The sequence below is a fragment of the Larus michahellis genome, chromosome 2 (genome assembly GCF_964199755.1).
Source record: "Larus michahellis chromosome 2, bLarMic1.1, whole genome shotgun sequence".
Classification (NCBI taxonomy): domain Eukaryota; kingdom Metazoa; phylum Chordata; class Aves; order Charadriiformes; family Laridae; genus Larus; species Larus michahellis.
Window position 1 is genome coordinate 43,560,025 of NC_133897.1, and position 288,358 is coordinate 43,848,382.

The 288,358-nt window shown below is 41.5% G+C and overlaps 1 protein-coding gene and 1 long non-coding RNA gene across 6 annotated transcripts; both read left to right on the forward strand.

Annotated features, from left to right (window-relative positions):
• Positions 1–76,644: 76,644 nt before the first annotated feature.
• On the forward strand, positions 76,645–149,443 carry LOC141738266 (uncharacterized). Its single transcript, XR_012585354.1, has 4 exons — positions 76,645–76,702; positions 84,925–85,013; positions 143,117–143,222; positions 149,238–149,443. It is a non-coding gene; the product is annotated as an uncharacterized LOC141738266 (long non-coding RNA).
• A 7,040-nt stretch (positions 149,444–156,483) lies between these two features.
• On the forward strand, positions 156,484–202,859 carry LRRC3B (leucine rich repeat containing 3B). 5 transcript variants are annotated; one of them, XM_074575070.1, is made up of 5 exons: positions 156,484–156,682; positions 182,245–182,292; positions 193,261–193,552; positions 193,669–193,749; positions 201,609–202,859. In XM_074575070.1, the coding sequence occupies exon 5, from the start codon at positions 201,773–201,775 to the stop codon at positions 202,550–202,552; it is 780 nt and encodes a 259-aa protein (XP_074431171.1). In that variant the 5' UTR covers positions 156,484–156,682; positions 182,245–182,292; positions 193,261–193,552; positions 193,669–193,749; positions 201,609–201,772; the 3' UTR covers positions 202,553–202,859. The 5 variants fall into 5 exon arrangements, with proteins under 5 accessions (XP_074431171.1, XP_074431170.1, XP_074431172.1 ...); XM_074575069.1 differs by lacking the exons at positions 193,261–193,552; positions 193,669–193,749; XM_074575071.1 differs by lacking the exon at positions 182,245–182,292 and having other exon boundaries at positions 193,261–193,749.
• Positions 202,860–288,358: the final 85,499 nt, after the last annotated feature.

The window sequence follows — 288,358 nt, forward strand, 5'->3', positions numbered from 1 at the left end:
AAATGCTTGTGTTGCTCTGCATCTACCATAATTTTTGTTAGGAGATCTAAGGGGTTGTTTAGGAGATGAACAATTTTCTTCTGCAATGTACCATTGCTATCAGATGGCACATGATGACTAAGCATCTGTTTCCCTGCCTCGATGATCTGGTCAGGCTTGACCTGAACCCATAGGTTCAGAACATAATTCAGTCATGTTGTTGTTGCCATGTGCAGTGATATAGGTTAAAACAATTACCACTAAACAGTTATTATAGTGGGCCAAATCCAGCCCTGGTGGTACACCTTGTTTATGCCGAGTCTGAATTAAGTCCAATATCTATAACAACACACCTTTACAGATGCTTTTCTAATTAAATACTTTACCCAATTTATTCCTTGTTTTATTTCCTCAACAGTATAAGAAAAGTATTTGTGTTTTGAAGCTAAATCACTCGGCTGGCACACACGTTGTCAGGCTGAATGCTAATTATGCAGTTTAAGTAAGTCCAGAATAGAAAAGGGTTGTAAACTATAAATTGAACCCTGATATACATACTCTTAGTAAAACTTTCACCTTGACTCCTTTGTACTCCTGCTTCTTTATCAACAACTGAGATCACTTCAGTCCTTGACCATCACTGTTGTTGGTCAGCAGGGTTTGGCACAGAAAAGGAGACAGCTGTCCCCTGCTGTGAGCAGTTAGGCCCCCGCACAGAGCAGTCTGTAGCGAGGGCTTCCATGTGCCCCATGTGCCACAGGTGGTGAAGCATTTGTCAGTGCCAGAGTTGTGTGTTGCTTGTACTTTTCCTATTAAAAGCCCTTCCAGAACTACACTGCTGAGAGATTTTGAAACCTTCTCCTAATTTGCAGCCTGAGTTGGTCAGGCTTGTTTTATATCCTTTTGTTCTTGGGCCATTATAGCCTTGTAGGTTCATTAGATGCATAATTGCTGATATTTATTCATCTCTTGTATCCCTGCCCAGTCTGCCTTTTGCTGGTACGTATGCCAAGTTCTTCCAGTGTCTTCTTATAATGATCCAATGGTCCTACTAGCTTTTCGCTGCACCTCTTCCAGTTCAAGTTTATCTTTGCTGTGGAGTCTTTTATTGCTATGAGAGAGACAAAGTGAAAAGTAATACTACTGCCAATAGCTATTCATGTATGTAGCTTTATGCAAGTGAGTAGTGTTCAGTTCTAGAGTCATTGTCCTTGCCTGCCTTGCAGAGTTAAGAATGGCTCGAGAACAGGCTTTAGCAAGATGAGCTCTATTTCTGATGGTTATTTCTAGATGTTACGTCTACAGTTGCTTAGATTCAGAACAAACGTGCTGTTTGTGGGCTCAGGACGTCTGCCATTGGGCTGAGTACTCATTCTTGCTCAGCTCATCCAGAACATATGGTCATGCTAAGTTTCTAGGTGTTGCTGGGACTCTCCCGCAAATGAGGTTTAGAGCTTAGCCTATATGCATGCTTAAAGGGAAAAAATTATGCACTAGGTGAATGTGGGTTTGAGCAGCCCAGGGGCCAGGGTCAGAGGCCCATTGGCCAATGGTTCTCCAAGCTCCCTGCTGTGATTTTAGTCCCTGTGTTCCTGCCCTTGCCTGCCCTAGGGGCTATTCCCTGCTCCCCTGCAAGCCCAAGCAAGGGTGATGCTGGGGACGTGTGCCTTCCATTGCTGGTGTTGGGATTTAAGGACGGGCTGGCAATGACAAGGTGGATTTTTAGAAGAGTGCATTTGGAGAGTTTCAACAAACACCAAGGTCATAGATGGGATTCGTGAGACTTTCAGACTCCTGAGTCACAGAATTCTCAGTCCATCTCTAATGACTTTTAAAGTGTTAGGGTCGAAAAACAACCTGGGTAGGACATAATGATGGGTTCTTACAGATGCATCATATCCCCGAGGACTGCAGTTAGAGTAAGGTAGAAGGAAACAAGCAAAAAATATAATGGTCAATATTAAGAAGAATTTGTTGGACTTTTTTTTTTTTTTTTTTTTTTTTTTTTTAGGCAAAAGTGCCGTGCCATCTAATGCGGATAGCGTAAGCATTAATCCAAAGCAATTGTTCACACTGTACTATTGCTACCTGATCTGACTTCCTTTGCTGTTATATGTACTGCAGCTAAAGATTCATTTTTACAGATACACATTTTTGTATTTTGGCAATAAATTCTTTTTAATAGAGTGACTCCCCAGGACTGAGATCTTATGAGCTGATTGATTTAAATGCCTGCATGAGATTGTGCTTTTGCTCTCTGGCAAAACAGATGACATAAATTTGACTCTGGAGCCAAATAAATTGGGGAATTGTACTAAATTGTACTAAAGAGGGAAGATGGATCATGAAACAAGCCACTGCAACAAATAATGCATACTCAGTGTAAAATGTAAAATAAATTAAATCCTTATGAGCACAGGAAGCTTGTTACCAACAGTAAAGCCTAAGCCAGGTCTGAAAACTACTACACATACTGCCTCATGGAGATACATACCTCTGCTCCCTTGGCAGAAATATTAGATGTATTTTACCATATGTGTTGATATTAATTAGAAAAATGGAGATATCCATGGAGCAAGAACACTTCTTCCTTTTCTTGCAATCAGTAGCAAAGTTCCTGAACTTCAGTGAGATAGGGACTGTCCCGACTGTCCCAAATATTTTAACAGTGGGTATACAACATAACTAATCCATAAAAGAATAAAAATCACAGGTGATTGTTTGGTTCAGCTTCGTGTGGCTCCAGGCTTATTCCAGTGAAATAACTTCATTTTTCCTGCTTTAAAAAGTAGTGGTGCACTGTTGGAGAAAAGTCAAACCAGAACGGGTCTGCACAGCTCATTATTACAGAGGAAATCCAACCAAGAACACAGGCAGACATTTTTCAACAAGTGTTTTTTTTTTTTCTTCCTCAAAAAATAGAGGGAGAGTAATGCAAAAATGCTTTTCTTTTTTTTAATTTCTAATTATTTTCTTCAGCATTCTTGGGCTACTTTCCAATAGATGGTGGTTGCATCAAAAGCAGAAACATTTTCATCTGAGAAATACTTCGGTCCTACAATGCCCGTGTGTGGCAGGGATTTGAAAAGAGAGCTGAGGCCCTTTTCTTTAGCAAGAGCTGCACAGAACTCGGGCCCTTCCTTGGCACTCATTGCCATCTAAGTGAAGAGCCTTGTAACACACCCTGTGAGAGCAGCCAAAAACTGAGTCCATTGCACTGAGCTAGTAACTGTTTTGTCCGGAGAGATGGCTCCTTAGCAGGTTGGATGTGCAGAGGGTGAGATCCCTTTCTGGGGCGCTTATTCAGACACATTTCACCGACACTAAATGTGACCTAACAGCTAATCTTCTTTGAATTAACAGGCTTAATCAGATGCCAGATGAAAGACAGTACAAGTTGGAAATAAAAAGAGACTGAGCTTGCCCAAACACAACACTTTTTTTCTTGAAATGTTGATTGAAAAGAAAGTTAAGATACTGTATCTTGTAAATCTGGTTTAAAAAGCCAGAAATCCAGTGAAATAAATTTATAGTACTTGTCTTCCACTCTGCTTTTTTACTTCCTTGGTTTTCTCAGTGTTAACACAGCACCAGAAATATTTTACAGCTTTTCTCTTTGGCACATTCTTATTGCATGTGTTGGGTAATGCCTTGCATCTGCTATAAGGAAACAAATCACCATAATCTTTAGTGCCTAGGCTAAAAGTCACTAAGGAAAACATAAAAGCAGGTTTTTACATCATGAGTGTGAGAAACGGAGAGTAGGATCTCCATTGTTCCAGAGAGGGTGTTTCCATCACCTGAGGAGAGCTAGTCCCTTTAGTTTGTGGATATGCTGGGGCACACTCGCATCTTATAACCATAAATGACTGTTGCTTCTCTGCAGGTGCAGCAATCCTTCCTGGTAGCTTCTTGCGGCACTTTGCTCAGCAAGAGCAGAAGTCTGGAAGGGATCCAACAGGAATGGTGTCTTCCTTGGAAAAGAGCGAGGAAGCTTAGGAAGGTGCTTTCTTGTTGTGCCTCAGTACAGAACAGGATTGCAGTAACGTCATGGTGTAGCCCTGTTACCAGTTTGGTATCTCCTACCAAATGTGGCTGTTATTTGAGACACCTGAACTCTTCAAGAATCTGTGCACTGGTTGGCCCGCCTGGTTAACACTGAAAAACTAGGCAAGGGAAGGAAGGGATGGTGTGGGAGGATGGAGGTTTTAAAGAGAGGCAATACTTGGAGAAGATCAGGAGAGTGAAGCTGTGGAGCTGGATAAATATAGCAAGAAGGTGGTTTGCCATGGAGTTCAAAGCTTTACTCTGCTGCTTTGTTGTTCTGGGGCATCTCACCTCCTGCCATCAGCTAAAATTTGATCTAAATTTGATCAGCTAAAATTTGCCATCAGCTAAAATTTGAGCCAGAGGACAACGAAACCAGGTCTCTTTGGAGGGTGGTATTTGGATTTTTACGTTTAGTGCTGAGAGAGATTGGCTGGGAAAGGAAAGAAGCTGCTGAGCTTCTTAGAGACCCAGAGGGGAGAAAGTGCTCTGTGAGATAGTTTGAGAGTTGGTTGTTTTGGCAACTGTTATTAGACATGGCCCATAATTACTTCTGTAGCTATAGAGGAGTGTAATTTGCTTTTAATTACTGTATTAGCAAATAGGAAATATATCAGTAGGTAAACCAACAGAAAAAAAAGGTTGCTGAATTTCTTTCAGTCCTGTTCTTTGTGACTCTAGGAAGGCAAAAATATTTGGACAAAAAGAAATTATGCTCTAATGAGCCCCAAACAGACATATTCTGAGACCAAGGGGAAAATAGCTATTCTGATAGCAGAGACCTGGCTTCTAGCATAATCCTACAAAGTGGAAATAATAGCCTCTTTCCATTGTAATTTTAAAATTGTAACTCAGTACTGTTCTTCTGATGCTTTGTGATAGATGCCAGGAGTGGAGACTGCTCTGCTCCACGTGCGAGCCAGATAATAAAGCAATTTCTGAGCTGTAGCAGCATTGCACCTTTCCTTTTGTTTCCTCTGAGAGATACTGGAAGCCTGCATTATCAAGCTTCACCCTCGCAGCCCAATATTTTATTTTTAAATTGTCCTTTAAAAGAATTTGTGAGTCCTGAAGGGGACGTCTTATCTCCCATCATGGGCAAGCTTCCTCAAGAATCCGAACAGGAAAATAATGCACGCATTTTTTTACCTTGAATCTCAAACAAAGAAAAGAAATTCAGTGGATTTCCTGACCTCTTAATCTTCTCTCTGAGAAACCGCTCTAAACACTAATGAACATTAAATCGCTATTGCTCTATTGGTGTGTAGCGCTTCAGTCAGCAGTCCTTCCAGAATCAATAACAGCAGGCAATCTACTGCAGTTTCTCCAGTGTTTATTTTTAAAGATAACACTTATAATGCTTGAAAAATGAAACATTTAATTTTGAACGTGGCAGAACTGGAAAAGCTCGTCAAGATGCTTTTACGGCATGTGAAAGGGACAAACCATTTGGATTTCATTTACGCCTCCCCGCTGCCTAGTCGGCCGCCGAGCCATGGAGGGAGCATCACTCCCGGCGGGCCAGGGGTGCCTTTCCCTGCTCTCTTTCTCCATTAGCAAAGCACGGGAGACTGTGCAAGTGCAGCTTCCCACAGGAGTCACTGAAGGGGCAGCTAAAATGAGGGCAGGCGGTAAACAGTGACAAAACCCCAGGACTTTGTTTTAAAGTGAAAACCTTGACGCAGCCCGCCATACCGCAGAAGACAAAATGGCTTGGTTGTTCATGCATCTCTAGCTGCAACATCCAGGTAAAGGAGAGCATTTATGGCAGCGAAAAAGGCTTTTCCAAGCAGGTTTGCTGTGGGGCTGACTTAAGGTTGTATGCAGCTCCTGCACTCTGGCATTTCCTAACTTCTGAATATTTGGTTTTACAGCCCCAGCAGTGGCCCCTCGACATCACTTTCTGTGAGGTATTTATAGATCACCTTGTCTATCAGTAGTAACTTTGCCAGACTAACAGTTCCAGCTAAAGTCTCTTCTGTGTCCCTCAGGAAACTGTTTTTTCCTCCATCTGACAAGTTTCAGCCAAAATGGTTTGTCTGATTCTGAGACAGAGTTAAGGGGAAGATGTGTTGTTCTGTAATGTTAAAACAAAAATTCTGCTGAGGCACTCTAATGCTTCACTGAGTTTTAAACTGGAGACTACTGAGAGCGGTGTGGGAAGAGGGAGCGGGGAGGCAGTGACAGGGGTGCAATGCCACAGCTGGAAAGCTTGGTGGAGGGGAAAACCAAGCAGGTTTTCCTGGTACTAACCTGGGTCAAGTAGCTGTGCCTCTACTTTTTTTTTTTTCACCACAGACATCTCCATCTTTCTACGTGGCTTACCTCCTTACTCAAGTTATGCAGGTAAGGAGAGGAAGTGTCTGTGGAAAAATAAAACTACGGAGGCCAAGAACCTGTGTGGCACTGGGGAGGCTGAGAGAGCAGGGTCCCTAATCTTGACGCTTTCATTCTCCTCCTGCAAGGGGGGTGTCTGTGCTATCAGGTTTCCTCTGAGAGGCATCATGAAGATACAGGTTTTCAAATTTGGTGTAGCACTAGAAACAAATGACATAATTTTGTATTCAGCACAGGGTTTGGATGCGCAGTTTAAATAAGGCCTGCAGACCACACGCTGAATGTTGCGGATAAAAAGAAGTCTTCACTGAACAAGGCAGACACCCTGTGGAAGAAATAGTACATGAGCTTGTAATTAAAAACCACATCCCAACGTATACACAAAATGACTTGAATTAAGACTGCTCTTGCATCAATAACCCTGGCGTGTCCTAACTTTGCAGTGCTTGATTTTGCCCCTCAGTATTCCTTTAAAGTTACTTTTCTGTATATGAACTATAAGGAAGACACATGCAAGAACACGAAGAGGGTAGAAAAAGACAAATAGGGCACAAAAAGATAGATACATTCATTTCCATGCATTAAGTATGACGGTAGCACAAGTCTTCGGTTCTCCGTAATTCCTTGAGCAACATATGAAGCAGACAGAAAAGCCTTTGGGCGGAACAACCATTTCTTTACTGCTTCCTGAAAATGTTCAGAGGCTTTCCCTCAATTTCTTTTTCATCACTTTGATATTTCATTTACTTTTGCTTCTTCTCTCAGAGACCTTGATTTAATTCTTTCAATAGACAGACACTGCTGAGCACCTTCTCCCTCACCTCACACAGATAAGGATGTTGCAATCTCTGTGCTCCTGCTGAGAAAGAGCTAGAAAAGCAGCATCAGGGGACGAATCCATTTAAAAAAAAACCCCAAAGACCAAAACTGGGAAAGTAAGCAGAAAAATGTGGGCAGAAAACCCTTTAATTAGAGTTTGTATTTCGGTTCTGCTCAATGTCCAATCTGTCAGACAGAAGATATCTTTTTCTTGATGTCTGTTCCTCCCAGATATCCTTGCAGGATATTACGCACCGCAGCAGGGGCAAGCCAACATCCCGCAGACTGTGAACGTGTGGCTGGCCTAAATGTGGAAAAGATTTTGCTCTCCAGGCTGAGACGGGTACCAGGTCTCCCCTGCTAGTGCCTCTGCAGACAAGCTGTGTTTGTGCGTATTTAGGTGGCTCAGGTTAGGTTTGCGTAAGTTTGTATCTCCAGTCCTTCCAAGGAAAACCTGAAGGAGGCTGAGAGAATGGCAATGAGCCTTTGGAAGGCTCTGCTTAGGGCTTTTTAGCAATATAGGCGAAACTGGGCCAGGGCAGTGAAACCGAATTTTGTAGCAAAGGCAAATTAACCATCAGGCTTGAAGTTTGGCTTTTGAATCCATATTCAAAATACACTGATACTCAAAAAAAAAAATAAAAAAAAAATGCTCCCATTAAAGCCTAATACTTGTGAAAATTACGTTTCTCCTGACCATATCCATATGGCACTTATCACAGTGGGTCCTGGATTCTTGACCAGAAAAAATGCTCTCACTGTACATAGAGATGGTGATGAAATATTAAATAACTGCAGACAAGGGCTGGAGATAAAGTCCTTGTCTCATTTATTGCTGGCAAAAAAGAAATGACATTGTGCCTTGGTAACAAAAAATTTCAAATATCTTTTGGGGCTTCATCTTTGCAGCTGGTGGAAAACTAAACAGTGTGCTGACTCAAAAGGGCTCAGGATCATATTCACAAAAAATCCATCATCACAGACAGCGATGTCCATAGATATGTATCTGGCAGAGAAATGAAAAATAATTTCCCCAAGGTGATGGTGTGAGGAAGGGCCATTAGAAGGAATGCCAGGTCCCGGGAATGTAGGGGCCATTTCAATGTCTGGACTTAACCATTACTCATAAGTTGCTGCTTTGATGATGGTATTTCCTATAAACGACAGGATCTTTTCCTCTGCAGGTACCTGTAGTCCCAAGCTCAAGCCAAAAATTTCCTGTCTTGTGGATAGTTACACCACTTAGCAAGATGTTACAGGAAGAATAAGAGCAAAAATCACAACCCAGTGAATACTGAGAAATGTACCTCGGTGTTCTAGTGACTCAAACCAGATTTGGTATTCAGTGGCTACAAGAGAAAGTGTTCGACATGTCTACCTCTGCAGCTAGTTTGAAGGAAAGGGAGGGTCATTAAGCACGAACAGTGTCAATTAAAAGCCTCTCACCTCTCTCAAAAACCTGCTGCTATATGTGACCCTGTAGTAATCACCATTTCCCATCTTCTCAGGTATATAACAGTAAAAGGACTTCAGAGTACCTCACATAAAAGATTATGCAGCCCTGCATCACTTTTTCACTTGGAAATTTGTATCCAAATAACGCTGGTTTCCTGTTATGCTTTCCTTGTAGCACTTTACTGAACAGCAGGAATGTATGCTGTTCCTAAGGGCAATCTATTGAAGTGCATCATCCCTTAGGGGTTTTCACTGCGAGCAACGCACCGTTTTCCAGGCTTATTGGCAGTTGTGAATGAACATAAACTAAATCCAGTTTTGTGAATGCCTGCTCACCCAGTATAGGTATATTATCTATGCATAATAAAGGGCCTTTTGTCCTTTAAAAAATGAGATTAATCTTCACTTTAAAAACATCACAAGTAACTGATATGCCCAGATGGACCTGCTTGTTCTGTTGGATGATTTAATCATTAGTTTTATAAATCCATTTTGTTTGTCCCTTTTATTAGTATGGTGAACAGAACTTCTTGGTGAGATCGTCATTCCTCTTGTGGTTTTGACTGAATTATTTAAAATTAAGTTACTTGGTACAGTAGTATTCCAACATTGCTTTATATTCAGGTCTTCCACTCTCATTTTGGCTTGTATTATCCATGCCTGTAGTTGCATTCTCAATCGTCACGGTGACTTTCCCAGCTTAAGAATACGAACAGATCAAGGTCTGTTAGCGTATACTTCTGAGTGGCTTGAATATCTCAGGCCCTGACCTAAGGCATTGCTCAGAAGACATAAAGCTATTTCTTTATCATTAGTAACACAAGAAAATGCCATAGTCTTTCTGTCTGATTTACATGATTTAATTTGATCAAGAAAACTCTGTGCTGTCCAGATTTATAATGACCATGTAATTACACTCAATAGAATAAAAGGCAACTTCAAAAATTTGCTGGTTACTGTAGTTTCTTCACTAATCATTTGGAAAAGTGATAACACATGTTTGAGTATTGTCCTCATTGCCAATTTATAGCATCATTAGGTTTTACTGGGAAAATCTTATGCTAATTTTGGTTCTTCTGCTCTGTGAGCTTAGATATGTCTGCTTTTTTGAAACTGATCTCTACTTTGGTGTGTCTTAATTTTTATTGTTCAACATCAGATGCCTGGCTTTTGAATATGAAAGGATCAAAGCATCTGAAGTGCAGGAGATGGTTGTCAGTGTCTCTGTAAATTAGCCTCTTAAAACAGGGGATGACAAATTTTCTTCGTGTGTATAATTTTGCCATCAAAAATGCAATTTTACTTGACTTAAAACTATCAATGTCCTTGGCTCCAATTAACTAGGTAGTTTTTAGAGGACGGTGGTTTATGTGTTCCCCTGGGCCACGAGGGACTCCTCTTCTGTCTAAGGAAACGTGAACCTTGAACTCCAGGGCCACATAATGATGGCAGAGGGAGGGGCAGAGGGGGTTAGAGCAGAGGGGGTCAGGGTGGGCTGTTGAGCACCAGCACTGTTTGATGCAGTGCCATCCCGTCTGTGGCACTCCACCATCTGGGAAACCCTGAAAACACAGGCAGCACTTCCCACAGCACAGGATAGAAAAATTCTGTGTTTTGGTTTTCTTACTTTAACTTCTAATGTTGCTTTCAGATTATATATCTGATGGATTGTGGCAATTGCTTATATAAAACCCATTAAGTGGCGGCTACGCATTTTTAGAATAATTTAAAATGTTTCCTTCATAAAGGGCAAAATCTTGTTTCTTTTTTTAGGTTTTTATTTTGCACTCTAAATGTGAAATGGAAGATAAATAGGAAATGTGAATCATTGTGTAAACATGTAAATTGCAGACAGTTCCATTTGCAGTTTTCTGCACAGTATTCACATCCAATTTGCATTATGTGCTGTATCAATTCACTAATAGTTTATACTGATAGACCACCATTTTAGCAATAAGCTCAAAAGAGGAGAAGAAAAAGGGCTGTGCTTTTAAACTAACTTTTATTTTCTGATTTTCTGATTTATTTCTCAGCCTTAATCGCACAGAAATGATTGTTGTTGTGGGCTTTTTTTCTTCCATGAAATGCCTTTTAAAATTCATAAGCTCATTAAAAAAAATTAATAGGTAGTGATAGCTGCCTTTCATTCTGTCTTTTATAAACCCTTTTAAAGTGAATGTAGTATTTGAATTGCAAAGTCAGCTCTTGCCTGCATCCATGGAACAATCATGGTGGTAGACACAGAACGAACACAACTGTTCATCTAAGTGCTTTAAACCCAGCCCTGTCGGCTCATCTCCCAGATAACAAGGCAGGGCAATCTCTATGATTAATTAGGCAATGTTTATCAAACAGCGAAGATGAAAGGCTTTGGAAAACTGTATAGTTTTAAATGTTATTAAAACCAAACAAAATCGTCTCTTCCAAACTTTTCTGCATGTGTTCAGTAGGGTCAGAAATCTTTGGTTCCTCCACAACACAGACAGAAACATCTGGACCAAACCTACTAGCTCCCCTTACTCACACAAAGAATCAAAAGAACAGATGTTGGATGCTGCCTGCAAACAGATTTTGACTCGATCGTGGTGCTAAATATGTGAAAGAGAAGAGGTGTTCACGAATATGACAAGAATTCTGGACTACCCAGGGGACCCTCCTGGTCATTGCGTAACATCTGTGGGAATTACAACTGAATATTGCACATGTGAGGTGGTAAACACCTTGCTCCTTTTTTTCCTAAGAGTTGAGATCAATAAATAATGGAAAATATTTTTAAAAAATTATGTATCTAAAATGACAAGTAGTTGGCCAGAACCTCAAAATGTTTCTTTCAGAACCTTACGATCTGGAGATGTTATTTAATATCAATCCGTTTTCTTCGCACAGCCTCTGTGGTGGGAAATGTGCCTGTGCGGTCCTTAGGCTCTCGAGTGTGGAGAAGTGGGCAGGGAAGTTAAGAAGGGAGGGGATCACTAGGAACAAATTCTTTTTTTCTACTCTACATATGTAGCTGATACAGTTTCTCATTCTTCTACTCATAATGAATGTCCTTTAATAATAAGTAAATGTTTTTTATCAAAAACCATGAATGTTTTGATTTAAAAACTGCTACCCAAAAGTGTTTGGCTGAAAACTGTTAATGCTTCTGCTTTGATAAATATATTCAGAATGATCACTTTATGATTTATGTTTTTTTTCTTTCTTTTTTAAAAAAAAAAATCTCAAAACAGAGCACTTTCTTGTGGATCTACTTGACAAAACCCCATCTTTTTCACATTCAGTCATTCTTTCTTCTTTTGACCACAGTTGTTATGAAAATGTATAACTCAAGACAGAACTTAAGTCTTAGGCTTTCCAAAGAGCTGATTGCTATCACAAAGCACCCCTGTCTATCCAGTGGGGAGACAAATAATGTGTTTCAGGTAGGCGATTCTGTTGTGACAATTCTGTGATGTTCAAACCAGCCGGCTGCTGGCTCCAGGCTTTGGAAAAGGGTTTCACAAAACTTGGATGTGGCCACCGGGCTACTGCAGTGGTATAACTGGTGGTGCTCTCCCTGCACCCACCTGTGTAATGTACATTTGCCTCCGAGACATGTTTGTCTTCTTCATGTCTTCACAGACTCAGCATTGAAGGCAGATGCCTTCAATGAGCAGCATCACACGTAGTGAGTCTGACAGCAGGAAAATATCTGTAACTCGCTGATGCCAAAGCAAGATGTTGTTTAGCCCGTATGATGCTGATGGGGAAATTAAAGGGTAGCAGATTAATGTGTCTCATTCATAATTGCTTTAAAGTATACTTGAAAATACAAATTAAAGGACAAGTTCTGAAGGTTACAGAGCATGCACAGTTCCCATTGAAGTCACTGGGAACCGCAGCTGCTGTAGACCCTCTAAGAGCTGACCCAAATAAAGTACAAATGTCAAGCAAATCAATCGAAAGTCTTGCGGCCCTAACTGCATTACACACAAGTCTAATTGTGTTTATCAGCAGAGTGGTGCTACATCTCTTTTGCTCTTGATTTAGGAAATCCAACTTTTCATTGACTCAACAGCAGCTTTGAATGCCCCAAGCACCTAAATAAATCTAATCACAGGAAATCCTTCCCCTCCATCATTTCACTTCCATTAATCCTTGTTAAAATACTATCTCATCAGCAGAGGCTGAGGCAAGTGCGTCTTGCTTCTCACCAGTAGCAGAGAGGAAATCACACACTAGGGAATGAGACATCTTTTCCATAGTGCATCTTTCATGCGTACTTTATCTTCTTCACTGCAAGACGCTAACATTGATGAGCCCTGTGGGTCCTAAAGATTCAAATGCAATGGCACAATATGAAGATTAAGCCTAGAAAAAAATTGGATTTCACTTCCTCCAACACTGAAAAGAGCCGATTTTTTTCCATTGAAGAAAATTTTCCATTAGAGTGTTTTCCATTAAAAATTGTTTCCTGTGGAAAACTGAGTTTCTGATTAAAAGAGCATTTTCACAGCATGAATTTATTCTTTCAGGAAAGGAATGTGTTTTTCATTAAAACTCCCAAACCCTCAGTTTAAAATACTGGGTAAAAACTCAATGTTTCAATTCCTGTATCTTTTAGTGCAAAATTAACAGTTTTGGCAGGAATTCCCCCCTCTCTTATTTTTTTATGCAAACTACACGTCAGAGCCCATCAGGCACCTGTAGGCTGTGGTTAACCTGAGTAGTCTCAGCTGGGACCTCAACCCACACAACCCCTGCCCACGCCCCAGGGCTCCATTTAAGCTCAGACCCAGCAAGAACCTAGACCTGGCCTGAGCTCTGATGGAAATGTGTTTGTGCTTATTCCTATCTGCTGCTGTCCTGACTTATGGATTGCGTTTTACTGGGTGATTTCAAAAGCAGTCCAGTCTCCCAGCTTTGTATCCTGTACTGCTTCTGGCCATGCCCTCAGGATGGACCTTGGATCTCTGTCTGTCTGGACAACAGACCTCTGTTGGAGGTCTGTCCCTTCCTGCTCCTGACTGGACCTTGGATCTCATTCACCGCACCACTTGTCTGGGAATGTCAATGGGACTTGTCAAGATTCTGTGGAAGGACATCCCGTTGGTGAGGTTTCCCACTGTGTTTGGCTCCCCCTTGGCTCCCAGACCATCCTTGCTCTTGGAGGAGCTCTGATCCTGCTGGTGTCTGCTGCTGCAGCGGTGGAGACTTGTAGCTTGTCACTTGGACACCAGAGAACAGCAACCCTTCTCTTCCGTTAGTTTAAATTACATAGTTCTGGTGTCGTAGGTGTCTCAGAGGACAGAGTGAGAGTGTCGTGAGCAAGATGCAGCTTCTGAGACTGAGCTAACCTTGAATTAGGGAACAACAACTACAAAGGGGGATGAGAATTCCCCCAGTTTCTACAATCCTCCTTTGCTAGGGCTGTGATGTTTATGAGCCCGTTTGCATCTGTGTTCGAGCACAAAAAATTCTCTATGTAAGTGGTACATCTAGAGTCACTGTTCTTGACAATGCCAGCTTTTAGCTGAGCCTGTGAATAGTGCAGAATGAAGGAGGCAAGTTTAAAAATTGGCTTTCAAGGACTGTACAAAAGAGCCCCTGGTTGGCATTCTTAGATGCCATATTTGCTGCATTATTATGCTTCCTGTGGTCTTTCCAGTGCTTTGAAACTCTCTTTGATCAATATATCCTTGGATCTTCCACACGTTTTTTTTCTCCATGTGGGTTTATACATTGAAGTTCTTGATGGTAATTAAATTCAATGTCCGTTTTGGTGATGTTAACATGAGGCAGCTGCAGGAACTAGATGAAACTATTGGAATTCTACTGCAAGATTCAGTATCATGGGTAAAAATGTTGTCCGATGAGAATAAAAATGGTCAGGCCATTAGGCTTTTGCAATAGACAGAGAGAAGTCAAGATAAAAAGGAGATGAACAAACTAATTAAACCTAACAGACAAGCTGCAGACTCCTGGTTGCTGAGTAATTAATTTATAATTAATAGTTAAAACAGGCTAAAGATTTGATACTACAGGATCATCCTAGTATATAGTCAGTAATTTATTTTCTACTACTTATAGTTATTAGACCAGCAGGTCAATGACCTTTTCTGACAGCATCTGGGCAAACAGCAACACTACACAGTCTGTTCTTTAAATTTAAAGAAATGCCTGTTTTAGCAATTTCCTCTGGCAGGAAAGCAAGCATATCATCTTGCTCCATTCTTTTTATTGAAAGGGCACTATCAAGGTTCGAATCCCCATTTAAATTTTTAGCCTGGCTTCCTAAGGAAATGAAGCTTATATGATAACACTGACTTTCTCTCCATCTGTCAGGCCCTCCTCAATAACTTTTAAACTGTTTGGCCAAGTGCAACCAAACTTGCAAGTGGGTGGAAAAGTGTCAGTTATACCTATGTTCTTAAAAAACTTTGTTTTTTAAGAATTTCGATGGAAGAGAGAGATGCAATTAGTGCTCACACTGACAGAATATGTTAAACTTGGCTGCTGTGCAGATGTTTGGCATTTGTGGGCTGGCCAACCAGCCTGTGAGCACCAGCAGGCCCATCAGTACACGCGTAAGCTTCCTCTTGCCTTGTATAGTGCAACCCTCCGGCATCGCAGATAAAACCGGAGTAATTCAGAGGGGGAGCTGGAGAGAATGACCAAGGTGAGAAATTCACAGGAAACCTCTCTTGATTAGTTCTTCTGCTCATGAAAGCATTTGTTGTTTTAGGGTATAAACTCATAGTGTTCTATTCACAGATCCTCTGGAAATCAAAGTGCAAATAAATAGTAGCATGAAATTTCCTAGTGCATAAACTTCAGGCATGATTTTTGGTACCAAAAATGTCAAAAAACTACAGTTATATCACAGAATGGTAGGGGTTGGAAGGGACCTCTGGACATCATCTAGTCCAACCCCCTGCCAGAGCAGGGTCACCTACAGCAGGTTGCACAGGAATGCGTCCAGGGGGGTTTTGAATGTCTCCAGAGATGGAAACTCCACCACCGCTCTGGGCAGCCTGTGCCAGTGCTCTGCCACCTGCAAAGTAAAGAAGTTCCTCGTCATGTTTAGGTGGTACTTCCTATGCTCAAGTTTGTACCCATTACTTCTTGTTCTGTCCCCGGGCACCACTGAAAAGAGCCTGGCCCCATCCTCCTGACACCCGCCCTTTAAGAATTAATAAGCATTGTTAAGATCCCCCCTCAGCCGTCTTTTTTCGAGACTGAAGAGACCCAAATCCCTCAGCCTTTCTTCATACGAGAGGTGTTCCAGTCCACTAATCTTATCAGAGGGACTTAAAGATATGTTGCCAGTTCTATGAATCTGTACACTTGGAGACTGGCTTTTCCGATCTGGTGAAGATTATTGCTGTGTTAATTTCAACTTCAAATTCAATATTGATAAAGTCATACTTTGACTATAGGACCAGGAGGGATCACTTTGGTCTTCTGCCTTGGCCTTCCATATAACTCAGAAATCTTTCTTGAAGTAATTCTTGCCTGGAAGTTTTTTTTAAGAGGGGGAAAACATGCACTATTAATTTAAACATCACAATGATATACCACCACCTTTTCTAAGATGTGATTAAAAGAGGTGATGGCAAATCATCTTCACTTTTTTTTTTTTAAAAAAAGCTGTTGTTTTGATTTTGAGTTCATGAAGCTTGCTGTGCTGGTCATTGGATCTTGTTGTACTTTGATTTATTACAATTAGCAGCCCCTTGAATTCTTTATGTAGGAAACTCTGATCCAGGGGTACCGTGTTTTACTCTTATCCTTGACACACACATTAAGAAAAGCTCTGGTAGTCATTTCCTTGCTCTTACCATTCACCACACCCTTCTCAGTTTCTCAACGTAATTTCTAAAGTGGGAATACAGAAGAGGACAAGCTCTTCTGATAGTGATCATAGAAGAGTCAAACAGCAGTAATCACTCTTCTGCATGCACTAAGCTTTCACTAGTTTTTATGTCAAGCTAACTCTTGTCCACCCAATTGCACTTCAAAGTTATGTGTTGTTGATTGTCTGTTACGATTTCCCCCCCACCCTGCTTTGTTCAGTGTTGCTACTCTCTGAGAGTCTCAGAAATCCCAGTCTTTGCTCCTTCCCAGATATCTGACTACATCGGCCAGATGTTGTTCACAACTGTTCAGTATCAGTGGCCTTTTTTCTGACAGATACCGTTCTTCTACCTTCAGTTTAATCTGCAGTATCAAACTTTCTTTTTTTTTCCCTAGGCTATTGATAAATGTATTAAAAGGGTCCAGGGTAAGGAATGAATCTCTTTGGGGCCTCGTGAAAGAATGCTTGGTGATCTCTCATTTACAGTTACATTTACAGGACAGGTTATCCAGTGTTTAATCCATTTAAGGTTGCTATGTTAACTTTGACGTGTTCTAGCTCATAACTGCATGGTCTTGAGGTACCAAATCAACTGCTTTGCTGAAGTGTTAGTATATTGCATTGATGCTGCTGCCTTCATCAGCCAACCTTGTAATCTTCTCAGTGGTGTAAAGTTAGACTGGTGACATCTATTATCTAGGATGATATTCCTTAGCTATATTTTCCCCCACTACTGCCTTAATAATAGAGTCCTGCAACGACTTCTGTGGTACTTCTCACGTGGTGCTTAAAAGAGTGAAAAGTTGGACCGTGAAGTAAAAGTTTAAACTTCTACTTGGATTTCTGTTATAAAAATTTGTATTAGCACAAATGTTTTCTTAAGAGCTCCAACTGTGGAAGAGTTAAAACTACTGCAAAACTGTCAGGCAAAAATTAGGTGGTGGTGGTGTTTTATTTCGTTACAACGTGATCCCCGCTGTCTCCTCTTCTTACCCAAATGTCTGTCTTCAGGTGCCAGTGTTCTGGACTTGGAGTTTAAACTTACTTTCAGCATTCTTCAGGCCTCTGGCTTAAGCCTTTTGTATAGGACAACTCCTTTACACCAACTCTCTTTCTCTTATTCCTTTGTGGACCTGTGACGTGGCTTTATTTGCCTATCAAACCGACTACCAATACTCGTAGTTTCATGCTTGCTGAGGTGGAGCTGTTTCCAGCTCTCCAAACTCTTTGATCTGTATTTCTTAATTCAGTTTTTCTAGCATATGCGTAGAAAGCTTCTGGGCTTTGCATGGAGTTTCAAGCCAATGTAACTCAGCACACACATGACCCTGAGTCCACTATGCTATCTCTAACAACTATCCCAGCCACGTCCTTGAAATCAAATAACAAACAGCAGATTAGACAAGGAATCAAAACACAAAGAATTTGGTGTCTAGCTTTCTCCACACTTCCCTTTATTCTCAGTTTAAATTGAGCTAGAACTGGTCAAATATATCAGTGGGCTACTAGTATCATTCCCTTTAGACCTTCCCTGCTACCAGCAGTAGGCAAGAAATAGAGTAAGGTGTTTTGATGGATCCCCAATCCACTAAACCCAGTGGAGTTTCTTAACCCGTTAGCAGTGGAGAGCAGCGTGTCAAGTGTATAACATGTTCATATTAGGCCAGTTGGTTAAATCTTTAGCCCTGAAACTGTTTGTGGATTTCAGAACAGAACAGCTTTCCGCTCAGTTCCTACATTCATAGTTATTCTCTGTTGTGCAAGCACCTGCATAATGGAAAAAAAAAATATTAACCTAATGCTGCAACCCAGCCACTATTTCTTATTTAACAAAGTCCTCTAAAGGAGGGTTTTAGAAATGGCACAGGGACCACAAAGTTGGAAGAGGCTTCTTTCGTATTTGGCTGTCTAAGGAATGAACAAATAGAAGTGATGGTGAATTTCCTGGTGCAAAACACTAAATTTATTTCAACAATATAATAAAGCTGGAAAAAGAAAAATAATGAATTCCAGTGTGACAATTATTCTGGCCATTTAGGAACTAAGGCAGGAATTATGCTTTTGCTCTGAGGCAGAGTTTCACAAACAAAGTGATATTTAACTGCTTCTCTTGCCCTTCATAACCTCTCAGTACTCCTTCCCCCATGCATGATTTAAATTGTTCCAATTAAATTCAAACATCATAAATTTTAAGCCAATTTTGGCAAAAGAAAAAAAAAATGCCTGAAATATCTAGTACTCACTGCAGCAGAGGATATAGACACACACAATGATATTTAGCTAAAGGGCATCAAAGGACACAGTCTTTTTTCAAAAGTATTTCCCTAAAAGATGAGATACCAAGTCTTTGAGAAGCACTGAATGAGCAGAGCCAAGATTAAAAATTAAACGCAACAGCATACTTCTGAAAGGCAGCAAAAGATTGCAGATGTTAATAGGCAACATTTAAAAGAATGTGACTTATTAATGCTACTATTATGCATATTTTTTACTGTGACAGTTTCATTGTTGTCTTTTCAGTGCATTTATTTACGATTTCAAATATCATTAAGATTTTCACAGTAAATTAAATTATGATTATATTTAGTCTGTTCAGAGCAATAGAGGCTAGCAGACATAGCATACATGCCAAAACACTGTAGGTTGTGTACTCCCTTTTTGTGTTTGTAATAATAGCCAAAGTCATGTCATCTTTAGAGTGTTTTAGTTCTCAATAATAAGGAGCAAGAGTTATTCTCCTCTCAATTTTAGTGCTCTGATAGTGTTTTGTCAAGTGTTAGAGCAATTTTTTCATCATCTGCTAACATGCTAGGCACACTGAAGTTCCTCTAACAGCGATTCATCTCCCAGCGAAGCAGAATTTGAGAATCCTCTGTGATTCTGTCATGGGAATAGCTGGAATTTTTTGATAAATAGTGGAAAAAGCAAGGTACCACTGGTACTTCACTGTCCTGTTTTTCCTTGAAAAATCTAACTCTTTCCAACACTTTTCTGCACCAAATTTAAGAAACATCTTCTTTCCCAGCTGCATGGGATCTGAAAATGCTTTCCCTGGGAGCAACCCTGGGAATTAGCCGCGCCCTTAAAACAGCACAGCAAGGCTGGAATCTGTTCCAGTGTATGCTGGTGGAGATTGCCCAATACAAGGGGGTTGCTGCAATTATTTTCCACGTTCCCATTGAACATTCATACCTCTTGACCAGTAAATAGCGTGTCAATAGGAAGAAAAATATTTCCCTGCAGTTTGCTGCATCAAAGTTCATTTTTTGTCTTCTGAAACACTTAAAGATTTAAGTTGCCTTTTATTTCTGAAAGGAATCAAAGTGCTCTTTATTCCAAAAGGTTCCAGCAGGGTTGGTTTAAAACCAGGAGCAATTGGTTGTGACAGGGTTACGTCCCAGATGAGATATGCACATACTGTCCTGTCTCATTCCATGGCAGCTAAGAATCTTCCCAGAGGGATTTGTTATATTGAACAAAGCATAGATGCAGAAAAGGGACCAAAACAATATTTACATAATTGATTGAATTATGTGGGCTGCATTTTCAAAGGCTATTCCATTTTCTTGTAAATGTAATCCTGTTCTGCCTGCTCAGTGTTTGAAATGCAAATCTCTACCCCCTGCCTGCACTACGCATACATACATGTGCACACACATGCACGCATGCTTTTAGTGAAATACACAGGTGCCCAAAAAGCTAACTCTTATGGGTACGTAGCTAATTGTATATTAACTTGACATACAGTTGGAGATTGTATTTATGAGATCGTAGATTGGGTTGGAAGAAGTGTCCTTAAACATTTGCAAAAGTGAATTCTTCGTGTGAATTTTGACATGCTTAGTTCAAAAGAAGTACAAAGCTTACTTTTATTGAAAAAAAAAAAGATCATTTAGGAATTATATTTTGGAAGGTTTTAATTGGTTAGAGTGAGTTGAACAGAACTCATTCATTCTTGTATTTATTATATACTGAGCGTGATAAATATAGTCACAACTGCTGGCCCTTTACTTTGCAACTTAGACTCATTGACTTTATTGGGACTTGTCAGTTTTCCCCAAGTAGCTGTTCTAAGTACAAAGTCAGCCCTTTCAATATGGGGAAAATTAGGGTGGTCTATTTAAAATTCAGTACCAGAGTCAGAAGGAAGGAATGAGTTACTTTCAGCAAGGTCAGGAGACTCGTACATGTCCTGCTCTTTCATCTCTACAAACAAGATTTATTGCTGTTAAAAGTAGTGGCATCTACGCTTTCTGCCAGTTAGTTGCATCTTTAAGATAATAGATGTTGTTGGAATTTTCTTGTTATTTCCTGTTGTGTGGCTTCATTATCATTCATTTTCTCATAAGGACTGGACATAAAATTTTGGGAGCATGTGAGCTCAGATGCTTTAAGTCCTTTGTTTTCCTGTTTGTGTAAAGTTAGGAATATTTTTTTTTAAAAACTTGTTTTTCATATTTTCGCATATGCTGACTCAAGAGCTCTCTCAGAGCAACTGCATAAATATTATTTTCTAAGGGATGGTAGTAGATTGGCCTAAAGAAATCTTCAGATATGAAAGTCAGAGATGGAAGAATTGCTGCCTATAGTAACTTTCTGTTGCAGGTCACTTGAGGACAGTACTGTCCACAGATAAAATAAGGTGAAACAAAGAACTCTGTTGAGAGTAGTAGTCACAACCAGATTTCAGTGTTTCTCCAATACTTCTATATTTGGGCCACTTGATCAATTTTTTTATATATATATATAAAAGGATGCTTTGGAGCTTGGCAGCATCCAAGAACTTTTTGAAAGCAAATCATGTTGATGGTTTCATTCATCTTGTAGCATGGGGAATTTTGTACCATGGAACAGAGAACCATTTGACCAGAATGAAGATGTAGCATTTGTATTTGCGTCCACTTCTAGCTTTCAGATTCATCCTGAGGAATGACTGTGTGCAATAATTCTCAGGATTATCTTAAAAATATCAAATGGTGATTGTGTTGGAGATTCAATGCTGTTGAGTCACTGGTGCCATCAATATGTGTGTTAAAGATGTTCAAGATGATGAATACAGTAAACTTTTATCACCCTATCAAAGGGTTACTTCTTTTGAAAACCTCTTCATGTCTGAAAGTTTATACATTAGCTGGATACTCAAGGTTTGTCTGTGTGCCCATAGATGTTACTGATGCACTGCAAAGATTATTCTATGACGATGAGTTATTTTTCCTTGTAATTGAGTTTATTGGGAAGTAGACTAGCTCTGTCAGATGCAGGAATTACATTTCACAAGTGTAGGTTTAAGGCTAGTCCTGCCACTATTTCCCACTGTGAAGTATGAGTTTTGTTGTGAATAAGTAGGAAAATATCAACTAACCAAAAGGCGCTCTCTTTTAGGAAGGAGAAACTTTCTGCTCCCACCCCAGTACGGTATGAAGAGGGACCTCAAGCTATAACTTTTAAAGACATCTTGATCGTTCTCATATTCTCAGACCAGCTAGCACAGAATAGCCTGTGTCTCTATTGTTAGATGCTCTTGGTCTCCCAGACAGGATGGCTGCAGTGTCCCCACTGGGGATGTTCTTTGGTCTGTGTTGATTCCTGCTCCATGACCAGTAATTGCTTAGAAGAGTGCTTTGGCTGGGGCCAAAATCATGCCCCAGATCTTTCTCCAAGTATGGACCATTGAGTTACGGAGCATGGAATAATTCTTTGGCAGTTCAATTTCCCAAGAAAGATGTAAATTTGGACATACCAACATGCCACTTTCAATTCCAGGCCAGCTCTATACTGCGAAAAACAGAAGCGGTGTGGGTTTTGTGCAAGAACTGCCCAATGAGCGCTTTGTGGGTTTTTGCCATTCTCCTTTCCTGTCATCTTAGGTTGCCTAAATGGCTGTACAAAGGGAAGTCTGGCTGGCTCATCATTCAAATATGACTCATAACTCAAGTCAGGCAGATTCAACAGAAGTGGACATAAATCAGAAAGACTTAGAAGATCTGTCAGCTAGTGGGAAAGTGGAGAGGGCAGAATATGCTAATTTAACAACAAACTCGGAAAGTCCAAATCTGTAACAGTCAGTAATGCTTTTGCGTCATTATTTTAAACAGTTTCTCTAGGCTGCAGTGTTGTCCTCGATCAAAACTTCACAACAAATTACAGTGTAGATGGAGTGTTTTGATCAGAAACACTCACAGCAATGGAAACTGACATTGACCATATTGCTCTTTCCTTTCAATTACCGTCAGAGAGGAAAGATTTCCAGATTTTGGTGATCTACAATACCTATTATGAAAATAAGTTCAAACAATGGAATCTTGTGGATATATAAATTGTCACAATTTTTTAAATTTAGCTGTGTATCCTTCTACAGTGATCTGCCCTGTAGTTTGTGGCTTGCTACTTGCCTGTTCTACATTAGGCACAGAATATCTGTTTGTATTGCTGTAAAGGTAGTGAGCTTTATCTTTAGGGGAGAAGAGCCAGACAAGGTAGTTACACAAAAGTAACTTCAGTTTTATTGTCATCACCCCCATCATTACAAATAGCATAAATGCCAGTTTAACTTACAGAGTTATATGCATATTCAGCAAATGGACTGGGAATGAAACAAATCGAAGGTCAGCTCTGGAAATGGAAGAATTAGGAACCTAGGCCAACCTTACATAGGAAAAAGAAGGGAGAGTATGTTACTGAGTCTACAAGGTCATTTACACCTACTCTGTAGTAGTAACTAATGCTTTAGTGCCATTACTGTATACAAATTCTCGAGGAGAACTTGATGGTTTTGATCAGACCTTTGGGAAAAGTTAGTTACCTACGTAGTGTTTTGACAATAAGACAGACGCAAACAAAAACTCTAAAAGGGATATTGTTTTTCTGATCTCTTTCTGTACTGTACTACAAACAGAAATAAATTTCTCATATAAGCAATGACCAAGAAAAAAAATTTGAAGGAACCAATCCTGCTACCAATTGATGGTGTTCTCACTTGACTCTACTGTGAAACTAACTTGAAAGAACTTACATCCACAAAATTCATGCATGCTTATGAATTCCTAAGTGTTGGAGAAGCTAAGTAGAGACAGCAAAAGATTTAAGTGAGCCCACCTGATCAGCTGCTGTCATTGCTGCTCCATAGGACAAAGTGTGAGAAATACCACTCACAGAACAGAACTGGCTCCACTACTGAGCCATGGGGAGCACCACTTGTGACTGGCTGCCACCTGGATTTAACTCCTTTTACCACCACTCTCTGGGCCTGGCCATCCAGCCAGTTTTTCATGCAGCGAAGAGTACACCCGTCCAAGCTACGAGCAGCCAGTTTCTCCAGGAGAATGCTGTAGGAAAACAGTGTCAAAGGCTTTACTGAAGTCTGGGTAGACAACATCCACAGCCTTTCCCTCATCCACTAAGCAGGTCACCTTGTCATAGAAGGAGATCAGGTTAGTCAAGCAGGACCTGCCTTTCCTAAAGCCATGCTGACTGGGCCTGATCGCCTGGTTGTCCTGTACATGCTGCATGATGGCATTCAAGGTGATCTGTTCCATAACCTTCCCTGGCACTGAGGTCAGACTGACAGGCCTGTAGCTGCCTGGATCCTCCTTCTGGCCCTTCTTGGAGATGGGCATTATATTTTTTAGACGCCAGTCAACAGGGACCTCCCTGTCCCTTAGCCAGGACTGCTGATAAATGATGGGAGGTGGCTTGGTGAGCATTTCCACCAGCTCTCTCGGTACCCTTGGGTGGATCTCATCCTGCCCAAAGACTTGTGTGTGTCTAGGTGGTGTAGCAGGTCGCTAACCATTTCCCCTTAGATTATGGGGGCTTCATTCTTCTCCCGGTCTTCCATCTCAGGGGGCTGGGTACCTGGAGAACAGCTGGTCTTTCTATTAAAGGCTGAGGCAAAGGCGGCATTAAGTACCTCATCCTTTTCCTCATCTTTGGTCACTATGTTTCCCCCTGCATCCAATAAAGGATGGGGATTATCCCTAAGCCCTCCTTTTGTTCCTAATTTATTTATAGGAAAATTTTTTTTATTACCTTTTATTGCAGTAGCCAGATTAATTTCTAGTTGGGCTTTGGCCCTTCTAGTTTTCTCCGTGGATAACCTCACAACCTTCTTGTGGTCCTCTGTCTCACAGAGGAGATGTGTCATTGCCCCCTATCCCTTAAGTCACTGTGTTCATCCAGGTGGAGGGAGGATATGGAACCCTACGTATCATGCGTCCTGTCTGCCTGTTGGGCCTGTCTCACGGAAGGCAGGGCACAACTCCATTAGTCTCTCTGTCTCTTGCTCTCCCTGATACTCGTCAACCTACTCACCTCCTCTCTATGCTCTGTCACCAGGCGGAGGAGTTTCTCTCCCTGAGTGCACCTCCCACGGGTGTGCTCACTGCTGCCATCCGATACTGGCTTAAGAGTAGGGCACAGCCTGCAGCCTGGCACCTGGATGGCAGTGAGTTCCCACTGGAGCTCTGTCTGGGAAGCTGTGTCAGTCATGGCGGGTGCAGTGCTTAGAGAGGCCATGGCTTTCTGCCGGTTAGATACCACTGCTCCCTGGTTGAGCTGGCAGAGCTTCAGCGCCCTTCCTGCATGCCCTCCCGTGCCACACCATGCCCTTGCTGACGTGCCATGCCCTGTTTGCCCACCCTTGTCACTAGAATTCCCTAAGGGCTTCTTTTATATGTGGGGGAAGCCTGGCCACTGTTGTTCCTCACCCTGCCCAGGTCTTGTCAGCTGCTGTTGCATGAGCTGCGGGCTCTTGGTTCGGGAACCCCCTCTTTGCACTGTGCTGGAACGCTCTGCTGCGGATGGTTGTTTCTACCTGTCTTAGAGTCCTACTCAGGATGAGATGAATTATCATTTAGAAGGGTCTAACATATGCTGTTGAGATGGAGGCTAGACAATTTGCCTAGATTAGTTGTCTAACATTTAGTTGGCTAGATTTAAGTGAGATGACTCCACTCCTGCAAGTTTTTCCTTTCCTAGCCTTCCAGAAAGGATAGATTGAGTCTTCTGAGAAAGTATCTGCATTGTGCATGTCCCACATCAGTTATGTTTGTTATAGGTGGGTGGGTGATACAATATATTAGGGTGAAATCCCTGTTCCTGAGGTTGTATATCATTGTCAGATTTCATTCATAAGTCTTGACACTTTTGAATTTATCTACCCCTCCATATGGGAATTCTCACAAGTGTGATTAAAGTTCCATTTTTTATGCCTATTATAATCCTATTTTATATCACTCACATCACTGTATTTCCAATATTGGGACTGTAATGCTATGCAGTATATGCTCCCTGGGGTTCAAGTACAGTAGAAGATCTGCTTAGAACTAAAGTATGAGGGGGATATAAATAAACGAGATCAGAGAAAAGTGCGAAATATTAGCTTCAAAGCAAGTTCAAAGAATATAAATGTGCTTAGGGAATAGTAGGAATGATTAAACCATTAGTGCCACTGAGAAAATGAGCCATCTCCTATGTTGGGGCTGTGAATCAACCTTAGCCTCCAGTGAGCCTTAAATGCATAATAATTAAAATATCAAGGAAGTAAAGAGTTAACTCAGCTGTTGTTATGTATGCAATTCCTAAGCAACACATAACTAAGGCTAAAAAGACCAAATGGAAAAAAGTTGAGAAATGCAAAACTGAAATTCCCACCTCAACAATCCAGACACTACCTCTGTTGGCTATACTTACTGTCTCTCTCATTTGAATTGATTTTCCTCTTATTCTTAAGAATTATTTAATATATTTCTATGAAACAATTGTCTGCCATATGTCATGCAGGCTGATCAAAAGAAGAAATGTAATAACACTGTTAGCCATGATACCTCTTCCTTTTCCAGGCTTTTCCCTCTAAGAAGTGGAATCTTACCTCATGGAATTTTACGTTTTTATGAACTCAAGCAGAGTAGGCTGGCAATTGATAAAGGCAGAAAGAAAGATAAATGCAATATTTCAAAGTCATTTTGTGGTTTAGGAAATACAGCCAATACTTTGGAAATTCTATAAACCCCCTCACTCTTAAGCGTATGGGCGGGTCTCTGCATCAAAAACCCCTCTTCCCTGATGTCAAACTATTTGCGACTGCTATCTATCAGGATTGTTTTTTGTTATGAGATGCTTTCCTGTTTAGTAGAAGAGGATCAGAGATAAAAAGCTCTTTAGATACTTGAGTGCTCTTTGGGCTTTTTTTTTTTCTCCAACATTTGTGACAAGGTATTATATATGGTGTACAGGATAGGTTCTGCAAGGTAGAAATGGGAAGCTCTGCCAGCAAATAGTTACCATGTGGAGTCATATAATTTCATATGCATCAGAGGTGGAAATTCAGGTAAGACTGTCACAAAAGATTTGAGACATAGTTACATTACAGCTGTCTTTGTAGGGACAATACTCCTGTTTGGAGTATTGTGATACCTATTATATTTAACATATATAAATGTTATGGACACAAAACCAGTCAATATAAAAGAAAACAAGAGGAAACTTAAGGCAGGTGCAGAAAGAGCATCTTTTTTATCCTGGTGTTGTTGATTCTTTCCTGCTTACAAGCAGTTGTTTCCACTTGTGAATGTCTGACAGAAACAAGCTGTTGCAGCTGTGTGTTTTTTTGGTTCCACTTAATGGACAAAGGTGTCCTTTGAACTCGACAGAATACACCAGGTCTGACCCCTTTATTTCCCAGTAGAATGGTGGCTACAGACAAGTTGCCCCTTTGTATCCCAGTCAATGTTGCAACAGAAAAGGCCAAAAAGAAGGCACGGATAAGCTCCCTCTGCAGCAATCCCGAGCCCTGAAAGTGAGTGGAAGAGCACAAAGAGTGTGAGAGAGACACATAATATTTGCTCCAGCAATCCCTGGTGCACTGCACATTTATAAGTACTACCTGGTAGCCTGGAGCTTTGATGTGCCAGACAGCAAAATAGCCACGCTCAGCCTGCAAACCTCCAGACAGACAGGAAAATAATTCCTCTTCAGCATCAAATAGGGATGACAGAATATCTGATTTTAAATAGCAAATTTCTTTTTGCCTGACTAAATTCTTATTGCTGTCTTGTGTCATTCAATAAGCATTAGACAGAAATAGTTACCCAATTGCCTCATCAACAAGATGAAAATATTTCCCTTTGTTTATTATTATGTAAAGCAAATACTAGTAGAGTTAATGTAATCAAACTCATTTAAAGTCTTTGGCTCATGCGTGGTAGGTATTACTGCTCTCCTGAAACAGTAATTTTTTTGACAAAAATTGCCTAATAAGTGGGGTAATTGTTATCCTACTGGTAGGAGTGCTGTCCAGGTGTTCTGAATTTTGCTTTTCCGTGATGAAGTCTAAAGATTCATAACACTAACCTCAACCCTTCTGTGTTTCTGTCACATAGCATTGAGGACTTGGCCACCAATGCCACCTCTTGCTGCAGCACTTTTCTCCTGAGGCTCAGCTTTCATTTCCATGTGGATCCTAGTCCTAAGAGCTGTTAATGAAAGTGAGTGACGCTCAAACCAGCACTGTCGTCTGTGCAAGCCCCCCTAACGCTTCCATGTACGTTTAATTAAGCAGGTGAGTTACCCACTTAAATCAAGGACTGAGTTAAGCAAGGGTGTAATTTTTTCAAGAAACACAGCCTAAGCCAACAGCACTGGGGAGGGGATGAATTGCTCCATTTATCAGCAGGGGAGAAGTTGGTTCTGAAATTTAATAATGTTAATTTCTGTGCCAAATAATTCCAGTACTGATGGTTTAAGACCTGATGTAATATGCATAATTTCACAGATCTAAATGGCTTCCAATACTCATAAAAGTTGCAGTTCTCCTCAATCTCATTCTCAAAATTACCTCTTTCTCCCTCTCTGATAAATTCCATAACGTGATGTAAAATTTCACAGTACTCCAGAAACATTAAAAATGTAGTAGCAGTATAAAATAGTTATAGTAATAAATATCAAATTAAATATACAGAGGATGCTGTAGTGATTGTATTATTAATTTTTATTTTATTCAAGAACACTCTTCACTTCAAAATTTACTGAAGGTGCCTTTGAATTTTCACCACTGTAAAGTCCAAAGTGAGAATTTAGGACAAACTTGCCACTAAGAAACTCAGAGCCTCAGCCATAATGGACTTACAAAGCAGCCTTTTTTGTAGAACAGCAGTTTTGACTTTCCTTGTTGACATTTTCTGTACTGATGTTTACGAATGAAACAAGTATCCAAACATTTGATCTTCTGGCCTAGTAGGAATAGCGTAGGGGTGAGCAGCAGGAACTACCTTATTCTGAACCCTCTGAGGGTATAGGTGTGGTGAACCAAATCCTGAAATATTCACATGACTATCCCACTTGATGTAGGAAATTTAGGAAATGCTCATGTGCTGTGACTCTACAGCAAGTAGGTGATTTATTTCCCCTAAATACTGGCTCAAAGTAGGTTTTCCACTTTCCAGACTTAACCTCTGGAGAGCTAAGAAGGCAGGGTTGTGTCCAACATAGTGTCAAAACATTTGGCGTTGTGATTCATCAGCAGCTGCCCTTGTGTATGGTGTGCTGCCCTGAGTGACAAGTCCCTGCTCTCCAGGTCCTCTCAGGTCGTCCAAGTCCAGGAGGAAGCTCTGCCTCACGTGTGGAGAGAGGGGTGCTCACCCCATCTCACTTCAGGCTGCCTTTATAGACAGTGGGAAGAGGAAGGCTCCTGACTGGGCTGCTCTCTGCTACCTTCTGGATGAACCACCCTTCTGCCCACTGATTTTGAGGTATTTGAAGTAGGTGCTTTTCATTAGACCTTGTGGGGGAACCTTTCCTCCCTGAGGAACATCTTGTGTCATTTAGTCCAGCATTTCCAAATAGTAAAGGGGAACAGTCATTGTGAGATTGCAATGGATCTTGTAAACGTACCATTTCTGTCTTCAGAAACCATATTTCAAGAGGAAAATGTGCTCATTCTGACCCCTGTGTTTAACATCCTCTGGGATGGTGGAGGTTGTAAGAGACTTGGCAATGGGCTGTAGCCCATTCCCCTGCACTAAGATGAGATGAGCCACACTAGTTTTTCTGACATTTCCCAGTAAGCAAGATCCTACAATCTCCTAAGCAAGCTATTCCAGTGTTTTCTTGCCCCTGTTGTTAGTCCAGTTTGCCTCATGTCTAAATCTTTTTGAGGAAATTTAAATGCTTTACTTTTTGTTCTTTCCACCATCAACATAGAGAATAGATTATGTCCACCCTCTGAAGTCTGTTACTGCATCTCTCTCTAGTTATTTCTTTGTTACGCTATGCAATTACAATTTGTTATGTTGCCACAGGTATTATTTTCTAGTTTTATGATGAATCTTTTTTTTCCAGACTCTCTCCAATTTAGCCCATGCGCTTCCTGGTATATATTGCCCATAACTGGATATAGATCTGTTGTGGTCTTATCAGACTAAATTAGATGTCTTCCTTAACGTGTATGTCAGAATATATTCTGGTTTATACATTGCAGTGTGGTATTTGACTTTCCACAACAGCATCGTGTCTTTTGCTGGTGATCGTGCCCGACTTTCCAGCACTGCTCCTGGACCCCTCAGTGCCCTCTCTGTGCTTATACACCATCTTTCATGACAGTTGTAAAAGAGAAGCAAACGCTGGTCTGAACCGCAACTCACCTGTTGGTTTGTGCAGGTGCCCAGTTGCCGAGAACTGGGAGGGCAGAGTCTGCAGTCTGGATGAAAGACAGCATCCAAATGCAGCCTGGGGCCCAGCTGCTTGTTAGTGCGTGGTATGGTGTGATGAGACCAGACTGAAGACAAATAGGTGCTTCCCCCTCTGCTTCTCCTTTCCTTCTGCTGCCTGCTTCAACCCGTGGCCCTAACTGAGACTCCTTCCCAGCTACTGCCACCAGGGAAGTTCCTTGGAGCAGGGTAATCCAGCTGTCCCAAGGCTGCTGCTGCCAGGAAAAGGAGACTGGTCCCAGCAGCTTGAAACTGCAGTGAGAGGTGTAGCAGCCCATCAGTGACAGGGATGCTTCTGCACATATCATTAGTCCTTCTCTCTTCCCCAGGATTCCTGTCCCACCCTTAGTGCTAGTTTTGGTCCAATCCTGGAGTCCAGACAAAACTCTGGGCAGGCTGGACCTGCGCTACAGGGAGGTTTGGAAAAAAATCCCTTGTGAAAAGGAGGTTGGTATTTCCATCTTCCAGGGATTGGGGGAAGGACATCATGGGGATGGTTATCCAGAGCTCCTGGTGGACAACAGCTCTATCTTCTTCCAGCACATCTTCTCGCTCTACAGGTGAGAAGAGATGAGTATCGCTAGAGTGAGCATCTTCCTATGTATACCAGGAAGTCCTCAATTTACTCCTCAGGAGTTACGTCCATGTGCACTCCCAGAGCAGAACTGAGAGAGAAAAGAGGGGGTAAAAGGCCTTTTCTTTGTAGTTAGATTTTGGCCATTTGGTGCAATTTCTTTCCTGTTATGGGTTTTAGTTCTTTGGGAGAATTCTTATGTTAGCTGGTAGGGCTTTACTAAAGCTGTTGAGGATAGGACAAGCTGGGCAGACTTACTGGAGGAGTACACTCTGACAGAGTTAGGGAATGCCCATGCAACACTTGACATGTTTTTTGAGTCCTGTCTTGTTCACTGCCGTAAAACTGTTTCACAAAGTAATAAGTGGGAACTGATATGATAGAGAGACATTTGTGTTATATATATTGGCATCCCCATACTGGCATATGGGGAACTAAATCCAGGGAGTGCTGCCAAAATTATTCTGAAGAAGTGTTTTATTCACCTTGTAGAGGGGGAGTGACATAGTGTTTTGTTTTCCTTCTTGTTTCATGTGAATTTTAAGACGGATAATTTTAAGATACCCATCTTAAAATTCCTCTCTGGAAAAGGAGGCCATAGATATGAGAGGGGGGAAAAAAAAGGCTTTCATGGTGAAAAGATGTATGGGGATGGAGAGACTGATCTATCTTTTTTTTTCAAGTTCTCCTGTCTTTATCCTTTTGTGTACGTGTAGCAAATTCAGCCTCAAATAGATCAAAACAAATCTCATACTTATGAGCTTTTTTGCAAAGAAGTGGTAAAAAGATAATCCTAACTTCTTTCAGTGACTTGTCCGGGGCTGAAGGTCATGTATTCTCTTCTTCATACTTGAAATTAAAAGATCATTAGGTAACTGAAGAAAGGATTAGTTTTATGGGTTTTTTTCCCCCCTCTCCTCAGTTCAGGAAGAGGTAATAGCAGGTGGGGATGGAATTTTCTGATAGTGCAGCAAAATTATTTTATACATTTATTAGTAACAGAGAGAGAAATGACTAAATTAATAATCTGTCCAATCCAAACAATTGGCCATCTGGGAAGTGGGAACCTTTCCAGTTGTAGGAATCAGAATCCACTGGAGAAATTTTGACATACTGTTGCAACTTAGACAATGAAAGACAAGGGTTAGGATTGAGCAACATGATGGCAGGGTTTATTTGTCTCCTTAAACTATTTTTGTTAGGTGTTACCAGAAATTGTCAATGCTGTGCATGTACCTTTGGCCTTGGGGGTCTATCTGACAGAAAAACAGATTTTGTAGCAAGAGAGCTGCCAGAAGGCTAGTGAAAGGATAAGATACAGGGGAACTTCATAACAGTATAAATTACTTGCACATAGAAACAACATCCCTGTTTCTTTAATGCAATAGGCCTTCATTCCAGGACAAATTCAGGACAACAGTGAATGTCTAATTAGGACTCTCAGTTGATGTAATTCAGCATATAAACTTGTCATGTACAAATCAGTGGAGGTGGAGGTATCTTCTTGGGAGACAGCATCAGGATCCGCTTGTGTCAGGCTTTCTCTCCCTGAATTCTTGGGAAATCCGGTCAAGAGTGAGAGTGTTTGAAGTGGGAGAAGATGAATGGGTATGGCGCTGAACTCGGTGGGCTCTCTGCCCTTCCAGGGCCACATGCCGACCCTGCCCGGCTCCTGCTGGCTCACAGCTGGGGCTGCGAGGTGGCTGGCCCTGCTGCCAGGAGCATGTGGGATCCTGCCCTGCAGCTCCCACTGCACCCTGGGGGAGGCTGGGGGCTGCTGCCTCATCCAGAGCACCCGCTGGCCACATCAGAAATGCTGGCTAGGCAGTAAGCAAAGAGTGCGTGCTTCTTATTGCCCCTGGTTCAGAGCTGTTTCCCTCCTGTACCCCTCTACCACACTGTTTAAAGGATGTGAGGTCTACAGCCCTGAAGAGGGTGGAGCAAAATAAATACCAATCGCTGCCACGTAGCAGCTGCTTATTGACTGTCAACAAGATTCTTCTGAGTTTGGGAGGAAGGTAATGCTTATCTGACTGATCTTTTGACCTAACTTTTCAATATAATGATTATCACATCCATTACTCTCATTACTCTTGCAGTAAATACACTATGTAGTGTATTTACTGCAAGAATAATATTATTCCTGACATGTTTTCCACTGAATTGTGTATATCCAAGCACAAGAGGAGGGAGTGAGTCAGGAGTCTGATTTTAAAAATAACCTGGAATTTTTCTAAACCTACCGGATATTGCTCTTCATAGAGAAAACTAAAAAATATCTGAGGTATTTGTGTTTGGCATGCTGGTCTCAAACATCACTTACTCAGAGTATTTTATTTGCAGAAAAGCAGTGGGGAGGAAAGGGCACTCCCCAGACATGTGTCAACTGGCAGAAAATAAGTCAATCTGTATGTATACCATCATGCTTTTCCCTTAAAAATAAAACATTTTCCTTGTGCTGGGGACAATAGTTTAGTATGTTAAATTATGTGCTGCAATCTGGAAGGTAAATCCTTCCATAAAACTGTCAGTGTAGCTCATCTTACCATAACAACGCTCTTTTCAGCTTCTACAACATTCTCCTGGTACAACGTTCGTTGCACACTGCCTGTAAGTGTTTTATGGGAGTGATGCTTCGGAAGTGCATGCCCACGTTACACCGTCTTTGAGAGACTTCTAGTCATGGCACCTGTGGCACTGTGGAAGGTGGGGGCCACTAAAAGCAGCATGATGAATTGTAAGCAGACGAACCTTGATGTGAAGATCTCATATTCCCTTTCCTATTTGAGAGCACATCGGTAACGTGCATCGTGGATAAGATGCTCATTTTCAAGACATCACTAGAGAGAGATTTCTGCGGATAAATAGGGGATTAATTTTTCATGGGAAAAATGCAGGACCAAATAAAAACAGTTAAAGGATGAAATATGCCCACCATTTCCCTAGCAAAATCAGTTATTCTGCAAACTGCATGGATACACTTGAAGTAGAAGAATAGAACACTTGTGAGACTGTCATAATTTTTTTTTAATGTAAGATTTCACCCTAAAATAACTATTGTAGATGTGAAAGAAAGTGACTTCTTTTTCACTTGAACTTTAAATTGGGAATGAGAGCTAAACTCAGATTTTACCTTGCGATTCTCACTTAAATATCTTAACTGAAGATTCAAGGAAAGATGAAATAAGCTCCAAACGGCCTTTTGGCTTTGAAGTTTTTCTAGATCTGTAGTAATCAAGTGTACAGTTTCAGCCTTTTAAGCTGTTGACTCTGGATGAGAAAAAAGTCTTTCTATCAATTTCAAAATTACAGGTTGTTGCTTTGACACTGCAGACCTCTTCAACTTATTGAATCAGAAGTGATGGAGGAGTTGAGATGAAGACTTTATGGATGTTCTTGTACCCAAAAATATTCCATTTACTAACAACTGTTCAGAAGTTGGGGTAAAAAAACAATCACTGAATTACATGTGCTATTTCTAGAGAAAAATCTATCGTTTACAATAAAATTGGTGTTTGAAGTGAGTATTCAAAAAGCAGAAGGCTATCCCTTTATACAAATGTGAAGCCTAAAATATTGTTTAGAAAGCTGCTTTTTTTTTTCTGCCTATCCATAAATCAGAGTTCAACTCAATTCCACTGAAGGACTAGCTGTGCTTTCAGAAGGAGCCAGACTGGAGCCCAAGACAGTAACGAAGAAAGAGCTAGCAGTCTTTCCAGAGGTGCAAAGGAGTGCACGTGTGTGCTGGTTCTTCTGCAATGCATTTAATTTAGTTTAAACACAGTATGATTCAGTTAAATAAAATACAATTTAGTTACTCAAGTAAATGCTACTACTTACTCCCTGTGGAAGGAACTTTTTGACTAAACCACACTGGAAGCCAAGACCTGAAAACATGAGAAATAAAAACTACTAAAAATTATTAACAACTCCAAATTTAGAATTTAAGTATTCTTCCTTCTGCAACTGTAGCTAGGATCCATGGACTAAAAGTGTTTGAAGGTTAAATGATCTCCTGATCCTTATAAGTGATCCTGTTGTATCAGTCTAGATGACTGTAAGAAATGTACAGTGGTAAAACTCATTCTGTGGTTGCCTGTACTGTTAAATCTTCTGTGAAAAAAAATGGAGATTTCAGTCCTCGTGTCTGGACCTTTCATGAACTTCGTAAATTTAAATCTAAACTTTTCAATGATGGCATTTTTGAGATGTCCATTTAGGATGCCTTGCAGGGAACCTGTTCTATGGAGGTTGGAGTAGCAGCATTTCTGAAAATCATGTTATTTTGAGGCATCAGAAGCTGAGGACTAAAGAGGGCTAGTCATTTTTGAAAATATAGGCCTGATATTTTAAGTCAGAGATTTATTTGTCATAGGGAACATATTTAGAGTATATTCACAGGGAAAAATGATGTTACTGATACACTGTGGATGATACTAACAATCCTCTGTTTAGTTTTACAAAGTGTTTTAGAGAACTGCAGTTCTTTTAAAGTGGGTTTTTTATTTGCTAAGAACAGCTTTGAGTTGCACATCTGTTGACTAAAACTTAGATCTAGTTCTACTATAAAAATTTTGCTGGTTTATGTCACTCACAATTTGTTATTGGCAATAACAAGGAAATGCTTGTTTTTTCCCAGGAAAGTGTCTTGTTTCTTGGCTTAGTTCTATGTAGGGCCCCAACTTCATGTCTGCCACGTATATTCCTTCTATGTTATGCCTCCTACCAACTTTTATATCAACTGTTGAACAGTTAATGCATTTAATATGATCTTCCTTCAAAAGATAATGAGTTTTTCAGTTGTGTGCCTTTGAAGTATTTATTCAATTGCTTTCGTGCCTGGTTAGCTTTAACATACAATTTTTGAAACACCAGGAAAATGGTAACTGAAAAGCTAACAAACGTGATGTTGCTTCAGAGCTCCCCTTCTTGGTAGATTGTTTAGCAATATCCTAAATGTGTATTTTTCAGTGACTCCTTGTGAAAGAAGCTGTGCCTTGGCTTGTGCACTAATAGCACAGTGATGCCTGGCTTATTTTAGTCATCCTCTACAGGAGTATTTACATTGTGCCGGTGATTTGATGTGGTCTGCCAATGCATAGCTATGAGGCAGAGAACTCTAACTGAGCCATTAAATGCTCATACAACCTCCTTTAAGTATCAGAATGTCTTAGCCTAATTCTCCTAGGGAAGGACAGACAAGGACAATGCACTTATGGGCTTGCCAATTTCCCTTTATGTTTGCACTCCTTTGTCCCAAGGATATAGACAGCAAAGTGCCATTTTTAACAATTGAGTATAGCAATTTGGAGATATTCCCTTAAAGTGTCCACTCATGAATTTTGCAACAGCAAATTGAAATTTGCATTTTTATTGTTCTTTTATCCCAGGATATTTTGTTAAACCTGGTCAAAACTTTATATAGAAAAAGTCTCACACACTGATTGTGTAATGACTTTGCAAACAGAATCACACTTTTTCTGTCTCAGATAACAAATTAGTTTATGCTTATGCATTTACAAATGCACAGGTTACAATGAAAGTAAATATGTGATGTTTCAACCATGGTGGCCTTGAGGATAGTTGGGGTATGTAACATGTAGATGTGGAGAACCCTCCCTCCTTTTTAATTTTACTGAGGGTATCTGTGCTTTTTAATAGATTGCATCACTGGTGGAAGAGGAAATGATGATCTTACTGATGTTAGTGAGAGGTTATCCAATGACGCTGGTGGGTCGTGATGCACAAGCTATGTGAAAGATTCTAATTGCATTCTTTGCTGGAATTCTGCATAGCTGGAAAATGTATTTCATTGAAATCAAACTAGAAGCCAAATACTGGATATAGGAGTAATGGTATATGCGGTTTTATGTAGATTTTGCTTCTGCACTCCATTAATAATAAGTGTATAATCAATTGGTAGCCAGCTGGCATCATCAAAGAAATAGGTATTTAGCTGCCATGCCCCATGTACAGCATGACAGCAGAAGCAGCAGAATGGAGAACTTTTGAAGTTGTGGTATGCACGGAAAGCATGGCAGGCTGGCTGCAGGGCGTCCTGGAGGAGATCTGCCTGACTCATTTGGGATTTGTTTTCGGGTTTCCTCGGAGGTTCCGCTGCGCTTTCCTAGTTCCTTGGCCCAACCCAAGTAATCAACTCCTTTTCACTTGCGTAGCAGTAGAAAAAGCCTATAATCCCTCACTTGGATCTGGAGGTAAGAGAAGAACTATTTGTGACAATTTCTATCCTACTGAGAGGAATTATTTGTGATAATTTCTGGCCTCTGGCATAATACAGACCTCTTTTTTTCTTATTGCTTTGAGTGCAATGGCATGTCTTGTAGGAAGTACATCTGGACTAAGACATTTATTGTTATGGAGAAGCCACCACAATCCTTGATAATGACCCACAGTATCTTTAAATGATGACTTATTACTAGTGTGACCTTGCATGCTTCCTCCATTCAATCACTGTGTAATTTTCTTGGCTAACCTTGAGTATCTTACATTCATCTGGCCCACATACTGGTGGGATAACAACTTGCAGTTATCTGAAAGTACCTGATTTTGGAATCACTCATTTCTTCAGGCAAATGTGGACACTGGATCAAACTTTGAATTGTTTGTGTAAGATCACAAGCCAGGGCAGGATTCCTGAGCCTCTTCACACAGAATGGCTTCTGATGGCAATGGAACTGTAATTTAATTTTCAAATCCATAATTACAATAAAAATGAACATGTAAAAAAGATGCTTAAAAATTTAAATATATTCTCACAAGGCTGAACTTCTTAAATAAAATAAGGAGCTTCTGAAAAGTAAGTGTGGTAAAGGCTTTATTATACATAGTATTCATTTATGTTGTTGAAGTTGAATGCTTGGATGGGTGTATGTGCACGTGTGGTCTGTATGTGCAGTGATGTATAAACACTATATATGGAGACAGGGAAAGGAGAAAGAGCTACTGAGGCAAGGGCAAGTAGCAGTCAGGACTGATGTCCCGTAGCAAGATAGATACCTGCTGTCTTCATAGGTCCCGTGTTACAGTTCTGCTGTGCATGTTACAGTGCACAGGCTGCAGCACTGGGGAAATTGCTCACGTGAACTCAGACCAGTGCTGAGATTTTCTGTGGAAACATTGTCTGTCTTTGTAAATAAGCATGGGAAGATAATGTAACAAGCAGTTTTCCTGTTTCTCCTCTGAAATGGGTCATCAGAGCGTGAAAATATGCTTGTGATATGGTTCTCCAGAATTTAGTAAGATGTAAAGTAGGACCTGTGCCCCATCTTCACAACAGCTTTTTAATGTTTGCATGTCAAAGCAGGCGGTAAATGAACAAGAAAACAGAGTAAACTTGATCACTCCAGTCATACCACTCCCACTTCCCAAGAGATGCAATTCATACAGGGGCACTGCTGTGTTTTCAGGTGGCCAGAAGCCAGAGAAGGCACCTTGAAGTTGAAGGAATAAAGGCATGGAAAAGAGAAATAACATGAGGTGGGGAGGAAGAAACTTTCTGCAAACCTCTGAAGGTCCTGGTTTCTCAGTGCCAAATTGCAGAGAAGTACAGGCAGGTAAACAAAAATGGAAAAAAAAAGAGAAGAGGAAGGTATCAAGTTAAAAAGGAGAAGCTGTCCAGCCTACTTGCTCCAGTGGCTATAGAACTGACTCAGAAGCTAGCTGAGATGCTGGAGCATGTAAGGATATTCCACTTTCTTAAAAATCTTTATAATGCATTTGTCATTCTATCTTTTGAGTGTGTATTTCATCAGAGCAAACCTAGATATCAGTTTATCCTTCACATTTTTTTCCTAGTTGAAAAGATGAGTCTTGGCAACCTGATGCAAGAAAGCCTTCCCTCTCTATGGGAGCAGCAACCCTTAAATCAAGTTGTTAAAATACTTTGGCAGTGAAGGGTATTATAATCCATTTTCTCCCAGAGTCTGAAGAGTGAGAAGAGGGATTTCTGCTTAATTGTGCAAGCTGACCTGACATATGCTTATACAAAGATTGGGGATGGAAATGTACCTTTTGGAGGCCTAAGTTAGCAGGCGTGCAGGCGGTATTAGGGAATGCACATGATCTCCAAGGAAGTTCATAACAGCATTGCCAGGAATATCTGATGTTTCCAAGAGCTGGTACAACCATAACAATTTACTCTTGGGGCACTCTGCCCAAAAATTCTTTTGATTTATTAACAAGTCTATCAGGCTCACTTAGTTTTCCTATAAACACATTGTTCCATTGTGAGGTTACAAAGGGGATTTCTCTATCCTCAGCCCTTGTAGTACAGTATGGTTATTAGCCTGAAAATAAGTTGAGCCCTTGGGACGGTAATCAGTAGGCCTGAAATTCATCAACATGCAAAAACAAATCCTCTTTTCTTGCTAAGGAGTAAATTAAGAGTAGTTTAGAATATTTTTCCATAGCTTTTGTGTGTTGTGAGCCTGTTACAGTCTGTTTTTAGTCTGAGATCCCTGTTAGTATCCCAAAAGGACTGTTAATTGGAGTGTTCATTTGTAGGAAGGGATCAATACATTCTTTGTGATGTCTCTATGTGTCCATGGGAAAATGTTGCTTGCACATTGTCCTTGTTGGTGGGATTTTAAATGATATTAATATTTCACCTCTGGGCTTTTGTTACAGAAAATAACTAGGGAAATTAACTAGTAAAATGTCAGACTTTTTTATGCAGGGATAAACCTTTGCCAGCTGCTGGCAAGTAAATTTCAAAACAGCAAGATAAATGTGAACCTTCCCATCTCACCTCCCCCAAAAACCTAACTAAAGAATGACTTCTTTTACATTTTTATTTCTGCTATAGAGCACAGTTTTCTCATTGGGTGACTTATAGTACTCTGCCCTTTTCTTGGCTACAGAAATGAATAATGCTGTAGGTTGCCAAACAGCAGCAATTTTTTCTCCATCTGAATTTTTTTTGTGATTTTTTTTTTAAATGAACCTTAGTGAAATGCAAAAGTTCTGAACACAGCAACAGCAGTAAAAAGATTAGTTAAAGTACTCCTGGCTCCAGTGAACTTGCCTTAAGCAGTAAAAAGTCTTGAGTTTCATACCTGAAAAGGTTGTGGCCACAGCAAGTGACCTCTAGGTACTAATCTACAATTTCTGTTGGAAGGCTCCCACTAGAGTTAAAACAGATAAACAAAATCTGACTTCTTGAAATCATGCAATACCAGAGCAGTCGTTGAAGAGGACTTCTTTTCTGCAACTGTCCCCTGCACAAATCTGATGAGATGAAGCCTAAATTTAAGCACAGGGTGATAAATTTTGGAGTGAGGAGCATCTCACTGTCAGGGCTACCCCAGCTCTGTGGAGGCATTTCTGCTGAGAGCAGCCTTCAGAGAGTTGTAGCTCAGCTGCTGAATAAGCAGGCCAGTAATTAAGCTCCAGGTCTCATTGTTTATGTTCACACTCATCAAAATTTTAAACAGGCTAATTCTTTTGAACTTTGGTAAAATAGGCTTAACCTGTCAGGCCAGAACGGGAGCGGTGATGCCTGTTCCTGCTGTAGGAAGATGCATTTTGATTGTTTGGCAGAACTAAATTTTGGTGATTAACTTCAAGGTGATGAAATGATGATTTATCTGATTCAAAATCAGCCTAATGCACTATAATGATACAGAAAAGTGTGCATTACAAGCTGTAATACAGACTTTTTTAGTGGTAAACTTTTATGCAATTCAGGCAAGCTGATTTTTCAGCAAGTTGTGAGTGCAAATTCACCAGATGTGATATATGACACAAGGAACAGTTTTATACCATTAATGTGTTCCCACTGCAACACATCAACGTTCCCTGTTAAACATAGCTCATGGATGTGTTCTAGCTTCCGAAGCTCTGGTTACATTTTAAAAATTGCATATTTTTGCATTTGTTTGCACTCCTTTGTTTTTTCCTCTCCATGAATATTCAGAGACATGAATCTACTGGCAGGAATGTTCATAAAACAACAAACTATAAACTAACATTAAAGAATATTGCAATGCTCCAAGAATGTGACCATGGAGTTACCTCCATCTGGGCATGGAGGAGGAACGATTCCTTGCAAGAATATTAAGAAACAGACAAAAATTCTGTTTTGAATTTTCTCACTAACCTCCTTTAGAAAAAAAAAAAATCACTAAATTGTAACAAGATAAAAAATAAAATTACCATGCCTATCCTTCAGAAAATTCTTATTTTCACTTATTTTCAACAAATCCCTGCTGTTATAAATCTGACAACATCTGAGACATATTATCACAGAATCACAGAATCTTCATGGTTGGAAAGGACCCTTAAGATCATCGAGTCCAACCAAACAACCTACAATCTCTGCCCTTCAGAGCCACATCTAGATGTTTCTTAAATACCTCTAGGGATGGTGACTCAACCACCTCCCTGGGCAGGCTGTTCCAGTGCCTGACCACTCTTTGAGTAAAGTAATTCTTCCTAATATCTAATCTAAACCTCCCCTGCCGCAACTTCAGACCATTTCCTCTGGTTCCATCATTATTTACTTGGAAGAAGAGGCCAACACCCACCTCTCTACAGCCTCCTTTCAGGTAGTTGTAGAGGGCAATGAGGTCTCCCCTCAGCCTCCTCTTCTCCAAGCTAAACATGCCCAGCTCCCTCAGCCTCTCCTCATATGACCTGGTCTCCAGACCCCTCACCAGCCTGGTAGCTCTCCTCTGGACATGCTCCAGCACCTCAATGTCCCTCTTGTACAGGGGGGCCCAGAACTGAGCACAGCACTCGAGGTGAGGCCTCACCAGTGCCGAGTACAGAGGCACGATCACTTCCCTGCTCCTGCTGGCCACGCTGTTCCTGATACAAGCCAGAATGCTGTTGGCCGCCTTGGCCACCTGGGCACACTGCTGGCTCATGTTAAGCTGGCCATCCACCAGCACCCCCGGGTCCTTTTCTGCTGGGCAGCTTTCCAGCCACTCTTCCCCAAGCCTGTAGCGTTGCTTGGGGTTGTTGTGATGGAAATGCAGGACCCGGCACTTGGCCTTATTAAACCTCATCCCATTGGTCTTGGCCCATCGATCCAGCCTGTCCAGGTCCCTCTGTAGAGCCTTCCTACCCTCAAGCAGATCAACACTCCCACCTAGTTTGGTGTCATCTGCAAACTTACTGAGGGTGTACTCAATCCCCTCATCCAGATAATCAATAAAGATATTAAACAAAACTGGCCCCAAAACTGAGCCCTGAGTGACACCACTGCTGACCAGCCGCCAAGAGGATTTCACCCCATTAATCACAACTCTCTGGACACAGCCATCTAGCTAGTTTTTAACCCAGCGAAGAATACACTTGTCTATGCCATGATTCGCCAGCTTCTCCAGGAGAATGCTGTGGGAGACGGTGTCAAAGGCCTTACCAAAGTCCAGATAGACAACGTCCACAGCCTTCCCCGCATCCAGAAGGCGGGTCACATGGTCATAGAAAGAGATCAAGTTGGTTAAGCAGGACCTCCCCTTCCTAAACCCATGCTGGCTGGCCCTGATCCCTTGGCTGCCCTGCACTTGCCGTGAGAGCTCACTCAAGGTGATCCTCTCCATGATCTTTCCTGGTACCAAGGTCGGGCTGACAGGCCTGTAGTTCCCCGGATCCTCCTTCTGACCCTTCTTGTAGATGGGCGTCCCATTAGCCACCCTCCAGTCATCTGGCACCTGCCCTGTTGACTAGGATTGTTGATAAATGATGGAGAGAGGCTTGGTGAGCTCTCCCGCCAGCTCCCTGAGTACTCTTGTGTGAATCCCATCTGGCCCCATAGACTTATGTACGTGTAGGTGCAGAAGCAGATCATTGACTACTTCCTCCTGGATTATGGATGGGCTGTTCTGCTCTCCATCCTTATCTTCCAGCTCAGGAGGCTGAGCACCCTGGGGATAGCTGGTCTGACTATTGAAGATTATTATTTTTGCACTATTATTAGTGTGAATAATTTCATGCAGGTACAGGAATAATGTGAAAGCAAATGCAATGCAGCAGTAATATTACATGTCCAAGGCTGGTTTCCAAGGCTGCTCCATTGGTGTGTGGTTGAGAAGAGCAATAAAACTCTCAGTGTGCCTCAGGCAGGGAACAGCTGAGAAGCAAGTTCGTTTGCTCTGACATGATCTGAGCAGTTTTGCTCCCACTGGTGCATATTCTGCAATTTCCTGATGATACATGGTGCAAATGTTGGGGGTTTTTTGATCAGGATCTTCTCCATGCTGTCTTTTCCTTTGCAGAGCCCATTTCCGTCAGGTGTTTGTGCCAGACAGGAATAAGTTTTCTTGATTGTTTTGTCTTTACTATTTTGACTCTTTTGTCCCTTTTCACTTTTCATTCTTTATGAAGCTGAATGTTATTGCTTAGCATCCCTTTCTTTTTATCATCCTCATTTCATATCTGTCCATCAGCATTAAATACTGGCAGGTATAAGCCCTTGAATGATCAAAGCTGTTCAACATGTCTCTGCTGCATCTGTTTTCCTTTGTTACCCATTCTTTCAGTGCTCCTATCATTCATGCAAGATGCAGCTGCTTTTTCAGTCTTTCACTGTGCTTCATGTAACTCTATTTTAAATTTTCTAGGCCATCTTTACATTCATTTCATAATTCTCACACCTCAGATTTTGTTATTAACCTTGAGTGTGTGACTTTGTAAAAAACGCTTTCTGAAGTGAAAGCAACTTCATCATGTCAAAGGGAAATCTTCTGATACCTGTTAAAGTATGTCATCTTTTTAATCTTGAAGGTGATTGTGTTCATTATCTGTAACTATTAGCCTTCTGGAGACAAACCACAACAATTGGAAGGATGTTTGAAAATATGTCTCAAAACTGTGAGCGTCAAATCCCTCTCCTATCCCAAGGAATCAGGCATGTTTCTTCTTGACATTCTGGAAATGAGGGCCATCATATTAATGGTCTCACCTCTTAAAGCTCTCTTGTCCCCTGCCATTAGGTGCTAGCCCACCTCTTTGTATGTTGACCATCCTCTCTGTGGGAATCTGCAGAGGCTTTCCCTGGTCTGGACAACCTCAGTCATGGAGGGAATCATCAGGTCTGGTCCATTGGAGGTGTTTTGAGTGGGGACCCAAAACAGTGCTGGAGCCCAGGTATGTCAGGATGCAAACTGGCTGTTGCCGTGGTCTTCGTGAAAGCTGTAGGGCAATTCTGAGAAGAAAGTTGGGACCCTTAGGACAGTCACTTGTTCTGCAGTATTACAGCCTCCTTGCTAATGCTGCTGAGCAGACTGAAGAGAGGCAGGCCTATTCTGCCCTTGAGTACCTGCTCCAGAGACTAGCTAATTTACATGTTTTAGCCTTTAAAGGTGCAAGATGCGATTTAGTTTTGTTATTTGCATTTAATACATAACTGTCCTGCTCTGCTTTATTTCATGGTGCTGTCTACCCAGGTATGTATGAACAGGATGTCACTTCTAAACTGCCCTGCTTTAAGCTTCAATGTGCCTCTTGGCTGAAAGTGGTGCAGTAAAACCCAGAGTTCATAACAGCTTTTCTATGTTGAAACACTAAAGTTTTACATTGGTCTAATATATTTTCACTTGGACCTTAGAACTCTCATAAAGTATTTGTTCATGCTGCCAATTTTACCTGTTCTCCTAACATGAAGAATTCTAGTTATTACTTTGCCTGACACTTCAGGCGATGAATTTCATGGTAATTATTGTTCCTACCCTTTGCTTTCTTCCCTTGTATAACATTGCCTGACACTTTCTATAATTAACCAGAAAAGCTTAAATATGATTCACTGGTTTCTGCCAGAGCTAAACCTTACTCTTCTTTCTCTGTCTGACTGGTTAAGATGCTCAATGTGCTCCACACCAGCGTGATCAGTATGAGGTGAAAGGGACCTCCCTCAGGCTGGTCAGTAATTTTTGGCATCCAGTACTAAAGGCACATTGAATTAACTATCCTGGGCTTGGGTTAATGTTGTGAACTACACTCCTATTTTTTCAGACTAATTAGATGAATAGCTGCATTCTTAATGGAAGACGGTGAGAGACAAGAACCACTGCTACATTACGTATTTGCTGAGTACTATAAAATCCTGTTTGAAAGTCAGTCCTTGGACCATCAGAGGATGACGTTAACCCAAACCATGCAGGCTGTCTTACCAGGACTGTGTAATACAGAGGCTTTGACATCTTGAATAAGGTTCATGGGGAAGGTCAAGGTGATTATTTTTCCCTGAAGAACTTTGTATTGTTTCAATCCAGGCATACTGTCTTTCCTGTCATTCCACACAGAAAAGGTAAAATTTTCGTGGTCTTGGACTAGAGCAGCAGGAAGTCCCAGAAAATCAATATATAAAGGGTTTTCTAATGTCTTACTATCTTTTGGTTGCGTTGACAGTAGTTCATATGAGGAATGTGCTCTGCTTTGTGGCACTGAGAGGAGTTTCTGGGTGACTGTGTTTGCCTCTTTATGGAGAAAGGGACTTGATAAAGCATTAGAAAATGTGCAAATTAATGTATTATAAACTTCTTACTCAGCAAAAATTAGGTGAGGTCAGGAAACAATTTCTGTGGCAATTGTTTGCATGTTAAATCTGAGTGCTGGGGCACTTCAACATCCTTGATGGAAAAATCAATAATTACATAAAAAGTAATAAGAAATGTTTCTTCTTATGTTCCCTCTCCAAACCTACGTACTCTGGAAATTACACTGGTCTGAAATATACCATGAATTATAGTTTGTATTTGATTTGTGACAAGTTTAAGATGTACTGTCTTCTGAAATCTAGAAATATTACCTTTGTTCATGTAGAAAAAAATCTTTATCTGCTTGAGATAAACACTTTAGGAAGGATGACAGTGGTCACTAAATTAACTATAAAAGCTTATACAAAGACCCTGGTGGAACCCCAAATGTTTCAGAAAAAGCATCCTTGCTCAATGTTTTTTAGCAGCAGCAAAAGAAACAAATGAATAAATAGATACAAGGAAGTTAAAGCAGTTGGATGGTTAATATGAATAAGGTGAGAAATAATCCTGAAAATGAGAAGGCCATTGTCTAAATAGGGCACGTCACTGATAACCTCACCTAGAACAACAAGTTTTGTTCTACTGCTATGTCTCAGAAAGGATTTATCTGAAATAAAAGACACTGAGAGAAGCAAGCATTCTTAGCAGCATGTGAAAAAGAAGAAGAAAAGATTAAAAGCAACAATGAACAATATGTCTGGGACACAACCAATAAACAATACAGGACAGGTTTCCATTTCTGTTCACCCTCCTGAGGATGCAGGAACAAGTAGCAGTTAGCCAATGAAATGAAAAAGCTGCAAATCCAGAGAGGGATTCCTTTTTGATCAATAATTCGGAGACCCATAGCTGGGGACATCTGAATAGATTTTTATTACATTTACCTGACTGTGAACAAAAAACAAAAAAAGAAGAAGAGAGAAAAAAAGAAATCCATATTTTAGTCAGAGAGGAAAAACAATTTCTGTGTTACTTTTGAATGACATCCCTTTTCAGGACAGCATTTTGGCACACGCTGCACTCAACACTATGATAACAAGCAGCTTCCAGGAGAGGTGGACTTGTACATATATTCAAATGTTTTCCTGAATCTCGGGTAGATGAGTCAGATGTTATCAGATACCAGTTGCTTCAGTCTAGGATTTATGTGCCTCACCGCAAGTGTCTATTTGTGGCTAAAGACTGTAGTTAATATGGATGGGTCTCCAGGGCTGGTGTGACTGTATTTTAATTTTTTTTTTAAAGTCATCTGTGGCTGATAAGGCTTGATAAAACTCCCGGTTTACCTGAGATACTGAGCTACTGATTGCAAAAAGCAGGATAGTTCATCTGGGACCATACGCTCTCTTCAGTGCTGTAGAGAGGATGCCTTTGGTTCTGCCCATCATGGCTGTTCTTATGTTCATCAGGAAGCAAGAATTTTGCTTTCTGCTTATTACATGACAAGGAAGTAATGTGAGTGTAACTTTTATAGTTAATGCATAATGCCTAGACTTTAAAATAACTGAGAAAGAGGCTTTGTTATTCAAAAACAGATCTTTTAATATAGATTTTATCGAATTAATAATATCTTCATTTGTGGATATATTCACTGTAAATAGCTTAATCATTTTTCTGATGCCAGAGTGCCTCTTATCTGATGACTGCTTATGAGCGCATTAAAAAAAGAAGGTGGCATATTTGATAAGTCTCTATGGCTTCCCTAAGGAGGGAAGAGAAGGGAACGTTGAGGGATTAGACGTCTGATTAGTGCATAATGAAGAACTTTACTTTCTAAAATAAAATTAGAGTAATTATAAAACAACATATTCACATATCAATGCAATGACTTTACTAAGGTTGCCATAGAGCTGGAAATCATAACCACATGGAACTACCGTAATTTCTGACACTACAGTGAGTTTCCGTGGCTGAAATAATCTAGTAGAGAATTCTCATCCTGAGCTCTGAGCAGTGACTGAACCTGCTGCCTAAGTAATGGAGGTGGGAAGGGATACATTCAACAGCAGCATAAACATCACTGTTTTGAATGGGATGTGTCCCAGTACACTCATGTTAGGCCAAAGGCATTTGCAAGGGGGATGTTTCTTTATTTTGCAGTTGTTTTTCTTGACACTTTCTAAATCTTTCTTTCTTTCTCTAGCCTCTCCCTGACTCTTCCCTACATCCCGATATAGTTTTAAGTACACACACACCAATGATGTCGCTCGTTTGGACTACCCAAGACCCGTCGACAGAGCCACCCATACAGATGCTTGACTTAGAGATTGCAACCTGAAAGTAGTCTGGCACCATAACAAGAATATTGCGTCGATGCATTCTACCCTAATGCTGACCCTGGCCCCTAGTCTAGACTGGAACTTATTTCTCTTTTTCCAGGAGGCACTGACTGTTAGGGAGACTCAATGCACAAATAAACATACTGAGAGAACCTCGCTGACTTCAGGGGGAGGTGAAGATCCTCGTGGGCAAAGACAGCATGAATGGTCAGCAGTGCTGTCCACAGGAGTCCTGCCCTGAGAAAGTGCATTGTTAATCCTTCTGTCCAAATAAATATCCTGTCTCTCTCAACAAAATAGAAAGGATAAGATGTCTGCAGGGTCTTATTTTTTTCCCACTTCCTTTTAGCAATATTTCATTGGTTATTCTAAAGCATTAAAGCATGTTCAGCATAAAACCAGTAAAACACAATTCTGCTTCTGTTATTTGGTATTTATTCGAATCTCTTTAAATGGGGCTATATCTGATACAGCAGACTATTCAGTTCTGGTTAGCATATAATATTTTTTTCTCACCACTGTATTATTACAACCTCATTATGGCTCTATAACCTTAAAGTAGGGCTTGGATCTATCAAGGTCTTTATTGGGCAATAAAGAGGAGGGAATGTAAAATCCGTTCACGCTGAGATTTCAGTTCATGCAACCTACCTGCCAGAAATACTTAGAAGAATATTTTTGGAGAAAAGCAAAAATCTTAATGTCTGTACACGATGCATAATTAGAAAGGCAAAACAGTAAGAGAAGAGCAATGAATTTTTGGGAATTCTATCTTTGAAATGACTGTTAGCCCAAACTGGTTTTAAATAACACACATGAACAACAAGCTGCAGAAGGCCTCCAAAAAGATGATCCTCCAGCTATTGGGTGTGAAATGCTAATAAAAACACTATTCCCCGTTGTTATTCAGACCTTAAATCCTCAGATCATTTTAATCTTCATGGCTATTATCGCCTGCCTCCAGCTGATCCTCTGAAACAAAAACCTGAAGCAGGAGGTAGTGAATTATCTGGCAAGCTTCACAAGCACATTTTTAAGGTGAAAGAAACGATACAGTCTTGAGAGATTCAAAAAAGGCTGCTTCTCCTTTCTGGGTGGTGGTGCTGTTCAGAGTGCAACTCAGGTGATGTGCTAAGGGGTGCTGAGTTCCCTTGGAGCTGGGAGCAAAGTGGGTCTGGGAAAATACCTCTCCTGGCCTGGTCTGCCCAGTCCCCATTGCGCCCCTAAGAAACCAGGCTGGAGAGGTCTTGAGCTTGCTTCCTTTTTCTTTCCTTTTCAAGGCCAGGCTGGATGGGGCTTTGAGCAACCTGGTCTAGCGGGAAGTGTCCCTGCGAACTAGATGATCTTTAAGGTCCCTTCTAACCTGAACCATTCTATGATTCTCCTGCCATACCCAGGATCAGATAGATGGTTGGCTTGGGCTGTGTTTCCTTTGCCCATCCCAGATAAGGGCATGTGGTGCCCTTGAGCACAGACCTCCCCATATGTGTTCAGTGACGCTGCAGCTCATAGCCTGTCTCCTGGACAGCTTTTGGGACAGCCTGCCTGTCCTCTGCGTGGGCCTTATGACACCCTCCCCTTGGGGAGGTTTTAATTGACTAATCCTGGCAAAGATATAAGGGAATTAGGAGAATGCTTTCTAGTTTATTAATCTTACAGTTATTTAGTTATTTTAGAACTTGCAACACCAACTCTAAACCAGCTGTACAATGTGAGAGCTTTCCCTGCTAAATACAGAGCAGATTTGCCACAACTGCAACACAGAACAACACACAGATAAATATGTCATGAAATTTAGTTCTTATAAAACAGTCCTAACCATAGAGAAACTTTACTTAAAAAGTCCAAAGCTGTTCGCTATTTTGTATGGTAAAATATATATTCATTTGGGGTAGAAATAAATTATTTATATTTATAGTTCTATATTATTGTAAGGAAGACCCCTCCACAATTTTCTTCTTGTTTATACTTAATTTTCCTGTATGATTCTAGATGAAAAAGGAGTGTGTTTGCACTGAGGAGTAGAGTGGTCCAACCCCACGAGTATCCTGTAACTTTGATGAAGTCTTGCTTTATCATTTTGCCTTGAAGTGACATGCAGAGGTGGCCTAACACAGCAGAGGTAACTACAAACTTTGCACAAAGTGTAACACATTTCCATGAAAAAAACCCATTCAACACATGTATTTATAAAACTAGTGCTTAAATGTATTACAGTATTTGTGTGCATTTTTGTGCTTGTGCATAAAAGGAAGGTGGAAGGAGGACTCAAGCAGCAAATATTTACATGGGACCTCTTTTGCGTCTCTCTACAGTGTTAGAAAGCTGGCATTTTTGCTGGAAGTCCCCAGACCTTTGGGTTTGCCCCAGCTATTCTCTTTACCGTGGCACCACTTTTTCTCCCTTGATGCACCCTATCTCTAAGAAATCTCTGTTCTTCCAGCTTCACCTGTGTCAGAGACTGTCTTCTCCACAGCTTATTTTGCAGACTCTTTACACGAGGACATGTAAGCCAGTGTGCCAACCTGCCTGAAACTTTTTTTTTTTCCCCCATTCCTTGTGTCCATGTGGGTCTTACCTTGAGCCTACACAGGTTTGCAGGGCAAGAGGAGTTTGCACAGTTAGCGGAGAAGACATATGCCTAAGTAACTGAGCTTCAGTAGATAGAGGACATTCCCTTTTCAGTTATTCCCCTTTAATTCAATTCTTCTTTACCTGTTCTACTCTTTTGTACGTGACAAACATCCATTTTCTGTAAGGGCTGCTTTTTACCCATACAAAAATTTATAGGCTAATATGCTTACTACCCTGTGCTAACTAAAGCAGGAGTTAGCCCAATCTCCTTAATTAGGGCTTGCATGCCTTCATTTAGCTCAGCTGCTTGGAGGTAATCAGCCTTATGGAGTGAGCCGTCTCCCACACAGAGTGCTGCCCCGCTCCTTGGATGCTGCTGCTGGGCCAGGTAGGGAAGCTGTTTTCTTTTTTGTTGCCCTTTGCAAATGAGGAGAGCTGACATCCAGACAGAAACAAATAGGGGCTCATCAAAGGCTGTTTTGGTTTCTTTCCTCTCCAGTTTCCTCAGTTAAAAGGGAGGGGAGGAAGCAGGCTTTCTCTTTAAAGTTTTTCCTGAGGACCTATTGGCATTGTGTGTTCAAGGCTGGACTGAATAGCTCTGTATCTTTATTTGTCTTTGTTCTGGACAGAGGCTAGGATTTATGAGCAATCTTCCTATTCACTGCTATGTTTTGGAATGCTTGTAGTTATTGTGTATTGCAGAAATATGGCTTGAAAGTGCTTGTTGTATTAACTTGTACCGATCTTGGAAGAGTAGAGTGTGCTTATTCAAGCTGCAAATGCAGCAGTGGTCTTGCTACAGACACAGTTAAAGCACACATTAAACTGAATAGTTTGGCTCCTACTTGTAGAGAGCATCTGAAAAGCGGTGAGCCCTGCTGAGCTGGTTAAAGCAGGCTGTTTTGGAGGCAACTCGGTTAAACTACTTGCTACTATCGCAGAAGGTTCCTCCTGGTAACCTCCCACTTGCTAGCTCAGAGCCACGTTTTGCCTACGCCTGGCTCACTGGAGAACTCCTGCTTCTCTGCCTTTCCCTCCTGTCTGAGATATAGGTGTACAAATCAGGACTCCTTCCTTCACCCCAGGCTGGAGAGGGAGGGAAGGCAACTGCTGTGATAGATCCCTGGCTCCTTTTCTGGACAGGGACACAGGGACATATCTGCAAGAGCAGAAGGCATTGATGCGGCCGTGGTGGCTATCTGTGGAATCATGCTGGTGGATGAGCGAGAAGTAAACCTTGCCTCTTAATAAGATATTGATGAATTTGTTCCCACAAGTATGTCTCGATTTACTTCTCGACGTGTTGTACATATCTATATGCTCAATGAGTTTAAAAAAACAACAGGAAATGAAGCTGTTATTCTGAAGGAATTGGAACAATAATGCTGCACAGAGCTGCCTAATTAACAAGGCTGGGAAGTAACTGGAGCAACTTAACAGAGACAATTAATTTACCCTGCATCAAAATACACATTGGAATGCTGCAGAGTGAATGCATAATTTTCATCTCTGATTGCTCGAAAGGACTTATGGGACCTGATATTCAGATTACTTTCCCCTGATCCCTGAAAAGCATAAGGAGGCTTCTGCTGTTTTCAAATTTTAGTGCATGATGACTGGAATTTAAAGTATTTTTCTGGGGTTTTTGCTTTGAGAATGTGGAGTGTAATCCCTGAGTAGCAGTGCCTCTGCATCATTAGTTCCTCCTCTCTGAGACTAAGACTTTATAGCCAAAAGATGCATGGGAAGGGGTGGTGGGGGGAATTCTTTATGACCTTCTCTAGGAATATGATTCTTTTGGTACAGAACATAGTTAAGGCTTGAAAGTCAAGTGAAGTGATGTTTAAACTAGGTCAGATTTGTTGCTGCAGGAGAAAATGCTCAGATCCAATGGTTATTTTGAACCCTGGTTCAGCTGCACCCTCGAAACAGCAGCTGAGGCAATTTAGTGACAAACTTGCACTACACTGGTATATCACACACTGGGCCCATGATTATTACATGCTAATTACTCCGTAAACGTTAAGTGTTGCACAGATCTAAAACGCCACATTTCTGGTCTCATAAACCAGCTTTCTGCTACTAGAGGAGGCTCATTGTGCTTATGAAGATAAGTTACGATACCTCTGTAGAGTTCCTCGGTGGTATTTACTCTATTCTGAGTAGAGAATTTAGGAGCACAAAAGGTTCTCCTGAAAGATTAACAAAGTGCGCCTTAGAAAGTCACTTGACTGAGTGCAGACCAACTTGTTCCCTCTTCTGCATCACCTTATTCTTCATTCACAGTTTAACAATGGCTAACTCTGCAGTAGCTTCTCTTCACATAACTCCCTGCGTTAAGATATGTCTTGAAGGCCAAGTCCAACCATCATAATGAGGAAATTTAAATCTGAAGTGAGTGTATAAGACACATAAATATCCACCAGAAGTAAGTGATGGTTGGGTCTGAGGAAACTTGTCTTTAGATTAATGGCTTTGGCACTTTAGTGTAGTTGTGTACGAGCAAGTAATTCAAGGCGCCTGCTGTTGTAATGATGGCTGGTAAGGGTAAAGCAAAACTCATCCTTCACTGGATTAAACGTTTGGTGCTGCAGCGGGGTGATGAACGAAGCACGTTTAGCTGGAAGACCTATGCTACTGTCTCCTCTAATGCAAGCGTGCCTTTGAAACTGCTACTATAAATTACGTTAGGCAGAATTTGGATATTGGTAGACTTGGATCATTTTCTGAGTGTGAATTTGTTGATAGAAGTAAAATGCTCTGTAATTGGGGACATCCTCTTTGGGCATGCTCTACTTACTATTTAAATAAGGTGCTTCTAAGAAAGGAAATAAAGAAATGCCTATTTTTCCTCATTTGAATAGATCCTCTGCAGAGGATCTGAATGCTGGAGCTGCCACTTGCACATTAATGAGAGGCTAGTACTTAAACTATACCAGTCTGATGTGAAGTCTCACAGGCAATTGCATGTAAGTACTAGAGGCGAGAGAAAATATTTGCTTTGAATAAGCACTCATTAGTTTTCACTTTTTCACTGCTTGGAAAAAAAAACCCACAAAACTCACAACCAAACAAAAGAAACCCATACACCAAAAATGCCCCAAACCACATACCAGAAAAGTATATCAACTTTACGTACTGTTTGAAAAGATCAAAATATGTCAATTTTAGTTGCTTTTGAATAGTTTTGTAGTCCTATCTTATGAAATGAATTGTTTGTTTGCTTTAAGTCAAAAACAGAGGAAAGACATGCCACAATATTTTCCTCCTCCTCATTCGACTTTTACATTGTAATGTCTAATAGTGATTTAAAAAATCCTTTCTGGATAAGATCCTTGCTATTCTTTACCAGCACTTCTTTAGGAACTGTAAGTCTGGAATTCCATGATCTGTTACTAAGGCTCTGGCTCCATCAATAAAAATTACACTTTTGATTTTATTTTTTTTTTTCCCCTGTGATTTATCAATTTTGTAACAGGGACCAAAACAGCAGAAGTCACAGGAACATAACTGGGAGAAGGCTTTTGGCTTTCAGTAAAAATTAACTGGATAGATATATTTTTAAAGTTGACATCATTAAGCAGACTTTTTTTCTTTTTCTGGTAAGAAGATATGGAGAAAAAATCAGTATATTGCAATAACTGTGTAGTTGAATTGATGTTCTAATTCTTAAAGTAGAAAAGATTCCATCAGGATCGTTTTAAGTAGAATTATTTAGTAAGCTTTAGTGCTGGAGGAACAAATTTAAGTGGGAATGAGAAATTACTTCACTCAACTGCAAAACTGAACTCTTGAACTTGACGGAAGGTTTGACCTTCTTTCTTTTTATTAGTCTCATTTTGCCCTCTGTACTTCAAGTAGTTTGGCCAAGAACAGAAGCGGAGGAACCATGATGCTGCATGGGAGGATATGTTTCCTGCAGAAAGCTGTGCTGGGAAATCCCACTGGATAGATATTTGACGTTTTTTGGGGGGTAGAAATTAGGGAGTCCGCATGTCATTCTGGGTAGATTTTCCTAAATCAAAAACCTCTTTTTGACAAAATGCACTGAAATGTTCCAGAGCGAGTTGGCTGGTTGTGACCAACCTCTGCAGGCTTTGACTCGCATTCATAAAATTCGTTTCATTATAAAATAATAAAAAAAAAAAAAAAATCAGTATTTTGTCCAATGACCACAACCATCTTGTTTCCCCTGCATCAAGATGGAACAAGTATTATACCAGGGTACCAGGAATTAAACTCCTCTCCTGTGACGCTTTCTTTTTTTATTTTCTTTGCAAAATATCCCATCCCAGATAGGACTTTGAGATCCAGCAGGCAACACTTACCAATATTTTGCCTGCCCATATTTGTCTGGGAAAACAGGTAGACCTGGGATAAAAGGGTGGAAAGAGAGGCTGTGTCTGGGAAGAAAAGGGCACGTGGTAGCCTTGGCAGGGAAAGCCTCCTTGTGAATGTGGAATTACTCCTGGGAAACTCGTTTAGCTTTAGCTAAGTCATTGTTGTAGGTGAAGAAAGAGATCGAGAGAAATAAAAATAGCAGTATCTTATTGAATATTTCAGATGGAGCAGCTCACACTGAAAGCTTCCTGAAAGTCTCTTTTCACATAACCAGCTGAAGCCAAAAATAGATCTCAGCTTTAGTAATCTAAAAGAGATAAAATTGGATAGTTACTTTCGGGTTTTAATCTTTTTGATGGCATCCCCAGGAGGAAGAAGCTTAGTATCACATCAGAGTTTGTCAAGTATTTTTCAAGATGTTTAATGTTTGAGAGGAAGGGAAAGGTAAGACAAAATCCCTCAGTGAGAGCTTCCATCATTTCCTTTGTTTGCATTCTGATGACATCTGATTACTTAACTTATGAAGATATTCAAGTGGCTATAAGTACTTCACCAAGCCCTTGTGTGCCGCAACTGCATAAACAGTTCAGCAATAAATACTGAGCAGAGCTTTTAGGAACTGTGAGATTCTGCTCCTGCATCTGTTGGTAGATATCTCGGACAAGCTGAGATTTGTCTTGCTGAAGTGAAATGCAGATTTTCCTTGCTTGTGCTAATGAACCTGGCAACTGAGCAACAGGTGGTTTGGGGGGAAGACTGCGGTGTTTTACTCTGAGGCGTAACTGAGCTGGTCAGAGAATTTCAGAAAGCAATCTGGGCAGTTAATGCTAGTGGCAGCTTAGCTGTCTCTTCCAGAAGTTCATTCTAAGTCTTCTCATTCAAGCATTCATTCAGAAGCTCTGTCTAAATCGGGACACCTGATTAGTTGCTGGTTTCTTTCCAAATGTACCTTCCTTTTCTGACGCTGGCATCTGTACCCGATGAGATGTCTGCTACTTCTATTAGTGCTGAGTCCATTTTTAATGCTCCTAGGGATCCAAATCAGGCAACACAATGACTTTTCTTTTTTTAGAAGACACTGAAGATTTAAAGTTCAATATTATTGGGAGTATTTCTTCTGTAGCCTCATAGTCTAGATTTGCTCCTTGCTTTTCACTAGCTCCGTTGTTGTAGTGAGCGACCCTGGGTCACAAATTGCTCTCAATGTGTCTTTAAATTGTGATGTGTCACTGTATAAACAGGTACTTCCATTACAGGTCTTGAGTGTATCATCATCTGCTTTTTCTTGATTGTGCCTGAGCAAATGTTCTTGCCCTAAAGGGGTCAGCACTAAAAATAAACATTTCACATGGTGAATTACTGCAATTCAACTGGTAATTTCTAGGAAGAAAATGAAAAAGAACAAAAGACACTATACATTACATGGCCATTACAGTGGAGAACGAAAATCACAGATAGGAACAGTGAGGAAGGCAATACTGAAACAACGCATCAGGAACCAATAATACCTCAAAACAAAATATAAGTATACTTCTGAAACACTTCTAAATGTGCCTGTCAGTAACCCTATACAGGGATGCAGGAGTTCTGGGGTAAAATTTAATGGAAAATGTGTCTATGAGGGTGATGAAAACACCTATCAACCTTAAATCTGGTTGGGTTTGAGGTATTTTTGGGGTGAAGGGTTGGGGTTTTTTTGTTTTGTTTTGTTTGTGGTTCTTTGAGGTGTTTTGGTGTGTGGGTTTTTGTTTTTGTGGTGGTTGTGGGTTTTTTTTAATCCACAAAAAAACCCAAAACAGCAAAGAAATCCCACATAGTGGAAACGAATGTCAATATAAAACAATGTGGAATTCTGAGACTAAAACCACCACAGTGGTATGCTCCCACCCTTCCTCTCCTGGGAAGTCAGCAGCTCTGTACTGCATCGCTTGCAGATTCTGTGTGTTTCTTAGACCACCTAAAAGCATGCCATGCATGACAAAACTTTTGGATGTACTTCACAGAATACCTTACTTTGTTGTGATCTTTGGTGGCTAGAATAAGCACAACAAGAAATAGCTACCAGTGGCCTGAATAATTGTTTGCAGAACTCTTTCTGGTAGTTGCAGTTAAAGAATAGATCAGAAGAGTCTGACTTTTTTTTTTTTTCTTTTTTTCCCCCCAGGCAGGGCTAAAAAAATAATGCGTGTCTTTTAGAAGAGAACAGCAGAAGCTATATACAAATTAGTCACATAAAGCAAAAGTTCAAATCTGTCAAAGAAACACTAGTCACTCATTTCTAATCAAAGGTTATAAATTCTGATGAAATGGAGAGGGAAAAGACAGAGAGGAAAAGATCACTCACTTAATGTTCTTGTTAGGCAGCAGTTTCTGAAAAGAATTCACTACAGCTGCAGTTCAGCAAAGCTCTTGTTTGTATGTCCTTTTCATCTTCAATAATAAACCCACCCCTTATGTATACACCTATGGGCTCCTGCACGCTTAACAGCTCTGCTAAATCAAAGCCCATATTACAAGGTCTTTCAAAGTGATGTTTAGAGAGTGACACATTATGTGTATCTGGATAGGAAAACATGAAGCAGTATTTGTCAGCTCTTTGTAAAACGTAAAGATCTTCTAAAAGCAATTTTTGCTTTAAGATATTCTTGTATATGCTAACCTGAAGGGTAATTTTTTCTAAAATGGGGAAAGACGGTCTGTCTTTTTTTTTTTTTTTTTTCTTTTCCCTTTCTTGGTTGGTGGTTTGTTTGGGGGTTGTTGTTCCCTCCCCCCCTGCCCTATATTGCGTCATTCATAGTATTTGGAGTAACTGGTTATCCCATGACTTGACACAGCTGTAGTCTGCTAGCTACGGGAAGAATTGCAGCACGGGATTTGGGCTACTTCATAAAAAACCAGCACTTTCTGTCCTTGCTCATCAGTAAATGTGGTTCAGAGGGAACAGTATTTGCATAATATAGTTTGGGATTTTTTCCTCTGGTTCAGGAGCTCAGAGATTAACAAAGCTGATTTTAAATTCTCAGCCATCACCTAGAGTCCTTGCCACTCTACTCAAAACAACCTGTGCAAGCAGGTTATTGAGCGATGAGGCTGAATCTGAAGTGCACGAGGGAAATGCCCTCTGCCACCTACTTACATCAGTCTGCCTGCGTACAGGTATGCGGATCCATTCTGGTAAAATGCTGCTATGCAATGATACCAAACAGGGCGCTTTTTCTAAAATGCTGCAGTAGCTTTTTCCCCTCTCTATATTTACAGATAAAATATTCAAGTTTACATTAGCTTAAAACTAAATTTAGAAATTCTTTAGGATCATCTTCTGCTTAAATATTATGTGCAGATCGCCAAATACTGTAATATTAGGATTCTTTTTGATCTAACAGCTGCGTTGGATAACATTGGCCATACTGTGTTATTTATGTTTTTGCTCCGTGCCAGGAGCAGATGGAGTCTCCTTCTAGCAGCTTTGCTTCTTCTTTATGTGGGAGGCCATAGAGTAACTGTTGGTAACTACTCATCTGCCCTGCGTCCTGTTCAGTCCTCCCACCTCTCGTCCATGAGCACGGGTGAAATGTAGGCTCTGTTGAAGTCTTGCCACGGATGTCAGCTTAGTGAGGACTCTTTCTGTGATAGCCCTTCAGCCCACTGTTGCTGGAGACACAGAGATGGCTTGGAGCTTGCGGGGAGCTGGGTGTCGGGCAGGTGAGGGCTGGGTGGCCAGGGCTCAGCCCAGATATGGCTTGGAGTAAGGCGGTGCGCAGCATCTTCTCTGAAACAATCTTGAATATCGCCACACTGGGTACCTCCGCACAAAGCCTGAGGAAAGCTGCTGCAGCATACCGCTCTGTGCTCCATGTTACCTGCATAAGCGCTTCCCTATCCTCCTTAGGTAGATTTCAGGACAGCAGGGAGCGCGGGGCTACCATGGCAACCCAGCCAGGAGAAGCAGAGCTATCTATTTTAGGTGATTTGTGTTGAATGAAACAAGTGAAGCAACTTTCTGGGACGTTGCTGTAGTTGTCCCCTGGGGAAGATTTTGCTCCTGGAGGGTGTTTTCACATTTAAAGGATGCCATATTCCAGGCTGTGCCTGGATGCACAGGTGGTTCCCCTCTTTCCCAGAGTGCTTTATTTCTATGTAACACCAGTGAGGCAAGTCTAACCTGTTCTTGGTATGTAAGTGTTTGAAGACACAGGTGGGAATAATGCAAAATACATGCAGTGGTCAAATACCATTATTTTACCCCAAAATAAGTAATTCCTTGAGCTGATAACCAGTTAGGAAATAGCTTGTGCATGGGACACTATTTGAAATGGCAGGTAGTAAAAGAACACAAATACGGTTTTATTTTTCTTTCCCAATGTCTTATAATAAATGTTTAAGACAGGAAGTTAACATTTATCAGGAAACACTATAATTTTTTTTTCTTCTTCCTGTAAATCAAAACCTCACCTCAAAATGGTGGGATAATGCATTCCTGCTGCAAAGCTCTCGGTGTTTTACTTTTTATGGTATTCAGCACCCATGAAGGTAAGCTGCTCCCTGGAGCCCAGCGGTGGCTAGTTACATGAGAAATCATCTCCTTTTCTGTTTGTGATTATTTATTGATTAAAATACAATGTACTGAATTGGAAATTACCTCTTGGATGGTGAGAATGCCATATCATTCTTTCATAGCCTTAAAATATAGCAATAAATCTGAAACGCAATGTTCTCAGTGTATCTGCCTATTCTCACCTTCCATTTATAAATTTTAAAGCAGTTGATTTTGGTAATGGTGGACTATATTTTTCTCTGTAGTGCAAAACCTTTGTAGCTAAAAGTAAACAGAACATTTAGACAGAATTTTAATTAAATTTGACTTTTTAGCTTAATTGGGAAACGTTTTCTGCAACAGCTTGAAAACATACAAGGAAAGCTTTTATAATCATAGACTCATAAAATCGTTTAGGTTGGAAAAGACCTCTAACATCATCAAGTCCAACTGTTAACCTAGCACTGCCAAGCCTGCAGCTAAACCACGTCCCTAAGTGCCACGTCTACACACGTTTTAAATATCTCCAAGGATGGGGACTCAACCGCTGCTGTGGTCACCCACATGTTCCAGCAGCTCCACGTCTGTATCATAGTGAGGGGCCCAAAACTGAACACAGTATTTGAGGTGTGACCTCACCAGTGCCAAGTACAGGGGGACAATCACTTCCATAGTCCTGCTGGCCATGCTATTTCTGAGACAAGCTAGGATGCTGTTGGCCTTCTTGGCCACCTGGGCACGCTGCTGGCTTCTATTCAGCCAGCTGTTGACCAATACCCCCAGGTCCTTTTCTGCCAAGCAGCTTTCCAGCCACGCTTCCTCAAGCCTGGAGCGCTGCATGGGGTTGTTGTGACCCAAGTGCAGGACCTGGCACTTGGCCTTGTTGAAGCTCATACTGTTGGCTTCAGCCCATCGATCCAGCCTGTCCAGATCCCTCTGTGCAGTCTTCCTTCCCTCAAGCAGATCAACACTCCTGCCCAACTTGCTGTAGTCTGCAAACTTGCTGAGGGTGCACTCGATCCCCTCATCCAGATCATTGATTTTCTGGCCATCCAGCCAGTTTTTCATGCAGCGAAGAGTACACCCGTCCAAGCCACGAGCAGCCAGTTTCTCCAGGAGAATGCTGTAGGAAAACAGTGTCAAAGGCTTTACTGAAGTCTGGGTAGACAACATCCACAGCCTTTCCCTCATCCACTAAGCAGGTCACCTTGTCATAGAAGGAGATCAGGTTAGTCAAGCAGGACCTGCCTTTCCTAAAGCCATGCTGACTGGGCCTGATCGCCTGGTTGTCCTGTACATGCTGCATGATGGCATTCAAGGTGATCTGTTCCATAACCTTCCCTGGCACTGAGGTCAGACTGACAGGCCTGTAGCTGCCTGGATCCTCCTTCTGGCCCTTCTTGGAGATGGGCATTATATTTATTAGACGCCAGTCAACAGGGACCTCCCTGTCCCTTAGCCAGGACTGCTGATAAATGATGGGAGGTGGCTTGGTGAGCATTTCCACCAGCTCTCTCGGTACCCTTGGGTGGATCTCATCCTGCCCAAAGACTTGTGTGTGTCTAGGTGGTGTAGCAGGTCGCTAACCATTTCCCCTTAGATTATGGGGGCTTCATTCTTCTCCCGGTCTTCCATCTCAGGGGGCTGGGTACCTGGAGAACAGCTGGTCTTTCTATTAAAGGCTGAGGCAAAGGCGGCATTAAGTACCTCATCCTTTTCCTCATCTTTTGTCACTATGTTTCCCCCTGCATCCAATAAAGGATGGGGATTATCCCTAAGCCCTCCTTTTGTTCCTAATTTATTTATAGGAAAATTTTTTTATTACCTTTTATTGCAGTAGCCAGATTAATTTCTAGTTGGGCTTTGGCCCTTCTAGTTTTCTCCGTGGATAACCTCACAACCTCCTTGTAGTCCTCCTGAGTGGCCTGTCCCTTCTTCCAAAGTTTATAAACCCTTTTTTCCCCCTGAGTTCTATCCAAAGCTCTCTGTTCAGCCAGACCAGTGGTCTTCCCCACCAGCTTGGTTTTTGGCACATGGGGTTGGCCCACTCCCCTGCCTTTAAGAGTTCCTTCTTGAAGAATGTCCAGCCTTCCTGGACTCCTTTGCGCTTCAGGACTGCCTCCCAAGGGACTCTGTCAACCAGGCTCTCAAACAGGCCAAAGTCTGTTCTCATTATCTATTCAGGTTTCAAAAAATGGAGTTTTCCCTTATTGTTATCCAGGGTTTTATGGGTTAGTCTATTTATGGGATAGTCAGTCTATTAATACACTTATATTTTAATTTGGATGTCTCTAATTAATTAAATCTTTTTAAGGTTCACTTTGAGCCTATTAAAAATAAAATATATGTTGCCACCATAATGGATTATTTTAAAGCTTAAATGCCCTGTATCCATTGGGCATGTTTTAGGACTAAAAAGTGTTTTTTTTCTAGGGTTCAGGAGATATGACCTGAATGATTTAGAGGACCAGGAACAGTAGAATATGCTGTGTCTGTGTAAATGGTTTTATGACCACTTGTGGCTTAGGAATTTATTGCAACTGTTTTCAACAACTTGATTTAAAGTGCATGTAAAAGTATGTTGATGAAACATTAACTAATGGTTTAGCAGAACACAACTGCATCATTTTATAGTAATGACCTATGGACGATAAACATATTTATATGGTGTTTGCCCTGAAGCATTAATAGTAAAGATAATGATAAATCTGTACAACGAATACGTCTTTTCATAGTTCAAGTGAGTCTGCTTACAAAAAAACCCTACTGTAAATGCTTTTTTTTTCCCAATAGGCAAAATGTAAATTTACTTGGATATTAAAATCCACCTACCCTGGACTTTCACTCTGTTCCAGCAACCTTAAAAAGAATGTAAGTGAGGTGCGTTATGGATGGTCATCCCTCACCAGGTCCAGCAGTGGTACTCCCACAGATTGGGCGTGTTTTTGGAAATGCCAATGTCATTTCTCAAGCAGATCCAGGCTCCCTAGTGAGGATCTGCCTCCAGAGTGGCCTATAGCGTAATAACAGTTGCAGGTGTCTTTCAGCTTTGAGCAAACTGGATCTTCCTGAGCAAGCCATAGCTTTTTTAATTTATAATAGTTGATTTTAATCCTATTTTGTAAATCTGTACTCATAAAATCATTAGCTAAATCTATTTGCTAATACGGAAATTTTGTTATTGTTATCTGTATTCCTTAAAATGTGCTAAGAGGTATAAATTTCAATTGTCTTACCCTGGAACTAGGAATGTCTGTATCTTTCTTCCTTTTTTCACAAATTCTGTGAAGAGAAGAAAACTAGAACATATACTTTTAAAAAACTATATAAATAATAACATTGTAAATGATTGATACTGAAAAATGAAATATCAAATAATTGCATATAACTATTTCAAAAATTTATTAATAATAATTTTTCTTTTCCTAAACCAAGAGAAAATGTTTGTTTTAAATTTTGCCAGGAGTAATAGAACAAAGGCAAACAAGGGAACAATCGTGATGTTCGCTGCAGAACAAAAACAGCTATAGAGACCCCACAACAGAATAACTTCACCAAAAGGCACTGTGTTAAAACAGAGATGCAGTACAAGAGAAATATAGTCTTGATATTTCAGGAGAGCCAGGTGCAGGCATAAAAATAACTTTATTTATATCTTTGGCTTTGATTATCTTGTTCACTGTGTAGAAACCCACAAAAGCTAAATCATGTGAAAATCACTCTGTTCTGGTCTTTCCTGGGGATTTCTTCACCAATGTGTATTCTCGACCCTTCTTAACCAAAAGATAATTGTTGTTTATAAAAGTTCTTCTGAAATTTTCATCCGCACTGCCTTGTTACCTTGAGTTTAAATAATAAATTTAGCACTTCTTTTTTTCCTTCCTCAAACTGTGCAAAGAATTCAGGATTAATTACTCCCCACTTTTAATTACCTAAATCAGACTGACTCTATAACCGGGTAAGAAAATAGCTTTCTCTTTTTAAGCCCTTCATCTCGAGGTTGATCTAGGCTGTAAAGAAAAGTCATGATATTTTTAATCAAGCTGTCAGTAGGCAAATTTCCATAGTAGAAGAATTGCAAGTGAAGCCTGTATTACAGCATTTTTATTAGTACTTCATCAAAAGTGTCCAAAGATTGAAAACTAAACCACTCCTCCATTTAATACTCATCCTTCCAGGCTTCAGGCATCTATCATAGTTATAGCCCACTCTAAGACAGTTGCAGCTACTGTGAGATGCTAGAAATTGGCCAGTGATGGTATTTTCCAACAAGGGCAGTCAATACCTACTGTTAAATGAGTTTAGGATTGAATTGTTTAGGATTGCTGTTGATACAGTGGGTGATTTAACACAGTGTATGTTGCCGTCATACACAACTATAATGTTAGTCTTGAATATGATCTGTAAGTACATGTAATGTAGGTGACATTGCAAAGCAACCTTTAGCAATCAGGCAAAAATATCCAGTTTAAAAAGTACTTAATTTTTTAAAAAATCCAATTAAGGCAGTAAAAAGGCTGTGTTGTAACCTGTGTCTAGTACAAAGACATTGAGGCAGATCTGTATGTGCTGTGTTTTGGAGGAAAGGCAACCAATAAGGAGGTAAATCAGTGGGATTTGGGGACATCTGTGACCGTGCTCAAAGAAAAGGAAACCTGAAAAGCCAGAGATATCTAGCATTCCCTTGACAGAAAACAGGTGTTCTCGGGTTGTTGTGAAAGATGATTTATTTGCATGTGTGCAAATTAAAGATACTAGGTTATTGCAATAAAAAATGAGGGATTTGAAAAAGAAGGTTTTAGTGCCTAGTATCTCCCCCTTTCTCCTGTTTGGATTGAGTAAATCTTTCCCACACCTCCCTTCTTACTACAATACAAAGAAGCAACACAGATTTCTAGATGGTTAGATTCCTTACGAACATGTAGCTTTCCCAGATGTGAACATGAGCATCCTCACAGATTGCTATTCACTGCTGATCCCTATTGCTCTTGCAGTGTGCCACCCAGGGTAAGCCTTGACTACCTAATGAACCATCATCAGTGTCAACAGAACCAGGACACACAGTGACAAGGACCCATTTTGTTGACCATCTTGATGGTCAAGGTGGAAGGGGAACCAGAAACAGAAAAAGAGGTGACTTGGTCAAGATCACACAGCTACGGGTGGGGTGGCAGAGCTGGTAACTCAGCCTGTCGCTGTTGATTCCCGCTTCAGTGCATTTATACTTCAAATATCCAATCCTTTTTGGGTGTTGTGGGAACCCTGTTTATCCAGCTGAAGGATAGCAACAACAAGGGTGTGCAAAGGCTAAGAAAAACAGCCCTCAGCAAACATCCTCAAGGCCTGTGGGACTTAAGGGCTGTAAAAGTAATCTCTCTCCATAGACTATGCTATTGGATCCCTTTGAAACACTTGTCTGAGCATACATCTGTATTTTATTGTTATTTTATACAATTATTCTTCAGTTAAATTATTCATTTCACCCAGGCTAGTACAGTATATAAAATGTACTCTTTTCCTTATAGCATCTCTCTTACTGGAAGAAATAAAAATGCAATTTATTATACATGAAATTTGCCTAAACTTTTTTCGTCTATACTAATTTCACCATGTGGAAATGATATCAAGAAAATGAACCAGACTCTGCCTGTGTTAATCCTGTGTAAATCTGGAGAAGCTCCATTTGGGTCCATTGCAGGTTTGAACTACTGTAGCTGATAGCAGGATGCGTCCCGTGGCTCCCTTTTGTTATAATATTCTAAACTCGTGTAAATTTGAAGCTTAATGTGCTATAAGTAGGCATTTGTATGCAATGATGCTGCACTGCCTTAGCTTTTCTCAGCTGAAAAAATAGAGACTTATTTATCCAGAAATACCTGGCAGAGGATGGTAAATTTGAAGAATTCATTATTATTTTGGTTAGTTAGGGGCACCGGGAAACAATCTTTTAAGTTTTTTAGAGGACCTGGGTGTTCTCATGTAAGAGACCATGTAGGTATGCAAATAGTATTTTAGCTCATTAGTGTCAAAGGGGTGCATGTTAATTATGTATTTATTGCCTTTAACTGTTGTGCCAGTGGTGGAGGGCATTGGTAGAAAATAAGTTTCAGTGAATATTCTGTGGTCCAATCATGACAGTGTGAATCACAGTATGTCATTAGGAAGAAATTCTTTCCTGTGAGGGTGGTGAGACACTGGAACAGGTTGTCCAGAGAAGCTGTGGATGCCCCATCCATGGAGGTGTCCAAGGCCAGGCTGGATGGGGCTTTGAGCAGCCTGGTCTAGTGGGAGGTGTCCCTGCCCATGGAAGAGGGGTTGGAACTAGATGATCTTTAAGGTCCCTTCCAACCTGAACCTGATTCTATGATTGATATCATATTCTGAGGAAGACGTGTGTATTGGTTATCATAAAATAACCCATTAGAGGCAGTGGCAGTGAGATGAAACTGTCTGCTGTGTACATATGTGTGTGTGCATACACACACATGCACACATATGTATATATTTATGAAAATAAAATCTCCTTTGACCTTTCAGAACGTTGGTTTAATTCAGTAGAAATATTTCTAGTGAACTGGGATTTCTGGTCTGTAATCTGTCTGTAGACTGAGTCAGTGAGCTTTCTGGATGACTAACTACATCTCCAGATGCCAGTATTTCTGCAGTGGGCTTTCATTGGGGCACTTCCATGTTAGGTTCCTGAATCCTGCCTCTGAAGAGGGTAAGCATACAAGAGAAGTGGCCCCAAGTCATGTTTTAGTCTTTTTATTTTTTAAAAAAATTATATATATATAAATAAATATATTGATTAAAGTATTATTTTATATTATTATTTGTATATATTATTTAAAAAGAAAAAAGTGTAAATTAATCTTTTAAATTTTTTTTTATTTTTACCTTCCACACATCGTCTTCCTTGTTTTACCTCATCTGGTTTGGTGTGTGTCAACACGTGCACTGTCTGTCAGCGTCGGATTTCTAAAATGAGTTATCAGGTGCGTTCTCATGACATATTGTACACTGATTTTTGTCTGGATTAAGATCCATCTTGCCCTTTTTAGCTGTCAGGGGGAGATGCTGCTTAGCTCTTCTTTCCCCCCTGCCCCTTATAGGATAAGCTCAGAAACCTGTTCTTTGTCCCACAGATTTGTGCTGTAACCAGGCCAGCAGATCAGCTAGCTTTCAACTTTCTGTTTTGCCTAAGCCTGAGTTAAACAGTGCACAAAGGATAAAAGAGACATCTAATTTTCCTTGGAAGGAATCACTATATTGTTGAATTTGTTTATTCAGGTCTGGCTTCATGTGACTGTAGTGGCTGCTTTTTGTTTTGTTTTGTTTTAAACTAACTTTTGTTTCACTATTACAGAAATTACATGGTGCATTTGCCAGAAAACCCTTCAAAGGCTTTGATTTAAATGAGCTGTAATACTGCATCAGAAACACTTACTGAAGTCTGATGCGATTTTCCCCACACTTTCCTATGTTTCAGTCTCCATTTGCTTGCTTTGCCCTTCCCTACTCACTGTTGCTTTTGATTTTATTTTATTTATTTTTGCCTCCTTATTTTGAAAATGCCGAGCAGAGGTAAATGAAAAACAGACATTTCTCATTCATGGTCCTTAGGACTGTTTCCAGTGCAAGTGGGCTGATGTTACAGGGAAAACTTACCTCCCCCTATTTCTCTCCTCCGTCACTAAGATCAAGAACTAAAAAACCGATTTATTTTAGCAGTGTGATACCATGCCTTAGAGAAAATACCCTAGCTTAAATGCATTTTTCAAAAGCTGAATATATGTGAAAGTGCACTCCAATTATCTGATTCCCTCTTGATGCTAATGAACTAAGAAGCTTTATTCTGACAGACAGTGCTTGACTGCCTGCTGCTCTTTCAAAATTGTTGCTCTGTCCTACCTTCTACAGCTGCCTTCAGGCTGCCTGTGAAAGTTCACAGACTCTAATTGTTTGGGTCACATATTAGCCTTCGGTTTACAAAAGAGGCTAAGTAATGTGAAAATTTCCATGGCATGCCTGCTGACTTTAATAATCTATTAAGGATTTCAGGTAGTCTGCGCTTTGCCTTAATTTTTCTGCACTAACAAGAAGAAAAAAGAGTCAATACCATCATGAATTTGCAGTGGGAATTGTAGTGAATAATGTATTGGTAAGGCAGGAGTAAAGACTGCTGGCAGAGGGGGAAAAATAACACCTGATTTTTTTTGAGACGATGTGTCCGAGTAGCTTGAATGATGCACTGGGGTTAGGAAGGCTGGCTGTGCTTCCCTGAATATGCCCTGCAGTACCAGCTGTCCAAGTCTCTGAAGGCTGAGTTGTAAGCATCTTTCATTAGGCACCAAAAGCCCTGGAGCCATTGGATATTTAAGTCTTGACCTCTCTGAATTATGGCTTGTCCTCTGTTTGTAGAGAATAGTTTCACACTTTTGCTAAAACACACTAAGAACAATGGATTAAAAACATCCTAACATATGATTACAAGCTTCTTTCATTTTAAGGTAAGTAAAGTGTGATGCTTGACTAAAGAAGAGCTTCAAGGCAAATTGACCTAACTTTTCTGAACTGGCCTTGCAGAAACACAGGATATAAATAGCTGTAGCAAAGATGTGCCACTGGGGAGCCATGGCTTGATGGCAGATATTTCTTGAGAGTTTTTCTTCATTCAACAGCTCCTCTATTCAGCAGCCTGTTGGCAAGTTCCTTTCCTCCAGATCTGTGTGTGATTTCCAAAGCAAATGACTTGTTCATGGCGCCCTTGTTGGCGAGGAGGAGGACCTAGGGGACAAGAGAGCTCAACATGGGAAACAGACATCTCACCCTGATGATATAATCACTTTGATATTTTTAAGTAGTACTGCCTGCACGTTCACAACTGGAAATTTTCCATCCTGAGCAAAACAGCCAACACGCCAGGAGCTTCCAAACAGACTTCTGCTAGCATTTAGGTTAATGAGATTTTTACTGGGAACATATCACAGATAAGCAGCTGTGGTGAACATGTGTGTTGGGAGACCAAAAAGCGTCTTGTCTGGGTTTTTCAGTGCTTGAGCTTTTGCTGGCATCAGCTATAGTGAGCAACCAAAGAGTTGTTGTGTAGTTGAATTGGGATTTCTCAGGCCAAATGAGACCAGCAGCGAATCATCTCAATTCTTGCTTAACGGGTTAATTTACAATTAAGAGAACGTCCAAAGGAGTCCATCTCTGTTGTACAAATATTAATTATTACTAATGTTTTTGCAGTGGCTAGATTTTACTCTCTCCTAATTCAGACACTCTCTTTCACTGTCTGAAAATTTCCTCTTCCCTCTTCAGTTTTCACATTTTGAGTCTCATGCATTATTCTTAAAATGGATTTCTGCAGTTGCAGATCGTTTTAATGTTACCTTACTGAAATAAAAAAGTAGATTGTTTGTCAAGAAGCAAAATCTTAAGGCACAACAGTAAGCTGGATTTTAATATCCAAGAGTACTAGCATGTACTGTGTGTTCTTGTAATGGAAGCCTTATCACTCTACTCTTATCATTCTACTCTTTACCTGGAAAGGTAAACACTGAATCTTCCCTCCCTCTTTACTTCTGTTTGTTCTAAGATGTTCTTCACAGAAAGGCTTGGACCAACCTGCGCTTCACAAGAATGAATACAATCCAACCAGCAGATCCAGTTTGCCCACAAACGTGGGGACATATTTTCAAAATAACTCAACTTGAAGACTGTCCTTGGGAAACTAGTTCTTGCGGCTGTAGCTGGATAAGCAAGCGTCTAGCTCCAGAGTTGGCACAAAAGATTATAAAATGCTTTTTAAATGCAAAATTTGTTATGAAATCAACAGAAGCATCATCAGTCATCATGACAAATTCTGGACAACGTGCTTTGAAAAGTTAATCTCCCTTATTAAAATGATAAATCTAGAGGAATATGGAACTTGTCATATTGGAGTAGACTCATTTCTCCATTTGGTTTAGTATCTCGCATCAAAGCATATAATCAGATACTGTAATCCTGTGGTGCCTGGCCTCATCTTGGCAAACAAGTTTATTGAATATCCTCAAGTGTGAAGGTGTCCCAAACATCTTTGGAGCCCTCTCTGTCTTTGAGAGTGCTGAAGAGGTGCCTCTGCCTATGCCGCTTTATAGCCATAGTTATAGTGACTGCCTCTAGGTGTTCATCCTGCTGAAATCTACCAGCAACACGTGCCTCAATGAAACTTACACCCCCTGCTTGAGTCCTGCCTGCTAAACGTATCCTGTCAGACAAGACAGGATGGGCACCTCTTTGCTGACTGGGGCATATGGAGTCACCTGTGCTTTGGAAGGGACGCTGCAGTCAGGCATGCAATCCGTGCAGCCATACGAGACTGCTCTGGGGCACAGCCCCAACCTTCCTTGCAGGGTCCAGAGCAACAACAAGTCCTACTGTGGACCTTTGTATAATTGTGTCAGATTAAAAGCTCCTAAGGGTAAATATTAATGTCACAGCCTGGTACTCTCCTACAGTTAATTCAAGGTGCTACCGGCATATGACAACTACACCCAGCTGTGAAGACTGTCTGGAACAAAGTGGTCCTCACAGGGGTTTATAATAAAATTCTCCTTTCTTCCCTTGCACAATCATAGACTGTTGCTTCTGAGCTTTTCCCTATTCCTTTCCCTTTTTACTGCTCAACGTTTATATTTCATGGTAGCCCTAGTGCTTTGCTGTGTGGAGATGTGCTTGTGTCTGCTGGTGGCTCATGCCACAGCTCCTCTAGGTTTTGTCCTGTTTCTTGCTAGAATCCAATCCTGCTGCTTGCTACTCCAACATTGTGGCCCAAAGTTTTGGCTTTTAAATAGCGACCCAGAGCCAGGTACTGTGAAGCGCACCAGTGGCCAAGCAGAATCTGTTAGGAGAGGAACAGAGGACGGGAGCAAGGAGTTATCTGAATGGCTGTGCAAGTGAAAACACTATGAGCTTTGGGCTGAGGTTGCACTTGATTCTTCTTCATGATGACCTGATTTCTTTGTTCTGTTGTATTTATGAAATGTTAGATGTTACTGAGAGGCAATGTGCCTGGTTCTGGGAAGTGCTGAATGCCATCCATAAACGCCTGACAGGCTCTGACCAGCCAAGACTTCAACCATGAGGAAGAGAGCTTCTGCTTCTTGCCATTGTTTTTGCTTACAATTTGCAACAGAAACAGGGCTCTGTTACAATCAAATGAAAGTACGTTTGTGGGAAAGAGTGTGGATGTTCGGGTGAGGTTTTTTGGCAAACTTTTGATATGCGTATGTTCTGGAGGGGTGGGGAAATGAAGGGAGCCGTGGATTTTTCTGTTGGGATGTGTTTGCCTTCCAACAGTTTTATTGCCAGTAGTTAATTCTCCAGTATTGTTTAGGATAATGTGAAGCAGATAAGCTCATACATAGTGCAAGAAAATGAAAGTAATCCCAAAATATCTGCCAGAGACATTTTAATCCTAATTAAAACTGAAGGAGGAAAAAGAAGGAATTAAATACACTTTATAGTCTTGACTTATTCCCCATCAAGCGAGATTTTTTCCATTCCGCAATGCCCCTGCTTAATTTCTGATCAGCCTTTCAGCCTTCACCATGAGTGACAGAGCAAGGAGGAGAATGCCTGCCAGTGTCTTGAGAGAATTTATTTGAGGTTCGTCTGAGCTGTGAAAGGGATTTGTCATTGTCAATATCAGCGACGTGGCTGATCGGCACCCTGGTTGGTCTTGTCACCAGGTATGTGACAGAGAAGAGAGAGAGACACAGAAATTACTTCACAGATAAGTTACTCTCATTCTAGCTATCTGTGTCTGTGTGTATTCTAGCTGTTGTTTCACTAATTCTTGGGGAAATAAAAATAAGAACAACCATTCAACTTACTCTTTAATTTACTTCACTGAGCACTTGGGAGACGAGCCTGTGAGGGAGAGCGTGCTGGCCTGAGGAAAAGGAATGCAGCGCTTATTCCCAAGCTATCCTCTTTTACATGCTGTGAAATTTCGTCAGTTAATTTCAGGAGACCCAAAAGAAACTGTGATAAGTGACCCTCTCGTGTTAAGAGGTTTGGGATCTGCAAAGCATCCAGAATTCCAGGGGCTTATCTGAGCTTATCAGCAGTAGCTGACACTCTTTGATCTCCCAATTGAGCCAGGGATTGCTTTGAAACAGGTGTCTGTGTAAGGTTTTCCATTGCATTATGATTCTGGTCAGCTTCAGGCTTTCTCCACATTTCCAATTTGATCTAAAAATACTCTTAGCTGATGTGTGTTAAAACACCCAGTTGTAGGTGAGGTGGTGCTATCTCCCCTAATTGCAAGATTCAGTTATTTGTAATTTCAAAGGTCAAGAGATACACCTCTTCTAAAACAATTCACTAATATATTTGAGCACTTCTGTCACAAACAGGAGGTTTTCCTTCCAGATCATAGATGACTGCAGAAGGTATTTGCTGTACAAAAGAGATTTCTTTCTCTGAAGCCTGAGGAGCCTCAGCCTCTGTATTATCCCTTTCTTTTTCTTGTTGGAGCAAAAGAGCTGCTGCGTGCTGGAGAATTACAGCCAGCCTGTACAGCAAATCCCTCCCAGGCTGTTCCTATAGCCAAAAGGGTATGGCTATAGCAAACGTAGAGAGTCCATCTTGGCTTCAGTGGAATCAAGCACTAGCTGGCTCCAAAATAGATGAAGTTTATTAAAGGGATGGCATAAGCGGGCAGAGAGAATGTAAGATCCTCTTAATTTGATGAGTTGGGGCTCATGTCCTCCTCTCATGCCCTTGGAGTCCCAAAATTATAGAGAGAAGGTATCAGTTGCATATTATCCTCTTCATATACTCATCTTTCTGTGTTTAGGTACTGCCTCTTTGGGTCCTGTGTTTGGTATACAGGAGAGCTTAACACACTGTAACACCTACTGCCTTGTCAGCATGGAGAATATTCAAGGAGTAGGATTTAAGTTCGATATCTAGACTAGAAAATTTAACAAAAATCAGGCTATCAGAAAATCAAATGTGTTTATATTTCTTTTATTGTTAATTTCAATCACGAACCAGCTGTATCCTTTACTACATCATAGGATCTCCAAATGTTCTTGAGTCTTTTAGAAAAATAGCAACAAAAGCTGCTCTGAAGTTCTTGACTTCAATTTCATTGGCATATCCATCATAAGAAGCTATTAAGGAAATTAAGCAGTGATAGAGTGAGAACTAAATTTGTATGAGGCACTAGAAAAATTCTGATGTGCAAAACCATTTGAATAAATGTCTAGTTTTAAGCATGACTGAAGCTCCGCAGCTGGTATCTAAAGACCCAGCATACTTACTAGAGCTGCTTGGGGGTGGGGGAAGAGGGAGGTTTTGTTTTGTTTTGGTTTTTTTTTAAAGAAGGAATTTCCAGTTTGTCAGACTTAAAATGTTAATTGGAGGCAATTTGAATTGATGATGTTTTAATGAAATCTTGTTTTCCATTGTGTTTGCCTATCCAGGACTGCATCAGTCAAGGCTTCTAGGTGTTATGACTCCAAGACAACTTGGAAGGTGGATTTCCCACAGATGCAGTTTCTGTTCCCTTTCAAAAGGGAAACGATGACACTTGGGGGAAGAAATTTCAAGTAACTTAATGTTACACTTAAGAAAGGTAATGCCAGTCACTCTATGACTGAGACTTTCATAGAGCACTTTGAACTAAGAACATTTTTAGATCAAATTGAAAGTGCAAAGTGGGGGAGGAATTTTGGATGAAACCCACTTCTAAACTGTTATTCATGATTTGGAAAACAGGCCCACAAGGGAGAGCAGGTACCAGGGATAAGCTAAGCCTTAGCCATGAGGAATTGTAGAGAAATAGTGAAGCTGAATGTGGAAATGACTAATGCTTCCCTGAATTTTAAATTTTGGGCAACTTTTGTTGAAAATTATACAACTGACAAGCTTGCCTCTCAAGGATACTCCCTTTTTGCTTTTTGGGGGTTTTGTTTGTTTAGGTTTGGTTTGTTGTTTTGGTGTTTGGTTGGGTTTTTTTGAGGCGGAGAGTGTTGGGGTTTTGGGGTTTTCTTTTGATTGGTTGGGTTTTGGTTTTCGTTGTTTACTTGTTTGGTTTTGTCCTGTTTTGACAAGCTGATCTTTACAGCTGTGTGAAAAGACAGGTTATGACAAGTGAAAGTAAGTCTTGAAAAACAGTTTTGCTGGAAAAATAACTGGAACTGCTTACATATATTGCTGGATTCTAAAATTGCTTTTAACTTGGGGGAGGAAAACAGAGAAACTCCCGGTCAGCAAGCCTAAACCATTGCTATTAGCCATCAGAATTTATAACTGAAGAGAATTCATGTTAATTGACTCCCAGTGCAGAGCCCCTACTGCTATATCTGGCTCCTGCTTAGAGCGGGGAAAAAAATATCTAGGCAACAAAATATTTTGCACTGTTTGGCTCAAGCTTAAAAACAACAATCCAACAACAAGTAGCCTGAAGGCCGAAACTAATTGTGAGAAATCTTATCCCATAAACACTTGTCTTTATGAAAGACCAGAGCTATGAAAAATAGGGTTAAATGCAGCATGTCTTCTGCTATCCATAGCTGTGAAGTCCTGGGGGGTGACTCAATATAAATAGAATTTCTCTATATAAAGAAGTGTAGTGACTATATGGATCAGCAGAAGAGGGTTTCTCCCTTCCTGTTGAAGAACAAATGACTTTTTTTTTTTTTCCATAAGCTCCCAGATGCCTCGGATTTCTCCCTTAAAGCATCATTTACACAGTGTTTTGATTGCCTGCCAGGAAGCTAGTGAGAAGCTATCTCACTGAAAGGCAAATGAACAGCAATTGCAGTTCAATCTGATGATGTGGACAAGGGCCCTGTCATACTTGTATTTTTTTTTCTCTGTCAGCATGGTAAGCATGCTCCACATCTGAGCAAGTGGCAAAGTGGGTCTGTTGTTAATGTTTGCTTGCCATTGTGGTTGTAAAGATATTCCTTTGGTGCATTTTTGCTGACCCATGTTGTTTTTTCTTGAGCAGTTTAGCTTCTGAGAGCCCAACAGGATGAACCCTAAACAGTGTAAGTCTACAACAGGGTTTAATCCTGGAAAGCCTCGTAATGTTTCCCCTCCCTCACATTAGGCATCAGAAATCAAGTCACTTAAAGTAACTTAGATGCAGGAATATTTGTTTGCAACTTTTTTATACCTGATTTTATGTTTACCTCATGGTCACATTTTGCCTCATCCTCACTTCATTTTATCTCACAGTCACAGAATATTGGATATTGTTGTCTATTGACACCAATGGTAGCTTAAGACGTATAAATGGCTCCACGGTGTTTCTGAATGCTTTGCGTAGGCTTAATCTTTCCTGAGGTTAGGCAGTTGGTTTTAACCAGTCCTCCTGCATCCTTTCAAAGTCAAGACCTCCTGTCCTATGGTGGGCATCTCATATGGTTTGCCTTCTGAAGGGCTCCATCACTGGCCTTTGACTAAAGAAGGAGCAAAGAAACTTGATTAGATTAGGCTAGACTAGATGCCTAAAGTGAGAGTGCTGAAGTTAGAGGGATAGAATTCATCTCTTCTAGGATAAAGGCAATTTTCATGAATGGAAAACACAGGTGATTCCACAGATTCAAATCTATGTATTGGATAATACAAGTAATACTGAATGGTAAGGTCTTCATCTGATTTTAATTGAAAGTATAGATTAAGTACGTCCAAAACCTGAGAGAAATACATATTTATTGCATGCCTTTATTGAGTTCTGGCAGACTTCTGAGTCAATGAAAGTACAAGTGATAAATTGTCTTCTGTGGATGATTCTCTTGTACATACGTGTGGCTGGATTTGTTAAGGAATGCGGGTCTTTGTGCATTTTTCACAGGAACAGAGCATTTCCCAGGAAAGGGAAAGGTCACCTTCTTCAGATTGCAACTGTAAACAACCAATGTGGAGTCCAGTAATTCATAACTAAGTCTTGTCTGACAAAACCGCTAAGTCTGCTCTATTGTGAGTACAAAAATGAGAGCTGCTGTTATTAAGCCATGAATGAAAAACCCAGGAAGCCCACTTAATATTAAGGCAGATGATAACATATTTATGTTTTCTCAGAGCTGAAATGACTAACCGTTTACAAATATATACACTTCTAATTAAGAAATAATCTATTTGTGTCAGGAATTGGTGGTGCTGATAGTTTTAATCTGCTCGCTTTTGCTTTTCACATTTAAATGGCCAAGTTTAAGGTGTTGTGTGGTTTGTTTTTTGTTTTGTTTTTGTGTTGTTTTTTTTTTATACATATATATAGCATAGATAACCACAGAAAGTCAAATTCCAGCGCAAATATTATCTCCCAGCTCTTTTTGAGCCATATTACACAGTACAATCGTGACCCCACGGTGCAGCGCAGCACTGTGTTAGAAATCCCCAAGCTGCCTTCAGGCAGTCAGCCATGTCAATATGGCAGAGTGCAATGTCATGAAACAAGGCTGGCGCAGGTCCCCAAAGCCATGTACCCACATTACCTATTCCACAGCTGCCTCCTTCCAGCTTGAAGGAGCCCCGCTGGCACCAGCGCAGGGATCTCGGCACCACGCTCCATTGCTTGCTGTGGTTATCATTTTGTAGTTCCTGCCAGGCTGGTGAGCTACACGGATCACCCAGAGTTGCACGTTGCTCCTGGCCTGGGTGACGAATGCAGCTAAAGGCATAGACTGAATTACAAGTATAATAATTTACTATAAAATTTTAATCCCTGTGTGCTCGATTCACAGTTACCTACGTGACCGTGAATAGTGATAAAGCTGGTTGCCACATTAAGCTGACTTAATATAGAAACACCATTAAAGTTCTATCTGTGGTTTCTTTTAGGGTCTGCTTAGAGATTAATTTTATCCTGAAGACATTCACCCCTGAAAACTCGTTTAAAAAAAAAAAAAATCTGAGCATGCAATTTATTTACATGCTTTGCATTCCTTAAAGGGAGTAAAATTCACCGAATGGTGTTTCTGTTGCTAATAACTCAGTCAGTGCTGTCATAGCTGTTTAGAGATATGTGGACAGAAGCCTAGTGAAAAAATGAAGATGGCAAAATTTCAGTCGTATATTCAAATGTTTATCTACTGGCCCTTTTTGATTCAAACAAGATCAAAGCAGACTAAACTGACTAGTTTTGTTTTGTTTTGTTTTTTTAAATAAGCTAGGTGATGTTTTCAATCTCCAAGTTTCTCTAGGAAACCAAAACCTTAACTCTTGAAACTGTGCCGTGTAAGAAAGGAAATCAAAAGTAGAATTCAGTCCTTCATTTTGTAGCAAAAAATTCCTATTTCTTCTCTCAGTGCATCAACACTGCAGCTATCAAGGAAAGCAACCATACAGTACGCTTGGCAGCACTCACAAGAAATAATTCCTAGCATATAAGATCATTCTGCGGTAGGGTCTTGTTTATCTTTTTGAAGCCAGGAGTTATACGAACCTTGCCTCCTCCCTGCCCTTGTCTGACATAGCAGCAGCAGCACCGTAGAGAGGAGCCACTCAATAGTCTGGGTTAACTTCAGGCCCAATGCTGAAGTGTATGTATCTTTTTTGCATATGGGTGTAGCGTTTTTCAGTAACTTAGGCCGGAAAGCCCCCCCTGTAACGTGCGCATTTTGGTGAGAGTTAATGCCCTATTTTTACTTGTGTCCTAGGAAACTGCACAGAACAGGCCAGGCTCCTTCTATTACTTTACTGAAGCGGCACAAAGGTGAGCAAACACAACAAATACTTCATTTTGATGTTACATTTATTCGTCTCCAGATCCATGGAGAGAGTTTAGCTGAGAGTCAGATTTAATTACCTCTGACAGTGAACCGGTATCCAGACTTAAGGCTTTTGTTATTCCTAGCGGAGGGCTGAGGGTCTCACTGAAAGAACTGTTTTGGAAAAGGATATTTTCTACAGTCCCAGGAGCTCCAAGATAATCCCTAGAATTTTGAGCAGTTAATTTTGTTTCTACTTTGGAGGCCAACAGACTGAATTCATGTCAGGCAGTGGGGAAGGGAAGTATCCAACTGGGAAGTGAAATGAAGGGCACTGTGAGCACAAGAAAGTACAGGAGGATAAAGAAATTGGAGAGAAAGGAAAGAGGGAAAGGGCAGACATCATTTTCTGCTTCTCCTCTCCTCCCTTTGATCCCGGGAGTCCTTCAGTGCTGCCTCACAGGGAACCACTGTAACACCTGACCAGAGAGGCAAAGGATGACCCTGAGAGATGTTCCGTCTAAGCATAAAGGTGGTGGGCACAAAACTTGAAAGGGAATGATGCCACTTGTACCGAGAACATTGGTAGGGCCAGAGGACCGGAGGCTTCACTGCTTCACTAAACTGTGCCCCAGGGAGAGATGCAGCATTTGCCTCTCATCCTTTCTTCCTCCTGTTCCCAGGTGAGCTCTGCTCACTCTGCTCACAGCAGTTTGCTACGCCTCTGTGCCACCAGGTCACTTGGTACAGCACTCGCAACATCTACAGGGGTGCTGTGCTGCTCTGCTGCACGAGTCGGCTTTAACCTGTACAAGTGATGATAACGAGAGCTTTCCTCTTCACTTGAGAGGAAGCGAGGTTAAGTGACTGACTGAGTCACGGACTTCCTAAAGGAAGACTTTACTGCAGAAGTACGCTACCCGGTGACACGGCTGTGTTGCTTTCTCAGGGACTGATCTCAAGTTCAGCATCATACCTCTTTACGAAAGGTCAGGCTCACCTGACAAACACCAACTAATGCACCCCTCTCAGCTAATTTCTGCATCGAGTCCATTGCTTACTTCTGCTGGAGCCATAAGGCATATAGAGCTTGATTTACAGGTGGTGTCATAAGAAAAGGTAGTGGCGGAACATCTATTCCCCTTGCAAAGTTGTGTCTATAAAGCGTCTTAGTCTATTTTCTGCTCTTGTAGAACATGCTAGCAACAGCAGGGAGGTGACTAACTTGGATGGGGGTAGACAGGCGACCTTGGTGTGTGGGTTTAGAGTGTGATGTTGGAAAGCTGTGGCTTCATTTCAAGAAGGAAGTTGGAAAAGTAGGAAGGGTTCAAAGAGCTACAAGTATACTTGTCCTCCTGACAAGTCATACAGTGGGAGATTAGAGGCTTCAGTTTCTTGGTTTATCCAAAATAAGGTAAAAATAATTGATAACAAGCTACAGACTATTCTTTTATTCATTAGGAAAAAGCCATTAGTAAGCCTTAAGTTTTTGAAGCTGAAGCTGGATACACTCAGTGAGAAATTAGTTGATTTCTTTTTTTTTCTTTTTTTTTTTTTTTTTTTTTTTTTTTTTTACATTTGAAACAAGAAAATAATTGTGCACGGGCACAGTTTCTCATGGACCATGGACCAGTTCGTAAAACCCGTATAGCATCACTGTCTTCATCCTACTAGTGAAGGTGACACAGGTGCATTTGGGCAAGAGAAAGCACAAAATTACCTGGCTCCATGCTTTATTCTCTGTTTCTTTTTTTCTGATAACTTTTTGTTTGGAGAAGTGTATTCTCATATTTTTGCAAAGCAAATCCCTATGAGGCTCATTCAAGCTGGAGTGTCTTGATTGTCCTTTTTTTTTTTTTTTTTTTTTCTGTGTATGTTCTGGCCCTCATCGGTGCATGCTGATGTAGTTGCACGCCTTCTGAAACATCCTCAAGGGGCCTGCTAAAATGTTTCACTGTAATGTCGTGGTGATAGGGCAGCAACACTCTGCTTTTCTGGGTGGGTTGGTCAGTCTTGGAGTGCCATCCCTGTGAACTGAACTCAAACTTACAGCTTGAGCTGGTTCTACTGACCCTCTCACTTTGGTCTTCTATTTCATACTTACCGCAGCTACTGAAGTGAATACAGAACTTCAGCGTGAAAGTTGGTTTCAGCGTGGAAATCGAGTTCTTCATTCAGAATATAAAAATGCAGGCTCTTGTATCTGCCTCCAGGAGGGAGGGGAGGGGGGAAGAGAGGGAGAAAAGAAAAAGAGGGAAATAAAAGTATATTTTGCAAATGCAGTACTGTTGAGTAAGTCCATTGGGATATCAATATTGTTAGGTGGAATGCATGGGATTTGAAAGTAGTTGGAAAACAAGCAGTGTATGTTGGTGTGAGGCCGCTGTGGAATATGACCAGACAGTAATATATCATTTTAAGGAATGAAAAATATTGGAAGTTACTGTCATCTAACATTTGTCTGCCGTCATCTTTCCAATGTGTGGTGCACGTCGTTTGGTATTACCAGTGGGCATCTTGTTTCTGCTATTCCTGTTAGTGCTTTCATACATACCAAAAGTCACCTTATTTTTCATCTTTAGAAATGCAAGGTGACTTTAAGAGTACTTCAAAATTATTTTTAAGAGCAGCAGAGAGCTACCAAGATGCAGAGGTTTTAAGTTTTCAAATTTTGTAAACTTCATGATAAGATAGAGCCATGTTTGTATAGTTTTGACTTTCCTTTTTCATAAGCAGCTCTATGCAAACTAACAAGAGTCTGTAGGCAGTCAGCTTGGCTGATTCTGGGTTGGATTCTTACTAATTGTCTGTACAGCTGCCTTTAATGCATTTAACAATAGCATCAAGGAATAAATGTGAAAGTTATTCTCTTGTGCTGCTTAGTAGAAACCAATGTAATTTCCTCTTGCTCTCCACCAAATTTCCTGTTCACAGCCCTGTCATGAACCTCTCCTCCTTTTTTTTTTTTGTCACCTGCTTTCTGCTATAATGATGGGTTGACTTTCTCTTGAAATGTCTTATTTCTACAGATTGCCTGTGAATCCTTACTTTTTTCACCACCAGTTCCATCTGTCGTATTATTTTGGCTCCTATAGGGCTTGAAAGCAAGCATACAACCCTGAAAATGAATCCAGACATTCCAAACACGGAATCCAGTCAGCCAATAAGGCTTAACTTCTTTTGTTAAACAATGATTTAAAATACTTAAGATATCCACAGAGTTTGTTTCAGTCTGCGTTGCTGTTGTTTTCAAATTCTGATAAGACCAAGGGAGGCAGTCAGGTTGGGTGTCAAATGGATGTACCATTAATCCCCATCACCAGCACCTCTCCATAAATGTGTGTGTGTGTTATATTTATCCATATGGAGTAATAGATACATAACTATATAATATGCTGCTCACAGTGGAGTTTTTTTGTTCTTGCTTGCTGGCTTGAAATGGAATGAGAATGTGCGCAGTCTCATGAGTTTCCAGTGCATCTTGTTCAAGCTGCAGAGAATAACAGAAATCCTAAATGGTAAGAATTCAGGCAAAATATGCCCAAGTCAGGGGTAAATTTACAATAACCAGGTCAGTTCACCAAATATGTCTAGATCTAGGAACAGATCTGCCAGCAGTTGGGCTGTCCCATGAAAGGCAGTGTTCTTAATCCTTACTCAACAATGAATTTATACAAAAAAATACTAAAATTAGCAAATAAGTGTAAGATGCCTGTCTCTTTGCTTGAGATTATGCTATTTCATGCAGGTGAAAGAGCACTTTACCAACTTCTTTTTTTCTCAGAACTTAATAAACTGGTGTAAAATATCCTTGGGATCTGCCAGCTCCTGTGAGGACAGAACTGGGTACTGTGTACATGTAAGCAAGGGGAGTATTTGCTCCAGAATGATAGTTCATTTAGCTTTGGAGCATTTTATGTATGTGATAATGGCAGGTCTTTGAATTAGTTATCAGAATTGGTTACTGTCTTCATTCAAACAGAGTTCTATGCAGAAACAGAAGAGACTAATTTGAGAGATATTTATGTTTTGAACATAAAAAACAATTTTCTTGCTTTTTGCCAACATACTTGCAAAGATGTCTATTTAAACCCTTAAAGTATTTTTTTTTTTTAAAAAAAACATATGCACAGTTGCTGGAGATTTTTATAGAAATGAAGATGCAGATCCTTTCTTGGAGCTCATAGTCAGCAGCGATATTGGAATAGCAGGTGATGACATGTAGTCTTGCGGGCTTTTGCACTTGGGGTTCCTTCTAGAAATCTGTACCTAAGTACACACTGAACACAGCACATTCACAAGCTCAACCTTATATGCTAGATATTTAATTAAAGCTATAAAAAAGCTAATTACTAGATCAGTAGTTGCCTATGTGTTTATAATCAGAACATATAATTTGACCTCGGTCTCAAACCCATTGCGTTTGAGATGGAATATGAGATGATTGTCTTGGGAGTGTAACAACCGTGCATTCACCCTGTCCTGGAGGAACGCATTCGCTTGGTACTACTTAGTCACCCAATTTGTCTTGAGAATTTAGAGATTTCAGTGAAAGGGTATAACCTTTGGGTACTAAGCCATGTGCATGGAAGCTAGGTTTTTTCCCACAGAAAGCTGCTGTTATCACAAAGATGGTGATCCAGGAGACCCTACCTATAGGACTAAGGAAAGATGACGGTTCCTTAAGGATTCAACGTGGGGTGAGAGAGGGAGTGGCCACAGGCTCAACGCACCTTGGCCTGCTGCCCTTGTCTTGGAGAAGATGTTGCTGCACCCGTGTGAGAGGAAGGCAAGTGCCTGGAGGCACACCTCGTGCCTGCACGCAGCATTGCGTGCACGGGCTGTGCCAATGTCACCTGAGCAGGCAAAGACCCAAATCCGAAATAAAGCTCAGGCAGACCCAAAAGGTCCTGCCAAACTGGGGGTGCTTTGAGCCTACAGCCAAACAGCTCTTATTATTCAAAGGTGTACTTATAGAGGGTAACTAAAAACTCAGTCCAATCCCATAACTACTCACGTACTGGTTCTCAGCTGAATTACAAACTGCACTCTGTAAGTAGGTAGGTGTGTTAGGGATACTGACCTCAATCAGCATTTGTAAGATTGCTCCCAAAAGTTTGTCAATCTGCAAGATAACTGGTGTTTTGGCTGGTGTTCAAGGCGTGTGTGTGGCATGCTTATTTCTATATCCTATTGCATGAAGCTTATGTTAAGACATTAGTATGTGTCAAATTTCAAGTCAAGTGATTTAAACTTCCATTGTATATGTTATTCCACTGATTTCATCCCAACTTCCCCGACAGGCTTCAAGAGAAAATGAAGGCAAAAAAAAAAAAAAATAATGCAAAAACCCTCAAGTACACAGAGAAGGAAAACATTCACAACTTATCCAGTTAGTTTCCGGATCTATTCATACCCTTCACATAAGGTGAGGATTGAGAGCAGCTGACAGGGCTGGAAAAGTAGCTTCAGACAGGCAATAGTTTAGACTGATACAGGCTGTTCTGCAACTTTACGGTCTGGGGGCTAAGGAGGCTTTGAGGGGAAGAAGGACACCCCTACCAGCACTACAGCTTACCATAGATCCTACATCTATGGTATTTTGTTACTTGTGCAGCTCAGAAGGTGAAGTAAACGTGGGTTTTTTTTCCAGAGTAAGTCTAGTTTTTCCCTCCACAGAACAGCAAGTCTCATTGTATCCATGTCCTTTTTCTGGCTTGGGCTTCTGATCACTCTACCAGTCTTTTGAAGACTGCCATGAAACTAAAATAAGTATCAATCTGAAAAAAATGAAATTATTTGGACAAAGAGATGTGGATTTTCAAAACGTAGAGAAGTAATCAAATAAAAACTGGTAGGCTAACTTTGGAGGACTTTTCAGTTCTTGCAGTTGGAAGGAATCCTCCCTGCTGAAGCCAGAACCTCCATCACCCACAATCTAGTGTCATGTTCTGCTTTAGTATGTTTGTGGTGTCTTTGTAATGAGTAGGTATAGCAGTGGGACTGAACTATGCCCAGAATGATGTCCTACCTCCTCTTCACATCTCTAGCACTCTGAAGTCTTGAAAGTCACAGTGACTCCCATAACTTATTCAGTGTAATATTTACATATGGATCCACAGTCTGGTTTGCTACAAAGTTATGTCAACAACAGCATGGTTGGGAAAATTAAAATCTAAGGGGTGGAGGGTGATTCCTGTTCTTGGATGTCAAATACAAATTATCTACAAAGACCTAGTGAATCAGGAAGATGTTGGTATCAATTTATATTTCTGGAAACTTGTACTTCTGGGGTGGGGTGCTGCCCCTGGGTAAAGTTGCACCTTTTCAGTCTTCCAAGACCACCTTTCTCTCCCCTTCTCTTTTGCTTTTGCTGGTGTTTCAAATTGCTAGCAACTTAGAGGTGCTCATCTCAAACTTCACTTGTCCTGGAAACTTAATTTCACGAAATAACTCTACTGTAGAGCCAATGGAAATGGAAGCCAGTAACATACCTCTGTGATCTATGGGTATTTGAGCTGCTCAAGAATATTCAACCAAAAGTCCTATCTGAGTTAACAGATAAGGTCTAATTAAAAGAGCTTCAGTGGTAGGGCCTGTGCTTGGGAGGCAGAAGGTCTCAGGGACGTATTAGGAAGAAGAGAGTTAGATTAACCAGAAAGAGAGAATAAAGTATGGGGAAAATAGCTAGATAGATAATGTAAGATGGGGTATCAGTACACAAGCTCTTGAAGAGATGTTTATACTATTTTCTGGAAAGTGCAAAAGATTATAGGGAAAGTAATAACAAAGAGACTAATTATTTCAGTAACTCAGAAGTTGTGCTGGGGCTGTTCATGTGGTGAGCCCATGACAAGGACCAGAAAAACTCTCCAGTCACCAGTACAGGAAAGCGAGGGCTTCACTAAAGGGGACTCCGGAGATATTGAGTCACTGTGATACTTTGAGAACAAGTCTGCAGGATGATTTTCATGCAAACAAATGTAGAAAGCACAGGTCGGTCCCTAAGCCACTTGCTCCATAGGCTTGTGGAAGGGCAGTCTGGTGCTAGCTCCCACATCTCTCCTAGGGGTGTGCTATGCTCTTCTGGCCTAAGATACTCATGGGAAAAGCATTGCCTGTGCAATAGCTGTCTTGATAATTGATAGCAAATAATTGCTATATTTTCCTGTGATCCTCTGCGTTATGTGAGCAATCCCCTGTCTTGCTATCAAGACAAAATTACTTGGTATTCTGGGATGTACAAGGCTGCTGCAGGGATTGCATTAAAGTGCTGCTCTACTCTGAGACCTGACTGGGCCAGATATATCTCCCTTCCACTGCAGAAGTAAGGGCAAACCACCCTAACAAACCCAGTCACTGCTGTCACACTCTTCATCTCTACCCCCGTAGGGCCCTACAATTGGCAATGTGTTTAAGAAATGCTATGCTTCTGAAGGAATAGTTCTGTTTTCTCCTTTGTGACTTCTTACATGCTGAAAACTAAGCACTGGCTCCCCAGCAGAAATTAAGGAGAAGGAATAATGGCTCAGTGTGTCATCTGGGTAGTTACCCTCCTAGTTCATTCTCTTCACTTTGTAGGCAGCTGAAGCCGGTTGCCCTAAGCCAAGAGGGAAGCACCTGTTATATTTTATTGTGTTATTAAGCATATTTCTACAACTGTTCTCATATTAAGTTTGTCCCACTGTGTCCTCCTTGAAAGAACAAGTGAAACTTGGCGCAAGTAAGGGTTGCAGAATAGTCTTCAAAGACTCTTTCATGTTATATTTTTATCTCTGTCCCAACACTGGCTAGCCAGTTCTATAAAGCTATGATTTCTATCTTTGATAACCAAGGGTCCTTAAAATCCTCAAACAGCTTAATAATGTCTATGACAGAAACTCCTATTTATGGTGCTAATCAAAACCCTTCAGGATCCCTGCAGACCAAATACCTAAGCTACTATCTCTACATCCTTCCTAGCAAGTCTGTTTATTCACAGCCAGGGTCTCCAAGGCATCTTATAGACATATTCTTTACGAAGTTGTTTTCACTTTGTTGTATTTTGTTAGAGCTAGTAAAAAGACATACCAATAAAAAAGTTGCTCTAGCTCACCTCTCACATAAACATACTGATGCCTTAATTCCCACAGTACCCTGCCAGACTTTTAAATATTCCACTATTTATTTACTACTGATTAGATGACAGATTTATTTTTTTTTTTAATTAAATGATCTCTTCTTACAGTTTTCATTGTACCGGTTTTCCTGTTGGTGATGACAGTACAAATGTGCATGAGAGGGGGTGGAATAATGAGCCTGCTGAATAACAATAAGGTCAGTTTTCTCCTACATAATAATATCATAGCAAAGATAAGACATTGGATTTCCTTCTTTGCTAGTGTTTAAAATTAAGGCATGTTTTGACCTCACTCAGGAACGCTGGATTTCTTGAAGACATACAGATGGTTTTCAGTGATCATTTCAAAGATACCTTTCCAATAGCAACAACAAAATATAACCAGTACCAACAGAGTCCAAAAATCCAAATTGTTCAAGCTCTGGTGAAACTTTCAAAGCCTTTCAATTGCTGAGTTGTCTGCTTAATACGTGGCTAGCAAGTTACTTCTTTTTCTCCTGACAGTCAGATGGTGTAATCAGAACCTACATGACACATTTGTCTATCTTTAATGCTTTATCATATTGCTCAGTTCTTTCATCTAGAAACTAGTACTTGTCCTTCTATGCAAATGTATCTATCTATTCATTAGTCTGTCAGAATGTCTATAAATATTAGATTGTTTTGAGGAGGCAGTGCCTATTTTGTCAAATGAAAATATTTTTCTCCCGCTTTCTAGCACGTGAACTGTGATGGATGCAATTGTGTTCTAAGATGCATTAAAACCCAGAAGTTATAGCTGTTTAGCTGGTGGGTGCCTTGAAAGTGTGTCACACAAATTACCCAGCTGGAGAGAATTGAAACCACAGTGAAAATCCTGTTGTTATCTTCAAAAACATATGGACAGAAAAAAATGTATTGACTTCATAAGGCAGTTGAGGCCCATCTTTTTAATGACTTTTTTCAGTCACCCGTGCATATGAGCTCAGTCAGCGCAGGAAAATACCCTGAATGATATTTCAATCCTTACATTTCATTGAAGATCTATTTTCTTTCTTCCCTTCATTGAAACCTCTGAGACTATCTGGTTACAAAATGTCTCAAAATACCCTCTGGCAGCCAAGTGAAAGTAGTAAAATGATTTTGTTTCTTTTGCCTCTTTTCCAAAGTGGAACCACTCTGAAATCCATCGAGTAGTGTAATAGCAACACGTTTTGCATGCCCTGAAATAGAAGAGGTGTAAAATGATGTTGGCAACAAGAGGTATTATTAAAAGTGCCTGTCCTTTGTCAGATAGCTTTGGAAGAGGAGAGAGGCTTTGCAAGGAATGATATTCACACCCACAACCACATGTCCATTTGCTCTCACACATGCACTTTTCAAAACACTACAGTGTGCTCTGACAGCCTGCAAAGGACCTGCTTCAAAAATTTCCTTTGAATCATTTCTTAGCCTCCAGCAATGGATGGAAAAGGTGTTTGTGATCAAACTGAAATGTAAAACTGCGATACTATAAATAGTAGCAAGTTTACTTGCTGGAGAATATCATTCTCCAATACTACATTGAATTCTTCTTGAAGAGAGTAAAATTAGTGTAGCGAAAACAAAACATTCCTTTTTTATCCTTTTGGTGTTAAAAAAATGTTGATAATTGCTCACTGCCATTGTTTCTGCCTCAGCTAAGTACTGGTAGAGTCCTGAAAGAAAATCTTATTTTCATCTTACATTAGCATTGGGGTTTTTTTAAAATATTGATTCTACTCTGGTCTGTAATGAATCACACACTTGGATGCAAACTTTGTTGACTTCACCAGAAACATCACCTTGGGTAACAATTACCCAAGGTATTCCATCCTTCAGAGGGAAAATACCCAACCTGTCCTGCCTCTCTACATATAAAGGAGTTCAATGCCTGGATACACTGGAGATCCTAGGTGTGCATTTTCTAAGTTGTTTTGACAATAGCCACGACCAAATTGTCCTCTTGCAGAAGAGTTAAAGAGCAATCATAACATCCTGTATCCCACTTGTACTTGAAGTTTCCATTCCTAAGCAGGGAATTCAGCTGCCTAATCACAGATGTCTGGCACTAGACACCTTTGGGAACCTGCTTGGGGTTGGAAAAGCTTGAGGATTGGTGCTATTACTCTGTGTACTAAGGTAAGATGGTACTAAACACCTGAGTTCTACTAATAATGTCCAGAACTTTTTATGTCTCGGATATGACCTTTAATTACAGACCTGAGATTTTCAGGGCCTGAATGAGAAATGTGCATATTAGTGCTTTTTCAGTCCATGGTTCAGTTTTTCTTTCTTTACTGAAGTTGGACAATGAATTCTCTTCTAGAGTATCAAGGCTTTGCAGTAGCATATATCTATTATATATCTTTATTCCACACTGTTTTGTTATTGTAAGGGTCCAAAGTGGGGAAATTAAGAATTCTGAATTCATTGTATTATTTTCTTCCAAGAAAAAGCAGTACATTATGATAGCTTTATTATTGGAGAATTAGGGCTTTATAAAGCTACTTTGGAGTAGAGAATTGGCTCAGTCACTTAGGAGGATTACTAAATACCTGCATACTTCTATTGCGGAGACTAGCCTTGGGAGGATGGAGATATATGCTTTCTTCCCTGCCAGAGGCTGTGCCAGTAACTCTAGGCAACATGAGGTTGCATCTCTGGAGGCAACAGTTTGAATTACTAGTGATCATTCTTCAGAGTTATTTCTAATTTTGTATTATTAAAATTGCTCTTGCTCCTATTTACATGTACAAGGCCAGATGTGAACTGGCAAAATGAGACAATTCCACATATGACCACCAGATAAATTATCATTTGCAAGTGTTATGTGCACTAACAGAGTGGGTGGCTGGGGACCTGCTTGGTATTTGGCCTGTAAGAAGCAGTTGGTGACAAGCTATTAACAAAGGAGAATAACAGATTGGTTTTCATTGCGATGAGGCTAGACAATTTTACCACTGCCATGTTTACCTTCAGAAGGGAAATAACTGATATCAGATGCCAGAAATGTCTTATTGTGAGTTTTATTCATATCATAGAGTCATAGAATGATTTGGGTTGGAAGGGACCTTAAAGATCATCTAGTTCCAACCCCTCTGCCAAGGGCAGGGACTCCCTCCACTAGACCAGGCTGCTCAAAGCCCCATCCAGCCTGGCCTTGAACACTTCCAGGGATGGGGCACCCACAACTTCTCTGGGCAACCTGTTCCAGTGCCTCACCACCCTCACAATAAAGCATTTCTTCCTAATATCTGGTCTAAATCTACCCTCTTTCAATTTAAAACAGTTACCCCTCTACCTACCACTACACTCCCTGATAAAGGGTCCCTCCCCATCTTTCTGTAAGCCCCCTGGGAGGCTGCTATGAGGTGTCCCTGGAGCCTTCTCTTCTCCAGGCTGAACACCACCAGCTCTCTCAGACTGTCTTCATAGGAGAGGTGTTCTAGCCCTCCGATCATCTTCATACTTTCACTCAATTAGCATCAGGAAGTCTAACAAAGCACCTATAATTTCCGAATGTTTAGCATTACCACAAAAAGAAGACAGAAGAACGTTGTACTGGAAAGAGACGATCCAGAAAAACCTTATTGTGTTTTATATAACTTTCAACCGTTTATGCAGCTCTGACACAGTTCTTCATAAAATGGGATGCTGCGTTCAACACTATGTCCATGAAAGAAACCTTGCCCTGAGGAGGAGCTCATGCTTATCCAGCTGAAGGCTTCTACTAGAGTTGATATCTGGAGTTGGTGTTTGCTGAGTCAAGCTGTAGCCTTGGCAGAGCCTGTTCTCGATTCTTAAACTCAGCTTTTCTACACCAAAAAAAATAAAGAAGCAGCATTATCCTAAATACTGATTCAGCCTCTCTGAACCGATTGTCCCCTCAAGTTTACTTTGCCATTTCCGACTTCTTGTCTTTATTTACTGCAGCGTTACTTATTTAAACTGTTTATTGGAACACCTAACACGCGTCAAACTCCTACTCTATTTTTGTAAAATTCATAATTCTTCTCTTTGTGTTATTTATTTAGGACTTCTTTAACTCTTGTTTAATCCTTGACTTTGTCCAAAAATGACTCATCTACCTAGCCTGATAAGTATTTCCCATTCTTCACTCAATGGATGATTTAACCCTCACTCACAGATTTAAGCGCTCTCTTTCTCTTAAAAGTTGTGTTTCCTTCTGGGTCATGGAAATGACTCCTTATTATCTGGGGTAAAAAAAAGACTTGGAATCACAATTGTGGGTCTGATTTTCATCATGGGCTTCTCACCAGACTGTTAAGACAGACTCGGTTTACCTTAAAGCAAGTCTGAGTATGTCTCCAGGAGCTGCAGTCGCAACTTTGAAGAATAAACACAAATGATTGCATAGGTCAAAATGAAAAAACTCCAGAAAACAAGTGGTCTGACATTTTGGAAGCCAGGGAATGAGTGGCCCGTACATGATGGTGGGAATATAAGCTTAGGTGGCTGGGGATGCTTCAAGGTGGAAAGTTATCTTTTCCTGGAGCAGGGCAGGGCAAATGCACTCTGAGGAAGAGGTATGAAATATGGTAGCTGCCCTGGTTTTACAGTCAGATGTCCCCTTTGGGGACATTGTGAGACAATTAGAAACAATATTTCTTCTTGTACTGAACAATAACATTCTTTAGAAGACAAGACGTTATTTTATTTCTGAAGATTTCCAGACAAGATCTGTCTGTCTTCTTTGTAAAAGCTTCTGCTCACAGACTATTCAAACACAATTCTCTCATGGAGAAGCGGAGTTACTGTTAGATAACCAAGAAGTTACTTCAGCTAAACCCCATCTTTTAACGTGCATCTGAAAAAAATAGCACAGCCATTTTATTCAAGATTTCATCTTTGCTGTAGCTTTGAAGACTGGCTCATTAGTGATGTCATTGCAATGGGTAGGTTCACTTTGGTGCTGTTTACAGCTGATGGTGACAAAACCACAGAGGCTGATTTCCTGAAATAGGGTTTCATCCTCAGGATATGGTCAGAGTAGGCTGCTTGTTTTTCAGTTAAGAGTTCAGACCCTCAGTTTTAACCCGTAATGTTTCAAATAATCTACTTGAGAGATTCTGTCTGTCCCACATACCTGAGCCATTTTACCTGAAAACCTCAGTTTTAAATGAGAAGTGGTGTATGGTAAGGTTTTCCCTGCAAGAATTTTTTTGGGTTGGATACTTGATATTCCTGGGATAGGCGTTCTATACAGTGTTGAATGTTAGTTTTTCTCAATGACAAATGCATTTATATGAAAAATGTAGGCTTTTTTTATTTTGCTGTTACCATTCTAACACTACAGATTGCTCATAATATGTGAGTGCCTATAGCTATTTGGAAGGGTGGCTACTAACATGTTGACTATAAATCTAAATTAATAGAGATACATGATTTATGTGCATATGATGTTTTAGTAAGCACTCAAGAGGCAGGCTGTTCGTAAGAGAAACATAATTCTTCTATTAACTTTCATAAATACCCTGCTCACTCCTTTGTGAGTTCACACAGAGCACGTGCATATGTAACAGCATAGCAGCAGTGCATGTAGTGGTCTGATTGTAGGAAACACAATTCTGTTTACTGTCTATAACATCTTTGATTGTCTCTGTGCCAAAAAGAGTCAGAAAATTGCTAGGAGTAAGTTCAAGACAGCAGATATTAATGAATATGACTGTGATACCTCTATAGAGAAGAATATTTTTTCTTTCTTTCCCTGTGGTTTTCTCTTCTATCTACAGCACTGAAAATAAATGTTAATTTGCTCTGTATGGAAGCTACCTACTGGCAGCAGAGCCCTTACCAACCTAAGGATGCAAAGAATGAGCTCGTATTAAAGGCCTTGGATTCAATATAGTTGGGCTCAATCATGGATTTTTCCACTTGGCCTTTGTCATGTCCCTTAATTTCCCTGCTGAAATTCTTCATCTGCTTAAATTCCTCATCTGTGAAATTGATTAATAATATTAATGTCTTTAGCTAATTTATGTAGAGAATAGACTATTCAGGACATGGGCAAGCTCTCTATGTGAATACACAGAACCTAGAATAGTGGGGGTTAGACCTTGGTGTGGAGGAACCACTTTATTACAAGTAGCATGCAATGAGAAGGACCTAGTCCAAAATCCTGTTGTGACTTAGATTTCTGTCAGTAAACAAGAGGAATGAGGTCTCCTGATCTCAAACAGGTGCCAGAAAGCCTGCTGAGCTGGTTAGCAGTGCCCCATTATCTAAAGTGTTTATTGGACTTGTTAAGCACCAAAAGCTGTGGATGGAATACAAGGGTATGTTTTAATCTCCTCATTCCTGCTGCCATGTTTCTCTTTTTCTTCACATTGACATTTATGCTTTAATTAAATGTTCAGTTCCTCCTTGTAATTTCTGTGTACACAGTTTCAACAGCATGAAGCAATGTTTCTTTGTGGAAAAAGATATGTTTAGACTGTTAATATAACCTCTAGTCTCTTAGAGATTGCTTCCTGGGAGTATCCTCCTAAGTATTCTGCTTTAAATGTAATTATCTGACTTTCTCCTGAATAAAAAAATGTTGCCTGGCACTGGCTAAAGAAGCCCACTGTGCAGAATTGACTTTCATGTTTCATAGGATACTGATGACTCCCATGTTTCTGTGGCAAGCTTTTTTGCCTTTTGATGGTCTTTCAGACTGAAAGCCCAAGCAGGAGCAGTAAGCTGATCTACAGGAGAACATTAGCTGTCAACTCAAAAAGAAAAATAATGTTGAGGTCTCATGACTGCACAGAAAAAAATTAGATTCATAAAGCAAGTACAAAAACTGAAGCACTCAGAGAGCAACTAAATGTTTACAATATTATTTTTAGGTATTGTAACCAGTGTTGTGTATTTTGGGGCTGATGGTAATGCCTGTCTTTTATGCCTAATTAGTTGATTTTAAAAACTAACCTCTACTGGGATTGATATCTAGCAGTGGGAATATTATTTGAATACAAATCTTATGAAGACAGATGGGGCAAGCTGTTTGTTGAATACCACTGACTTCAACCCAACTCAAACTGTCCATTTATTCCTGTAGAGCATTTTGAAGAGGGCTGCACTTTGTGGCCTGACTAGATGAGAAAGACAGGATACTCTAGAAGCTGGTGGGAGGTTTCAGCTCAACTGTCCTTCATTCTTCCTTTTTTTGCTCGGTATTTAACATCGTTCCTTATCATTTGCTGTTTTTTGGCATTCTTCTATTCTACTACATAGAATGACTTGAAAGCTGAAAAAAATGGTATGTGGCTTCCTGAGTATCTTGCACTGTGGAAAAAAATCTTGGAAATAACATGCACACAGACTGTCAGATTGAACATTTCACAGAAATTATTTGTGCAGGTTTCTCATCGTGTATTATTAAAATGAAATTACTGGGAAGTAAGTGTTCTTATGGAAAGAGAAAACAAAAAACTTCTGGAGCTTTGCTTTTTTTTTTTTTTTTCCTGGAATAGCGACAAAAAAGTGGGGTGACCTTCTCACAGAGGCCCGTGGAGTAGTGTTGGCAGTGTTTTCCTTAAGGTGCAGTGAAAATAATATTTTCTTTCTCTTCAAACATACTCCATAAGACTTTTCATAGCTTTGTACTTTTCAAGGCTCATTGAGTAAAAATTCTGAAGCAGTAAAGTGTTATAACCATCTCAGTACATGTCCTTCCATCCACTCTTATTTAAGATCTACAATTATTTCTTGTAGTGTTTTCTCTTTTTTTTATTTTTTATTTTTTCTGCGGTTAATTTTTATCTCTGTCTTCTTTCCTGTATTAGTTGCCTAGGAAGGTCTTATTTTTAGACTTTTTGATGCAAGCCTTCTCCCGTCCTAAATTTTCAAAAACATTTAATTAAATACAAGGTAATATTTTTAATCCTACTTTTTTCCTGGGGAAAAATCACAGCCCATCTTCTTGTGAATAAAGACTATGTTTTACTTTGCTAACATCTAAGAGGTCTGAGTCCTATTCCTCTAGTACTGGGACAAAAATTTTCATATACGTGGTATTAAGAAACCAAGTACTTACCCACATAATTTTCACAAACAACAGATGTGTGTTAGATACCAGAAATGAGAACCAAATAAGATATTTTTTCTCTGTATCCTAGGACATCTTATCTTTTTCTAATTTTTTAAGCCATTGGCAGGAGTCACTGAGATTGCATGCATCCTTTGACTCATGGCTCTTCTTGTGGAAACTTCTGACAAGCTGGAATGTCAGCAGTTAGTCAGCCCTGGTGGAAACAAATTGATCTGCAATAAGTGAAGAATGGTTTTGGAAATACTGTTTTAAATTTCCTAAGATAAATCTCCGCTCCTGAGCATTGCATTGAGCATGAGAAATGTTGAGGCTGTATCTCATTCTTAGAACTTGTGTTTTGCTCCTTTTTGTTTGTTTTGTTTTATGGCTCAGAATTAATTAATACGGCTTTCTTGAGCTTTTTAGTCTTTGCATATCCCCTCAGATGCCTTTTAGCCTCAGAAAAAAGCACTTAGGTGTGGGGTTTCCTTCCTGTTCAAGGGAAGCGGGGAGGGCTATGCACAGAGAAGCCCTGTGCAAAATGATGGCAGAGGGAATCTTCCTGCTTTCCTGTAAAATAACAGTAGGGGTATTTCAGTCACTACAGTGCCAGTATCTTGCACTTCTAATTTGTAGCCAAAGGGCTCAGGAGCACAGACTGTGCTCCCTCTGTCCCACAGACCATGTCCCCAGCCTCCCCCATTTTCGGTGACTGCTTCTGTAGAACAGGTAGAGGAAACTGAAGTTCCAGGTAGGGCAGCATGATCAATATGTACAGTTCCTACATGAATGTATCTCCCCCAGGTCCGTAGTTTAAATGCTGGGATCACACTGAGTCTGAAAGTCTGGTTGTAAAGCCAAGGCAGGTGTGGAGCTGGTATTTGTTGTCATGTTCTCACTTCATTTTAGTTGTGTTGCACTGCTAGCATTCATATACCTTAGCATATCTCCTCCTGCCTCAGTGTAAGTGACTGATGTGCATCTGGGATGGGAATGAAAGATATCCCTCTCCTTTCTCCCATCTGTCCCAGGGAACTGAAGATCATTACAAAAAAAACTTTCTGATCCCAGGAACAGCTCTGACCTACAGTAGTGTGGGCCACCAGCCACTTGGCAGCTACTGTGAAGTCTGTCAAGTTCCACCACGAGCAGAAATCCTGCAACAGTTGTGTGTATTTGGAGTACTGCGTTCAGCTCTGGGACTCCCAATGTAAGAAGGACATGGACCTTTTGGAGCAAGTCCAGAGAAGGGCCACGAAGATGCTGAGAAGGCTGCACCACCTCTCCTGTGAAGACAGGCTGAGAGTTGGGGTTGTTCAACTTGGAGAAGAGAAGGCTCCGGGGAGACCTTATAGCAGCCTTCCATTACCTAAAGGGGGCCTACAGGAAAGGTGGGGGAGGGACTTTTTATTAGGACGTGTAGTGATAGGATGAAGGGTAACGATTTTAAACTGAAAGAGGGTAGATTTAGAGTAGGTATTCAGAAGAAATGCTTTACTGTGAAGGTGGTGAGACACTGGAACAGGTTGCCCAGAGAAGTTGTGGATGCCCCATCCCTGGAGGTGTTCAAGACCAGGCTGGATGAACAATTGGTCTAGTGGGTGGTGTCCCTGCCCATGGCAAGGGGGTTGGAACTAGATGATCTTTAAGGTCCCTTCCAACCCAAATAATTTTATGATTCTATGACTGGCATTAATAGCATGGGAGAAAGGTGGACTGAACACGGGGTTGGATCATGGACCAATGCCTTAATTAATGGAAGGACTCTCTCCCTGTCTGTAATCCACACCTGCAGGGCAGAAGTGGTGAGAGAGGAGGGAGCTTAGGGAAGAGGGTCCAGAGCATAAGAGACTGTGGGACAGGTTTTTTTTCCTGTGTAGGAGGAACAATTTTTCATGTCCTGTTTTGAATTGCAAGACTGAGTCCTGCCTGGCCCTTTGAGTCCCTGTATAACAAATGCTGGTGCACAGAAATGGCACCTGTATTTCTACCCTGGGTAAACAGCCGCTCCTCGGGGCGTACTGTAATGGCACGGGGAGAGAGAGGATGTGTGTTTACTTCTTTAGGTGCTTAGAAGCGTAAAGATTGTATTAAAATATGAACATTACTCAGAAAGTTTGAGGAGGCACAGTTTTTCAGTCTGACTGGTGATAGATGATCAACATCTATCAAATGTCAGATCTCATTGCCTGATCAGGAGCACGATGACCAGAATCCCACCCTCAGAGGTGAATGTGCACATCCTCTCATGGCTACACAATATTTGCCTTTAACTGACTAAAGAGAAAAGACCAAATCATGCTTTCTTGGAATAGGAGTTCCCAGTGGAGTCATAGAAGAGGTAGACGTAGATGAAGAAGCATGTCTTTCACTGTGTGGTGAAATTCTATCCAAACCCATGCCCTCAGATCGTTTCTCACACCTAATTAGAGGCTCATTATCGTCTGTATGAGGTATACTAGAACTTCTCCCATTATTCCTTGCTAAATGGCAGTTTTCAGAGTGGCTATAAATGGGCCATTTCAATAGATGTCAAGAGTTTTAGTGGAAACCTGGATTGCTGAAGGGGAGAAAGATCAAAGGAAAGAAACGCCAAAGTGGAAAATGAGATCTTAAAGGAAATTGAAGAGTAGGGGAAAAGAAGGATGCAAAGGAGAAGCTGTCTCTTCCTTGTGAGATTTTTTTCAGTCAGATTTTCACCACACTTTGGAACAGACAGCCTCTAAGCAGTATACAGTCAAATCCTGAGTCAGATTCTGTCAAATTAATGACGCATTAGTGAGTCAGACTTTCACCCTGCCTGTGAAGTGCAATCATGCAGCTACGCTGCAGTCAAGCACTAAAGGGACCAAAAAAACCCCACAAAACCCCAACCAAAAAAACCAAACCAAAACAAAAACCCCAACCCACCAGCAAAAAATTATTTAATCTGATTTCTCTCAGTCCCATCCCTCCTCAGCTAATACCTTTTCATAGGCAGTGACACAGTTTGGCGCTATGTACATATATCATCATCTTCTTTATTGGGAAAATCTGTCTCATGGCAAATTTTTGCCACTGAGGTAGCCTAAGGACCCTCTTTAATTTCAAATCTTGCCAAAAAAGAAGCAAGTGGATGAGAAAGGTGACTCAGCTGGTGTATGTTACAGAGGACTAGTTCAGTACTGGAAACCTTGATTGTGCTGGTTTTGGCTAGGATAGAGTTAATTTTCTTCATAATAGCTAGTACGGGGCTATGTTTTGGATTTGTGTTGAAAACAGTGTTGATAATGCAGAGATGTTTTCATTATTGCTGAGCAGCGCTTAAGCAGAGCCAAGGCCTTTTCTGCTCCTCACACCGCTCCACCAGCGAGTAGGCTGGGGGCGCACGAGAAGTTGGAAGGGGACACAGCTGGGACAGCTGACCCCAACTGACCATAGGGATATTGACACCATATGATGTCATGTTCAGTATATAAAGCTGGGGGAGAAGAAGGAAGGGGGGGACATTTGGAGTTATGGTGTTTGTCTTCCCAAGTAACCATTATGCATGATGGAGCCCTGCTTTCCTGGAGATGGCTGAACACCTGCCTGCTGATGGGAAGCAGTGAATGAATTCCTTCTTTTGCTTTGCTTGCATGCATGGCTTTTTGCTTTACCTATTAAACTGTTTTTATCTCAGCTCATGAGTTTTCTCACTTTTACTCTTCTGATTCTCATCCCCAGCCCAGCCCGGGGCAGGGGGAGCAGAGGGCAGTGAGTGAGCAGCTCTGCGGTGCTTAGTTGCCAGCTGGGGTTAAACCACAGCACGTGTGTGGATAGGAAGGAAGAGTAGGAAGATTCAGGCTTTTAAGACAAACAAAGCCAGGTCCAGCAATGACACTCCTATCTGCGGAGACACAAGAAGAGGTGGTAATATTTTAAAAAGCAGGTAAAGCAACTGCTTGGGTGCTTAGCAGATATTCAGTCACTGCAAATTTAAAGAGGTCATCCTCAGGAATAAAACCAAAATTATCCCTAAACAGATGCTTTTAGGAAGGATTTAACTCTCTCAATTTAAAACACTGAAGGCTGATCAGAAATAACACTATCTGAGACAGAAGGAGCAGCAACCTCTTGGATCCAGTAACTAAAGTGATAACCTTGTCTGCTAACTGGGAAACGACCACAGACAGAGATGCTTACGTGCTTTTTGTTTCATATCGGCCTCCTTTGAGAAAGAAGGAAGACAGCTGCTTCCCTGTAAAACGTTTGCCATAGAGCTGAAGCATGAAATGGCAGCTTCTGATCCACAGCATCCTGCCTGTTCAGAAAACCTCCTGCCTAGAAAACAAGAAGCTCCTGTACAGGTTCATCATCAGTGTTTTATAGATGCTACACTGCCCTTATCACACACTGCTGACATTCTGCGTATGTTATGCCAACATTTTTACAACTTTCGAAAAGTCATAAAAGACAGATCTGCAAGAGAACTCTAACCATTTGTGTGTGCAGTTAATTAGAACATTCATATTTATTTAAATTCTTGTCATTCTGTGTTTTTATCGGTTTCAAAGGTTACATCATTCTTACAGATATGCTGGTCACTGAAGGCTTCTGAAGTCTGCAAAAAAGAAGTTGACTTACAGGCAATAGTACAGAGAAAACAGGAAATAATAATCTGTTGAATATTAAACCCATTCATAATAATAAGGAAGCATTTTAGATATTTCACGGTATAATTCTGAGAATAGCTTTGACTGCAAATGCAGTAAGTTCTTCAAAACCACAATGAAAGCAATATAAGGGGCAATTTGTCACCTTGAATATCTAGCAGAATCCTGTGGGTTTTAACATTGACTGCAATACACTTTCCTGGCCTTGAGCTTTTCCAGAAATGCTTCAGTTTAGCCACAGGTGCATATATTTTCTATACTGTTGTTTAGCTTCACCTAACCAGAACACAGGTGACTTGTGAAATAAAAGAGAACAAAGCTTTTACTTTTTAAAAATAAAGTATTCAGCAGAGTGGTTTTTCATCAGTACTAGGAACTTTCTCTTGAATCAGTCCAGCTTCTAAGACCCCAGTGTCTGGTATGTGAGCTGGAGGGGAGGAGACACATCAGGGATTTCCTTGCCTCCACTGACTAGCAGAGACCCGTCTTGTGAGAGATCAATTTATCCTTGACTATTAAAAATACTTCAGAAGAACTTTGGGTAAGGAGGGCCTTTGGAGTGCCTCAGACTGAATGAAGTCACACTCAGTGCTCAGGATGCTTTATGTAGTAATCCTCCTTTTTTTTTGTATCTTCTTAATTTGCTGCTTTCAGACCCTTACAAGTTTTTCACATGCATAGATTACAATCAAGCATGGTTAAAGAGGTGATGATGTCGCTCTCAGACAGCAATAGGTATATGCTTTTTTGGGGGTAGGTATAATCTTTGTGGTGAGCACTTTTACTGTTGTCTTATTTCAGTGGTTTCAAGCGTGAAATATTTTTAATGAACAAAGAAAGCCATTCCCTTTCTAAGTCCTGAGGGTTTCAGAGCTTCATCACTTCCTGCTATTACGCTTTTTGCAGTTGTTCCAGTGTTACAAGTTAGGTTTTAAAAATATCAGAACTTGCTTTATGATGGGAAGAAGTATTTTGGAAGAGTGGGAGCCGATGAGGGAGGAAAGCATTGACTGTTCTGTGAGGAATAAAGAAAGAATCTTCTCTAAGGACAATCAAGAAGATTAAAAGAGATGTTTGGCCTCAGACATTACAGTCTGAGGATTAGATCTGTTTTATTTGCTATTACCAGGAAGAGTCTGATTTTACAAGAGTGGCTAATGGAAGTCCATTGCTCAAAAACAATTTCAGCAGTAATTTAGTAATCTGCTAGAGGAGTGTTAACTGGAAATTAGTTACCTTGTTCATTTATGGCTCATCTCGCCTAACTAATCTCTTCTTACTTCTACTCCCTTAACTCAAAGCCTGATTTGTCAGGGAAAGCCATGGGGCATCTGCAGATGGCAAGGTTTTTACAGATATAACATCAGTGAAAAAGAAATGGCACTGCAGAGCAAAGTGCTGCTTTTATTCTTCTTATTTCCGATATAGAGTTGTTTAAATAAAACTAATGGCTATTACCAACATCAGGTTATCCTAATCCATACAATGACATAAATATATGTTAGGAGCTTCCAGTCAGCCTTGTAGTCTGGCTTATGGCTTTCTCCACAGGAAAACACAGTTCAGTTTTTTCCCCTAATTCCTCTTCTCAAAAATTTTCCAAACATCTTATTGCCTGTCACATCTAAAGCCATGTTGGGGTATAAGTTTTACTTTGGCTTTGTTGAATATGTGTTTCTATTGATTTAAACTATTTCTAGTGTTACTTTATACTACTTAATGATACTATTTATGATATTTATGTGTTTATTTATGATATTTATGATATACTATTTATGATATTTAATGTGTTAAGGACCGCTGCCTTGAGTTATGGTCAACTTCAGTGACTGGCTTAGATTAGCCACCTGAATTTTACCTGACTAAAGATAGACAAGGTTGATCCTGCGTGGTTTCTGCCACTACCGCTCTTGGTGTGTCCCTGTGTGCTCCATGCTCTCTCACTGTGCTGTACAGCGTGTTCACGATGTAGCAGGGCAGGGAAGAGGCTGTAATATCAATAAGGTGTTGATAGAAGTTTCACACAATCATTTAGGGTGTTCCCTTCTCAAAGATGAAGGTTGAGTATGTTGATTGGGGGTGATTGTGCTTGGCATCGTAGGTGGGGGGCACAGAAAGCAATGAGGGAACCACAGAAGCTCTTGTAGGCTTTGTCCTGGGAGGACATACAGACAGCTACAACATTTTTTTCTGCTTGCAAGTCATTGGCTTTTATCATTGTGACTTGGATGGTATTGCACCCTTGGTAAAATTTTCCTTATCTGATCTCTTCTTGGGCCACTGGGTCATAGTCCTGCCATTTTAAACTCTTGTGCCCATAAGCTTTCCTTGGCCCTGAATAGGGTATATTTTTTAAGTCCTTTTCTGTGTATTTCAGAGTGAGATAGCAGAGATCCTTTTCTTTCTTTGTTACTAGTTTCCTCACATTCTTGAGTCTTCTTTGGAGCTGGGTCAGGATCCTGATACCAACAGTGGAGACACTAGCTATGCCCAAGTCCCTTCCTGCACATAATTTCTTCCCCAGATCATTAGTTTCTCCTCCTCTCTGTTGAGAACTTCTTTCCTTGCCTGCCCCAGAGTTAAAAAGGAAAGCTTTATACCTCTGTGTTCCCCAAGTATCTTTTCAGTTGTGTTATTAGATTCTCATCAAGTTAGTCTCTTCAGGTGATCAGCATCCCCACCGTTTAGCACACTGCTCAGTTATCGCTAGCTTTGATGTTCCCATTGAGAACCTGATTTGCCAGCAGGTAACTATTCTGTCTAAGAAAGAGATGGTCACTGGAGTTCTCCATTTTAGCTAGTCTTGTGCTATGCAAAAATATTTTTCACATCCTCTCCAATGGAGCTCAAGTTCTTCAGAAGAGCAAAGCACAGCAGAGAAGATAACCACCTCCACATTCAAACTGAAGAGTGCAATTTTATGCAAACACCCTGAAAGACCATGCTGGGTGAAATTCGTAAGCTCAAGCAAATTCTCCAAGGTGTTACGAATTTTTTTTTTTTTTTTTTTTTTGAAAGAGAAGGCATTTTAGTATTCTGAACTTGGCTTTCTTTTGTCTTTGCATAATATGTTAGAAGTTGTGATTTGGAAGCAATAAAAAAAAGAGAAGAATTGTGTAGTAATATATACTCACACTCACTTTCTTATTTCTCTTATGGCTTGCTACTGGTACTTTTTGTTCTAGAAATTTGAATTATTCCTTCTAGATTTCCTCTAATAATGGGTTAGTTGCAATGTATGCTATGTGTCCTTGTTTTAGACTTTTCTTAGCTGTACTTTCAGCAAAACACACAGTTCAAATTGCGGAGAAATGGCCTGAAATAATGCAATGTCGTTAGAGGTCTCTTGCCTGTGTTCATTATTGCTGATATTTTTCACCTTTCTCACATTGTGCTATAGTGGTAAATGCTCCCTTTGTGCCCCTGACCTTTAATACATTCATTAAATTTAATGAGTTTAAAGTGTAAAAGAAAAAGAATCTTGCCAAGCACAATCATCAGGACTGTTATTTAATAGGGAAAAAAGGAACAGATTCACACATATTAGCAGGTCTATACAAAACTACTTTGCACTCTTTCCACTTGCTGGGATACTCGGTTGATGCAGAACGCTCAGTCTGATAAAAACATAAGGAAAAATAACATCAGACACTTGAATGCTGTTCTACCGATGTGATGTGAGAGAATTTGCTTTCTTTCATAGTCTAGCAAGGCACTACTTATGTTCACTAGTGTGTACAGAGTCTATTACTAAATGGAAAAAAAAAGTGTGTGTTGTTAGAAGAGTCAAACCTGATTTTTCATATGTTCACTTTTTATTCTATAAGGAGATTTTAGCCTCTCCTACCTTAGTTGTGATTACCAGCAGTTCTTGCAAAATGTACCAATGAAATACACTATGAAAAAGTTACTTGCTTGTTCTCTTCAGAAAATTCTTCCCATTGCATCAGGTTATCATGGTGCACCAGCTTTCTTGGGAGTGGGGCCTGCTTCCTCTACTGTGTTATGGTGAGAGAAAGTACTTCTATGGTGTCACTGCAGAGAAAATCTCCTCTCCATGGAGGGACTCTGCAATCTGCCATCTTCCACTTCGTCATACTGAAGAGTGCAAAAGCCCTTCTACAGACATGCAGGTGTTTTGTTGGTGCAGAGAAGAGTGGGTTCTTGCCTGGCATTTTCGGCAATTACCTACCTTTTTTCTGCAGGACTTGTGAAGAGCTGAATAAATCCAGACCGCAGAGCCTATAGCTTCTGTTATTATTTTAGCAGTCAAAATGGTTTTTTTCATGTGCAGAAACGGCAAGAAGAAGCCAATGAGATGTGGCACAATATCGGTAATGACAATGTCAACATTGCCTGCATTTTTCCTGGGCCATTTACCCTTAACTTTACATCCCTTGTGCCCATGGGTTCTTTGCCCCAGCTTCTCCCCAAACCTTCACGCTTGATCTTCTATCCTCTTCCTGAACAAGCTGTCCCTGATACAATCGTGTTAATAGATACAAGTAAAAAGAGAAAAACAGCACGGAGTCAAATGATATTTGCCACTACTGGATTATTTGTTGTGCATATAAGGAGTATTTTTATCAGCTTCTCTTTGCCTTGACCGTAACTCTTCTGGGGCAGGGACTGGCTTGCAGAAAGAAGGACCATGCTCAGCTAATTGCAAGGGTGCTCCAGCAATTGAGATAAGGATGAAGTATAATCAGCAGGACTGACTAAGAGGGAGTGACTCTACTGCTTACTTCTTCAAGAGTTACGTGTCATCTTGAAAACAACAGATAGAGATTTAAGCACAGACAATGCATGATAATGAACTCTCTTTTACTTATTAAAGAGGGAAGACTGGCCTTATTCTTTAAATATTAATTTTGTATAGACTTTCAGATCACAAAAAGAGATAAGACACGGTATTTTTAAGCAATGGATAAATTAGGTTTATACAGGTATTTAAAGAGATAAATATGAAAATGTTGGCATCCTTTTGAAGCTTTAATAAGAAAGTGAAACAACCCAAGGAGGAGTTATCTCAGAGTAATGCTTTGTGTGATTTATTTAGTATGGGAGAAATTTGAAGCAGAGCAGAGACTTGTGCAAAGCCACTACATACATATGATTCTTAATAGGTCTGACCAGAGGATAAAGATAACAGTATTGGCCTTCTCCTAGACTTCTGCAGATGACACCTCTGGCCATTTGAACAAAAAGATGTCTGAATGAAATCTTCCTGTTGCAAAGAAGTTGCGTAAATGGATGGAGACTTTTTTTTGTTTAACATCTTACAAGGCCACTGCCTAGATAAATCTGCATACCAGGTACAGCAGCTTTAGGGTCTTCCCAGAGAAAAGAGTATTTGGTTTCTTTTCCATCCTACCATTCTTCAATCTGACACTGTAGCGTGAGACAACACTTTCAAATTCGGGGTGACTTTTACTGGCTTTCTTGCTTATAACTCTATTTTCTCTCTCTAATTCTTATATTCTAAACCTATGATTTCTTTTTCTGTTTTCAAACTTGTATTTGGGCAAAAGTCACTCTGACTTAATCTTATTGGAGATTTATGAAAAAGGTTTTTATATGTATTCAGCAAGGGGTTTGTGAATTGTCTCAATAAAGCTCAAAGAGCTTTACAGTAGCAATTGTCTATTCCATAATGCTGCTCTGAACATAAATGATGGCATTATACTGGAATTAGCCATTCTGCCAGATGACTTCAGTCTTGTTTTGAATACATTGATTGACATGTCATCTTGCCCTTAAAATAATAATGGGATGCTGGAAAGAGTCTTCAACTTTAAACATCAAAGAATTGTTCAATTCACCTCATTAGTCTTCAACCTTTCAAATACAATTGCAGAATACATTAAAGATTATTTTGGCGCTAGATGATCACCTAGCTGAAAATATTATTTTCATGGCAATTCAGTATATTAATTATTTACTATTGCCTTTACTTGTGTTATTAGTAAATTCAAAGCTGATGAAAACACTACATTACATGGTAAATTAATCAGAGCAACTAGATTTCATATTAACTCATACCTCTTTCAGTTGCCCTCAGCCTGAGAACAGATAGCATGAAAAGTCTTTTGATTATTTTTTTTCCCTTAGTCATCAGATTTTACTGAGTGAAGTCGCAGACAGGAGGAATTATGATAATCTGCCCTGATTTTGGTTGGGAGGCACACATTTTACTTTCCAGGACCTAATGAATTCTCCCAGCTCCGATTTGTCCTCTCCCTTCTAGGAATGGTATTAAAACATGACATTCCCCCTCTTCTCTTGGAGATGCCCCATGGTGTTTTGTCCTCATGTGGCATGCCGTAACTTGCTATCTATATAATGAATTTTTAAGGAGTCCCTATGCTTTTGTTATCTATATATATATATATACCTGAAAATGCTTTTGGCCCTTGCATAACTGTTTTACCTTCTTATGCCTTTCCCTCTTTTCTCCTCTCCCTAGACCCAAGTGCTTAATGTCAGCTTCTTTTCACTTAACTACCTTGTATCAAGAATATCTTGTGTTAGCATGACCATTGTCCTTTGTATTAGTTTAAAAAGATGAAAGTCTTGGAACTACAAAACAGAATCACATGCCTTTACCATGGATCTCCCCTGCATCTACTTCTGTTCTCCTTGGTATGATTTTGGGTTTTAAGTAATTAGTAATTTCATATCTCTCAATTTTGTTAGTTCTATCTTTTCCACATCTGTAAGAAACCTGTTTCTTTTTATAATATAAGCAACCAGAAATACAGACAGTGGTTGAAATTAATTTTCATACCACTGTGTCAGAATAATTTCCTTTGGGTTATGGTAATCAAAATGTACTCACAAGTTGCACTGGTATAAAATCTGAATTTTTTGCTGACATTCATGTTGCTCACTAATGGCAATAGAGTTACTCCTGGCTTATGCTAGACTAAAAGGAAGCAGCACTTACCATAATGCCTCTTTAAAAAAATAAATAAAAATCTTAACTTTCAGCTTTCTTATTTCATATTCTCTCCCTATTTAATTATTTTGTTACATTTAATTGCCTGACTCACTTATCTACACAATTCTATTAGTCTGACCAGGGCGTTTTGAGTTTTCCTTTTCCCCACTTCTATTTACTACTACTCCTTTTTACTTGCATCACTCCTGGCCTCCCATTATTTTAGTCATGAAAATTTTCATTTCCTTTCTTCACCTCAGCCAGAACTAGTGAGCAATACTTAATTCCAACGCGCTCCAGCAGTCAAATCAGGCTCTGTGGCAGAGTCTAGTCACATTTACCTACACCATGAGATTTTAGAACTAGTTTTTATCCTGCTGGACCCAAACTTCCTTAGGTCTGATGATCTCCCTCACAATGAAGTGCGCCAATGGCCAGAGTAACCAAGGATGTGGCTCTCACTAATTTTGTGGTGATGCTCTGGAAGTAATTCTCAAATTTCCAGAAACTCACATTGTTCTTCTTCCCCTGTCTCTGAATATTGATTATGCGGGAGAAAAGCCACAAAAATGATGACCAGTATTGCCAGCTCCATCATCACTAATACAGCACACTGGGCAGGTGGCAGTCCTAAATGCAAGCTTTATTAGAAAATTCTCAATTATATCTGCCAGGTATCATTGTGCCCAAGAGACAGGCCTTTCCCGTGACCTATTGCTGTATAGCCAGGAAACTGCCTCTGTGGTACACTAAATGGTTAGGAAATGCCCACTGCACTTGAGTTACACAATAACCTTATGGCAGGCACTTGTGCTCCATTTTTCTGTACAGTAGGGACAAGATTATAACTGCGCAGCTCAGGTTTTATTTAATCTTTTAAGAGAATGGCATACGTTTCGTTTAGAAAATCCTGAACAACATAAAATGTTTTCCTTAGTAAGGTGATTGCTAGTGACAGACTGGCAGGAGCAGGGCTGTATTCTGTGGCTCAGTACTGCTCTGAGAGTATGAATGGGACGATGCTGATTTTTATCAGCTGAAGGTTGGTCCCACCACTTGCTTCTGCTGCATGGCAAGACTAGAGGCAAAGCGTGAAGTTCTGTGGTGGTCAGGGCATGAGTTGAGGTGTTTCACAAGCAGAACTCCCCCAGTGTCAAGCACTGCTGCCATGGTTTAGCGTATCTCCAGCTGGGTCCTCCAGAGTTAATCTGGTGATCCATTGCAAGTGGGCCTCTCTGCAGGCAAACTTGGGCTTGGAGGAAAGGAGAGGCTTGCTCCCTGTGTCAAGCCTGGCTTGAGCTGGCTCAGCTTTCCCAGGATACTCCAGCCAGCCTGGCAGCAGATCACACTCTCCTATCCCATGAGCTGGTGTGTAGGTCTTCCCACAGCTGGACTTTGGCAGGTTACTACAGAATCCTGCGGGTTGCTGTCTCATTTCTTGAAAATACCTTAATACACTAAGCGTTCTGTGTTAAACTGTGTTACTTTGACTGTCACAATCCCAAACCAGGCATAAGAACAGAAGGGTGCAGGGGTTGAGGCCAAAATACTACAAAATCTAGAGTGTATTTTTCCCTCCCTCTCCTGAATTGTGCATCAAACTAAATTTACTCAAAAGTTGACAAACTTGTCCTAGGTGAAAAGTTATGAAATGGAACTGTATGTTTTCAAATGCATACAATAACATTGATTTGCAACTCCCCATACAAAATAATTTTTATTTGACTTGCTGCAATCTGGATCTGCCATAGGCAAAAGTATGACTATCCTATTGGGTTTATTCTCTCTTCTTAGAGTTATATCTGCAATCAAATAAGGAAGCAAGTAACCACAGCAAGAGCAACAACAAATAGTTCAGACTTCTCCAAATTTGTTGCCTAACTGTGAATGTAGAATTATATTTCAACATGATTTCAGCAGTTTTCTGAATAGCATTCACTCATAACCTTCAGAATTAGGGTCTGTTCACTGATGGCAGTATTTTCTGCCTGGTGTAGGCTCCCAGGATAAGAAAATCCCATCTTTAAGAGTTTTCAGGTTCATCAACTGGAAGAGAAAAAGTTACGGCTCTGCATGAAGAAGCATGAAAGCTGCAATGAGAGTGGAGAGAAGCTCTGTCTTCCACGGGCTTTGTTGATTAACACATAGTGGACACTGCAGGTAAAACAAATCTTCAAGCAAAGATTGAAAGTGATAAGAGGAGCCTATTTCATGAATCCAGATAAGAAAGGCTGCCAGGAGGTCTGTGTGGGATGCAAGAATAGAGATGGAAGAAAACAAAATGAATACAGCATTGAACATAGCATTTATACTACTTTGGGTTTTGTCCTTTGGTCTTACCTCTACTTTCAATCTGCCATGAAATGTAAAGTAAGTGATTCCAGCATGCAGTCTCCTAAGGCTTGCTCCAAGTCCCCCTTCTTAGTCACTAAAAGCGTATGAAAAACGCAGATCACTGAACTAAAAAACTTACAGCCTCAGTAACTGAGGTAACGGGTTTTTGTTTATAAGAATAGCATAGCACTCTGCAGCATAAACCTTCAATTAATCCTTTGGTGCAACCTACGATGATAGACTGCTTGGCATTATCAGATTCTGTTTTAGCTGTGCCATAAACACAGTAAGTTAAAAGTGCTTCAGGCAGCTAAAACGACACGTTTGAAATTTCGCATTGTTTTTTTTATTCATTCAATTGTGCTAACAGGGGAAAAAGGTGAGGGGGAGAGAAGATCAGAGAAAACCCACACAGGTTTTAAAATAGATTTTGAAAGGCAATGTACTTTATTTATGTATTTTACTGTGTTTTTTTCCACTGTGTACACATCTAATCCCTTCAATCTCTGCCTCTTTAAGTGGGTGTAGGTACAGATCCTTACCTAAAGCAGGCAAAATGGGTGTCAGTGGGAGTGGTGCAGTGCTACTCTAGATACAGATTAGACATAAAGGCTCAGTTTTGGCTGCCTAAATTTCGGTGCTTACCCTAGATTCATGTTAGGTGCGTAGGATGTGTCTGTGTGCCAGGAAAAAAACAGGCCGCATCCCTGTTTGCTCAGGCAAGACCTAGGTACGCACCAGCCTTTCTTGCCCTGTGTCCTAGTATACTGATACACAGGCGGGGAACAAATATAAGCCACCAAACAGGTCTTCTCATCTGGATAGTGAGGATGACCAGGCATGCCATGCACTGCCCAATGTCTCTGTCTCTCTGCCTTTGAGATGCAGCCATACCTGGTTTAGGTTTCCTTGATAATCCCTATAGGTGTCTGCAGAGTTTAACCATCCCCTGGGCAAGCCAATGTCTTTCCTTTGACTACGAAGGAAGCTCGGGCCAAATGTATTTCCAACATGGACTATTCAACCAAATGTCTAAAGTTAGGTGGGAAGAAACTACTGAAAAGCTCTGTCTTTTGAAAAATAACATGTATACGGAAAATTATCTAAAACGTGCCTGCCTTTGTCCTTATTCCTAGTGCGCTGCATGAGGCTGAAACCTGCTAACATTGAATGGCTGTTTGGCATAAGGATGCACTCAGTGCATCTCGAGCATGATGGGGTTATTCCTTCATCCTGTTTTTACTAGTCTAACAAGAAACAGAAGTGTGTTTTTTCAGTTTATTTGTATATCCTGTATCTTCTCAGCCAGGATTTCCATTCCCACCTTCCTCAACAGCTTTTATTGCTCTGTATTATTCTCTGTCTTTAGAGTCTTCCTACTCAGCAGATATACGTGCACATATGCATTTTCTGTGTGCTACAATGCAAACTACTGCTTTACCCTAAGAGGAATATTTGCATACAAGAGGACAAGGGTTCTTCAAACTTCACTTTATTCTGAAAAAACTCTGAAGGCCCTGAAGAACATGTACTAGATGTTTTTAATTCCGCTACTTTAAAACAGTACTGGTAATGAAATGTCCTGTAGGGATGGCTTTAGGGAGACTAGTAGTCAGTGTTGCAATACAGTGATGGCAGTCCCTGTGGCGCTTTGAGCACGTTATTACTACTGCATTACGTTCTAGAAGATGGCAAGAGAAACAGAGTGGTCATGGGCTTTTTGACCAGTATTGTTGGAGGGTAGTGGTTGTGATTTCTGCAATGGGGTCTTCTCTCAAGCTATTCTGTGAACGATAGTACCTTGAGGAAGTGCTGGCATTACCCTAGAGAAAATGAACTAACAGAGCCTCAACCAGCTTCCTTGGAGCATTATTTCTGGCAAACAACATTCTTCCCTTGGATAGTTCTAACATTGCTTGAACACAAAGCAAGCACTGAAGTGCTGAGGCATGTTATGTTTTCAGGCACCTATGAAGATAAATTGGTTGTGAACTTTATTTTTTGAGGTAAGTGCCCCCAGGTCAGGAGATGAAAAATTAGTCCTCTGGTTTATTCAATGTTTTCTGTGTAGCTAAAACAGATTTTAAAAACTGCTGAAGTGTATCCAGTGAAAATTAAATCTGCATACAAAAATCATTTCCAGATTAACTCTCAGATTCCATTTGTGTGGTTTTTTTTTCCCAAACTGACGCAATGTGCTCCAAGGCATTTCATTTTACTTTTGGCGTTTAGTATTTCTGCACATGTGATTTCAGGAAGGTCTTAATTGCTTTCAGCATTCTGTGTCTCTGTTAAACTGGGCTACTCAAAGGTATGGATTCACTGCTGTCTTTCTCCCCAAGTAGCACCAGACAGAATACTACATACACCTACCGCCTGCAGTCATGACTGCAGCTAGGCATATTCCTCTCCCTCTTTTTTCTCTCATAAGTGATAATTCTTTTCTCCCACCCTTTATCTTATCTCCTCAGATTATTAACACTGTGGGGGAACAATATTTCTTTGCTTTGTGTTTTTGCTGCACCTAGAATAACGGGATGCTGATCTGTCTCATAGTCTCTGGGAAAAACTGAACAGCAGTAAGCTATGTGTATTGCAAGGAAAGGATATGATTCCAGCTAGCAAGAAAACTGCTAGACAGACATTATTTTATCCATTCAAGGAATGGAAAGAAAAGACTTGTGTTGTTCAAAAGGCTTTATCTTTCTTTTCTATTACTTTTTTTTGCTATTATGAGTTGTTGAAGTGCTGCCTCAAAGCAGCTTCTAGATTTCTAATATAATGACCATTTTGTTAAAGGTCTTTTTCTAAGCCCCAGGCTATGTTCTTACTCTCTTATTCCCATTCATTTTTTCTTCTCTTTCTGTTCCCTTCCCCAGCGTGAGTGGCACTGATGGAGCTACCAGGACATTCCTGCCCCTTATAACCTAACCAGTCTGATAACCATCAGGGAGCTCATTAGACTGATAGCTGTCGAGTCCCCTTGTGCCGTCTGTGTTTGGTGCTGTGGCATATACATATTGTTTTATTTTAAAAAATATCTTTGTTCTCTGAAAAATATTGCCGAATAACTGTCATAGTCCTTCTGGGTTTCTTCTCCAAAGGTTTCATTCATAAATCTTACTGTTATCAGGCAGAAAGGGCTGACAAGCGATTGCCTGGGGTAGCTCCTGCACCTGCAGTCCTTGGCAAGCTGGAAAGAGGCCGCCCTCTCACTCTTTGGTCCTCTTTGTCCCCCTGAATATGAGAAAGAGGGAAAATGTTAACGAGAGCTTTTTGTCCTCACTGTCTGACTAGTTAGAGGGAGGTGGAACCGGCGGTGTGGTGGGCACCTCTCTCCCTGCACACTCCTTCGTGCTGCCTTGGCTACGTGGCAGGGGGCTGACAGTAAGATAGCAGGAGAGCTGGACTGGCTCACGGTCCTCTCCCTCACATATGTGCTCACACCCTTTTCCTGTGACAAGTGGATATGCCTATTGATAAATCACTTTTGCCCTACCTATAAAATATTCACACAGCGTTGCCAGCAGTGGAAGACCTATTCACTGCTGAACGGGTGTTATCAATCCCATACCATGTGCAGTCTTTTAAGTCTCAGCAGAAAATAAGCTATTTCAGAAGGAAAAAATGAGTTCTTTTGCTGCTACTCAGGCAGGGGCAGATGAGAGCCATAGGAAGAGGATCAGTGAAGTTTACATCTAATGACATAAGATCCCTTTGAAAAGAGCCGAGGTGTGCAGTCTCACAGGTCTTTGAATTTTACAGGAAATCCTTGCTGGGGTGTCAGGTGTCGGCCACACACTTCAACATTGTTGTTTATAATTTTTTCCACTTGTTCAATCTGCATACCTAGTTTCACAGACTTTTTATATGTATATTTGAATTTTTAACTTGAGATCACTGAAAAGGAGATGTAGTGAAACAGTAATGAGTGCGGTTGCATACATTTTCTTTCTTTTCTGTGAGGAAAAATAGTAAACATGATATTTAAAAATATCCAGAGGTCTTGAATGTCACTTTTGCAAGAATCATTGAATCCTACAGATGAAGTCTTTGATCTCTGAGAGGCTCCTTCAACTAAGCTTTAATGAATGTGTTACCTAACTGTCCTTCAAGGAAGGCCGTGATTATTACTTTGTTGTGTAACATTTCACAAACTGAAATGATGAGATTCTTCACCAGAAATGTTTGTTCTGTTAGGCTTCTGGCTCTGATTTTTAATGAAGTAGCATCTTCTGTGTTGCAGGAATAGAAGTAAGTCTGTTAAATGTTTTGGGATGACTAGTGTATACAAATAGGCTCCCTTTCAGTGTGATAGATTTGCCTGAAGATCAGAAAATGTGTAAGCTCACCAGTCAACCTGGCTGTATCCAAGTCCCCGATCTGCAGGACATGCTGACGTGCCCAAGCCATGGTTTTGGAAATGCTCAAACGTGAACTGTCCGATGACCTGTTTTCCCCTGGTGGTTTTTGGGTGGAATGAGATGGGTATCAGCAGGAAGCCTGTGGTGCTCACCCTCGGCAGAAGCACAGGAGACCTGTGAAGCTCTACTAAAGCAAACATTGCTTCCAGTCAGGCTTTCAGGGCTTACAGACAAGGCAGCTCTGGAGCAATGCAGTAGTGCCATGCAGTCTGGAGAAACCTGTGAGATCCAAAATCCCTGTGGTTCCTGCGCCAAGCCTTGAGCACCACCTGAGTAACCTGATGAGGACTAAGAAAACCTGTTCACCAGAGTCAAAATTCGTCAAAATTCATCAAAATTGAGTGGTTCTCTAGAAACTTTCTGGTTTTGAGGAATAGCTTACAAATAAACATACAGAAGTATGTTTTATGAGGCAATTTCTGGTTGGCTGTACTCATAACCATAGGTCTTAATTCCTGACGCTGCCTTTCTATAGGTGGAAATCTCTATAGCTATTCTTCCCAGTCCATTAGCTTCACTTTTGGCTGATGCTCAGCATGCCTATGACAAAAAAGTTTTTCTCACCTGCTTTACACTAAACTTAACAATATTTAACCAGAGCTTTTTTTTAAAAAAAAAAAAAAAGGTTTGTGTTTGGGTTTTTTATTAGTTTTCCACTGATTATTTAGTATGTCATATTTAGTGCTTTCCAAAATGCTTTAAAGATTGATTTTAAAGCATCTCTAACTTCAGGGCAAACCAGGGAATGCAAAAGCTGGGCTACTTATGAGATTTACACTTCAGTTTGCCGCCAGCCAGATGGATTGGTGACTTGCAGGTGAGAGAGATTAGAAGAGAAGCAATGAATCACAGGGGCAGCCCCCGTTAGAAATGCCTCCAAAAGCTCGAATGAATAGTTTTCTTAACAGCCATCTATTCAGGGCCTCAGCCTGCAGCACCCACTCTGCACAGCTTACTTCATCTTACTTGCTCATGAGGAACAAAGCACTTGGCTTAGCAGATTTGTCAGCAGCGCTGCACTGCTCACAGCTAACCTCCATTTTCTTCCAAATAGGAATAAATCCTAAAAGAGAGCAACAAAATGTTCTCACACATCATATGGCAAATGATGGCCCAAAGTCAGGGTGTGATATTTACTCACCAGAAGGGAAACGCGTATGCGTGCATACCCGTGCACAGAGAAGAAAAATTTACTATATTATTTGTCTTTCCTTAGTAATTAAAGATTAAAACTCTGATCCTGATCTGGCACCTCCTGCACCTCTGTCTAGCCCATCCCCTGCAAAGATTTCAGCAGTATCAGGGACACACACTGGTGCTCGACTGAGGCTTTAATGCTGCAATCAGTAGAAAAACAAGATTTCACCTTCAAAATTGCATTTAGATTATAATCCTGATTTTAAAAACGGCTGTCTCTGTCACAGCCATGAGATCTTGATGTGCGTTACCCGTCTGTGAAGTCTCAGAGAGTCTGCCTTCTTACGTCTTTGAGTGCGTATGTGGTGCCCTTATGCATGTTCCTGGGGAGACGGCATGGGACTGGCAGCCCACCTTTGGTGCCACTGCAGGAGAGAAGCTCTCTGCTCCTCTCCTCTGCCTCCCGCTGTGGGGTCCTCATGCAGGAGCACCTTGTGGTCAGATAGCTCACTTTAAATGTCAAGGAGATGTCAGCAAGATCATTTTCTTTTAAGAAAAAAAAAAACAAACCACCAAACCTCTCAGCATGCTATTTTCCTATAGGAAATGCCAGGGAGAATTATAGGACTTTAAAAAAAAAAAAAAAAAAAGAGGGTAGCAGAGAATAAAAAATAATATTGAAAATTTCATGAGGCTTTTGGTTACAGACCAGTCTGTCTGTCTAGAGGGTGAGAAAGTATGAGCTTGCAGGAACCGAATTGCCCCACAGGCAGCAGCTACCTGGGGGTTACTCTGCCCAGGTCTGGATCTCACTGTTAGACACCGATTAAGTGGCAGTGCATGCAAAGTCTTGCATGATCCTGCTTTTGCTCTGCTCACTCATTTTATGGAGCACACCCTGTTGCTCTGATGCCTGTTCTGATGATCCCGGACCACATTTCTATTTCACCCTATGAACTTTATGACTTTTTTAGTGCCTCATTTTACCTGCCTTGATTGTGGCCTCTGTCACTTGCTTCTGCCTGATAGTCCATGCAGCCTACAAAATATTGTCTTATCCCAATCAAAGCTGAGAGAATCTTTCTCTGGTTGGTCAGTAGTCAGGGTTTCGTGTGCCTTTCCCTGTCGCAGCAACTACCAGTTACTGGTGATAGGATAATAGTGCAGATGGAGCACTGGGCTTTGACAGCAATTCCTTCATCCTTGCTTTGTGTGGCTTGTAACTGCTGTGATCCTTGAAGTCAGATAGAAATAAAGAAATCATAGCTAATAAACCCGTAATAGGGTTGTGTTATCTAACTAAAAATCCCTTAGTGTATATAAAAAAAGAAGCTGAAATTAACCTGGAGTTAGTTCCAGTAGTGAATCTGAATAGAACTGGTAGAAGTTTGAGATTACAACATGTAACTGTCTATATTCATGACTTTCTCTTGATTTTGCACTTCACATACAAGATGATTCATAGCTTTGTACTCCATTGTATAAAATGAATATTTGTTGTACAGGAAACGCGGACTGTGAAAGTATCTGACAGTCTGTTTCTCTGCCATGTTGTTCCTTCTTTACAAAAAAAAGATTTTAAACTTCTCATACAAGGGAGTCCTGTAAGTTTTCTTGGCACGCAACTTGTTTGAAATTCAGATTTTTATATTATTATCATGGGATCCAATCCTGCTGCCCTTATTCACTCAAAACTGGCATGGATTTCAGCAAAAGTATTGCTTAAGTAGGGTGTGAAGATAAGGAAGGAAGATCTAGCACTTTGCCCGCACAATATTTAAGAAATGACAGGCATCTGTGTTATTACTTTCTGTTCATAACATCTGTGGAGAGGACTTTAAAAAATATTGGCATTGCTTTGGGTACCTAGGAACAGGGCTGGAAATCTGTGCTGTGTTGGGGGGTCCCGTTTCTTACTTCATTGACAACCATGGAACAGACACGTAGCCTGTGGTGACCCTGTAGGCAACAGAAGCCACAAAACACTTTCCAATATTGTGTCATAAACTTAAGACCTTCCATACAGAAAGTTAAACCCACAAAATCAATAATAGGCCAAAGGAATAGTGTAGTCATGGTCCAGAGCGCTCTGCAGCGCCTTAGGTTTCGGCAACAACAGCTGAAATTTTGCTCCGAGCCTGTCAGTGATATTGCTTGCTGCAGTGGGCACAGTTAGGACACTCAAAATGCTTCTGCAGTCCACTGAATGGTTTGATGGTGCGCGTTTGAATACTAACTCACCTTCGCCATTTAACAAAATTCTTGAAGGACAAAGCTGTACCTTCATGCCCAGTTTGCAGATCTTCAGCCACTTCTAACCTTTGCTAAATTTCAAGGCAATATCCAAGTTATTGGCAAAACTGGAAGTGTCAATAATCTCTAGATCGGCTGTTTTCCTGTAAATATTTAAGAATTTTATGACTGCAATTATTCGTTAAATTTGCCTTACAGATATGAGATGTTTACAAATAAGTTTGGAATGGGAACTTTAGCATGTTGGAAGAGGACGGCTTAAGGTTACTGGCCAAGTTTAATTCACTTGTTTCTTGCAGCGTGCTCAGGTTAGCCCACTTCATTCCCAGTAAGATATCTGAGGCACTCATTCAATTGCTATAGGCAACCAGAATTCTGAAATAACACATTTTATTTTTTTTTAAGAAACTGGTAAGTACATTAATCAGCTTTGCCATTTTACCTTTTTTGGAGTTATTTGGGGTAGTTTAGGTTTCTACCTTTAGGAGGAGTTAGATAGAGTGAGAAAATTAGTTGGACAGCTGAAACGTTTTGGTTTAGCACCAACAGAACTGTTCTAGTCAAATTGCCCAACCAATCCAAATCCCTTGCTGCGTTACTGAGGAGCTGCATAGCTCTTGGGGAGGCACAGAAAAAGTATCCCCTAGTCTAGAAAACAGACAAAAAGCTGATCCTTGCTCAAAAGCGAAACAGAGCCTCCAATAACTCACTGTTTCCAAGTGAAGAATGTAAGTGAGAAAACTCACTTTTTCTGGCATTGCCAAAGAAAGATCTGGTCTTCAAAGCATATCTGACAGTGATAATGCAGCATGAAACTGCTTCAGTTTTGAAACTTTTCTGCATCTAATGTGTGTACAGATTGCTTTTGAGGCACTCCTGTGAAATGCATTTGTTTGAACAGCAGGCTAGACTGCAGTGCTTTAAAGGGCTCAGACAAATGGATCCTTAACAAGCAGTACACCCTACACCCTCTGTTTCAGCAATAGTGTTACAAAAAGCTAGTAATGAAGATCATCTTGGAGCTTTCTGGTGACTAAAGATCTCGTGCATGCCCAGCAGTGCTGGGACTGTTCATTCCTGGCTGAGAGTACAGGATTTCCAGACACACAGTGCCATTCTGTTTGCACATGCTGTCTTCATTCAGAAATCTTTTTACAGACTACTCGTTCTGAATTTTGCCAGTGGTGATAGACCAGGGGCTTCTCATGAACCACAGTATGGTGTCTTATGAAGACTTGTTTATTTTTGCAGGTCGGTGAGACTTCCACTTTCAAAAATAGGAATTTTTAAGGGCTCATCAAAATATGAACAAGAAAAAAATAGGAGAGGGAGGATCTATCTTTTGCTATCACATTGCTAGTCAGAGTCTTTAATGATTTACACCAAGGACCTTATACCTTCATTAGCTTCCTTTAATGAAAAACTACAGGAAGCAAAATTAACAACATTAGGCAAAAGGTCATCGTCAAATGAGGCTGAAATCTAACCATGAATAGTGGCCACGGGTTCACACCAATTAGTAATGGTTCCTTTTCCATTAGCAAAACATTCTGTAGATGGCTTGCTCCTCTGAAACGCTGTTGGAAAGAACAGCAAATGGGCTGTGATATCTCCTCCGAACAGGGCCCAGGTCTGTGATGACAAGTAGGGTAACCTGAGCATCTGTATGACCCCAGAGGCAAATCTGTAGTTGGGTTATTTCATTACAAGCAAACTAGGAACAAGTGAACATGTTGTTTGATGTCCTGCTGTATTAAGCTTTTTTTTTCTAAGACTGAAAAATAGAAGTTCTTATGCCTCTCCTGCTGTTATGCCTGGTACCCATCTATTAACCTGGCCCAGGTCCAAGTTGGTGTTTATTAAATCATAACCGCAACAATCATTCTCTCATTTAGCATGCAGAGAATTAAAATAAGAATAGATTTTCTTTTCAGTTGTGTAAGCGGCAGCTAAAGGAGGGCTGATACAGTACAGTGAGGAGCACAGCAGTAAATTATTCCTCTCTGATGTTGAGCTGTCCAAATAATCAGTGTCTTGGATAAGCAAAGTTGAAAGGAAACTGTGGCGCAGTCACAGTCCATCACTGCAGCTCAAGTGCTGAGCTGTCAGCTGTGGCATGGGGATGGGAAAATGAGAATAAACTCTTCTTCTGACCCCTGGAATAGCTATTCGTACATTAATGTTGTGCGCACGGGTGCAATGTTTGAAGGGGGCTGGCATCTGGCCGTTCGCTGCTATTTCAGCACAGGTGCTGGCACTTCTTGTGGAGGGAGAGGAGGGCAGGAGAGCAGAAGGCTGGACCTCTGAGTTTTCCACAGGTACTTCAGAATGCCCAACCTGAGCACTGCGTGTACCTGCGTATACTTGGACTAGTGCTTGCGTATTTGGCACCCTACCTGTGCTGTCTGGCTCATATAACTGTGCTAGTAATAGATACTACCTCTCTAGAAAACTTGCTTTGCTTACATCCTTTGACCATCATGGCTGCAGCAAAACTGCAACTATTACTTTGATCCACAAAACCAATTTCACCCACCTGCATGTACAGTTCGTTTTTACAGATCATATTTGTAAAATCACGTTCTTGGGTGTTTTCTGAGGCTTACAACCATTGCCAGGCAAGTATGAGCAAATTATAATAATGAAAAACAGTGATGAAACCCCTAAGCCAAATTTAAATAGAAGAGAGGTTGGTCACTGTTCAGTATTCATGTAAAAACAGATCCTGAAAACGGAAAAGGATTTTTTGTTTTGTACTTTAGAAACAATGAGGGGTACAACAGGAATCAGGTCCTTACTGTACCAATCAATAAGAAGCAATTTGCAGAGCTAGGCATCTGTGTGGAGGAAAGAGAGGAAAAGTGAAAGAAAAAAACCACTCCTCCCCTCAATTTTTGCTGAAGAACAGAGACACAGAGCTATTAATTGGCTTGCACAGTGTCATGCAGGGTTCGTGCAACTGATCAAAGAACAGAAATCAGGTCTCCGGAGTCCTGCTCCTCAGCCTCAACCACAAGATAATCCTTCATTTTAAATGCCTGCCCATCACCTTTCCTGGTTATAATGCTGGCTGAAGTGTTATCACTGCAGTATGAAAATGCAACTACTCAGTGTTCATCAAAGCCGGATGAACAAATGAAAACTCCCATTCCCCTGGCCTCAGGATGTAGGTACCATCTCTCTTAATATTTATAACAAAATTAAATGGGGCAAATTCTGCGAAACTAGATAATCCAATAAACCCTCCTTGCAAAACTGGACAATCTGAATGAAATAAATTTGCCACGGCCAAGGAGGTAGCCTACATTTATATTACTCCTTCAAATGTAATTTCATATTCAGCTGTGACTGTGGGTTTCTTTTAATTCGGTTTTTGATAAGCACAAAGTGAAGCGGTCCAGGTTTGCTCCCTCTGCTGCAGGACGGTTGTTCCCCATGGCGGGACATGCTGTAGGGAAGGGCTCTCTGTGCTGCCATCTAGCATGTGCATTTCTTTACCTCATCGTACTCAGCGCCGTGGATTCACCATCGATATGTGTGTGTCGTGGTCTGTACGACAGGATGATGGAGCAAAAACTGTTCGTGAGAAGATACAGGCTGCTCATCCGCTTGCTGTGGCCAGGTCTTCTCATGCGATTTCATCCCTGTAGAGCCTTGATAACCCACCTGGGGGAGAAGCAGAGGAGTTTTATGTGTTAGCAACGTGCCCATGGAGCTGAAAAGATGCATTGACACTATGTCGGTAAGGCGGAATTCCAATCGGCAAGAGAACCGCAGCACGGCTACCCAGGGCTCTAGCATGCTGCAGGGCCAAGCCCGCATCCTCCTCTCTGGTGGTCAGGGCCAGAGGCACTTGCCAACTGCCCGTAGTGTGAGCCAGCCCCTGCCAGCTCCCCTACGAGGAGAGCTGAGGGTGCTCTCCCCACGGGGAACACCTCGGCTAATGATTTCCTGGAAGTAACATGTCTAATCATAACCTGAACATCAGTATTGTGCAACTCCGTAAGGAGACACGAGTGGTTTGGGAAGTGAAATGTGGAACTTTAAAAACAGTTTCAATGATTGGTGTTGGAGTTTTACCTCTAAAAATGTGACCTAAGCCCTGAGGCTTCAAAAATCTGGCCTTAAACCCCAAATCCTCAAAGGTCTTTAGACTGCCAATTCCCAGAGGCATAAATTGCTTTTGAAAATGTATTTTATGCATCTAGGACGCACAAGTATTTTCTAAAAAGGGCTCATAAAGAGGCAGCATTGCTGCTATTGATAATGGAGCTTCTGCATGTCTGAATTTCAAAGAAATTATTTCTTTTTAAAAAAAAAAAAGCCAAAATGTTTTGCCTGATTTATTTATTTTTTTTTTTATGGTACTTATTGAAGAGTAAGTGAGTCTCAGTCTGGCCCACAGCGTTTATCTGATTACACATGTAATAGTTGTAGGATGCTGTCCCCAAATTGTAGGCTTAGGTCTGCTCACCCAAGTGTAATTATGATAAATTTGGCTAGCTTACCTGCAAACATGTTATTTGAATTCTGGACTCATTTCAGACAGCTACATGCTTTTCCTCCTCTGGGTACTATTCACTAATAGGTGGCTTTCAACTGCAAATTAAAATTTTGCTTTCTGTGACCAAAGTTAATTTTGGGACTGTTTTCTTCTTTTTCACAGATCTCCTCCTCTGAGAGATAAATTGCATTTTACGTTAAAAAGAGTCAATTTACAGCAGCTTGGTGACTATGAAAGTGTGATGTGTGCTGAGAGCTGGCAGCACTGCAGCTGCCTGGACTTCCATTTCTAAAGCTGCTGCACAAAGGAAGTCACTGAAGAAAGGGGAATATCTGATCTGCAGGGCTCGCAGTCCAAATGATGCTTAACCAGGGCATGCCACCCTGCACGGGCTTGTGTTCAGGAGTCATGCATGGGACTGCTACCTACTGGTGGTGTTCCCAGCAGCTCAGCCCTTCTGCCATGTCATGGTTTTAGCTGGGGCTGGAGTTAACTTTCTGGCTAGCAGCTGGTACAGTACTATGATTTAGATTAGGGATGGGAATAATGTGATAGCACACTGGTGTTTTTGATTGCTGCTAAGCAATCAAGGCCTTTTCTGCTCCTCATATCACCCCACCAGGGAGTAGGCTAGGGGTGCACAAGAAGCTGGGAAGGAGACACAGCTGGGACAGCTGACCTCAACTGACCACAGGGATATTGCATACCATATGATGTCATGCTCAGTATACAAAGCTGGGGGAAGAAGGAGGAAGTGGGGGGACGTTTGGAGTTATGGCGTTTGTCTTCCCAAGTAACCATTCCACGTGATGGAGCCCTGCTTTCCTGGAGATGGCTGAATACCTGCCTGCCGATGGGAAGTGGTGTCTGAATTCCTTCTTTCGCTTTGCTTGTGTGTGCAGTTTTTGCTTTACCTATTTAACTGTCTTTATCTCAACTCATGAGTTTTCTCACTTTTACTCTTCTGATTCTCTTCCCCATTCTGCCGTGGGGGGAGCGAGTGAGCGGCTGCCTGGTCCTAGCTGCTGGCTGGGGTTAAACCACAACATGCCATCAGCACAGTGCTTTGGTCTTGAGGAAACTGTTGCTGAGCAAATATGTTGTTTGGTGCCTCTGTGGTCTAACAGGATATGCTGTTGGGAAACACTAAAGGGTCACAGGGATGCAACTAATTTCCCTTGCTACGGTAGCTGGTAGGGCAGCGAACCGTACACTAATGTTTTTGCGTTTGTGGATAAAGCCATGATGTATTTTCCCTACTAGATCAAGCTGACTTATAAACCCTGGGAAGCTCAGTGAGGCATTACGGATACCGCTTGTACTGTTGTTCCTTGATTCACAATCTCTAAACCAGAAACGCGGTTTGGTGTGCTGAAGTCTTGATCCCCACTGCTGTATCTAGCATGAATTAGTGCTGTTTCACTGATCTGGCCTTTGATGCTGTCAGGCACTGGAGCTAGTAGGAATCTTTCCACCGTACTGACTGTTATCCTTTCTACCTATGCAGTACTTGAGTTCATGGAGAAAAAAAAATGTATTATTAGTAACATCTAGATTTTCTTTAGTACCAAATACTCAATATTATGTTTGATAGTCAAATATATGTCTCTTATTTCATTAAAAGGTTAATTTGTTCATCTCAGAGCTGACTTTCAAGGGTGGGTTGTGATATTTTTAGCTCCAGCCAGTGTGTTTTCTCATTGCCATATCACCCTACCTCCTTGTACACCTTAGCTGCACGTGTTGGATGTGGGGGGTTAATTCTGATTGATAAGGAAGTTGCTTTAATATAACTTCATCTGTTGAATTACTTTATTACCTGAACAAACCCAATGTCTTAAGAAACATACCACAAACACAAGACAGTAAAAATATTTTCAAATGGTGGAGTCTTTGCGTTATCATATTTCAAAAGATTATGTTGGCTCCTCAGATAAAGTGAATTAAAGAGCCCTACTTATTTCCTATTTCCCCCCTCTAGCTAGCTTAAACTCATGCTAGAATTTCATACTGCATGGTGCATTTTATTAATTGATGTTGCCATTTTGAGATTTCATCGATAATGAGCCTGTTCAGGTCATGCTGGTATTTCACTCCTTTCTGTAATTGCACTGATACGCAGATCCCCTAGAGAGTGGCAAGGCTCCGCTAGCAATAATTGCTCCTCATTTGTCTTCCTATAACACCTATAGGCACCAACCTATACTTGAGCTGAACATTTCTTGAGTCTCCGGTTTCTTCGTTTTTCTATGTCAAATTTCTGCATAAAAACAAAATTAATAACCTTTTAAAGAGACTTATTACCCAATAAAATATACTGATGAGTGCTATCTAGGCTTAAAAAGTGTTATCAGACCTATTTACATGTCTTCCATTCCTATCCCACCCTCCAAAAGACTCCATAATTCCTAGTCAAAGGCTCCAGTGATGGAGATCCATCATATCTATTCCCGTGTCCCATTGTCCTTAGTGACATAGAATAGTTCCTAATTTTACCTCTGAATCTCCTTTGTTGCAATTCAGGCCCATTATGTCCTATCTAAACGGGCAATAACAAGTAGTTCCCTTCCCCTTTGCAATTGCCTTGTATATATTTTAAAGCTTCCTTTGGGATAAGTACAAATTAGCTCAATTACTATTCACTGCTGATGTTTCTTAGACCTCTGATATTCTGGTGTTCTTATTCATACTCTCCAGCTGCTCCAGGTCATTCTTGAAGCGCCTTGCCCCAAACTGGACATACTTACTACTCCAGCTGAGGTCTTACCAGTAGAGCGTCTTTCAGGTTTTACTCCTTTTTTTATAACCCAGAGTGATGTTTTCCCTTCCCAATAGCATTGACTCACACAAACATTATCATCCATTGTAACTATTAGATGCTATTCTAGAATTTGCCATCCAGCTCAGTGTATACTCATTTTTCTAGTTGACTGTGCCCGTCTGGGTGTAGTACACTGCACTCATCCCTGCTGAGAACCATCTTGATTCTTTTCCAGGAAGCTTTTCCGATTTATCAAGAACATTCTGTATTCTAATCCCATTCAACTACCAAAAACCTGCCAAATATTTATTCACCCAACTCAGGCTCACCTTAACAACTTAAATACCTTTTTAAAAATATCTACATATTAAAAACTGAAGTGGGTCTACAAGATTACATTATCAGAGTGCTGATAAGCAGGATGCATGAAGTAGCCTAGTTATATATCCTGCTTTCTTCTGACTTGGAGGTTTTCCTCAATTTTGTTCTCAGAACCATCCCTCGGAAAGGAGAGTCAGAAAGCATTTCCTAAAGTCACCCTGCCTTGACCTCTTGATTTAAAGGCAAGTTTACACCAGTTTCTGCCATCAGTAGAACTGCCCCAATGTGTAACTCAGAGTGGACATCTCCAGAGTGGCCATGGGTCAGAGGGCATGGAGTAGCAGTGGGAAGGGAGACATGCATAAGGTTTCCCTTCAGAGATGTTCTTAAGATGCTGCCACCCATGCTTCAAGGCTAGGACAACATGGACAGTCCAAGACTTTTTCTGGAGGGCAGTTGCAGGGCACTGAAAGCTGCCATGAAGATTTGAGTGTGTGCTAGCTCTGTGCCACAGCGCAGCCTGCCGTGTGAACATACCTTCAGTTTCTGGGCTTGAAGATCAACACAGACCATTTTCCACTAAGCTGGGACATCCTTATCAGGCACCATTTTGCCTTACAGTATCCCTGGAGAAATTTCACTGACTCCAGTGGTGATATTAATTTTCCCCAGAAGTCTCCTCCATTCTTTATACCTGAAGTCTTGGCAGAGTCATATTCAGCAGTGACGTGGTTGCCGTGGAAGAGCCACTTGCTGTACTGTCACTAGCCCTATTCCTGTCACAGGACATGGATCATATGCTGCATCAGCTAACGTTAACTGCAGCACTCTTCTCCCTTCTCCTTGGCTCTTTGCCATCTTTCTCTCCCTTCTCCCTTGTTTCCTACACACTGATCTCCTTTTATTTCAGTAAATCCACTCCCAGATAAAGCCTGGCAAGGAAAAAAGGCTGAATACCGAGAAGCCAGAAGCATTTCTGGGTAAGCCCTCAGGCTTGTCTCCCCTTCCTCCCACCTGTTCAGCAGGATGTTTGGATTACTGCGCTTAACGTCAGTTCTGTCATCTTACTATAGACTAAAGAATTTGAGTCTACTGAAAAGGTGTCATAAGTAAAGCACAAGTAGAGCTTTACAGATGATGTTCAGGAGCTTCTCTTAAACATTTCACAGCTCCCTCCTTCCCTGTCTTGGCACACTGTCAAAGAGAGCTGCGTTTATGAGCCATTCACCCAAACATTTTTCCTGTTTGCATTCATGGCAGAGAGGAGTCTGGGGACGGTGAACAGTCCCGCAGCTACTGTGCAAATAGCAGCTAATATTCAAGTCTGCCAGGATGGGGGTATATCGCAGCTTCGAAGTTTCTTGATGGGTTGGTTTGTATATTCACTTTTTTATATGCATATTTATTGCCTAGAAGCCTACATAGTCACTTCACTGAGGAATCTGGAAAAGAAATATTAAAATGGCACCATCTCAGCATGTCCCCATGGCAACCCTCACACGTGATGAGTTCAGATTTAGGAGATTAGAGTTGTTCCTCTGATGAAACACCAGATGTGGCAAGGAGGAATTTGACCCAGCCAAGAGGCTCTCCTCTTTATGGATATTGGTCTTATTCGTGCCCTAGCTAATGCTAAGAAGGTGTTTATATGTAGAGGCCGTTCAAGGCTGGTTTGATTTCCAGCCTGAAGGTGTTCTAATTTGTATCCTGATCCAGCGGTTGCTCTGGACTTAACAGCAGCAAAGGGCTGCCCCATCTCCTGTCTCTGACAAGTCTCCTGGCCTGGTTTTTCTCCTGTGGAAAGTCTGTGGCTGTAAGCACTATATATGGCTCCTTAATTTCCTGCTTTCACTAGTATTTCTGAAGATTATTTTGCACTGGTAGCTGTGATGGAGCAGAATGGCTGGGGAGTAGTGACAAGTATGTTAGTGACTGCACTTTTGGTAGCTGAATTTCATTCCTAAAACTCCTTATCAATATAGGACCACTCTCTTCTGTCCCCAAAATCTTCTGCCAGCAGCTGGATCAGAACTGATGACCAGTAACAAATGCCAAATACGGAGGTTTCTTGCCAGCACTGTACAAAGTGGATGTGTTGTGTTAAAAGCCCTAGCTTTAAAAAGAATAGCAGGAAAGCATAGGGTGCCAAAGGAAATTATACATTACAACTGCACCCTCTATATTCTCCTGCTGTCCTTGCCATCGCAACAGCTGTAGCCAGCAGCAGTACCTGTGGTGGAGCATTTTGAAACACGAAAGCATGGGCGTCTGGTACTGTTTTCCTGCAGGTCTTAAAGAAATTGCCCTCATTCTCAGGAGATGAGCACAGGGCAGACATAGCTCATAAGGAGAGCAGCAGTGGACAGGGTCGAAATGGGGAGCGTGTACAAGGCTGATTTCACTATTGGGTTGTTTGATCTGATTGGAACTGGCATTTCTGTCTAAGAAGTATCTTAAAGGACAGATAACAGTACCTGCAGTCCTCTTGTCAAGTACTTGAAAAACCTAGGGAAGAAATATATCAACAACAGCAGGAACAAGGAACCCTTTAACATACATAAGAAATCTGGTCCAAGAAAACCCTTTATATAAATCCAAATAGAATTCATGGGAAAATAGCACAATAGCCTGTCAGAATCAAAGGACAACTGCAACTACTGTGAGATAAAATAAAACAAGATGACAAAGTCTCAGAGCACAACAGACACCATCTGACTCTTGTTCTAGCTGTAAAGTTGGTGCTTTGAAACTCACAGCCTTTTTCTTCTTTCCTGGAGTTTTCCTTTTATGCTGAAAGCTTATTATGGTTGCTGTGAGCCAGGTCTTTGGTTACACTTAACATACCTGCTTATAGAGAACAGCTGTACCATATCCTGGGGTTTTGAGCTAATCAGATGGAGCAGCTAAGTAGACCTTTATGTCATGATAAGATGTCCCAGGAATCACTGCTCACCAGGCATCCTGGCAGCAATGGAGCTGCAGGTCTGAGGAGGGTTCCCTGAGGGAGGTGTCAAAGGCCAAGTTTTGGGAATTGCTTTCCAGAGTGGTTGTGTGAGGAGAAAAACAGAACAGGTATGGAAAACAAAAGAGTGAGACTCTGACTCCATCAGAGGAAACGGAAGCAGTGATATTTAGCACGAGCCCCTTTGGGAAGGCAGACTGAGGGATCTCTCAACGTGGTGATTGATTCTGGTTTGTCTCTGCTCCTTTCATGTAAATAGCACTCCCCATGCAATTGTTGTAAGTAAAGAGGAGGGCACCAAAGAAAGTACTTGACAAGCATAATCTGTTTCACTTTGACATGAAAACAAGAGAGCTAGATCCAAAATATTGTCTATGCCTTCAGGCAAAAAGATGACAAAAATATATGTGTAATTATATTCCTCACCTTGGGCTTTGCTATTATCAGAAGGCAGACGACTGCCTCTCCCTCCCTCCAAGACCTTTCTGAGATAAAGATAGAGATTATGTATCACCAGCACTCATAGTAAATAGCCTTCTCATCAGACAGTTGGCATTTATGAAGGAAATGGAAAGGCTCAACAACAGCAACGCTGCTCAAAAATAAAAACTCATTGTTCAAGCATAAAAGACTTACTGTTTTCATAGGAGTTGATTTTAATGCAATTTTCCAACTTAGCATTTTTTTAAAAAATCCTTAACACTTCCTAGCTCTTCTTGGTAGATAAGCACTGTACAAACATTATCTAATTCACAGTCATTAAGTAAGTAGCTATTAATATTTTCATTTTGGTGACAGAACGGAGACAGGAGCAATTTCTTTCTTAATGTCATGAACTGGGTCATTTGCTTAGCAACGGCTAGGAAGGTAGGGTTAAGGGCTGGGTTGTGCCGTGGACTAAACAACCCAATCTTAGACTTCCTAAGTAGTAGCGCAGGAGCAGAGAGAGTGGTGCAGTTCTCAAAATGAGAAGAGCAGAAACGAATCAAACCTGGGCCTCACTCTCCACCTTGCTTTTTAAAATATTTGTTACTATCTGGACTACTGAGATAACACTGCAGTGATGATATAGGCCAGCTAACAAGTCTACTCCCAGGGAGGAGCAAAGGAGGGGCTGCCCTGTTCCTGGCTAACTTGGGCCTTTCAGAGGCTCTTCTTGGGTAGTACTTTTTGGGCACATTGTCTTGGTCCCAGATCCTGCCTGATTCATAAGGCAGCCCCTAAGCAAATTGACCTAAGTCATAAAGCAGGTTTGTACCAGTAGGGCTGTAACAGGGCAGATGTGTGGTACCTGTGAACTCCTAGGTGAGATGCTTAGTGTTAACTCATTACATGAGAATATTCTCACAGAAATATGTGCCTATCTTTCTGGTGGATGAAGACCAGGCACCTCCACAGAAAATGTTCAGTGCTCCCAGGGAGTGAAGAAAGAGATGTTTGGTCAGCCAAAGACAAACAGCAAGTCAGATGTATATCTTAATGGGCATCTAAATCAGGGCTTCACATTAAATAGATCCATCCTTAAATCCATCCTTTCAGTTTATACCAGAGAGTTAATACCTGAGTTTATACCAGAGAGCCGCTATCTGATGGAAGGGGAAGAGACAGCAATAGCCTGCAGATCTCACCTGGGAAGTGCAGGCTCTCCTTGCCCTGGGGGCTTCCACCCAACAGCTCCCTTCTTTTTTAAGCTGTGATTCTTTCCCACCAGGCTGAAGGCTAAGCTGAAATGGAGCTTCTTGCCATTTCTGTGCAGATGGGCCACCATGCAGGAAAGCAAGATCAAGCAATGAGGAAGGTCCTACAGTGGTGCAGGACCAGGTGTAGGGCAGGCTAGAGAACAGCAAGGAGAATCTCATTATAATAGTAATTTTCTTGACCTACTTTATTCAACCATGGCACTTTGCAAGCAGGGTCCCTAGCAACAGCACTGCAGTCCTGAGGCATCATGATGGAGACTTGGTGTTTGGTTGTTTTTGGCTGCTGTTCCTCATCCTGAGCAAGGCAATTTGCCAGCAGCTTAACAGGGACGTTGCCAAAAAGCCTGCCTGTCTCATCCATGCTTTCTCGCTCATTCATGAATTCTGTGCAGAAACATGGAGGAGAGCAAGAGGTTTACTTTATAGTGTTACAGTAACCATGTTTGGGATGAAAAATCAAACAAAACTAGGTGCTGCATGGCAAAATTACTGAGGAAAAGAATGCTGTAGGCTATTCGTGCTGATGGGAGAGTTGGTCCCTGTTTCTGAGCTCATGATCCTGCGGTTAGGTACAGATAAGGAGTCAGAGCTGAATGCTTCCTGTAGACTTACATTTTCCATAGCTCAACGACACACTGCTGGGGTGGTTTTAACAAGGTAAGCACACACAGGCATACACCAATGAATAGACAGTCTTGGGGGAATAAAGAGGGCCCTAAGAACATTTAATGTATTTGAGAGTCTGTTTTAGTACTGGCACTTGCCTAGCAAAAAAATCCATAAATACCACTCGGATTCCTTCCATTCAGATGTTTGCTTCCTAGTTTCATTTTATCTTTCCAGGAACTCAGGAAATAAAATGTCACAGAAACTTTTACCTTTTAGGCTCCTGCTGACCATCCTGCTAACCAGGTGTGATGTCCACATTGTGTTGGTCATGTGAAATGACTTAGTGGCCTCGGTCCAGCCTGTAATAGACTGGAGTAATGTTGAATTAGGCGACAGACACCCTCATCACCGTCAGGGTTAGACAATACATCAAACCCCTGGTAATTCAGCTGCAGAAAAAACGTCATCCCCATATGTAGATACATGTTCCTCCTCTAGCCCAAGACCCAAAGCAGGGTTTGTACCTCTCATCCCTCCTGCAGTCTCTAATGCGTCTCTGCAAGTAGCAGGATAAGCATCTCAGGCCAACTCTTTAGAGAACTTGTCCCAGACCTTCCCTGTTATTAACAGCCTGTTCTTTATTCATTTACACGGATCCAAGTCAGGTAGCAGGGGCACTGGGCTCGCCTCCTTCTGTGTTGCTTCAGAGCCGGGGTGAGTGAGTACACAGCTGGGACATGGCACAGCGGACTGTCATGCACTGTCAGCTCTTTATGGGGAACTACGTTGCCTCCTGGATTAGTGTCCAACTCGGTTTGCTAATCCTCTGAGCAGAAGGAAGGGAAGGAACCGTTGCCTGAGGTGTGCAAGCAGAAGCAGCTGTATGTGAGTGAGGACAGAAAGGTGGAGGTGGCAGCCAAGGGCCGGTCGCAGAGGGAGGCCAGCGCTACGGTCACCTCTAAGCTGGGGCTGGAGGCTCGAGGACTGTGGGCACACACAGCCTGGTAGGGTGCCAGCAGTAGTTACAAGCTGAAGGCCAGAGAGAGGACTGAGGGAGTTACATCATCCTATTGCTTTTAACCATGTACATTGAACTGCCTTTGGAGGCTATTTTAGAGACAGGTGGCCTTTGATCCTCGCTGTGATCACTCATCAAAACAGGGAAATTAAGGGATGCAACACCACAAAGGGGAGTCAGGATTTCATCCATTGCTGCTGCTTGCGGCAGCCCTGTGGCTTCTCTTCCGGGACACTGTGGGTGTGCTCATGGGAATGCCCCAGAAGCTGGGCAGAAGATGCTCAGCCTTCCGGCTGGGTGCACTACACCATGTTGGTCTCACCACACAGCTACTGAGCCCCTGATGCTGCAGCATGGCCCTAGCAGGGCCCGAAGCCATCCCTCTGAGTATAGGTATTTACAGAATAACACACTGTTCAAAACATACTGGGAAGAATACGTATATTGGGTTAGTTCCTCTATGGGAAGAATATGTATATTGGGTTAGTTCCTCTATGTGCATATATGTAGCTCCTATTAGTTTCATATAGAAGTAACAGGGATCTTTACTTGTTTAGTGAGACAGATATCAGCTACCAGTTGGTAAAAAGGATCTGGCTATGTGCTACTACCATTTCTCTCTGGCTGCTTCATACGGCCTGAAGACGTGCAAGGCCATGGCTGGCTTTGCTTGTGCATAAGGGAAACTTTGGATGTCCTTCCCAGCTGGCTTTTTTTCTTTTTTTTTTTTTTTTTTTTAAATAAGGAGAGAGGAATTATAGCCTTTTAATTTTTTTAACAGAAAAACAGCTTCTTTGAACCTGTGTCTTGCCTTCCAGAATTAATTTCTTCCAACTGTGCCATTGAGAATGCTTTGTTATAAATCATGCAACAGTGGGTGTATTTTAGCTGGGCTGATACAGGTTGTGTTGCTTTATGCCAGTGCTGCTGCTACAGCATGAACTGTGCTTTCCTTGTTGTGTATTCGCAGCAGGTGGGTTTTTGCATGTCCTGAGATACCTTACCCTGTCTTTTTAGAAGTCCATGGCAGAACTGTGATTGATTTGAAGGTGCAGAGGATTGCAGGATAATGAAAAATTACCTGAGGTTTGTGCTGAGCTCAAGGGTCTATGAGCAATAACATACTCATCGTTATTCATAAACTGTGAGATACTGCCTGCTATTTTTCAAGGTTTTAATTGCAGTTGGCATTACAGGCTTATTGCTGGTGGCAGCCATCTTGCTGAAACGTGGTGTTTCTGGGGCTACTTGCAGTACAAAAGCCTCATAGGAATAATTGTCAGACAGTTTCCAGCAGACTAGAAAAACTCTGTCTGCAGTTAGAAGCAAATTTTATCTTTCGCTTCTAGAGATGCATTTAAACTACGATGTTAAATTTGAGCCTAGCTTCTGTTATGACTAACTTCTGTGGTTCTGGTGGCTGCCACTGAGGTGCTGAAAGCTGAGTGGTGTCTTGACACTTGAGCTTGGGTCTGGGCAGGTCCACACACAAAGATATGTGGAAGTCTTAACCCAATGTGCAGAAGATCCTCACCTCATGTTATCAGGCCATGTGAAGGTATGTTTTCCCAACATGTTTCACTTCAGCCAATGCTATTTTTCCTTGCTGTCTCCGTCCTTCTGCCCATCTCCTTGTGAACACTACTTGTTCAACAGTTTACCCAGGGCTGCTTGTTGCTTTGAAAGCATATGCAAAACTAAAAATTACCTAGTGTCACCTAGTTTGAATGCAGACCTCCCTGGTGTTGCTTTGATGACACAGAGGGGTGGCATAACCAAAGGCAAAGTTAGGCACTCCCTCCTCTGCTGGCAGAAATGCTACATGAACTTAATGATTCAAATTGGCTGTATGAGAGGCAAATGCAGAATACTAACTCCACATAAAAGGCCCAATTGGCAGAGAGATGCAGTCCCTGGTGAATCTTTGGGGAAACATGAATATTTCCAATAAACAAATAGGATATGGTCTTTGAGGGTAGGCAGAGGAGGTAGGAAAGCGCTACCAGCCATAGTCATGTTCAATTAGTCGCTGTAAAAGTGACATTTGCTCCGCATGTTCTTCTTAGGATCAGCACTGAGAATACAGCTCATCTGTTAACACATCTGACAAGCCACAGTGTTTAACCCACTTTCTCAGCATCTTGCCCGGGAGAATAGGTCAGTCTGTTTACTGAGATATTTTGCAGCACACTTTTCTGCCACTGCTGAGAAAATGGTCATATTTCAGACAGTCAGACCCATTAGCTTTTTTCCCTGTGAATATGCTGGGCACTGCCCGACACATTAGCCATGAACAGACGGTTCACTCATCGGCCAGTGTGGGATGGCACCTGCTCGTGCCACAGCTATGCAGTAACTCCTGATGGGTAGAAAGGAGAGTCTTTCCTCTTAGTCAGAGGCTTATTCATAAGAAAGAGATATAATCAAATAAGAAATCTCTTCTGTCCTTTAGAAAGTCCATTACCACATAAACAGTTAAGATGACCGCCTTGTGCAGGAGTTCTGAAGTTCTCATCCAGCTGATATTATGCATGAGCTTTCCTGGAAGAGACATGTTATTACTGCAGAAATTTTGTGTTTAGCTGCATGAGAAATAAAAATATTGTCTGAGCTGTTTGGAAAACTGTAGTTGGGATTTCCAGCAGACGGAAGGGAGGAATAGCTGAACTGAATAGTGATGTGATATGAAGGCAATGGGGGAATGGAAAGTTGCTGTGTCATGACAACAGTAGCAAAAGTATTTTAAGAGGGTGATCACCGCTAATTGCCTTGAGCCCTTTGCTTGTATCTGGTGTCCCTTACCACTGTTTCAACAAGATCTTTCCTATTTTGGATTGTGTTCTGTAGGGAGAGATTTGTGTCTTCACGTTATTTGGAAAGCACCATGCCTGGGACTGGGCAGCCAATACCGAGTAAATAACTCACGTGTTTTGGGAGCCTGTAACAGTAGCTGTATGGAAAATGGCAAGACTGCCTGGCTTGCACTGCTGCGTGCGTGCGCTGAGAGAGCTTCTGTACACAGCACGTGGTTCCCTGGCTAGTGTGACCATCAGTGACTGTGCAGATTGTGCAGGGTGATCTGCACGAAACCAGAAGTGAACTGCTGGGAAACAAGCAAACATTTCAAGTAAAGCAGATCTGAGAGGACCTTGTTCCCCCTGCAGCAACAGGAGACTGCCTTGCCACCCCCAAACCTGATGTGTTGTGCTTCTCTGTACCCATTTTCAGCACTTGCTGCAATAGCACATCCTCCTGATGCCAGGCCTTCAGGTATCCCCTGCTCTTCCCTGCTGTGTCAGGATCAGCTGCTCTCCTCCATGACAAGGGTTATAAACAGGCTGCTTCTTCCTCCCGTTCATCACGTCTGGACAGTGGCCTCCCAGTCTTCTCTCAGGGGCTCCCCTTGTGCCCCATTTCCTCTTCCTCCCATTTTGGAAACCCTGACCCACCACCCACACAGCCAGCCTGAGGAAGGCCATTAAGATGAACGTAAGATCTCATCGGCTAAGCCAAAGTCTCCTGACAGAGGTTACCTAACAGAATGGGCTGTGCCTCCAACCTCCTGCTGCCAAAGTCAGAATTTCTTTACTTTAAGCAAAATGAGGATGCTACAGCTAAATGTATAAACTGGGTCACTTTGCTACTAGCACCTTTGAAAATTCAAAAGTGTGGGAAGGAAGTACTTCCAATTCCAACTCAGTACCTGAGGAAGGCAGCAGATACCTTTGTCGTACTGGGCTGCAAAATGAGTTTTCCCTTAGGTAAAATCTTGCCTTCAAACTGGAAAGTTTTTCATTCTTTTTTTTTTTATTTTGAATTTAAAAATAATTTTTGCCAATTTGAGAAACAAAATGGCACACTCCCAAAATCGTATGCTGCATTAATTCGGCATGTATATTAAAAAGTTTCCTTTTATAAAGGGCTGGAAGGTTAGGAATGGAGTCCTGCAGGGGAAAGGCTAAGTGCTTGATGTGCTTAAAATAAGGCTGACAATCCAGTACCAAATACTGGGAAGGACGGGTAAAGAGCAGTCCCTGTCATCAGAAGGAAGCAGACTGTCTGATCTGGGCTGCATCAAAAGAAGTGTGGCCAGCAGGCCAAGGGAGGTGATTCTGCCCCACTACTCAGCTCTCGTGAGACCCCACCTGGAGTACTGTGTCCATCTCTGGGGCCCCAACATAAGAAGGACCTGGACCTGTTGGAGCGAGTCCAGAGGAGGGCCACAAAGATGGTCAGAGGGCTGGAGCACCTCTCCTGTGAGGACAGGCTGAGAGAGTTGGGGTTGTTCAGCCTGGAGAAGAGAAGGCTCCGGGGAGACCTTATAGCAGCCTTCCAGTACCTGAAGGGGGCCTATAGGAGAGATGGGGAGGGACTTTTTATCAGGGAGTGCAGTGATAGGATGATGGAAAACAATTTTAAACTCAAAGAGGGTAGATTTAGACCAGATCTGAGAAAGAAATTCTTTCCTGTGAGGGTGGTGAGGCACTGGAACAGGCTGCCCAGGGAAGCTGTGGATGCCCCATCCCTGGAGGTGTTCAAGGCCAGGCTGGATGGGGCTTTGAGCAGCCTGGTCTAGTGGGAGGTGTCCCTGCCCATGGAAGAGGGGTTGGAACTAGGTGATCTTTAAGGTCCCTTCCAACAAAAAACATTCTATGATCCTATGGTCTGTTGGCTCTTTTGCATCTCTTGCTTCTTGAAGTCCATAAGGAAAATTAATGTATAACATGCGCTTTTCTTGGGATATATTTTGCTTCTAACACATTGCCTACAATTGACCTAATCCTGAAGGCCTTAATCCCAGTTTAGTTATTTTGGAGAAGGCTTCTGATGTCAGGTGGTGACAAGTGCCCTAGTACAAAAGGCACAGTGCTGCTGTCACATTTGTGGTTATGATCTGGCCACACATGAGTTTAGTTTTTTTTCCCTGGTCTGCTACAGAAGTACTGTCTGCTGGCCATTCGCTGCTGGCATTTAGTATTAACACTGCAGTTACAGTATACTTTCCCAGAGGCCAGCTTTGCTAGATTCCCAGCCAAAGGAACTCAGGCCATCTCTGGTCCTTTAATCCTTGTTCTCTGCTTTTCTCACGTCCTCCATGGATGTACTTCTTTCACCTTCACCAGAGAGACCTGCAGATAACAGTGGCCTTCCAACCACCTTGGATATTCAGTTATATTTTGGTGTATTAATGCCAGTGCTTACAAGAGTCTTGCTGAAGTTTTAGAAAATCTCCCTGTTCCTTTTCAACTTCTTGATGCTTTATCTGAACTTATACAACTAAAGCAGCGTTTGACCTATGGCATGATCTTTAAATAGAAACTTGCCTGTAGTGTATTATTTTGGTTTGTTATATGCAAGAAAAAATCTTTTCTGGCAATTCCCACGCAGTGAAGGATTTGCAGGATGAGACCAAAATTAATTACTCTAAGTAATGCAGCCACTGTACATAGTGGTTTCACAAAAACAAGAACTCATCATCAGATTAAGACAATGAGCTCATCTAGAGTTACTGCAGTCAGAGAATTCAATTCAACAGAGACGTTTCTCATGCAGCACAACCATACGCTTTCTGAAAATATAAATCACAACAAATGAACTGGCAAAGGCACGGCACTGACACACATACAATTACAGAACAAAAGAAGTCTCTCTTGGTTTTATTTGTTTGATTAAAAAACCTGAAAGGCAAAGTATTGTTTATCTCATTGCACAGGGAGACAGTAAGATTCATCTGTCAGGTCTTTACGCTTAGGGCTGTTTCACATGCATGGTCATGGCACACTAACATTTTAGGCACACTAGCGTGTCTTGTAAATACTGATTAGTACTCAGGTAAGATCCACACAGTGAACTCAGCAGCGATTGACTTGAAAGGTAAATACCTCGTGGGGCAATCTGAAAAAAGTCTGTTCCCATCAGCAGCTGACTCAGAGGCTTGGAGGGGGAATATTGTAGCTTCTAGAGAAATCTTGCAGTGTAAGTTTTAAAGCTTTGCTTTGTTCAAGTGACAGTGGTTAGTAGTACAAAACATGGCTCAAGGCAGCAATTTCATTTCTCTGGATATCAGCAGGAGAAAAATGTAATAGTTCACATAGTCGTACTCAGCTTGCAATGAAAAAGGAGCTCATGTGCTATAAATATATTTCAAATGCCAAGACAAATCAGATGTGTTCTTATAAACAATCTTGTAAAGGTAAGTACTCTGTTCTTTGTTAGTTATATATTACACTCTCCTGGCCTCCTAACTCATGGGATACGCTTAGATAGTAGTTTAAAATATGAACATCCAGAACTTACATAGCAGATATTTACAGGTTGGCGCATCTCTTTTTTTTTTTTTATTCTAAACGTTCATTTCTTTTATCTGTTAATACAAGATTACAACTTGCTCTTTCTTCTCTCTTTATCCAGGAGACAGATTTTAAAGTAATTCCAGATGAAAGGCCAACAGTAAAAACTCTGAAGACCATTTGGCACCTAACATTGCACAGAAGTGCCCAATGGGATTTCTAAAACACCAGGTCTGCTTGATGTCTGATACCCATTACGTCTCAAAGAGAATTAGCCCCATATCCTGTGTAGGCTTTCTTGCAAATCCTATTTGATGCCTATCTGCATCTTTCAGTATCTAAATGCCTTTGCAAATCTGAATTCAAACCCTTAAATACTATCTCAGAACTTAGTGAAAATGTTAAGGAGAGTTTTGCCTAAGAAAGCATTTCAGAATACAGCCTTCAAATTAATCAGGTGCAAACCAGGAAAGGCTAGGTTCTACAAAATCCTTACAAATATTAATATCTAAACTTTATCTGTCCCATATACTTTATAGTCCCATATACTCTAATACAACAAGGCAAGAATATATTATTCATCTTTACAGCACCTCAGTTGGTTTTCCTTTAAATAAAGGGCAATAGATCAACATCAGTCTAAATCAACTGAGAATCTAGTGTCAGAATTTCTTTAATTGGACTGAAGTTCCTGGCAAGATCTAAATATAAACATATTTAAAAGAGATATCATTTTATATTAAATTTTCTTTCTGATACTTGAGGCTAAGTTTAATGTAGAAATCTTGTACTGCCATCCAATTTGCAAGAAAGTGCTTTGGAAAGATATTCACCTTTTAGGTTTCTTTCTTTGCTCTAAGAAGCGCTTGACAACCAACACTTCTCAAATGCAAACCAGTAGAAATGTGATCTCAGTTGTCCAAATGAGGAAAAAGATCAGAGTTCTTCCTGTTTATCTTGCTTCCCCCATAGCATCTACTTTTCTAGTTGATATCAGAAAAGAAAATGAAAGGAATACTCCAGTATGTTAAGACAATAACAACTCCATACTTCCTTGTCTTTCCAAATGCTTTATTTTCAACGCTACATAGATTTCAACATAGATTAAAAAAAGAAAGTGCCACATGTGCACACAGATGTGCATACACATGCCTTTGTGACCTCTTGCTGATATCTACAGAAACAACTAAAAGTCAGAATTTTCTACTGATTTGCAAGTTATGGAAGAAGTGACAGACAGGTAGCCTGTTTGCATGTTTAACGATCGAGATATCTAAAATTAGCCATCTTGCTCTTCCCTTCAAAACCCCACATACTTTCTTCCTGTCTGTAAAACTTACTCCACTGTGTAGTCCAGGCTCTTTCAAGGATGCTAATAAATACCAGGAGCCCATAAGCAGAAAGAGAGAATAAATGAACAGGTCTAATCATGTTTATGGTGGTGATAACCTCTAAGTAAATCTGATTAATGACCCCATTTTACCAACTCCCAAAAGACCAGGTACAAAAATGAGCATCATCCAAGAAGGCAGGACCCTAACTGTGCTTGATTGAGTTTGCACAGTCATAGTGGGCAACAGGTAGTTACAATACTGCATGAGTTATTTTTATATACCTTCTTGTTTCATAGCAAACTAACTTGTGAAACAATGGATTTAACTTTTTGCTATGAATCTAGCTAAGGAATATTTTGATAGCATTCTTAGTGTTGTTAGTGTGTGCAACTGAAATGTCATGTAATTAGCTGGTTGCATTTATTGAGTCCACTTGCAGACCCACCCTTCTTACAGATGTAAATCTATATATTTTATCTCACAAATACCATTGAGAGTCAGCCAAGACCATCTAATCATACATGCCTGCAGGCTGGCTCCTTGCATGAATGGCTCTCCCCAATGCACCAATGAAATCAAATTACACTCTAGGAAGAACAACAGACCCTTGATAGGAGAATCCAAACATCACCAACTCAGTTGCACTGAACGTGAACTCATGTCAAGGCAAAAGTGTACGGACTTCTGTTGAAAGATGTGCTTTCAGTATCTCATCAGTCACCACAGGAAAAATTTCTAATGCTTTAGCTCCTCTTTGCATGGCATTGCTCTTGCAGAAACTATACTTCTGTAGGGGCATTTGATAGGAAATCAAAAATTCAGCAGGTAAATGAAAAACTGTTCTATTTACTGGACCAAGGCCAGAGGTATTTACAGTGTGTAGGATAAAATCAGGGCAGCCTGGAAGCTGATCTGTGAGAAATTTGAGGAATAAAATAAAAATGCAAGTTGACCAGCAGCTGCTTGTCATGATGGGAAGAGAATTTTGGCCATTGTGACATCAATATAACCAAAACTAGAGAAGTATTTATAGCAATGATAAAGTATGAAAGTGGTTGTTACTTAACTAGTTGTCTACTAGTATCATGAAGGATAGTTTTCTCTCCCATTGTGGGTAACATCTTTTTTGCTTTGTTTTTTCTTTTGCCCTTCAGGCTTTCATAAGACCTACTATTCAATATGTAAATATAAAAATCTTGTTTGTTTCGGCCAGCATTAATGATCCCATTTTTGATCTTGTTTGCTAATAGACTAGAACTTCTGCATGTGCCACAACAGAGGCAATCTTCTTTCTTCTTTGTGAAATGAGTGACATTAATTCTGATCACTTTCTGAATTAGCTGAGCTTTTCACAGGAGCATTATTTTTAAGTGCTGTTACCGGAATTACTCAAGAGAGCTTAGAGATTTAAATTAGTGATGTTTAAATTAATTAAAGAGAACAGCCTGTGAATTTTCCCATCTGAGTTAAGATTCAAGATCTTATTTGTGGGGGGGGTTTGTGTGTATATCTTTCCAGCAACAGCAAATTTGAAGAAAATCTGATTGAAATGTTGTCTGCTGCATAGGAGATTACATTAACATTTCAATTAAAAATTACATGTATTGCTCATTTATCCTGAAGTTCCATATATCTCAGTCTCGGGTAACTCAACATAGATCAGCTGCAATCAGAGACACTGCGGTAACTTGCCTGGGCAAGATCCTAGCCCAGACATATTTGATAGTGAGAAAAGGCTATGGGAGGTTTGGACACCTGCTTTCTTTTCTGAGTACTGCCCTCATTGCACTGTGCCTCCGTGGAATAGAGCAGTAGGAGATGCACTTCATGGAGCAAATGCATGGGTGATGAGTCATTTGAAAGTGCGTGAGCTAATTCAGCTTCCACTGACTTCAGCTGGATGGGCTAAATGCAAGGAGGTAAAGTACTGCATCTATTTTGAAACATTAATTCATTTGTCTAAAGTTGTCTGCTGTGTCTGGGTACAACAGAGAGAGATCAGTGTTGTATCAGTAACTATCTGGTGAAGGACTTCTAGCTTGGCAGTGGACAAAGGCTTAGAGTCCCCGCTGCAACGTTGTCGCTGGGTAACAAACACAGTACCAACTGCTTCTTGTCCTTTTTCTATGTTAAGAAAAAACTCTGGTTCCAACAAGAATAGCTATGTAGTCCTCACAGAGGCCAGGATTTGAGAGCAGGCATAATCCCACCGAGGCCTGTTACCCCTGCGCCTTCTTTCCTTGCTGCTGTTTGTAGCCCAGCCTTGGCTTAAGCAGCCATGCTCTGCTTCACTCAGGATATTTCCTAGTAGACTGGGCTGAAGAGTGCTCTTGCCAGCTTGGGCCGTGCTGGCCAGGCAGCAAGGCATGTATAAGCTCTTCAAAGAGCGCTGGAGTTTGCGCTGAGGTATGTCAGAGGGAGTTTAGGCTGTGGATGCTGCATAAGGGAAATTTTCAGCTCAGACACAGACTCCTCTGGACCAGAGCCAGGCTTGCCCAAATCCCTGCCTAGAGTCCATGGCAGACTACTACTAAAGTTGTAGTAGTTGGAAAGACAAAGTCATGAGCTTAAAACACATCTCAGATAAATTGTCTTCCAAAAGCAGTAACTCAGCAAGAGCTTAGACCGAGCCCCACGCCATGCCCTTTCATAGTAGCGTTTATTTACATTGCTGGACAGGCATGAAATCAAATGGAGTTTCAGTCAGGAGCAGCTAAGGAAGGATATGACTACAGATGAACTGTGGATGGGGAAGGATAGCACAGAAAATTTTATGGAAATCTTTTCAAACATGAGCTCATGAAATTAGGTTCTGAAATTTGCAAAGTGGCCTTCTGAAAAGAATCATCCCTGCGGTGTAGGTCAAGTCAGCTGGAGTTGACATTTATTTAAATGGCATGAGTTTAAGGAGTTATCCCTGTTCTTTCTCTCTCTCTTTTCTTTCTTTTTTTTTTTTTCTTTTCCTTTCTCCTAAATAACTAAATACCTTTGAGAGCAACAGAGGGGTTAAAAACTTTAGGGAAACTGTTGGATTGACAGAGCCTACCCACTAAAACTAATTTAATAAAGATCCCAAAGGCTTTTCTGAATGAAACCGATTACAAGCTCTTCCTGAGGAAAGGTGTTGGACCCCTGGGATGGATCTATATGTATATGTATTAAGCATTTTCAATTCATAATAAACTGTTCCTCTGAAGACATTGGTTTTTGCTTGCTGACTGTGACATAATCATCTTTATTAACGTAGGTAGTGCAAATACCTAGAAAATAATACAGTAATGTTGAAGATGTTTGGATAGGATGATGAACTAGAAATGGAGTGATGCTGTTTTATGCAATCCCACTGCTCCTCTGCAAGGCAATTAGATTTCTGATTGCAACTGTTTTTCTGTCAGTTTTCAAGTTCAGTTTTTTTGCGCCTGCTCTCTCTCTCAGATAAGAAACCCAGAGTGAAGAGGATTTGCTTTATATAAAATATTATCTGTAGAAGCAAGTAAAAAACAACACCAACCATTACAGATGCACTTATTCCTCTGAAATTTCTTTCAGGGGCTTGACACCTCTGATGAATAAGAAAGGCAATTTTAACATATATCTCCACCTTTAATTCCTCAGTGCATCCATTTTAGCATCAGTCATTACAATGGGGCTGACACGTCTACGAACCTGAGAGACGTTGTCAGAATCCAGAGGAATGAGCACACGAGATGAAGTCAGAGCATTTGCTCCTTGACAGCTCAGGCGTGGTGGCAGCCAGATAGGGCTGGAAAAAAAGAGAAGGCACTACAGTTCCTCCTCACTGATCTGAACTCTGCAAACAGATATCATTTCAGACATAAATACTCTGAGCAGCGTGGTTTCCTGGGAGGCTGTTGCAAGAGTGAAGCATACCGATGCCTTCTCTGAAGGTTTGTGTTTCATGACCTCATTTTGATGATTGATCATTTCTAACAGTCACTCTGCAAAGATTCTCACTCAGAGAACCTGTTTATATTATGAACCAGAGGTTTTTAGGGGGTTCAAAATGAAATATATCTCTTTATTCTTACAGCTTGCAAAAAGTAAAGTTTAATGCCTAAACTGCTACCGAATTGTTACATCTTGCATATATCAAGCAAGATAAAACCCATTTGATATGCTTACTTTTTCAGGTTATTAACATATATTACTTCATCTCTTACTGCATCTAAAAATATGCCCAGTGTTTTATAAAACTAGTACAGGCTTAGCATCAGCCCGTAAACTCTGACAATCCTGAGAGGATGAGTATTAAGGGCTTTTCCCCTCAAGTTATTGTAATAGCTGGATGGAAGAAGAAAAAAACATGTGACAATTAAAGCAGCCCTGAAAAAAATCCCCAAACTCTCACAGTCATGTACAGTTAAGATAGAACATTGAATTTTAATTCCGAGCTTTGAGCATATATTGATGCCGTGAAATCAAGACTCGATAGCCTAAGTGACTATTAAGCAGGTATTCTTTATTGTGGCGCCGGGTGCAAGGGGGATAACTCCTCCTAACTTGCACACCGATTTTGGTTACAGACTATATTTATAGTATAAAACATGCTTACTCATCGCCACAGGTGTGGTTATTACAATTCTAGTAAATAGATGGGGTTATTATAATTAGTTCCAGTAACTCATTATCATAGGGTTTGCCTTTCTGGTGCATGCACTCTGCCGTCTGGTGGTTGTCTTTTGGGGTCTCTTGGAAGAAGGCTCGTAGTCTTCTGCGTCGATCTCTTTTGACTTTCTTATGAAACTGGCTGGTCCTGTTGGGCTTGGCTGGCTTTCAAACCACAGAACTGGTTCTAACCAGATGATGAGTACAATTCAAGGCTGCTTGTTCCTGTTGTCTCAAAACTTGTCTCCTTATCATCCGCTTTTGTTATTGTTAGCTTTACCAGGATGTCTACTTAATTATTTATTAATAGCCTAAATTCTTATTTCAATATAATAAAATATATTCTATATTTGTGTATATATTATAAAATGTATTGTTCAAATGATTAATTTTGCTCAACCTGCCTCCAGCGTTAGGAGGGATGAATATACTTCTCTTACATACAGCTTAGCCTAGAATGCTACCAGGCAACTCACCTTGTATCAGTGTTAAAAAGTTGACAATAATGTCACCATTGGAAAACAGCGCTCCTGAAAGCTCCATATTGGAAGTCCCACAATTTCTTCCCTCACCCTCCTTTTTTTTTTTTTCTGAAAATGCAAGGTCAGTGAATTTAAATGTTGTAATGCATTTACGGTTTTGTATGCAGCTATTATAACGGTATGCACACAAAGGCATCCATCCTCAGCTGTTTTCTAAGCAGCATTTCCAAGGAAGGCTTGTGCTATAGTATGCCACGATTAGTCTTTGGAAAAGAGAGATCCCAATATTCTGTGACAAAAAAAAAAAGTTAAAACCTTCTTCCTTCTCTGTTATAAACCTAAAATGGTTGTTCAGGCTTGCTCCTTATGTAGCTGGTATCCCAGTATCTGTTCTACTTACAGTGCTCCTTATAAGTAGCAATAGTGTCTTACAGAACCCTACCCACAAAAAGTTATTGTGGAGAAAGAGTGAGGGAAGGTGCAAAGATGATCCCAGGCCTCCTGCAGCTGCCTAATTCAGCCAGGACATGCTTTTGCCTGTGAAGAGACATATCAAATACGACAGTGACCCGGCCAAAAACGGAGAGCTGTGCCTCTGTCACGAGTATATAGTATAATGTTGACTAAGGTTGGTTTTTGCCAGACCACAGGCTACCACAGTTGGTTCGGATTTTGGGAGTGAGCCTGTTTCTTCCACCCCTGGGCCGAGGCTGGTTTGTGGATGCAGTTGGTAGCAAGGACAGACCAATTGCCTGGACACCAAGCACCTTGCTGTACAGCTGCCTATGTGCCAGTGCAGCTCTACAGAGCCTAGGGCTCATTCCAGGTGATTCAGTTTGGACCAGTGAGGATACAGACAAGGCATTTACTAAACAGTAGCTGTTTCGGTTTTTTTCTTCTGCAGTCCTCATTCTTTCTCCTAATCATGCATGGTTATTATTTAGATTCACAGTTTTAAAATGCATCTCTACATGTCCAGTGCCAAAAATAGGTCAAAGCACCTATCCCAACATTAGTAAAAAAATTCACAGGGTAAGTGTAGAAGAAAGCTGTCCATGAATGCACATCCTGCAGCCCACTCTGCCTTAACGATGAGGGGGAGAGTAAGGGTAGGGCAGAAAGCCTCAAACGTTAACAAAGCTCGTGGCTGAGAGCAAGATATAAACGTACTACGGAGGATTTCAGCCAGCACTTCCCTTTACGAACAGGGTACACCGAATCTCTGCCCATCTCCCCAGGGGCGCTGGATGTGGAAGTGAAGGGCATTTCTCAATCTCAAACTGTCTAGGGCGTACTGGGTTAAAGCTGACCCCTTTAGTCCCATCAGGAAGCTTTTTAGAAACCAACACTGGTTTCAGAGCATTGGTATAATGCATTTTCAATCGCTGCTCTATGTAAGAAAGGGGCTAAGCATTGCTCCAACTACACTGGCAACCTCTGGTCCTGGTGATGATGGGTGGCACTAATGACTAATAATAAATGGCTACTCTAATTGCTATAAGATTAAGAAAAAGGCTCTTTTTGAACAATTCTATATTCCAGTCTGCTTCTTATTACCTACTCCTATGATTGGAAGATGATTAGCTAGTATTCCCAGGCATTATATTTAACATTAATTTACTCCCAGACTGGCATAACATAATCATAATAAAAATAGATTTATTGGTTTGTTTCTCCTTCTAGCCCAATTAGATAAAGCTCAGAATTTTATAGGATATTGAGGACACCGAAGCAGACGCTGAACAATAACAGCTAATCTCTGTTCATTGTGATGTATCCCAGAACAGCTGCAAATGATGGCCAAGCTCTGTTATCATCCTGGATAGCATGAAAATTAAGGATTTCTTCCAAGTACCTCCTCTGCATTAGAGACCCATTTTCATTTCCTACTTAGTCCTTTTCTCTCATATGATGAAAATCCCATGAATTTCCACAGATGCAGAACAGCTATTCCTCACCCTGCTCTCACTTAGAGGAGAAGACTGTCTGGACTATCCCAACGTGCATTTCAACAGGGCCAAAGAAGACTGAGGTTGCCACAGGTAATTCCAAGTGTTCTTTCATTTTTGCTGCTTATACTGAAACATAGATTTTGAAAATATGGTATATACAATGGTAAAACAATATTAACGGTCAGCCTACAAGCACTTTTGGGGCTATCTATGAAACCATGCTTATAATTATCAAGAAGTCCACAGAGAGCGCAACATGTTGTGTGTTAAATATGGGGACCTCCGTCCCTATAGGAGAAATAATCAAAATGCAATAAACCATGTTAAACTGTGGTGCAGTGTCACACTCTTTCAGCAGCCTTTTTGGCCTTCATGTTGTATAAGACATTACATCACAAAGTATTGCGTCCCAGGCCATACACTTGCCCCAGGCAAGTGTATCACAGAGCTAACGTTTCTCAAATATTCCACCTTCTGTCCAACCACGTGTTTTTTCCTATCGCACCATTTCCTGGTTTCCCATTCCCAAGAAACTGAAATAAATATAGTTTCAGTGACTAAATATCACTAAAATCAGTGCCTGGAAAATTCTCAAGGATGACACCACCCATCTTACAAGCAGTAAAGTACTAAGACATGGCAACTAAAACGTTGTTTTTTAAAGAAAGTGACACATGGTAGTCCTGGGTTTTTTTTGCACTCCTTGCTGCTTTTTGAAGTGTGTTAGACAACTCTAAAAATAGGTATGAGTGTAATTGCCAGGCATTTGTAAAAGAGCCTGTTTGTGAATGCCAAAGAGATTTGAAGGTAGATACATTTTGAAAAAGTTGAGCTGGAATAGTTCCTTTTCGTCCATCCCACGTGCTGCTGGGGGGATGCGAGAGCAGGGCGTGTGTCCGCGCGTGGTGCAGTACAGCCCAGCCAGCAACCTGCAGCAAAAGGGACTGCAAGGTACATAGCCTGCAGAAATGGTGCTGTTTCATAAAATATATGCCGCCTTTTTCAATACAGAATTTTCCTCTGAAATGCAAATGTAGTGGTTTTGTGCATGTGTTCCAATGCTTGCGAAAGCTACCAGTTGCAGATACTAGTATAGACTCTCATAGCTTTCCTGACATCAGTGGAACTAAGATAATTCCTATCACTATCTTAGAACTGTATTTCTCTATTCGTTCCAAAGAAGACAAAGAAAATGTGCAAAGCCCTGCCACCTTCTTTTGCTCCAACATGATCCTGATCTTGACAAGTCACCATGAGGTTCCAGAAAGACAACCGAAATGCTTCCTGAATCTCTCTGTGCCTGCTGTCCCTGTGGACAGGCAGCTCCTGATGACTTAGGGGCAGCAAACACTAGACACACTAGACCCTGGGCAGTAGTGAGAGCCTGGGGTTGTTCACGGTGGCTGTAGGTCATGTAGACACAGCCACTTTAGCTTTAAAATAGCTAGCTTGGGCTCTGCTGACAGCATGGGAGCCAGGACAGCTGTAGTGGAACGTCTACCCAGCAATACTTAGGTAGGTAGCACACGCATATTTGGTAGTAGCCACAAATGATGTAGTTTGAAGGGTTGCATAAATGAGCAGTGAGTAAGCATGGCTTATGAGTGGGTTATTCAGTGTCCTTCGCTACTCTGCTTTTGTTGAGGCTGTGAAACGAATCATGCAACAGCCCCGAGCTATGACTGCTCATTTGCAGTGTGGAGAAGTGGCCACTTAGAGCCCAGACCGGTGATTCCCCAGCAAGTCCTGTTTGGTCACCTGGGACCCAGACCGACTCTGAACAAGCAGTCTTGTGGTGAAGGGCTATATAGCCTATTACCAGTTTCCCAAGTCAACCATTCGTTTGATTCAAAGCCTCTAAATTAAAATTTTCAGTTGCAAGGCTTCTAGCATTACAACTCCCAATATACTTCATTCTCAGTTGTGAAAATGTAGGGAATAAATGGCACAGAAAAAAAAAAGGAGGGAAAATGCATTTCCAGTCAAGTGTATGCAGTATATGATGTTTCTTATATATGTATCGCAACAGTTTTCAAACTCCTCTTTCTTGAAATAATTTTAGGCTTAATTAGTACTTTACAAGGTTTGTTCTTTGAAGATCTGTAATGACCAAAAAATGTTTAGTTTGTTACTGAATTACATCTTTCTTAATCAATAACAATTACATGTACTTAGGTATGAGGCACGTGCTCTCTGTCACACCTCAGAACACCTCACAAAGGAGCACAGCGCGCAATTCATCATTATACCCCGCCATGTCAGATGACTCACATTGTTGTAATTCAATCATCAACGGATATTTAAAACAAAATTCCAGGGAATTTCAATTGTTTACTGTGCTATCTCTGAACATTCTTTTTACCCATTAGTATGTCAGCCAATATCGTAATATGTTTTTTGCCTAATTTAGCAAGGCAATTACCTCAAATTAGGAACTCTCATCTTTTTGTGGAGTTAGTTTTTAAAGGCTAAGACGCCTCGTACGATCTGAATATGGTTTGTAAAATCTGAAAACCTCCACATGCATTTTTGCTTGTCTTTAAGCCTGGCAACAGCTGAGATACTGAATTTTATTAAACTGTCCGAATAAACCATTATTCTTGTACTGCTGGTGTTGTGTGCCAAATAGTAGCCTGAAGCAGAGCTGTTTGGCTCTGTTAAAACCCTGAACTAATAGGTTCATAATGAAAGCAACAATTCAAACTAAACTGTAAGAAGCGTGGAAGCGCCTATGCATCTCTCATAAAAATGAATCTGTTGTTTCACTGCTGTTCTGTGGTAACAGAGGCCACATTTGTACTCACCCTCGAAAGCACGCGCAGTATTTGTGTACACAGCCTCTCCACGAGGAGACTCCTCAGCACATTTGGAAGTGCTGCCCAACCCCTTCTTGCACGTAAACATAAGGAACAAGGAAAAAAGGAAAAGGGTGAAAAAAAACTCCTTGGCTTTAAAGTGAAGCAAGATCTCACTTCGGTTCTGTCTTGAAGGCTTAAATGGAAGAAAATCTCACAGGCCTGTGCCAGCCCTCTGCATCAGGGCAGATGCTATTCCAAAATTCAGTGCAGTTTTGCATGCCCAACAGGGAACAGTGGTATGCTGCTTAAAAAATCTGCTTCTTTGTAGGTCAGATACAGATTCATGTCTTGCCTCAGTGATGACTAACAAGAACTTCAAATTCAGCTCTTTTTTTTTTTTTTCCCCCAGTATAGAGTCCCAGATGAATTAAAAGATTTCTTTCCACCCTGTTCTTTTCTTGAACTATTTTATTTCTAAGATCATGATATTCTGAGCTCATATGTATACAGAGATCTTATCAATCAAATGTTTTCCAGCCCCTCATCTCCCTCAAATTCATTTTTACACTTATTTTCATAATGCTTCTCTATGATCTAGAGAATATTTGTCCTAAAATGGAAAATTGAAGTACAGGTGACTCTTCCCTTACCTGTTCTCCTTGACTTTTGAAACTGATCTGTCCTCAGTTTTAGACAAATAGTGCTATTTCATAAATGTGTTATTGGTATAAATAATGATGTAGTTGCTGTTTTTCTCCTGACACTGTAGCATCCACATATAAGATCTGTTGTTACTGTTCTCACGCTGCATTTCTGTAAGCACAAACAATGCATCAGCACTGGACAATAATTTTGCCAGATCAAGGCTGCGACTTTGCCCTCTGTGGGTTGCCTGTAAGGAGATAATACTGTTGAACTAGACAGAAGGATTTACAGTGAACCTCTTTTTAATTATCATGCGTAACTCTAGAGAGCTTTTCAAAATGATCCCTCTTTGAGTAATTTTAATATGTTTCTAAAAGATTTAAAGTGATATTGGTACAGAGGCAGAACAATATGTATGGCTATTTTTAAATGCTAGTGTAAAACCCCAGGTGCACACCTTTCTCTGCATTCATATTTTATTAATCCGTCCATTTTAATGTCCTCACTTTTCTCTCTCTCTCATTCTTGTCCTCTAACTCCCTGCCCAGCTGCTTCCCAGAGACCATTTTAAAATTAATTCTAATGATTTTAGGCACTTTTGGTATGATTATCATCACAAGATTGTTCTCTTAGTGAACCAAGTCGTTAGCTGGCAGCAGTATTATTTGGGGACTTCGTCTCATTGTTTCCTCCAAGCTGACAAGAGTCAGGCCAAATCCTTGGTCTAATCCTGTTTACTTATTTACAATTTAAATTAATTTAAATGAATATGCCACAGGATAATTGGCTCCCTTAAAACATAATAGCAAAATAAAGAGGGTCTAAGCTCCAGCTGTTTTTCAGAGAGGGAGACAACTTGGATCATCTGGTCCTTCCAGCAACAAACCCTGCAACCAGGCTTATTCTCTGCAACCAGAAAAATCCTGCACCCACGATGAATTTGCTCCGGTCTGTTGGGCTATTACTCCCCTCCAATTAGTGATCAGTTTTGATTAACATTTTCAGATACTCTACTGAGCCTGAAAGAGTTCTTGGCAAACCACTGATTTTAAGTGGAGTTTAATGTTTATTCAGGTTAAACACTGTCCGAATGACAGCCATTAGTGCCTTTGAGCACAACAGTTAACAAGAACTCTAGTCAGAATTTGTGCACTCGACTAGTTAAACAAGAGCAAAAAAAGTCTGATTTTATTGACAGCCAGAAGAAAGGAGGCAATTATGCTTCAAATGTTTCTGCTTCCTTGATCCTTTTCATTTCTTTTGCTTTACAGTTGTTCTTGTGGATCACCCTGTATCTATCGAGAGTCTCTAACTTCAGTTTTGGCAATTTGCCTAAGATCAGTGCCTTGTAACAAAAAATCCCTTAGTGGGCTTCTTTGTGGAAGGTCATTCTTGTCCCGCTTCGTAAAAACCACATCAGTGCTCACGCTTCTCATTTTCCCAGGACCTCTGCTCCCTTCATGGTGCTTGTCCACCCAGGGTGCACTGGCAAAGCTTAATTCAACAGGGGGTTCACATCGGACTGTCTTCCGTGGAATTTTCCTGAAAAGGAGCATGCTGAAGAACCATTATGAGAATCCCAGACTATGTTATGTCAGCTTCTTTTCAGAGCTTAATATATGAGGGGAGAAAATGCACACCTTCTTAGTGTTTCAATCTTGGTCCTCCCTGATGTCCAGTCCTGGACATGAACAGTAATAACAACGGATGTCTGATGTATGTGAAGAGAAGGAAATCTTCACACACAGGAAATATATATATATATATATAGAGAGAGTACTACAGATCATGTAATCTCATCTGTAATACCTGTTAAGGCACCATAATATATTTGTCCATAACATAACATACCTGTTATTACACCATAACATAATTGTCTGGCAAGGCCACTTCATGGAAGATGAAAGTACACTTTTTTAACAAACTGGCTGCAGGAAAAAAAAACAACAGCATTTTATAGACATAACAGCTTTTATATAGCACTTTTCATCTCGTGAGTAAGATTTACTTTGGAAGTAAATTGCATATACCCTGCCATTTTATTTGGGTGGAAACTAAGTGTCTAAGCATTGAGGGATCATTTAACCCATATATTTTGTTCTCCTGGTGTGTCCAAAGTATTGTTAAATGTGTCAGTCAGTGAAAGACTTAAGCACATAGTTACCTTTAAATCCTTTAAAAGACTTGGTGTATAATATTGAGTAGATGTATAATCTACTCCTGCATAAGATCCTGCTGGATCAGAATCTTATGTTAACACCTTCTCTGGGGCACATCATAGTTCTCTTTTTTTTTCTTAATGTAACATACCATGTAAATTTGTGGCAAAATATGCGTGTTCAGTAGATATGCACAATATCGCAATGAATTTGGTTAATGCTTTTCTACATAACAAGAATAGACATGATTAAAACAATTCAACCTCCAATCTAATCAATACATTGATTATTTTGAAAGACTCAAGATAACAGATCCTGGGTACAACGTGAACTCTTCCAGAACAATCAGGTTTTTCTAAGTCCTCACAATATTTTGCACAAAGTAAGAAATAACTTCAATATTCTCTTAACAGTGTCTCAGATGTCTGGAATTAATGTATTTTATGTTACTGTTAGTTGTTGCTGGATTACTTTTTTTAAAATCTCTTTTTCTTCTGTTTCAGGAACATAATAAATCCACCAAAATTTCTCATTTTCTGCCCAGACACCCCGCAAACTGCTTCTGGGTCAGCACTGGTTGCTTCTTATATGTCCCATCATAAACAATGATTCTTCATGCTAACTTTTTTTTCCATCTAGCTATTAAAAATGACAGAAAGAATTATGCAATAGAGGATTTGTTTGGAAAACCTCATTTGCAGTCTGTACATACAGCCAATGAGATGAGCCCATTTCTTAAATAAAGCTGTGGTTTAAGAGAAACCTGTGATAAATCTAAATCGAGAAGAGTATCTTGATGAGCTGAAGCTATAATGTGTCCTTTCCTCCCACCATCCAGCAACAAAAAGCATCCACAGTTTTGCAACGATAAGCATTATGTGAAGCTATACCTACTGTGCTCTTCTAGGCTGCCAGGTGCAAACATTTTGGGGATCTATAATACCATGGTTTATTCATTCTGTTTATGGATAATTTGCACTGTCACACTATTCATTACACTTATTAGTGATTAGTACAACACTCGCATTATATAAGTCTATTACTCAGAGGCAACAAGTCACAGAGATGTACATCTGTGTTGGCACGATACAGGTACATTTGTTTTCTGTCTTGTTTCACCAGTCTCAGTTGGTTTTCTTTCATTCCTTTCCATGACTCTGGGTAAGAGGTTAAAAACAAGTTATTACTAGTTATGTTAGTCTACATAGAGGAACAGCTAATCTATGTTTAATCAGTAATGGTTTTCCACATGGAGCCACTTGTGCCTGGCAACCACGGTAAAACATCATGGCGCCTTTGTGAACTTTTTGCCAGAAAGGGTGTTAAATATCTGCGTTCTCACGCAGGGATGCTGAGCACCCTCACCTGTCACAAAGATGAAACATCTCTTAGCTAAGGGCTGGAAGTCTTCAGATACCTGCTCTGAACAGGGCTTCTCCATGACTATGTCTGGCTGTCCGGCACTCCTGTCCTATCAGTGTAGGCAGGGAGGGACTACGGATGGCGGAAGCTGCGAGGCCAGGTCTCCTACTAAAGGCAGGTACCACCTTCCCACGTCTGCAGGGCAAAGACTTGCAAGCAAATGGCAATATTTAGCGTTGGTGCCTTTTTGGTGGGAGTTGCTTTGCATTTGAATTCTCCATGAGTTTGTCACTCCCTGACCAGTGGTACTGGAGACTGTTTGGTGCGTGTGACTCATGGTGTAACCTGCGTTCCTGTAAGCCCTGGAAAAGTAGAGGCTGTTGTTATATTATGTTCAAGCTTTCCATTTCCTCACAATTTAAGGCCAAGAGAGATCATCAGATTGTCTAGTCTGACGTCCTGCATATTGGTGGCTATTAAATGTTGTACGTGTACCTCAAGCTTGAGACAACTACTTTCATTAGCTCATAGTATTTTAGCCCTTGAGAAACCAAACTGTTATGTGTCTAAAGCAGTACCTGAGATCCCTGCAATACTTGAGAACTGATTAGCCATGACATGCCCAGACAATCACAGAAACAATCCATGCAAAAAAATCCACCATCCTTGCCAATCTGAGCTAGAAAAATCTCTACTGCTCCTGGAGTTGGCTTAATTCAGACCCAAGCATCAGATGTCTAAAATAATTTTCTGCATTGGTTTACTCTCTTCCTGGCTAAATAAATAATACATGCTTCAAGGGAAGGCAAAAACTTCTACTGCAGAATATATGAGGCCAAATATCCTCTGGGAGGAGTGGAGAAGGGATTCTTCCTCTCTGCTGTAGGCAGCCAACTGGAGCTCTCAAGTATGGGATTTGATTATACTCATTACCTTAATGCCAACCTGCAAATGTCTGAGTGGGCAGGGTGTAATTCAAGACATCTAGTTTCAGCCATAATGGAAGAAGTCGCACAGATGCGTCATGCTAATGGATGTAGGGCTAGAGGGATCACCAGGGGATCTAGACTGACATGACCCTCCTTCCCTCCCTGTCTGAGGCTGCTCTGTCCATTAGAAGTTCTCCCAGAAGCCGAAATAAAGCCCATATTTAAGAAAGACAGACAGTTTTTAGGACAAGTTCAAGCAACGGTGAGTGCACCACCTCACTTTGTAAGCTCTTACAGAGTTTAATTACCTTTACTGCTAGGAAATTGCATCTGATTTCAAGGTTGATTACATCTAACCTTAAACTTCCAGTCACTGGATTTAGTTGTGCTTTTGTCAGCAACAGTGAAAAAGCTCACTGCTATCTGTTATCTTTTCCCTGTATCCTCTCAACCTTTTCTTAAGTGGAATATGTCCAGCTCCTTAAGCCTCCCATCTCAAGACTTGTACTTGACTCGCAAAATATTTGGATTTTCTCCAATATTTTCTCATCTTCTTTAAAGCACAGGCACCAGAACGGTGCTTGATATTTTGGAAACACGCAAGGACTGTGCTGAGTCCTTTTCACAGCATTGCACTGAGATCTCATGTTAGGGGTGATTATCTAGGGTAATCGCTTTTTGTCATTCCCTGCGTCTCTTCGCTCGGAGACAGTGTCCATTCCTACAAGCTTTTGGTTCCCAGAGGTATTAATTTGCATTTGACTGTAGTAAAATGAATTTAGTGTGCTGCTTGTTGCACAGTGATCATTTAGCCAAATCAAATCACTGCAGAAGTAATATATCTTCTTTATTTACTGTGCTAAAATACATTGTGTCATATACAAGCCTTTAAAGCGAAGATTTTATCTCATGGCCTGGACTGCTGAAAACAATATAAAATAGTATTAGGTGAAGACTGTTTCTGATTCTGCTGAAAAAGCTCCCCACATTGAACAAAACCTCCCCATTAAAAGACCACATTTTGAAATTTGTCAGAGACACTTCTTAATCCTTGTAATGGGTGACCTGTTAATGCCATGTAATGGAAGACTTGAAATCAAAATGTCATGTAGTATTAAGTCAACTGCCTTGCAGAAATCCAAGTACATCCTATCAATACAGCTGCTTTTCTCATGCAGACCTGTAATCTTTTCTAGAAAACTTCTAAATAACCAAAAATTCCACAACAATTGTGTCTGACAAGACCTAACTTCCACTAACCTGTTTTGACTAGCATTAAATACATTTATTCTCCAGTTCTTTTCCTAATATTTATATATCCCAGAAATGCGTGCTATTTTGTGAGCAGCCCAAACCACCAATTTCAAGTAATGGATGGCACGTAGCAGAAAAATATACTTCCCTACTTATATTTTTCTCTAAATCAGAGCTACGTGGAGTATGAGCTGAACTAGTTGAGCTTATTTACAACCGCTGTTTCTCTTCCAGAGCTAATGAATTATTGACAGTCTAAGGATTTTCTGTTATTTAAAACAGAAACTCTCTTCTATAATACAGTGCAGCTCCTCACTGTGTAGAAAAGGGAGTACGTGTAAAACTAGCGAGGTCTTTCAAAATGACAGAACCTGCCAAATACAAGAAAACAGAAGCTACTGGTACTTCTTGAAGAGATGGTTTAAGGGCCAGTCCTCAAATGCTTGTGAGAGTAGCAGTGCTTAGAAATCAAGATGGTTTCCAGAACTATGCCCATTGCCAGCACAGGGCTTAAGTTAGATTAAGGGACACTAAAGATTTGTGCCAGCCCTCTGCAAAGATGGCTTTTCTCCATTATTAATCTTCATGGGGCAAACCCTCGGCACCTAGAAATGCAGTGGCAGTGCCCATGGGCTAAGAAGAGCATGAAGGCTCTTGGCATCATCAGCCCAGAGAGACAGCAGGAGCAGGTATCCTGTTTAGGAATACAGCTACAGTGGGAACACTATAGTTTGTGTTGCATTTAGTATTCCTGGGATGCAATATTTTGTGCTTTTTGCTGCAGACTAATACTCTGGGCCCTGCGTGTGTCCTCCCTTTGAGTAATCCCAAGCAGAATGTGCTGCCGACACATGTGCTGCACTGTTCTCTACCAAAAAAATCACTCTGTCCCATGAACAGGAGAAATATTCCCTCTAAACTCCTAAGCACGTGCCGCTGAAGGTAAGACCGTTGTGAGATTTAGTTCTTTAACGTATTTACATCTAGAATATGGATTTCACACCATTGTTGGCTATGAAAAGAATTAATCCTCTAGTAAAAGGAATATTAGTTAATGGATAAGGAGAAGGTCACTCAATTTATCTTGGCACTGGAAGAAGCGGTATTCTTTGCTGTTTTTTGTACAAAGTTATGAATATCTGGGAAGCTTAAAGGAATAGATGGCACTGGATGATTCTTCAATTTAGCCATTGAAATATTTTGTTAGTGTTTTATAAATTTTTAAGGATCCAATCCTGTAAAGTCTTACTTGTATGAATAACTCCTACTCAAAAACAGTCTTGCTGAATTATGTAGTGTTCTTTTTGCACTAGAAAAAATAATTTGTGTAATGGCTGGTAGTACTGTTCCCTTAAATATTTATAAACACTTATCGAAATTATTTTATGAGGTAAACCTAAGAACCATATGGTATCACCTATTATTTTATGCTCCCTAATTTTCATAACTATGTGTAGAAGTCAGTAAGTATTAGCAGTTCCTTTCTTATCTGAGAGCAGCCAAATGACCTTCTCCTTATCCTTTAAACTTACCCTCCTTCCTAACACAGGACTAATCCTTTCACTTCTACTTATCATGGAAAATGGACATGTGATGCCAACAAGCTAATAAGCAAATCTGCTAGTGGGTTTGTTCATGGAGCTAAGAAGTTTCTTCCACCTAGAATAATAACATATTCTTTCTACTGCACGCACAGCCAGCTGAGGGAGGGCATGACATCAGCTGTATTTCAGTTCTTAAGAATCTGTGACATTTTTAACAGCAAGTAGCTGTGCATCCCTTCACAGTAATTTTCCCCAGAAAAATTACTTTCTTCTCTTTTTCAAAGATATACTAAACACCCATTAATTTCAACTGAAGTTATAAATGCTTAGCTGTTCTCAGGAGTGAGTCTTTGAATACAAACCTGTAAACCAGCTACTCATGTGCAGCTGGTCAAAAAACTTTTTATAAGCTGCAATTTCAGAAACATAAATAAGTATTTCTATCTTTTGTGAGGTCCTTTTTTCCTAAACACAATCACACTTAAATCAATAGGATGAATAAGATCACGGAAATGCGGAGAGTTATGTTATGCAAGCTAAGATCAGTCTTCCCTTATATTTGATATTTAACTATGCAAATGGGTCATTCCACAAAGTACAACTACAGGTTCAATTTTACAAGGAAATTACTGCATGGGAGACATCCATTTTTACCTAATCAAATAAATTTTTTAAAAATTATTATTATTTTTACTGTTGAGCCAAATGAAAAGCAGATCTGCTAATCTTCTTTCTCATTAAAAAAATATTTAACAGCAGCAAGTCACTCCAAGGAGGTTTGCAATGCTTGTCATAGGAATATTAGTGTTGTGAGTATGAGCAACAAAGTGCATCCATCCTGGGTGCTGTACCCCATTGTCAGATGCCTGTATACTGAACAGTGAAAATATAAACACAAGCTGAATTTGAAGAAATGGCTCCTGCAAATTAGATTTTGGGTTCTCAGCAATGATGACTATTTTTCTACTGCCTTAAACCGAATCTGAGCCAGTTTCAGTTAAAGGAATAAAAGTCACAAAGTCTAAAAATCATTTCCCGTTGCAAATAATGCAGGGCTGGCAGTCCAGCCATGGCTTCTTCTGGTCACTGACTGTGTGACACGATCCAACACATTGTAAACAGGAATGCATGCTCATGTACTAAGGTTTTTATTTTTTAACTGATTCAGTCTTCAAACCTGGGTTGAGTCAGGCACTGTGAGGATGTGTAAGGAACTGATGAAAGTGATTTTTATCAAGTTTCTTCATATTTGCTATTTCCTCTTATACTAATAAGAACGTAAAATGACAGGCATACATAAAAGTGTTCATGAGCCAATTTGCAAATATTCTTAGGAGCAAAAAAGCAAGTTTTGATATAATTCAAAGGCCTGGTATATATATATATATCATATCTTGCTAATTGATCCAGACAGATTACTCAGGGAGGTAAGTATTTACTTGGGTAAAGACTTCCAGGACTGAGGTTTAATGATGGCAAATGGCATTTAGCAGTGTATTAATTGCATGTTTTTCCTTCTTTCCCCCCTCCCCCCCAAAGATCACCTATCTGTGGCCATAGCAGTGGTCCTTCTGACCCAGCAGTTTTTTTTTAACAATGGCCTATACGGAGAACACAGTTTTGTATAGTTAGAGGCAAAAAAAAGCCCTGAGGAAACCCAAACCAATTCATTTTCTGTTCCATGTAGCATCTTAGGCAGCTTTCACCTTAAAGCAAACCAGCTACCAAGCAACGATGAATCTTTCTAAACGCCTTCTACCCGGGTGCTCTCAACTGGAGACAGGCAACAGAATCCTTTGCTGCACAAGGCAAACAGAAAGTTTACTTTGCAGAGCCAGAGCAGAAAAGGGCACAGGAGAGAATGCATGTTTGAGTGAGACAGGCAACCAGCCGGTGATATTCCTTCATGCCTGTATTTTGACAGTCCATGCAACTGCCGCAACACAGTGCATTTCACGGAAGCGTCTCTCAGAGAAGAAAGTCACCCTGGCAAGAACCACGGTAAACCCAAAGCAGGGTTCCACGCAAGACCAGTTCAAAGGGTTGGTTAGATTGGCTGCAGAGCAAGTTCACCTATTGTAGCAGAAACTGTGCAGCAGCAAGTTTGCCAAATCAAGTACTATCTGCTGGCAATAACAGCTTGTCATTCAGACTGGCAAAACAATTAACCTTACTCATGTTTTGCTGGGGAACCTGGAAGGCACTGGGGAGAGAGACGAACGGCACCCTCAGCCCGCGCTCCGTGGTCCGGCGGTGCTGCCGGCAGGCGACCCTACAGCCGGGGCGGGGGTGGGGGGGAGACCCAAAACCAGTCCCGGGGAGGGACGGGCAGCATCACCCCTCCCAGGGGTGGGGGTGGGGGGTGGCAGGGCTCTCCCTCTGCCCCTAGGGCCAGGGGGGGAGACCCAAAACCAGTCCCGGGGAGGGACGGGCAGCATCACCCCTCCCAGGGGTGGGGGTGGGGGGTGGTAGGGCTCTCCCTCTGCCCCTAGGGCCAGGGGGGGAGACCCAAAACCAGTCCCGGGGAGGGACGGGCAGCATCACCCCTCCGGGGTGGGTGGGGGGAGCAGCTCCCCGCGGTGCTGTGGGAGCGAGAGGGGAGTCTCCTCCTTCCCTCCCCTCCCCGCCCCGCTCTCTCCTCCCTTCCTCCCTCCCTCCCTGCCTGCCTCCCTGCCTGCAGCCGCAGCGCAGGGGCAGGAAGGGAGCGGCGGCGCGGCAGGCAGAGCCGCTCGGCGGAGGCAGCAGGGCTGGCGGGCGAGCGGGCGGTGTGGCTGCGCCCGGGCCCCCGCCGCCCCGGCCCCGGCCGCGCCGCCGGCAGGCTCCGCCCGTCGCTCCCATGGCGCGGCGGCCCGGCGCCAGGTGAGGCTGCGCTGCCTGTTGCGCTGCTGGGGCGCGGGGTAGGGGAGTGGGGGGGGCCCGAGCCGAGCCCCGCCGAACCGAGACGCCGCGAAGTTTTTGCGGGAGGGCGCCGCTCCGCCGTGTGAGTTGCGGGGCCCGGCGGCCGCGCTTGGGTGGGGAGGGGGCGGTATCGCTGGGGGGAAACTCGACGGGGAGGGAGGGAGGCGAGCAGCGCTGCCGAAGGGCTACCGCCGTGCCCTGCCACCTTGCCCAGCACTGATCGGGAGATACTCCCTCCCCCGGCCCGTGTTGGCGAGCCCTCGGCGACCCGTGAGTGCTGGGAGGGGGGGCGACGGGGTCGGGGCTCCGCCGAGGCAGCGGGGGGTGGTGGGGAGGGCATGGAGGGGCGGAGGCTGCTGGGAGGGGGCTGCCACCCCCCGGCTTGGGAGCCAGCGAGGGATTTGAGCCCCGCGCCTCCCCCCGCCGCCCCATCCCGTACCGGAGCAGCATCAAAAAAGAGGGAGGGAAAAGAAATGAGCACCCCCATGTGTCTGGGTTTCCGAGGCGGCTGGTCGCGGCTCTCCCCGGCCGTGTGCGGGGCGGGCTGCCGGAGGTCGCGCTGATCAGCATGCAGGCGGCGGCCGGGGCGCGGAGCGGGGCGCGGGGCTGGCGGGGAACGGGGGTAGGCGGCGGAGGCGGGGAGCGGGGGGAAGGAGACGCCGTATGTGTCGCCGTGGGGTTTTTCCACTTTTGAGACCGACCAGGACCAGTTGCTACGGAGCAGGCGGCGGCGGCTGCGATGGGGAGGGAGAGGGCAGGTCCCGCTGAAAGCCAGCAACAAATGGCAGCGGGCGGCGGGCGGGCTGCGGGGGCAGCGGCGGTGCCTGCGGCGCCCAGGTGAGCCGCACCGCCCCGGGCCGCCCCCGCTGCGCGCCGGGGCACCGACCGGGACCGTAAGCGGGGGCTGCCCGGGCTCCCCGAGCGGCAGGTGCAGCCCCCCGGTGCGAGCTGGGCGAGCGCTGCCTAGGCGGGGGGATCCCGCGGCGGCGGGGGGCCCGGCGGTGGCCCGGCGACCCGAGCAGGGCACGGCCGCCACCTTCGAGCCCGCGGGGGAATGTGATGGCTCGCAGTAAGCGGGTACCAGATACTCGGGGGAGGGGTGTGCGTGTGTGTGTGGAAGCGGCGGGCTCTTCTCTCGCCTTTCTGGCAATTGACACGTTCAGAATTCCCCTCTCCCAAAAATTTGGAAAATGTCTCGGATGCGCCAGCGGGAATTTTTCTTTCCTTCTTGGCTTCTGCCTTCAGAAATTAAGAAGGTTTTGGGAGTATCTGTTAGAAAATCGCAAAGTGATTCAGGCTGCAGCTTATCAGCCGGTCTTTCCGAGTGTCCCTAGACAGCAGAAATGGTGTGGTTACAGAATAAAACAGACAAATAACTTGGGAAGCGTGAATAAATTAACTACTTAGGGAGTCAGAATGAAAAGCGGGCAAACAGCATTTACTGCTCCTTTCACAGAAGTGAGCACAGAGGTATTTACCTATATATGAAAATGACAAAATAAGCTAATGCTTTTGAGATGGTTGTAATTTAAAAAAAAAAAAATAATAACCATGAGAAAATGTTACAGATTTGGCAAGGAAAGGAAAATGAGTACTTTTAGAGCCGAAAGCTCTGACTAGGGTAGCCTTTTCTGAGTGCTGAAAAATAACTGGCAACAATTTCTTCTTGTGGTAATCTGTCTAATAATTTGTCCATTTAAATTGCAAGGTGTGTGTCACGCCCCACTGAAAGCAGTACTTTGAAGGCTTTGATGTAGAGCACCACAGTGTTCATATGGCTTACCCGATTATATTATTCTTAATAATCTAATTAAAAAGGACAGGCACACCATAGGCTTCTAGTTTGATTTAGAGGGAAAGAAAGTATTTAAGCTGTAGAGTGAACTAATTTGCAAACCTTTGCTAGGTTCAGAGTCTTAATTTTCTAGTTTAAATATTAAAATTGCTTGGAATTAATTATAACAGTGCGATTGCTTAGCAGATTGTGCAGCCTTTACTTGCACAAGTTACCATGGGTTTCTGTGGGATTACTCCTACAGGTAGTATTCTGACAACTCAAGATAGCAGGATTGGGCCCATTTTCAGAGAGTTCCAGCATATGGCACTATGTGGGGATGCTGCTGTTGGCACAAAGTCTTTGACTTTGAGGGGAGAAGAAATTAGGGTTAAGTCCAGATCTCCTACATTTATTCAGCTGTTGCTGGTTGGGTCCCTGAGCCCTGATCTTGCTTTTCCCAAGGTCCGCTGTAAAATTCGCGCCAACTTGAGTCCAACTAAGATGAGCTCCTCTGGGTGATTGTAGTTTCCCATTGCTTTAGGGTGAGTTGAAGCTGTTTAGTGTCTTGGAGATCGGGGTCTGAGTGAATGAGAAAGAGGACTGTATCTGCAATTGTCAAGAATTGACGTGTTTTGCCACAAATGAGAGATTAATCGAAAAAGGAGCGTCGTTTAATAGGGATATACGTTTGTGCTCTGGATCCAGCACTGTGCTAGTAAAGTCTATGACAGCTTTGCCACAGAAAAACATAATAGCAAGACTTTTAAGGATACATTTGTTATTTGTCTCTGCCGTGCGCTTTACGGGGTCCATATTTCAAATCTTTTGGGAGGCAGGAATCTTTTTCTGCTCACACTGAAGCCGCGTTAGAGTAACTTCAGAGCAAACACATAATCCCTCAACTCAAGAAATAACCTCCAAGCAGTAGAACTGAAATTTATAAAATTCAGCCTTACCCATAAGTGCAGACCTGGGTGTCTAAACCCAGAGGAAATGTATTGCTTTATTACAAAACCGCATTTAGATCTTCAGTTTAATAATAAGGCACTTCTGAATTTTGCTTTTAAGGATATTTCCTGTCGCTTCACTAGGAATATTTATGAGAGTAACACACGAGATATGTGGCTCATTGGCAGGAAGATTTTAAGCTTTTTAATGAAATGAATAAGCAAGCAGGAAAACGCATAGAAATATTTGTTGTTCCAATTTCAGTTCATTAGAAGATGGAGTAAGGAAGGTACCTTTTCTCAGCGTAGAATATTACATCTGCAGTCACTTCTAGGATTTATATGTAACTACTGTCCTTGTCATCTGCATGCGTGGTCTTTGGATCAGTCCTCACTTGAGAATGCAGATTAAATTAATGTTCTGTGGCTAGCAAAATAATCTTATTGTTTTGCTTCATCCAGTAAAATGTGCTAGTAAATAGTGAGAGAACTCTTATGCAGCTATGAAATTCAAGAACTTATAATAATGCTAAATAGAACCTTATTTTAAAATGATGGTATTTTGAGCCAAGAGTAAATTATTTGAGTTCATGGAATGTGTAGCATTTACCTTGGCTTGTTTGGCCAAGCCTTTTTAAATATTATTTTATTTTCTAAAAGTAACCTCCAGAAAGTGCAGATGTGGTAGAAGACCTCCGTGCTGGCATGAATCAAATGTCAATATGTCTACAGACACTACAAGCAATAAGGATATAAGAATTTCTAAGCACATTCAATAAGTATTTTGAAATGGATTACAGTCCGTAAATACATGCATGAGCAGGGTGTGCCTTCTGCTCTTAAATCCAACGTGCTACGAGTGAAGTAGCATCAAATTTAGAGTTGTTGTCTTCTGGTGAATTTAAATCTCTGCTTCTAGTTTTAATCTAGCACTTTTCATACTGTAGTTTCTGTGCTTCCCTTGTTCTGGTGCAGTTTGCTGGTCTGGGTGTACAGCGGACACCCGGGTGCATCCCAGAGAAGCAGCAGCATGATGTGGTGCCAGTTCTACTCACCGCTTCATCGGAGCTCATGGTTTAGATGAGCAAGTGCCAAACCCACTTGCATTGCTTACCCCTGTAGACTAACCAGCATTTGTAGCTGGCGCTGCCTCATTTTACAGGGAGACTTAGTTTGAACTTTGAAGAAAAAGCACAAAGCTTACTGCTACTGAACAAGAAAGTAATTTTTATTCCTCTCCCCCACGGATATTCAAATGCTCTATTGAGCACCTTCACCAAACACATTTTTGAAAAAAAAAATAGCTTCTTTCTGCACTGACTTCAATACTGGATATGGGAAAAGCCTTTTACTGTAAAGATCGGCGCAGCTCCCGAGTCCTGCTTTCCATCAGCAAGGAAAAGGCAGTGGTAGCTGAACTGGAATGGGTTTTCTCTTTCCCCATACAAGTGTGAACCTGTACAGGGATGAAAAAAGAGAGAGAAGTGGAAACGGATGAAGGCGGCCAGATGCCCTCGAAACAGGGGAAAAGTAAGAGACAGCAAGGAGAAAGGTAGCGGCTGAACTGGGTGGTTTGACCTCCCAAAGGATGGAGGGGTTGATGGAGGGGTCAGTGGGGTTGCACCGTAGCCCTCTGGCTCGGCTCCCTGCTGTGCCATGGGCTTGCTGGGGGACTTCAGAAGAGATGTTTTGGTTGATTTCAGTGGGACTAGAAGCCTTGCGGAGGGATTGAACTTGGCTTTTTGTGTCTCAACTCCACAGATAGAAAGGAGATAAAAATCCCTCTCGAGTAAACGGGTCTGGTAAAAGGCCTTTTCAGAGATACATTGAACTGGATAATTGGAATTTTTACTTAAACAGAGCTGAAAATTAGCGCTACAGATCTTGATATGCTTGATTAAGGTTTACCTCCACGTTTCAGGGTCAGTTCCACTAGCTAGTGTTTTAAATGAATTTTGTCCTAAATTAATATCCATTTCATAAAGGTGCTAATTTACCCTTTGAGAAGAAGAAAAAAGTTGATCCCTGCCTGGCAAATAATACTATAAAGATATGATAACAAGAGAAAGTGAAAGGTGATAGAAGTGAGTGATAGCACGTAAATGGGATGCTACTCTGGCTTGGAAGCAGGAAAGCAAATGGAGACTATTTAATTATTCAAGGAACAATAAATGAAAAGTCGGCTTATAAAGTGACAGTAAAAGGAGAGACAAACAGAATAAAAAGAAAGTTGGGAAAGGGAAGCAATGCATAAAGAAAGTAGAAGGTGGACAGGGAGGGATCCAATGGGGCAGGGGATGGATTTAAAATTTCCGTGGAGTTTTCAATTGGAAAATATTATCTGTATAAATCTGTATATCGCAGTGCTTACATAACAACCTGTATTTTACTGAAACTGTGGAAGTCGGACGCAGGGTGGGTGGTCTGGAGGGGTTGGGTCCCTTCATGTTCCTGCTTCATCGTTTGGATGCACAACCTCAGTTAAGAGGGTGTGTGTTTTTAAAGGTGGCATGCCTTAGTGACAGGCTGTCTTAGGATGTATGCGTTGTGGCTGCTGTTAGTTTTAATGGCGTTGTCATTTTCTTTTCTGTCAAAGGCGCAGTGAAAGTTACCTCTCCCTCCAACAAATAATAGCATTGATTTTAGAGGGAATGTTTTTTTGCAGTTTACCAAAACTGGGTCACATACTTTTGCTACTGTACTAACTAAAAATATTTGGTATGTAAAGATCATGAGTATTCATCACTTCATTAGAGTGCGTGAATGACTGACTATTTAATATGCTTGTACTGGGAGTTAGTGGGACACGTGAAGAGCATGTGAGGGTTGTTTCCCTCAGCTAGATTACAAACGTGTATGTCTTTGGCAGAATTTGCTTCATGCAAAGTACTTTTGTAGTACTTACAAAGTACATATTTTTATGTGCGTGTGAATAATTTGCAGCAAAGGGGTGAAGCCTTTGGACATTCAAATGAATCTATGCTGTTTGCTATTGTAAAAGCATTATAATTAAAAAGAAACAAAAGCCCTGGGTGTACAGTGTTCAGTTCATGCAGGTACTCCTCCTCCTTTAAGAGCAGAGGCAAGTACTTCTTCCTCTTAGAAGAGAAACTACAACAAAAATTTTATATGAAGTTGCTTGCTAGGTCATATGTGGTTAAGCAAGCAATGGCGATTATATATCTTACCGATGAAACTTCAGCTTATGAATATTGAAACCAAAATAAGTCTAAGCTACCGGTGTTTTAATTTTTGACTGGTTTATGTATTTTTATTTTGTGTTGGGAAATGAAAATTGGTGCAATCTATTTAGACCTCCATTTAAATTATTTTTATTTTTTAATTCTTCGCGTAGCAGTACTTGTGTATTGTTTTCAATACACTCTTAACTTCAAAAGAACCCAAAACACACCAAAAAACCTTTTCATATATTTCTAAACACAGATGCTGTAATGCTTTTTTTAGTCTGAAGTTTTATTTTGAAATGGTGATGTTCTGTTATACTTTCCTCCATCTAGGCAAAAATGGTATTTGCCAAGAACAAAAATCTTTAATCAATATGTGCAAGTCTAGGGGTTTCAGAAGAGAGAAGATACTCAAAGGCAGGAGGCTGTTCACAAGACTGGGAATCAGTAAATCCAGGGGCCAGTCTTTATAGCAAGTGTGGCTAGGGGGGGGTTTTTTGTTGTTTTTTTTTTTTGTTTTGTTTTGTTTTTGTGTGTGTGTGTGTGTTGTTTGGGTTTTTTTTCCTAGATTTGCTGGAAACGGTCTTTAAAATTTATCTTGATTCCTGTGTATTATTAAACATAATTTATTGTTATTAGTGTCAAAAGAGAGAATGACCCTTAGTTCTTTTCTCCTGAAATGAAGTTAACAGAGTACAATTGCCACTGCAACCTTCCAATAGTCAGACAGTGTTTCTAAACGTCCTTTTTGCCCTTGTTTTCAGCTTTGTTGACACTTGAGTCATTGAGATGAGAATTGGTGACTTTTGAACAGTCTATTTTTAACAAATTTTATAATAGAGTATTGCTGTTCATCCATAGTGTTGGTCCCAATCTGCGCAAGCACTGAAAGGGAAGGCATGTATCAGAGGAGAACTGCTTTTAAGTACTCATGTTTGAGTTTTGCTGGTCTCTGGGTGTGCCTGGTCCTGCTCTGTAGATAAGAGTATCGATCTTCACTCTGCTGCTGCAAGGATATCTCCTCCTTTTTAAAGCTGAGAGATTCCAAACTGTTTCCAAGAAATGGTCCCCATCACGTTATAAAACGGGATATGAATGGGAAATTGTTGTTTTCTAGGATTTTCAAATTTAGAGTGAAACAACTTCCAAAACATCAGATCACAGTATTTCTCAGAGCTTCAGTTGTCACTTCTCACACACTGTGCGTCACTGAAGCACACCAATTCAAGTAGAATAAGAGCTTTTCAGCTTTGACTTAAAAGCAGCACAGGGATGACAGCATGCGGTAAATGGGCAATTCTTTCCCTTTAAGTACGTATTGAGCCTGCAAAGCTGAGATGTCGTGTCCCTGCAGACCAGATTTCTGATCCCATTCTTGGTTTTAAGCAAGCAATGACTGTTGTCATTGAAGGGTTAATGATTTCTGTTAAGAAAATGTATTGGTCGTTCTCTGTTTCCAGAATCTTTCACGGTTTTTGCCCTTTGACAGAAGACATTGTGTATGTATTCTGCTCATCGTTTTCATCAATTACATGGTATGCTTATTGGCAGCTCTCATGCATAAATACTTATTTTGCTAGAGTAGGAGATGACAGGATTTAGACATGTAAGAAACCTAAATCTTTGGCTCAGAAAAAATTCCTGATGGATACAAATGGTATTTCAATAACTTTCGATCCAAGAACTTTTCTTGCAAAGCGACATGACTGTTCTTCTTGCCAGTCACGGCAGGTGCTCCATCTGTACAAATGCTGCCCAATTTGAACCAGTCAAGCTTAACGTGTTTTTTTCCCACTATCTGCCACATTTTCAACAAATTTTCTCAGTTCTTTAAACAAGTGTGAGGCAGCAGTGTGGAACAAAATGGACAGAGGCCAAGCAGTTCCTTAATTATACCAGATTTTTTTTAACACATTGAACAACAACAGTCAACTGTGCAGTGTCAGTAGCATTGCAGCTTCCCTTGGTTGTGAGCGGGGGGCGGGGGGAAGAGATATTTGCATGAATCTGTTAAAAATTGAATGCGTGCTGTTGTATTGTCTAATATCATCTCAGCCCTTCTCATTGTCATGCTGCATGAACAACTATGAACGCATCAGCTGTGTGCTGTTCTTTTGATCTGGTTTGTGCAGCAATAATTGATGTACCCTCTCGCATTCAGGCTTTGTTGTCGGAGAATGGCTCTGTCTTGCAAGCTCGCCACAGGGATATTTGCTATTACACCTTTGCCACTGATTTCAGCTTGCAAATGTGTATTTATTTTTAACATACAAAAAGCTGTTATGCTGGGGATATTTCTTGATATGAAATCAGACTGCAGATAAGATCCGATAAAATATGTTTTGCATTAATTTCAGGATTAATTTGTATAAAAATACCATTCCAATTTGTGTGTGACTGTGTGACCATACCACAAATGTACTTTTATGGACTCTGTCCCTTCTCCAAAGAAGAGCCTAGCCTTCCCTGAGAGAAACTCTCTCCATGCAGTGTCAGCTCCATGCACTGTCATCTTAGTATTTTTTTTACTGTGGCACGCATGACTTGGAAAGCAATGCTTTGATGATAAGTAAATTGCTTTAAAAAGTTTATGGATGTTCGAGTTAGCTGGGAAATCATTGGAAAAACATGAGGTGAATGAGGACGCTGCAGGTTGCGGAGGTCCTTCATTTTCCTCTTGCTGTGGAGTTGCAGAGCAGCTAAGCTCTGGCTTTCTGTGGGCTCCGCAAAAGGAGTCTTGTTGACTGGAGTTACTGTGTCTTGTCTCTTGTTTTTATGAAGCAATTTTAATCCTGTGGGCTAAACCCGCTAGTTTTAAATTGGTTCTAGAAGCTGTGGAGTGCAGCTTTGAATCCAGAGTAATCACTTGGGCTTCTGCAAAGGGAGACTGAAAGACTCTCAGGCTCGCAGAGTAGTGCTTCGTTAATGCGGAGCAGTGGGGAGCGAGGGGCTGATTCTGTGACCACGTGTCTTCTTCCATCCACTCGGCTCCTCCAAGTAGTCTTCTCCATTTCCTGTGCATCCATAGTTTCCTCAATTTATTTTTTTTTTAAAGAATATTATTACCTTCTAAAAATATTTAAGGCAAGGGGTTAAAAAGACTGTTGAATTTAATGTTGCGGTCAGTAGATTTGAGTAGAGGTAGGCTGACCCTATAGGTGCAAAGTTCATGGTAGTGAAAAATGGAGATTGGTGAGTGGTGGACTTCTTGCTGACATTGATGCTGTGCTCAGGATCACTGTTCTCACCCAGCTCTTCTTGGAGTTACCTAGCTGCATCCTGGGGAGAAGGGTTGCTCCTGGAAACAGCTCCCTTTCGGTCTGAGATATTAACTTTGTCCATTCTCCAGTATAACTTGGACTAGATGATTTTATTTGACAACTTAACAATTGTACCTAAGCTGCCTCTCAAAATATTTTGCACTTGAATTTTATTTGTCTTGAATATATTACTTCTTCAAAAGAATTTTTATAGTTCTTACTAAATAAAGAATGGACCTGGAATAAGGAAATTAAAGGCAAGTGCTCTGTGTCATCACTTCCAAAACAAATTCAGTATAAAACCAGCATAATTATATTATCTTTTCAGCATTTTCATGCCAGAATGGGGGAAAAAAGTGCCCATCTGTGTAAACTTTTTGAAACCTGCCCGTACTTTTTCAGATTAGAGAGGAACACTGTATTCCTCAGATGCGATAAGGAGAATATTGCTATTCAACGACGGTGATAACAAGCAAAGAAAACACGGGGCTGAAAGTCAGGTGCCCTGCTGCCCTACAGCAGCGGCAGTGCTGGCGTCTCGATGTCGGTGTTGTAGAAGGGAGATGGTATTTGCAGGCTCCTTGTAAGCATTATTGCCGCAAGGACAGGGTGCACCTATGACCATGTCAGCTTTGGGGAACACCTCTTTTCTTCAGGGACTCGGTGGGACATTGTAAAGTTCACCTTGCATCCTTACGCTGTGTTGTAGTTCCCCTTGCTGGTGAAGGCCTTGGATTTTTCATTAGGGATTTGACCCTGGGTTCATTTGAAGGGGGAACTTCATTTCCTTGCCCATCCAGAAAAAAACCCCACCACTACCACCAAAACCCCAAACAAACCAAACAAAAACGCCAGCCTCTGTCAGTGCTACTTCATCGGATGTGATGGGGTCGGTGTTCCTCAGTTTGGACTTGGGGGCGGCATGAGAGGGAAGTGCTGTCTATAAAGAGCTGGCCGGGATGTACCAGATAAAATACCTGTCTAAGAAGACTCATCTGAAGAGATGAAGGGCAGAAAGGTCAGGACATGCAGAAATGTTTCCTGTAAGATTTGTACCTCTGGTGGGAGGTAAAAGATAAAACATCCAGCTAACGCTAAAGCATCTCTCTGCTAAGCCTACGGTTACTTTCTTGCCAGCCCTGATGGAGACATTTTCCCTGGCCCAGAGAAACCAGGCATTTTGAGTGTGCAGAGGACATGGGAATTTATCAGGGCTGAGACATGGACACTGGTACAAATGGTGAGTGATGGAGCTCCTAATCCATCCAGGGAAGCATCTTAAGGCAGCAGCTCTGTCTCTAGGCATCTGCATGAAGAGCTCACAGCTATCAGCCGTAATGGGCTTCCCTCAGAAGTCGTCGTCTTAAAAGTCCGTTCAAGAGCTGGACTTTTCTACAAAAGAGGAGTTTCTTTACAGAATGGGTGGCTGGTCCAGAGTGTAAGAAGAATGATGACAGCATTTCAGTACCTGCTGCTGCCAAACCTAGTTATGCTTACTGCACTCTGAAATACCACCATTCGAGTTTTTAATGTGAACATCATCAGTGTAAGTCGAGGATGTTTTTAATTGCCATGGTTTGCATAAGACCTTCAAGGCTGTGATTCAGGACTTCAGGAGGTCTTCTCCAAAACCTTACTGAGAAAAAGTGCTCAATTCTTTGCCCTTAGTGGGCAGCATGGTTGAGGGGAAGGTGGGTAGGTGAGATTTCAGTGTTCTCAGCGACGGGGGAGTTCCATGTGGCATTTTGCAGTGTGGGGTTAAAATCTCTAACTTGCCAGCCATTTCCTTTTTATTTTTCTTCCTTCCCCAGGACTTTTAAGACCTTGTTCTAATTTTTCGCTGAACCAAAGTGATGTTTAAAGAACAAAGTCCATTAGAGATGTTAGCACAACAAAGAAAAAGAGTTTTAGAAGATGTGAGTCAGCTTAGGAGGTCTGAAATGGGAGGTGGATAGGTCTTTCCTTCCTCAAGGGAAATTGGTCATTCTGAATAAGGAGGTAAGGTGTTCTCAAGTGATAGATTAGAAAAGTCTTCAAAAGGCTTAAACAAGAGCAGCACCTCTGCCTTTCCCAATCAAGAGTGGAGAAATGTTTTATTATAGCATAGCAGTGTGGCAAGTTAATAAAAAGTAAACTCTGCGTTATTTTCTTTGCAAATATTTGGATACTAATGAGAATGTTTACAGTCCCTAAACTTTTTACTGTTTTCTTTTTATCTTGCTATGTCTCTTCCATTGTCATTGCTGCTGCTTTTTGAAAGTTATGTTTTCCCCTTCTTTAGAGGTTTTAGCTAGGGAGAACTCTTGCCATGCACCAACTTAACACCTCATGTGGGTAAGGATTACATGGAGCAGGGCAGCAAAAGACTTTCAGTGCAGGTGCCTGGAGCTGGCCCTCCCATACCCCTGCCAGAGCTGACGGATGGGTCTGCTGGGGATGGAGGTGGATTCTTCCAAGGAGAAGGAGCCACGGGAATATGCATAGGTTCAGATCTGAGACCGGGGTTGTACAGACGTATTCCCATTCGTGCTTAGGTTGCTATTTGTTTCGGAAACATCAGTATTGTGGGTTTTGGTGGGTTTTTTTTAGATTGAGAATCACTCACATTTAAAGACTTGAGGTAAACCTGCATAAATCTGAGCTCGCTGAAGTTGCTTTGATTAAGGTGGCTGTAAGCCATTGTAGATTTACGTCCATAATGTGCATGCTGTCTCAGTTGGTGATAGACTTATGCAAAATCATAATGAAAACACCTTAAGAATGGATGTTATTCATTCTGATTTGAACACAGCATATGTCCAAATGGGAAATGAGGTATTGTTCCTCACTTGCAATATAAAAGTACTTGAAATAACTATTTCTGGGCCCTCAGTATTATCTATTGAATTCGTATCTGCCCTTGTCATCTGACAGGGTACTAAAACAAGATTCTGCTCAAAATGATAGAAATGACAGTCATACAATGGATTTCATTCCTGCTGAGCCCTGTTATGTAGTTAGTTCGAGGAGATTGGGATCTTGCTTCGGTCGTTCAAGGACAGTCCTTTGGAAAGGACTTGCAGAATTTATAATTGTGCCCATAAATCGCCTGCTCCCCCTGCAAGTATGGTAAAATTTCTGCTGCAACCCTACTGTTCTGTGTTGGGGAAAACAGCAGTTCTATCTCATTTTTTTTTTTTTTTTGCTTGTTCCCTCTTTTTCAAACCCCAGCAGTTGCGTTGTGCTTGCGGTGAATTCCCTCTGCTGGGGACCAGGCTCTCCTTCCTCTGCGATGCTGTTACGTTGAATTGCTTCTGTACGCTGTCAGCGTTTGACCCCTTGCAGCTGGCAGCGAGTAGAAGAAATCATATATATGGAGACCCAAACTCTGCCCTTAGCTGCACTTCTGAAAACCTGTGGCATTACACAATTGGCTTGGAACGACTTAAGAAATCCTGCGAGAGCCGCTTCACTGGAAGTTGCTCTGTAAATGTTAGACAGGGCTATTGTTTTTGCGCTAGTACGTTTTATTTTAAAGCTGTACCTGAACTGCAGTCGATGATCCTGTTTCATAACATTGAAGTAGAGGGAGAGATCTGGAGTATGAGATGTGCCGTGCTGTCAGTGGAGTTTGCTATTCAAACTGACTTAGCCAGGCGTGGTAGCAATGTCTGTGCTGCGAGATCGATGTTCTCTGTGGGCTTCTGGTTTCTCTCGGCATTCAAGCCACTGGTCACAGTGTGACCATCCTCCTCCATGGCCCGATCTCTTTTGGGAAGGGCCCAGGGCCATCTCCCAGCAGGGGTGGGCAGCGGGGGTGCCCAGAGTCCCAGGTCCATCTTGCTGGACACCTGCCCTGCGGCACAGCAGGTCCCAGGCAGCAGAGTCCTCCCTGGGCCAAGAAAATCGGATTTAGGTCTCACACATTCCTGGCACCATCCAGTATGGAGCAAGCACAGGGCTGAGGAACATAAAGGGAAGGTGTCTGCATGCCCTCGGTCTCCAGGCAGTGGGGCGAAGCTTTGGGGTCTGGCCAGTGGTGGTGCAGCTGATGGCCGTGCCATTTGTGACTGCGAAACATAGCGTATGTGGAGATATATATTGCTGTATGGAAAGGCCCGTATGACCTTTTTCTTTCATGTTCAATGCAGAACCATAGGAAATACTATGCAACCTATAGATGGGTATTGTACTGACCATTGTAGCCATGCCCATTTGAGCAGCTGGCATCTTTGACCCATGCCGGCCTCCGTGAGTGTGGAGGGTACTTCATACGGCTGGTCCACAAATAACTGGAAAGCTTGAATAGCTATATAATTCTTCTTTAAAAAAAGTTTTGCAAAGATAGACCTGAGCAGATCGAAGTTGCAGTCAAAGAGCTCTGCCCTGAGCCATATGGTTTTCTTCTCAGTTTCTTTGTGTTGTGATCCTACTGGGACAAGAAAACAAATTATGGGAAGTGAGAAGGTGAAGCAGAAGATAGAGTGAGATGTATTATACGTACCTCCGGTACTGTCATTAGACATTTATACCCGCTTCGCAGAAAGAAGACTGAATGGACTGTTTTACACGGATTTTTGCCGTTGCTTAATGTAGAAGGGGAGGCAGAAATATCGAAATTACGTGTGAATTATGTATATGTCCAATTTGCTGTTGTGAATGGAGAAGGAAGGATGTTAAAAGCTGTTAATTACTATGAATTGTATTGTACTGACTATGGTTGTAGCCGCAGGCCATGTCAGCTCTGGAGGGTAACATAGTGCCGTGCTGTCTAAGGGCACTTCTGGAAGGCAGGAGGGAATGTGCCAAAATGCTCAATGCTGAGCAGTGAGGTTACATCTAGATGTTGTGTTGTGTTATCGGAGAGGAGTGGTGTTTTTCCTTCAAGGCTTGAAGAGGAACAGTTTTATTTCTGTGTCTTCTGGTATGTCCAGAACAGAAAAAAAGAATAGAACAAAAGTTACAATGTGGTAGTATAGCAACTTCACATTTTTTATTCTGTTTCCTATATTCAAGGGGTTTCCTAGCAAGAATAGAAACATCTGCAATAACGACTCCTATTTATGTTAATCTTTTGCAATCGGCATGCAGTCTGAAATAATTACAATGAATATACCCTCTGCTCCAAATACTCACAGCTTGCATTTATTTCAGGATTCTTTGCCTCATAAGTCTGAGAACATAATCCCTCATTCTGCTCTGCTTCATCTCCTTTGCATGAATTTATCTAACAGTACCTTTTGTACGGTTGTGAGCTTCATTAACAATGGTCATGCCATAATAAATTACATAAATTGAGAAGGTTTTAATTAAATAAGTTAACGAAAAAAAATCAAAGCATAATATATTTAATTAAGTAACATTTTCTTGTCATAAATTTGCACACGAGGTGTGGAATGAAGTAGGCCGGGGTAAAATCTGTACTCTGAAGTTTTTTAGCCTTCATAGCTTTACTAATTTAATCTGCAAGAAGGTTTTTCTTTCTTTTTTTAAGAAATATTTTTTGAAAAATCATGTGTCAAACATACCTCGTTGTGCAAGGGATTATGCAAATTTAGCAGAAAAACAGTAGTTACTGACAAAGACATGACTAAGCGTCTTCTTGACCCTATGAATGCACGTCTTCCAGCCTTTCCTCCCCTCTTTCTTTTCGAGCTGCTCACCATAATCAGAGCCATTTTCTTCAACCTGGCAGTGGCCCTTCAGCTCCATTCATTTGTTCGGTACTGCGCAGAATTGGGGGGTATTTTTGGTGGAATTGGCCAATGTATATAGTATAAAGAGTCAAGTCTCTGTGCACATGTGCATTCAGCTGGGCTGCTTGGCCAGGCGTGTGAGAAGGAAAAATAAGATCAGGCTTAGCTCATGTGTGCAGTGCCATGGAGCCACTCCTTAGGTGTCCTCAGCAGCTACCGGCACCTGCCTTTCCTTTCTCTTTCCTGAACTTGCATCCAGAAGTCGTAGGATTGCTATACTGTCGCCTGCCTCCTAGCTTCTTATACGGCTCAGCCAGGCTGCTTTCACTCGGGCAGTGTTCCCATCGAAGGGATCTGGTCCAAAACAGAGAACTTTGGTTTTCCTTTATGTCCAGGATATACATCTTCATGGCAGTGAATGGTGCTCTGATTTTCGATGATGAGACCGTGCGGGGATTGAAAAAAAAAAAAACAGCGGGAGAGGACACGGAAAGGAAATCTTTAAAATCATGAATATTGTTTTGTGGTTTTCCCAAACATCTCTGCAGAGTGACAGAGAGCAGTGCAAAGGGAGCATGCTGGTACATTACACGCACTGTTTTGATTTGGTGATGCACAGTGCCAGAATAATGTTTTGTAATTGTCTTTCACAAGTGCAAATGGCTGTGTATTGAAGGCTATGAACAATAATTACCAGTATTTATATCTCTGTGAAGCATACTTCCCTTTTGATATTTTAATTTAGGGCTGATTTAGAGAGGCAAGATTGATGTCAGCAACATCAGTCTTCACTGTAGGTTGGGTTTCTGGTTTTTTTTAGGGGCCCACTCCCATAATTCTATGCACCATCAAACCGTGAAACCAGGGAATATGACTTCTGGACATTCTGTGAAAAAACTTTGCACCAGGTCATTTGATTTGTGTATACATGTAATTGATGGACGCAGGGTGAGAAAAAAGATGTATGACGAGGGAGATAAAGGCAAGATAGAGATGCTGGGTCAGATTGTGACAATACCGCCTGTGGTGGCATTGACACTGCTGTATCTCCATCCCCTCGTAGTCATCTGTCTCCTCATCTTAGGTCATTGCAGGGGTAGCTCAGTGTTACGGGAAGCAGAAAAAAAGGGTCTCTCTGCTAATAATTCTTCTGCTTTCTGCAAGGTACATGTGATATTCAACCAGATGAGGTCTGTTGTGAAGATAAAATGGCAACTTACCTGAGATGGTGTATAACTCCTAAAATTCACCAGAAAGGTCACAAACCTGTGAGCAGGTGGATCTCTTACACTTCTCTGATGTGCAGTCTACAGTTAACTGTCCACCAGAAGACATTATAAAGCATTTCAGTATATTCACATATCCTATCTCTCTCTGTCCCTGCCTTTACTTCAGAAGAGAAGCAGCTCTAATTTTAGAGAAGGTAGGAGGGCATAAAGTTTATATAGCAGATATACACCTATTTTACAGAAAATGCCCCATTTAAGTTTCAGGGATCTACCTGAACAGTTGCCAGACAGCACTCCTACAGTTGCAGAGTATTGCACAGAATAGTGCTGTAGTTCTTTGCAGTATTTTTGATAACTTGCAGCATGCATGGTAGTCTGGTGGTAAAGAAGAGGAACACACATGTCCAGAGAGCAAAGCCAAGGTGAGAGGAAAGAGTAACAGGAGCACAAGGGTAGGGGGAGAACTAATGCTCAGAAAAAGAGGGGGGCAATCAGTCAAGAAAATTTAGGAATTAAAATACAAAGTGAGATAAGCAGCTCAGTAATAGTCACTTGCTGGGATGAGAATGTAGTACATTCAAGAAGAGACTCAAGCAGACCTTCTCCCAGAGGTTTCGGAATCTCCCATGTGAAGGACCTTAGGGTGAGTGGGAAGAAATTCTCCCTCTTAAGTGATACAAATTAGACGGCTGAGGCAGAGAAATTTTTTAATTGTATCTGGAAAAGAAGATGTTAGAAATTAAGCTCTTGATGACAGGAGTGTGTCAAATTAATGCATTATGTATTTTTGGAATTATACGATGTGTCATGCCCATTTCATTCCAGAGGAAATGTGACATCTTCTCCCCCCTGAGTGAGGTTTCCAAAGGACTGAAAAGCAAGGAATACGTAAAGCAAAAAGAGAAGTTGTCAAATGGAGGAGAAAGGCATTGACTGTGCTATTTAAACTGTATAAATCAGTGGTGGTATATCCTACCTCTGAACCTCTTCTGATAGCTCTCTGTGTTGAGGTTGCTAGAGCTGTTTTTCCTTTTCAGTCTGTTTCAGGGCAATAGATTTTACCTTGACCTGTAAAGCCAGCCGTATCCTTTTACGTAGCAGTGACTTCCCAGAGAGCAGAAACATACATCTACACTGTTGCCATGAGGTACATGCTGTGCCTCACAGCAGATCTGCTTTTTTACTCATAAGAATGTGCGCAAGAGGATTTTGCTGGGCTGCTGAAGATATTTGAGCCGCAGTTTTACGTACTGAATGTTGGGGGTTTTTTTGTTTTTTTCTTCTGCTTCCAGAATTTGAGTAGTTTGGAAAAGAAATGTAGAGTTATCATCTGCAGTCTGAAATGGTCTTCCTTTTCAGAAAAATACTGTTTCTGGCATTCCTGGTGGGGAAGAGGAGCTGTTCCTTTCCAAGACATTTGGTATAGGTATGAAAATGTTCAAAGAGCTGACAATTAGTAATTATTACTCACTGTTGCTGCTTTGCTTCTAGTGTAGTGAACATATTTTTGGAATAGAATTAAATCCAAGTCTCTCCAGGGCCTATTGGTATTTTGCTAATGCTAAATTAAAGCGTGCCATGTGCTGTGCACTAGGGGTGGTCAGCAGTGGCTTGACAGAATTTAATTGTGTGTGTGGCGGGGGTGCTCTGGGTCACCGCGTGGTAGGTGTGATACAGCCCCAATCTGGCAGGAAAGCAATCTTTCACAGCCCCTCGTGTTGTCATGAACAGGAAGGAGACATCCCCTAGCTCCTTTTCCATCCTACCCGCAGGTGAGAGGTGGTCCAGCTCCTGGCGTGGGCATGCTGCACGGCCAGTTTTTGTTCTTTCTGCTCATCACCTCTCCCTTTGCTTTTTCTGCTCCCAAGCTGTAAATACTTAAAATGAGAAATGAGTTAGTTAGAAGCCATGAAACAGACATGGAAGCTGAGCTACCTTAAAAAAACAGTAAGTGAAGAAGCAGGTCCAGATTAGAGAAGAAGGGAAGGAGTCTTTATAGCCTTCAAAATTATCTTCTCTTAAGCTGCTGAAGCATAGGTTTGGAGGTATCAATACAAAAATTTAGTATTATTCCCCTTTTGTGTCCCTAAATGGCAGATTGTCCTGTACTGCCCCATTTTGGGCGCTTTTCCTCTTAATATATCTTCAGTGTTATTTTTCTTGATGAGGTCCTCACCTTTCTCAGCTGCACACTTTGAGCATATCCACCCTGCCCAGGCTGGCACAGCCAGTGCACAGTATGTTGCAGCACGTCTGGCCTAAAATAAAGTGTTAGTAGGAAGAGAGCCACCAAAATTAAACCTGTGAATCTTGTACCTGAGCCAGCAGAGTCGCTGGTTGGGAAAGGTTCCTGAAGAGCTGAGCTGGAGACCCTATTCCCAGGCTCTCCTTCTTCTCATTCTGTTCCCATCCTTCACTTAGGGCTAAGCTAGGTCACACAGAATCACAGAATGGTCTGGGTTTGAAGAGACCTTAAAGATCATCTAGTTCCAACCCCCCTGCCATGGGCAGGGACACCTCCCACTAGACCAGGCTGCTCAAAGCCTCATCCAGCCTGGCCTTGAACACCTCCAGGGATGGGGCATCCACAGCTTCCCTGGGCAACCTGTTTTAGTGCCTCACCACCCTTACAATAAAGAATTCCTTCCTGATATCCGATCTAAATCTACCCTCTTTCAGTTTGAAGCTGTTACCCTGTGTCCCGTCATTACACTCCCTGATAAAGAGTCCCTCCCCATCTCCCCTGTGGGCCCCCTTCAGGTACTGGAAGGCTGCTATAAGGTCTCCCCGGAGTCTTCTCTTCTCCAGGCTGAACAACCCCAACTCTCTCAGCCTGTCCTCATAGGAGAGGTGCTCCAGCCCTTTGATCATCTTCGTGGCCCTGCGCTGGACCTGTTCCAACAGGTCCGTGTCTTTTTTGCGTGGCTGTGTGTAGGGTTCACAGGAGAGTGGTTACTGCCATCTCTGTAGCATGCAGTAACCAAAGGAGTAATGGATGGGATGCAATTCTCAGAGACGTCTAGGTGCAGGTGAAGGTTTTGGGGGAGAAGTACCCCTGATGTGTACTGCACCCACAGCCGTCCTCAGTGAAGAGTGTGCTGCCTCACTGGTCCTCAGGGAAGGGTGTGCTGCCCCGGGGCAGGGAAGGAGTAGGAGCTGGGATGGCAACTCGGTGCTGCGTCTGGTTAGGTGGTGGCAGGGCAGAAGAGCCCGGGAGGCGAGCAAAACATCTGAATATGCATTGGACTAGCATGATGTTTGGGAGTTATTATGTGGAATGGTGGCATTTTGTTAATTTATTTAGTAATTTGTGATGGCAGCAGCTGAATATTGAGCAGCTTAAATCTAAGCAACTGCCATTTCATGCTTTGGTGGAGAGAGAGTGGGTGAGTGAAATAGTAGGGGTAAATTGTGAATAGGAGTGAAACCAATATGTGCAGCTTTCTCTGAACCTGCCCACCTCTTTCTTTGTGTAATATTGAGCAGCTGGGGCTGTGCTATCTCAGCTTATCATCAGTAAACCAGGCTGTAGATCTCTGGGGACGTGTTTTGCTTTCAGTTGCTTTGGTAGAAACCTGAATTTATTACCTAGATTATTTGCATTTAGACCAGGAAAACTGCAAACAGAATTTGAGCCTTTTTTGTCAGTTTGGTTGGTGGGAAGTGCTCTCATTTTATGAGACCCTGCTAGCTTTGTTTAGTCAAAGAAGAAACCGGTTGAATTCAAAATGAGAAAGCATTTGCACTATTGTCCTTTTTTTTCCTTCTGTGATGAGGGAAATTGTACCGATCTCCGTAGGAGTAAGACTAATAGAGTTCACTGTAAATTAATTAAAAGTTCTTAGTTTATTAAAAAATGACATTTTCCTAACCCATAATATTATACCAACCTGTAAGAACATAGGACACAAGGCTTGATCAAGTTAGTTAGAGAGGTAATTGAATTCCTTCAGCTGTTTCAGACATTTTTCAGGGGGATTTCCCCCACCTTGAATTCCATGGAGTTTTTCTCTGAAGTGGCCCATGGGATTCCCGATGTGCTTTTTCACGCTAGGCTAGGTAGGTATGTTTATGAGTTGCCGTCCTAGACTGTTGTCTCCAGAGGTGTAATTTAGAAACTGGTGTTTCATTCATTACTGTGCTTACCTGGTTCTGAATCTATGATTTTGTCTGTTGTTCAGCTTGCAGACCAATGACTCATTCCTTTGCTTCATCGGATGGCTGCACGTGATCTTATCCAATTCTTAGATGAGCTTTGGGAGCGAGCTAACAAGAAATGTTTACAGCATTCAGGGTGAATTGCAATTCCACAAAACTATTTTACAAAAAAAAAAAAAAGGAAAGAAAGGGTTGCTGTAACTAAACCAATTTCTTTAAAAATCATTTATCTGTTTTATTATGCCTCTCTTGGGCCTCACAGTATATGCAAAGGATGTAAAAAGAAGCTCTCTGCCCCTTTCTAGCACGCATGAGAGAAGTCAGAGTGTGCTGAAGCAGAGTGGTGCTGCCATTCAGGTACAGGTTGTAGCAAAGCCACCAGCGACATCCATCTCACATCCTATAGAAATCCGTGTAAAGAAAGAAATCCTAGTGGGATGTCCACTGTATTTGCAGGAGTTTTTTGTAGAAGAGCAGCTTCCTTCATGCCATGTCCCCACATGACTTAGCAGCATCCCGTAGGTGTGAATGCCTGTCTCTGGAGAGCAGTATATGCAGAAGATGAAAAGATGGGTGGTGGAGGGAGACGTGGTGACTAACTCTTTATTCCTGGAATTGCACCCTCAGCGTGGAGGACAGCATTAAGTATGTTCCATATAGGCTCTTCGCACTGTGTCGTTGCTGGGGATTAGAGCATTTTCCCCATGGATCCTGTACTCAGCAGAAAGCTCTGCAGGAAGGGGTATTGTGCCTCCGGATTTGAACATACGCACTCGCATAACAGATTAGTTCTTCTGTTCTTTGACACGGGTTTCAGATACAGCACATGTTAATTTTCTCCTCGTGCCATGTGGTCCTAACACATGGTGAAGGAAGGACATTCAGACTTGAATTATTTCATCTCCTGGAATCTTGTCAGTTTTCCAATGGCCCTTGTTTTCTTCTGGTATCTCTTCTGGTATTTTTATTTAATTTTTTAAAAAACAGGACATTGAATTTAGATTGTCACCTTAAAACTGGTTTTTCCTGTTCACTACTAATAGACATCTTGGTGGAGTGCAACTGAAAGAATTACCAGGGTATAATTTTGCCTTTTTGTATTGGCTTTGGGGTGGGGGGCAGGATTTGCTGATATTAATCTTTCTGCTTTGCTAGGTCTGTGAAGACCACAAGGTTTAATTTCTCTAGGTAATTCTAACTTGTTCATTTTTCCAGTTTTTATGTACTGGCTTTGAATGGTAAGTGATACCATTACCAAGTGATACCATACTGCCAAGTGGTACCAGGCAATGTTTCTACTGTTACCTGCTTATAAGTGATGCCCTTACGGTAGTTGAAGGCAGCATAAAGAGTTTACCTTGGGCATGCTCAACCTGTCTTCCAAGTGCTGTGTCCATACCCCTTCCCTGCTAGCCATCTGGGACCTGTCTTCACCTAGTAAATGCGTCTTGTGGTCATTTCAAGGGTCAGCATGACAATAGTCCACAAAACCTTTCTTCAGCCTGGCTGCCAAGCAGTTGTAGCACAAATTAGAAGCTGGGTGGTGACGGTCAGAACTGGGGTTTCTCTAAGGTCAGTTTATTAGGTTCCTTTAAAGCACAGGAAAACCAGCCTTCTATCCCACTGCAAGTCGGAGTATCACCTATAAACACTTCCCTTCTCTACTTTGTTTAATAGTCTGGCTGCTGTTGAGCTTTTGCAACTGTGAAGTCAGTTGGATTCTTGTATACGAGATTCTGTGGAAAAATTTCTGGCCAACGGTGACTGATGTGAAAGAGGAGCGTGGACCAACTCTGTTTAACAGCTTGTGCAAAATATATGTAGGAGTGTAAGGAAGAAACTGTCACTACTGAATCTCAGAAGAAGTAAATGTAAGAAAAATGTTTAGAATTTGGGTAGAATTTAGGGAGAAAGAAACTTTTAAAACCGTGTAGCCCAGAAACGGAAAATGGTGCGCACGGATTGAATGTGAAGCATCAAGTGCCCATTCAAAGAGGGAAGCTATCCAAATGCTGTTGGGGCCATTTGGGTAGTTTTCAGAGGGCGTACTCTGTTGTATCTTGCTGCTGATTAACAAGTCTGTAAGCTTCTGGTGCGTATCATAGTTTTACCACACGCCATTACAGCTTGCTGACTCAGGTTAGTGAAATTTGTTTGTATGGAGGATGAGCATCCTCACGGGACGCGCACAAAGACGTTGGCTGATTGTTTTCTTCACCTTTTCGAGAGAGCTAAAGTGTTCGTTACAAACAACTTGTAAAAAGCAAAGAGCATTTCATCAATAGTGTTACCCGAACACAAACTTCTTGTGTCATTTTGTATGAAGCAGACCAAAAGAAGCACAGTATCTTATAAGCGACAACTAAAGCAAAGCTTTGAAAAAAACATGGATTTAGCTTCTCTCAATATAGGAAAATATTTACTTAAATGAGTGTGACTTCCATTTGGTGTTGTAAGGGAAAATATTTTTACACTTCATTTCTTCTCTTTACCATAGTGTTGAATCTTGCTTATTTTATGTAGTCATGCATGAATACACCAAATTGAGTAGTATTTTTATGAGCTATCTGGACATTTGAATTTTTTATGCATGGACCTATGAATTAAAGAATTCTCCTTGAAAAAATGGTTTCAGATGAGATTAAATTAAAAGATCAGAGTAACTCATTATTGACTCCATTATGTAGATACTTTAATTGTATTTTTTTCCTTAACATATGTACGTATATTCCCGCTCTTATTGCAGCTTTCTAATACTATTTCCTCTGGGTTTTTTTTCTGCATTAATTTTTGTGTATACCATTTTTTTTCATGGATCAAATTAAATGAAATTAAGATATTACAAGTGAAATAAGCAGAAATAGTTTAATATGTAGAGACACAGAAAGCTCATCTAGGAAGTAGCTTTTTAAGTGGGTTTAATCCAATTGGTCAAATTAATAAGGCTAACCAGAAAAGAATGGACGTTTTTATGGAGAAGAGTGAAAGATGTATTAAGACGAAGTTGTGAAACCCGAGGGAGAAATATGCAAACAACAACTTTTAAAACAGTGTAGCCCAGAAACAGAAAGAACTGAAAATAAATAAATAAAAAAAAGAAAGAAAAAAAATTAATTGCTTCCTTGCAGTCAGCCCTTTCCCACCATGAGAAAAGCCGTAAGCAGCAGTGAGTAAGCACTGGTTGCCAGCACTCAGAGGTAATGACTGTGGGCAAGTATGTGGTGGGCTGCCTTTTTTAGGCTTGGTGCCTAAGGAAACTTCTCTTCAGCATAGAACAGAAATAGAAAATAAATTGAAATGTAAAACCAAAATGTTCAGGGCATTTAAAAGGAATTTGTCTGCTATCAGTGCTATCAGTCCTTGAAATGTAAAGATATTTTTGTTACTGTGAACTGGAAAATTGAGATGGTGCTTTTTTTCAAGGCATGAACTACATGATCCCATGATGTAGCTCCTTTGCTTACATGCAGAAGTTATCTCCATGGTCAAATCCTTCTGTGACTTTGGAAAAAGGCAGGTCAGCAGTAGCGCTCCCCTTCTCACCTGCAGATTATCTGGTCCTGTGAAAGCGTGGAGCAGAGGTGGTATGCCTTGCTTCCCCAACGACTGGCAGTGCTTCAACTTTCCTTCAGAGTCCTGTCTCCTGGGAGCCTCTGGGACTGCTAGGTTAAGCAAATAGCCTGATAGAAAGGTTGACTGATAACCAGGAGGTGAAAACAGTTCTGGCTCTGCTGGAAGGTAGCAAGAGAAAGCCATAGAGAATCTCTGAGTGAAAGCGGTCACAAGATACTGGGCAGAGACAGGGGCTCTCGGTTTGACAAGCTTTTATCCAGCAGGATAAAAGCCTTTTTTACTTTCAAGGCTACAAAACCCAACAGGAGGCTTCAGGGAAAACCTTGGTGGCTTGTTCCTGCAGAGTTCTTTTCCTTTGGCGCATATCCCTGTAGAGGGATGTGAATTTGCCTCAGATTTTCTGAGACAGGATTGTAAATGAAGGATGGAAAAACGTATATCCTTTACAATCCATTTGACTGACTTCTTTAGAACAGTTTGCAAGATAACTTAAATAGGGACAAAGTTCAGGTGTTTTGTTTTGTTTTTAAGCCTTCTAGCTACAATTTATGAGATTTTGTTCTGTAGTTTGGGTGCAGAAAACAGAATGAAAATTTGCCCTTGTTTTCTGGCCAGCTTGAGTATCATTTTGGTGCCCAAAAGCATTTAAAACAGGCTTAAGCGCCTTTTTTTCCCCTCTTTTTTTTTTTTTTTTTTTTTTAAGGGCAGAGTTCTTAAAACAGTTTGTATGAAAGTAGGCACCCAAGTTAATGTTTGATGCATTGAAATCAGTTAATCACTTAATGGGTTCATTAGGAGCTTAGGAATTTATTTACCAGAAGTTTGGCTGTGTGTGACTTGCTGTCATTTAAAAATCTTCTCCTTTCAAGAGTTTCCAAATAAGTTTACGCATATTTATTGGGGATATTGTCATGCTGTCAATTCAGTAATTCAATTTGTTGACTGCAGTTCAGTGACATCAATTAATAAATATTTGCAGTTTTGGTCCTTTGCTTTTAGATGTTGGTATGAGTTAAAAAAGAAGAGCACTATTTTGATTTAGAGAATAATGTTAGAGAGCAATACGATAATTGTGTATCTTCAATGTTTGTTTGTTAATACAGCCATTTCTCAGGAAGCACTGTTGTTGTGGAAACCGGCGCAATTTTAATTAATGTTTTACACTATGTGCCTTACAGTTAATATTTTAAAAATAGAACATCTGTAATTGGACTTGTTTACCCACCCCAGTCATAGTGGAAACTGTGCTCAGTGGTAAGATGTTTCATAAACCCTGTCTAAGTGATAGAAAACATCTGCAACTGAATTCTGAGTTTGGGATCTGTGTTTATAACTCCCTGTTGCAAGTGAAGCACCCCATGAAATGCATCCCTTCTTTACAGACAACACAGATTGCACAATGATGTGTGACATAAACAGGAAATAAAAACGTGCTTCAGTAGGACTTAAATGTTGTGCTGCAAGGCCTAGCATTATCTCTGTCTTAATTTACACTGATTTCAAGTAGTTCTTCTTGAATTGCAGTTCTTGCAGACGTTTTGCTTAACCTTGGAAGTAATCACAGAATGGCGAAGGCTGGTAGGCACCTCTGGAGATCGCTTAGTCCAGCCCCCCTGCTCAGGAGCGGGTTGCTCAGGCCCTTGTCCAACAGGCTTTTGAGTATCTTCAAGCATGGAGATGCCACAACCTCTGGGTAACCAGTTCTTATCCTTTTTCTAGGCGCCACTGAGAAGAGTCTGGTTCTGTCTTCATTATTCCCCTGATCAGGTATGAGCCTCGCTGTTCACTTACTTAGTCTGTACTTCATCAGTCTGTCAATGAGGGTGTTATGGGAGACAGCATCAAAAGCTTTGCTGAAGTCAAGGTAAATAACATACACTTCTCTCTCATCTCAGTGAGATGAGCCAGACGTCTCATTGCAGAAAGCTATCAGGTTGGTCAGATGTGATTTCTGCCTTCATAAATCCAGGCTGACGACTCCCAATCCCCTTCTTTCACTCCATATATTAAGGAAATTGTTCCCAGATTTACTTGCTCATAACCTTCCCAGGGTTGGAGGTCAAACTGACCTGCCTGTAGTTTACTGAATTCTTCTTCTTGAAAATAGGGCTTTTGCTTTCTTGCAGTCCTCAAAACCTGCTCTGATCCCCATGACCTTTCAAAAAGGGTTGAGAGTGGGCTCCCATTAACATCAGCCAGCTCCCTCAGCATGTGTGGATGCATCCCGTCGGGACACACAGGCTTGTGTATGTCCAGTTTGTTTAAGTGTTTCTTAACTTGATCCTCCTCTGCTGAGGGTTAGTATTCATTGCTCCAGACTTTCTCACTGCTTGCAGGAGCCTGGGATTTCTGAGAACAGAATATTCAAGGAAAAAATAGCTTTTAAATTGACCACCGTTTTTCTGGTAGTAGTCTGTCTCTAACTATCAGAGATACACTTAATGTGCTTTAAATGCAAACCAGTTCTTTGCAGAATGTGTGTGTTAAGTAGAGCTAAAGTTTGTCAATAGGCCTGTATTTAAAGCTAAACTGTTAATGTCTTTCCATGGTTACGCTGAAAAATTCTAGTTCGTAAAGGAGTGCGAATCTACCAAAAATGCGAGTGTTTTCCTCTGTGCGTCTCCCCTGTGTTGGCCTGTCTGAGTGCTGGCTGCGCAGAGGTGTGTAACAGGAGTCACTACAGGCAGCGCAGGAATTTCAGAGATGGTTTTAATGTGTCAGAACAACAAGGTGGATTAGTCTGCAGTCACGTTCACGTTGCCATCGAGAGCTGTCGTCTGTGCGTGAGCAAGGTTCTTTTGAGCTTGCATGGCTGTAGCAGCCCCAGTCTACAAGCTTTTCTGTGCAGTCGTCAAATGGGGAAAAGGAGAGAAGAAAAGGAGTGAAGATGCTGTTTCCAGCTCAGCAGGAACCTGACAGCTCCTGAGCTCAACAGGACCAGGATGCCGGGAGCCACTGCCTTGCAGGGTACAGGTGGGGCCATGGGCAAGAGGCAGGCTTCTGGCTCCCAGCTTCTTTTGAGCTTCCAGCCTAGCAGCCTAGCTTCCAGCTTCCAGCCTAAGTGAGAGTCCCACCGCTTATGCGGGTGCAAAGCAGGGATCAGCCCTTTCCTGCTGAGCACTTGCCGCCAGTGGGGAGCATGGGTTAGTCAGCCCTGTCCTCCAAAGAGGAATTGGACATCCGCACTGAGTGGAGTCAGAGCTGAGGAGCCACCTGCCTTTGGCAGTTCATCTATTCTTCGAGCACAGCTCCATTAGCTTTAAGTTAATAATGACTTTAAAAAAGCCCTTCAGCTTCTTAGGGTTTCTTAAACAGCCAGCAGCTCTCAGGGGGTTTTACAGCAGTGAGGACTCGGCCTACCATCTCGTGAAGGTCTGCCAGGGTCACTCCTCACTCTGCACTGCAAGCACAGTGGGAACCGTGACACTGCCTCAAAACTACTGGGAGTCTGTGGATGCTGCAGTAATTATTCCCAAGAGTAGCTGTGCCATTTTTTGGGCTGCTTTCTGCTGGCACTGTTACACAAAAAAAAAAAGGTCATTTATTTTTCCTCAGTGTATCTTCTGTTGTTAACAGATTTTGTTAAGACAGGGTTGCGATGTGTGTGTCTTGTTCATGGTAGACCATTCATAACGTAGTCCATATTAGGTGTCTCATTTTACAAACACATCGTATAATCTCACTCCAACTGTCTGAGTTTCTGCTTCAGATTGTTAGCAAGTTCCTGAGTGCAAGACCAGCTACATTTTAATGAGTAAAGGTAGAATGTGGAATTTTGCCTGAGGAATATTTTAATAACTTTAAATAAAATAATTATTAGCATGTTATTAATAGGCTATTTTTCTCTCTTCTTACTTAGCATTGATTCTAAGAGAAGGCTACTATCTTCTTTGTTAAAAATAATGATTGCCACATTTAGGCAGCTGTTAAAATCACTGATAGAGAACTAATCGCTCATTCCTAACAAAATTGTTCATGCAATTTTAAAAGGAACTTCGTAATATGAAATGATGGTCCAGTGGGTTAATATTGCAAATGGAGTTAGGAGACACCTCCACAGTTTCCTGCTTCTCCCTGTTTGCAGAGGTGTTTTGATCTGCCAAAGTACATTTCAGTGTTGCAACTTCAAAGAATTTTAGAATGTTTGTTTGTGGTTTTTTTTGCAAGATGGCAGGGTGTTTTTTTGGTGGAAAGAGAAAGGAGGAATTCTATATCCCAGTGAAAAGGAAGCAGGTGAAGTGACCGTAATAGCTTTTTAGGACTTGTTGAGACTTGTGCCCTGAGTAACCAGGCACTTGCCATTGCCAGCATGCAGTCTCCTGGCTTGCCATAGTGTAGTTGTGCTGTGGCCACTAGCACATGCTCTCTGCATCCTCAGCAGTGGCTGTGAAACTCAGGAGACCACCTCGATTTATCCCTTCACGCTCAGCGCGGGCAGGAGGCTGAGGTCTGCAGCAGCCCTGTTGACGAGGGCATGTGTCCACAATGGTGACAGTATGGGGGGGACTGTCGATGCCACAGCTATAAGTGTATCTTATAAGTGTCTCTGTGCTCTGTGGAGACGCTTTTGAGCACAGAGCACCGTGAGAGCCCTGGTAGTGCAGAACCGTGTGGCTATTGCACGTGAACACTGTCTGCTTCCAAATTCAGCTCATCTATCATGGATCAGCTGGAAAATCAGTTGACAGCAGTGTGTTGACTGAGGTTTACTACTGGGCTGTTCCTCAGGCTGGCAAAGGCTGCAAGGTTTGAAATGCAGATTTGCAAGGATGGGCTCCTCTTTGCAGCTGGAGATGGAAAATCTGACGTTTTCGGGAAGCATCCTTTCGGGATGCAGAAAAACTCTCCCTGGACCAGAACATGAGTGGCACTGAAAGTGTGTATGGCACTACTGTGCTGTGACAGTTCAGTGCATTTTATTGTGCATGAGCTTGTCTGTTCACTGTCCAGTATCCAGTAAGAGCGGGCAGGGTGGAACTGGAGGGTGCCTTTGGCTGACTGAAAGCAAGAAGGGAAGGAGTCAGGAGTGCGGGAGGTGTTCGGATGTGAACCAGCTTACGGAGATGGGACTAGCGTTGCTGCAGCACTGTGGCTCTGCATCTATGGCAACTAAGGGAAGGCGAATGAGCAGTGTAACGTTTCCTCTGACGGGGAGCGTGAAGGAAAAGACATTTGACAGTGCTGCTCTCAAGTGATGTGGTTTGCTTTACTATTTGTTTTGCCATTCTTCATAGTATGTAGATCGGGACTTGATAATGGTGCTGTATAGCCCTTTTGGACGTCTTTGGGTGTCCTGGACTGTTGACTTGTGGGATTTGAATACATAAAAGAAATAAAAGTGCCTTTGAAATTAATTGACTCTCAAAAAGAGGGAGAGGAGGGGGCAATTAGCACGATGTTTTTGATTTCTCTCTTGCTTTCAGTGAAAAAGTGCAGTAGATACAGGGTAAAAGTATATCACTGTATGGGTCATTTACTGTATCAGTGCATCTCTTTCTACCATATTAGTCAATAGGAAGCTGATGCTGCTGGTAGTGGGCCAATTCATGGTCTGTTATGTAGCTCCCAGAAGGATGGTACGATTCACAGAACTTGCTAATGCTTGGCAATTTCACTGGGCTCCAGGTTGTAAGGGGTTCACCCATCGGCTTGTGAGCCAGTGGGGTCTCTCATGTGAAACTCCCACGTCTGGCTTCCTCCCTTCGCGGTGAGAGCACAGGCGTGACAGCAGTTTCTGGTTCTCGTTCTTCTTTCCTCTTCCTGCAGTTCCACAGGCTCTTCTGACAGCCTTGGATGTTCCTGTAGGTATCGCCACTCTTCTACCCTCTGTCTTTTTGTCCTTGAATTAGTAGTCCTGCCAGTGAGACAAAGGCTTTCTTTGTAGCTGGGCCATCTCTGTAAAGAGCCCCTAAATGCTAATGTTTGTTTCCAACAGAGAAAAAAAGCGCAGGTGACTGGCTTTGAATTCATATGCTTTTATTTGCTGGGGGGAAAGGGGGTCAAGCAAGGGGGGGAAAAAAAACGCCAACAGGTAAAAATAAGTCTTAATTTCAAAATAATTCCCTTTTTTTTATTTTCCCTGACATTGTATTTCATCACTTCTCCATTTCTTGTTTTGGAAGGAATTGTTTCAGGAGAGGAAATAGTAGTCTTGTTTTGCATACTACCACCCAGACCGTTTTGGGGCAGTGTGTGGACACAAGTGACACATGCTGTCTGGCAAAGCCACGGTCGTAGCTACGCGCAGCACACCTCACCAAGAGCAGCTGCTGTTTCAGGAACTGGAGGAGAAGGAGTACATACATGTGCCATGCACCGGGGACAGATTCCCTTTGCTCCGACATGACTTTTATACATCTTGTTAGAAATGAGTGGGTTAGTGACCGGGCAGGGATCGCGGGTGACACGGCAGGGCTTGGCATTCCAAAGAAAACCTGAGGCCACATGGGCTCTTGTACTGAGTGAGAAAATTCAGCTTTATGGCCCTCCTGGAATCAGACTGAAACGAGACTGGTAGTAAACAACTTCTGTGCTAATAGCAGGGTGCCTTAGCGTGCAGGTGGTTTGGAACAGAAGCAAGTGCCTTTAAGCATTGTTTTATGGTGTTGTGCATTTCAGACTGAAAAATGGCCACAAGCTTTATTACTTTAATATTAACGCTTTTTCATTACTCTCTCTCTCTCCCCTCTTCCTGCAAACTGCTGCATTCATCCATTACAAAGCGGCGCTCTCTTTTTTCCCCTCGCCTGCCACTTTTCACAGCGTGAGGAGGGAGAGGCAGGTGGGTGGCAGGAGGGACACTTGAGGACATAATGGCACCGCATCTGTTGCCAAATGAAGCCAAAGCCCGGGCTGCCGCCGGATAACCTGTTGAGGTAACTCGCAAAGCCCTCAATGATCAAAGCATCCTTCCTGCCGTGGCTGCCGCTTTCCAGTCACCTGCGAGGGGGCTGCACCTTTTCCAAGATCTTCTCCCGTTAGGGTTTTCCATCCTCCCTCCTGCTCCTTGATGGTGGGGGCTTTGCAGCGCGGGTGTTGATATCCATCCGTTCCCAGTGCTTGCGATCATGTATTTCCACAGCGTTTGCCACTGAGGGCTGTGTGCCCCAGAATGCTTTAAAATGGGGAAACAAGTAGTAGGGATTTGCAGAACCAAATTTGCCCTGCTCCCCTCTGCAATTTGAAAAAATGGCATACAATTATTTTCTTTTTTTCAAAATCCTATTCTTATATTCTCTTTCCCATTCTAAATACGTCAAGGTAAGTTTATCTCCCTGCCAGTACCAACTGTAACCAGAGTTAAATTAGCCCTCCTGTTAGGTCTGCTTGGTTTTCACTTTTCAACAAGCCTTTGTAAAATAAATCATGTCCCACTTGTCTTTAAATTTCATTATCATGACCTAACTTAATTTGCTATAAATTATTTCTACCTGAGCTTCTTCGGCTGTGAACTTGCAGCCTCCAGTGTCTTGCTCATTGGATCATTGCCCAGCTAATCAAGAAAATTTTTTTTTCTTCACAACGCCTGCTTTTTGTATCAGCTAGCTCTGCCAAAGTCAACTTGGCTGTATAACCTCCGTGGAGACCCACAAAGAGCTGATGTATTCTTGTCTTTAAAATAAGGGTTTTATTGAACTGCGTTTCGGTCTCTTCCTGTCGTGCTCTAGTGCTGCTAATAAAGACCTCTTTTCCCTTAGAATAAATGTGACCTCAACAGTTTATTCTCATCTTGGAGGCAGCCATTGCAACACTTTATTTTGGCTCACTCTTTTCTTTTCTCCTTGGGAAGAATGACTGACTGACTGACTGGAAAATCTCTGCTCACTCAGTATTGAGCAGCTGTGCCTTGTTTTTGTTTTTTAGCACAGCTAGATTTCATGTCTGATAAAGACTGGTGTTTATTTCCACTGAGAAATGCCGATCCATTTTTTTTTTTCTTTAGAGCTGTTATTATTTAGCAATGGTTGATAAAAAACTTTTATTTCAGGCCCCTGAACATTGAAGGCTCGCCTCTCAACAAGGTGTGGAGTTGCAACTAGGCTAAATAACCCTTAAAGGATTTCAGCCTCCTACAACAAGTTGTAATAACAACTTGCTATGATCATATGTCCTCAGATGAGAAACTTATACTGCGAGCTTTTTATGACTTTGGAAAAATACTGCACGATTAAAAAAAAAAAAAAAAAAAAGGATTTTACCTGACTTCCTGGGAGGCCTTGGGGATGCTCCAGGGCAGTCATTTCAAAATGAAACCATGCTGATTGTTCCTTAGGTGGAACACATGTAATTTGCAAAGTCCTTTAAGGGCAGCTGAGGGCCTCATGTAACTCACCAGCACATTACAAAAACAGCCAGTTTTTCTAGCTCTCGTTTGGAGACAAGTGGTAACATGCAGCAGGTTATGATGAGCAGTCTAACGTTATCTCTGAATATAACTTTTATTTTGAAAACAGACACTCTTGCTTGGTATCTAGATGCTGGTGGAGCAGGTATCTCTGCTAGAATAGGGTAACTATTATGGTGGACGTTGACGGAATTGAGTTTTCTGGGCACATTCAGACTCCGCTGAAGGCATACTCTTACCTCCTGGTACGGGGTGGTACAAGAACGGTGGGTACAAAAGGTACTGCCGTGGGCACGCAGCAGTCTCCTCAGTTCTCACATGCTTCAGTCTGACCTAAATTATTGGGCTCAATATGAGGTTTACTGGTAAAACTGACACGTCATGTGATAGGCAGGGGGTCAGATTAGATGATCTAATGGCTCCATCTGGCCTTAAACTCTTAATTAGGGAAATGCTGCCAGCACAAGATGGCACTGAAGCTTTTCACTGCTAGATTTCGCTTGCTTGGGAGATCCTCAGCTGAAGCGGAGCTGCGGAGGTTGTATTTGGGCCGGTGTTTTCTTCAGCCTCTAACGCCCCGGTAGCAGCCAGCAGAGCTGAAAGTGAGTCCTGATGGGAAAGTTCTAGTCTTGCTTTCATGGAAGTACAAAAGCCCTGTGTCTTACTCTTCCAGACTGTCACACATTCAGCTTTTAGAGCTATAATGATATCTAAATATAGAAATAAAATCTACTATTAGCTCAGTACTATGGCATTCATTGAAAGAAAAAAGATAAGTTTCTCTGGCAAGCTGATGAAAAAGAAATTACAGTCATTTGAAGCTGCTCATGGATTAAAATATTAAAAGTGGGATGTGGTTTTAGTGGTGGGTAGTTTGGTACTGTAGAGGTGTATGATACTTTTGCTTGACACCTTTGGTGCAGAAATGGGAAGCATAGATGGGTGTGTTGTTGTAGATGTGCTCTTTGCTCTCTCAGCTACACAAGTGTCAGCATGCAGGTTTAATAACCATCGACCCAGCAAAACCAGCGTCACTGATCAACCAGTTTCTTCGGCAAGCCCAAATGGTGTGTAGTTAACTCAGTGTGCCACTTGATTCCAGAAGGTCAATTGAATGTCTTCTTAAAGTTGCTTAATTGCTTATTGATTTCATAATTATTCCATACTTGCTGTCTCTTTCGTTATTTTCCAAAATGCATTGATAGGTCACAATTTTAATTTCTTTAATAGAACATTGTGGTTTTGTGGTGTTGAGTATTCACTTTTAAGTTTAGAGCTTTTAATTGGGAATTTCAAACTTTATTGGTTTCCTTTATATACAAAAGTTACACTTTTCTTTTTTTTCGTTTTTCTAAATCAGATACTCTACTTTTGCATGCCTTTTAAAGGTCCTGTTATTACACAACTAGCGTATTTGAAAGCAGAAGGAGCTGAATTAGTAATGGCTGAGGTACTCTATGCTAAAGTGCTGTCCCCTATTGCTAATTCAGTTTGTGGTTTCCCTCCCCCCCCCTTTCGGATTTTTTCATATAGAGTAATTTCCCTGGAAGTATGTTCTTTTTGTTTGTGGTCTCATCTTGTGGATATTAATCAGATTGTTTAATTTTAATAGCAGCTTCTACTGCCCTGGCTTCTTTCCTTGCAAATTCCTTGTGCCATAGATTATTGCTCTGTGTTTTTGTCCCTGGGCAGTTGTACATGGAGAGACACAGCCTTGGTGTCCTGTGGTGTAACACAACAGGGTAATCTAGATCCCAATTAGCAGGAATATGTGAAAGTGGATGGTAAACTGCCACTATAGCACTGCCTCTGCTCACATCTGTATTTCCTTTTGAGGCGTCTAACCCAAGAGGTGGTCTCATCTGTGGTGACCTGCCGTGGTCCCGGGAACCTGCTCTGTGTCAGACGGCCAGCTGGAAGAAGCAACTTTCAGTCATGCACTGCTTCGTTCTCCTCCTCCCTTCCCTGTCTTACTTTGGAGTCTGTAACACATCTTATTTCTTCTAGGACTCCCTAGTGCCTGGGTATCTGCTGCCAGCAGCTGTCTTGCTGGCTGCTTCGTGCAACTGTTGTCAACTTTACAAAGCCGCTAGCATGTTCCTTGCTGAATGGTCCCTTCAGGTTTGCATGCTTATTTCTGCCCTGCTGACTTTATTATCAGCACAGCTTCCCCAGCCTAATTACAACTTCTGTCTTCCCACTGCCTACTAAGTTGCAGGAACATTTGGATGAACTTTAAATGAGCCTGAAGATAGCAGTATGTAGAACCAAATAAGCACCCTTAAAAGTGGAAGAAAGGTCTCTAGACGGTCTGAATCTTGCTTATGCTTGCAAGGTGGTGCCTTAAAGGCCTATTAGTTTCTGTTAGCGCAGGTTTTGTTACTTGGCTTAGTAACTCTGCAAAATAAGAATGAGATTTTCAGTTGGACAAGGATGCTATCTGCAGTCACCAGATGCAATTATCAAGATTAAATTGCAAGACTTGTCACTGATTATGCTGGTAATCATTGAGGTGATCAGTGTAATTATCTTGAGATCAAGAAGACATTTTCTCTGATATGGTACTGCAGAATTAAGTTGAAGGAGCATCCATCATTAGCTACTGGATAGAGTCAGGGTATGGCTCCAACCAAGCACTTGCCTTTTTTGCTTTGATCGTGTTATTTTATAATACGGGAGAAATATACGTCAGCAAATATTGTGCAGTTGACCTTTCATATTGAAAACATTTTCCATTGGATTCTATCAGATTTATTGAAAACCTACTGCATTGCCTAATCGTGAAGGGCTCCTAGGCATTCAGTTCGTAAGTAGACTTTAGAACAGACTTTAGTCTGGGTGTCTTTACCCAAGGAAGACAAAGTATTTCCCCTTCAGGTTATTTTAAGCTTTCAGAGTATGTTTTTTTTCTAGTATAGATCATATGGAGAATTGACTCAGCTGCTGCTGGAAAGGGTTTTCTTGCCAAACAGAATGGTTGTTGATGTTGTCTGAGAAAATGTGACTGAGACTTGGTAGAATATAATCCCAAACTCTAAAAATCTTTTTTGACTCTCATGCACGCTAATAATTAATCTAGAAACAAATGATATGGCCTTGGAGAATTCTTTACAGACAGTCATTTGTCTGTGTTGGAACATTTCCCTTTAGCATCTGTAATGTGGTTCTTTATGCTCTTATATAGTGGTAAAAAATCCATTTTGCAGATATGTTTGCTGAGAAGTAATTGGCATATCTTCGGCCTTTGTTCGTTCTTCTATAGATTGTCAAGTCAATTTCTTTCAAATATAGTGATAAATGATGTTCAAGAGATTATGGTATTTATCTTATAGGTTATGTCTTTTGTTTTTAATTTACCTCATGTTGCCACTACATATGCACTGAAACTGTATGTAATGTTTTGGTTCCTTTTTCAAATGGCATAGATACACATACAAAACGTTGTTTATATGTCCCAGCAGGGTATATTGCTCAAGGAAGAGATGTGAGCCTTTTGTAGTCTTAAGTCATATGAAGGGGATGCAGGAGAGAACTGGGAAAAGCAGGCAGCGCTGAACATCATCTGAAAAACAAGTGATTCAGTTTTTGTTAGGGCTTGAAAGAAAGAGGTCTAAGCTGTCTTCCCTGACAGCTGTTTCTTTAAATTTCCATCAAGCATATAAAATTTCATTCCAAGAAGTGTGTTGCCACAGAAGACTTCCAAGAGCAAAGCATCATAGGAAAGATAGAAGATAATTGGTAATATTTTTCTATCATTGCTATGTTATTATATCTGCTAAGCTTCACACAATTATTTATCAGCTGAGAGTTATAAAATAGTTCCTGGCTTGAGATGAAAAGGGAGAAAAGTCAAATATGTTTCTTAACATGAACCCAACCCATCAGTCTTAAAGTGCTGATTCATTTGCCCACACAGTATAATTAAGCAAGCTGTTAATCTGTAATAAGGAGTGATACATTCAGTGATCTCACAATCAGAAAGTAATTATAGCTTAAAATGTTCATTTGGTTCTCCTCAACCATTGTATTCCTCCGTTACTGTTAAGAGAGAGTATTCGTAGCTTAAGATCTGTAAATGTTTACCTACACAGTTTGCTTCTGCAACTGGAAGTGGTTTGCCGTGATCAGTTGTTAGAAGGATGTCTATACTGGAAGGTTTTTGGGAACAAAATGTCGACTGGCATTCTGAGTCCTGTCTTAGGCGAGAATATTATAGTTTGAGTACATTTGGTGTTTCATTAGATAATGAATCCATTATGTAATTGGAGTTCAGGCTCACACTGATTAATCATGACATTTCAATTATTCATTGAATCAGTGATCTTTTGCACCCCTTTTTTCCCACCTCATTTGCTGTTGGCTTCTATTAATTTCTCTTCTTACTGCTTTAGGATTTCATCTTGCCGTGTTCTGAAATCCTGAAAATCTTCCACTGCTGGAGACTTTCATCTGGGAATTTAAGTCACCTGGCTCCTTGCAAAGCAGCTCTTGGCATCTCTCTGGTTTGGTGCTTCATAGCATTTTCACTGCTTTCCTTCAAGGTAGCTGTGATGTGAAGCAGCCAGGCAGCCACTCCACATTTGAGGAGATTCTTGGCTCATCTGCTAAACTGAATTTCTTGATGGTGTCCCAGAGCCACAGAGAAGGCTGAGTTACCCAACTCGGAATCTGTCTGTGCAGCTGGTGAGATTGTCCTTAGCTGCGATGCCTTCCCCACTGACAGTACACATTGTTGTTTTAAATGATTGTGTTTGTCTGGAGGAATTCACTTGGTACCCATGAAATTTGTTGTTCTGTAGTGTGCAGACAGCACAGAGATCAGACGTGGCTGCTGTGTTCTCCTTCGGGTCCTGCTGTTCCTGCTCAGCTCCAGCTCGCAGGTATCCTCACTTTCCAGCTCAGTGCCCACTCAGTCAGTCACGTAGCTGCAGTCTAGTTTTATGATATGTCCATAGGGAAGTGAACAGAAGTATCTTCTTAAAATATTTGTTTAAATTATTTTTTATTATTGTTATTTTGACACTGTCACTTTTGAGCCATTGTCTAAATCCTGGAACAGATTTAGAGCAAGATGCAGAAGAAGGAGACTCAGCATTTTTACATCAGTCGTCTTGTGTTTTTAAATAGAATCATAGAATCGCCTAGGTTGGAAGGGACCTTTCAGATCATCTAGTCCAACCATCAACCTAACACTGACAAAAACCATGACTAAACCATATCTCTAAGCACTGTGTCTACCCGTCTTTTAAATACCTCCAGGGATGATGCCTCAACCACTTCCCTGGGCAGCCTGTTCCAATGCTTAATAACCCTTTCAGTGTAAAAATTTTTCCTAATATCCAGTCTAAAACGCCCCTGGCGCAACTTGAGGCTGTTTCATCTTGTCCTAGATAATTGTGGTCAGATTCAGCCTGCAGGTGTTAGAGGAGCAGGGCAGGATTTCATGGAGGTATGTCCTCCAGTGTGCACAGACTGTTGGCCTCCAGAGGCTCAGCTGCTCTCAAACATGGCATGCAGATTTGCAGGACAGCCCAACATGTAGCTTACTAGAAGGTCTGTACTAACCGGTAGTATAAGACTGATTAAGGATAGGATGTGTGGAAATAGTTTTCCCAGGGATATCTTCCCTGTTCCAACTCTTCGTAAATATGCCGGCTGCAGTTGTTTTGGAGTAGTGGTGGCAAATCTCTTTCTTTGTTTCAGGTGAAATTGTCCCATCCTCAGTCCTTTAGCCAACTGGACTTTTCCAGTGGGCTAACCACCTGTGAATTTTAGCCTTTAGTCTCCAGCTTATGGCTATCTTGTCAATATTAATTACAAGGTAATGATTTTAGAGATAAACTAGTATATGACATTTTGTAACAATGGCAAAAAAAAAATTAAAAAAGGAGTACAAAGACATAAAATATAGCTCTTTATGGATGTGTAGAGCAAGGCAGGTCTCTGCGTGTGCGGTAACAGACTGGCCTTACAAGAAGAAATGTTGGGTAATTTGATAAACCTGATTTAAAACAAAAGTATTCAATATGGCAAAGCTAAGGCCTATTTTAATAGAGAATAGGAGGCTAGATTTATCAATGACCATCTTTTCTATATACCAACATAGTCAATGTCTTAAAGAGAAAAAAAAAAGTAATAATAATGTCAGTTTCAAAACTATAGAACATCTCAGTAATTGTCTGGAAGTCAAATAAAGCAATGATCTTTTTACAGTGTTCCTTTTTAATGGGTTCTTAGTTATAAAATTTTAATATTTATTCAAAGTGCAAGTTTGCTCTAAAGGATGTCTAAAAAAAGAGCCCTGTAGGAGTCTTTATTTCCTGGGCTTTTCTAATTCTGTAGCAAACTTCTGCTGTTTGCACGCAAGAAGGTTGTTACTCTGAAGGTTAGGACTTTACTTAAACTGGGCTTGAAAAGTTGAGCTGATTTTTTTTTTTAGGGATCTCTTGAAGGCTTATTGCATGCACAGCTGAAGCTGGGCGTTTCATTTGAAGCCAGAAGAGCTGCACACACGAACGCAAGCAGGTTACAGATTCGTATGGTTTGTACGTGGGGAGGACAGGAGACGCCTTGACGTGTGCAGTCCGTCTCTGACGGGGAAGGCCTGCGGTTGCTCACAGGGACGCCTTTGGTATTAACTGAAAAACCAGTGACGTTTGTGGGGACTCTCTGATCCCAAGGAGTGTGGAGCGCTGCGGTGCTATTTGGGATCTGTTTACAAATGAGGGCCTCTCCAGGTACTGTGCCTAAAGTTAGTAGCAAGGTCATTTAAGTTTTTCAGCTGTACATCATCAGAAGCGTGATACGTCTGGTCAGGTGAATTGTGTGCCAAGGCCCTATGATCCACATTCTTGGGAAGTTGGGTTGTGCACAATTTTTTCCCATTTTTTTTCTGGAAGTCGAAAGTGACAGACCAGACAGATTGAGTGCAATAGGACACAGCCAACAGGCCACCCCCTGTGGCTGATCTGTTGGCTTCCTTTTGCCTCTTCCCGTTCTCGCTTGCTCGTTTCAGCACATAAGCTACAGTAGTAAGAAGGGATTCCTCTCTAATCATGGCATCTTCAGTAACCACAAATATAAACTGTACATGCAGATGCTGAGCATCTCTAGTTAGCTGGGACCCCATTGACATTGCTGGAGTAACAGATGCAGTCTTCTACATCAGGGGATCCAGCTTTGACGAGAAGAGAGATTATTCTAGTACCTTACATTATTGATAGGAAAAATGGACTTGTTATCACTGATTTTCCTTCACAGTGAAACATTCAGCTCTCCTTGCACATGACAAGAGGATGGTGTAGTTGCTCAAATGCCAGTGAAGACGTAATTTAGCTTATGGAATCTGCACAGATGATCATGCATGAGATGGAAGTATCACTTGGCATAAGAGATAGACAGTGAAAACCCTTTGTAGCCAGACTTTGTGACCCTAAAAGCCACATAAAAATATGTAGGTGGCTGACGGCTATGCTTTTGCTTTCATACTGTGCCCCCGGACTTGACTCCACAAGCTTGCCTTGCTCCTGTGCCCTCACTATCACTATGATCCCAGTGCTACTGCAGTTGCCCTGAGCATCACTCATGCTTTTGGGACACTGCTGCAGTTCCTCTTCATCTGCTGGGCACCTTGCATACTTCTACTTTTTGGTTTTTTGTAAGTCATTCTGTTCCATGACTCTGTAGTCCCATGCAATCTCTGAACCTAACCAGGGGGATAAAAACATCTTGCATGGCTGGGACTGGTACTCTGACCCTTGACACTGCTGCACCCTCCAGTTCTTGGGGTTGGGCTCCGAGGGGGCAGATGCAGCTGACTGACCTGATCGGTTGTCTGTCAGATATCTGTGATCAGCCCCTGGGGTGGGAAGAGGGAAAATCGAGGGAACGCTGCATAGCGGGTAGGGGACAGGAACATGATGGGAAGAAGCATGCCTACTGATGGACCCTGTGCTCAAAGGGAGACCTTGCTTCAGCTGCAGCTTAATGCTATAGCACCCTCAGTCTTTTTTTCTCAGCATGCCATGACATCTCATCCCAAAGAAAGAGCATCTTCCAAAATATCTGCAATGTTTATCCAGTTGTTATTGCTAGAAACGTGCATTCTGCACGGTGCCTGTGCTGGTTGGCGTAGGCAACAAGAATGTATTTTAGGATCATATCTTTCTCCATTTTCCATTTCTGCTTGTTTGTGAATGATAACAACAACAAAAAAAATTTTAAAAATCCTCCCCTGTCTCTTGTTGCTGAAGAGTCCTTACAGTCTGTGATCCAGTGAAGGCCAGTGTGGTACTGACTTCAGAGAGCCACTGCTGATTCTTCCCATCAGTTTTTGACCACCAGCAAGACAAGTTGTGTTGCCGTATGCGAGTCTGGGGGTCTTACGTTGGCGTGGACCTGCGTGATCCTATTCTACAGACTTTATTTGTGGCCCCCATTTCTATGATTTAGGCCAGGAATAATCCCATAAAGACATTTATATTAAATACATTGGGTTACGATTTTGTCTTTATCATGTGAGATCTTGCTTGATGAATAACCATCAGGAAAAGGGTGACATTCTTAATCTCTCCTCAACAGAAAAGGCCAGTGAGGAGCTGCTCACACATGTGTGAGCACTTGGGTAATGGCTGAAGAGCTGCCATGGGGACTCTGAAAGTCTGTACACCATAGTAGAAACCACTTTTACCTCCCCTTACCTTTCCCCTTCTCTTTTGTTAAGTCAGACACATTTAACTACATATATATGATTGATTCTTTTTTCCTGCATCTTTTGTTGTCTTAGCATTGTCCTAAACAACAACAAGTCTCAGTCTGTGTCATTATTATGCTCTTCTGTGGGATGGTTATAGGATTTCTTGTCCTCCTATGTCTTGCTCTGAAGACACAGCAGCATAAATTAATATCACAAGTATTCTTGTCATGGACATTCTTTGTGACTTGGCTAAGTCTGCAGGCCCCGTTTACCAGGTGGGCAGTTGGAGGCACTAATGCTTCTTTACATCACTCATTTCTTGTGGGGAGGAGTTATTAATCAAATTCCTAATTTGGTAGTATAGCATTCAGGTGCTAAGATACAGTCTCTGCACCTTGCTTGCTGGAAAGGCAGATATCTGCAAGTAGCTGACACCTGAAGCTCTGCAGAAATCTCACTGTCTATTAAAAGCAAATGTGCTTTCCTTGAGGATTTCAGGATTTGTACATTTTCCTACGGTGTTAGATGTTTGTACTGAGTGAATGGTCTTGGGGGAGCATGAGAAGTGGAAAGCTTGAAAACCAGTTTAAATTGCAAGACTGTAAAGAATTCTTCTGTGCGATCTTCCCTCTGTAGTTTTATTGCCCTGCAATATTTGTTTTCTGTGTTTGTACTTGTATTTTAGAAATGTACACAAAAAGCATTTTTATACCATGCTGTTACCTGTGCTTGTAGTATTGCTGTCATTTCCCTGTGCCTTCATTTACTTTTAAATTTCTTTTTCTTTTTTTTTCTTTATTTGCAAATTTCTAATTAATTCATATATTTATTTTAATTCTGTGTCTTCCATCCCTTTCTCTGTAGTCTTTAGTGTTTCTGTCTGGTATATATCTCTTGCCTTTATTCCAACTTTGTTACTTTCTTTTTTGTTTATTGTGTTCAAAGCAGAGAGAATTCGGTAGATGCTCAAGAAGCCTAAAATCTTCCTTTTGGCATTACAAATGTGCAGATCCTAGTTCTCTTTTCTCTTGTGGCAGTCGCTAAGATGCTGTGACTCAAGAAAGTCCTTGCTGTAAGTTTGTTGGTTAAACCCAAACCTCAGATATCCCTTGGATAAGATATTCTGATTATGGAAGTAAACAAAGCTCTGCTTCCCGTGACTGATGCTTAGTTCCATTGGGTTGCTTCCAGTTAATTTACTGAGAATTTGATGAGCTTTATTCTTGCTCAGCTAAGTTTTGTTGGCTGGGTTGTTAATGATGGGTTTAAACTTGTATTTGCTTTTTGTAACAACTTAAAACATGGGGAGTTTTTCTCCCTCTTTATCTATTTACTTAGTTATCTCTTTTGAAGAGGCATTGCTTCATTAAACACTTTCCTGCTTAGTCTGTAATGATCCTACTTCTTCCACTCTAAACGCATTAATACATTAAAGAAAAAGAGCTTTGTTTGTCTTCAGTGGGATGAAGACATTCCACATTGGTTTTGGTGCGTGGGGCATCTTGGACACGTGATCTCTAGTGGCATAGATGTGCTATGGAGAACTCAGCAGGATCCATGGTGTAATTTCAGGTTGGCAGGGTTGTTTTTTTTTAGCCTGTAATGAAACGAATATGATATTTAATCATCACACTCTGGTGAGAACAGTGTGATTTTTATGCTTCTACAAAATTAAGGACCTACTTCAGGCATTCACCCCAGTCCGTTCCTGCGGTAGGGCTCCAGTGTTGTTGGTGGAAAGCCCCTACATGCAAGTAGTCAGTGATGAAATCCTTATTCTGTGCTGATGAGCTGGACCGCTCGTATACTCTTTTGGTGCAGCACAGTAGTAAGTCATGTAAACATGAAGGGAAAAGAAAATGGGTGGCTGTTTTTCCAGGGAATGGGTGTTCTTACAGCAGCACCCAGGAGCAGATTGCCAGCTCGGAGCTGCCAGGGGGAGCAGCTGACAGCTCAAGCTTGGCCTCCGAATGGGCTGCACATTTTAGCAAGTATTTAGCACTTTTGGGCAGGCTGGGAAAAAACAACTTCTGTAACTTGTCTCCTTCCGTAGCAGATTTCTATCTGATCTGAAGACCAAGTACCACAGGGAGGGATGGCAAGGATGCAGCCCGTGTAATTGTCTCCTTTCACATTAAACCCTCTTTCTTCCACAGAGGTTCTGCAGGACTCTGTTGATTGTGGAGGTGCTACCTCACCTCGCATTTCCTCATAGAGAGCTTTCCATGCTCTGCTTACTTCCCTTCTTAATGATTCACATTTCCAGGGTTAACTTCACAATTTCTCGTTGCTAACATTTTCCTTTCTCTTTAATTTTAGAGTAGAAGATTTGCATGTAATGGAGTCCAAGTGTAAACTTTCTGTTTAGGTTCCTGGGCCATCTCTCTCTTGATGAATAGATAAGTGGAAGAGTAGGGAAGCGGTTGAGTCACCATCCCTGGAGGTATTTAAAAGACAGGTAGACATAGATCTTAGAGTTATGGTTTAGTGATGGTTTTTGTCAGAGTTAGGTTTATGATTGGACTAGAAGATCTGAAAGGTCCCTACCAACCTAGGCAATTCTGTGATTCTGTGATACGCTACTACTCTTCGCAGTAGTTGCAGTGAGAGTGTGCTGAGCTTTTGCCATTCCCAAGCCATGGCGATGGAGTGATCACACATAATGTACATGTTATTAAGATGCTTTGGGTCTTTTTCTGCGGGGTTATTGACGTACCAAGCCTCAGCAAAAGGGTTAAATAAAACTTGAGCTATGGGTTTGAATGCTACGTGACACATCTGATCCATATTACTGTGATGTGCCGGAAACTGCAGTTAGTATGTGAGTTCTGCAGGCAAAAATGATGGCAATGCAATTTCTTCTTTTTCCTGTAGAATCACACATGCCCTCCCTGCAGGGGACTACACTGTGGGTTTGGAAAAAAAATAAATTCATTTATATGTAAATACAACCTGAAGGCTGCAAATATCCAAGCTGCTACAAAGGCAGAGGGCATATACATGACAAAAAATTGACCTGTTGTGGTTAGAAAATTCATAGTTTGCCACAATAGGGGGAAAAATAAATGAGGTTGTCTTTGAAACCTTATAGGTCAGCATTTCAGACTTCTGTATTTGTGCTCCAATTAAAGGAGAAAATGGAAAAGCTGCTGGATATTTACTATTTTTAAGCCAACTTGAGAGGGGAGAAGCAGAAACAATATTTTTCATGTGTTCTTTTAGCAAATTACATGCCCTGAATAAAGGCTTTTTGTTTGTTTGTTTGGCTCGTACATAGGTTTGTGTGAGTTTTATTTGGTTTGTGGGTGAGGTTTTTGCTGTTGTTATATTTCCTTCTTTTTCTCCATGTTAAATGAAAAGAAAACTTTGAAGAAAACTGAAAGTAGATATTATTTCTGTGGGTCTCTCAGCAGTGTCTCACAAAATGCTGGGAGGTACAGGAAATCCGGGGGTCAACAGCAGATAAGAAGGAGGGGGAGACAAACAAGGAGACTGTGGTGTCTTGTAGCAGCGTTTGGTTTACTTCATTATTGTTTCTTGATATAGTAAAAATATTGCCTTGCCGAAGTACTTCGATTTGGACTTAAAATAGCATAAATTATTTTGAGATAAGTTCACATTGACCACCACAAATTCCTCAATTACGTGTCACTGTTGCTGGAGATCCAGCTCTTAGGTCCTAATAATGCATTTTCTACTTTAGCAAGGGAAAATTTAATTTAGTTTTATAGCTGTTTTAGAAAAGTCTGATAAAAACAAACCAGTGCCTCCTCTACTAAGTATTAAAGTCCAAACCTGTGCAATTAGTCGTAAGTTCCCTTTAAAAAACATCCTGGGGATTTATATACTAAACTCAGATGAATGCTAACAGAAGTTACCTGAATAAATTCTTTGGTGTGCTGATAGGATAATGCATCATTTATTTAGTGTTGTACATCACGTTGACTTCATTTTATTTCTTCCCTTTTTTTTTTTTTTTTAAAAGAAAACAAAATTTGGATTGGAATTACGGTATAAGCAACTTGTCTTCCTTCCTCTCTGTAGGTGCGCTTTTAAGAAGAGTATTGACCATGAGGAAGCCCACATGTTAGTCAGTTTTTAACTAATCCCACCGAAGAAAATGAAGCCACGTTTCAGCTTTGCGGATCCTTTTCCCACCACTGTTGGCTGAAGAAGAAATGGGCGTGTGATTATGCTGACACCCCAGCATGCATTTGGTAGACCTGTGGTTAACTCGTTCCCTCTCCATGTGTCTGCTCTTACAAAGTTTTGTCCTCATGATACTGTGCTTTCATTCTGCCAGTATGTGCCCGAAAGGCTGCCTCTGTTCTCACTCCGGAGGTCTGAACGTCAGCTGTAGCAATGCGAACCTCAAGGAAATACCCAGAGATCTTCCTCCAGAAACAGTCTTACTTTATTTGGACTCCAATCAGATAACATCAATCCCCAATGAAATTTTTAAGGACTTGCACCAACTGAGAGTCCTCAATTTATCAAAAAACGGGATTGAGTTTATAGATGAACATGCCTTCAAAGGGGTGGCAGAAACCTTGCAGACTCTGGATTTGTCTGACAACCGGATTCAAAGCGTGCACAAAAACGCTTTCAACAACTTAAAGGCCAGAGCCAGAATTGCAAACAATCCCTGGCACTGTGACTGCACGCTGCAGCAGGTGTTGAGGAGCATGGCCTCCAACCACGAGACAGCCAACAACGTCATCTGCAAGACTTCTGTGCTGGATGAACATGCGGGGAGACCGTTCCTCAACGCTGCCAATGATGCTGACCTCTGCAACCTTCCTAAAAAGACTACCGATTATGCCATGCTGGTCACCATGTTTGGCTGGTTCACCATGGTGATCTCGTACGTGGTTTATTACGTCCGGCAAAACCAGGAGGATGCAAGGAGGCACCTTGAGTACTTGAAATCCCTGCCAAGCAGGCAAAAGAAACCAGATGAAGCCGATGACATTAGCACTGTGGTATAGTATTCTGAATACAATGACTGCCTTTGTGATGGAAACTAGGTTCGGATCACACTAAAACCAGAGGTTTACTTCTAACGTTCATTGTAAACATTAAGACTTTTGGGTTTTTTTTTTCTGTTAACTGAATTACGCCACTGTTGAGCTTTCTAACAGAAAGTTTTGTCCGGGTGGTATACTTTAATTATTTCTCTGGTGGTGTCCTAAAGCAAGTGAATTAATATGTAAACATTAGTTTAGACCCATTCCACTATTTAATAACGAAATTTATTTTTTTAATTTAAAAACCAAATAAAAGCTTAAATTTGAACCATGTAAACCAGAGTAATTTATTGATCAGAAACCTGTCCAGTGCCAGAGCACACTTGGTTTGATCAGCACTCGTGAGGTAGAAGAGAGGCGCGATGACAGAGGGCTGTGAGAGGTCCGGGAGCAGGGAGTCCCTGAAGGGCACTTCTCGCCCTGGGGTGCAAGGTGAAGAGCTGGTGTGTGGTAGCCCATTTTGGGGGCTGCTCGCCATGATGGGAGAGGGGCACAGTGTGAGGAGCCAGAGTGTCCTGACCCTGGGTGTGAGGGATTGATGCTGGGTAAGACACAAGAGGGCATTTCGGCAGTGCTGGGGAGGAACCAACATGAAGGAGCTCCATTACAGGACATCAAAGAGAGGTAAGTGGGGAAATGCGGCAGCTTTTCATCTTACACCCACTTACTGCCTCCCATGACCTTCATGCAAGTGTCCCCAGCACTGGGGGGGACGCTAAGAAGGCAGGAGCAAACTTAATATACCATTCAAACCGGAGTACCACAGTGATGATTTAAATTAAAATTTAAAAAGTTAAATAAAATTAGTCCTTTTAATCAGTATGTTGGTTTGTAACTAAAAGTGGCTTTACTTTTTAGGGTGCAGCCTTTTTAGAAAAGCTGAATGAAATAAGTGAACATTTGGCTGGGCATATTTTATTGTGTATTAGGAAATATTTTTATATGATTTTATGGATAAATGCTTAGGAAAATATAAAGACCACGCAGTTAAACTCAGCCTTGGATAAGAAATAGATATTTTTTTAAGCTCTGCTGTCTTTGATGGTTTTCTGTTTTTATAGAGAAAGTTTTCAAAGGGAACAAATTCACAAGAATGTATTCCTCTTGTCCTTTATTACCATAATAAAATGATATTGTCTCTGGGTCCCTATAGATCCAGTCTAACTGACATTGGAATATGGATTGCAGAAGGATGTATTAAAAAATACATAAAATGCTGCTTTGCAAAAACAAGTGCTAAAGGACAGTCTTAAAAAGTTTAAAAAAACTCTAGAGTCATATCTCCCAGTAGATTATCCGTTATTTCTATTACAGTTATATTTTATATTTTAGAGTGCACAAGTTTGTTTATCTTATTTCTTTCAGAACATTATTAAAAGAATATCTAAACTTTGTTTCAGAGGAGGTGAGAGAACAGGAAAAAAAAGGCTTTTTTTTTTTTTTTTTAAGTGTGCATAGACTCAACTTTTTATGTCACCTTTGTGGGCTGAGTCCTGCCTGAGTACCCGTTCTTGTGACCGACTTAGATATTTGCATTGTTTTACCTCAGTGAACAGTTTTTGGCATATTAAGAGAATGTTAATGTTTTTAAAGGGCACAGTCTGTCCAAAAAAAATCTGTTCTCTGATATTTCTGCCTCCCCCCTTTCCTCTCCCACCAAGTAAAAATTGTATTTTCTGAGGAGAGGAGGCTGTTGATTACGCATCCTGCTTAGTTTGTATTTTATACCTTCCTTTTTCTTCCAAGCTGAGTTTTCCAGCCTCGCTGAAGTGCCGCCCCCAGCTCCCCGAGCTCTGCGTGGCCTCCTGCAGGAGCCAAAAGCAGTAGGGCTATACACACGTGAATCGGAAGAGAGGAGATAAAATGTGATATTGTACTGGCAATACAACAAACCCTGCTGAACAGGACGCGTAGTGCCTCTGTGTAGGCTGAGCCAAGTTCATTCCCGATGCAATTCACCTAATTTCCTTAAAATCTCCTTCAGGGTAAAATTTGTCTTGTTTCTACTGGTGTGTTCCCCAAGCGGTATTTGGGATCCCAGCTAGTATGCTGCTTTTGGAAAAAGCTGGGGGGGTACTAGGTGAAAGTAAGGATTGAGCTGGAGATACTAACTCGAACAAGAATGCAGTGCTGGTTATTCACAACCAAATGCAGGAATTTCTCCACAAAATTTGGACAAAAAAATTATTTAAACAGCAACATTTACAAAAATCTGGGCAGCCTTAAAACACTCTAAAACAGGTTTTTAAAGGTGTTTTTTTTTACAAAAAGGTTTTTAAAATTTGCTTTCAAGCAGTGTTGTGGGTTTTTTTAAATAAAAAAACTCTCCCCAAAACTGTCCGACAAAACTAAAAATAATTTCTCTTTAGTTTTTCCATTCTTCCACTTTATTACTTGATCTGTAAGACTGGTTCTGGAGCTGATACAGTTTTGCCCCAGCTGAGCTTCTGACTCTGCATGTTCAAATCCTGACCAAAACCAATTTAAACCAAGTTAAGCAGTACTCTGTAGAAAGCCTCTGGAGGGATGGTTTCATATCAGTTCTTCAGGTCTACTGATTTTCTTTAATTGATTCCCTATCAAACATCTCTCATCACAAAACTTTTCCTTTCCTCTTTTAAAGCCAGCACTGAAATCTCCATTTAAAATCTGAGAAACAAGGCAATGCTCTGACAACCGATAGATGCAAACTCGTCAAGCTGAATTTAGCTGACGAGGAAAAAGAATTAAATCACTGTTCCTCAGCTACGTGGACTTGGCACTGCTAGTACTCCTGACAACTCAAATATTTGAGCTGCATCTCTTTGTTTCATTGAAAAGAAATAGGAAAGAAAGAAAAAGACCTTTAGCATATGAAGACACTTGTTTTTATCACATTTACTGCACACCTTTCTGTCCAAAGCTACTGTCTGTAGAAAAGCCTACATGCTGCCCTTTGAAGTCAATGGCACAAACTGTTTAAACTTTGAATGCATAATACTTCAAGGAGTTATTTTATTTACCCAAACAGCTTTGCTCAAAAATTAGTAATTTGAAATATTTGTAGCTGTGATACCTTTGTATATAAATATGATGAAATGAAATAGCTTTTTCCGTATTCACAGGAGATGGTATACAACAGAAAATAAAGAGGGAAATGCATAGCACAGTGATTCTTAATTATGTTTTTCGTCATTAAGATGCTTCAGGAAAAGTAGGACTAGGGCTCAATAGATTAACTGTGATTCATTTCAATACCCTGATTTTGTAAAAAACTTCCTGGTTTTTGTTTCTAAATGGTAGAAGATAAGTCTCTCAACATTTTTTTTTCTTAAAACTAACGCTGATAATTCTCTGCTAATTTTCTAGTGGTGTTATGCTCTTTGGGTAAGATCTGTGATGGTGCATTTGGACTGTCTGTATTTAGGCTCATATTTTAATTCTGTTCTCAGTTTTGTACAGAATTAGATACGGATATCTTCACCATTAATGTACATTATGTTTTTAAGTCTTCCATAGCAAGATTTTGCACCGCAATCGCCATAACTTTCAGGGGCTGAGTACAAACAGAAAGTGTGGTGGTGCAGGTTCTGGTCTTCCCGTGGAGGAAAGAGGAGAATCCTGCTTTACCAAAGAGATGCCATACAGAAAATCCACCAGTGTTTCTCAGCTTGAAAGGGGCAAATTGTAAGCATTAGGAAGCAAGGAAAAAAAACCCGGAAAGGTAGAAGGAACAGCTGGAGGCTAAAATGCTTGAAGATGCCATGGAGTCTTGCAGCGTGTTTAAGATGTGCAGTCAATCTAAATCAATTTTTAAAAGGATGTCCCTCTACTCCCACACCCGGAAAAAAAACTAGGATTGACAAACAAGAGTAAATGAGATTTCAGGCGTTAAAAGCATAGTCTTTAAATTGTAGGAATGAAATCTGAAGAACAAAAGTAGAAGAGGGTGTAAATTCTGGTGGGGTTAGATGTAAAGCCACAGTATGGCCAAAACAAACAGGAACATTTTTTTCTAAGCAAATCATAAAACAGGAATCCCACCCTAGCAAGGGCCAGGATAGACTGGGCAAATGTTCCGGAGGAAAGTAGACTAGCATGTGAGAAGAGGAAAAAAATCATCCTATGAATTAGTTACTGGTGAAAAGATAAGAAACAAAAGAAGCAATTATCTCTTTTCTTGAAGGAGGATGGTTACTGACATTTCTGAGGTGTCCCAAAGGTCTCAGAATGGGACCAATGCTGTGCAATGTACTTCTGAGTGATCTGGAAAAAGGAGTTAATAATGAACTGGTAACATTTGTGGATGATAAACAGTTATTGAGGGCAGTCCAACCTACAGCTAACTGTGAAGAAATACAGAAGGTTCTCACATTTCTAAGTTAGCAGATGATGATAAAATGAAGGTTGGATTTGGTGTGAATAATTGCAAAGTACCACAGATGGCACATCCTTAGCTATGAACACAAAGATATTCTCTAAATTGGCTATAAGCAAATGGAAAAACATCTTGGAGACACAGTGGGAAGCTCTTCGATGACAAACACCAGAAATTATCCGGAGGGGAATAGACAGCCAAACAGTGTGGTGGAATGGCATGATGAACCACTGAATAAAAACTGTGATGAGCCCACATCTGGAACATTGCGTTTAGTTCAGGTTCTCCGCATCTCCAAAAAAGTAGATCTGTAGTCTCCAAACTACTAGAGTAGTACACAAAAAGGAACTTAAGAAGGATTGATCTCTGCTTCTTGCAACAGAAAATAGAGCAATTCTGATTAAAGAATGGCAGGTGTTGGTTGGGGTTTTTTTAATATTTTTTGTTACAGAGCATGCATTTAAATGGTAAAGTACAGGATACTGTAGAGAAGAAAACACATATTCAAAGGTAGGACTCCACAAATTCATGCAAGTCAATGTTGCCAGAGGCTATTTAACACTGCTAACACTGATGTAGATAACAATTCTCAAGGAGGAAGGTCCCTGCTCATCCCAGGAAGCAGGGATGGATTCTCTAGGAAAGGCTCACAAGTCTGTGCTTCTCTTACTCTCTCTGAGGTCCTGCTGCAGGTGTTTGTTGAAGAAGGGGAGGTGGGCTTGATTTTACGGCATTTTATGCTCTCCTGCGTCTGGTGGGATGCAAACCGTGCTGCACTGCTCTCCCTGTGAGGCAGGAGGGGGCATTTGTTGTGCGGACAAGGAGGTCTCACATGCGTGGAGTGCGAATGAAACTCAGGAAAAATCACATTTAACTGTTGGTGTCTCGTTGCTGTGATTTGCAGTGCTAACTGCCAGGTGGGCTTTGGGCCCTCCGTGCTGAGTTGTGCCAAGACTGTGTTAACTAAAGGAGCGACAGCTTTTCATTGGGGACCTGTAGGAAGGTTATCGAGAGATCTTTCCTGACACGTCGGGGTGCTTTGATACTATACAGCTCACCTTGTGGTCCATCTAAAAAGGATGATTTCCCTATTATATAGATTCTTCATTAAAACAAGGCTAAAGTCTTGTTTTTCACAAAGAAATCTTTTCATCGTTGTCTGTTTCTTCAAGTGAAAACTGATGTGATGGTTTAATGAAGTTTTGGTATGCCCGAGTTAGTTAATTTGAGGAGTGAAGTCAACCAACCAACATTAAAAACAGACTGTACCCGCCACACCGTGGCAATATATGAAGAAGTGTTTTTTTGCACGACGATACATAAATGGGTATCTATGTGTGCAGGGCATCCATAGGTCTCTCAAATTCACTTGTATTTCCCTGCTGTTAGTTGTGTGCATGAGTGTGGCAGATAATGTGTGCACATGCACGTACGCAGATAAAACAGGAACTCCTTTGGATGCTTTCGCTTGCCCTATTTAATAGTGAAACAGGTTGCTTTGATGACATGATTCACGCCACTTCCATCCTTAGCCTTTCACAATGTCCCCCAGGTCCCAGCACCAGCTGCATGTGGTGTGAAAGAAAACGGGGTGACTGGCACAGCTCATCCTCTTTCTCATCCTCAAATCCTTAGTCAAGTCCGTCGGTTACCACATAAAGCTGTTACAGACCTTTGTAAACAACCTTTTGTTTTCCTTCTGGCTCACAGAAAGCGATGCGATTTTCTAGAAAGAAAAATGTTTAGGTGGATGATGTAATGCCTTTTAGCTCATAAGAAACAGTCCTGTTTGTAAAAAACCAGAGTGCGCAAATGTGGCTAGCGTCCCTGGATCTGCTCTTCTCTCTGCACTTGTTAATGAGTAGGTTCTTGGCATTACAGTGTGTTTGGCTGTGTTTTTCTCCTAGGAGATAGTTATGCCGCGCGAAGGAGATTTCTTGAGATGGTTGTGAGTCGGAATACAGCTGCTAAATCCAACAAAAGCTCCAGAGTGAAAAATGAGATGGTTTTAAGCTTTCCCTACTGCAGGGAAACTTGAGAAGCAGTTAAGTGTTTGGGAATTCAAACATCTGTATTGTTCTTAATGCTGCTGTGAGGTTTCAAACGCACATGGTGAGCGTCCTGCTGGTTTGGTGGGGCAGTCTGCAAGCAGATTTCATAAAGACGCAACAATCTCCAAAGCCTGTCAGTGGCAGATTAAACTGGGCATTGAGGGAGGAAAAAAAAACAACCAACAAAAAAAGTCCATATGTTGAACAGTCTGTTTAGATATCTCTATCCTTCACAATTATTAGTCTCTGCCTTATAATCAAAGAGTTTGTGATCACTAGACTTCCTCATAGATCCATCTTAATTTGGTAAAATAGGCCTTTTTAAACACATCTGCCCTAACACTGCTAGTATCTGACCTGACAGTACTAGTAATTAAAAGGTCATTGAAGTTTAACATATTAGCTAAACCTCATCTGCACTGAGGTCTGCTTGTATGCCTGTGTGCATATCTGCAAACAAATAATTCGGTATATATTAAAAATTTTGCTTATATAGGTGTTGCGATGAGACCGTGCTCTTTCAGATATGCTCTGAAAGCTTTTAATGTAAAAAAGCAAGGAAAAACTGGAAAGGAAAAACAGGCTCCAGAACTTTCAGGTCCTCTTCATAAATCAAAGCTGGACGAAAAGGAGAAAAAAAAATAGCCCTAGCACAACCTATTCTTGTTTCTTCCTTTGAGGATTAGCTTTGTGCTCAACGCCGCATTTCACGGTTTACCAATTTTTTATTTCTGTGCCTAAGCCAGATTAACATTCGCTTTCAGCAAAGTCTCTTATAAATGGAGTTCTCAGCAACAGAGAATACTGAGGCATATCAGGCTGGCTGAAAAAAACTGTGACTGCAACAAATAAGCTCTCTAGACAATATTTCTATACCCTGTTAATTGAATGTAGCGGCAAAGGAAAAGAGTTGTTGTTGAATTAAAGTAATGCTAGAGAGATTTCAGTAGAGATTCTCAAGTAGGTGCTGGCTTTTATATTACAGAATCACAGAATGGCAGGGGTTGGAAGGGACCTCTGGAGATCATCTAGTCCAACCCCCCTGCCAGAGCAGGGTCCCCTAGAGCAGGTATATTCTTAATGTGGCTGTATATGGGGCAACCAACACACCTTTTTGCTGCCCTGTTTCAGAAGCTACAGGTCTGGTTGCTATTAGAGAACACAAAACCTCCTTCTTCATGCTTTCACTAAGGTCAAGAGCTTTGGGAAACGCCGTACCTGGGCAATGCCACCCTGAGAGCAGTTTGCTCAGGGTCCCGCCTCAGCACTGGCAGCAGCATTATTTTAGGCCATATGTAAAAGGAGGGAAGCTGCTGTTGGGATGAAATCTGTGAACCCTCTTGAAGTGTCTTGGTTACCACTAATAGCAGACACACCACAGCTCAGCATCCCAGACAGCTTGTCCCTTAAAACCATCAGGCGCTTTTTTTTTCTTTTTTTTTTTTTTTTTTTTTTCTGACTGGGCATCCTGACATGCTGATGAAACTGAATTGTCTGGGTAAGCCAATTTCATGGCTACTTTTCTACAGAATGACAGAACTTAGTTTTGGGACATCAAACTCTCCAGTACTATAAACTGAAAAATACCAGCATAGCCAGTTTGATTTTCAAGAAGGGAGTGTCTAACCATATTGCAGCTATACTCAAAATGTTAGAATTTTTTTCCCCCTCTCTTTAGTCTTTTGCTGTTTAATATTACCTTTGTGGTTGAATAACCTTCATAGGTCTTCATATTGAATCTTCAGCAAGCTCGTTTTCACTTATCAAGAATTATTTCCTATTGCTATGAATGGTAAACCTCACTGGGAAAATGTACATGGGTGGTCATAGATTTTGTCTTTACTCATGTTTTTTACAAGGTTCGTGAACTGAATAAAATACTAGGTTTGTTTTACAAAGAAAATTAGATGTGATGTGTATACATGAGCTTTTTAAGAAAAATGGCTGATCAATAAATGAACAAAGTGGAATTTACTGTATTGTATTCTGAAGTTCTGAAGTAGAGAAAGACAGACTATCTCTTTGGAAGGGCTGGGTGATGTATAAAGGTATTCTTTCAAAAGACAAGCTCTGCAATACCTTGAAACCTTTATTTCTCTTCCGACCGTGGCAATGCTGAAACTATAGTTGGAAGCATCATACTAGATGCAAATTGTAATGCTGAAAAGAATTAATTTTTAGATAATAAAAGAAAATCAATCTCTATCTTGGGGTCTCACATTGTGATGTACCAAAATTCCTGGCTGAACTTGAATTTGTACTTTCTTTGTTAGCAGGCTTCCTTCCCAAATCCAGGAATACGCTTTGGGCTGTATGTGAAACAGAAGTGTTGCTGTTGCCATGGGATCAGCATTTCTGCAATAAATGTCTTATTGATACGGGGTGAACTGACTGACTCTTCTGGCAGTTGCTTTTGGACTGAAGGGGTTAATATGGGTTTAACCTCTAAATAAGGTCATCACACAGCTCTGCAGTAGTGCACCCTCAGATTTCTGGAGTGGCAATGAGGACCTTGCCTTTCCTTATCTTGGTGACAAACAGCAGTGGCAATTGTCTTAACTTTCTATTGTTTATATGATAAAAGACAGATGGTGTCTTTTCGGCTGTACGTAGACCTCTCTGGAATCTGTAAGTCTGTATGTACGAGGGTAGGCTTCTTCAGTGTTAAAAAAAAATAGTATTTAAGCACATTGACTGCATGTTACTAGTTTCCAGTAATGGGTTACTGTTCAGCCAGCATCACCCACAAAGTTATGTTATGGCGAATTTGCTGGAGTCAGCAGGCTTCTGAAAAATAACCACCATTATTGTTTAAATGCTTGTATTCCAGTATTTTTCCACAATTCCTGCTGTTCTGCACCATTGTGTCCTCGGTGAGCACCACTGTGGAGGTGAGCAGAAAGTTGTCTTGGAAGGAAGAAGCTCTAAATTTTCAAGCTCTCCTGAGGGGGTGGAAGAAAGGTCTTTCATGGAAACTACCTCAATTAAAACCACGGCAGTAAATAATTGTGGACCTGAGGAGACCTGACATACATTTCCTGCCTGGACCCTGACTGCCTGAGTAAACAGATGCCGAACTTAGCACAGAGAACAAATGGTTTGGGCTGAGGAGGGTGAGTCATTCAGAGCTGAGCTGCTTTTCCTGAAAACCCACAGAAATTCAATGATTAAATAGGCTTTGCATTTGGCAAATCCTGCAGGCAAGTCTTAAATCAGTCTTGAAATGCTTTTCCTTCTGATGCCAGTAGATCTGTTTTGACACAGCATGGCAATGACTATAGGTATGGCAGTCAGTTTTAGCTGGTAGAGGCGTATGGGTGATGACTGCTCACGTTACGTGAGCACAGTACGGGGTGTCTGATGCATGTGCTCCTTCTGCTGCAGGTGTTGGATTGAGCACAACGGAGAATCAACTCATCAGTACAAACTGAGACGATGCCGGCGAAAGGCGCTGCATGGTCTGGCTGAAGATTCGCAGAGTGAGCGGATGGCATCCCTCACTGCAGGCCTGATGAAGCTGTTTCTGATGAACTTGGTTCGAAACCCCAGTTCGCATCCCTTGTGGGCATGACACATCGGTTCGGTTCGTGGCACATGGACTTCAGCTGTCCCAGCCTCCTGTCCCCATTCGTGCGTGTGCACTTGCATGGGTGCAGTAACATTCGACTCCACTAGGTTTTGCTGGCAGGAGAGCGGGAATTTACATACATTGTGGGTTAGTGCGTATACAGATGATGGGCTTGGGTGGCAGCAATAACCCTGGGAAGCTATCCACAGGCTTGTTGGAGGGTGGGTGGGAGAGGGTCAGAGGGTTGCTTGTCATGATCATGTGCTATTCCAGTATTGACATAAAAGGGTTGATTACTTCGTCTTTTGTTCTTTTGCTGGCCTAATACTGGAACCTTTTCTGTAAAAATTAAGGCACAGTAATTAAATCATTACTTATCACTGCCATAATGCAGAAGCACTTAATTGCTGCATGTTATATGTCACATCAGAGCCTGCCAGGTTGCTTTTGTCTGAGGCCACTTCCCCAGGGCAAGGAGCCAGCCAAGTTCTTGGTGCATCCCTGCCCGACCACAAGGTGTCTGCCTCTGAGTAAAGCACCTTGTTCACCTGACAGCTACACTCGGTGGGATTCTCCATGTCCTTTGGTGGCAGCGGGGCAGGACGAGGGGTGGTGGGAATCCGCTCCTGGTGCATCCAAGGAGAAAGGAGGAGCTGGGGTAGATGAAGGAGGTCCTGATTTGAAGCAAGGGGTTAGGGGAATGCCTGGAAAAGCCAGTAAAACCTGGTAGTCTGTATATAGGAGAAATCCGGAGCTGTCTGCAGAGAGGGAAGGGAAGGTGTGGGAGAGGCTGAGGTAACGTGACTGCCTGGAGAGGATGCTCTGCATGGCGATATTCATTCATTCGGGGAGCTGCAGGGGAAGGAGAGGGAATTCCCCCATTCAGTCACCCTGACCCTTGCTGACACCACAACTTGTTTCCTACCTCCCATAACACTATTGCTACTGCTCCCCTCTCCAGAAAGGCTGTTTGGGAGCAAGGCTGAGCTGGGAGAGAAGGGTGTTAGGATGCTTATGCTCCTGATGAGGAGATCAGTTGCCAGCCCTACCTGGCCTGACCGGAGTGTTTCTCCCTTGCCACCTGCAGCCTCTGAGACCTCCTTGGAATTGGGACCTGGGTTGGTAGGAGACATCCCACCACTGGCCCTGCTCCAGCTGCGAGGCTGGTTCCGAACGGGTGGGATGGGGCAGACGAGGTGCCAGCTGCTACGGTGGCGGCTGAGTTGACCAGCCACTGCCACATTGCCACCCCAGCAGCTCGTCTGATGCTTGACACTTTTCTACCTGGCCCTCATCAACTCTGAAGAGGAAATATATTTTTCTTTTCAGGCAGTGAATTGTAAATAATGTCGATGCTCTGCTCTCCCACAGAAGGGCGTTTAAACCAGCTGTACATGTCTTTCGAAGTGCAGGGAAGATGTAGTGAAGAGGGGAGCAGGCTGTATAAATCAAGTCATCCCTTGCATGCTTCTCCCTGCTTTGTCTGTCTTTTTTAAAATTCATAAGCTGGGAGACCACCTACCCTGCTGTAATGCCTTCCTGGGTGAAATCCAAAAGTGTAGAGGGTCAGGTCCTTACCTACAGCAGTTTAATGTAATGCCATTAAAATCAAAGGAGGTATTCTCATTTATCACAGTGACGATCCCCTTGCAGAATGCATTTTTAACTGCCCGCATCCTCACTGAGCATGAGGGAAAGAAATCCATGGTAATTTGGGGGGAATATTTAGGCCATTTGGTTTAAAGGTGCTTGTTGTTCCTATTTCAGTTGTGCCTAGGGGTTCCTATCAGAGAAAAAGATACTGATACGAGGGTTTGTGTTGGAACATGTTTATTTCAGCATTGACTTAAGCTGTCAGGGCTAAGTAGATCAAGAAGAAAAGCACTCAAATGATGAGAGCTTCAAGGCTTTGTAGATAACAAAGAGAATCTAATTTTAATTATGATCTTCAGTGAATTTTGAAAAGGTCATATTCTGTCATCAGTGCGTAGAACGACAAGGAGCATCTACATGAACTCCTCTCCCACCTTAAAGGTAGCAGCAGTCCTGGCTCTTAGCCCAAAGCCTGGGAAGGCAAATATAACTTTGTTTTTTCCTTAGAATTATCTGGTACAATATTAAAAATGTCATTGCTGAACTGCAAGGACAGTAAAGCAGGGCTAAGAAAGAGCAGTTATAATCTAACTACAAAGTACCAGGGACAGGTGAAGACTTGGGTCTCTACACTACACCTTCTTCTTGTAGGAGCATGCTAGTATAACACAAAGACACAGAGGCAGAAGAAGCAAGAAGCCCGTGAGTGTTCAGAAGGGCCTATAATGACCATGTTAGTTTTGCGATTTATTTATCCTCTGGACTGTTTACAGTGGAGCAATTGGTCCACCCAAATATACATATCTATAATTGTCTCTCCGTGTGTGAATACATACACTTACATGGCAGGGCGAGTGGTATCTTGTGAGTGCAAAATGATGTGTACTAAACCATATTTTCTGATATTTTTCTCCAAGTTTCTTACCCTCCCACCAATTCCTAGCATATTGCTGCAGCTAAATCTTCCCTGAACTTTTTTCATGTCACATGAATTGTTTGCCAGTGAACAGGGTCTGATTAGCAAGTTCCTAAAACTGCACTTGTGAGATGCTGTACCTTTCATGCTAAAACATAAACTCAAGACATATCTCCCTACCAGTTTGGAGGTACTTCCCACACCCAACAAGATTTAAAAAATTTAACAACTTCTAAAATATCAGACTCAGGCTTTGTCTTAACTTAGAAACTGTCCTTTTGAACCGGAGGTTAATTAACTCTAGTGGTTACAATGCTAGTGTTATATCCCTTCCTTCTATGAGGAATTTACAGCGGAATAGTTTGCAAGGGGCATCCTACATTTAAAAATAACCTTGTTTTGCAGGCATATAGAACTTGGTTTAGATACAGTTGCTGTCTCTACCTAAGATCCTTATCATTGTCAAGGAAATGAGAATTTCTCTGGGGCTGTTATCACTGTAATTCCATGAAATATAGTCAAGTTCCGTAAATGTAAACCCTTGTTGCCTGCTGCTGGCCTTTTCTAGGACCTCATCGTTCTTAGATGTGAATGTTATGGATGGGAGACCTGTCTGCTGGGGTGCTTGATATCAACGAAGGCTGAGAAACTCCAGATGAAATACAGGAGCGTTGCTCAACCTTTAGACAAATGTACCTTGGTAAAGGTCACCTCTGAAGGAAAAGATGTATGGAGGATGCCTGGAAAGGTGTTCAGAAAACAGATGGTTCGGTTTTATTTCCCCGCCCCTTGCTTGTTTTTCACTTTTGAAACTGAAAGTCTACTGGGGCTGCAAAATTTTACAGTGATTGGAGAAATAGTGTATTGCCACAGCCAAATAAGATGATGTTTAATAAGAGACGGGAAAAGGCTTTTTAAGTCAGACTGCCTCACACTCTGCTAGCATGTAATTTTTTTTTTCAGTAGCTAATTAACATCAGATAAAAGAGATCTTAAAGTCTTTAATAACAATTTTGCTTCTTCACAGAAATGCAAGAACTCAAAATAAACATCCTTGATGCATCCTTTATCAAGGCTTGGAAAGTTTGAAAGGCTAAATTCCAGATCTTTCAGATAGATCTAAAGTAAAAGAAAATCAAGGTTTTAGCTTTATTCTCTTCATCTGTCCTTTACCCAGCAGCTGTAATTTAGACACTGAATGGACAGGGAAGACAAGCTCCATACAAAATATATATGTTCTCTCATGTCAGCTACAATGGAAGCAGTATGTGGTGTACAGGTTTTATCTGCTGCTTTAATTTCTTTTAATTCCCTGAATTTTCAAGCTGATCTGTGTTCCAGCTCTAAGTATCTGTATTAGGACCAGATTTAGAAAACCTCAAGCAAAAGTCTGATTGAGATTTTATAAATCTGGCCTTAATGAGGAGACTTAGAGCTGGATTATTCAGATTGTTTTGGAAGTCGGGGTGATTAAAATCTTGTCTTAAAGAACAAGGCTCCTTTAGCAGCTTCTTAATGAAGACCCTAAGTTTAGAAATGCCTGTTCAGGAAGAAAGTAAAAGACAGAAATCAAAGCATCTTTCTTTAAAATAATAAAAACAATTCTTCATTTCAAAAGTGTGGGGCAGCCTGGGAGAGTGAAGCCAAGCCCAGGACCTCTTCTTGGTGTGCCGAGCTATGGTGCTCACAGAGGTTGAGAGAGGGTCCATGGGGATACTGCTAACAGCGAGGTGGGAATCGGGCAGACAGGAGCTCCTCTTTCTAGCTCCAGCTGGGCTAAAGGCAAGGATGCGGCCTGGGCACTCTCAGCCAGTGTGGTGGGTTGTCAACCTGGTCATCAGCAAGAGCTGGCACTGCTTCTACCTCCATGCCCCACCACGCATGGTGCTGGTATGGTGCTCACCCAGGTCTCCTAGATCACCCCTACGTGTGGGGATGTTTGTGACAAATGTTTCTTCCCTTTTCACTTTGTTTTGTTTCTTCCTGCCAGCTGCTGAAGGCAAGACTCGGTCCTCTGGATTGATACAGAACAGTGACAATCCCGGGTTGGGTCTAAGGGCTGGGGGGCGCTCTGCAGATACATGTAAATCCAAGTTCTGCGAAAAAGCCTGTCTTCCCCATTCATGACAGACCTATAATGAGAGGAAGCGTGTTTGGAAAAAGAGTTGCATGCTTTGAGGATGCTGTTTTCTAAATGCAAGGTGTTAACCCTACCTCTTGTGCAGGTGGTTAGAGGGGCTCCAGCACTGTGAGACTGAGACCGCTTTAAAGATCTCAAAAAGGCATGCAGCTTGCTGATGGCCACTTGTCGTGAGAGGAGACTGCTTTTATATAATGTTTTCTAGGACTGTCTCCAGGGGAAAACTACATTTACTTGAGTGACTCGAACGAGGATTAAGGGCTCAGAGTATCTGAATGCTTGGCCACTCGTTACAACTAAAGGTCTTGGTGTCAGACATCATATCCTAATGGGGTATGTATTAACCAGCTGGCCAGGAAAGTCTAGCTTTGGAAATATGTGACATACTGAAGTGCTTTCATTTTGCTCATTGAATTCAGCATAAAGATCAATTTGTGCATCTGCAAGCTCTTCAAAAGTAGCTGATGCCAGAGTGGCTTGTTTGCTCAAACTTCTGTGGCTTGTTACATGGTGTGTGAGTCTCTGGGTTCACATTCCTCTCTCGGTTTTGCAGTTATCCTGGGAAAGAAGTTGTGGAAAAAACAGAAAACCTGAAGAGACACTGGCATAAAAAAATACACTCTGTGGCAGAATTTTAGGATTAAGATAAACTGTGTTTTATGTGGTCCCCTAATATACCCAGCTGTCTAAACTATTTTCTCTGATCTAAGATCTGTGAATGTTGGGAACATCTGCTGAGGTGTTCCGCTGCTGGTTACGGCTGTGCCATTGAGCAAAGCAAGTGCAAAAACTACATAAACGGGAATGCAGTATGCTCTTCCTGATCATCTCTACCATAAAAAAAAAAGAAACAAACCACTGAAGTTCACACAAGGATTTCTGGTTGGTTGGTTTTGAATTAATTTATCAAAGATTTTACATTCCTCTAAGTCCTCAAGCACATTTGCACTTTCTCTCCCGTTAGTGTTCCTGTTACAAAAGTGGAAAGGTACTGTCTTTTCTTAGACTTGTGGATATAGCTGAGACAAAAAAAAAAAAGAAGAGGGGGGGAAAAACCCAACAGATAAGCTCTTGCAAACCACAGAAACTGCAAAAAATACTTGCTTGTTTGTTTTTCTCCCAATTATGTCAGTTGGCCTACAAAAACATGTCAGCTCCTCCCACGCACCTTGCCAGGGGCCCTATATTATGACAACTAAAACAATGCTGTTACTGTTTAAATGAATGCAGTGTTTTCAACTTTGGAGAACAAATATTATACATATCCTAATATTGATATCTGCAAAGGAGAATTCTGGTTGCTCATCCACTGGCCACTTTGCTAGATAATCTTGTTCTAGTCCCATGTCAATATTTAAGACAGGGTTTTCTGGCAAAATGGAGAACACACAGACTAGTAAATAAGTAATAAGTGGGACTTCAAACAATCCAATTTTAAAGTTTTTCACTAAATGGACAGAAAGAATTTTCCCGCTATTAAGCAAAGAAGTTTGCACAGATCTGCTAATCAGATCTTGCATTGCTGCAGACTTGATCTGCCATTTCTATTACTGCAGAGCCACAGGCACCCCTGCCCCTACTGGGAGAGAAATAAACAGGCGGTGAAGCTTCCTGAGCATTTCTGTGCCACTGCACGATCCTGAGCACATTTCTCATGACCACTTGCAAGGTTAATGGGAGAATTTCCAGCAAGGAACAATACTCTTATGCACAGAGGGCAGAGTGTGGTCATGTGTGGATGGATGGATGGATGTACAGGCTCACTCCAGAAAAGAGTTGAGCAAAGTGTTACGTTAATAGGATGTAATAAAAGATGGGCGGTGATGCAGTGTGTGACTAGTTGCATGGTTTCTAAAATGATTAAATATAAACAAGCAGTTGATATATTTTTGCTGCTCTTATTAGCACTTTGCACCATCCTGCGAGCTTTGCAGTGACAGATGATGACATGTTTGTTGGAGGAAAAGGTAATTGGTTCACAGATCAGTATTTCAGGCAAAAAGGAAACAACGAAAAAAATGTCTAGGATTTTTCTGGGCAAAACAAAACAAGGGGTAAATATTAAGAAAACAAGAAGGGCTATTATTATATTATTCTACTGCACTGTGTTTCATGATGTTGCAGCACAGAATTCCAGTTGGTGCCAAGTCTCTGCTTGGCTCTTAAAAGAGATTTCTAAGCATTTGAGGACAGCTGGTTCAAACTCATGTGAAAAAAACGGCTTTTTTTCTGGAGAAGTTGTTGAAGTTTTGCAAACAGGTCCAAGTAGTGTTGAAATTTTCCTGCTTTTTTTTTTATTGTGTGTGTTGTTCTTCTGTTTGAAGAAAACTGTGTATGTTACTTTACTGCTCTGTCGAAAAATCGTCTCGTAGCCTTTAGGAATATATATTAGTTTTATTTCATTTTACCCTATTCAGCTACAAATCGAGCTGTTGGTTTAGCTGGTTTAAAATTTGCTGGCTCTAATTTAAAGCCAATAACCATAATGCTTCCATAACACTTCCTGGCTGTGCTAGTCCTCAAAGAAATAATACACTTGTACAGCTTTCACTGATCTTTGGGAAGGCTGGAACTCTATTTTGTGAATATACGTATTTTCAAAGCTATTAAAAGTTTGAATTAAACAGCGTGATTTTTGTACTATGAAATTATTCCTTAGCCTTATTGAAACAGAAAATGGAGCACTTTCTACCATTTATCGCCACTCCGTTGTATGAAAGTACACCATTCTGAAATGGTTCATACAAGGCTGCTCACCTAGGAATGTGCAAAATGGATGCAATGACCCAGCGATGCATCTGAGGAGCTGGCTCCGCTGCTGGGCTCTGCATTCAGCCACTGTGGGAGAAAAACCTCTTCTGGAGGCAATTATCCTAGTGCTGCAGGAAGTCTCCGCAGCTAAATCCCGTCCTGCTTAAATGGGAGTCACATTCTCAGTAGGCTTAAATCTGTACAGTACTGTGAAAGTTCACAGCGCTACCCTAATTTACAACAACAAGGGTATTTATTGCGCTCAGTCTTTATGACTGTGGCAATGGTAACGCTGAGCTTGGCTTCCTAAAGCACAGCAGCATTGTAAGGAAATGGTCCGGTCTCAGCTCTCCAGGAATGGAGTTCCTCCTTCAGCGGATCAGTTAAGCTCAAGTGCACAAAACATATGTTGCTTGCATAAGATACATTTCGGGTGAAAACTCTGCTTTTAATTATAGACAGTTGCATAAAATGTCAGCGATTAAAGCACAGATTTAGGAGTATTCCTGGCCTGCATGATACCAGCCAGAAAGCTTGTTTCTCCTCCTGTTTACTCCTCTCTGAGCAGAATTTCTCCAACTTTATGAAAGTTTTTTATTCAAGTGAAAGAAAATTCAACCAAAGAGAAAAATAGCATTTCCTCATCTATTCTGTCTCCCCAGGTTTTTCAACAGTGAAGTTGCTCAGAATGGGCTTTAGAAAAGCTGAAGTATAGCTGTTTTGAAAGAGGGAAAACTGGAGATCTAATATCTCACTTCAAAGTAAGAAAGCTAAAATTCAGGTTTAGTTTGTCCGAGGCAATCTTTGCCTTTGGTGTCCTTTTGTCCATAGACTGATGGGGAATGCCCATCCTTTAAAATCACCAGTTGCCTCTGATAAGTAAAAATCCTTCAGTAATTCTCAAGGGCCTGAGATAATTATATCCAAGGCAAAACAGTCAAGGTTTGAAACCTGATCACATATATATCCAGCTGAGCATGATCCACTTAAGTATTTGTTCTGATTTAGCCATTGTCATTCCAAAAATACTGCCATGGAGGAAAATATAAACATGATCCCTTCTTTTTTTAGGATTGTTACCATCTGTATCATAGTTACCAAATGCTTCTTGCTTAACTTGTATTTAAAATTAACCTAGTCTATGCATTGCCTGCCTTTACTGTAAGCATAATATAGTAATCACAGCTCTGTTCACAGAATGTGGTCTGCTTCGATAAGCATTTCTTTGTAGATTTGAGTAATTTTTTCTGACAAGTGCTATTTTTGCCACTTCTTCTATAAATATGTAAGTTATTATTCTGCTGTAGTGATTCACTTCTGTACTAATTTCTGTGGAAGTAATGTTGAATTACACCAGCTGAGGTTGTGGCCTCTACTGTGCTTTTCAGAATGTTTTCTTTTAGTCTCTTCTATTTTTAGGTCAATTACTGAGTCCCCATCACGTTACATGACTGAAGATAGCACCTGTCCTTTTATTTATATCCTCATATTTTCTGAGTTCCTGTTGCTGCTTTTTTTGACCTCCCTTCCCCATGTAACTGCTTCTCGTTATACTATTTCCTGATTTAACCTAGATTACACAATATCTGTGTAGGTTCAATAAGCCCTTTGAAAGAACTAATTGCGCAGAAAATGCTAGTGGGAGACCTATGGGTTAACCCCAGCCAAGGCAAAATCCTCAAGTACATGAGGAGGATACTTTCCATTTTAAATGAGATGATTAATGATAAGATCCTGTCTTACTCTGAATGCTGTTCGTGCAAGTATTACCTTGGCAACCTCTGGTGAGAGGAAAACCATTTTTAATAGAGTATTTACTGGAAAGCCAGGTTGTACCTGACTCCAGGAGGGATCTTTAGCACCATGAGGGGAGGCAAAAGGCTGCCTTCCCTTCCTAATCTCCAGCTTCTGCATTTCTTGAAAGGACTGACAGAAGTCACTTGATTCTCCAGGTGGCTGCCAGTTAAGCATGACCAGATGCTTAAGGAACCAGGAGGAGCCACGGGTGTGGCCCTGGTCTCTGTCTGCAGTAGGACTGGCTGCTTGGGACAGAAATGGGAAGAGAATCAAATCAGCCACCAGCTGACCCTCAAAAAACACTCACTTTGAGTTACCAAGTTTGTACAGTCAAGTGTAATGGCCAAGAGCCAAGGCTGTCCTGAATGAAGTACCCAACTGATATCTGAAGGAGTATTTGGAGATTTTGGCATATACTCAGGATTTGTTATCATCTGACCTTTTATAATCTAGTTTATTATATGTCATATATGGCTTTATTTGTGCAATGTATTTTTTTTCTTTAATTATTATAGCTTATCCTTAAAAATAAGCTGTGTTAGTGTAAAACTAGGATCCCTCAAAAGTGTAGCTGGTTTTAAATATATTTCCAATATGATTTATAGGGGTAAATCCATATGTACAAAGAAATTTCACGAACAGAAGCTCTTCCCAACAATATGCTATTTTACTGGGATATGCTGCAGTATACTTCAGGTAATTTCAGGCTACTCAAGCATCAGAGTTCTCCAGATCAATATTCAGTCTGTATTTTACCATGATCAAAATAAGGATATCAGTTTCTTATGTTATGTCTTTGATTCTGCCTCACTTTACCTATAAAGTGTCATTCCTGTGGGTTTTGAGCTGGAATTTGAGTTGTGCTAGCCTTAGCGTGACTTCTTGGATCCCACAAAGAAATGAACATCTAATACGCTGACAAAGAACAGTGAGGAAAATAGGAATAAAATAGTAGGTAATAGGTATAAAATTTTACCACTGATAGCTGAACCTTCTGCCCAAATATGGCACTGATTTTGGCATGTTAGAAACCTTTTGTGCCTAATTACCTGTTTCTCAACAATGATGTCACACAATTACAATTTTGATTGTGAGGGTGTTATTAGCATTTTTGTAGACTTGGTTTTATATCCTTTCTGTATCCAGCTTCCAATGTAACAGATGTCTAATTATAGCATTTTCCCTACTTACAGCAAAAAACTGTGCAACCCTGCCCTGTTAAAAACTGAGAAGTCCTCTCCATATTTTATGAGGAAACACACTAGAAATGTGTGGTCCTGATTAAAGATATTTAAGTAGCCATCTCCCACTGGAAACTTTTTGATTTGAAAGTAAAACCAAGCATCTCAACAAGCAAGAGCACTTCTCTCCTCAAAATCTGTTCCTCAGGTTTCTGGACAGGGGGTCTGATTCAGAATACACGGATGTGAAAGAAAAGATTTTATTCATTTCAACATGTCTAAGATTAAGACTTGAGAATAAGGTCGGAGTGAGTTATGTGGCAAGGGTAAATGGTCCGCTTTGAGTTTCTGAAGAACAAGTGCACAGCTCTCATTTTCCAGACAGTCTGAACAAAGACAGCACCTGAAGAGCATTTATGTTTCTGGTTTTGAGCTCCCATCACTGTTATTGCTCTTGCTGCTGTTAATTACCCACTTGGGTTTCTTTTCACTTAGTGCTAATTCTTGGCCCTGGCAGACTGACTCACTGTAAATTGACTGAGAAAGAAATCTTTCTTTGTCCTCAGCAAATTTGAATAATTATTTTTTTTTTATCATTATGCTTCTTAGCTGACATTCTCTTCCTGAAAGAAAGAAAGGGGCATGTTTAATTAAAACAAGAAAGTGATGAAGTTAAACAACATTTCAGTCACACTTGTAGTTGAATAGCATGCGTTTTTTTTTCAGGGTAACACACCTGCCCTCTCAGAGCTATTTACTCTACTGCTAATGTAATGTAAGCCTGCTTTTGCAGCAACAATCTGCCAAAAGCTAAATAACGTGGAGTTAGCAGAGAGGAAGATTTATGTTTGCACCTCAAAAGTATCTATAATAATTCAATGAGGACTCAGGCCTGGGAAATGCCAGGCAACTTCTGCCCCACTGAGCTGCAGCCACAGCATCTCATGAAAACCGGAGGCCGAGGGGATGCCCAAAAGCAGGTGGCAGCGCTCTGCCCCTGCGCCCTGGGCAGCCACCTTCCCCACGCAGGCGTTCCCAGCGCGGGAGGACCTGAAATCTCACGTTCAATGAGGTGGTGCTTTCTGAACATACATTATCAGCACCTCATTAGGTTACCGTACTGCAGGGGACCTGCAGTAATTGCGTGGGTATTAATGATCGGGTGGCAAACATGAGGCAGTCTGCGGTTGCTGCAGGCTGAGCGAACAACGTGTGTGCGAGGGATTCATTGTGCTGATGTGTGTATTTTTTTTTGTCTTCCAACTTGGAACATCTTTGGTTTCCAGCAGTTTGGCCTTTGTGGCTAAGAGGCTCCAGAAAATTCTCGCCTTTATTGAAGATATAACAAGCACAAATTTAATCTCTACTGTCTCTTCATGCTTAGTCTCAGATTTATCTAAATCTCTTCAAAACACACAAGGAAAGACCTCCCACTTCCCCAGATGTCCGCTTCAAGAGCAAAACCTGAAATGAATAAAGAAAGCATTAAATATGTTAAGTTAAGCATTAAGCTAAAAGTGGTTTAAAAGTTTCAATGTACATTTGGGTATTTCTGTGCTTTAAAAAAAAGATAAAAACACCACCCCACTTGTGCATAGAAGTGGTATTTAAAATATCTGTCCTGAAATAGCATGTTCCCAGGCCTGGCTTCATGTGAACAAAGCATTCTGGCTTTCCTTTATACAAGTCAAAATCACTAGATGTCTTGAGGATCATCTAAATGCTCCTTTTCAGTGCCTGGTATGGTATGTACAGAATTCACATTGGTGCCAACGTTCAATCCTTCTCTGCTCACCGATGGGTGGTTGGCATACCTGCAGGATTCATCTGTGCCAGGGGTAACTGGATTAGGATAGAAGGGGAGCTTAAGGACTTGCCTAGGAGAGAATTGCAGGGTGCATAATGATCTCTGCTGGTGGCTGGACAAGCCATATTTGGGTATGGACATTAGCATGACTAGTAGGTTGAAAGAATCTTGAAAACCTTAAGGACTCCAAATCAGGAAACCAAATTACTGCATGATGTGAGGTGAATTTAATGAAAAAGATGACGGCGGCAGTGAAACTGTAGCCGTTCTTTGTAGTGCTCCATCTGAACTACAAAAACAGGTCTTAAAAAGTACAGAAGTAAGGATCAATGTAATAAAATCTAGTCCCCATTTCATTCGGATTGAGCCAGAAGAAACAACAGGACATTCTGTAGTAGTGATTCCCCTTTTAAAATGACAGCAAAGGTGCTAAGAGCTGTATTTCTATCTCTTACCAGTAGAAGCACTCCTATTCCACAAGACAATAAAAAAGACGACCATTAGCCTCTTGTCTAGATCTCTCTTCCAGCCCTAACCAGACTTCTGAAACAACCAAGGAAAATCCTATCTCTATATGACCAGCCCAGATTTTATGTCAAATCCAAACGAATGCAGAGGACGAAGACTCTGAAGGGATCCCTTGATCAAATGGAGTTATCTCCCAAGTGGGAGGAAAAGAGAGGATTTAGAGCACGATTCCTCCTCTTCTGAAGGTGACGCCTAAGTGACAGATTGGCCACCCCTGTCTCATTCCATTGACCAGAGGAAGACTACAGTGAGATACTTATTACAGATGTCTATGCTTTAAATGTCTCAAACTGTGTGAGATGAGCTGAGGATACATGATAAGTACAGTATCAGTGAAGCCTCCTCTCCAATACCAGGATTAAGAGCCCACTAGATATGCCTTGGTATGTTTACGTATGAGCACATAGTTTGGATGGATGCTTCTGTGCACTAAAGTTTATGGAAAGAATCCTAATGAGTTCCTAAGAACTGGACCTGATGCTTTTAAAATTACATCATGTACTTTTTACTGTTCAGCTTCAATGCCCTAAATTTTTCAGTTATTTGAGATAAACAGCAATTTACACTCAAAAAAATTCACTGAAAAAATGATGCAGTCATAAGGTTCTTACTTACAACCAGGGAAAACTGAAGTATAGATTTGTGTTGGTTTGAATGTCTACCACTTTCTTATGAAGATTAAACCCACAATAAATTTTCTGATATCCTATACATCAACATTTATTTTAAACTTCATTTTCAGTGAAAATGGGCTTTATCAGCCCCACTCATGCCTCTGACTTAATTTGTAATGATGTTTTCCCAGGCACCGCAATCTGCATAAATTGATAGAATTTCCCTACTTACCTCAAAAGCAAATAATTTTATCTTTTCATTGCAAATTCAGTGCTCTAGAGCATTCCATCCACACCAAATTAAGGTCCTGGATTGCAAATCTGACTTTACCATCTGGTTTGTGCATGGAGTTCAAACAAAACCCTTCAAGAGTGAAACTGTGTCCATCAAAGGGTAGAATCTGGCTGCTACTACAGAAACTTGGCCTGCAGACTGGCACATCAGATGAAAGCATAGGATTCAAAGCTAATTTGGGATCCAGACATATTAACTGGAAGTAACAGATTGAAGCATACAAGAATACGTTTCTCTAAGGCTAATGCACTCTGATTTGTATCTTGCACTTATTGTTGACTTTAGTGAGACTTCACAAGCAAGATATGTACAAGTACAGAAATTGTTGCTTTGTGTTCAAAGCTGTACTTTCTGTACAGTTGGTGAGAAAGTGAGAAAACAATTACGGAAGCAATTGTTTGGGCTGGTGAAAAAGATTGAAGAAAATGATGGTGACAGACTAAATGCTCACATATGAGCAAGGACAGATAGTCTCACCTGAATGTGCTTAAAGAGCAGGCAGAGATAATTACAGAGGCATTATCAATCATTTTTGACACCTCATTAAGAGCAGATGAATTTCCAGTGGACTGAAGGACAGGAGAGCCAAGGTACAGCCAATAGGTAAGTAGGTAATAAATAGAAGAGAAAGATGTGGATCTTTGAGATAAGCTTCAGTACTCAAAGAAATAATAAAAGGGTTTATTCCCAGACATTGCTATGGCTTCCAGATGTGCAGGTTTTGGCGCTTATGGGAAGGAATGCTCTAAAGTCCAAGGAGAGGCAATCAGGTGGGCAAGGAACATATTAAGCTAGTAGTTTATGACAGAGAAGTATGACAACCCATACTCTCTACCGCTGATTCCTTATTTGTCCCAACCAAACACAGTGTTTTATATTTAGAATATATTCGGAGAGAATACCAATGAAAGAAATAGTTGTGATCTATAGAAGAACTCAATTAAAGGATTAGGCACATGCTTGCTCTGTGCTGGTTAATCTAGTTTAAGCACTCCCATGGTCCTGTCATATTGGGGAGTGATTTTGAATACTACTACTGGATTTCACTTAGTACATAGAGGCATGCATGCATAGAGGCTAGGGCTGCAGGAATGGGCAGGCATGTCCTGGCAGAGGTAAAATCACCCGTGCCCTGATTCTTCATTTTTCCTGCAAACAAATCTCAGGCTGCATCATCCTGCGTTGTTCCTTGAATGCCATTCTGATATTTCTTTCCACTATGAGGTGGGTTGTTTTTCTCCATTGGTTTAAAACAGCTCTTTTGGGGATTTCTTTGCTAGAATATATATGAATGTCAATTAAAAAAAGAACAATAGCAGAATCATTAATATATCAGGGCAGATGCTTAATTAATATAAAAACAATGATGCTATGCTGATGTATGCAAGCTAAAGATCTGTCCTATTGAATATCCAGAGAAGACACTTGCCAACCATATTATCTATGCCTCACTGCCTTGTTTTTTGTATGCTCAAGGAAAGCCAAAGAAAATTAGTTCTTTCCTACACCACTCATAGCCAGGAAATGATCTGTCACCATCACTCATGAAAAGACTTGAAATATGGATGCAGTGCCTTCATTGGCCCAGTCTTCCACGTCTAGCTTGTTACCTTGCTTTAGAGGACAGAAGTTTTTTTTCCAGTGCATAGGTTTCTGACATTATGTCAGCAAAGCTGGTGGGGGTGGTGGAGGGGACTGCATCTTTTACTTCAGTCTCTGCTTTGATTTTGAATTTTATTTAATTTCACTTCATTTTGTAAGGTACTTTATTTTTCTACATGTATGTCTCACTATTACGCATAGACCATTAATCTAGTCTCCTGAGATCTCCAACTTTTAATATTTAGTCATTCATAACATTTTCAGACAGCTTTTTGTAGCTATTCTGGCAGTACACTTTATAGTACTAGAGTTTCTTAGAAATGTTGGGTTGTGGCATCAATTGTCACTTGCCAAGTGATCCTTCTTCAGAAGTCAGCAGAAGACCGGGTCTGGAATGGTATCTGACATCTCACTCTTAGTTAGGACTGTTTTAAGGCTTTATTTTATTACAAATGTAGCTACTGTTTTCATTTTGTATCTGGGTAGGCATTAAATTAAAAAGTGCAGCTGCTTTCAATTACACTCTAATGTTCTGTATCAAGATAGCTTTCATTTTTCATGGGATTTCTCAGTTGCCCTGCCCCCTTCCCTGCTGGCTTCTGCACTCAGAGCTTCTAAGCACTTGGGAATTGCGCAGGGATGGAAATTAACAGATGTCATTCATTTGCCACCTCTTCTGCTTTGGTAGTAAAACCAATTCACTTTTAGTGAAAAAAATTATGTTCTTACAAGCCAACTAAAAACTTCTGTCCATGGGGAAATGCTGCACAAAGTCACTCAAGGGGATAGGATGTCGCTAGGGAAGTGCCACAGATAAACTCTTTGTAGGCCTAGCCCTCCATTCTTCTTCTGTATGTCTCAGCGTGGGACTGGGGGTTGCTGAGAGAGGGGGGCATTTGCTGGTGAGATGGAGGAAGGGCAGCAGATGCACACTGCACCTGCAAGCTCAGCATTCCTGTGTGAAGAGGAAGGCTGTCCGAACCCCATGAAGTCAGTACTAGCAGAAGTCATGAAGACCCGTGCCAGGAGGGCGAGATTAGGAGCTCAGCAGCTCTCACGGTAACCTGGCAGACACTGAGGGATGCCCACAATGCCATTGTTAATGCCATAGTTAGGCTGAGCTTGCCATCAGTGTGGGCAGGCTGAGCAGCCTTGGGGTGAGACACCACCACAGAGGCAGCAGGGGAGCAACACAGGCTCCAGGAATGACTGCTGGAGCTGTATGTTAGCATCCCTTCACGGGAAGCAGGAGACAGGCTTTCCCATCCTCCCTCCAGTGAAGATGAACCCTGGCCCTGCTCATTTGACGCTGGGGTTTTGGTAGCCTCCAACGAATTGAGTTGAGGGAAATAAAGAGCAATGTGTGAAAGGCACATTGAAAAAAAAGGCAGGGGTTGTTTGAATTCTGCCTTTATGCATATGGGTTCAAAATGCTTTGTTTTAGAGATGCCCAGGTACTGAACTAAGTCTTTGCTGTCTAGTAAAAGACTAGCAAAGAAAAGTAAGCTTCCTTTTAAGCGCTAGCCAGTGTCCCGGCGTGAACCACAAACCATCCATCTTTCTTACAGGTCACAAATATCAGAAAATGCAATTCCTTCTAAGTCCACCTTGACTTGTGTCCTCCATGCTCCAGCAGATGTGGCACACTTACTGACACCAGAAATTTAAAGCTAATTTTCTAGGCTGGGGTAGAAGAGCGTGGCTCCCACTAAAGAAAAGGAGGTGTAATTTCTCCCCAGTCCCTATGCACACACATGAGTGAACGAGATGCTTGCGATTTTAAGGTGTAACTGTCTCTTATGCACGTAAAGGAGGAAAAAAATACTGGAAAGTCTTTCCTCTTTGTTAACAGGATTTTTGATGAGAAAGCAGCCTGCCCCCACGCTAAGTAGCCACGTGAGCAAACAGGCATACTTCTGGCAGATGAGGAGGTTTCCCTCTTCCTTAGCAGCTGAAAACTGGGATCTGATGTATAAAATACCTCTTGTAATTAATCAACTGGCTTGTTCATGCCTCCTAATCTCAAATTTGAAAGCTGTCTGGAAACCCGAAGTACCTTGAGGATAAAATAATGGGCATTAGGCTTATTTTCTAGCAAACCAAGCTTTGGGAGTCTGCCAGCATTAGTCAGGCTTATTGGACCATACCTAATCGAAGCAGGGAAAGGCACGAGCTGAAGTCTTTCAGTATCTGAAAGTTCAGAGAGTGATGAGCAAGAGTGACCTCTCCCAAGCTGAGAGATAAATAATGAATGGCCAAAAAAAGAGGTAGAGAGATAAAAATAAAGTCCAGCTATACTGTGAACCCCGGTAGGAGCCGCAAGGATCATTTCACATTTCAGCATCTTCACAGGGAAAAATTGGTTCACAGAGAACCTCACTAAGCAGAATTTTTTGCCCCATGCTACTCAAATCCCAGCTCCCTGAAAGTGTCATGAATGATTTAGCATGTGAGCGGAGCTGGGAGGGGAATTGCACACCTTGGCTGGGAGCCATATGACCCGGAGGAGCACGGTTGTCCCCTCACATCCATAGCGGGAAATGCCACTGGCTCTGAGGAAGCAGCTGCCAGAAAGGATATTTGTGGCGTCTCCTTTTTAGAGGGCAAAAAAAAGAGGTCTTTTCACTGAGAAATAGTCTGAAGAAAGTGTTGAAGGGGGTTTATTTGACTCGTGCTAACAAACCCTTTGATGAAACAGAGATGTTTTAAATGGAGGTGCTGAAAACTCAGCCTGAAAACTTGACCTGAGAGGAATCCCAGCAGAACCCCACTACAGGTGGGTCTGCAGTAAAACATGGGACTTCCTGGAGTCTCATGGTGGAAAGAGAGAGATGTGTGGGCCGGTTGGTGAATCCTCTCAACCTTGCCTCCAAGCTGGGAATGGGCACATGTTTACAGCCAGGCTAAAGGCATTTACTAGATGTGACTAAGAAAGAGACCATAAATTTTCCAGATCAAGGCACAGGTGACTTTGGTGTCTGAGGGAAAGGTAGCAGCACTGTCAGTTCTCTCTGAGCCCCAGGGTCCAAAACTGGGCTGAGGAATGAGGACCCCACCTCAAATTGCAAAGGAAGGAGTGATTTAAAAGGGAAGAAAACACTATACATGGAGCTACTGCTTTTAAAAGAGGGTAATAAGATGTAGCTGTCTCGCTTGTTATATGCTGAGCAACAGCTTTGAAGGTACCTTCAGTCAAGGAGCAGGAGGAAGATGCAGATTAGATTCAGCAGACAACTGAGATTGAGCAGCAAGGAGCTGTGGCATGAACTGAAAAAAGGGAACAAGTCAGAGGCAACACGCAGAGATGACGGTCTTTTCACAAATCCTCCTTCATGTGAGAATTTCCTGTGACTGGCAGTCAGGAAGATAAAACGGGCAGGATAATGTCGGGTATGATCACACTGGGGATCTCACAGCAATGATACTGCAAAACTTGGGGGAGAGAGAAGAATACATGGAGGGCAAATGGCAGAGGAGGAAATCACACAGAGCAGGGCTCTGGGAACATGAACTAAAAGTAAACCAACTCCCAGGGAAAAAGGTTTTCCCTTTGCACTGCAGATGCTTAAGCAGCATCTTGGCTCCATTTAGGAAAAAAATCATATGGTAAAAGCCAGGCACCTGAGTTGCATTAGCAATTTCCACAGCTCACAGCTGTCCAGTTGTGATTAATCAGTTGTGCTTGTATGTAACAAGGCCCAGTCCAATATCCACTTCCACTGGAACAGATCCTGCACGTCACTGCTGGTTTGCCTGTGTGTAGCCTCCATTGCCTGCTAGCCAGGTCTCACTTTACAGAGTGTGGGACAAAGAGGCCTGTTTCGGATTTCTGTTAGACATGCTGTACTTGCCATATGTAGCCATCCCCTTTTATTTGATACCACCAACAGGAGCTTCCCTGTAGTAGGACTACTGCAGGTTATACCCTTATTTCACTACAGAAATAATGCATGCACTTGAGTTCTTTCCATCACACATCTTCTGTGTTTAGTTTCAGAAGATGAAGACATTTTTAAGCATGGCACTCACTAAGCATCTCCTTGCCTATGTGTCAACAGAAAAAGGATATTTACAACTGACTCTTAATTTGGTCTTAGCCAAGAGGGGAAAGCAAGAATCACAATGGAAGACAGAAAATGTTGGTTGGAAAGAAAAGTATATGTTTTAGGCCATGTGTTACTTCTGCATTAGGAAGGTAAGGTCCTCTTTCATGTAAAAATTCATTGGTGTTCTGTTTTTCATTTGTTTTTGTTTTTGGTTTTTTTTTTTTAAGTTTCTCAAAGGGTTGCTTCTGATGTCACCTACAGTGCCATAATTTACATGGCCACTCATTTGTTAGCCCATTTTAAGCGCAGAACAGCATAATTGACCACCAAAGTTTACAGATCAACTTGATAAAAAATACATTTGTAAGGCATTCACGTGAATATTTTATAGCTGTTGTCATTTCAAAAGGCTTACTGGGCAGTTTATCATTTATTTGAACTGTGTAAATTTGCAAGTCACAGGTCTTGCTTTGGCATCAGATTATGCTCTGTTAGTCAAGTGCAAATTCTCCTCCTCTTTTCTATCACATTGTAACTACAGTCTTCCATTTGAAAGAGAACAGCCTCATACAAATAAAATTTTATCCAATTCCTACAAATGCCAGGAATCTTGAACTAATCTTTGCTTCCGTTACACCGCTCCGCAGTCCATCTCTGATGAAGAACGTATTTTTTCCCAATGAATGAAATAATGAGATGCTTTCAAGACACTCAACTAGTTTTATAGCTTTCAAAAATAGCACTGCGTCTCACAGAGCACCGACAGTCCCAGAGCTCTGTGCAAATTTTCCAGTGATGCTGATATCGCCTCCTGCACTGAGTTGCAACAGGACCCAGCCCATCGGTCCTCCTTCAGCCACCTGATAATGCCACAGGTGACACTTCGGTTCTGGTAATGTGGCAGCCCTACCTTAACTTTATGATGCAGTCTATAATCAGAAAGCACAGAAAAATTGTACCACCACGTTATCTATGCGTCTCTGGTGCAAAGTTCACACTGGCTTTCTCGGTTTGCTCTCAGTTAATAAGTGGAATGAGCTTGTTGCCTTTTGATACCAATGCTGGATCAATCCTCATTTGTAATGAGCAGGAAAAAATTCAGAAATTGCTTTTACTCACTTGTAAGTGGCGACCAAAGATCGCTAACAAAGGCTGGATGATCAGAGGCTGGACTGGCTCCCTGCACCGCTTGCAGTAAGAGCCCATCAGCTAGTGTGAATGAGTGTTTTGTGCATGTGGAAGACAATGAAATCACATCTGCTCCTTTTCATGGTACATGACAAGTGTGACTGTGGCCCATCGGGGCCTTTTCCCAGCATTGACAGATGGCAGAAACTGAGTTGATCGTAAGACCCCAAAAGCTAATGAAGGCAGACACCTGCAGCACAGTAGTCTGTAGCTGAGCTACTTAGCAAACTGTCTACACAGCCAACAGAGAGATAAGGCACTTTTAGGGAGCACACCTCTGTCTTATTTTAGATGCCTATTTTAGGGTGGGCTGAATCACACTTTTGACTCTGTTCAATATTGTCTGGAGTCCTCCCCTGGTCACCAGACAGCCCAGGTGACCTACATTTAGGTAGATGATTCCCATTCTCATTTTATTCAGGCAGACGAAGTGCCACTCCAAAAGTGCACCTCAGCTGGGTAACGTCCCTAGTGGTACAGACTCTGCCTGCCCTCTTGCAACCATGGGCCTTTGAGAGGTTATTTCCAGGCACCTGGGAACAGTTTCAATTTGCTCTCCCCAGTCTGAGGCAGCCTCTCCTGGCTGGCCTGGAGGCCCATCAGCTGCTGCTATTGGAAATGCAGTTTGCATCCCACTGCATCAATAAAGGTGAGTCAAGCACAGTAAGGGTAGCTCTAAAGGCTCATTTCATTGATGTTTGCTGTTATTGAGTACATACATAACTTTCCTGCCAGCTGGAGATGGCTGTAATAAGGCCAGTCTCAGTAATATGGAGAGGGATCCTTCCAGGGAGAAAACACAATGGCTCATACCTCTTTCCCAAATCATTTCTTGCTTTCTTCTTTCAGAAAACAAATTTCTGTTTGCAGGATATTTTCCTGGTGGTTCTTCCCTGTGCAGAGGAGACCTTGGGAACAGACACACATGGATCTTCTCATTTCAGAAAAAGACGACTGTGATAACCACAGAGCATGCAAAAAAAAAAAAAAAAAAAAAGGATGAGTATGACCAGTGTGGCTAGAGCACAGTCAGCCCTACAGCTCCCTATAGGCAGTTAAACTAAAAGCATAATTACAAGCATTAAATTACCCTCACAAGTCCATCCATTGGACATCTCCAAGAAACCTAAGGGATAATAGGAGGGAAGATCTCAGGGTGGCTTTTGTCTGTATAATCAACTTAATGCTTAAGGGGTTTTTCCTCTACCACACCAAGTGACCCCTGGCTGACTAAAACCTATTTTTCAAAATATTTTCTTCTTAACAGAGATGAAGATCCAGAAATAGATTCACCATCTGTTTTTGTAATGTCTTTCAAAGATTCATACCCCACTGTTAAAAAAAAATAAAAATGCATCTTCTTGTCCTACAACTTTTTCTGCCTTCCAACATTTGAGCTTGCTAAGCTCCCATTCTTGTTTCTTGCTGAACTCTTCTCACTAGATTAAGGATTCTCTGTGCCCTGTCTTCCCTTTTTCCCCTGCTTCAGCTGTTATGAAGCCACTTCACAATAAACAGATCAAGCCCTCTCAAAACAAAACAGTTTCTCAAACTCTTTACTGTCTCTGCACCTTTTTCATTTTCAAACATCTTTTTCAAGATGCCAACATCAGACCTTCATGCAGTATTTCAGTTACAGTGAAATTACTTCCCTGCTCCTACTTGTTTATCTCATGTTTATGTAGTCAGGCATTACGTTTGCTTGTGTTGCCAGAACATCACAGTGGGGCTCAGTTTGCACGGTGGCAACGCCAAGACTCTTCTCAGCGTTGCTGCTTCCCCAACTCTGCAGATACAGCCTACAGTCTATGCTTGCGTAACTCACCCATATTAAAAATCTTTATTTGACTGGATCCCATACACCCAATCATCATTTCATATAGTTGTCATGTCCTCATCATTATTTCTGCTCCGCCAGCATATGTGATACTCACAGATTTGTTTTAAATCAACATGAGCGTTGCATTTATTTCCAGATCACTGATGAAATTGGTTGGTCAACATTGTTTCTAGTACATACCACCATGGGACGCCACTAGAAACAGACTCATTCAGAGAAAATTTCGTGTTAGCAACAGCTTTGCAATCTGCCATTTAGCAAGTTCTAAATTCATCTTATCCAAGCTTTATTGACACTAATTGCTCATTTTTGCAACCTTGCCATGCAGTTACTAATTTTTTAAAAACAGATTATCCTATAGCAGCAACCAGAACACATTAAACCATAGAAATATTTTATGTCTACACAACAGTGTTTATCAGCCAAACATGTATTTCCCAATAAAATCAGGCTGTTCTGACAAGATTTATTTTTTTAATAGCATCATATTGACTGTCATGAAATTATGTTCACACCTTTTATCTCTATTTACATCTTTAATAATTAAATCTTGTTTCAGTTTTTCCATTATTTTGCAAGGGTCATACGTCAGGCTAGCAAGGTGATTACCTATACTAACGCATTTTTCCTTTGTACTGTACCATCACCAGATGATTGTAGTAATTTGCTATATCTCTTGATGCAAGTTACTCAGTTTTGATGCTTTATAAAGATTAATCTTAAAGACATGGTAGCACCTTCCTTGCTTTCCAGTGGGCTGGAAAATATTTAACATGGCATAGGCATATAGAATCACAGAATGGTTTGGGTTGGAAGCGACATTAAAGATCATCTAGTTCCAACTGCCCTGCCATGGGCAGGGACACCTCCCACTAGACCAGGCTGCTCAAAGTCCCATCCAGCCTGGCCTTGGACACTTCCAGGGATGGGACATCCACAACTTCCATGGGCAACCTGTTCCAGTGCCTCACCACCCTTACAGTATCACCTGCTTTTCTCTGAGTATACAACAGATGATTTTTCGTTCCTCTATCACAGTTATGAATAGTTTTGCTTTCATTTTGCAAAGGTGGTCGTTTATTATTTCTTTATTTTTCTTGTACTATAGCTTAAAAAGTCCTCCCTGTCCTAAACCTGGAAGACGCTTTCTCTATGCTTTCTTTACCTTCCTTCACGTGTTTTCTACAGTGCTTAAATTCTGATAGCTTTTGTTTTCCCCTCTTTAACAGTTACACAATACTAACTCTGTGGCTTCCATTTACTTCTGTATTACATTAGGAGGTTTAGGGCAGGTACCATTATGTCTGTATAAGAACAGCAAGCCAGAGGGGGTGAAAAGATTAACGTCACTTCCTCTGTCACAGTCTGAGAGAAAAGAGCATCTCAAACCACTCCTGACACCCCAATCTTTGGCTTTTCTGACCCACTCAAGCCACGTAGACCATTCAACATCCATCTAACATTAAGAGGAGGGACACCCTAAGAGCAGGAGGTTTCAGGTTTAATATACCACAAGCAGGGAAAACTGGGTTGAGATCATTGTTTTGTGTTCCCTACACCCTAGGCTACTGTAATGCTACTGAGGACATTGAGCCCAACTTTTCAAGGTTTCTCTTTTAAGAAAATTAAAATATTGCAAGGATCCTAGAGCTTGGAGGCCTGAGCATTTGCCTGTTGAAGACAGGAGTTAGACTAGTGACTGAGGTGCAGTGAGCTGTGCAGAGCTACCATTACATCTAGTGGGGTGGAGTGGCTGGTAATCAGTATCATGGAGTAACTCAAGTGGGAAGGGTCAGGAGGTCTCTGGTCCAAGCCCCTGCTCAAAGGAAGGTCAGCTCTGAACTCAGAGCAGGTTGCTTGGGGATTTATCCAGTTGGGTCGTGAATATTCTCCCAGAATGGAGACTGTGTGCACAACCTTTCTGGGCAGCCTGGTCTGGTGCCTGACTGTCCTTGCAGTGAAAATTTTTTTCCTTATATCTAGTTGGAAACTGACTGTCTGTCGTCCACCTGCCATGCCCTACTACGAACAGCCTGGCGCCATCTTTTCAATTACCTCCTTGTAGGCATCAGACATCTGCTGTTAAGGCCCTCCAAAGCCATCAGATCTCCTGTTGGAAGAAGTCCAACAGTCTCTCCTCAAATGGCAAGTGCTCCTGCCCTGATCATCTTGGAGGCCCTCTGCTGAATTCGCTCTGGGTCATCCTTTCTTTTATTGCAGGGGGGGGCAAAGCTGGACACAGTACTCTAAATGGGGCCTAGCAAGCCCTGAGTAAATGCTTTCTTCAGGTAACTGCTCTCTTTCAGTCAGAATCCTTTTTCTCCACAGCTTCTCTAGGTCCCTTAAGTGGGTTGCTTGTACCCTGCCTCCATTTTCCATGTCATTGCCACTTCAGTACAACGATTTGTTGCCCTGCTTTTGAAACTCACACAGCTCTGCCTTGCAGTCTGCCTGAGTAATCAGCATTCAGAAATAATAGCGATATTTTGAACAGATGAGAACGGGTCTGGTTTTGCTAATGCCAACTGCTGTGGCAGACTATACAGCAGAAACCAAAGAATATCAAAAAGCTCTTCCGTCCCTTCACAAAACAGAGAGTAACAACAATGGATCGGTTTCCTACAGCAGCAGCCGTGGGGGCCTTTTCTGTGCTAAGAAAATACGCCCTCTCCTCCCAACCTACAGCAATTTGTATCAAGGAAAGCCTCTCAGCACTGCCTTGTTATTTATTCTGCCCGCATGGTCCCTGAGTGCAGTGGCTACCGCCAAAGGCAGACTCAGCACGAGGCATTGCCAGAGAATGTTAAAAGCAGAAAAAGTCCCAGGAGCCACACAAACAGATGCAAAAATGTACGTTCCCTTCCCGCTCCAGAAAAAAAGCAGCGACTGTTAGTTGCTCGCAGACTTCACGGAACATTTAGGCTAAAGAGCCCTGAAAAGTCAGGGGAATAATTCTGGATGTGGTGAAAATGGGTATGATTACACACACATAATATTGAACATTTCATTTTACGGGGTTTGCCTGCATCACTCGCTACAACGGCCAAAAAGTCCTCTGGTCTCAAGACCAGGCTTGCCTATTAGGCAAGGAGCAAACCTTCCATCATGGCTTTCAGTTTGGTGAGCTCTGAAGCACGTGTGCACAAGTAATTGTGCACAGTATACCATAAAAACAATAATTGATACAGGAATTGGGTACTCCTGCAAGCTCATGGAGAGAACTGGATGTATAACGTTCAGCAACTAAACCCAGGCAAACATCTAATGGCATTTCAAACTTCTGTTTGTTCTCCTTATAACTTCAAATTTCTGAAACTTCCTTCTTCCACATGCTCTGTCACACTCCTGTCTTAGCCCTGCACAAGCCTTCTCTGTCCTTCCCAACTGGTGATCCTGGACGTCACCTTGCTTTGCCAAGGCTTCAGATTGTTCCTAGTTGGGTCCATCTTGGGCCTCTCCACCTACGCGCTCCAAATCAAAAGCCACAGACCAGACAAGGTTGAAATTCAGCAAGCCTGTGTGAAATTGTGCAAAGGCAGAGGTTTTTTTATTCTTTGGCAATGTAATTTTGAATAAGGGAAGAGGAAATGTTTCCAGGAGGGAACTGGTGATCAATTGTGACGCTTAACAGTGAGAGGTAAACCTTGACCATGTTGGTGTACATGTGGTATAGGTGCAATAAACACAGGAAAACGAACCCTTGGGATCAGAATCTGCAAAATAGTCTCATGTGCAGCTAGAAGGACGAGCAAAAGCTTAGGGATCTTATTTCTCATGAGCATGTTTTTCCCATCCTGCAGCTGAACCTGTTGCAGCTGCTCTCCCAGACATTTCATAAATTTGTAAAACCCTTAGGCCACCAGGCCTGAACACCCAAATAAGTAACTCATCAAATTATTTTCCAAAACCAACACCATACATTCTCTGACCTATAATACTCAGTGAAATAAAACACACAAAAAAAAGAGAAGCTGGTGTCACCGCGACTGGGGTGCTCCATTTTAAAACAAGGCTGTTGTGCACTTTTAATGCCACTATTAAGGACAAGAGCCCTTTTTTGCATACTGCTTTGTTGAGATAAATGTGAATTTTCCTCCTCCGAAGGAGGAAAAACTGGGAAGATTCAGTCACTGAAAAGAGTATGTAAATCTAGTCAGCATACTGCTAGCCTAGTAACGTATTTTGTTTTAATCACAGAAACACAAATATTGACAGTCGTAGGAATAGACTGGAAGTTCATCAAGTCCTCTTCTGAACCGGGAACATAGAGGGGAATTTAGACCTGATTCTCACTTGCTTATACTAGTAATAGTGTATTTCGAGGCAATAGATTGTCATGGACACAGTAAGGTGAGAAAGTCTGCTCAAATGAAATGGCCTTTTTTCATTATGAGAGCTCATAGGTCTATTCCACAGAATCTGGTGCATGTGGAAGGTCATTCTAGCTCAGGCAGATGTTGCTCCCATCACACTATTCCTCCTCAGATGTTACCGATTTCTGGATTACAGCAGTGGTTGTGCCAACCACTAGAAAAAATATCTGCCCCAAACACACATGGTTTGAATACATGAGATGGATGATAAACAGTGGGAGACTGTAACCCTCGTTACAGCTGCTGGCCCAGAGACGTTGAGTGAATGCACTTGCCAGATTTGACAATGGGAATCAGCAGCAGGACCAGGAGCCGATTTACTGAGCTGGTTTATTTCCCTTGAAAGAATCAGTCACTGAAAGGACATCTTTCTCGCTGATGAGCTGGTGAATTTTTCTGAGCAGTCTTTGCTTTTTAAGAGGTGGTGAAACATAATCAAAGAACACGTTCGTTAGTGATGTTTGTCCAGGACGGTTTTACTAACATCAGCCTCTTTTCATCTGTACAACGTCAGTTTCAACGATCCATTTGCATCACATTGGGGAAGTCCTATTCATGCATCATTTGCAACACGAACCATCTGTTTTACTCAAAACAGAGATAACAGACAATGCAGTCTCAACCCTGAGGGTTTCGTTTTTTAATCTTTGTGCACACTTGTTAAAATAATTTACCTTTGAATTTCAATCTTTAAAAAACTCTCAGACCAAACACTGGCCTGGAAAGATCACAGTGATTTAATTAAAAACATATAAAATGTCAAAGTTGGCTTAATGCTTATGTGGTAAGGAAATATTGCCAAGTTTCCACCCCTGTCTTGAGAATGTAGCAGTTTATACGAATTGGATTGGAATGAAAACAATCTTTTCAATCAGAAGGAATTATAAATTAAAATTAATTCAAGTATATTTACCTTTGATGGCAACATTGGCACATCCAAGAACATATACAATTTTTAGTTAAATACTAACTGAGACTGTTTTATGGCCCATTCTCAAGATTTCATGTCAGAGGAACCAATAGCTTTCTTTCAGCTTCAGTAGCATATTTATATATTCACATCTACAGTAGTTATTCCATCTCAGCAGAGAAGTAGTCAATTTTACCCTAATTAAAGCCTCATTATGCCATCTTAAATAATAACACATAGCTCCCTTCCACCTCAAAACACTTGCTAGGTTTTAACAATGCCCAAGGCCACCCCACAAATAGGTACTATCAGTACAATTAGTACTGGAGATTTCTTGGCTCTTTGGTCTACTTTCAACTGCTAAGCCAGCTCTCACTCTCTCTCCTACACCCACTCTTTTTAGTCTATATCAAGCTTTGTAGGCCATAAATACACGTAATGTCAAATCAGGTACCCTTATCACAGCCTGCCCACTCACTCAACAAGAAAAATATGCAGGGGAAAAAAAAAAGGAATATTCCTTGTCAAGGAATAAACCCTTGTATATTCACCAAGAGGGATAGTATGATTCACTTACGCCTTGAGGGTTCATGAGCTCTTTTCTTCCTCTTTCTAGCAATATATTCCTTATGCTATTCTGTCAATAGAAAATAGCCAAAACCAAAGAGCTAGTTATTTTTTTATAAAGGTACCATATTGCTATTTGATATCCAAGCAGCAGCTTCATACACAGGGTTGAAACATAGAGCAAGCTGTTTCCTAACACCAGTGGAGAGATCCCCCCGGTGACATTGAACTGAGATCTTCATAAACATAAGCTTATCCCTGGTGTCACGGTTTTGTCCAGGTTGGCCAGTGACAAGACAACAGATGCTCTCCCTTACCTCTCGCTCCAAGGAGAGGAAGAAAAGAGATAGAGATGTATGAGTTTGGAAAAAAACTAAACTACTTTATTGAAATATTAGCAATAAAAAAGGAAACAATGAAACAGATACAATATAAACAAATATATACAAAACCAGATCAAGTTCCTAGGAAGATGTCACTGGCAGGCACTGGGAAAGTTCCAGACTGGACTCAGTGACAAATGGGAACTGGAACACACTGACCGGAATCAAAGGGCAGATGAGCTGAGGGGGTCCTCCTCAGGCATCAGTCACTGAAGAAAGAGAACCATTGGAGAAACAGTCCATTGAAGAAGAACCATTGGAGAAGAGCCAAAGAAAAAGAGCCAACCTGACCCCTCAGCTGTTATACTGATCATGGCGGATGGAATGGAACACCCGATTGGTCAGTTTGGGTCACCTGACCTGTCCATGCCTCCCCACAGGTGCAGCCTCTCCATGGGGTAAAGAACCCAGTTGGTGACCCTGGGTGCCACAGCAACGAGTGTGAGTAGGAGCCTCTCACTGAACAGAGTTGGCTCTGCTTCACCCCAAACCGGGACATCCGGTTAACCTAGCACTCAGTATAGCAGGGTGGCTGCATCCCTCTTAGTGTATTGGTACCAGACAGTAGGTCAAGGGATGGGAAAAACCACTTGTGTCTTGTCTCTGTGCTGAACAGGCACAACCAGACAGATATATTCAGTGGTATCTTTAGATTTCTTTGTAATCTCTGTTTCCACATTTTGTAAGGAACTACTTCACAAGTCAGTGTCATATACCAGGTCTGGTACTTCTCTTGACGTCAAACTTAAACCCTTCCCTTTTCTATTTCCAGCCATGACTGTGGACTTCTTCGTGTTAACCCCTGCCTCCTCCAATCCTACAGCAAAATAAACCTTCCTTAGACATTGAAACGCTCTCCTTCACAATAAATATCCTTACATAGCAATAAGTCTTTTTATTCCAAATTAGAATCATAGAATCACCAAGGTTGGTAGGGACATCAGAAGATCATCTTGTCTGACCTTTCATGGGAAAGGGAGCCCAGATGAGATTATCCAGCACCCTGCCCAATCACATTTTGAAAATCTCCAGCGATGGGGACTCTATTGCATCCCTGGGGAGGTTGTGCCAGTGAATGATTATTCTTACTGTAAAAAATTTTTTTTGTATGTTGAGATGAAACCTCTCCCAGTGCAACTTGCACCCATTGCCCTTTGTCCTCTCCAGGTGGCTCCTTGTGAAGAGAGAGCCTCTTTTGTCTTTGTAGCCACCCTTTAAGTACAGGAATACTGTAATGGTGATGAGGTCTCCCCTCAGCCTTCTCTTCTCCAGGGAGAAAAGGTCTTAACTCCTTCAGTCTTTCCTCACAGGGCAGGTTCTTCAGCCCTTTGATCAACTTCACTGCTCTCCTTTGGACCCTTTCCAATATGTCACCATCTTTCTTGAACTGGAGGGACCATAACTCCAGGAGTGGCCTGACAAGTACTGAATAGAGTGGGATAAGCACGTCTCTATCTCTGCTAGTAATGTTTCTGCGGATGCAGCCCAGGATCTGATTTGCTTTTGTGGCTGCAGTGGCACAATGCTGACTCATGTTCAGCTTGTTGCCCACCAGGACCCCCACAGGAAAATCTCTAATGCCAGCCAGTCAACATTTCCTAGCATTTCGTTCCAGGTTCAGCTACCTGACTTGACTCTAATAATGTGCAAACCTTCCTGTAGTCCCATTTTCAAATAATTTTAGGTGCTTTTCCTCATCCTCACTTTCAAATCTTGACACTAGGCACATGCTTATTTTTCAATCCATTTCATCAATGTCAGCATCACTTCTGCCGTCTCAGTCAAAGCTGTGGTTTGTGACCCTACCACATGTTTCATCTTGTTCAGTAGTGTCCTTTGCTGTATTTTTTTTTCCAAGAGCCTTGGCGAATTCCAGGGGAGGAAATGCTCTTGTAGTCTGCACTGGGCTTTTTTATGGCATCAAAACAACTCTCCTCTTGTGTGTAGTCAGATATTAATGCCAAATTTCTCTGCTTCATCTCCACAGATCTCCTTGGTTCTCAAATGACCTGTAATTTGAGCAGGAAGAAAGGAGCTGAAAGCTCTGGTACAGCAAGCCTTTTCTGAACCCTACAGATTGCAGTGTCCTGCTTGTGTCATCTGAAGCTGTCACTGGTGCATGGATAAAAGCTTACTTTAGAAGTTAGCACGTAGAAACGTTCAACTCATCAGATTTAGCAGGCCTTCAACAGTGTTCCGGATGTGGTTCAAAGTGTTGGCTTGAATCAAAGTGTGTTGATAACTGATCCAACATCCAATATTTTTACTGAACCAGATATTATTTTAAGTCCAAAAAGGTTTTTCTTTTTTTTTATTTCCAGAGACACAGAAAAGAAACTCACCCACCTTCTGTCTGTTTTCCTTTTTTTTTTTTTCTTTTTTCTTCTTTGGTGGGGAATAGTGGGGATTTTTCTTCTTTATCCATTTGGGTGGCTCTAAGAAAGATTTTATTTCACACAGAGAGAAACTGTTTCTTCCTCCTCTAGTTTACAACTGAAAAAGTGCTCTACCTTCTATGTTGCTTTCTTTCAGCTCAACAAAAAGGATTTCCCAAAATATGACATTAAAAGGTAATGATTATCTCATATGGAAAGAAGTCTGATAGTTTTTCAGACTGAGCTAAATGACGGGGAAGAGGTAGAAGGGAATGGGGAGAGAGCTCACAGACCTGAAAAAAGTTTACTTTTTTGACTGAAGTTAAATCTGCATTTTTCTACAGGGCTGCCTTAAGCACAACCATCATAAAGAGCTTAAGTAATGTTGTAGCTTATGGGTATTTCTGTACTGTTGTCAGAATAAAGGTAACCCTGAAGTCATGAAATGCCAGTAACCCTATGCCCAACATAATGTAGATAAGCTAAAAGCAATGTAACCTTTAAAAAAAATAAGACTGCTATTTAGCTACTGCACATATTAGCTATCCAGCACCCCAGGCTAGAAAAGTGGATGATATAAGTGTCTAACCTTTAGTGAAAATGTATTTGTATGTGAAGTATCCAAGCTTCGGGACCTGCGGCTTCCTAGCCAAACTCGCCTTCCAGGGCAGAGCAACAGCAGAACAAATCACAGGAAGGAAAAAGTAGGGGTTTTGGCTAGAGAATGGGAGACACAGACCAACCATCTAAGCAGGGGAGAGGGAGAGTGATTCAGTCGCTGCCAAATGAGAATGTGAGACATGCGAGGGGCTGATACAAAGCATGACAGTAAGACATGTAAGAGAAAATACATCACACCGATTCAGACCTGGTCAGGTACCATGGGTCTTTTAAACAGCCTGTGATTCCACATCCCACTTCCTATACTTACAGTCAGCTGTAAGTATAAGATTGTAGGTTAAATAAACACAATTGTAAATGACAGCATTTAGCTCTCTAATTACCTGCTGGTCCCTGTCATTTATTGGACCTGCAGATCTGTCTCCAGGAAGGTGGGAACAATTCAATTACTCCTCAAACAAAGGCAAACTTGGCAGGCACAGATCTGTAGCTACAGGTGCTGATAGTGTTCTCAAACATACTATATGAGGTGTTTCATATCCTGACTGGGGCTTCTTGGTTGGATTCTCAGCTGGAATTACGATGTACTGCACTGCTGCATAGTCACACACCAAATCTATGCTTCCTTCAGCTTTTAAAAACCAGTCTTTTAAACACAGAATCGTGCAAGATATTGCATACTTGTTTCACTTGAATATTTATGCACACTACCTTTTCTGAGTCCGAGCAGAAGGCAACAGCCTATAGTTAGTACAGTCTGACGAGAGATCCATAAATTAAGTATTCTTTTTGTTTTCCAGACAACTGTGGGTTTTCTTTAGCAGGAGAACAGCACATGATTCTACTAAACAATATTAATGATGGACTCAGCCCTGCTCTTCACTAGCAAGAGGTACTCCCCCTAAGACAAGGCAGGACAAATAGAATAGACACGCAGCTATGCCCAAGTGAGGTTGTGATTGTCTATGGCAAGTCAATCGTCTTTGGGCTTCAATGTGTTTTCTTTACAGGAGTGAAAAGCTGAAAATATGACAGTAGAAAGTCTCTGCAGCCCAGTGGCATGTAGGCGATGGCTGTTGGGCAACTCATATAGCATCCGGAGCTGCTTTCTAGATCCTCTTTTGCCAGCACAGTGAGGGGTTTATAGGGGAAAGGAAGCTAATTGCCACAGTGGCATGTAGAGGTGTGGAGCAGTGTTACGCGTGATTAACTGCATCATATAGTACTTTTCTGAGGTGATAATCCTCACACTATGCATGTACATAAATAGGTATTTGTTTTTAGCACAGCCTCCTTCTCGGAAAACTATTTGGAACCTCCTTTCAAATAATTTTCTTATCAGCAATTTCTTTTCTTTTGATATAACGGTGAATGTTCATGCAAATACAATGCAAGCCAAACAGGGAATTCTCTCCGGGATGAGAGTTGCTCAGTGCCCAGCCTAGGAGACCAGTTACATTAATACCAACACATCCCTATGCAGAAGGATAGCACCCAGCAACGCACATAACATACAATAACCATAAACTGCAGATTACCGCCCTGCACACCCTCTTTGTCAACTATGTACGCATCGGTGACTCCCCCAAAATAGCCTGAAGCAACCTGACACACAGATTAGGAACCCATTGTCTTCATTACAAACCTCCATTTCAGATGCACTCAATCTGCAAGGCTTGTCCTTCTGTTTGCCACTGTAGTAAAATGCTGAATTGAGGTGAAAAACGGGAGATTTCTAAGACCTTCCATCTTAGGTGTTGACAGAACTTGGGACAATAGTTTGGAAAAACTTCATGGCCACCAGTCCTAAAACAATTAGGTTTTTACAAGTTTTAATAACAAGTTTTAGTAAGTACATTTGTTATTAACTGTTTCTTGTATATCATTCACCTCACATAACTTCAGCAACTTTTGGCAGGTGACCAGCTGATAGTCGTTCAAGACTTTCTCTATAATTCACAGAGAGAAATAAAGATTTCATCGTGCACACAGAGGGCCCTGTGGAGGTGCTAAGGCAGAGACAGGTAAAAATCCATGCTGCTGCAGGGCATCAGGGCCAGAAACCCTGATGTCGGGCTGCCTGCAGACACCCCCTGCTTCCCTGCCCGTGCTCTCAAAGCCTGCCCAGGACAGGCGCCAGCTGCGCTCCCTGGCACTGGGCATGGGACAGAGTCACCAGAGCAGCCAGGATGAAGCGCCCATTTCCAGCTTGTGGCAGGGTGATGCCCGCTGCCCCCAGACACAGCCCTCTCCTTCCAGCCTGCCCAGTGCCTCGCTCTAACTGGTTAGAGTGTATTTCCCAGCTTGGGTCCCAGCAGGAGATGTTACACTTTGCCCTTGTGCATTCCCGCAATGGATAAACTCAAAGTGCGTTTGGTATTTTTTAGCTTTTCCTGAATGCTTTGTAGAGTTACTGTGTGCTGTAGAGGCCTGTTGTGAATTATGCCATAGATCTTGTGCAGTGCCAATATTGGAGTGGGCCATGAAGCTTTGGTGAAGACAATGGAAGCAGGATGTGCGTTTACTTGAGAAAAGGCCAGCCAAGTAAAAGACATCACACTATAGCTCAGTTAGGATGACTGTCTACCATTACCACGACAGAGGACCTTTTGTTCCTTGATCCCAGTGATGAGCACCTGCCAGTGTCATTGGAAATGTGGTACTCTTAGGAAAGTGGGAATAATGCCGCAAAAAACACCATCTGAAGGAAATTAAAGCAGAAGAGGAACACAGGCGTTTCTCTGCATAAACACATGCAGCACACGGCACTTGCTGCTTGCATGCAGAGCCACTCACCCCACCGTGATGGCTACTCCCCAACTGCTGGTGGTGAAGGACCCACTGGTGCTGGCTGCTGGCATCTGCGATATGGCTACAACAAACAGCAAACTGGTGCATCTGACATCCGGGAATGGCAGTGACCGATCAGTGTTTGCACTTGGTGTGCTTACAGCCATGCCAAGCCAGCTGTTTTCTGCCCGTCTTTGCTATTTACTCTGTCCAGCTCATTAGCTGATGGTCAACATGGACCACAGTAGTACAGGGCATGGCTATGTGTAATGGCTGCGCTGGTCTCATGTCTCACCTGCTGCGGGTGTGGAAAGGGGTTGTTACTCCCATCTCTCCCCTGCTGTCGTTCCTGCCCACCATGGAGCCATACTCCCGCTCCTTGGCTTCCCGGGGGACTGAGAGGGACTGGGAGTGCACAGCCCAGGGAGCCAGGGAAGGGGCATTCCTCTCCCCGTCTGCTGGAGGCCGGATAAGCTTAGCCATAACCTGAGACTTTGCTCTAGGGACACCATGAGCTGCGCAGCAAGCTTTAGTTACATGCAGATAAGCCAGAAGTGACATTAAATTGTGCATGAAATAAAAACTGACCCCAAAGTGGAGGTGGCAGTGTCGGGCGACTGACCTGGCCTTATTGGGTTCTTTATCTGCATCCTAATACCACCGCAATTTCCACAGCCTCCAGCTCCACAATCCCTCCTTTGATGTGACTCACTGATCTTTTCAGGCGGTTTATTCCACAACCTGATCTGCTTTAGCACTGAGAAAGGTTTATACCTGACCTGAATCTCTGCTTCTTTACAAAGAGCTGATGAGCCCTCATTTTATCCCTCACAGTTTTGGGTAAGCGAAACTGTTTTTCTCTAGCTTCTTTTCACATTTCAAATGTTTGTACAGCATTATTATCTTCCTCTGGATTTTGGTTTTTTTATTGAAGTGATATGAGAGAGGGGAAGAGAGGGCATACCAAGAAAAGGATAGATAGAGATCTCCATAATAAGTTATGGGAGAAACTGAGCATGTTACACTATGTATATTTTGTGTATAGGTCTATGTTGAGGTAAATACATGTACAAGGATGCTTATGTTTATATTCACAACAAAATATACAAATGTAAATAAACACAAAAAAATTTTAATCATAAAAATTGTTCATTAATTAGTTGCTCTTTTAATGTTACACAAAAATGCCTCCCCCTGCAAAAAAACCCAATAATTCTGAATAGTCTCTAAATGCAGCCAAGCTTCAAGCAGAGCATAGTCTTTATAAGAAAGGAGATAAGAAGAATTTTATTCCCTTACATGCCACTTACTGAGTTTTGAGCCTTTTTTTCAGAACAGCTGGTCCTAGAGCAGAATACTGGCGCAGATGCCTCAGCAGCCTGATCCTGTATGGCAAGCTTTCTCTCGCCACTTTTAATCTAATTTACACATCCTTGAGAATACAAATACTATCTGAATGCACAGGAAAGGAGGCACAGAGCTCAGCAGTATGGGCATGAGTATAGTGCATGAGCAGAAGCCCCGTAATCTCCATTGCTCATTTGTTGTCATTTCTTTGGCTCCTCTATGTGCTTCTGCAGCCCGTAATGCTGGGTGTCTGCAGAGGGGCACCCTACCAGACACCAGCTACCCAGTGCTTCCCACAAGCGTGGGATAAGTGATGACGGCTTTGGTTGCTGCTCACGTCCTGATCAAACAGAGGTAGGGGATGGTGCAGTCCTTGGCTTTATTCACCCTGACCCTGCATCTCTGCACAGCACTGAGGACTTGCCCCCAAACCCTTCATAAAGGGTGAACAGAGCTCAGATCGACGCTTAAAGTATGTCTGAGGCACACACCGGGCACTTGCTATGCTGCTGTGTTGGGCTTGTGCAGGCTACAAGCTTTGTGTCGCCAGGCAGGGCTTTGGGTTGCAGATACACAAAAAGTCACACACCTCCCTTTGGGGCCAACTGCTGATCACCCATCGCCTTCCCTCCCCCTTGCAGAGGGTACCACCAGAGCCCCTCTCCCAGGTAACTCGTGTCTATGTTCGTGGCTGAGCTTCTCAGGTTTTGCACTGAAAAAAAACTCGCCATCACACCATTCTCTGTGTATGAAGAAAGGCTCAGTGGTTTCCTTTCTATGAAGCCTGAAACGCATTTCGGATCTTGAAAACGCCTGCAAAACCAGCAACCTCCCTGTGACTTAATTTTTAAAGGCACTGACTTAATTCCCAGAAGGCAGTGGTAATGCTGGCTGTAATCAAGAAGAATAAGAATTCCCCTCCAACTAATTTTTCCTGCCTGGGTACATGAGAGCAGAAAACCCTGCAGAGAGTGAGCGGATAGAAATGCCCCCCGGCATGAGCGGGTCTGCCCTAGTGGAACAGATCCACAACTGCTTCCCACCAGCTTTACTTCAGTGCAAGTGTACTGATGGAAAGAGCTGGTCCCTTCAGTCTCAATCAGCTTAATTCACCTGTACCTCCAGCAGCTAGTTACTGTTTTAATGCTGTGATGCTAGCTAGTTTTCTTCAACCCTAAATGGCAAAAACGATCAGAGGGGAAACCTGGGGGGAAAGTAATGATTTCCAGCTATTGAGAGTCCCTGTTCTGAGGGAATTATTTGCCGTGTTTGGAGCTGTGGCAGGGAAACAGGTGAGAGATGGCATTTCCAATCGTCAGCTTCTGAAAGGCAAACTGAGTGCAGCCTGCCTGTTAAAACCTGGTGAGGACTGAATTATGCAGAGAAGAAAGGAGGACCATATCATTTGCACAGCATGCCATATATTTTCTCTCTCTCTCTGTTCTCTTTCTGCCTCAGCAGCCTTCTCCAGCAAAATACTGAACTACAATCCTTCCTTCTGAGAACACAGTGAATAATTGTATTCTAGATAAATTCAATCCCAGGAAAGACACTGATCTTAATGACATAGTAGCTGATTGAACAAAGTCCCAATTAACTTTCTGGCCCAATAATCTGAAGTTTGCTATTAAGATTTTCATCAAAAGATGCTGGCAGAGAAAGGCAGACCTCTTATAGCAATCATTGCATGAGACCATTCCCTTAAAAACATGCTTTTCAGTAACCAGGGTGCTTCTCTGACTGGTTGGAGCTTGCACATCGCTGCAACTGCCCTTCGTGTTTGCATTTTGGCAAGATAAAGCTGCTGGCAGAGCATGGGACAGCCAGCAGCGTGGCGTGCAGGGCAGACGGCCGGTGTTGTCACCCGTCTCCGTCCCCTCTCCCATGGCCAATGTCAAAGAAGGGAGAACTGGGAAATGGCTTTGACTAACAAAACTATTCCTGTTTGTCTTCTGTGGAGCCTGGTACCTCTGCCTCCCCTCTGCTAGTGGCTTGCCTGTATTTATTGACTTTTTCTGCCTTCCGTTCCCTCCCCACACCAAGAAGAAAGGTGAACTTTCAGGCCTGAACTGACACTGCACCTAATTTATTACCTGTTTTCTCCATTGACAAGTGTATCTGCATTAGTGCTTCATACATAATGGGTCTCCATTATATATTTATGTTAATTATTATTTGCCTTTAAATTTTAAATTTGTCTATATTAAGTATTTCTTTAAGAAAAAAAAATCTGCTTTTCCTAAGATTGATAGATTCCACTGTGATTTTAGCATCTTACCTGCATTTTTATTCCTGGTGTCTGCTCAATAATAAAAAATGTCAGTACTGAAGGAAGAGCTTGGCCACTTAAGGAATGGTTTCAGTATTGCTAAGAGAGCTGCTGAGAAATAAACAAGTTTATATTTGATATGATTCCATATTAACAGAGGTTGACCTTATCTGAGGGCAGCCTTAAAAGGAAAGTCTGTTCAGTCCCAGGCTTCAGAGTAAACAGACAAGTGGTCCTTATGTAAGTAGTAATAAGTGTTTACAACATTGCTCAGATATCTTCATTGTTCTTAGCTGTACTTTTGCAATACTTTTGTTTGTTTAATTTCCTTTCTCTACTGTAATCTTAATGTAGTCATAATGGATTTGATTATATGTTGTTGCTCTTTCTTGGCTTATTAGAAACTGCTGGCAAACACTCCAGAGCTCGAATGTGCTCCTGCAAAATCAGCTGTTTAATAATGCCAAATAACAAACACATTCTTGGTGAAGAATCTGTAAACCAAACAAAGGGACACATCTCTGCGGTATGCTAAATGAGCGTGCTGCCTGCAGTTAGCAGCATGACTGACAGATGAAGAAAAAGGGCAGTAGTAGAGATGTCTGCTTTCTGAAGCTCACACAAAATACATTTTTCTACAAAGCATGCATCACAAACGTAGCAGAAATGCTGTGGAGTAGTATATAGGATGTGTGAAAACTTGTTTGGAATGACCTGGATGTCTGATTTAAACCCCTCTTGTGAATAATACCCTTGTCCCAGACTTACAGCAGTACAAAGCCTCACAGCCTGTCTCTGCTCTTCTGCTGCTGGGAGGCAACAGGTCAACAGAAGACCTTCAGTCAGGTCTTTGAATCCTTCTGTTGGTTACCTACTTCAGTATCACATTAAACAAGCTGCTTATTTTCAATACAAAGGCCCTCAGAGCCTTGCCTTGGAAGTAAGGAGTCTCTCTGTATACGCATGTGTATATTTATATATTATTTTTGTTTCCTTCTCAAGGCCAGTCTGCTTTAGGAGGCTCCATCACTCAGTTGTTAAGCGAGGGTCTTGAAGTTTTTTCTGCTATATCACAAGCATCCACAAAATGGTGTGGTGTCTGACTGCAGATCTGGCCTGATATGCTCAAATGCCAAAAGTGGACACGCTGCCCAGGTGCTGAGCATGGGGAAACCCCTTCCCACCTCCCTGGTGAGTGGTTTCATCATGGGATGAGAGCCCAGCCTGGATCTGGGCTTCCAGAATCCCTCTGTTTAGATAGATCACTTTTATATTAAATACTTAAAAGGAAAGAGCAAGCCACAGAACATCGCTGTAGTCTTCTCATCCGAAGACTTTTGTAGGACCAGGCTCCCAGGGTCTGTTTAACTGTCAATACCAAGCATGGTAGAGTGAAAGGGGAAGCTGAGAGCCCTCGACTCTTGTCAAAGACAAGCCAGGGAGATAGATGCCTATTTGTGAGCCAGTGGGTAAGAAGATGCCAGCACTGGGATCTGTAGCAGCTTTGTGAAAAATCCAGCTCTTCATTTCCTTTGCATTTTTTCCAGGCACCCATAACAAGCTCTCATTTGGGGACAGACACAATACTGTGTTCAATCCTTCTTTTTCCTTTCCCTTCCCTTTTCCCTACCCCTTCCCCTTCCCATTTCTAATAACAAAAGAAAAATAATGCATTTCTTTATTTTTCTTACTGCTGAAACAACGTTGACACTTCCATCACATTCATCTGCTATCCCTTGTCCTATGCTTGGCTCGTAAGCTCTTTGGGCCACAGAGAGTTTCTCTCTGCAGTGTTTCTGATTGCCACAGTAAAAAGAAAAGAAAATAGTAATTATAATCTGCTGGGGTTTGTTCGCAATAATAAATAGACACTGAATGTTTCCTCAAGTGAACAAAACTACCATGTCTGGCTTTTAAAATTCTTTGATTTGAATTAATCACTCATGGAGTCATTTTATGTGTATATATGTGATTTAGACTTGCATCCCTGTGGAGGACATCTTGCAAGCACAGACTGAAGTTTATTTGGCAAAACGCAAGCACATGTACCCCTAGTGCGGAACTGTGCCTTCAGGGAACAAGTGATGGCTGCCCAGTCACAGCTGGGTGACTCTGTACTGATTAAATTGAGGGATATTAATGGTAATGGTTTTCCTGATCTGCTCTCATCCATACTGAGTCTGAGCAATGGTCTGAACTACGTGACTGCACCCCCTGGAGCAGAGAGCCCCCTGCTAAAGGGATTGGGATTATAGGTCCAAAGAAGGATTTCTTCAGCCCCACCTGCCTGACCCAGCCAACACAAAATTGTGCATGAGAAAACTTCAACACATTGGTTTTACAAACAAATCCACACAACCATTTCAATTTTCCCCAACACTAGTCTTGACCCGCATTGCATTGTGGTGGGCGTAAGTAGCACAACATGTAAATATTGAAAAGACACCTCACAGTAGGCAGAACTGTGTGAGACACAACTGGCCATCAGTGAGACAGACAAGTAGAAGGTCAAAACACCCAGAAGGTTTCTTACTGTTTAAAATACTTTTGGAATACAGGTCAGGCATACAGTCATTCTGAAAAGAACATTGTCCAGATCCAAGGGTCTGAGCACACCAGTCACTTCTGTATAGTGTTGACACAAACAAATACCAGCATGTCTCTATAAGCTCTAGAAAATCTTTAACACCTAGAAATGGCAAATGTACAATGAACAACTTTATTCTGCAGCATTTGCAATACCTGATGTCTTTGTCACCATCACCTGGTATTTTCTTATCAAGGCTATTTCTGAAATCTGCAGAAGCTGCGTTTACCTGCTCACTCAGGAAATCTGGCTGCATGGTATGAGCCAATGCTTGCTCTACAAAATGCTGCGTTAGGTTCCAGTTTTATCCCTGGTGAAGTTCAGACTTGATTTCGACCTGCTATGCCAGATGGAACACCAGCTCGTGTTCACGGTCAGGGGAGCTGAAAACAGTGAAGAACTTTTCTTAACTGGGCTCTTGCAAGAAGGAGCATTGGAAAAGGGACAAAAGAACCTTTTCTTTTTACAGAGTTGCTGGAGGCCCACTTGAGTGAGAGGGCTTACCTTTGGAGGTGTGACTATCCAGACAGTGTGCTCCGTCCTCTCTATGCGTGAATGGTCTTGTTCTTCACGTGTTCAAGGGTAGATAAAGACCAGATGACCCACTTGGCTGATCTTTACCCAGGTGAGACACGATGAGACGAGAGCAGCTTATGGTCATTCAGCCTCCATGGGCTAAAATTCTACTCATTGTCACTCAATGGAAAAATCGAAGCTTGTTTCAATGAGATTGGTGCTCCTTCACTGTGTTTTCCTAGAATCACAACCAAGAAATTGTACGTGGAGCTCTATGAATATACAGCAATGCCTACAAGAATACAGTACTGCAAAACCGAAGAGCTCCTGTCTCAGAAAATTTAGTGCAAATCTTGCCTATTCTATTATTTTCAGTAACTGTCATCTGATCAAAAGTACAGCTTTACAGAATAAAATGTATAGAATTGAAGGAAGCCAGCATATGCTATTTTAGTGAGTGTATTATCTAAAGTAGGCCTCCCATCTGTTTCAGACCTCATTATTACATCATCTTTATGTAGCTCGATTTACAATGAGTGAACTAAATGCTTATGTGAGTGCTTCATACAATGTGAAACACAGCTGTGTCATTTTTAGAGCTAGAACAGGGCAAAATGTTCTAGACACACTGAATTTCATTTTTCTATTGTGTTTACAAAAATATTCCTTTGTAGCAAATACTTTTCCCACTCCCTTAGTAATACACAATTGTATTTTGAAGAACCATACAGCATCCACTTGAATTGCAATAAAATACTGAATATTTTTATCTGTCAAAGAAAAGACTGCGAGTTTTGTGATCAAAACAGCAGTCTCTATTAAAAGCATTCAGCTGGTTCTTCCCAACCTAGCTGTTGCCAAACAAAGGCAGATTAAGATTAATTGCAGTAATTAAACAAAGGGACAGGCTACAGCATTAGTAGCAGCAATGTGTATCACATTTGTTGTTCCCAGATACTTTATTCAACAGGAAAACAGAAAATCACATGGGCTCCAGTCTATGTTATGCACATTTTCTATAAGGATTAACTCTTTGGCTGATACTCAGGTACAAGGTATGTGCACATATAGTTTGCTCATAACATATCTTTCTTTAATAAATTCCTTTAGCTGGTAAAAGCAAGCTAGATTTAGAACATATTTCTTGATTAGGTTATAAGCCTCTAAAATAGTTGAATGGGAGCAATTTCTTAAACTACCAATTTTTCAAACTACCAATTTTTCTCTTGGGTTTCAAAATTCATCTGGCAAGTTGTAGTGAAAGGAAAGGTAGAATATAGATTAGGGTCTAGCAAAAGCTCCTGTTTCAAACAGAATAAGGAATAATCACAATTTTCTTCTTACTTTTCCCCATGTAATTTTCTGCTTGCCTTTGGTTTGGGGTTGGGTTTTGGTTTTGCTTTTTGTTTGTGTGTTTGCTTTAAAAGGCACGCACTCTGCCTGAAGCCAGTTTTGGTCATATCATGGGTTCAGGCTACAATGTCACTAGGCTCAAAGCAGGACACTGAAAATTAACTGTATTGCATTTACAAGACTTGCCTGTATACGCATTCTGAAAGACAAGATATTTGCTGCTGTTTCCTCAGGATGGAAAATAAAGGAAGGCTATAACTAAGAATCATGCTCATAGGATAGTCCAAGGCACATAAATTGTCTTTGGCTAATAGTGTATGGGCTCAGCATAAGTCCTGCGCGCCTCCAAACCTCCTGCTCTCCCGGGACATTTCTTCCCATCCCTCTTGTCCCCACACAGCTGGTTACAAGAGCAGTCTCTGCTTAGCAAGACATGACCAGAGGTTATTTCAATTGGAAAAAAACCAACAGCAAATTCAACCCACATAACTCCTCTTATGCCCACTGCAGTGTGGCATAGACACACCCTGTTTTGTCAGCATTGCCTTAGTAATTTGTCATTAGAAGAGAAATAAACAGGTTAAGAAATCAATAGGCAGTTTTGCAGGCAGAAGGGTAGCAGAAAATAAACATAGCTGTATTCTAGGAAGCAAACGTGTATTTTCCTCAGTTAAGCTTTGAACTGGAGAGTGAACCTGATGCTGGGAGGAAAACATTAAGCGTAACTGGGGAGGGGGAATGCGTCCCTTGTAAATAATTTCCCATGAATAGCTGCCTGCTCTGACATCTTTTGATTGAGCTATTTCTAGAGCTAACCCTCTGCTTGTAAATGCTGATGCTAATCTTGCTTCAGAAATGTTTCATCTTGGCAAGGCATTAATAAACACTGTACCAAAAAAATGCCTGGAGTCCAGCCATGCCCAAGGCCTTGCTGTAATAGGTCAATCAACAGTGGAGGTAGGTGAAGACCAGGAAAGGGATGTTCAGATGCTTTGGGGGATCTTCAGACACATTTTGAGTCAGTCAAGCCCTCGTTTGGCTTTCCATTAACATTTGCATAAGACAAATATAGCTTGTGTTAATGGTCCCTGAAAACAAATGGTAGTTTGCAGGCTGAAGTTTGCTTGACAAGAAAAGAAAATCTGATCTGGTGTAGAGAACAGGCCCCCTGTAATGGCAGAGTCATGGGGCAAGACAGCATGAGCAAAGCAAGGGGATACCTGGTCACACTCCTGGGCTACAAATCAAAGGAATATCCATTACAAACTGTTCACTAATCACTTACAGAAAGGGAGTCAGCTGTATAGGCTAAAAGTGGTTTGTGATTCTAGACTTTAAGTCTCCTTAAAAAAGTCTGATTATCAGGAACCGAGGCCTTTAAGATGTCTCATTCTTCTGTTGCTTATGAAAGCCATAACCTATATGTCACAGCCTGTGAAATAATGAGCAAATTCCAGGAAGTCACCACTTATTGCAATGAATTGTTATTATTAGTTGTTGTTGTTAAGATAAAGATTGTCAGCCTGGGCTAAACAACTGCAGATACGTTCCCCATTGTAGGAAATTTTGTACAAATGTAAAATTTCTTGTACAAAAAAATACAAATTCAGCTCTAAACGGCTTCCGATCTCAATAATGCATTACCAGGAGAGAGAGAGAGAAATGTTACTTTTCCTTATCCGGTGGATAGTCATCAATGAACTTTCACCACTTATCTGAGGCTAAAGTCTTTCTCGCCCGTTATGCCAGATGAAGAGTATTAATAGCAACAAGTGTCACTGGAGGGAAGCGGTGAGCAGGGTGCGGGTACAGCCTGTTGTGGATAAGAGTCTGATCCCCCGTCCAGCTGAAGAGCAAGACTACAGCTGCCAAACAAAGCCCTTTTGTTTGATCTTGTTGCTGCAGCCATGTAGGGAACGGTGCCAAGTATGATTTTGAAGTAGCCTTTTAATAGCAGATAGCTAAAATGAGAAGTTGCTCTGAGTGGAAACACAACGCACTGGGGTGGGCAGTTTTGCCTGATGCAGGAAGGCTTATTCTTTATACAGGATGATACACACGGCATTACACAATTGAATAAAACCTTGGATGCTTTTTTGTCTCAGGAGACATCTGAATTGTAGCCTAATCATTTGTACATGACATCCCGCAGCCCCTACTAACAAAACAAAACAAAACAAAACAAAACAAAATGAAACAAAACAAAACAAAAGAAAACAAAACAAAAAGTTGTGGATTGCACACAGGTGTTAAAAAGCCCAAACAGAATCTGGCAGGGACCATGTTCACCTTATTTTTCCATAGCTTTTCCTTAGACTTCTACAACCAGCGAGATGTTTATGGCAATATATTTAGAGGTAAATTATTAACAATGCAGACAGTAATATCATGATTCCGCTTCATTCCAATAAAAAGAGAAACGTACTTTAGGATAAAAGTCAACGACTCATTACACAAGTCACCATCTAGTGGTATGTAAGAACATGTACTGTTGCTCTTTAAGTTTAGAGGTTAAATAAACCTGTGGTATTAGGGACTTAAAATAACATCTTCAGTGCTGCTCAGAATGAACTGGTGAATATATATATGGTACGTATGTGAATATATATAAAATACATATATGTTCTGTATTTTATATGCATGTATTTATTTATTAGTATAGAGAGATATTTTAAGCAAATTTGGTGTTACTCTATGCAAAGTTTAGTTCAAATACAGTTTTACTTCACATATTGAAAATGATGGAGCACAACACTTTTTAGGCTACCTGTTTTTTAGCCTTTTATTCCTTTCTGTATGCATTCATATATGTTGCTTCTCTTTATGTGCATCTATAGCTATATATATGCCTGTACCCGATGCTCCACAGCGTACCATTGAATGTGTCTGTGTTTCTAACTAGCCAGCTGAGTTGCAGAGAGAAACTTGTGGTTAACTAGTGCTACTCTGTAACTGCTGGAACAAGCGACATCTCCCCCACTGCAGCTATCTGTTCAGAGGGAAAGCTATTGGGACTGACAGAGGAGCTCATTCTTGCTCATTATATTCCAAGCCCTTACAGATGAGGCAATTTTTCACTCTTCTCAGTTGTGATAAAAACTGAGGACAAATACAGCATTATACTCTATTCAGCCTGTATCTAAAAATGTTCTGAATTTATTTATCCCTGAAGAAAAGCTGTATGCAAGCCAGCATTTTTTCACCCCAAGTCTACCTTTCCTATTTGCATTTATATTTAGTATCTTCACTCGGGGCCAAATCTTTGAGACCTTATTTGACTTTTACCCAGTCTTTCTTCCTGCATTAGTCACCATACGAGATTTGTCTGCAAAGAACTAAATTAAAACTTCACGGAGAGGATGTGCACTAGAACTTCCTGATGAAAAAAACCCGCTTGGCAAACAAGATATGACATAAGATTACAAAGGTGCACTGGTGGCAAGCTGTGACATTTCTGCTCCTGGGCTTCCAAAACGCTAGAGGATACATGGGGTGGAGCTGGAGGCAGAAACAAGATAGGCACGGTGAGAGTAAGGCTGGTCTGCAAATAAACTATGGTTAGTACTTGGCCACGTGCGGCATTTGTTGCTGGGACTCCCATGGAAAGAGCAGTATCATCTGTCACAGAGGTTAATACAAGGTGCTAACAAAGGCTGGCTTACCCTTTTCACCACAAGGTCGCTAACAGCAAGAGCTTGACCTCTTCACGCTACTCTAACTATCATCTACTTTTGGAAGACATTTATTATGGAGACCTCTAAAGTCAAGGCATTGTGGTGGAAGATCTTCCCGTGGGTGAGTGCTGCAGTGATTGAGCCAGACTTCGTTAAATCCAAGAGCACAAAGGAATGCAATGATCTGATAAAATGCCTGGCAAGCTTTGGGGATGACTCCTTGGAAAACATAGTCCACAAAGCAGAGACTTTTAAACACTGTCACTGGCTTTCAGTTCCTGCCTCCTTGTACTGAAGCTGGAAGAAGGGGAAGTGAGAGTACTTTCTATGTGGACTCACATACTGGATCCGGTTCCCTCAACGGCAAGATGAACATCCACTTAGGCACAGGACCTGCCCATGCTGTTTATGCTGTTTTAAATGCAAACATAATACTTTACCTTAAATTCCTCCATTTAGCTTCTGCATTTTAGTTCACATTTACTTCAGCTTCAGAGCAGGCATCTGGCTAGTTACTGCAGTTCAGCTCAAAAGAGCTAACTTCTTAGATCTTACTTGTCTGCTTGAATCTTTAAAGTCGGCCTGTGTGGTCCTTTGTGGAGTCTGGGAAGGGAAAGAAAACCGAAAGAATAGTGTCTCAGGCTCACTAATATCCCTGCCTTGGATATCCTGAGAGCCCTGACACCAGTGGGCAGAATGCAGATTCATACTTCCCTAGATTATGTATGACCCTTAAAAATTCCATTTGGTTCTCTCCTGAACTAATTTCCTGGTTTCCTGTATTATTTTCTTTTTTAAAGGCATGCAACCTTACGAGTAGCCAAAGGAACCTCTTGCCTGACCTCTCTTTTCTACCTGGGCTCTTAAAAAATTGCTTTTTGCAGATGGGGTCTAAAAGGCAAGATAGAGTACTTAAAGTTGGGGTGCTATAGCACAAGCACAGCAGAAACAGAAACAGAAACACTTCAGAAGAAAAAGAAAAGCACCAAGAAAGACTCTGAAATAACAAAGTGGATTTAAAAAACGCTGAGGCTCCACCGTGGTTACTGGAAGAACGCTGCAAAGACAAGTAGCAAGAATAAGCAGTCAGGTCTGCAGGTGGTGCAAATTAGCATTGCCGGGGTAAAGTCAGGGGCACTACGCTGATTTGTACCAACAGGCACTGAGGACTGTTACTAGGGAGTAACATGCAACAGCCCCACGATGCACAGATTTTACTTTCTGTGAAGAATATTGTTTCAGTCCCTCCCACGGTTTGTCAGTGACTGCTCCCTGGTGAGAACATGAAGAAGTTGTCAGGTCTATTAACCTTAACAAATGTAAATATGAACCCAAAATGTGGAAAAATGCTCGGATCTGAAATGAATTTCATTCTAACAGACTGCTGAGTTAAACAGTCACTCACACAGCCAACACAGCAACAGCAGCCCCTGAGAAAGAAAATTGTTCACCTCATTCTTTTCGGGTTGTCCTTCCTGCCTGTTTCTTGGTTCAGTAGCACCTCATGTAAACAGCTGCATTGAAGGAGGTTGGAGTCACTTGTGTCATTTATCCCAAGTAATTTACCTTGTGAATGCAGGCCTTTCTTCTCCAGTCGAGACTGTTGTTTCACAATTTTTCAATACATCTGCAAACAAATCTTACCCATCGACTCCCTCATGAAGCTGCTGCTAGGAACAAGCCATATGCTCAGTTCTTGCAGCATCTGACTGGAGCCAGGAGCCGTATTCCCTTATTCCTGTTCCCTGAAGGAATGGCATGTGTCATGTCCCCTGTCCCACAGGGAAAGAGGAGTCCTTTTCCCTGTTATGGGTTATTCTTGAACATGGGGAACTGTATGGTATTAGACTAAGACCAATACTGAGAGACAGTCTGGAGCATGACTTAGTTTGGGATGGAGTCCATAATTTTTATATTTCCCATGAACACTCTTGCAATAAAAACACGGAATTAGAAAGAGGCTCAATCCACATTTCCGTGGCTGGACCCATACAGGAGGGCCTGAGGGATCCTACTGCACTGGGGTTGGGATGCCAGGAGCTGTGAGAAGTGGCATATTTCTCCTTGCGAAAAAGTGTTTCCAAAATTACTCCCTGCAAGCACCATTACCCTGGAAGTGTTGGGACGGGGCTAGAGGGAGGGTTGGGATAGGGAATTCTTCACTTGGCAGATCCGTTGCATTTCCTGCCAACACACACAAACATGCCTGCAAGAAATGCTGGAGAAGGTCCCACTAAGATTCAGTCTGTGCTTTGGCCTGGGCAGTACTTGCAATGTAACCCTGCAGCCCTTCTGCAGCTTAAGGAAGAGAGAAGTCAGTGTTTGGCTGATGCTCAGGTTCAGGTCTCTGAGGTCCAGATTCATATGGAGACTGAAAGCTGTGCACTGCAATGTTTAAGTCAGAGGCTGAGCTCTGCTTTGTGTTCCCAAGGCGTTCCCAAGGCTGAGTTATGTGCTGAATTGGAGGACTGTTAGGCTCAGGCCCACAGGCGGCAGAAGGTGAAGGTGTTACAGGCCAGGACTGTCCATCCTGCATCTCCACCTGCACCTCTGTTGCCTCCCTCCCTGTCAGCCACATGGCACACACTCCTGCATCTCAGCAGCTTCAGCGCCGACCTGGTGTCCTGGGTTAAACTGCCTGGGAAAGGGAGATTGAGTTAAACTGAAGGAGTGAGCACTTGTGCTGCTGCCGTGTGCCCACCTGTCAGCTCTGTTAGAGTGGCGATGCCCTCCAGCCACAGGTATGTAGAGTGGAAGCAGCCCACCAGAGTTTGTCTGTCAAACCCTGTAAGTGCTGGGGCTGTGGCTGAACTGGGAGTCCAAACCTGTAGACAAGAGGTGCTGAAAGGAGAGAAAGGGAGAGAGACTCAAATTTTATCCTTCCCTTGGCCTGATCATCAGTTACCTGTGAAAGTGGTTTCAGCCTCAAAGATCTCATTGAAGGCTCAGGCATCAGTACCGTGCCTTCAGGCACTGGCAATTACGCTGTTTTCTCATACTGCAGGGCAGCAAGAAAAGACGGAGGATTCCCTTTGCTTAACAACCAAGAGTACTAAGGTACTTGTCTAGACACCAGGCTTTGAACTTCTGAGTAAGCAAAAAAAAAACCCAAACAATTCAGAAACAATAAGACAGTTGCCTTTATATGCAAGAATATTTATGAAGCAGTTCCCTGCCACAGTGACACAAATCTGCACAATGGGACAAAGGAAAAAAAACGGACTAGATATAACAGAAGAACTTTAAAGGATACATGGACATTAGGTTCCTCTAGCTCCATTTGCATTTGGATGCAAAAAACTATTTGTTTCTACGCTTCTTCCACTAAAAAGAAGCCACTTAAACTTCCACGGAGATTTGCTTTCATTTTTGAGCTTTCTTCTGTTTTTCGGATTCCAAGTCAGAGGTAAAATGGATAGCCCTTCATTTTATTTAGCATGAAATGAATTACAGGAAAGTGGGACCTCTAGGAATAAAAAGTCTTCAGTCTGTATGTTCATGTAAGTGTAAAATATACTGCAAGGCAGAGTGCTTCTCCAATTTCGCTGCAGATTTGTAATAATAAAAAAATGGACTCTGAGGAGAAGTGAGCCATGAGCTGTGTGATTTGAACAGTTACATCAACACACAATAAAAAGGTGCAAAGGTTCAAGACAGTTCTTTCTTAATAGAAAAAAATGCAGAACCCAGAAATGCATGAAAAGGCAGTAAATGAAAGATTGGATGACATTCTTGATAAATGCAAATCCAGACTGATTTCCATTTGAAAACAAAGAAAAGCTCCTGGTCTCCACTAGAGCAGGGGAAGGGAGGCAGGAACAAATGAGCAGGCAAAGGAAGGAAGGAGGGATCACATAGATTGCAAAGTATAGTTATCGGTGCTTGGCTAAAATACCGTGTGGGAATGAACAGGAACTGATACCAAGATGATAATTTACAACACAGAGATACACAGAACATTCTGTCGGTGTTTGGTAAGAGGGAAAACTAATGCCTGAGTCATTCAGAAAGCGTTAACAGTCTGTTTATAATACCCACATCTGTCACACCACACTCCCTTGTAATCACACTCTCCTTGATGGGAAAAGAGAAGATTATGTACATCCCCAGGGAAGGATGTACTCATATGAATCTGCAGGCAACATTCAAAGAACAATCCACTCAGAACTTACCTAATTCAAGAAGCAACGGAGCATACAGTGCCAGTGAGCCACATCCCATATATAATAAAGCTCAAAAAAAAGGAGGGACATACTCATCACTGAACAGACCTTTGATAACAAAGTAAAGGAAAAGAACTGAAACTGGAGGAAAATACCTAACTAATACCTAAATAACTCCTTCTGGGCTGCATACAGGTAGCCAAGGCTGAGTCTTAAGGATCTTGATATTTGGCTTTGGGTGCAATTTTGAACAAATGTAAAGCACAGGGCTGTTGACAGTGCAAGGCTTTGTTTGGGGTTGGGATGGTAACAAAAGGTGCCTCACTTGGTTTGTGCTTGAATCTATAATTTAGTCTAAGTTTGCTCAAAACTTGGCCGTATTTTGAACTCAGCCCAAATTGGCAGTACAAGGCTTTGAACCCTCTGTCTAGGCAGAGGTCCCCAACTCCAATCTTATAGAATGAGGCAGGCTTTCCTTTTAAAATGAACATTTCACATAATTTTCATCTTATTTCCCATCTTATTTTCCCTCTTATTTCCCCCTACAATCTGTTTGCACGGATAGCTCAAAGGGCATAACTAGGGACACAATAGAATAAAACACCTTAGAAAGAAGTCTTGCTTGTTTAATATCTATCAGAAAAGGAAACACCCAACTTTACGTCTCTAACTTCCATTCGAAAAGAGCCTATCAGAAAATGCCTATCCACCATGGAGAAAAAGTAATTTTTAACACTCAAACACACTGAATCTTAAGACTCAAACATATTTGTGAATATTTCCTGCTATTCACTCTACTTTGAGGCAAATTGCCCTGAAAACAAGCTAGAGTACTTTCAATTTAAACTCAGTGCTAAATGTTTATATTCAAGGCTGTCCATGCAGCTCAGCCTTGGAAAAAAAAGATAGGTAGAATGAATAGGAGTCTACGCTAATGACGAATCCATAACAGCTCAGAGTAGCTTGTGCTCTTCCACTGATAACATCAGTGTAATGACAGTGCCAAGGAAGTGACAAAGATTTGAACTTTTGCAAGATAATGAACACACTGACTCCTGTTTAGCAAAAAAAGGATTAAGGCCACATGATTTTAGCAGTATCAAGAAAAATCACTCATTACAAAGGTTCTATACCCCAAAAAAAGAGTAAAATTGGAAGCTAGTATTATTGCTGGATTAAAACCTTTGCATAGATTTTGGGCGTTTGTGAATCAGTCATTTGAGTCTTTCCATCCCCTACTATTTATCCAGTAGCGACATTTCCATAAAACAGCTTAGAGGTGCGGCCGCATGACGTCCACATTTTCCTGTTTCAAGGAGACAACCAGCCACTGCCAGCCCTGCTGCCTGTCTGTGAGGGCATCAAAAGCACGGTGTGCCAGAAACCCTGCCAACATAGCTTCCCACACCGGACAGGGGGGCTGTGCGGGTGCAAGGGCAGGGCTGGAAATGGGTATTTTCCCCTACGCGAAGGTGGCGTTACCAACTCTGCGGGGTGTGGTTAGTTCATGAGTCCTTGAGATGAGGCATGTTTCGTTCCCCATGGTAAAGTACCAAGCCTGCTTGTCAGAGCCTTATGCCTTGAAAAATTAGGTAATTGGCCAGGAAAATGGGTATATGCAGATAGGCACCTGCCACATGTGCCTTCTGTACTGTAGCTGCACAAATGCCAGTACATTTTACAGCATTGATTTTAATTTTCATCTGAGATCCCCAGCAACCCATACGGAAAGGGTTCCTTGTAATTAGATAGTACTCCGGCTGTTTTCATGCTACAGCTTTTGTGCATTTACTCTGGTTTATGCATATGGCATCTGAATTAATGTACACTTAAGCCAATAGGGGATCTCATGTGTAAAGCATCACAGAGAAGCTCATACATTCTCCTTGCACCCTGGGACTATAGTCTATGGTTCCAGGAGGTGTTTATTTACATTCCACAGCCTATTTGGTTTAGACATACCTGCATGAGAGTTTTACTTCTCTCAGGCTTCAGTTTTCCGTGTGGTCCTTACTGTTCCTTTTCCCTCCTTTAGCTTGTAAAAGAAAGCTGTGGCATCTTTTGTATTTTGTGTCTTGCTTGTAGGATCTGTGGCAGTGCACCATGTTTGGAGAGTTTGAGCCCAGAGGGGATCTACAGCTCATCAGCTACTGCTCTTCAAACTGTCCTTTGAGTAACTTGCAGTTGGCAAAAAAGACACGTCTTCAGTGAACATGCCTGCTCTGGAAGACATTGAAAGATGGGGAATCCATCACTTCGCCTGATAGTTTGTTTCAATCACTCCTACCAGAACAACGTGTGTCTTGTTTTCAGTTTGAATTTGCTGTTCTTTAGCTTCACATCCATGGTTCTTCCTGTGCCCTTGCTTGCTAGATTAGATAGATGATTCACTCCCAGTATTTTTTCCCTGGGATGTCAATATACTGATTCTATGATTCTATGATTCTGTAGTGCCCAGCATTACATGCGTGTTCAGCCTTTATACAGTGCTATATGGGACACTGTTCCTTGGAGAGAAACAAGTTAGATCACTTCTAGTCTCATTTATTTATACAATTAAACACGTTTAGCACCTAAAAAAGTGAGTAGATTGCTCCCTGGTTAACTATCCTTCTGACTGCTTATATCTGTCTGACTGCTTATGAGAGTTTCACCAACCTGTCACCGTGTGCTGCTACCTGGAACAATACCACAGTACCGCATCTCTCTACAAGTATTAACTAAAAGAGGCTAACGTTGAATAATATAGAAGTATTAATAATTCCAGCCACTATCAAAGAGACGACTGGATCCCTATTACCCACACTGGTGCACAGACCTTCTTTCAGAAAAGTTTAAATAGATGGTTACATCCTGCAGGGCGTTTTCAGTATTTACGCTGAGTGGCATGCTCTGTGCAATGGCTTAGTATAAAAATTATGTTGTCTAAGGCACAGTTCTTCACTTCGGGCATATAAGGATTTCAGAGCTAGCAAATGAGTGGAAATATGCTTTCCCTGAAACCACCTACATGACCCTCTTAGATTTCCCTGTGAAAACTGTCAGACAGATACAGCTTCAGACCACTTCTCATTTATTTGTCAAAGCCCTAGGGTGTAGCAGTCTGTGTGGCCAGGGCAAAGTTGAGGATGCTGGGAATGCTGGCTACTTTACCTGTCACCAGAGCTCCTGTGACACTGGTCTATGTCTGATGAAATTTCTCTCTCAAATCAGCCGTCAGCCTTGCCAAGTGCCTGCAGGCAGGTCTAGCTCTGGAGGGCAACGTTGTCCTTCCCCAAGAGATCGTGTTTGCAGATTGTTTTTTAACCAGCTTCATTTCATTGATCTGCTTACAGGGCAGGTCACTACCCACAGTTACATCAAGAAAATGGAGAGGGCAGAGAACTGAAAGTGAGAATGTGGGAGCTGGCGGGAGCGTCTTTAAAAAAATAATAAAAAGTTATGTGAAAACCACACACAGTTGTCTACACAAAGTGCTTAGGTTTATCAGTCGTACCATGAGTCACTTTTAGCATCAGAAGAGCTGAAATGCAAAAACACTACAAGTTTATCCTAACCAGACAACAGGTTTCATTCCCGATTATAATGTTGAAAGCAAGAGCGTATAAACAAAGCAAACACAAGGTCATCCTGAGTAGCACTTAACGTTTGATATCTTTCATAACCTTTGCTTGGGCTCTTTGAAGGATATTACGCTGTCATCCTGAATGCTAGTTCTTAGATTTAAGTGCTAGATTAGAGATTTACAAAGTTAGTCCTAGTCCCAAGGACAACCACCTGAAAAATAAAGAACAATAAGGAACATTTATGGCAACACTCTTTTTCATAGCATGTCATGTAGTTTTCTTCAAACGTACATTTGATGCCCTCACCTAAATAATTCTGTTGTCATAAAATTCAATTGGTTATTTAAAATGGTATTTATAATTTTTAATCCTTTTCTTTTTCAATCCATCTGTTAAAATCTTTATGTGTGCAACTGAAACTAACTTTTATTTGAAGTGTTGCCCTAAGAGAATCAGTATTCAGCACTTTTTTTGTAAAATGTCTGCGTTTGTTCACAAAAAGAATGTATTGTTTCTAGTGCTGCCTTTGAGGTTGGATTGCAAAAAATAAACTTCACAGATACGAAAGAACTGTGATCGGAAGACAGAATGTTAGTCTGTTCCAGAATACAGGTTGCATACAGGCCACTGAAGCAATCACACATTGTTTCCTACGCAAGCAATTTGCATCCAGATTTTTGTTAAGGTTGTGTCCTTCAGAAATGCTTGGTATTTCCTGAACATTATTTTTAGAAAAAAGTTTCTGTATTTCATCAACGAAAGCATTACAAGCTTTCATTATTCTGATTTTAAGACATCATCAAAGTTATCATTGTGAAAGAAGAGTAGAGGATGAAGTATCAGTTATTCAAAATGTCTTTTCATCATCCCTATCTTAGCCAAATAAGTAATTGTAGCCTAAAATACAAAAATAGCTTCTAATTTTAGATCAACATTTTCAGACTTCATTTGCAGGGTTTTGGAGGTAACCACGTTGCAGAGAAAGGCCATACCATGAGCCATATACAGCTTCCCATTTTGTGTTATGCAGTATGTGGACTAGGAGATTATTTGGAATAATATTCATTTTCAGTCTATTTTAATATATTTTATCTCCATAAATTAGCATTTGCAAGGTCTGTTGCAAATATTAATTTTTGTCAAAATTTGCACTACTTTATGGTTAAACATTTTATGTATCTTCCAGTATTCCTGACGTAATTTCACGTTGCCTACAAAGTAAGCAAGTAGACAACAAAGTAATGGACTATCCACCTACCCATACAGTTAGGAACAACTATTGGAACATTTTAATATCTCTGTGTATTGGGATATCAGTGGCCTCTCTAATTAAGAGAAAAAGAAAGAAAAAGAAAAAAGAAAAAAGAAAAAAGAAAAAAGAAAAAGAAAAAGAAAAAGAAAAAAAAAAAAACTCTTGCACTTACCAATAACAACCTATTTCTAAGTGGACCTCGGAAAACATTATTCACATTGCTATCTCGATGAAGTAACCTGGCATTCTGCACTTCGTTGCTTTTGGAGCAGTCATTTCATCACTTTCTGCACTCTTATATTTTTTTTTTGCAACAAAAAAGTTGTTTTTTTAAACTATGCCACACTTATGTTTATTATGGACTCCACTTTCATGCTGTCTTACTTCTGATAGCCTATCATAAGCAACTGAGCTTCTTCAGATAAACTGCAATAAGCCCTCTAACAATTATTGCTATCTTTACTGATCCTGCAAAATTATTTTTCCATTTGTTCAGGAAATTGCAAAGCTCTTTCTACTTAGGGAGTGTATTGTAATTTACTAAAGAAATTACTGTTGCCATCACTGCCAAAATTACGAGCCCTATAAGGAGGTACCTCAGCCAATGAAAAATGCTATGGTAGTTAAACTCCGACTTAATCTGCCCACTCTGTACTGAGCCAGACATTAGATACTGTATTCTACACAAATGTTATTTGGTTGTAATAAATACCTGTGATAAAATGCTCTTTATTTACTGAGGACTTGAATACATAGACTAATCCTAGCAGTAATTCTTCTAGGTAGACTTCAACTGTACTGAAAATACATCTTGCACTTTCTTTTTTTTCCATTTCAGTGAAGGTTGGAATTCTCTTCATATAAAATGTATAAAGAAATAGAGGATTCGGCAGTTTGAAAAGCTCTACACAGGTATAAAAATGATCTTTTGATGGAGATCACGCATCAGAACTATCTGGGGAGAAATGAGGTTTCATCAAAGGCAAGTTTGATTCAGTAATTCAGAAGTGCCCCCATGTCAGAGTCCTCTGCTGTGCCTGGAGGAGAGTTTGCAGTGACCCCTGCTATGATACCTGCCTAGAAACTTCCAAGGTCTGTCTGAAGAATCTGTGTTCCATATCTTTGTTATGCACACAGTAGGTGCTAAAATTTAGCATTAAAATACACTAATGTCTCTTTGTGTCAAGTATTTAATTTTTACATAGCTATTAATGGCACTTTGCAAAAGACAGCTTTTTTTTTTTCTTCTTGCGAACTGATCCTCATCAGGGGTACAAGTAGAAGAAACAGCAAAAGTTATCATGCTGTGCCATAGCTGTGATTTTACTTCAAGGCAGTCTCGGGAGAACAAACAAAACAACAACAAAAAAAAAAAAAAAAGAGGAAAAGCTTTGTGGATAGTTTTTGTTAAAAGACCAGATTTCTTCAGGCTGAATTCTACAGTGCAAACAAGGCTTTACTGACAAGTTAATTCCTTACTGTAGTTCTGCAGAGGTAGACTGGCTTCAAGGCTTCAGCTTACACCTGTAACAGAGGAATGAAACAGAAGATGGTCTTTTAATCTAAGGGAAGAGCTTTGGCAACATCACCTGGCACTACCTTTCTCTTTTTTGTTCAAGATTTCCCTTTCCTCATTTTTCTCGGCTCCTTATTCCAATAACAAGGGAGCTTTGATAATAGAAAGCACTTTATCAAGTATGGTGCTAATAATTAACGTCCTACCCCTACTCCCTTGCTTCCTGGAATTGCAATCTGAAGTATCAAATGCACAATACTCCCTTCCCCTCCCTGGGAATGTCCTGAATTCATAGGCTAAGCATGTTCTTGAATTTAGCACATTCTTTCTGCTTAAAACAGCCTTCCTGGAGGTCAGAACCATTCTAAGATCATTTCAAGATACAACATTTCCACAGTGTTTCATAAAGTATGTATCATAAATTGTATTCACTGTGTGCATATTTTACCAAATGCATAACACTTTGTTCTCCCTGAGCACTCTCTGGCGACAAGGTGCATTAGTAATGCAGATGACAGAGCGCTTTGTCAAAACTATGTTCCATCTCTCTTTCACTCGTTTAACGAGTTCATGGCATCATGGTGACGAAAACTGACACTGTAACATTCAGAAATTTTTTTCCACATAGGAAACATGAAATTCTGTGGGTCTTGGCTAAATGAATCTGTTACTCTCTTTTCATTGCTTTGTCTTTCTTTTGGGAAAAGAAATGTTTTTCTACCATACATAAGGAATTTATATTGGGTATGTTTTCTCCTCAGAGCTGCGATCTGCTTCCCTCAAGGGGATTTCCTCTGAGTAATTGCCTAACTAGTGGTCACTGAGCTGTAATTACTCCAGATGAAACCAATTGTCATCATTCCTTACAGTGCAAACTGCACACACACTCCAAAAAGCATTCCCATTAGTCATATCTCCAGCACAACCTGCACGTTTTTTCTGCTGAAAACAGATATTGATTTGACACAGCGCTGAGATGATATGATGTATAACCGATTGTACAATTCGGTACAGTATTGGATTAGACTAATGCAGCCAAGTTTTCAATCTAATTACCTCTGCTCAGCTGATGGAGAGAGTTGTACCCTGTGCAATTGCCTTGGCAATTGCCACTATCACTTTATGATAATCTACTTAAACTGAAAGAATCCTAGTGAAACAGGAACAGGCTGAGTTTCTTCCAGAACTTTTCTAATGTTTCCTGTACTTTAAAAGGAACATTGGGTTTTTCTGAATTGGTAAATAAACATCTGAACCCTACAAATCCTACTCATGCAAAAATTGCAGAAGAAAACAGTCAACATTTCCATAATCTTTGAAAGAGTATTTGTATCCCATTGGCTGTCAAGCATCGTCCCATGAATGCACTCTGGCATGGCTTGGTCTTGGCAATATGTGATGATAAATACTTGAATCATGCAGCTGGCCCTGGATCCAGACCCAAGACTTTCTCCAGTGTAAGATTAGCTAATGCGTCTCTCCTCACTCCCTGAACAGTACCTGTTTGATAAGGCATATAGTCACAGACAGTCATCTGAAGTTCGGCAGGAAAACCAGGGGGGAAACATTTAGTTAATATCCATCTGGACAAAGAGAGGAACTAAAGCTCGCAAAATTAGCAGGAGACAGAAAGTACAGGTAGCCTTTTGTCATGAGTAGCTCCAGTTTTAAGAAGCAAAAAATTGCCAAAATCCCACGGAATAAGTTTTTTTTGATGTTTTCTATTATCCTCTAGTATCATGGACAGCTAAGTCCCATTGCTTTGCTTTCCTAGTTCTTGGCAAAAGGATAATAATACATCCTGAAGCATGTCAGTAAGAACAGGCTCACTTCAGAGTCTTTTGGGTCTGTGAATGATCAGGATACAAAAAGAATGCTCAGAGACAATGAGGTGATTGCCAAGAAGCTGAACATCACCTTTGTACCAATACACAAAACAGAGAAAATGGGCACAATTCACCTGCTCAGACTCTTCTTTGTGGGAGAACTCATTACAGAATCTCTTTGAAACTGAAGTGACTGAAATAGATGAGGTTATTTTTGTCCTTGAGAGAATGGACAAAAGTAGCAAATTGTCAGGATTAAAATGGTGTTCACTCAATAGCTCTGGAAAAGCTCCACAATGAAATAGTTTGATTACTAAAAGTAGTGCATAATGTGCTTAAAACTGCCCTGCACACCTGAGGATTTGAAGGTGTCAGATATGACACTAACTAAAGAAACAGTTCCAGGGAGAACCATGGAAGTCTAGATATGGAACCCTGATGTCCACTGTTGTGATTTCAGTTGGGATAGAGTTAACTTTTTTTATTAGCAGCTGGTATAGTGCTGTTTTGGATTTGGGATGAGAAATACTTTTGATAGTACACTGATGTTTTCAGTTGTTGCTAGGCAGTCATGGCCTTTTTCTGCTCCTCGCACTGCCCTGCCAGTGAGCAGGCTGGGAGGGCACAAGAAGTTGGGAGGGGACACAGCCAGGACCGCTGATCCCAACAGACCAAAGGAATATTCCATACCATGTGACATCATGCTCAGTATATAAATCTAGGGGAAAGAAGAAGGAAGGTGGGGATGTTTGGAGTGATGGCATTTTTCTTCACAAGTAACTGTTACACGTGAGGGAGCCCTGCTTTCCTGGAGATGGCCGAACACCTGCCTGTTGATGGGAAGTAGTAAATGAATTCGTTGTTTTGCCTTGCTTGCATGCACAGCTTTTGCTTTACTTATTAATCTGTGTTTATCTCAACCTACAAGTTTTCCTCACTTTTACGCTTCTGATTCTCTCCCTCATTCCAACCGGGGGGAGTGAGCAAGCGGCTGTGTGGTTCTAGCTGCCACCTGGGGTTAAACCACAACACCTGCCCTTGGCATTGATAGCATATTAATATCGCAAAGCACAGAAGCCTGGATAAGTATGATCCATAGGGAAGAGTCCACGTGTGGCATTTTTTTTAAGACGATGCCTTACCTTGCAGGCTCAGTGGAGTGATCTGAATTCAATAAGGAGTTGAATAAGGGTGATCTGGCTGATGTAGTGTATCTGTACTTCTAAGCAGTCTCCAGCAAATTTCTTAGTGTTTAATTTCCTGAGCACTTCTAAAAAACATAAAAAAATAGAGAGTAGAAGTGAGCAACCTATGTTGATAAGGTGGCGGGCAGAAACCAGTGAAGGTCTACAGTGATGTGTGCAGGAGCCTGTTCCAGTTACCATATTCATAAATGAACTGACTGGGAAGAACTGCCCGACTTACAAGACTGAGTGCCTGGGTAGATCACAGCGGCTGAGAGCTTTCAGTACAGATAAATGTAAAGTGATGAGCACTGGACAAAATTAGGTCTAATGTCTCATTTTAAATGACGGGCTCTGAGCCCAGCACGAATACTCAGAAGTGAGATCGTTCCATGAATACATCAGTGTATTGCTCAGCAGCAGTCAGGGGAAAAAAAAAAAAAGTCAGAAAAAAGTTAGGCATCAGTAAGAAAAATAGAAAGTGGAATACACAACATTATTGTACCACCATATGAATCCGCGGTTTGCCTACACCTTGAAAAATATGCAGTTTTAATTCCCCTCTGTCAGAAAAGGTATATTAGATTTAGAAAATAACCCAAGAAAAGCAAGAAGGATAATCTGACATGGGAAACATCTTCTATATCAGACACTAGTGAGCAGGCTATGATTTCTGAGTTTGGAAAAATGATCATTTTGATGTGATAATGATCTTTAGAAATCATGATTGGTATGGGGATGGTAAATAGGAAACAACTGCGAGCTGTGTTTTCCACTTTGAGAGCTGCAGAGCTTCAAATGAAGCTGGTGGGAGCCAGATTCAGTACAAACAAAGGAAATGGTTCTTTGTGCATCAGGTACCTGACAAGTTGAAATCTTTGCCAAAGGATGCCATGGGATTACAGGGCACTTATATGCTGTCCTTTTGTTCAGCAAGCATCTAGTCAGTATGTGGTCTTGGGTCAGGACAGTCATATGAATCTGTATGTCCAGACCTGTTTTTTGATGATTATGGATTTTGTGCATTGGTTAGGACCTGCAAAAAGGAAACCCAAAGCAATAGTAAAATGACTAGTGATAAAGAAACACTGCTGCAGATAAATCATGTATTTTTTTTTTTTCTTTAATGCCATGAACGTTTTCTGAAGAGGCAGAAGCCCTATTGCCACACCTGGTTCTCACAGGCACCAAGACAATCAACAACAGAGGGCCATGTATCAGGGCAGGAATCTGCTGGCTGGAAGCCAGTGAATCACTGATGTCAGGTTCCAGGTGTTTTTAAGTGGTAGAGTAAGAAGTTCAGGGCCCTGGAGAATTGATACAACCGATGGCCCTGCTGTGCACTGTAAATCAGGGAAAATAACTCGCAATTAACCAAGACAGTTGCAGGGCTTGTCAATATACTCTATTTTACTGCTTATCAGAAATGCCCAGAGCCTCTGGGCCACATTCTTAGTGGATGTAAATCCTAATCAATTTAAGTTAGAGTTTTAAAGTTTCAGAATCAGATAAAAAATAAAACTATTACAAAGGGAAAAACAATGACAAAACCTGGCCAAAAGGGATAATTCCCCCTCTACCTTTCCTGACTACCATGTATGACTGCTCCAGCTTCACAGCCAGAAAACCCCTATCCAGTGAAGCAGTCGTTGGCTAGATAGTCATCTGATCTACTGTCTTGCATCCGTCATTTTCACAAAAAAAAATAAATCTTTTACCTTTATGTCATCACATCCAAGAATTGGGACCTCATCTAAAACGCCTTGAAGTCAGTGCAGACTGTCGTTAACTTCAGCTGGCGTTGGAACAGACTCTGAGAATGTAAATCTACAGCTTGCTAGAAAACTAAATAAGATCTGGGTTCATTCAAATTGGACATAGATAAGTTTAATAGTACTGGCATCAGTGAAGTTATACAGGTCTGCAGGCAGACTGGCCTTCGTTCTGTTCCTTGCAGTTCAGTTGACTTTGGTAATTCGCTGCATGAGGTAACACATCAAAATGGCACTTGATAATGATTTTCAGTATAAGTGGAGGCATGAAGCAGAAGATTAAATAGAAATAAAAGTTTCCAAGGGCTAACAATAATATTTTACAAACAGGAAAGACTGCTTTGCACTGCTTATACCCTGTGCAGGGTTTCAAAAATTGAAGTCAATCACTCTTTCAAGACAGCATGAAATCAAACCATATCTAAAAAATGGTGCATTTATTAGGATTTCAAGAAAAAGTGTGCTTGCTATTATGTCTGGGATGAAATAGACTGTGCAAGAGTGACATAAAAATATTCTTGCCTCCAGAGTTTCATTGGCATAATCTGTCTGCAACACCTACAGAATATGATACTGTGTTGCAGGAATGTGGAATCGGTCTTTTTTAGCAGGAAATCTTTGGAACACCTTGAAATATGTCATTGTCATATATGTGTCTGTGTGTATGACAGAAAATAAATTCTGCTGCTGGTCTCTTGAGATATATCATCTTGCACATAGAAACACTAATTGCAGTCTTCATCATAGCATAGAGACATAGCCTACTGTTATATCTGGACTATAAAGAAGACAAGGAAAAGTAAAACAGAAAGAAAAAAAAATATTGTAAGTATTTCTGTCATCTGAATAATTGCTGTGAAGAGAACAAACCAGAACCTGCTGACAAGTTTCTATTCAAATCTTTTCCATTGCTATAGAACAAGTGCCAGAAATTCAGACAACTTACAAATGCATTATGCCAAGTCACTCCCTTTCTGGCTAAATATTCCTCTTGGCTGGACCCAATTGCAAGGGGAGATGATATTGCTGACAGAAGTGCTATCAGGTAAAGAATCCTCCATTAGAGGGTGCATGGAGCTGAGGTCAGCTAGATGAAGGGAGAGGAGAGCTGTAAGAACAGAAGAACTGGGATGTGGAGCCAGGCAAGAGAGCAAAGGCAGATTAGGGTGAGGGCACAGAGAGTGGGATAGGAGCTCACAGGACTTTTTTGAGCCTGATGGAGGCCCAGAGACTGAGGGATGGTAGGATTGGATGGAGGGGAGTGGAGAGGCACCAGGGCTTGTCACTGGGTCTGTGGCCAGCAGCACCAACAGCTGCAGTCAGAGGGAAATCAACACCTCAGCAGAACAGGCCCTGGAGGGCCACCACATCCACTCACAGCCTTTTACAAGTGGTGCTATACCCCTCTGCCCGCACACATGCGGACCCACCACCTTCATGTCACTTTACCAGTATAAGCATTGGTTCTCATGAACTGTGGCCCAAAAAGCAGCAAAAAGGTTTTGTTATGTCAAAGACCTTCTTCAGTTTTTAGAGAGCAAAATTAATTTTGTTTTTTTGGTTTTTACTAACAACATTATTTTTTCCCTGTACCTCTTTTTCTTAAGGAAAATTCACCAATATTTTTCTTTGCAAAGATTTCAGTAAACAAGCCATATCAGTGGGAAAGAAGACAATCCACAAGAAAACAACTTGGAACTGACCAGTTCTTCCCCAACCCCTTCACTCCTGATGACGCATTGAGAAACCTGAATGGGTTCTGCTTCTTAATAGAAGAGGAGCACACTGGACCCACAAGATCCCATCCACTCCCATGTGCCTATGAAAAGCAGGGCCAGAAGCACAATATAGGAGGCACAGAAAAACCCACCTAAACTCCGGTGGTCCCCAAAATTTCCAATAGCCCAGCTGTTGCCAGTCCGTGGAAGCCTGCAGAACTGCACTGCCCAGACAACTGTGGACAGAGCGTTTGTTAAAAAATCTAATATATTGGATCTTTTGCATAAACGTTTTCACTCATGTGAGGAATCAGATCTCTCAAACAGGGTCGTCAGTTGCTGTCTGGATGGGAGTCTCCATCGCAAGCATTCTTGCCACAGCACCTTCAGCTGGATCAGGGTGGGATACCACAATCTGCTGTTCTCATGTTTTGCTACAGTCCAGCTGGTCTGTAGTCCTACATGATGACTACTGCACATGAATGATCCATTTCTACTGATTGTCTTAAACTATGCACAAAACGTCTAACTTTCATGCTATATACAAAAGAGTCTCATACTGATAACCATAGAATTAGAGAATAATTTAGGTTGGAAAGGACATCTGAAGGTCATCTAATCTGACCTCCTGCTGCCTAACCGCCCCTGCCTAATTAGTTCAGGTTGCTTAGGTAAATCTTGAACACCTCCAAAGGTATTTCTGCATCTGTATTCTGCTGACTATTTCAAACTATCCGTGTACAGTTTGGTCAGTTCCCTCACCTACTGCAGGAACTGCTGGAGGTTATTGCTGGGATTGCCCAGGATTCCTCCACCCAGGGAGTTCATCTACACATTGTAGCACACAAATAGTGCTTATCAACTGATCTAGGCACAGCAAGCAACTGTCTGAAATTCCCACTTGGATAGCTGTAACAGTCAGTCAGTCGCTTTACCACGAAGCAGGTAAAAGATCCATCTATCACCTTGTCTCTAGTCAGTCCATTGCCTCATCTACACAGAGACCATGTGGGGACTTCCTGGATCACCCATGGAGCTGAAGACAAAATGCATTGGGTATGTGCACAGATACAGTGCCGGTACCCATCTACATCACAAACCTTGTTTTAATCCTTTTATCACAGTTGTAGTTTAAATTAAAGCTTGCCACAAATGCTTCATTCTTGGGTTTAACCAGGCCTAGCATTTCACTGAATGTGGTACTAACACACACATAATTGTGGGGTAAGAGAAATTTTTCCCACTTCAGCACTTCCATGCATTCAACCATGTGATATTCTCTCATTTATGAAGCATGATTCTATTTATATGTTCAAGTATCTGTCATAACAGCCTCAGCATCAAATAGCTGCTTTGCTGGCGTGAGCAGATTGTTGCTAATGGGAAATGTTACAGAGCTCTTGTGAATGGAAATGGCCAAACTTCATGCTAAGCAATATCACTGCTTACTGTAGGAGGAAATTTAGAACAATTTTGCATCTCTAAAAAATTGCCCCTACAGAAATGGGTGTTTTTAGCACTGGGTGGAGCCCCCAGGGAATTATCTGGCTATGTGTGCTTCAGCAATCCATTTTAGAGAAATCATTAGGAATTGGTGTCCACCTTGGACATACAGCTACCTCACAATTTTAACCCTGGGTTAAATTAACTAATTAACTAACATACATTCATAGCAGTTCTGACAGAGCACCAGCGTCATCTTTTGGTTTACCCCAAGACATACTGTCAACTACTTCACTAACAAAGAAAATGAAATATGAGACTGCTAAATCACATAAACTAATATAGAATGGGTGTGTCCCCCCTATTTCCACATACATCTAAGCATCATATACTAACACAGTAATTGTTCGTACTTCAAAAATCCCATCATCTTTTCCACCAGCTTTGTGTTACCGAGCAGAATACAGTGGTAAGAAACTGTGGTTAAGCATTCCACCTACACACTTCAGAGGAGGGACCATTTATGGATTTCACAGGTTTTTTTTGTTTATTACTTTCTGTAACATGATGGCATTTCAAAAGAATACAGTTTCATTCCTGCCAGTGATATTTTATTGGAAAATACTGCCTGCTGCAATCTTATAATTGATCTTGATTTGGGGCAGAAGAGTGTTTGCAACACTTATTCTTTGGAATGGGAAAGGTTTGCCATCTTAACGCAAGACATGCAATTAGACATGACCTTGGACTAGAGGGTCAGACCTGCCCTGTCCCATGCATAGTCCAGACTTACAATAATAATAAAATGATCTCTTTATAGCCACAGGTATTAACAATATTCAGACCAAGTACATTCATCTGCAATAGAAATTCCAGGATTTCCCTTGAGTGAGGGAAAGGTTTCTGCAGCTGCCCAGTGAGAAGAGAGCTGAACACGGCAGCAATTCAAGTGGAAAATCACCACTAATAGCTTAGACTAGTATGCCATTTTCCTAGGGGATCGGAGCACACAGGAAACTGAGGTATGTTCCATACATACATACCTGCTTCAGGTCTGGTCTCTGGTCCTTACAGATCTTGTCATCCTGTCTCTTCCTCTGTGCCCACAGCACTGTGTATTTATTTTCCAGAAATGACCGTGTCATTCGTAGCACTGCCAAGCTTAATCCACCTGCGGCAGTGCCTGAAAGCATATTTGATATACACACAAAAGTACCTGTTGTTACCCGTGGAGCTCGAACATGCTACATGCCTTAGCACTTCTACTTCAGTTGGAAGAAGCGAAAAAGGCAGCTACAGGTCTCATGAAGTAAATGCATTCGGTTAGTCAAAGTCATCAGAAAAGCCCAGTCAAGTAGACTTGAGTTTTCAGATAGCCATGAACCCACATCCTGAACTTTATCCTTGTTCCTTGCTGAGAATGAAGCACTAGTTGGATGTGCCATGGAAGCCTTGGCACTGAAGATGTGCCAAGTAGTGGTCTATATTATGAGGATTTGCTTGCCAAATGGGCAGTGCTCCAGCATGTCACATTGCCATTGGAGAAGTGATTATCTACAGACAGGTCATCATTCATCAGGAAGGAATGGAGACTTTGGGGCAAATGGAGGTGTTAGAAAACACTATTCATGAATGATGCCGCATGAGATCTTATCCCCAACAAAGGATTGCCATGCTGGCCAGTTTAGTGCGGATGCTCACCAGTATTATCCTTTTCTGTTCTAGGGTCCTTTTGGCTCCTTGGTCCTTCTTCACACCCTGATATTATGCAGGCTTAGGGACATCAACATGACCCTGTACCACCCCTGTGTATTGCTGGCTTATGGTCTATTTCGTCTCCCCAATTCAAAGTGTGGCCCATTGCTATCTTTGAAGAAAATCAGAGAAATAGCTGGATGTACTAAAAGAAGTCTAAGGATGGAGGGGTAATTTCCTGTTGCAATTCATTGGGTAGTTCGCAGCCATAACAGCTGTCATGACTATAGCACATTCTAGTACCCCTCAGTGAGACAGCAGCATCTCATGGTGACAAAGATAAGACATAAACAGGGGCTGTAGGGAAAGAGATCACTCTGTACCCATTAATGCCAGGAGATCATCTACCAGTGCTGCAACACAGCTTTATATCCCGGCTGGAGTCCAGGCTTTGCTACAATTAAGCATATTAGCTTCAATTATGTGAGCCTGCAGCTAGCCTTTAGCTGGTTTCTCTGTAATTTATCTTGGGAAGAATAAGTTTGATCTTGGCTGTCTTGTTCCTGATATAGCTTGATTCAGAGTGAATTTTACGCAGAAGATTCCTTCTCTGGCTGACACATTGCCTATTTCTAGCAGCTCTGGAGTCAAGATTCTCCTCTTTCATGTCTCAGGAAATCTGTGATGGGTTCCCCTGTGTGCACAGCTTGGGTGCTGGTTGTTTGAAGATGTCCAAAATGTACTGAAAAAGCCTTGAATTTACATCTTACTCCAAGATCAGTTTTATAAGGGACCCAGCATAAAAGGATCAAACCCCAGCCTTGCAGTGTGCATACCCTCCCTCAGGAAAAAGCAGAGCCCCACCAGGCAAAAACTGGGAGAAAGGTCTCATGTTAAGATACTGGCTGGTGACTCAGAGTTGAGCCAACTTCTCTGTTTCATTGTAAACTTTTTGGGAGTGATCTGGGCAAATTTAATTAACAACAATGACTTATGAAGCTGACTGTAGCACAGTAAGAATATATTCACAGGTAGTTGTCAGGCATTTAGACACTGCAGTGAAAGAGGCCATGGAAGTGCCTGGCCAAAACTGCCAGTTCTTTGCTTTATGTTAATATACCAACTTTCCCTCAGCAGGATAGAAGCCTAAAGGGCATCCTTTATTCTCAGGTAAATTCTTTCTCTCCCCTCAAAATAGCTGAAGCAATTAAGGAACAAAAGGCTAAAGACTGCTGGAAAGCTGAGAGCTGCCTGAGCTAAAAAGGAAATGGTTATGAAGGATCAGAAGGAAACCTAGTAGTCCTCCTGGGCCGCCTTCTTAGCAGAGCAAACCATGACCAGTTCTTGTGGTGATCCTGAAAGAGAGGTTAGGAGGAGAGCAACAGCTTTAGGATTTTTATTCTTTTGTCCAGCAAGATAAAGAACATTACACTAATTCATGGCAATGTAGGAAAACAGAAGAACAAAAATTGATTGACTGTTTTTTTTAAAGTGAGATATGAAATGAAACACATATCACCAGAACAATCTCCAATAGATGAGATCAGAGAAAAGAAGAGGTGCCTTAGCTATACAGTATTCATGGGAGTTAACTATCTGTGGATAATCCACATTACTCTTTTCACAGAGCTATGATCTGATATTTAATTTTGCCACCACATTGTGGTTTTGGCAGGATTTTTTTATTATCTCGCATAAGAACAAAACTGTTTTGTAGCTTTAGGATGACAAACTCAAACTCTTCTTCAGGGTAATACTAAAAAATGAAGAGACAGAAAGAGACTTCAGTGATGCACAGCCCTTATGCGTTGTTTTGTTACAAGACATGTATCATCATCTTCCCACACATTTTTTATGCAAGAGATATATGGGATGCTCAGCTTGGCGCTCCACAGTATGCCACCACCATCAAATAAATGACAGGAAATTGGCAGCATGCTGTGGATTTGCTTTCTGCAACTAAATGGAAAACACTGTTCAGTACGGACCTCCTGCCCTTCCTTCTCCGCCCACTCCTACCATGCCTTCAGGTTTCCAAAGCAGCTCTCAAAATGAAGAAAGCCTCGCTCCTTTATAGGTTCAATATAGGGTTTGCCAATGTACAAGAAAAAATAGCCCCTCCTGAGGTGTCACCTGGGAGCCACACAGCCCCTCCTCCTCTCCCCAGGAACACTCCACAGGATTATTTGTTTTTTATTTTATAAAGGGGAAAGCTGGAAGAGAAAATACTTCATTAGGAATTTCAAGAAGAATTAGGGTGGGTGGGATGTGATCACTCCATCTGTGTTTTTGTTACAATTTCATCTGGAAACTAAGCAGTCCATTGCACATGCCACTATAAATGACAGTCTGTGCCCCAGGCTGTTAACCTCATAGAATATTAATAATTACAGTTAACTCTGCCAGTGCTCTCAAGTAGCCAACTCTGAGCCACACCTGATGCTTCTAGTGTAACTCCAGCCATACACCTTGTACTCTTAAATATTCCACAGGCTGCTAACAAGACATTTGCGGATGTAGTTCAGAAACGCCTTGAATTGTGCATCTTTCTTGATTTAAATGGAGACTAATACAAGTCAAGAAGTGCGTTGCCTGTGCTGTATCCTCCTATGGCTTCATCTCCAGGGTTAACCCTGCCTGCAAGCTGGAGGCATCTGGCTGACAAACTGCTCCAGGGCATAGCCTGCATCTTATTAAAGTCAAAGGCATTAGGCACATAGTCCTTTTGCGCCTAAGGAGCTCAAGGAACTCCAAAGTCAAAGGTCTGTCATACTGCTCTTAATGACCCTAGGCTGGACTGATTTCCTTCTGGATCAAGCTTACAAATACACTGCATGACTACAGATTTAAGCACCAATTCTATACCTTTGCTATCTTGTATTATTTGCTGGACTATATCTACGCAACCACAGAAAGTGGCCCTAGGCACACTCCAAGCTGAACAAGCATCTTGTCCACATTCTTTACCTGTTGAAGCAAACCATACCCATAGGGGTGTTGTTATTTCTCAAGAGGGAACTTAGTCTTTTCTTCTGCTCTTAGGGAACTTCCAAGATGATTCTCCTGCTGTTGGGTAGGACCTGGCACTGAGCTCTGTGGTAGTGTGGATACCTACCTCCCTGTCTGTGTTTTCAAGGCAGAATTTATAAGACAATTTCCTTCCCAACAGGACCTTTTTCTATTGCAAAGGCAAGTATGATCATTAGGTTACCAACCACAACTAAACCAGGGTGAATTTCAGCTGTCTAAAAGAAATCACAGAATGGTTGGTGTTGGAAGGGACCTCTGGAGCTCATCTGGTCCAACTACCCTACTCAAGCAGGACCACCTAGAGCTGGTTGCCCAAGACTATATCCAGAAGGTTTTTGAATAGCTACAAGGATGGACACTCCACAACCTCTCTGGACAACCTGTTGCAGTGCTCAGTCACTCTCAGAGTAAAAAAGTGATTCCTGATGTTCAGACAGAACTTCCTGTGTTTTCATCTGTGCCCATTGCCTCTTGTCCTGCCACTGGGCACCACTGAAAAGAACCTATTTCCCTCTTTATACTCTCCCTTCAGGTATTTATACACATTGATGAGATCCTGCTTAATACTGCCCTGAGCCTTCTCTTCTCTAGGCAAACAGCCCCAGCTCTCTCAGCCTTTCCTCATAGCAGAGATGCTCCAGTTCCTTAACCATCTTTGTGGCTCTTCATTGGACTTGCTCCAGTATGTCCATGCCTCTCTTGTACTGGGGAGCCCAGAACTGGACACAGTACTCCAAGTAAGGCCTCACCAGTTCTGAGCAGAGGAGAAGGACCGCTTGCCTCGACCTGCTGGCAACACTCCCCCTAATGCAGCCCAGGATACTGTTTGCCTTCTATGCCACAAGGGCAGGTTGCTGGCTCATGTTTAACTTGCTGTCCACCAGAACCCCAAGGCCCTTTTCTGCAAAACTGCTGTACAGACAGTTAGCCCCCAGCATATATCAGTGCATGAGGTTGTTCCTGCCAGGAGGCATAGGACTTTGCACTTCCCCATGTTGAACTTCATGATGTTCCTGTCAACCCATTTCTCCAACCTGTCGAGGTTTCTCTGGATTGGTGTACCAGCCACTCCTTCAAGTCTTGTGTCATCAGCAAACTTGTTGAGGGTACGCTCTCTCCCATCGTCCAGATCATGAATGAAGGTGCTAAACAGGATTGGATACAGTATTGACCGCTGGGGTACACCACTAGTTCCTAGCTTCTAACTAGACTTCATGCCACTGATCTCCACTCTCTGGGTCAGACCATTCAGCCAGCTTTCAATCCTCTCTGTCCCTTCATTTAACCCATACTCCATCTTCTCCATGAGGATGTTACAGAAGACAATGTTGAAAACCTTACTGATATCAAGGTAGACAATATCCACTGCTCTCCCATCATCTACCAAGCCACTCATTTCATCATTGAAGGTTATCATGTTAGTCAAGTAAGACTTTGCCTTTGTGCTGACTACTCCTGATGACTTTCTTGTCCTTCATGTGCCTGCAAACAGTTTCCAGGATTAGCTGCTCCAGCACCTTCCCAGCCATCAAGGTGAGGCTGACCAGTCTGTAGGTCCCTGGTTCCTCCTTCTTGCCCTTTTTGAAGACAGGAGTGGTGTTTGCTTTCTTCCAGTCCTCAGGCACGTTTCCCAGTCTCCATGATCATTCAAAGATTATTGACAGTGGCCCCACAATGATATCAACACTTCCTCAGCACCTGGTGCATCTCTTCATAGTCCATGGAATTAAGTGTGTCCAGTTTGCTTAACTATTCTCTAACCTGAGCTTCTTCCACCAAGGGTAGGTCTTCCTTGCTCCAGACTGGTCTCCAAGTCCTTAGGTTTCTGAAGGTTGCTCTTACTCGTAAAGACTGAGGTGAAGAAAACCTTCAGTACCTCATCCTGTTTCCCCATCCTGTGTCATAAGGGCTCCTGATTCATTCAGCAGCAGAACTAAATTTTCCTTAGTCTTCCTTTTGCCACTTATGTATTTCTAGATGCCCTTCTTTTTGCCTTTTGTATCCTTCACCACATTCAACTCCAGTACCTCGGGTGCCTAATACTTGGGATGCCAAAGTTGGAAACAAGAGACAGCATAGATTACATAGAGCCCTGTTCAGGGGTACAGCATTGGCATGAGCTTTGCAGATTCTCCTTGAAATGTACTGCAGAAGCATAAGTGCATCACAAACATTGGGCTTCAACTTGGATAAAAGCTCCCTTAACAAAATTAGGTGTTTTTCAAAAAAGGTCTTAAAGGAGAAATGTCATTTCAAGCCTGAGGCCAATTCAGCAAAGTCTTCCAGGGCATTATCCAATCTGGGACCAGATTTAGACCCAAGCATTTGCGTATGTGTGCAGTTTTCCCTCACAAGAAGTTCTTGGCAGGAAGGCATGTAATTTCCAGCAGAGCTAACTGGGAAAGGAAATACAATTAAGCCTGCAAAAGCCAGGCAAAATCTAACCCTTATAGCAAAGAGCTGCTCAAAATATTCACAGTTATTACAGTGTATAAAACTCACCAACATGTGCAAGGAGAAGCTTGAGGAAGGACAGATGTAAGGCCTGGATCTTAAGGCAAATGCAGGGGGAAAATTTTATCCCTGCCAGATGGCCCTATGATTACACAACATTTCAGTGCGGTGCTGGCGTTTGAGATTTTCTGTATATGGCCTTGCAAGAAGTAGCTTCAGATGAGTTTCAACAGAGTAAATATGCACCATTGACTTTTATTCAGTTTTATTTAATAGACTCTTGCAATACATTTTTTAAAATGTACTTCTATTTTATGACTGTTACTTTCTCATACTCTCCTCCTTAATCTCTTTCCTCCTAGATCTTTAATTGTGTAGAAGAACCACTGTGATGTATTTAACTTTCATATAATTTCCCTGTTTGGCAATAATACCCACAATTAACTACTGTTCTCATTAACCAATTTACTCATTTATAATCAAGGGCAATGGCTTTAACAGTTCTAATAATATGCCTTGTTAATAATGTCTTAATGAGGATTATCCTTATACTGCTCTCAGAAGGTTCTCTTTTTCCCAAAAATGAGAAAAGGCAAAACAACCTTCTACCTCCTGGCTAAGTGTTTTGTTGGAATGAAAAGAAAATATGGAAAAGTACTGTAGATTTTTAACCTTCATAGGCTACCATTTAGAAATTCAGTGACTTACAGTAGGAGGAGTACACGATGCACTAGGCCATAAATCAGTTCTGGCCTCAGCCCTCCTTCTTACTTGCTATAATTAGACACCAAGAGGTTCCTTCTTTATATCCTCAGTCGCATTGGGGTGTAGGCATACTTATCAGTTTCATTGTATGTAGCAAACAGAACACTGTTAATTAGGAAAAGAAGTAAAATCAAAATGCAAATATCTAGTCAAGTTTTTACCAAATTAAACTGAAAGACCAAATGTAAGACAATCTTCTTCTGTAAAATTATCTAAGGAAACACAATAAAACTGCAACGGCTGAACATATGTTCTGCTAGCAGTAGCATTGAAAATTTAATGTCTAGAGTAGGCAACTAATGAGACAGGTCTACTAATGATCAACAAAAAGAATCTGGCACGGTCATGTTAAAAATAGAAGCTCACACATATACAGGTAAAACAGAGAAGCTGCAAAAGAAAGCTTGTATTTAAAATCAAAGGGAACATAAGTATAAATCAATGCATGGTCAGGCAACCTCTGGAATTTTAAATGTTAGAGGAAGAAGTATTTGGTGAAAGATAGCTCTATAATGCATCTGAGCTAATAGAGAACTGAATGCATCTCTCACTTTATAGTTCTGCCAAAACCAGAAAGCACCCAGAGATTGGCTTGACAGTCTCTGAGGAATAGAAATCTATTCACTATCACCTGTACGATGCGCATTTTGCTATGCCGCATTCTGTCCACATAAAGACTCACTGACTTCTGATGATGTATTTTAAAACAAAATTATAAACCCTTTAAACCCTCCATCTTCCAGCATGTTATTCAGATGTCCCTGTGTTCCCCATTTCAGCACTGATAAGGTTTGAATCTTAACTTCAGTGATCAATTAGCATTTTAAGGCATACTTAGATGAAGAAAATAGTTGAATGTCATTAGTTCTAAGCACTGAAGACGTGGCACTTAATATGATAAGCACCTGTGATAAGATGGGGAGAAATTTATCTTCAGAAGTCAATATTATTTACCAGCATCTGGAAAGGTTGGTTTATCATAATCAGTTCTTTTCTGTCTGATATTTTATTTTTAATGAGCGGAAATTAGGAAGAGAAAAAGAACAATATTTCAGCAATGCTTCTGTTTCAGATAAGCCATTGCAGCTGCAGCTACAGCTACGAAGTGCCCAAATACATTCAGTTTGGGATTTAGCATACTGTAAGAACGGTAAATGTCACACCAGTTTTCAATATTTTGCAGAGATGTCGGATCAAGGCCCGTTCAGCCTACACATCTGACCACACCCTTAACCTATGTTTTTGATCAAGGACAAAAGTTGGAAGTAGCCTTAGTGTTAATTTGTATAAGAGAATTCTCTAACACACAAATAAATTTCATTAGTTTCCATTATTCCCTGGAAGGTTCCCTTGATATGAACAAATACACATGGATGAAAACTTGGCTGCACTAAACCAATCAGGCATTTTGCTATTGACTTAATTGGAGGGACTATTTAACCTGGTGTCTTAGAAGAAGTAGATTTTACTCTCCCTTGAGGAGTCACTGCCTTTGTGGTGGGGCAGGTGGCATACTTTATGTAGCAATTCTGAGGCAGTTCATGCAAGTGATAAGAATTTACTGAATAAATTTTGGTGGATTCTGAGGCCATATGAGAAGATAGTTAAAAAAATTCAAAGAATTGAATTTTAAAAAAGTATGAATGCTTTTGTTCTCTTCCTTGGGCTTTGAAACAATGTAAAACATCTGATTTGGTACTGAATTTAACAATGAGGGCCTTGCCCTTGCCTGGGTACAAGCTACTTCTAAATCACTGGCGTGCCAGTTCAGTTCCATCACTTATTTATTTTTTTTGGCTGGAAGAATTTAAAGCCAAACTTAATTAAGATACTGACATTGGGAGAGGGCATACAGGAAACTGTGTAAAATATGAGCCTTGTGTGACTTGGCTCTTGATATCAATCCTATTTTTAATTCCTAAGTTATCATTGTTTAAAAACACATCTTATAGGCTGTAGCTTTTCCTGTGGCTGGTGTTTGTCACATTTTGCACAGATCTATGCCTTCCTTGACACCAAAAGACATTCATTTTCCCATAGAATGTAATATGCACTCACCTGGCTCTTGATTACAATTTGTTTCTCCTCAGTTGAAAGAACTCGGGGTATATATCCTTCAGAGACAGACAACTTCACTTTTTCTTGTGAAAAGCAAGATGAAGCTAGAGGGGAAGAATTGGGGATGGAGTCGAGCAGCAGCTGGTCTGATGTTTTTTGAGTGCTTACCTCACTGTTAATGGACCTTGATATTTTTCTTCCTGTGTTTGCAGGACTGGCTTGACTATGACATAAATAGAGATAAGAGAAGCCACATAGAAAGACAAATGGAAAGAAGCACATCTGAAGGATGGGGATTAATATACCAGACTCATGACACGTTTGTAAAAATATGCACAGAAACATGACAGGCAGTCATAAACCAGGATACTGGCCAAGTAGAAACCATGATCTCTTCATTCCAAAATCTTCCTATAAACCAATACACAGCCTTAGGTCACCAGTAGATTTGGCCTGCTTTGGAAATGGAACTAGTAGTACATTTTTTCATATCTTCTAGCCAAAATCTTGACCCTGTTACACTTCAGTGGGTTACAAATCACTGGTATTTCAGTGCTAATGAACTCTTCCACTCCAATCATTTCAATTCTTTGAAAGCCTACAGTTCAGCCAAAATTGGAATTTGTTTTCTCATTGATATAGTGATATTAACTTAGAGGTGCAGAGTAGATTGGCCATTTGATTATCCCCTGGACAGTAAAACACATTGAACTAATAAATAAAAATCAATACAACTGTCAGAGAAGGCTGAAAGTTTCAAAACTGGTCATACTGGCACCTTAAATCCTTAGTTGGAAAATTAAAAATAACTGTATTTTGTTCAAAGCATATGAACAGCATATGAATGAGGAAAATGTTAATTTACACAATCCAGACTGGTTTGTTTCAAGACACAGCCAACCAGCTGGCCAACTTGCAAGATGGATTACTTCTTCACACACCACAGTCAAAGTCTAGATAGATCTCTGCCATTTCATGGTACATAATAATTCATTCAGTTTATAATCATTAGCTTTTTAGATACAGTTATTGTAACCCAGTTAGCATCAGCCTGGAGGTAGTACCTGAATACCTTCATCTACTTCTCTGAAGGCAGGGTCAGAGAAAGGAGCTTATTCCACCTCTCCTCATTGCTATTAAAGAAAACATTCCTTAGCCCAGGTCTGTGCTAAACATTGATACTCTCAGCCTCGAGATCCATCTTCATCTGTTGAGGTGGTATCTCTTCTGGTCTCCTGGGCCAGTTATTACTTCTTCCAACTTGTAATGGAAAACTGGTAAACCAT

What these genes read in the sequence shown, in the direction of transcription:
- LRRC3B (XM_074575070.1), top strand. Translation starts at nt 201,773, where the DNA reads ATGCATTTGGTAGACCTGTGGTTAACTCGTTCCCTCTCCATGTGTCTG.